Genomic DNA, 272,932 nt, shown 5'->3' with positions numbered 1-272,932 from the left:
CCGAATCTTTTGGCTACAATCCCCTGCATCTATCTTTACATATGGGAAACCACACCAGTGCACTATACATTAGGCTAGAGGCGGAGGCTTTCTCTTCTAGTTGGTGTCTGGCTGGCCTAGAGGGAGGGCCAGAATTGGAACTCTAGGCTTTCTGACTTGAAGCCTGTATTCTTTCCGCTGTACCATCTCGTTTCTCCTCTCCGTAAAGGGGATACGTGCCCACAAGTCGGTGTGGGCCTAGGGAATGGTTGTCTGTGACTGTGACTGCCTTAGAGGTTAAGGATTCACAGAAGAGGAAGTGCTTATCTGAGGTCTTGAGAATAGGAGTTTGCCAAATGGGAAAGTGAAGGGCATCTCGGGCAGGAGGAACACATATGCAAGATAGGAGTCACAGGTACAAGAGAAAGCGTGGGGTGTTTAGAGAGTTCTAAGTGGTTTGGTGAGAAGGGGTGATGGTGGGTTATGAGGCCAAGTAAGTAGGCAAGGGACAGATCACAGAGGTCTTTGCTAAGTAGTTGAGATCACTCTACAGGCACTAGGAAGCCATTGAAGAATTTTTAACGTGTCAAATTTGTACATTCAAAAAATCGCCAGTTGTAGCCTGAAGAGAAAATTACCGGTATGAAGTAGGCCATACGTAAGAGCCAGATTGCACCTGCATCTTGAGATAGAGCAAGCAGGGGAAGGTAATATGCAGCTGGATTCAGTTCAGTTTTAGGCAAATGACTCCTTTGATCCCCTTGGAAACTCAGGACAGGAGAGAATTGGGAGTGACTTCAAATGTGGAATGATTAGCCTTTTGCTGGGTCATCTCATGTTTGGAAATCCTCTGGCTCTTGTCTGAGCCATGGGCCGAGTTAAACCATGGAGATGGGATTGGTTCCACGGTTCCACTAAGGATACATGTAGGCCATTCTCTGACGCACAAACACACAGTCTGATTTAGACCTGGAACTGACCGCATCTCCCCGGAATTCTTTGGGCCAGAATGACCCATAGTCCCAGACTGGGCAACTAAATTCCTCCTAAGTCATATTTATTGTGCACCTATTCCATGCCAGGTGCTTCGGTATACTTTATGTCATTTAATCCTAACAATTCTGTGAGGTGTAGATATCAGCCCAATTTTGTGAATTAGGAAATTGAGTGGCAGAGAGGCTGCCCCACTAGCACATGGAAAGCTGGGATTTGAGGGGCAGACTGAGTGTCCTGTCGTCACCCATTCTTGACGTGAGTTCTTTTCCGGGGGCAGGGAGTGCAGCAAGCCTTCTTGCATATCATAATTAAGGTGCACATCAGGCAGTCACTGAACAGCCGTTATACTTGGGACTGTACAGTGATATGCTTCTACTCTAGCAGTAAGTTTTTTGCTGTGAACCCCAAAGCTCACCCCTAAAATGAGGGAACAGCTACCCTGAAGCTCGCCCTCCCCTTTCTTAGAATCGTGCGTAGCTCACAGTGTGAGTTATGTGGCTTCCCAGCCCGTAAAATGTTAGAAGCAGCAGAGCAGCTAGCGACAGTTGCTTTTTGCTATCAGGCAAGTGCTTGTCACATCTTGGTTTTGTAGAAAGTACTTGGACTTTAGAGTCGGACAGACTGGAACTCAGTGCCCGTTTCCTACCAGTGTGACTACCAGAAAGTCACTTAACTTCTCTGAGCCTCAGTTTCCTCACCTGTAAGGTGAAGGTAACATCTACCTCAAGGACTAGAGGTAATACATATAAAGTGCCCAGCTCACAGTGGTTGGTCAGTAAACCGTGACTATTAATATTTTCAAACAGTGCTTTGGGCTTTAATCTTACCTATGTGAGAAGAATGAGTTGTCATCCTTCATTTATTTTTTTTCCAACCATCCTTTATTCGAGTGTCCACTTTATGTTACAGACAACACATTGGGCTATCAAAACTGATGTTATGACAAGTGAGGAGGGAGTGCTCGTGGACCCAGTGTTTCTGGGGGCATCCTTGTGATTCTGCTCACCTGTACAATCCACGACTCCCCTTTGATTTTGATCCGCCAGCACCCTTACCGTTCAGGGGGGCTGCCGTGTCACTCTGCATGCATTCGATACTCTTGTTTCAACCACATTTCTACTTGAAACAGTTTAGAGGAAAGCCAGTGGTCTGAGTGTATGTTCTATTTCCCCAAGTACAGACATCAGAGGGTGCCTTTATAAGTGAAAAAATAAACATATCTCCAGCAGCGAAGAGGCCTCCCCCTGCCTCCCCTAATGATGTATGGGGTGCGCAGGCAATAGTCACGCCTGCAGTTTGAGCCCATCTGTTTTCCCTGTTCACCTCCTGAGTACTGTCCCCTTGTGGTTTGCATCATTCCCAGAGACCAGCCAACTCCAACCCTCCTCAGTCCACTTGGTCAATAGCTGTCTTATTTAAACACACTCCCTCGCTCTTTGGGCGCCAGATGTGAAGTTTCAAGGCAGTAGAGGCCAGGCTGGCTAATGCTATGACACCTGCTTTAGCAGGCAAGCCAGTCAGCTGCTGCTTCTGATGATGTTGGCCCTTTTTCATGGACAGCATGAGGGTTTCACCCCACTAAGCACACACAGAGGCAGCTGAGGGAGCCTCATAAATTATGGTTTTGTTTGTTTACTCAGGGCAGGCAGCGTGGTGTAGTGGAAAGAGCCCTGCACTTTGAAGCAAAAAACATGGCTTTGAGACTTCACTGGTTATATGATTTTGTCTTCAGAGCACCTCTTTCTTATAGATATGTAAGATCTGAGCTAGAGATAAGTGCTATTTGGTTATCTGCCTGTTGGCCATCTCCTCCCCACGATGTGAGTTCTAGGAGGTCAGGGGCTGTCTTGACCATCGGTCTATCTCCAGGACCTGGGACAGTGCCTGGAACGTAGTAGGCTCTTAGAAAACATTTATCGAATGAATGAATGAATTCTGAAACTGCCTTTTCCGCTCACTGGCCATGGGATCCTGGAAAAGTTATTTATCTTCTCTGGGCCTTAGTTTGTCAGCTGTAAAATGAAAGTATTAGATCTCTATCCCTGACGATCTCAGATTATAAGAATTCAGTCATTTAACAAATTACCTTGTGTCTCTGTGCTGGGCACTCTGCCAAGCCCTGAAAAGACAGTCATGAACAAGTCAGAAACAGAACCTGCCCTCAGGGAGTTCTGAAGGGGAGAGGCAGCCAAATAAATAATGGCGTACACAGGTATTTAAGGACCAGTGTGAGAAGCCTTACAAAGGATCTGCAGGGGGCACTGTGAGAGGATACAATAGGGGGACCTGACCATGTTGGGGGTCATTTGGGAAGATATCCTAGTGAAAGTGACATTTAAGCTCAGACTTACAGATAAGTAGGGGTTTGTCAGGCAAAGGGGGTACAGAATTTCAGGCAGAGGGAAGAGCATGTGTGAAGGCCCTGGAGGGAGGTGTGGCTGGAACACAGTGACCAACAGGGAGGTTGTGCCCAAGATGAGGCTAGAGAGGTAGGCTGGGCCAGACTGTTGGGAAGCTTGTGGCTGTGGTAAGGATTTTGTCATTCTAAAGGCCAAGGGAAGCCAGTGAAGACCATTCCTGTCATTACAGAGAGCTCACTAGTAAAGACAAAAAGGAAAGCTGGACCCCCTCCTTACATGCCTGTCCAAAGTAGAGAGGGCATATAGTACCCCATTTTCTAGAGGAGGGAGCAGGCCCAAGGAGGGTAGGTGACTCACCAAGACTGCCACGCAGGGCGGTAGGTCAGCTGGGGAGCTTGATTCTGAAGTTTTAGTTCGCTCCTCTCGACACTTTACCACATTACAGAGTTGAGAGCTTTTTTCTCTCTTATATCCTCCAAATTGCTAAATTTTGGACCTAAATACCTTGTAATAGTAACTCTCATCTGAAAAATGAATGTCTTTTAAGCAACTTTTAAGCAAGTCCAATAGAGACAAATTTCTATTGAGCGTTATGCTTGCATTTTGCCTAAATACAACCAAATTTTGATGTGTTGTGGGTTGGGGTGGGGGGGGAAGATTGGCCCTGAGCTAACCTCTGTTGCCAATCTCCTCTTTTTTTTTTTTCTCTCCCCAAAGCCCCAGTACATATTGTTGTACAGTTGTATATCCTAGTTGCAAGTCATTCTAGTTCTTCTAAGTGAGATGCCGCCACAGCATGGCCTGATGAGCAGTGTGTAGGTCCATGCCCAGGGTCCAAACCAGCAAACTCTAGGCTGCCGAAGTGGAGCATGTGAACTTAACCATTCAGACACGGGGCCAGCTCCTTGATGTGTTTTAAATTATCCTTAAGATAGATTCCTAGGACTAGAATTACTGTGTCAAAGAAAAAATTGTTAATAAACTCTTGACGCAGATTGCCCTCCCTAAGGCTGTACTGATTTTGATGCTCATCATCAGTACATGAGAATGACTTTCTCACTGCTTCCTAACAGAGACCGATCTAATTTTCCTTAAGCAAAACTGAATAAAGCTGAGTTTCCAGTCATACTTATTTTGCTCATTTGGAGACAGGAAATAACAACCCTGCTTTGACAGTTTTAATTGAGGAAAGAAGATGAAACTACAGAGATAGTGCCCAGGGGAGGCAGGAAACTGCCTGAGGCCTGGGAGAAGCCAAAAGGTGCCTCACATGGGGTCTGGTCATTCACTGACAGGGAGGTGCTCTTGCTTGTGCAGCTGCTGCTGTGGCTCTTGGAGACATAAGCAGGATCTGTAAAGCTGATAGAACTCCGTGAATTGGGGGCCTTAAAAGTACTGACAGTTTGCTGCCAGCAGAATTGAGAGAGTATCAGCACATGGGCTTGTTAGCTCAGCAAGTGGGGACATGGGCCCAAGAGTCAGAGATCTTGGTGGTTGTTACCCTCACTTGGGCTGGTGTGATGGGCCTGTATCTTTATCTTCTACAGTGCCTTACACAGAGTAGATGCTCTGAGTATATTGCAGAGCCAAGCTGAGTTTTCAGTAATTTGCTGTTAATTCAACAAATATTTAATGTGCTAGGCAGTGGAAATAAAATGAAGATTAGGACAACATGGTTCATGCCCCCACAGAGCTTACAATCTGGTCACGGTTAACTGTGGGTAATAACTGTACTGTAGGTAATAAGAGAAAAGCTATGAGAGGAGAAGTACAGGGTACCATGAAAGTATATAGCAGAGGCCCCAAGTCCAGACTTAGCGGATATGGTAAGGCTACAGGGTAAATTCCGATGAGGACAGGGATGGTATATGCCTGTTCACTGCTGTATCCCAGTACCTGCTACATGCTGGGTCCTCCATAAGGATCTGATGAGTGAACGAACTGAAGAATGCATGAATAAAGTGATGTCTAAATTGGTAAGCCAAGTCGAGGATAGGAATAATGTTCCATACAGAGATAAAGGGAGTGTCAGGGCCTGGAGAGGTCAGGAAAGTAGTTCAATGTGGCTGAAGCAAAAGTCAAAGAAGCTCAGAGTGGCAGGATTCAAGGCCGAAGAGATAAAAGGAGGTCAGGTCATGGGTCTTTCAAGCCATATTAAGAAGTTTGGATTGTTTTCTTAAGGGAAATAAGAAACCAAGGAAATGATATAATCGGATGACAAAGCTAATAATAGCAGTTAGTTATTACATGTCAGCTATATACCAGAGACTTTACATATAGTATGTCTTATTTTCAGAATCACCTTGCAAGGTATATATTATCCCCTATTTTATAGGTGAGATTATGTGGCTTACTTAAGGTCAAGTAACACATCTGGGATTGAAACCCAGGCCTGTCGGACTCCAAAGCCTGTGTCTTCTTTTCACTATGTCCCACTGCTCTATTGTACTTGCTGCTCTCACTTTCATTTCTGGTTATGGACAATGGCTCCAAGAACACCATCCTTTAGCCAGGCCTGTCAGTAGCTGGTTGGGACAACCCAAAGGCCACACACTATGCCATTGCTGCTGAATTGTTGGGGTGTGGGATGGTGAGAGCTTGTGGCTTCAGGTATGATTCTCCACCTGACTGTTGATCTCCTGTTAGTCTTTTCCCATGGCATCTGCCCAATACAGATTTTAACGCACTGAAACGTAACCACAGTAACAAACAACAATCATTTATGGAGCTTCTATACATGCTCCAGACGCTAACAGGAATTCAGATAATTTCTTTTCATCTTAACAACAATATTTTGAAGTAGGCTTTATTAGCCTAAGTTTGACATGAAAAATTTGAGGCTAAAAGAGGTTAAGTGACTTGCCCAAGATCACACAGTTAAAAAATGATAGAGGGCTTTCTGCTTCTGCTCGTGCAGAGTAACTGATACTGAATTAGCCCTCCCACCGAACAATTATAAAACTGGATACAACATATGAAATAATTGTTTCAAATATTGGACAACAGGCAGTGTAGGAATATGATCCCTAATATAAAGAAAACAAATGCAATGTGCCTCATTATCTGCCAATTTGGAGGCATTTTCTAGACCCTGATGCAGGGAAGGGGAGGCCAAACAGAACATTTGCTAAGATGAGGAAACAAATTGGAATTCGGGGCTACTGAGACAGCTGAGATTTGCAGGACAGGGTTTCAGAGAAAATGGAGCTGCACAGAAAAGGAGCTCCAGTAATATGCATAGGTGTCCCCTACCCATACGTGCATAGGAAGACACTCCATAAGGCCAGGCAGAGAATAACTGCTGAACTGTGAGCTAAAGAACTGCCACTGCATGCAGAGAACTGAGATGTGCTTCCGTTATAACCAGCCAGAATATAGAGATCTCTTTTGAGTACGCTAAGCATTGAGTAGAGCTCTCAGAAAGCCCAAGCCTTAAGGGTAGGGCCAATCCAGCCTTCAATTAAAGGCTACTCCAGACACACCCTAACAAAGCTTTAAAACCAGCCTCAGAAGGATCAAGCTCGTCCACAAGTCAGTTATCTCCCTGTCAGCAAAACTCAACACCCCATTAAGGAAGACAGCAAAGTTCGGACATCCAGCAATGTGGCATCCATAATGTCCAGCATAAAATAAAATAGCAGTAGACGTGCAAAGAAGCAGAAAAGTGTCACTCATAACCAGAAGAAAAATAATTTAATAGAAACAGACCCATAAATGACATTAATGTTGGAATTAGCAGACAAGGAGCTTAAAATAGTTGTAAACATGTTCAAGGCATTAGAGAAAAGTGTAAACTTAATGAGGCAAAATAAGGAATCTCAATAGAGAACTGAAAATTATAAAAAAGAATCAAATAGAAATTATAGAACTGAAGAATATAATTTTTAAAAAATTCACTGCTTGATCTATAGATTCAATGCAATCCCAATCAAAATCCCAGCAAGTTATTTTTTGGACATGGACAAACTGATTTTAAAGTTTATATGGAGAGGTAAAAGATTCAGAAGAGCCAACACAATATTGAAGAAGAATAAAGTTCAAAGTCATTACCTGACAAGACTTACTATAAAGCTATAGTAATCAAGATGGTATGATATTGATAAAAGAATAGACAAATAGATCAGTGGAACAGAATAGAGAGTCTAGAAGCGGGCCCATATAAATATAGTCAACTGATCATTGACCTAGGAGCAAAGGCAGTACAACGGAGCGAAGATAGTCTTTTCAACAAATTATGCTGGAACAACTGGACATTCTCATGCAAAAAAAACCCTGAATCTAGACACAGACCTTACACCCTTCCCAAAACTCAAAGTAGATCATAGACCTAAATATAAAACAAAAAACTATAAAACCTCTGGAAGATAACAGGAGAAAAGCTAGATAACTGAAGGTGTGGCAATGACTTTTTAGATAAAACATCAAAACACGATCTATGAAAGAAAGAATTGATAAGGTAGATGTCATTAAAATTAAAAATTTCCACTCCATGAAAGATAGTGTTAAGAGAATGAGAAAACAAGCCACAAACTGGGAAGAAAATATTTGCAATAGATATATCCATGATAACACTGTTATCCAAAATATACAGAGAAGTCTTAAAACTCAAAAATCAGAAAATGAAGAGCCTGATTTTTTTTAAAAAATGGGCAAAAGACTTAAAAAGACACCTCACTAAAGAAGATATACACATGGCAAATAAACATGAGAAGATGCTCCATGTCATTTGGCATTAGGTAATTACAAATTAAAGCAATCAGATACCACTACACACCTATTAGAAAGATCAAAATCCAAAACAGCACCAAATGCTGGTGAGGATGTGGAGTAATAGGAACTCTCATTCATTTCTAGTGGGAATGCAAAGCGGTACAGCCACTTTGGAAGACAGTCTGGCAGTTTCTTACCATATGATCTGGCAGCTGTGCTCTTTGATATTTACCCAGAAGAGATGAAAACTTATGTCCACACAAAACCTGTACCTGGACACTTAGGGCAGCTTTATTCATACTTGAAGTAAAAACTAACAGAACTTTAAAAAGTAGATAAATCCACAATTTAGAAGGATACAGAATGATGGGGGCAGAACTTCTGGAATGCCATTCCAGATGCCATTCTGGAATGGCAGAATAAAGAGCTCAGAAAATCCTTGGGAAAGAAAAAAACAATCAAAAAGCCAAAACATTAAAATTGGACAAATTTGTCAAAGACAAAAGTGATTAAAGGCTTACAACAAATTGAGAAGCATTTATTCATGAAAAACTACTAAACTCCAGTAAGAACAGTGACAGCCTGTGACATCTTAGTCTGTGGTTGCTCCTAATTCCTCCCACCCCGCCCCCACACACACACACCCCACGCTAGTTCAGTCACCATTGTAATTGTTCTACGGAGAAAGGCAAGCTGTGAAAAACTGCAACTTTTCTTCAGGAAGGGGCTCACTCGATTTGGAATAGAGCTTGAAAAACTCCATGCCCAGGGGCATTGAAAGAAATGGTAGTAATCTTAGTGACAAAAAAGAAAACCAGGGAAGGCCAACAAGTCAGCTTGCTGAGGTTGAGGTACTGGTTGGGGCAAGCAAGGGACCAGAAATTTGACAAGGATATATACAGGGAATGAGAGAGCCATAGTGGGCCCTGATAAGCTCCCACATATCTTTGGCAAAGTGCATGAGCAGGAGAGACCAAAGAGTGCCCTGGCTGTCTACATATTTCTGGTAGAAACTGAGGCCATGCAAACAGCTAGAGGAAACATGAGAGCGCCCAACAGAAAGTAAAAGCTGGGGCAGACTTGTAAACTGCCAGAACTTTTAGTGTACTCTCTAACCCACACGTTAGATTCATCACAGACGCATTGAGGAAGATGAAAGTCTTATGGGCTCAACGTGTTTGAGCACAACTTCTGACCAATCATCGGCTGTCTACTTAGCAATGCTGACACAGAGGCAATCCCTAGAAAGCAAGGCTTGAAAATAAAGACAAGAATTAAAGAAAAAAACAAAAAGACCCCAGTGGCTGCGCACTGTAGGCTCCACAGATTTAGTCCAGGCAAATTACTAAACAAGCAAAAGCAACAACAAGCCCAAGGGGGAAAATATCAGACTTCAGAATTGCTAGAATATATTATCTAACAAAACCAAAAAATGAGATATGCAAAGAAATGGGTAAATGTGGCCCATATTTGGGGGAAAAAAGCAGTCGACACAATAATATACAAGACTTGAAAAATCTTAGCAACCAATTTGACCTGATTGACATTTATAGAACACTACACTCACTAGCTGTAGAATACCTGTCCTTTTCAAGTGCACGTGGAAGATAAACCATATGTATCTTTGCAGAATTCAACTTATTCTTGATAAAAAGAAAAAACCCAACTTTCTAAAAACTAGAAATACAACAAAGCATCCTCAATCTGTAAAGCAGAGTACAAAAAAACCTATGGGTAAATATGATACTTTATGGTGAAATATTGAACACTTTCTCACCAAGTTTAGGAAGAAGGCAATGATGTGCTATCATCAGTTCGTTCGATATTATGTTACTGGAGGTTCTAGCCAATGCAGGAAGATAAGAAAAATAAGTAAAAGCCATGCAAATTGAAAAGGAAGAAGTAAAATTGTTTTTACTTTCAAAGAACATGATCATATACGAATATACCACAAAAAAACCCACAAACCACTATTGAAGCTAATAAGTGAATTTGGTAAAGTGACAGGATACCAGGTTAATATACAAGAATCAATTGTATTTCCATATATTAGCAATAAGCAATTGGAAAATAAAAAAATTTTAAATACCATTTATAATAGCATTGAAACATAAAATATTTAGGGATAAATATAACAAAACGTGCAAGACGTCTACACTAAAAAATACAAAACATTGAAGAGAGAAATTAAAATTAATGGAGACATGTACCATATTCATGGATGGGAAGAACACAATATGGTTAACTTTTCTGTTCTCCCCAAATTGATCAATAGGTTCAAAGCAATATCAATCAAATTTTTAGCAGTTCTTTTTAAAAAATTGACAAGTTGGTTCAAAAATTTATATGGAAATATACAAGATCTGGAATAAAGAAGTCTTGAAATAGGACAGAGGTGAAGAATTTACATAACCTGATCTCTAGGCTTACAATACTACAACAATGAAGACAGTGGCATAAAGATGGAAAAAAATTAGATGAATGGGACAGAATTGTTAGTTCAGAAATAGTGAGTGGTTAATTGATTTTTATCCAAAGAAGAAAAGCAATTCAATTTGGAAAGAAAAGTCTGTTCAACAAACAGTGCCAGAAAAATTGGCTATGAAAATGTTTTCCAGGAGAAAACATTAAAGATATATCCATGATCTTTGGATAGGCAAAACTTTCTTAGGCAGGAACCCAGAAAGCAATCACCATAAAAGAAAAATTAATAAAAGGGAATTCAAAGTTTAATTTAAAGCTTCTGCTCATCAAAAGATACCATTAAGCAAATGAGTACGAAAGCCATAGACAGAGTAAATATTCACTCTACATTATCTATCTGTCTATCTATCTGTCTATATGTTTGACCAAGGATTTCTATCCAAGATATATAAACAATTACTACAGCTCAATAGTAAGAAGACCCAATTAAAATCCAACTTTTAAAAAATGGGCAAAAGATATGAACAGACTCTGTACAAAGGGAGATATACAAATGGCCAGTAAACACACAGACATGTATTGTATCATTATTCATCAGCAAAATGTAAATTAAAACAACATCAATATATCACAACATGCCCACTAGAATGGCTAAAATGAAAGAGACTGGCAACACCTCACGTGGTGAGGATGTGGAGTAAGCAAAATACATTGCTGGTGGGAGTATAAAGTATAGTAATGCAACCACTTTGAAAATTAGTCTGGAACTTTCTCATAAAGTTAACATGCATCTACCAAATGACCCAGCAATTCCACTTGTAAATGTTCACCCAAGGAAATGAAAACGTATGTCCGTGGAAAGATTTGTACACTAAGGTTCATAGCAGCTTCATTCCCAAACTGGAAACAACACAAAAATTTATCAGCAGGTGAATGGATAAACAAATTGTGCTATATTCATATAATGGAATACAACTCAACAATAAAAAGGAATGAACACTACCAAACATTTAAAGAAGTGTTCATCCCAATTCTTCACAAACTCTTCCAAAAAGAAAGGAGAAGATACTTCTCAACTCATTCTGCGAGGTCATTGTTACCCTGATACCAGAAACCAGACAAAGACATCACAAGAAAACTACAGACTAATATCTCCTATGAGTATAGATGCAAAAATTCTCAACACAATACTACCAAACCTAATCCAGCAACATATAAAAAGGATTATTCATCATGACCAAGTGAGATTTATTCTAGGAATGTAAGATTGGTTTAACATATGAAAATCAGTTAATGTAACACACCTTATCAATAGAATAGAAGACAAACACCACTTGATCACCTCAATAGAGTCAGAAAAAGCATCTGACAAAATCCAACACCATTTCATGACAAAAAAAAACACTCAAAAAATTAAGAGAAGAGAACTTCCCCAGCCTGATAAAGGGCATCTATGAAAACCTACAGCTTACATCATAGTTAATGGTGAAAGACTGAAAGCTTTCCCCATATGATTGAGAACAAGATAAGGATGTCCACTCTTACCGCTTCTATTAACATTGTACTAGAAGTTCTAGCCAGGGAAATTAGGCAAGAAAAAGCAAAAAAAGGGACCCATATTGGAAAGGAAGAAATAAAACTATCTCTGTATTCAGATATGTTCTTCTATGTAGAAAATCCTAAGGAATCCACTACAAAACTATTAAACCTAATAAACAAGTTCAGCAAGATTTCAGGATACAAGATCAATACACAAAAGTCAATTATATTTCTGTGAACTTGCAATGAACAATCTGAAAATGAAAATAGAACACAATTCCATTTAGAATAGCATCAAAAAGAACACAAATACTCAGGAATAAATTTAACAAAAGCAGTGCAACAGTTATATTCTGAAACCCACAAAACATTGTTGAAAGAAATTCAAGAAGACCTAAGTAAACAGAAAGACATCCTATGTTCATGAATCAAAAAACTTAATATTACTAAGATGGCAATACTCTCTACCTTGATCTACAGATTCAATGCAGCCGCTTAAAATTCCGGCTGGCTCTTTTTTGCAGAAATTGACAAGCTAACCCTGAAATTCACATGGAAATATAAGGGATCAAAAATTGTCAAAAGAATCTTGAAAAGGGAGAACAAAGTTGGAGGACTCACACTTCTTGATTTCAAAACGTACTACAAAGATACAGTAATCAATACAGTCTGATACTGGCATAAGGATAGACATATAGACCAGTGGGACAGAATTGATAGTCCAGAACTAAATCCTTATATTTATGGTCAATTGATGTTCAGCAAGGGTGCCAAGACAATTCAAGGGAAAAGAATAGTCTTTTCAACAAACTGTGCTGGAAAAACTGGATATCCACATGCAAAGGAATAAAATCGGTCCCTTTTCTTACATATACATAAAAATTAACTCAACAGGGGCTGGGGGTAGGGAGAAATGGGGAGTTCTTTAATCAGTATGGAGTTTCAATTTTGCAAGATGAAAAGTTCTGGAGATTGGTTGCACAACAATATAATTGTACTTAACACTGCTGAACTATACACTTTAAAATGGTTAAGATGGTAAATTTTATGTTATGGATATTTTACCACAATTAAAAAATTTTTAAAAACATTTAACTCAAAATGAATCATAGATCTAAATGTAAGAGCTAAAACTGTAAAACTCTTAGAAGAAGATGGGTAAATCTTTGTAATCTTGTGTTAGAGAAAGGCTTCTTAACTACTAAAGCATATGTGACAAAAAAAAAAGTTAAATCGGACTTCAAAGGACACCCTCAAAAAATGAAAAGACCACCCACAGAATGAGAGAAAATATTTGCAAATCATTTATCTGATAAGGGAATTGTATCCAAAATATATAAAGAACTATTGCAACTCAACAGTAAAAAGACAACCCAAATGAAAAATGGGCAAAGGATCTGAACAGACATTTCTGCAAAAAATATATACAAATGGCCAATAAACACAGGAAAAAATGCTCAGCATCATTAGTCATTAGGGAAATGCAAATCAGAATTACAGTGAGAAACACTTTACAGCCACTGGAATGGCTATAATAAAAAGGACAATAACAAGTGTTGGTGAGGATGTAGATAAATTGGAATCTTCATACCTTGTTGGCAGGAGTGTAAGATGGTGCAGCCATCTTGCAAAACTTTTTGGTAGTTGCTCAAAATGTTAAACATATAGTTACCATATGACCCAGAAATTCTACTCCTAGGTATATACCCAAAAGAAATAAAGCATATGCCCACAAAAACTTGTACACAAATGTTCATAGAAGCATTATTTATAATAGCCAAATGTATAAACAACCCAAATGTCCATCAACTGATGGACAGATAAATAAAATATGGTATGTCCATATCGTGGAATATTATTCAGCCATATAAAGGGATAAAGTACTGATACCTGCCACAACACAGGTGAATTTTATAAACATACAAAGTGAGAGAAGCCAGACACACAAGATTACATATTATGTAACAATGAGATGCAGAGTAGACTGGAGAGGTCTACATACAATCAGTATTTCCTGGATGAATAAATTGACTAAGTAAAATACCCAAGACCTGGCCAACTGGATTTAGAAGGTGAAAAAGAAATGAAACTAAGGTAATCCTGTTTTCTAAGCTGGGCAAGTGAGGGGCGGGTGGGAGCATTAAAGAGGCCTGGAAAGGCAAGGTAGGATCTGAAGCTCTCAGGTCCCAGAGGGAAGCACAGATTTAAGAGACATTGGCTCGGAGGTGATAGTCAAGGTGAGGCGATGGTTAAGTTCACTAAAGGAAAATTCAGAAATAAAAAGAGCAGGGGGGTTGGGCGCTGAGCCTGCTGCCTTTTCTTGTTCTTGGAAGAGGGTGTCTCAGACTGTGGGATTCAAGAGACATGAGGGGTGTTTTGTGCAGGAGAAAGAACTGAGGACTTGAGTCAGAGGACCCAGCTTCTTTGTTTTGGCTCCATCTTGTTGTGTGACCTTGGGCAGCTGATCTTACTGTGTGAGGCTCAGATTCCTCACCTGTAATCAGGGACGATAATGCCAGCCTGCTCTCTTTCCCCAAGCTGTCACATGGACCAAAAGGGAGAATACACAAGAAAGTGCTTTGTACACTGTGAAAGACTCATCAAATGTAAGGGATTATTATTATTGCAGTGGGAGATGCAGAAGGCCAATAAAATGGATTTGGTTGCAGTAAGCACAGGGGCTACTTTCTGTTTCTTAAAAAAAAAGAGAAAGAAAGAAAAACCAGCAGCAGCAAGTACTGCCAGGTGCACAGCGTGGTTTTTCCAACTTTGGGAAGCAAATAACAGAAAGGGGCCAACTGGCTCATCCCAGGAGGCCTGTCTTCACCAATTGAATCTGAAATCATGGCCTAGGGAATGGCTGCAGGCATGGACCCAGGACACAGGCCCTGTCCTGGTGGGGTGGGACCCAGGAGCATGGGGCCAACAGAGGTGGTCCATATGGGCAGAGACCTGGTCCCTGGGCCCCTGTGGCTTTGAGCTTCCTTCAGGCCCTGCCCAGCCAGATGTACGCCTTAGAGTCCCAGGTGGCCCATGAAGGATGCTGCTCAGCCCCCAGGCCACGTTCAGGAGCATCACCTCAGAGTTAGGCAGAGCAGTGACCATGGCTTCACCACAAAATAGGCCAGGCTGGGTTTCTATGGCTCCCCAGGTGGCCAGCCTCATTAGAGCTGAGGGCAGCATTGGGTTTGCCAGAACTGTGGGACAAGGTCCAGCGCAGGAGGCTTGGGCAAGCTACTTCCAGCTTTTTCCAAGTCAGAGACACATCCCCCCAATGCCTGGCTAGATGTGAGCCCCTGCCATTTGTGTGCCAGCCTAGAGATAGTCCTCTCAAAAGGCACCTTTTAGGCAGCCACACTCTTCTCAAATCTTGGCCAGGGCTAGAGAGGACCTCAGTGACCACCTAGTCCAGCCCACCTGTCCCCATTTTCAGTTGAAGAACCTGAGGCCCAGAGAGGCAGGAACTTGCTGAAAGGTCAGATCAGGGGAGCTTCTCTGAGGCTGCACAATGGTGCTTAGAGCAGAAATCAGGTCCCGGCCTCCCAGCTGTCCACCACCCCACTCCCGTCCTTCTCTCCTCATTACTGGTGTTTTCCAGGCTCTTGCCCTTGGGACTACAGTCCTCCCACCTCTCTGAGCTTCCTGGCCAGCCCTACGGGCCCGAGGTCTCCACCTGAGGCTAAGATCCTGCTTCCCCGCCTCTGCTCAGCACTGACCAGCTCCAAGAGCTTGCTGGCTGCCCTGAGCTGCCTTAGAGATGCCCCCTGGGCAGTGGGGCTGGGGCAGGGGGAGGTCAAGGCGAGGTCAGGGGCTGCAACACCAGGTCCAGTTCTGCCACTAATGGGTGTAAGTGGGCATAGAGAGAATGTCAGCTTTTGAAAAATGACTCTTCCACTGAGACCATATTGCAACTTCTCCTATCCTTCCTTACGCTGCCTCCCCCACCATTGGTTTTTCCCTTCGACACTCATTCTTCATTCCCTGAAACCCTGCTGAGGACTTAGACTCAGTGCCCTGCCTTGTGCCCGGCGCCAGGACCAAATAGTACTTACCAACTCAGCCCTGCCCTCAGTGCTCCAAGTCTGGTGGAGGAGACATCAGAGTTGGCACCGGTGTGATCAGCATATGATAGAGGGAAGCACAGGGGACTCTAGAGGCCCAGAGGATGCCCCCTCTACCCCAGCCTGGGTTCGTCAGAGAAGGCCTGGAGCTCAAAGGGAGCCCGAGGAGACATTTCCTGGGCACACAAGGTGGGGAAAGGCATCTGGGGATGCCCACACTGAGGTGAGGAGGTGAGAGGGATGACAGGGCACAGTGCTGGATTTCGTGTGGCTTAAACCACAGACTCTGCAGGGCTGAGGGTGGGTGAGGCTGAGAGGTTGGCGGAGGCCACATGTGACAGGTGCTGAAGGCAGGTCTGATTCTGACATCACTGTCTTCCTGGAGATAGCGTCAGATCCCACAGGCCAAGTGCTCAGTCCCACAAGACTGCCCCCGCCTGTGCTTCTGACCAATTGGCTATAAGTTGGAGCTTCCCCTCACCTCCTCCTCAGGTTCCATTAATTTGCTAGAGCAGCTCACAGAACTCAGAGAAGTACTTACATTTACCAGTTTAGTATAAAGGGTATCATAAAGGATACAGATGAACAGCTAGATGAAGAGATACAAAAAGCGGTGTCAAGTCCAACCCTCCCTTTTGCCTCATGTCCTGGGCCTCCTGGAAAGGTGCTGGGGTGGGTCCAACCAGCCCACGTCCTTTGTGCAGTGCCAGGCCAGGTATTTCTTCTCCTTACTGAGCCTTAGGCTTCCCATCCAGCAACAGGAAGGATGAAGCCCAATCACATCTCAGGAGATTTCACCCCTAGATGAATCAGAATCAACCATGGAACATTCTAAATGACAAACACGTGGCCCCATCCCAAGCTTACTAAAGTATCCCTTCATTCCACAGATAGTTGTTGAGCACATACCACGTGCTGGACACAGCTCTAGGCAGTGGGGATCCAGCCATGGGCAAGGTCCCTGCCCTGTGCTCATGAGCTGACACCCTTCTCTGGGGAAGGGCCCAGACATCTGTATTTGGAAAAGCTCCACAGTGATTCCAAAGCCCAGTGTTGTGGGCTGGATTGTGTCCCCCTCAAAATTCGTATGTCGAAGTCCCACCGCCAGTACCTCAGAATGTGACTGTGTTTGGAGATAGGGTCTTTACAGAGGTAAATTGAACGAGGTCATTGGGACAGGCCTAATCCAATAAGAGGAGGAGATTAGGATGCAGCCAGAGAGGGAAGACCATGTTAAGACACAGCAAGAAGGTGGCCATCGACAAGCCAAAGAGAGAGGCCTCAGAAGAAACCAACCCTGCCAACACCTTGATCTTGGACTCCAACCTCCTGAATTGTGAGAAAATAAATTTCTGTTGCTTAAGCCACCCAGTCCATGGTACTTAGTAATGGCAGCCCTAGAAAACTAATACACCCAGCCTCGCCCAGGAACCACGGCTTGAAAGAACTGGCCGAAGATGCAGAACACAAATGGGAAGCACGTCTAGGCAGTGTGAGCTAGGTAAGTAAAAGCTGAGAGTTAGCTCTGTAGGTCTGACCCCGGCAGAAGCCAGTGAGCTTCACATGCTTCCCAGAGGCATGACTCTCCGGGAAGCGTGGATGCTTCCGAGCGGCCTACTGCTGGAGCCCTGCCTCAAACCCTGATAGGCCTGGCATAGGCTCCTGCTTAGCCACAAAGAGCCACATCCACAGGAATGACCAGAGAGCCCCAGGTTCTTGCCCTCCACAAGGAGGCTCCAGTGGGACTAGGCCTTGGGAATAGCACCAAGTTACCCATGCTGTCCAGAGAGAACCAGAATGCGCAAGGACCTGGCCTGAGGTCACACAGCATGATGGATGGCAGCCAAGCTGAAATCTCACCCCCTGCTGGTCCCAGCTGCTGTCTCCTCCAGCCCCGGCACCTTGCCCAAACCTGCTGCCACCCACTCTGATTTCCCACCCTCTCCTCCCCACCTCTCTGGCTCTGACTAAGGCCAGGAGCATGATTTCAGAATGATGAAACCCAGCTCCTGAGGTCACGCCGGCCTCTTTGCAGTGGCTGTGATTTTGCACGGCCCTGTCCCCTCCAGGAGGCTGGGGAAGCTGCCAGGCCTTTGGCACATGTCTAGGGGGAATGTGAGGATGAGACAACCAGAAGGGATCACTTGAAGCCAGGTCAAGAGGAATTGTATGTTACAGATCTCCTGACCCAGTCCTGGTCTGGGGACACACAGACCGATAATACAACTTTATGCTCACATCGTGCCTCTGCGCGTCATCCCACTTAATCCTCATAGCATCCCCTTTACACTCAGGCTTTCTAAGTCAACACCACCAGGCTGCTTGTACCTCTGTGCCCCACGCCATGCTGATTCACATCTCTGGGGTCTTGCTTCTGCTGTTTCCTCTGTCTGAATTGTTCTTTCCTCCTCCTTCCCTACCCTCCTTTGCCTGGCTAACTTCTACTCATCTTTAAGGACCAGCTCTGGTGTTACCTTTTCCAGGAAGCCTTCCCTGACCATCCCCCCAGCAGGTGGGCCTATAGATTTGACAAATAAAAATGGCATTCAATAGGATATATTGGAAAATATGAGGAAGCCATTTGGTATAAACCTAATTCGGCCTGACCTTGTCTTTCCAAAAGGGCCTGACCGAGGCCGTTGAGCATGCATTGTATATCTGCTTTAGAGATTCCCTATGGCAAGAGCAAAGGCCCTTGAGATAAAGGTGCAACTTCCCTCCCGGTCCCAACGTTGGCATTTCTTTAAGGATTAAGCATCTTTCCTTAGGCTAGAAACTGATTGCTGCGCTCACCTGTGACCACCCAGCTCGAGACAATAGACTTGCCTCCTGCTACGCCCTCTGAGAGAGCAGACCCACTACCTGCTGTGTCCATCAAGTGCTGTGCTGACAGGGCAATCTTATGACTATTGTGGGAGGGACATTTCAATCACATGTGAAACGTCCTGTATGGGGGTATATAACCACTCTGTATACCTCACTTCTTTGGTGCCCTTTCTTCCTTTGGGAAGAAAGGCTCCGGGCCATGCTCCTCAGATTTCAGCTCAGAATAAACTCACCCAAATTTTCATTTATAGATTGGTTATGGATTATTTTCGTCGACAGATTTCTCTCTGTATACTCATAAAATCTATCCTTGTGTTCCTCACATTCTATTTTAATTACCTGCTTACACGTCGGTCTGTTTCCCTGTCCAGAATGGGAGCTTCTGAAGAGCAGGGATGGGGTTGAGACTAGGTCTGTTTCATCTTGGTGTCCCAGCCCCCAGCACAGAGCACAGCCTAGAATGAGTCACTGAATGTTGGACAAGCCCCCCGACCCGCCAAAAAGATGGATGAGGCAGGGAGTGTTAGTTCCCATTTTACAGAGAGAAAATTGAGGCCCAAGAGGAGTTACCTGACGTGTTCGAGGCCCCAGGGTGAGTTAATATCAGAGCAAGGTCTAGAATCCAGCTCTCCTGGAGCTTAGAATAGCTCTCTTACACTCCAAGGACAGCTTTCGTGGAGCAGCCAGCCAGAAAGACCCACTGAGCCACACTGGGCGTATTAGTCTCCTATTGCAGCTTCAAAAAATCACCACAAACTTAGTGGCTTAAAACAACACCTGTTTATGATCTTTTAGTCCTAGAGGTCAGAAGTTCAAAACGGGTCTCACTGGGCTAAAATCAAGGCATCAGCAGGTCTGCATCCCTTTCTGGAAGCTCTAGGGGAGAATCTATTTTCTTACCTTTTCCAGCTTCTAGAGGCTGCCCACATTCCTTGGCTCATGGCCCCCTCCCATCTTCAAAGCCAGCAACGGCTAGTCAAGTCTTTCTTAGACTGTGTCCCTCTGACACTCCCTCTTCAATGTATTAGGATCCTTGTCATTACACTAGGCTCACTCAGATAATCCAGGATAATCTCCCCATCTCAAGGTCAGTGGATCTGCAACCTTAATTCCTTTTGCCATGTAATCTATGTAATCTAACATGTCCTCAGGCTCCAGGGACTAGGAAGGGGCCATCTTTGAGGGGGGCATTATTCTGCCTACCACACTGGTGGGCAAGGAGGTAAGGGATCAGTCGAGAGTGGAATGACCAGACTTCCCAGTGAGCCCAGAATTGTCTTCGCTTAAACCTGTCATCCTGAAGTAATTATGGATAGCATCCGCTTTCACTCTCAGAAGTATTCTGGTTTGAAGGATTAATGATATGGTTACTATAATCACAGACTATTTGAGCAGGAAGTCCAAGCTTACCTTATTGCAGACGAGGAAACTGAGGCACAGAGAAGGGAAGGAACTTGCCCTCGTTGTCACACAGTTAGTGACAGAGTTGATACTAGAATCCTGATCTTTTGCCAGGAGGAACAGGCCAGCCTGATGCCCAAGTCAGACTGAAGTATTTCTTTCATCAAGTCAAGAAGGTTTCCTACAGGAAGTGGTAGGCAGCCATCGATGATGATGATGACGATGACAATTTATTAAATACTTCCTATATTCCGGGCACTGTTAATTAATGCTGAATGCTTTATGTGTATTATCTCATTTGATCCACAGGAAAATCTTGGATCATTGTACAAACAGGGAAACTGAGATTTAGAGTAGTTAAGTGACCAACTGGTAGGCGTGGAAGCTAAGTTTCAGACCCATGTCTTTCTTATAAATCTAATGTCTTTCCTTGCCACTTGGAGGGTTACTGGGCTTGAGGAACTAGGACTGGAAGCTTTGCTTTGGAGAAGCATCAGCTTCAGAGTAGAGATGGACAGGGACGGAGGGGCCAGGGATTCACTGAGCCTGTGAATCGATGAGGAAAAGGGTCTAAGGATGAGGTGGCTCGAAGAGTTGTGTTTAATTTCCACTGAAGATCAAAATTATCGTCATAGCAGGAGGAATTTATCTATTTATTTTAAGATGTTTAGTTACTTTTTCCATATCTGCTCACATAGAACATTTGGAAAATACCAAAGTGAAAAGAAGATAATAACAATCATGATAATTCCATGCTCCCAAGGAACCGCTGTTAAGGTTTTGGCAAATTTCCTTACAGGGATATTTTTCAACATATGAAAAAGTATAAGAATAATGTTATCGAACACCCACGTAGCCACCCTCCCCTTAAGAAATAAGTAATTACATACATAATTGAAGTGTGGTGCACCTGTTTTCATTGTATTCCCTCCCTCCCTGGCAAGAGATCCTTCCAGGCTTTTCTCTATACATATTGCTTTTACTTAGTTGATGTCACTGTGATTTTACAATTTTGTACCAGAAGAGTTCAGGAGAGACATCAGAGGGTCCCCAACCCTCCCACAGTTAGTGGTTCCAAATATTTTTCTCATGAAAAACAGCAAGCAGCTTTGGACTGGCTCCAACTTTCACGATCTGGCTCTTGGCGGCCCAGCGATGTCACTCCACCCTTGGCAGTTGCTGGTCCAGGTGTGCAGCTGTGGACCTGGTTCAGCATGGCCTCTCCCTGCCCACCCCCCGCCCCACCTGTCTGACCTGTGTGCTCTCCAGTCTCCCTCTCCGTTGCAGCCTCTCCCTTTTCTCCCATTTCAGCCTCACTGCCTTCTCCTGCCAGTCCTTTCCCTCGTCATTCCCGTCTCCTCTCTGGCCCTCTCCCTTCCTCTAAGTGTTGCTCAGCCAGGCCAAGCAGCTGCCCTGGGTGGAGAGAGCAGCTCTGCTTCCTGTCCTAAGGCCCTGATGCCCAAGGCTTATAAAGCTCCCCCCCATCTTCCCCGCTGCCGATGGATGCATAGAATTCCTCCATTTCAGCTAACTCCTTGATTATCAGGACTGGAAGCACACTTAGAGACTATCTAGCAGGCCCCCCCCACCACCACCACCATTTTACAGCAGAGGAAATAGGCTGAGAGAGAGGGCTTATCTGCTTGATGTCACTCGGCAGAGTGGATGACAGAGCAGAACCAGACCCTGGGGTCCTGCCTCTTATTCCACTGCTCTTGAGACCCTGCCCACTGGATAGCCCCTGCCAGGGCTGGATCCTTCCTGAAGCCTGCTTCCAGAAGCCTGGTGTGTGGTGTGGTGTGTTGGGTGGGTGGGTAGGGTGTTTGTCACTGCCACTGTCCCATCTGGAGCAAGGGAGATCTGCCGGAGGGACATGGGTGGGGTGGTGAAGGCCTGGCAGCAGCGTCCACTCAGGGGAGATGCTGGCCTCTTTTCCTGAGTTCATGTGTCCCCTCTGTCTTGTTTGCTGAGACACCCTGCTCTCCTCCCTCCCTCCCCTCCTAACTCTCCTCCTCCTTACTCCCCTCCTCCTTACTCGCCCCTCTTTCTGTGCTGGAGTTCCTCCAGATGGAGAGGAGTGGGGCGGGGAGGGGGGCAGCTCCAGGTGGTGAAGGGCGTGAACAGTGGTGGGAAGGAGCAGGCCTGCTTGGGTACAGTGGGGAGGGAGGCTCGTCTGGTCGATGGTTGGAGGTCATCCTGCAAAGTCTTGAATGCCAGATGAAGAATTTGATCTTTACTCAAAAGGCTGTATGGAGTCAGGAGGCGGGATCGAGGCCCAGCTCCATCATTTGCTAGTTGTGTGACCTTGGGCAAGTCGCTAAACTACTCTGAGCCTCCATATCCTCATCTGTAAACCTGGATAATAACATTTAATGTGCAGATTAAATAAGGTGACTCAGGGCGAGCACCCAGCCCAGAGTCTGGGGCACACATTTAACTACGGCAAATGGCCACTGTGTGACTCCTGCAGACGTCCTGGGCTCACACTGGGCTGCTGTTGCTAAGACCCTGAGCTGTACCCAATTCCTTAAACCCCGAGGGCCTGAGCGCATGGAGGGTCAAAGGTGAGGGGGATTCCTTCCTCCAGCCTGTCGACTGTAGAGCTCACGGTCTTTCTGAGGAGCTAGTGATGTGTACACACAGGAGCTGCAGCTTTCACTGGGGAGGGGCCAGATGTGCTAGGGTAGTGGCGGGTGTGCTGGGAGGGCCACCGGGAGATATGGGGCTGAGAGGCAGTTCTGGCCACACCACGTGTTTTTCAGCTCAAGATTCTGCCCTGGATGCCAGTGCCCAGCACTGGCCAGGCCAGCACAGACTTCAGGGAGAGACAGGGGGCAGTCCCTCTGAGTGCATCCAGACCCCTGTCAACAGCATCCACAGGCTGCCAGGGATGCTGCAAAGACCACAGGCCTCAGAGGCAGCTTCTGGGTTCTAGCCCAGCTTCACCACCACTAACAGTGCAACATTGGACAAGCCTCCCCAACAGCCTCCCGGAATCTCAGGTCCCTTATCTGTAGACCCAGGATAATACTCTCCCACCTCCATGGGTCCCCTATTCAGTGGAACCATGCAGAGGGCACACCACACACTGCTGGTGTAGAGTAGGTGCTCTGGTGGTGATTATGTGTTGTGTGAATCCCATCTTCCCCGACAGACTGTGAGCCCTCGGAGGGCTGTGTGGGGCTCTTGAGCTCCCCAAGACCCAGATGGTGCCAGGCACCCAAGGGAGGCTTTTTCTGGATCCATTGACCCAAGGACTGAACACTCTGCTAACCTGAAGGGAGGGAAGAAGGTGAGGATTTGCCATTTGGTGTTTTCACGCTGGTGAGGTCATAAATGATGAATCACGTGTAATTGGATGCCGAGTCTCCGTGTGGTTTCCAATTTGTGATCTCATTTTATTCGCACAACCCCCGCCCCCTGCCAACATCGTGTCTTGTGGGAGGATATGGAGAAACTGGGATTGGTCTCCCCAATTTTCAGATAGGAAAATTGAGCTTAGGAGAGGTTGAGTGACTTATCTGGGTCACCTGGCAGTAACGCCATGGTTGGGGCTTCTCCCTTCCAGGCCAAGAGTGTTTGCAGGAGGCCAGCAGTCAATCTGGGTTGCTCAGGTTGCAAGGAACAGAGACCCACTGAGGTACTACGGGGATGTGCGGGACGGGATGGTGAGAGAGCACAGGACTTCCCAGGCGGCACAGCCTTTGTGATATCTGTGTCTAAAGTGCAGCTCTGCTGGCCCTGCGGCCCCTCCAGCGCCCTCCAGGAGCACATCCTCTGCTCCACTCTTAGCCTCTCCTTCCCACGACTCAGCCTCCTCTGCTTCTCTTTCCTGCCCACTCTCTGGGCCTCCCGTTTAAGCCCATAAGAGACAGAATCTATTAGCTGGACCAGTGCTTTGGTTGCAAGGAGCACAGGCTCTCTCAGGCCATCTTAGGGATCCTTTTTGGGTCTTGGGGAGGGGTACTGGGGGTGGTGGGAGGAGGACACATGACCTGGAACTGGGAAGGGCTCAGACAGCAAGGCAGCCCCCTGCATGCTCCATCCTCCTCCACTTTCGTCTGCCCACTCCTCTGGTCACCCCAGTCCAGACCCCTGAAGGCTAGCTATTCACCCCTGGTGAGCTAATCTCCTCACTGGGCAAACTTTTCCCAGAGGCCCCCGGGAGCATCCAGGGAACCTGTGAGCTGGTGCTCTCCCCAACTCTGGTCCCATCAGTGACCTTCCCTGGGCAAACGCCTGCCTAGCACTGCATCCTCGAGAGAGGGTGGGGTAGCATAGCTGTATGACTAGAAGAAGACGTTGGACAGGGAAGGCAGGGCTGCAAACATCCTTAGCGCCTTCAGATTGTGTTTGCCTCTACTTACCCTGGAGTGCCCCTAAGGGGCAGTATTCTGGAGCCAGGCCCCCTCATAGAGCACTAGTCAGTCTCTCTTAGATCCAGCCTAGAGATGGGTGCCTTTGCCTTAGGTGTGGCTTGGGTGGAAGGGGCATATAACTCAAAAGTGGCAATTTATGTGTCCAGAGTGGCCATTTTCATCAGAAGGCGCTGTGCTGGTAGCAAGTTCTCCAGGCAGGGGATCCCAGAGTCTGTGAGCAGAGTGGGACAGCCAGGTACTCCCCAGGCCCACGGTCAGGGCCCTGTGAGCCTACCAGTTGTGTGATAGATGGGGACTCAAGGCAACATTGCATCATGGTGATCTGGAAAGTTCTAGGAAGCAAGTGGGGAGGTGTACATGTGGTGAGGTGCCCCTGCAGGTGTGGGGGAATGGCTGGGGACAATGTGCAGGCCCCAGATCAGCTCACCTGGAATGAGCCCACTGCACAGTAGAATTCACTGCATCAAAAGAGGAAGAAATGGTGCGCAGGTCCCCACCCAGGGTGAGCCTGGGGATCTAGAGGCCACGGAGGGGCAACGCCCAGGGGCTGCTGTGAGGGAGCCAGCACAGCCAGGTCCCCGCGAGGGAGGTCACGTGTGTTCACATCGGCTGACCACCACTCCCCCTGCCCCACTACAGAACCTGACTGGGCCTGGGAGACTGCAGCTCTCGCTTCCTGTCCCGTTCCAGGAATGAGCGTTTGTGTCTGGTCGGATTGATCCATGCAGAGGACTGGGAGAGCAGGGTATGGAGCAGCCCGGCTTCCCATGAGTTCTCCAAGGACCGGGGTCCACCCACATTGTGTGTCCAGGGGATGCCACGGGATCTAACCGACAGTGAGGCCCTGCCGCGCAATGGGCGTTTCTGGTCATGGGGCCTCCCAGTGCCCTCTTAGCTCTCATCCATGGGGGCATCCAGAACAGAAGGCTTCCCCAAGGAGCAAGTGACTGGCCTCCTACAAGCCATCCCCACTGACAGAAGGAACCCAAGCCCTCCTGAGGCAACATGGGGGAGGCTCCAGTCCCAGCTTTACTGGGTGACCACAGACCATTGTTAACTTCCCAGCCTCCGTTTCCTCAACTGTAACCGGGAAACACAATATGTATTCTGTCTTGTGAGTTTATGTGAAAGCACCGTGACCACAGCAGAGCTCTGTGCACACCTGAGCAGTTCTTGCCATTAGACTGTAATGGAACATACCAGAAATTAGGAGCCTGCCTGTCCGGTTCACCTTTGTGTACTCAGCATCTGACACACAATAGGTGCTCAGTAAATCTTTTCTAAATAAACCAACGATGGAAAAGGAGCATTCTGAGACTCATTATTAATGATGGCCATTCCATCAGCCAGCGGGGAGGGAGACTGAGGGGCCTGCTGGAAAGGGCATCGGGTCAGCAGACCAGAGTTCCACCCAGTCCTGCCACTGGCCTGCTGAGGGACCTGGGACAGGTCACATCACCATGTGGGCCTTAGTTTCCTTGTTGAATGAAAGGGTTGGACAAGAGGAGCTCTCAGGTTGCTTCTTGGCTCTGATGTCCTAAGCATTTGCTGGGGGATGACCATGTGCCCACCCCCATCTGGGCCCATGATGACCATGGCACCACTCTCCTGGCCCTGCCCTCCTTGCCTCGGGTTTCTTTCTTCATCTTCTTGGAGTTTTTTACTCTGATCGGGCTATTTTCATTTGCAGGAGGTTAAACCCTGCTTTGGTCTTTTTGTACATATGTGTTCCCCCCGCCCCCATTTGGGGGGCTCCCTTGGACAACTGTCTCCCCCACCCACCATATAGGCAAGGCTGTCTTCCCCCTCATCCTGCACATCCCCACCCCTCTTCGGATTGAGACAAACCTCATCTTCTCACTGGGTCTCCTCCCTGGATGGGACCCAGGGCTGTGGCCGCCCTCACCACGTGTGGGGGGAGGGCAGAGTGACACGCTTGCTGACAGACTGAGGTGGTGCTCCGAGGGGAGCAGGCCAGCAGCCGCAAAGGTATAGCCTGTGCCAGGGGGGCCTTGCCAGCCGGAGCTATTTTTAGAAGCCATGTTTGCAAATTTTGTGTTAATAGTGTCTCTGTCCAGCTCTGGCTCCCAGGGCTCAGGGAGGGGGAGAGTGAGAAGCCCTCCCGCCTTGTTCTCCTCCTCACAGGTGGCTGGGATTAGGGGAGGACTCCCATCCAGGTCGGAGCCCTCTCCAGCCAGCCATCTTCAGACACAGGGCACATGGGGGTGGGGGTGGGGGTGGGGGTGGGGGTGGGGTGGAGGGAAGTGAAGGGGCTTAGAGCTTGGGTCACTGGAGACCCAGTCTCAGAGGGGCAGCAGGACCCCCAGCCACAGGACACCTCTGTCAGTGCTCATGTCACTGGATGGGAACTGTTAGTTGCTTTGTCTGTCACCTTCTCCCCCCAGCAATGAACCTGGGCCCCCACCAGGGTTCTGTGTCTCTCTGACGGCGTACCCTCACCCGAAGTCTCCCAGCCAGTCCTGGACTGAGCCTGTTCTGGGCTAGGCTGAGCTCTGACCCAGAGGTACCAGAGGAAAGAGTACTCAATGCATCTTCCCAGCCCAGTTCAGCAAGGGAGTGGACTGGCAGGTGGCAGAGAGGCGAGCAAGGCCGGGCCAGTCCCATCCTCAGGGGCCCTGGTCTGGCTGAGAAGACAATGGCCTTGAGCACATCATTACAACTGCGATGGGTATTCTGAAGGACAAATGGTGGGCGCTGAGAGAGTATAACTTGCTCTGAGCTGACAACTGAAGCATGAGAAGTCAGGTGAAAGGTGGGTGGAAGACAGATCCACCTGGTGGAGCAAGTTCTCACCACAGGAGGCCTGAGACTAATGCAAGAGCATGAGCCTGAGGTTCAGCGATTCTCTGACCATGGAGGCCAGGGGTCCCTCCAACCGTGGGGGCTCCTAAGGAGGCGGCTCCCATCTTTTCCTGGTCCCCACCACCCACACAGACCTGCACCCAGCCCACCCCGAACGCCCAGTACAGCCCGGGATGGAAGGGGCCTCCCCTGCAGGGCAGTGCCCTGTGCACAGCCAGGGATCCTAAAGACCCAGGCTGGAAGGGCCCTCGCAAAGCCACCGCCAGTTGAGTTTAGGGCTGTGCTTGAATACCCCAGCGCTGGGAAGCTCCCTCTAATGAGCAGCTCCACAGGGAGCGAGCAGGCTCTGACCAGGAAAACTCTTCCTGCTGAAACCCATCTTCCCGTGACCTTCCCGGCTGGCCGTAGCCCGGCTCTGCCTCTGCTGCGAGGAGCCTCTTGCAGCTTCTGGAGTCAGTCTGGGATTCCAGGCCTGGCGCTTTCATTGGGAACCTTGAGCAGGGTGCTCGACCTCTCGGGGCTTCGTCTGTAAAATGGGGCTATTAATAAAGTCGGGAGAAGTAAATCCAATGAAGAGGGAAAAGCCTTAGCCCTGGGCCTGGAATACAGCAAGCGCTCAGTAACGATGACTTCTTAGGCATACTACCAGGTTACCGCCATCACCGTGGACTGCATGGGGAAACCGAGGCCCGGGGCGGCAGGGACTGGACCACGGTCGCCCGGGAGGGAGGCGAGGCGGGTGCGCGGGGGCAGCGGGGGCGGCGGCCGTGGCCTCAGGGGACCCTCTCCGGCTCCGGCCCCCCCGCCGCCCGGGCACCGCTTTACGAGCGAAAACAAACACGGCCCACAAACGGCCCCTGTGCGCGCCGCCCCGCGCCGGCCGCCGCCGCTCAAAGCCGGCTTTGTGCCCGCCCCGCCGGCCCGCGGCCCGGGCGATTTAATTAGCGTCTGGGTCTGCGCCCTGCGCCGGGACAGGGAATCAAAGCCCCGTTCTTCCCGCGCCCCCGCCGCCCCCGCCCCGCGCACCCGCCGGCGGCCGCGGGGAGCGCAGCGAGTTCGAATCTCGCCTGTTCCAGCGGAGCGATTATTATTGGCGCTCTGAGTCTCAGTTTCCCCCTTAATAATGGCACTCCGCTGGGTCAGCCAGCCCTTAAGGTGTTGCTGGGAGCCGGGATGAGGACTGACTCGGGCTGAGGCAGCCGGCAGAGGAAAAGCTGCATGGTGGGCAGCGTTTGACCACCGAGGTTGTGACTCCTTATGCTCTTTGATGAGGATCAAGGCTGCCCCTGCCCCAGGGAGAAGCCCAAGGGTCCCGCCCTACGTACTCATCTATATCATCCTCCGGGAAGCATAGGACTTCCTGACTTAACCTGGTCTGATTCTTATCTAAAGTTATAAGACCACCCAATAACCAGACCCCACCTGCACTGATACCATTTTAGTGATTTGTTTTATCCTTCCTTTGTCTTGTACAGAAATAACTCACATGCCTATGCCTTATAAATTTAGCTCTAACCCTCAACACATTGCAGCTCTTACTGCCCATGGGTCCTGTCCCCATGCCTGCAGCTCTTACTGCCCATGGGTCCTGTCCCTATGCTACTCTATGCTATTCTCTGAATAAAAGAGCACTACTGCCAGACCTTGAGAATCCAAGAAATCTTTTCTTTCAACTTCTTGACTCACCGAACCCTCATCACTCTTAGGGGTTTCTTAAAGGGTGGCCTGGACCTTCGCGTCCGCCTGGGGTGCTTGTCCAAAATGCCAAAACCTGGCCTCACTCCACACCTGCTGAATCAGAACCTTTGGGCTTGGGGCCCCAGAATCCGCATTTTGAACAGTCCCCAGGTTGGTTCTGGCGCGTGAATGTGGGATGCGCAGAGGATGAATGTGTCTGTAGGAAAATATGTAGTTCCTGGTCCCCATGGCCCCAGCACCGTGACTGAAGGGGGACATTTGGCCCCACTCCTGAGCCTCATTCCCCTCATAGAGCAGCATGTCCTTCAATGGACCTCAGTGTCATTGCCCAGAAAATGGGCACAGCCTCGCTCACCACCCCCCACCTTTGGACTTAGGAGAATCAAAGGCCCCCTTGAGTGGGAAAGGCCATTAGAGGTAGGAAAACTCTAAACAGTCCCCTCTCCCACTGACTGCCATTAACCCCTCTAGAGGCATTTTTGTGCATGGCTGCTGCTGCTCAACACCCTTCTATGACTCCCAGTTGCCTTCAGAATAAGACTCTGACTCCTTATCCTGGTGTTCCAGATTGGCTCCTGGCCACATCCCCAGCCTCCTGTCTCACAGTCCCTCATTTTGGTCTGAAACAACCCTGCAGCCCCACTGCATCCCAAACACCGTGCATTCCTGCTTCGGTGCCTTTGCGTGGGCTGTCCCCTCCTTGGAAATGCACTTCCTCCCTTTCCCCCTCCCTCATTTTCAAATAGCCGAATTCGGTTATTTCCTTATGACCCTGTTGAAATTCAGGCTCCCTCCTCCATTCCTGCCCCACTCCTGCCCCGGGAGGAGTGATCTTTACTTCCCACGAACCCCTTCAGCACTCTCGTGTCCTCTGGTAAAGCGTTGACTGCCTTCTACGCTGGTTAAAATCTTGGGTTTGAGAGTTTGATAAACCGGTTTGTTGCCCTGACTCCACCACTGAGTGACCCTTAACCTCTCTGAGTCTCTATTTCCTCCGTGATTCCGGAGGGATTCGGGGACATAAGGAAAGGGGAAGGACTTGGGGCGGGGCCCGGTCAGTGCGGGGGTCAGGGTTAAGAGCGCAGGCTCTGAACTAGAGCGCATGGGTTTGAGACCACGCTCCCCCTCCACTCATTGGCAGTATGGCTTTGCGTAGGATTACTAAACCCCTCTTTGCCTCAGCGTCCCCAACTATACAGTTTGGATTGTAATAGTCCCTGGGGTGCCCCGGTGATGTTCACCCCCTGTGTGAGCCCCATCTTTGATCTTTGAGTGTGGCCGGGCCCTGTGATTTGCTTCTGGCCAGTGGAATACGGCAGAGGTGAAGGGATTTTGCAGATGTAATTAAGGTCCCAAATCATTTGATTTGAGTTACTCAAGAGGTAGATTATCCTGGATGGGCCTGATTTAATCAAGTAAAAGCCCTTAAAAGAGGAACTAGACCCTCCCTGGAGTCAGGGAGGAACTCTCTGTTCCTGACTTTGAGGAGGTAAGCTGTTCTGTTGTGAGCGGGCATATGGAAAGGCCATGTGGCAGTCTCTAGGAACCAAGAGAGGCCCCTGGCTGACAGCCAGCAAGAAAACAGGGACCTCAGTCCTATAACCACAAGGAGATGAATTTTGCCAACAACCTGAGGGAGCCTGGAAGTGAATCTTTCCCCCAGTCGAGTCTCTCATGAGACCACACCCCTAATGATACCTGGGTTTCAGGCTGGAGGGACACAAAGGCAGAGAACTCAGCTAGGCTGTGCCCAGGCTTCTGACCTGTATAAACTGTGAGATAATAAATGTGTTTTAAGCTGGTGAATTTGTGGTAATTTGTTACTCAGCATAGAAAACTGGTGAATATCGTATCTACCTCATAGGGTCCTGGTGAAGATTCAGTGAGGTCACTCAGTCCAGTGCTGGCTCGTGGGAGATGCTCAGTAGTTGGAAGTAATCTGCTGCCCTTGTTATTATGTTTAGAATATAACACTTTACAAAAATAAGTTTTTAATCATCAGCTTATTAATTAGCATGTCTTAAAAAAACCATAGGATTTGCAGGCAGGAAACCTACATTTGAGCAAACTTACTACGAGACCTTCCCCTCGCTGGGTTAGGTCTGTTAGGATGAGTTAGACCACGAGTACAGAAGGCCTGCCTGATAGGGGCTATCTTGGGTTGGGATTCCTAGGAGCAGAACTTGAGACGAGGTGTCATGTGAAAATGATGTTTCAGGAAGTGTTTCTGAGACAAATCCATAGTAAGGAAGTGAGGACGTTGGTCTGGGAGGGGGAGTGTGACATCAAGCCGAGTCCCACAAGGGGGAACTTTGGCCCTATCTTGCAGAAGAGCTGTGGGGACAGTGCAGGTCACTCGTCAGAGCCTGTCCAGATCAGTGCAAGGCAGCTGGAGAACTGACACCTCCATACTCATCTGTCGTTGGTTAAGGGCCAGCCTTGGGGTGGGGTGGGGGGTGTAGATTCCCGGGCTCTTCTGGCTTTCCATGCTCCCAGGCTAAGTGGGCTCTGGCAGCCTAAAGGCGGTCCCCTGACAAGGAGGAGCAGAACACAGGTGCTGGCTGTTGGGAGTGAAGGCACAGTGGGAGCCAGTGTGTATGGAATTGTTAAAGGGATGAAAGCGTTATTGGCAGTGCTGCTACAGTGGCATAAGCTATAAAGACATCTGTTGTTTTCTTTTTTTTTTTTTGAGGAAGATTAGCCCTGAACTAACTACTTCCAATCTTCCTCTTTTTGCTGAGGAAGATTGGCTCTGAGCTAACATCCATGCCCATCTTCCTCTATTTTGTATATGGGATGCCTGCCACAGCATGGCTTTTTGCCAAGCAATGTCATGTTCGCACCCAGGATCCGAACCGGCAAACCCTGGGCTGCTGAGGCAGAACGTGCGAACTTAACTGCTGTGCCACCCGGCCAGCCCCATCTGTTGTTTTCTTAACAAGAAATGTAGGTGGTCCCCAGATCGACTCAGTGTGGGTCATCAATGTCATCGAGGGCTCAACTCCTTCAGCCTTCCTCAGCACTGCTCGCTTTCCTAATCTTCAGCCTCATGGTCACAAGATGGCTGCTGCAGCTCCGTGTCTCATGTCCTTAGCTGATGGCATCTGAAGTAGGAAGCAAAGGGATGGCAGCAGCAAAAAAGCTTTCTCCTCATGTGACTCTCTCCTATGAGGAGAAGCGCCCCCCAGCAGACCCCCATCAGAGCTGGATCATGTACTCAGCCCTAGACCAGTTGCCGGTGGAGGAGAGTTGGGTTGCCAAGGTTGGCTCAGGTCAGTCAACGGTTCACCCCAGGTGCTGAGCACCCACCGAAATTGGGTTCTGTTAGCAAAGAGGAGGTAGAGGAGAGGCTGCTGGGTGGCCAGCCAGCAGTGCCCGGCGCAGGGCATCACTTTTCCTCATTTGCAAAAGAGGAGTATTGGTACCTGCCTCTGGGATTCGTAGTGAGGCTCAAAGGGGCTGATTTTAATTGCTCTGTCTGTCCACGCTGTTTCTCCTCTCTTGCGCTGAGCTCATTGAAGGCAGGGGTCATGTCTGACTCACCCTTGCTTTCGTCGGTTCTGCCCTCTAAGGAGCGCTGAACTCGTCCACTTCTCTCCATCCCTGTCGCCACACCCTAGTCCACAGGCCGTCAGCTCTCACTGGTAGCTGTGCTGACTTACTCGCGGGTCACTCTGCTTCCATTTTTGGCGCCCTCTAAGCCTTTCTTCCACAGAAGCCTGAGGGATCCTTGTAAAATACAAATCTGATTGAGTCACATGGCTGCTGAAAAATCCTCCCAAGCTCAAAAAGTAGGGGTGATATTCAGAAAAACTGCTGGCTTGGAATAGGCCCTGGGCAGTCAGGATAGACACGAGCACTGACGGCCATGCCGGCGCGTTCTCCCCGAGCAGCCGCCTGTTCTGAGGGCCCCGGAAGACCTGGCCTCCGCCTACCTCTCTGGCTTCTCTCTCGAGACTGTTCCCCCGACTCCCTGAGGCCTGCACCACCCGCCTCCCCTGCCCCGCTCCGTTCCTTTGCCAGGCTGGTCTGCTCCTACTTCCCCAAATGTACCACAGTTGCTTGTCACCAGGCCTCTGACACACTGTTTCCTACGACTGGAGCATGTTTTCTCCCCTTTCTCTGGCTACTTCCTTAAAGTCTCTGTTTGCGTGTCCCCTCTTCCAGGATGCTTCCTCTGACACCCATCTCCCCACACCATGTTCTCTACGGCCCCCTGTGCTTCCTTCCATCAGAGTGCTTGTCGCTCTCAGTTGCTGTTGTTGATGTATTTCCCCCTTACCAGACTGGGATCTTTTTGAGGGTGCAGTGGGACAGAGGACCGTTGCATCACGAGTGCTGGTGGTGAGACATGCTGTAGTGGTGCTGATGATGGTGGAGGGCGGGTCCACCCTGAGACTCGGGCAGGAGGGACCCCACCCTGGGCCATGCCTTCTAGAAGACCCCACTCTGACCCTCTTTCAGCTCCACCCCTACCCATAGCACAAGGAGTCCATGGGTTCAAGGGGATGTGTGCGCCCACCCCTCTTCTGGATCATACTCTGGGAACCTAGGGTCCTGGAGTTCTCTGCTCAAACAGCCCAAATCTGCTTCCAGGACTGCACAGTCCTCTTCCCAGGTCTGTTCTCTAAGCCTGAGGGACAGTTTGCCCTGGGAACAGGGAGGAGGGAAGGGGGGTTGGATGAAACTTGGACATTGTTCCAGTGACTATTGCTACATAATAAATTACTCCAAAACTTAGGAGCTTAAAACAACTATTTTTTAATGCTTATGATTTCTGTGGGTCAGGAGCTTGGACAGGCAGCAGTGGGAATGGTTTCTCTCTGCTCCACCATGTCTGGGGTCTTAACCTGGAAGACTCAGTGGCTGGGGGCTGGAACCATCTGGGGGCCTTTATTCGTATGTCTGACGGATAATGCTGGTGGTTGCCTGGGAGCTCGGCTGGGGCTGCTGACTGGAGCGTCTGTGTGTGGCCTCTTCATGTTCTCTGGGCTTCCTCACAGCATGGCGACCTCGGAGTAGTTGGACTTCTTACCTGGTGGCTCAGGGAGCCCAGAGCAGGTTTCTCAGGATGCTGACCAGTGCACAGTGTGTTGTCTGCTTCTTGAAAGAGTTGGTTGGAAAGAAAGTGCTGATATGCAGGGGGCAACAGAGAGAGAACATTCTGATGGTGTCAGAATCCATGATCCAGGTCTTCCTGGAGCCCAGATCCATCCCAGATGGTCAGGAAAGGCAGCAAACTGGACGCTGGGGTGCTGCTGGGAGACACAGTGGGGGAATTGGGGCCAAGGAAGCAGCAGGAGCTGGATCCTAAAGGGCCAGGAGAGGGAGCTTTGATGATATCCTGAGGGCCGAGGGAAAGCGTGGAAGAAGGGGCTTAATGAAGGAGAGGCAGGGTAAGATTTGTTTTGTTTTGTTTTTAAAGGAATCATCTTTTTTTTTTTTTTAAAGATTTAATTTTTTCCTTTTTCTCCCCAAAGCCCCCCAGTACATAGTTGTATATTCTTCGTTGTGGGTGCTTCTAGTTGTGGCATGTGGGACGCTGCCTCAGCGTGGTTTGATGAGCAGTGCCATGTCCGCGCCCAGGATTCGAACCAACGAAACACTGGGCCGCCTACAGCGGAGCACGCGAACTTAACCACTCGGCCACGGGGCCAGCCCCATTAAAGGAATCATCTTTATTTATTTATTTATTTTTTTGAAGATTAGCCCTGAGCTAACTGCTGCCAATCCTCCTCTTTTTGCTGAGGAAGACTGGCCCTGAGCTAACATCCATGCCCATCTTCCTCTACTTTATATATGGGACACCTACCACAGCATGGCTTTTGCCAAGTGGTGCCATGTCCGCACCCGGGATCCGAACTGGTGAACCCCGGGCTGCCGAGAAGCCGAACGTGCGAACTTAACCTCTGCGCCACCGGGCCGGCCCCAGATTTGTTTTTGAAAGATCGTTCTGGGTTGACAGGCGAGACTTGCTGGGAAGGGGAAGGGCAGGAGGGGAGAGGCTGGCGGACCAGGAGCTGGTGAGAGGGCTGCTCTCCTCACCCTCAGCCTGGACATCCTGAGCAGAGGGAGAGGTGAGCTTTGGAGGCAGACCCTGTGGGTTCCAGTCACAGCCCCAGCTCCTGGTTGCCGTTTGACTTTGGGCAAGTTCTGTGAGCTCTGTTCTCTGTGGGGGGAGGATAAAGGTGGGCCTGGGGACAGACATCAGATGTCACATGGTCATTCAAACAGCCTTGAGCCTTGACAGAGATCCAGGTCCTAATTCTCATTCTAGAAGGTCTGAGATAGCTCCCTGTACATAGAAACCCAGGCCACCCCACCCCCTTCCAACCTCAGCCAACCTCCCACAGCGCTTCCTGTTCATCTTCTGTGAACTGACCCTGCGGGAGGACATGGCAGGCAGGAGGTGTCTTCCAGGGAGCAGGGTGAGGGGAAGGAGGGTGGCTGGGCCTGCCCTGGAGAGAGATGCCATTGTGCCTGGTGGGCCCCAGGCCTTCCCTCACCCCCAGGCCAGCCCCAAACCACAGGCCACGTCCTGTTTCTCAGAAAGACTGCCATTTCCCAGAGCCCAGGGTTCGTGGGGGGACAGGGGGAGGTGGCTTCACAGCCGCTGGAGGAGGAGGAGGAGGAGGAAGCCGCCCCAGGAAACCTGGAGGCCAGGCTTGACGTCGTAATAGGATGATCAAGTTTGGGGGCCAGCAATCTACCTGGAAAGGTCGACTCGAGCAGAGCCCAGGTCGGCTGCACCTGCCCCAGCCCAGGACCTGGCCCCTCCAGTTCTCTGGGTCCCATCAGGGCACAGAATCACAGGGCTTAGCTGGAATCCCAACCCTCCATTTATTAGTGTGTGATCTTGATTAGGTCCCTTCCTCTCCCCGAACTTTAGTTTCCTCATCTCGTAATGTGGTTGACAATCCCCACCTCCCTGGATTGTCCTAGGGATCGGATAGGACAATGGATTTGAAGGTGCTGTGTTAACTAATGGCGAGGCATTACTTCATCCCGAGCCCGGGCTGTGCCAGCCTGGCCACCAAGCAGGACAGTGGATCCCACAGGACTCCCAGGACTCGTGGAGGGCCCCAGGAGGGGAAAGCTGGGCAGCCCGCGGAGACCACCCCTTCCCTCTCCCTCATCACATTCATGGGGAGACCAGCCCGGGCCACACAGCGAGTTAGTGGCTGAGGAAGAATGGATTTTAACTTGCCCCTAACCTTCTCCTCCTCCATCCTCTCTTCTGTATCTTCTACTTTTCCCTCTCCTGTGAGATCTCCTCATCGCCAAGACTTGTTTAAATCGCTCCTGTGTGGAAAACCTCTCTTCTTCCATCCCATGCCCCCTGCCAGCCGCTGCCCTGCCTTTCTCTTCCTCTCCACCGTCAAAGTTCTTCAGAGACTTGTCTGTGTCCTCACCTCCCCAGCACCTGCTCCTCCCTCCCAGCTCTCCTGATGTGCGCTGCCACAGGCCCCAGAAGCCCCCTTGTCCCCGTGGAGGGCCCTTTCCAGGCCTCATCTTATTGGACTCTCAGCTTCACACTCTCCCGGGTTCTCTCTCGCCTCCATGGTGGTTCCTTTGCTGATGCTCCAGGGTTCTGTCCTACTGCCCCTTCTCTTTTCGCTCTACAATCTCTCCCACGCCGGTGTCTCCCGTCTCCTGGCTTTAGTTACCACCTACAGGCCAACAGCTCCCAAATCCCCATCTCTGGCTCGGCCTTCTCTCCATACCCTTCATACCCTCAAAGGGCTGCGGCTATCTCCTGAGACTCAACATGCACCAGGCCGAAATTTCTGGATGCTCCCCCCAGTCACCACATGAGACACCAGCTACACACTAGACTCTTCTCTCTCCCTCAGCCCTGCGTCCAGCCCGTCATCAGCTCTGCCTTCCCTTCCATCCCCATCGCCTCTCTCCTGCCCAGGCCATTGTCACCCCTCACGTGGATTCCCACAGCAACCTCCCACCTGGTCCCTGGCTCGCTCCGCCGCGCCCGTCTTCACCCAGCAGGCAGAGCCAGCTTTCGAAACCACAGATCTGACAGAAGCACTGAAGCCCTTCCAGGGCTCCCTGCCGCCTTCAGGGTGAAGCCAGAGCTCTCGGCTGGGCTTTCAGTCCCCCCACCCCCTCGCTCTTTGCCTCCAACTTTATTATCCAGCAACAGGGAGCTGTCTGTGATTCTCCCCATAACGTGCTGTTTCTCATCTTCCACGCAGATGTTCCTCCCGATGCCGTCACCCACCGTCCTCTCCCTCCCTCCTCCTTTCTTCTAACTCCTGCTCACCTTCAGAGCCTGGTGGAGTGTCCTCAGTCTGGGCAGGGACAGTGCTCCCCTCGGCCCTGATGCCACAGCTCTTAGCATGGGGCCGTGATGCCCCATCTCCTCCTCAAGACTTTGGCTCCCTGAGGATTGGCAGGGCCAGATTGGTTCCTGACACCCTGTCAGTCGTCTAGCATAAGGCCTGCCCTGGAGTAGCTCATGAAGTGTTTTATGAATAAATACATGGAAGGGGAAGATACAACTCAGAGACGTGTATAATCTTGGGAGAGCTGCTCAGAGATTCCCGAGACAAGTCTTGTGTTTACACACGCAGAAGGGGCTGGACCCAGTGAGGAGGTGCTGCTGTGCTGAACACGCTTTCACGGGAAAAGGTTTGGGGTGAACCTCGCAGGTTTCAGCTAAGCCAGGAAGGCAGTCAGCCCGCAGCACCAGGAAAAGTATTGAGGGAAGTCCATTCTTGTCCTGAGGCCCCGGTGCCTTCTCTGATTACAGAGCCCGGCCTCCAAGCCCATGCTCCAGCAGAGAGAGGGGCCGCGGTGCAGAGGGCAGGGTGGGCTGGGGGCGGCAGGGACAGCTTCACTGAGAAGAAGACTTCTGAGCTCAGTTGAAGGATGACCAGAGTTCAGCAGGCGAATGGCTGAGCTTTCTTGTGCTTTAGACATAGGATGCTCAGAACCCATCCCCAGAGTCCAGGCTCAACCCCCGTGGTGAGCAGGTGACGGGGGAGCGGGTAGCTGTGAGGAGCTGATGTCTTCTGACTCAGGGGAGGAGGGAGAGATTCCAGCCGTGTTCCCCAAGCCCCAGACCCTCAGACCAGGCCCCCGGGGAGCTGGCAGAGGAGTTTGGGGAGGGTGAGGGCCCCTGCTCAGTGAGGTGGCGTTGGTAGGCTGCTTAGCACACTTCCTAGACCTCAGACACCCAGGTACAAGACTGGGGCTCGGGAGACAATAGCCAGGGCCCACTAAGTGGCTGCAGGTGGCAGAACTCCAGCCAAAAGGCCACTTTACATCATCTCCCCAGGGCTTCCAGTCAGGCTTAGGGACGGGGGGCCGTGGCTGTGGGATGACTGAGACCGGCTGTACTGGGGAGAGAGCGTGGTCTGGGAGTCAGCAGGCCTGAGTTCTAGTCCTGGCTGCACCGCTCATCACTGAGGCCTTGGGGAAGACGTTGGCCAACCCCTTTCTCTGTTTTCTCCTCTCTAAAATGGGGGTAATTCCTGCAGTATTCGCCTTACGTGGAATTATGGGCATTAAAATGGCTTTGAAATTGCCAGGAATTGTACATGTGGGCATGGTAAATTATTGGTGTTGTCTTCAGTTGTAACTGTTAGGCTTTCTTCCAGACCATGGTGCCAGGGTTGGCAGTCTGACTGGCACGTCTTGGAAATCCTGAGGTGACAACAATTGGGCTGGTAGCATTGCTCACGGTGGACGGTGGATGGGGCAGGGGTGCTCGCCCGGAGCAAGAGACCTGGCCTCCAATTCCCCATCTGCTGCTATCCTGTACTGGCTTCAGGCAAGTTACTGCTCCTCCCCAAACTCAGCTTCCTCATTGTAAAGTGTGGCTGACAACTGTAAGGAGCCCTGGAATATTTGCTGGGAAAGCTTTGAGGCTCCATTCACCCCTCCGCTGGCTAACCAGAGTCAGTCCCCCTTCCTAGGCTCAGTGCCAAAGAACTGTGAACGGGAGGCTGCCCATAAAAGCAGGAGGTGCCGTAGCCGGGGGCCAGGGCCAGAAGCAGTACAGAGCAGGGGAGAGGCCTCAGTGGCAGACAAGGGCCCGGGCGGGGAGGCTGGGGCCAGTCTCTGCCCCTTCCGCAGCTCAGTTTCCATCTCTGTGAAATGGCAACACCAGGCCTGCCTTGCAGTCACTGTGAGAGCACCCGGCGACAGGGTGTAAGCTCAACAGGCAGGGTTGAGAGGTAATGCAATTTCTTATTTATTCATATATAATAACAAAAGTGATAAAGCTCATCTCTGCGACTGTTTAGGTCTTCGTTATAGGGTCTTGGTCACTTTGTCTGGACTGGCTGTGACCTTCAGCTCCGGGGTCTGGGTTAGGAAGACGCTCCAGTGACCTGCATGGAGGAAAGCAGAAGAGATGCGTGTGTGTGTGTGTGTGTGTGGTGAGTACAGGGGTGTGTGTGCACGTGCACACAACAGGGGCACAGTGACTGGAGTGGGAAAAACTTAGGGCAAGGAGGACTGGGTGGGCCTGGGTTTGGAGCCCACAGGGAGGAAGGGGGTGGGTATCCCCATCATGCCCCGTATCCCCATCAGTTCTGGCGCATGACCCTGCAACCACCTTTGGGGGCTGGGCTGGTTTCCTGACACCTGCTGGTGAGGCTCGTATCTGTGCCTCCCTCTCCTCCACCTGAAGCCCCCTCTGGGTCCCTCTTCCTCAGAGTCGTGTAGAGCACAGTAAGGGCACTGGGAGCACAGTGGCGAGGAGAGTTCCAGTACAGAGGGAGTAGGCAGCTCCAGGTTTGGGGGCTCAGACCTCCCTCCTCTACAGCCCCGTCTCCCCCACCCCCAAGACCCAATCCAGCTGGCTCTGCTTCACCCTCCCGCTTCTGAGCTCCGAATTGGGAAATCTCTGGCGCAGACGCCCACTGGATTCCTGTGCCGGGAACTGACGTCTGTGCTGACAGCCCCCCCTCCCGGCACCAGCAGCCTGGAACTCTCCACGAGGCCCCAGCCTCTCGCCCGGCTCTCTTCCCAGGCCCCAGTCCTCAGCCCGAGGTCCCACCTTCGTGGGTGTCGGTGAGCAGCCGGAAGTTCTGTGCCTCTTTCTGGAAGTCTTGCTTCCTGACTTTCTTGATCTGAATCAAGTGGAAGATTCCTGAGGGCAGAGATAAGGGCGTGAGCAGAAAGTCAGGGCTGTGCAGTCAGTGACACAGGGTGACTTCGACTCGGAAGGGACCCAGTCACCTCCCCCCCTCTCCTAGTCTGATCAGACACCAAATCCTGGGGACTAAGTTTCCTAAATATTGTGAGTCTCTTCTCCATCCCCACCACCACCTTCCCCGTTCAGGCCCCATCATGTCTTGCCTGGGTCACTACCCTAGACTTCTGACCCCCTTTTCCCACCCAATCTCTGATCCTAACTATGGCCGTTCCAAAATATGCATGTTACCCTGTCACTCTCCTTCCCTGACCTCCCACTGCCACTCTGCTGACCCTGCTCCTGTCACCATCACCATCCGGCCCTCACACCACTCACCTGTCCCCAGTGTAGAGAGGAGCAGGGAGAAGGGAGGGAGGCGAGGCAGGAGTCTGCCAGGCCCGTATGGACTGGTCAAGCTTTTCTCTGGGCAGAGAACGGATGATAAAATCAGTAGACGTGCTTACTCAGACACCAGAGCAAGGGCAAGTGTCAGAGTCGTGGGCCGCCTTTCAGCACAGGGCTCTGGGCAGACCAACCCGGGGGGGCCTCACCTGTGCTCCAGCTCAACCCACTGCCTGAAACGCCCTGAGGGGGCCAAGCCTTCACATATGCCGCCCCTCTGCTGGAACACCTTCTCCTGTGGCCACAGGGGAACTCCTACTCATCCTCCAAGCCTGAGCTGGAAGTCTTCCTTGATTCCCTTCCCTGCCTTCCCCTGGCCCAGGTAGTTATAACTTCCTCCTTGGGGCACCCACAGCTCTTGGCATCTGTTTGTGATCGTCCCTATTTCTAATGTGCTATCATTGTGTCTATTCCTGCCTCCCCTACCAGCCTGGGAACTCCTGGAGTGCTTTCCTCTCTGGGTCCCCTAAACCTGGCCCACATTAAGCAGGTAGAATGAATGAGTGAATGAATGGATCCCTGGATGGAGGATGTATGGATGGATGGATGGATGGAAGGACGGAGGGATAAGCAAATGTATGTGAACCCAGTCTAGGCCAGGCCCGAGGGGGAATGAGGGATTAGCTGGACCTCCTGATGTTTGCGTTCCATGGGGAGCTGGCCATGGCACCACACGTGATGCTGAGGCCCTGAGCACATCGGCCGTGAAGTTGCACCAGCTGTTACCACCAGGGTCTGTGGCCAGAAAGAACAGATGTGACAGCAAGGCCTCTGCGAGGCCAGCACCGTCCTCAAGAAAACCAGCACTGGCCTTGCTCATGGGAATCTGAGTAGGATCCCACTGAGGTGAACAGACAGCACTGGTCCTGGGACAGAAGTCCAGGAGGCCAGGAATGTCTAGCACTGTCCTTGGGATCCCCCGCCCAGATGCCAAGGACCAGGATGTGAGAGAGACTCGCTCCAAAGGCCCAGGCTGGAGCACAAGCGTGAGATGGTCCTTCTGCCCCAGGCCTGCCACTGCACCAACCCCCGAGGAGGTGACAGGGAGTTGGGTGGGTCCCCACACTGTACCCTGTAAAGCATAACCAAAAGCTTTACAGGTGACTTTGAGCAAGTCATCGTACCTCTCAGACTCAGTTTTCCTATCTGCAGAATGGGGCATTAATACACACCCCTCAGGTTTCTCATCTGGATTAAATGAAGCACCTTACACATAGTGCCTGCTACACAGCACTCACAGAGCGCAGGGCCACAAACCTGGGTCGAGGGCCAGAGTTTGAGGCCGTTGCCACCACCCTGCCTGCAGTGTGCACCTCTTGCTTTTCTAAGTCCTGTCCAGCCCCAGGCCCATCTTCCACGGAGCCTCCCTGACCAGCTCAGCTCCCGGGGAGCTCTTGCTGCACCCAGGTCACATAAGGCCAGAGGCTGGGGTCTGCTCTCTGAGTCCCAGCACCTGGCAGAGGTGGGGAAGCCAGAGAAAACATGCAGCTGGCACCCTCCAGGGCCGATGGGATCTCAAGGTGCAAAACAACTATAAGGGTTAGTGAATCTAGCTCCCCAGCTGCTGGCAGAATCCCCCCAGCCCTTGCTTACACGCTCCTGTGAACAGAGCTTGCTCGCTCCCTTCCACTAGAGGAAGGCTCTAACTATGAGAGCTTCCTCTCATTGGCGGACACCCGCTTCTCTGCAATTCCAACCGACTAATGATGTGGGATGAGGACTTGTTAGCACCTATTATAGGCCAGGGACTGCACCTATGTTATTTCATTTAATCCTCCAGAAACCCTCCTCCCCAATTAACAGAAGAGAAAACTGAGGCCCAGAGAGGTCAAGTGATTGCCCAAGGCAACACAGCTAAGAAACGGCAGAGCTGGGATTCAAACCCAGGTCTGATTCCAAAGCCCCTGCTTGTTGTTCTGACCCTTGTGGTCACTCAAACACAACTGCTCCCTCTGCCTGGGGCAGTGCTGCAGAGCCATGAAGCCAGTCCTGTCCCCCTGAGTCTTCTCTTCTCCAGGCTGAACAGCTCCGCTTTCTTCGTCCATTCCTCTTACGACAGGGGGCAGAGTAGAGCAGGGAAAGAGCCGCATCTGACGTCACAAGACATGGGCTCTAGCTCCTCCACTTACTGGCTGTGTGGCCTTGGGCCAGGTACTTCACCTCTCTGAGCCTCAGTTTCCTCATCTGTAAAATGGGGATAATAATACCTAACTCTCAGGATCGCTGAGGATCAAATGAGATAACGAATGTGAAAGCACTTCATACACTCTGAAGCGCTTCACACATTGGTTGTTATCGTCATTGTCATCATTATTAGCATCCCCTCTTCCACCCCCACCCCACTCCCAGCCAAACCCACCGGTAGGAAAAGTGACTTCAGAGCTAATCCACACTTAAAGGGTTTCGTTTCTTTTATCCCACCCAGGGGATTTCTGTTTCACGAGAAGAGCCAGAAAACGGACCTCTCAGCAGTTCCCTTCTCAATGAATCTCCTGCTGACCCTCAGCTGGTGATATGAGCAGCCTGTTGAATATGGTGAGTTTCTCACGGTGTGAGAAATATCTTCTGATGTCAACTTACCTTGGAGGGAAAGAACCCACCATCTAGAAAGGGCTGAAGGGGTCTAGCCTCAAGGGCCTCCTGCTCTGAGGATGCTGGGGGGGGGGGGCCCTCCTGCCTGAGCAGCTCTCCCCTCACAGGTGCTGGATTCTACCCAGAGACATCTCTTTGCTTCACCAGGACAGACATTCCTCGGTCCTGCCTCCCTGCAAGGTGCAATGACCCCTTCCCCCCAGGAGAGGGAGCACTTCCAGGCCCCGGCATCTCAGAGTGGGTGAGCTTATCAGAACTGTCAGTCACAGAATCATGTCTCCTCTGTCTTGGGATCAGGGCCTCTTGAACCTAGAAGGGCAGCCATAGGCCCTTGATCAACCAAATGCCCCTAAGGCCCCTGGGGGCCCAGAGCACAGGAAGGGGACAGGCAGAGGTACGCCCGGCTGGGATGGGCCAATGCTCACCTTCTACCAGCTTCCAGAGGTAGATGTCCACCTGCTCAGAGGCCTCACGCTCGAGGGCAAAGCGACGCAGGTTGTCTGGGCTTGGGGATACTGACGTGTGGACAAGGACTCGGCCCGGCACCTTCGGACACCTGGTGGCACTGATCTCACTGTGGCCAGGGTCTGCCTTGTCCTCTGGGAGAGACAAGGAGCTTGTGAACGCTCTGTCTCCCACCCTTGGTAGGCCCAGGAAGAGGGGCCACCAGTCTGACATCCCCCTCAGGGTGTCTACAGTCCTTGGGGAAGTTCTGGTGTCCCTGGGAAGAGAAGGAGGTCTCTGGGGAAAAGAGAGGAGCATCTCCCCCATCCACTTCCCACTGATTAGCGTATCAGAAAACTTCTCGCCCTTCAGGGCCCGGCTCACCTTCCACCTCCTTCAGGCAGCCCGCTCAGAACAGCTTAGCCCACCCAGTTTCCTCCCACCCATAGCTTTTAAAACCCTTTCTGCTTCTGTGTCCCGCTCATGCCCTCAGTCCCATGCTGCCTTGCCTTGCCTTGTAATTGTTTTACTGGGGTATGTTTTCTCACTAAAAGAGACTCACAAGGTGAAGGGCAGGAATCATGTCCTCCAAGTCTTTGAGTCACTCGCACGAGCAAGCACAGGCTCTCAATGAACACACAGAGAATGAAAGGTTTGGGAAGCATTGAGGTGATGACGGCAGCAGTGATGATGACGGTTGTGATGGTGGGAGAGGTGGCAGCAGTGATCATGACGATGGCGACTGTAGTGGTGGTTGTGGGGGGATGATGGGGATGGTGGAGACGGGGGTAATGTTCTTGGTGCCAAATTGGATCCAGTCCTAAAGCCTTGACATGCTGGAATTCTGAGGACATTCCCCGGGACTTGCCATGTCCCCACAGTCCCAGGACATTTTTCAGGGACTGGAGGACTAAGTCTCACACATACCTCCTTCCAGACTCATGCGAGTTATGGAGCCCTTCAAGCTGTCCAGCTAAGGGCTGTAAGGCTACAGTCTCAATATTTTTAAGGGGAAATAGACTGGGGTCTGGCGGGGGAGCCCAAGACAGGCGTGTTTGTGAAGGAACCCAGGAGCGAGCGAGAATTCAAGTCGAACCCCTACCCTTCATGAGTTCTGGGCACCACCTGTCTAGCTCCCTCCCTGGCCAGCTCCTAATAGCATATAACTCTGAGAAATAAGAGTAATCCCTGATGTTTGGATTTTGATTTACAATCCATAAAGCATTTTCATCACCTGGGGCTCAGAAAGGCAAAGTGAGTTGTCTGAGCTCACAAGAGTACGTTAGGTGAGTCGGTGAGGAAGCAAGCCAACGCAGAGCAAACTTCCTTAAATCCTGGGGGAGGCGGAGACTTAGGATAATTGGAGCCACTCAGCAATCGCCTTAGTGAAGTAACTGAGCGGTGAGGGTTAAAGGAAATGTGTGAAATCAGAGTCCATACCCGGCCCTCGCAGGTTCTCCACTTCTTTTTCTTCCCTGTTCCGCTCCTTTCGGTTTTGCCACCCGAGCTGTCTAAGCAGATGTGTCAGGGCGCAACCTCAGCTCGCACCTTCTACCCGCCTGCCTTCCTTCCAGGCTTGAGGGAATGGGCCCGCCCCTCCAACAGCTACTGTCGACTATCACAGGCTGCTCTGCTCAATGACATGCTGCGATGTTTTCTTCTGCACACTCGTTAATCCTAGGGTCCCATGACGTTGTTAAAAGAACTCAGCCAGCAAGTCTGGAAGCCTGAGTTCTAGTTCCAGCTCCACTACTACTTTGCTGTGTGACTCAGGAAAGTCTCTTCTCTTCTCTGGGTCTCAGTTTTCCCATACGTAGGTGATGGTTGAATGAAGACAACAGAGGTCAAGAGCATTGTCTTGGGAGTAAGACAGGCCAAGGTTCCAATCCCAGCTCTGCACTTACAGCCGTGTGACCTGGGACAAGGTACTTAGCTTCTCATTCTGTACAATGGAGATAGAGAGCTGCCTGTCCATTGTATTGTGGTGAGGGTTACCTTCTTTCATGCATGCAAAATACCTACCTGGCACATGGTAAGTGCTGAGTAACCCTGGCTGTTCCTCTTAAAAGTCCTAATATCCCAACATTTTATGACTTCATAGAATCCAGAACATTAGTTGATTCTATGTACATGTCTGAGAGCCTCCAAATCTGTTGCTGTAACATTCGATGGCTTCATACGTCTAATATTTTATGAGTCTGGCATTTTCCACTCCTGTGCTTCTAACAGTCTGTGCATCTAAAAACCCTGCCTCCCGTGGCTCTGAGTCCATGCCCTGTGCACAGGGGAGATGTCCCAAGTGTCTGTGCTCTGGGGAGAGAGACCCAGGGCTCACCCCAGCCAGTGCCCTCCCTGCTCTCAGCGCCTCTTGTACCTGGGCAAATCTTGCAGCACTTCCCGGGCACTTTCTCCGGGTGACGGCAGGGGTACTCGGTGGGGCAGGTCACCCGCTGGCAGTCCTGGTGGCCGTCCTGACAGGTGCACAGGATGCAGGGCAGGGGTCCGAAGGAGCGGAAGGCTGGGTGCCACACCTCCCCATGGGAGTACGTCTTCCCGCCGTGCACGCAGGCTGGGCCAAGGAGGGCGGGAAGGGAGGAGGGTCAGTGCCCAGGCCCCAGGCCAGAGTCCAATAATGGGTGGGGGCGGGGCCTCGGGGAGCCCTGCTCCACCAGTGTGCCCCAGCCACACTGCCTGCGAAGTGGAGGCCAGGGAATAAAACAGATCCCCTGTCCCTGACTTCCCCCACTCAGCACTCAAGGCTGAGATGTGCCCAGTATGTTCTTGCTGAAGATGGAGAGCCCTCCGCCTGCCCTTCACAGGCCCCTCTGGTGGAGCATGGAGAGGGCTGGCCTGGCCTGGCAGAAGGAGAATGGAGATCAAGTTCTGTCACCGCCTGGCCATGTGAGAGCTCTGGCAGGTCCCTTCCCCCTTCTCAGCCTCAGTGTCCCATCTGTACAAAAAGGGGTGGGGACAGATGCCTCCACAGTGGGAGGAGCACTGCCAGTGGGTGTCCTGCGGTGAGGCCTCTGTCCTCCTGCTCTGCTCCCGCCAGGCCTTGCCTGCTCCATCCCGACTGTCCTTCTGCAGCCCAGCTCTGCTCCCTCCTTCCTTTGTCAAAAACTCTCCCTTGGTGCTTCCTTATATTATAATAATTTATTTACATGCCTGTTTCCACTACTAGTCTACGAGCCCCCAGAGGACAGGAACCATTTTTCATCTCTCTGTTCTGTGCCCCTCAATTCCCAGCAAAGACATGGCAGATGCTCAAAAAAGTATTGTTGTGCTGATCCACAGTCCTGGTTCCAGGACTAGTTCTGTCTCTAACTCAATACTCTGATCCTCAGTGTCCTCATCTGACAAGTAGGGGTTTAGACCTGATGCCCTTAAAGGGCACCTTCAGTTTTTATGTTCTATTAGTCTACGAGCTCATGGCCAAGTTGAGATTGGGAAACCACTGAGTGGGGGTGCCGGGATGGGAGGTGGGAGCAGTCGGGTCCCTCTTTTCCACCTCATGGGTTGGCGGAGGTCCCAGTCCTCACCTTTCTTATGTTTTTCCTTCAGGACAATCTTGACTGTCGTGCTGCCTGCCCCCTTGGGTCGGAAGTGGCGGGGGACGAAGCCCAGAGGGGAGCTGAGGCCAGTGGGGGCTGGGGTGCCCAGGCCTCTCTTTCTCCCACCGTCCCCTGAACACGGATCCTGGGAATGTCTCTGCAAACAGCAGGAAGGATGAAGATCACTGATGGGCCACTGCCAGTGGAGGAGCAGCGGGAGCCCTGAGGGCAGACGCCAGCATGACTTCCGAGTGGAGGGCACAGGTTAGGGATAGAAGGAAGATCTGGATGGAATCTAGGATGTTCTCAGAAAGCATCTTTGAAAACTGTCAGAGGAAGTAGTTTGGAAATCCAGCCTCCCCCAAGCCCTTCTCAGGCTGTCAGAGCCGAGGCCTTGGGACTGGGGTGGACACAGGGTGCTGAGGGCTTGATCTGGGAGCCTAAGTCGTCAGGGACCTGGGGAACTTAATATTTAAGAAATAGAAGGTGAGAATGTAGTGCAGAGGAGAGTCAGGAAATTCTTCTTTGTCTAAGAAGACAGGTGGTGGGACAAGGGGACCAGCCTCTGACGCTCCCACCAGGCCCAGAATCCCACGGGGCAGGAAGACTAGGAGCAGGGCCCATCTAGAGACAAAGGGTCTCCAGAGCCCCTGGAATCCAATTCCCGAGAGCCTGCCCCTCCAGACTAGGCCTTGGGAGGGTTGGCAGTGCCAGCAAAGGGTGTGTGGTGAGGACAGCATGAGAGGGCAGGAGGCTCGCAGCTCCTAGTCTGGGGATTGGGAGCTCAGGCCATGGGAGAGGAGCCAGCGGGCTGGGGGCAGAGCTTATTCCCTCCCTCGCTGACCCTGAGCCACTTGCGCTCCTCCTTCTACTGCCCCTTCCTGCCCTCTACAGTCTCAGTCAGTCCATTGATGGCCCGGAGACTGAGCCCACACGAGCTCCCAGAGTGGAAACTGTGTCCCAGGCTCCAGCACAGGCCCAAGCATAGAGGGCTCCCAGGAAATGCTTGTTGAGTAAAAGAGGGGCAAGAAGGAATCGAAGAGCCCAACCTCCAAGTGGTGACTTGCCCACATCATCCAGCAAGTTAGCAAGGAGCTGCCCAGGGCCTGGAACTAAGCCTGGGTGGGCTTCACTTAGCACACTGCCTCCTGGGGAGAGGATGGGAAGGGAAGAGGATGGCATGGCTCAGACCCTGCGGCACAGGTCCCACCTGAGAAGGTCCAGCCTTGGAAGGGAGGATGAGCTGGGAGGCGAAGGGAGAGCTCATTAGCTCAGAGCCCTGGGGAGTCTCTGAGAAGGGGAACCTAGCCTCCAGTCCCCCAGGGCCCAGGTGACCCAGGCTGAAAGAGCAGGTGAGTTGTTCACACTGTAAACATAGCAAGATGGTGGACAGGGACTTGAGTCAATGTGTCAGCACATCTCCCACCTCCTTCCTCTCTGACCAAAGAGAGCTGAGCATTTTGGCCCATCTTACCTCTAGACCAAGATCGACAGGGGCCAAGACAGAGAGGGGAACAGAGAGGTAGCCCCCAGACAAAGAACCAGTACCTCAGAAGCCAGGTGGGGAAGGCTGACCCAAGTCAGAGGCCACTCCTCGGGGAACGTGCTGCCCAGAGGTGGCCTGAACTAAGGAAAGACACAGGCTCTGGATGGAACAGTGTCAAACAGTTTCCCAGGAGGGAAATCGGGAAGATTGAGGCCTGCTCCTGTCCTCCGTGGTGCTATTCCCCAGGTCCCTCCTGGCCCATCAGCCATCATGGGACCATGATGGGAGGCTGGGGAGAGGGGCTGGCACGTGGGGGGGCTAATGGAGCTGACCTGGAGGACAAATGAGAAATGAGGACAATAACTGGTATTGCCTGCTCCAGAGTCATGGAGATTTAGGCCCTGGGTACCGCCCCTCTCCTCCTCGCCCCACCGTCAGCAAAGCTGTGCACTCACCACCCCACGGTGTGACTGCGTGGAGTCCTCTTCAGTTGATATCTCACTTGACCCATCTGGAAACCCAAAGAGAAGTCGGGTCAGCCTCCGCCTCCTCAGCCTTGCTGGCTGGAGCCCTGCAGGCCTCCACCTCTAGGCTCTGCCCCTCCAAGGCCTAGTGCCACTTCTGCAGCCCCCACTCACCAGCAGGTCCCTTTGCCCCAGCGGGGACTTATTCCCACTTCTCATTACAGCCTCTCCTCATCTTTGGGTTAATGAAATCCCTACAACTGGGTTGCTGACTCAGTTTCCCCACACTGACCTGATCATTGAACTACTTGGCTGGGCCAGAGTATCTTGTTCAGTGCCCATGACGGATGCCAAGGACCCAGAATCCCATCCCTGCAGCCTGCTTAGCTGCAGTCCCCTGGGCGGCCACTCTACCCAGCCACACTTGAAGTCACCAGGCCTTGGTCTAGATTATACACTCCCAGGGCCCCATGCTCCAGCCCCTCTGCCCCTCCAGCTGGAACACTCTAGGACTCCTCCACCTCCCAACCCCTGGGAGCCAGCACACAAGGCCCTTTGGAACCTCGTGGTTTCCTAAAGCCCTGAGTGGGATTCCATCTCCCTAGCCCCTGCCTTACACACAGTGTGGCTCCTTCTAAGCATTCCTGGTTGAAGACCGAGAACACTGGAATTTGACTGTCCATCAGAAATCAACAAGGCCAACCTCTCAGTGCACACACAGCACAACTGAGGCCCAGAGAGGGGAAGGAATCTGCAGGAGTTATCTGGAAGAACAAGGACTAAACTAGAGTCACCTGGCTCCTAGTCTAGTGCCCTTCCATGACCCCAACATCTGGGGAAGCATTCTACAGTGGAGCACTCCTCTCCCTGAGTCCTGCCTCCTCCAGGAAGCTTTCCTGGACTACCCCGGCCCACAAGGAACAGTCTGACTATCTGGGCACTTCATTCTGCTCAAGCCATTTGCCTTTCACTAGCCAACGTGTTGGCCTCTCTCTGTTCTATACAGAGACGCTACCTGGATTCTGCTTGACACACGTGCTCTGAGCCTCGGTGAGCCCAGACCTGTGCCCAGCTCTGCTGTGAGGAAGATCGAGGACACTTGGTCCCTGCCTGTATAGACCCCTCTGCTGTGCCTCTTCTGATCCTCTTGGACTCATCTGATTGCGGGGACTTTGTCCCTTCCTTGCAGGCACTGCCACAGTGCCTCCTTTGCACTGGCTCCAGCGACTTCCCTCAGGTTCAGCCCGCCAGCACCTGCCCTCACGCCCCTGCCTCCTGGCCATGTCTCCCCCTCCTGCAAGTTCGGACACCACGGCACTCCTGGCTCCTGCTCCTCAGGCGACACATGCATATACAAGAGGTGGCATGGGGGAATTAACACCCTTGGGGTGAACCTTTGACCAATGGGTGTTGGTAGTGGGTTGACAAATTCTCACTCTTCCTCTATCACCCCCAGACTTTTCTGAGAAGCAGAAGACAGCTTGGAGCCATAGGTCGCACTTGAATCGAGCAGAGGCAGCTCCCCAACACCTTCTTGCGTTGCTTCTCCCTGCTTCCCTCCCCCTTCCCCTCCTTCCTGCTCCCTGGGGTTGCAATAAAGAATAAGCACACATCAGCCTCTGAGACAGGCTCAGCTCTCTGGGGGCCCTGTGAGCCCCACCCTTGAGGAAGGCATGGCCTGCCACATGCTGGGTCCCCTGAGGCTCCCCTGCTCTGACAGGCCAGGGCCAGCTCCCCAGGGCAGGGTGCGTGGGCGCTGCCAGGGCTGCGGACGGACTCACCGTTGCAGGCCTGGCAGCAGGAGGCAGGCAGCGGGAGGGGCGCGGGGCAGCCGGGTTCCGGACAGGTCATGAGGCCGCAGTAGATCTGGCCCTCCTGACAGACAGAGCAAACAGGAGCTGGGAGATGAGCTCTGACGAGGACCAGCCTTGGGGCTAGGACAGTCCCCTTCTCTGGGGGCAAATGGCGTTGAGGTCTCCCCTGAAGTAGAGGAGGGAGCAGCAGAGTGTCCTGGGCAAGGCCCAGCCAGCTCAGAGGAGGGGTCCCCTGTACCCTCCCCGCTCCCACTCCAGCCCCTGAGGGAACATTCGCCCTTCAGCATCTAAAGCCTTTTCACACCCAGTCTCTCCCTAGGCTCTCACAGCAACTGGTGAAGTGAGATTCTCCCATCCTCTGGATGGGGAGAGCCCCGAGAGGGGCCTGGACCACCTGAAGTCGGAGGTGCAGCCCGGTGCGTGAGCTAGAGCCCAGTCTTCAGGCCTTTCCTGCTGAGGTCAATGTCCTTCTCCCCTGGCCTGGAACAGGGGGCCTGCATGGGGGAGCAGGGCGGGTGGGTGACCCCTTAGGCTCATCTTGCTCTTATCGAAAACCCCAGGTCCCCAACTTCAGGACCCAGCCTTGAGAGGCAAGACGGCAGGAGAAAAGGCCTTCTGGGAGTCGGGCGGTCGGATGGCCTTCGGTGAGTCACTTCTCTTCTCTGAGGCTCAGTTTCCTCCTCTGTGAAATGGGGGCACTCCCATCTGGGTTGTGAAGATCAAGTGAGGGAATGGTTGTGAAAACCCTTTGTAAAGTGTGAGGCACACTGTACCCAGGAGGCCTTTCCCTATTCCTTCTCCAATGAGTCTCAGAGGGAAGGATTCTGATTCCCCAGATGAGGCCAGGAAGTCAAGCCAGTCCCATAGCAACAGGGACAAGAAAAAAGAAGGGCAGACCCAAGTATCCAGGGAGAAGGGACCAGAAGAATGCTCTCACCACCCCCTCGCCATCATTTCCATCTCTTCCCACAGGGCCCTCCTAACCCAGGTGCTCGTCCCTTCACAGGAAGCAGCACGAAGCAGGGGAAGAACATGGGTTTTGGAGCCACGTGATCCTGCAACTGAATTCTGGCTCTGCCACTTAACTAACTGTGTGACTTTAGGCAAGCTTCTTAACTGCTCTGAGCCTCAGTTTTCTCATCTGAAAAATAAGACCAGTGCCATCCTTCTCCTAGGGTCGTTGGGATGCTATACATAAACACAAGGCATTTCCATGAACCTAGTAGCACAGTGTACTGGACCACTGCCAGAGGCTCAGGCCCGGCAGAAATAATTGCTCTCCAGGTTGATGTATAAGTGGTCACTCTTGATATTTGTAAACTGTTGGCTCTGCAGCACACAGGCTTTAAGACTCAGAGCCTCGGAGGGGAATGGACTCTCTCACTGAAAAGACGGGGAGGCAGGCGAGAGAGAAGTGACTGGCTCAGGGTCACAGACGGAGCCACGGCAGAGCTGGAGCTCAAACGTGGGTGTGCGACACCTAGTCCAGGCCCCTCGCCCCTGCAGCCCTGCTAAATCAGATGATTATCTGAAGCAGGGAGGACACTGGAGACCACCTGGGCGGACTCCCTCAGCACTCAGAGGAACTGAGGCCACAGCGGTTTGCTGACCAGGTGGTGAGGACACTGGGAAGGCAGGAAGTCTCTCCCACCAATGCACAGACGAAGAGCTGAGCCCAAGGGTGAGGAAGCCATGCTGAAAGCCACCCACAAACCTGTAGCGGGGCCACGCCTAGAACCCCCTGAGGAGGAGGATGAACTTTCCAGATCAGGCCCTGCTTGGCTTCAGTCTTTGTCCCCTGAGAATACGGCAAAGTCGGCGCTGCCTGTCCCTAGACCCAACTCTGACCACAGGCCGGGGGGGTTTAAGTGCTTCAGATTAAATTCCATTTGCTTCCAACAGTCTGGCCCTGTCTCTGTGCCCCAGGACTGATAACTGATCATTTACTCACTCCCTCACTCATTCATTCATTCATTCATTCAACAATCATCACACACATCCTCTGAGTGCCAGGCCCTGGGCCAGGAGCAATGGAGGACACAGAGATGAATTGGGGATGTTCCCTCTTCCAAGGAGTGCAAAGTCTACTGGGGGAACCAGAAACAGGCAAATGTCAGTGTGAAGTGACCCGTACTATAACAGGCAGCTCAGGAGGGTGTGGAAGCCAAGGGACGGGCAGGATGTTCAGAAGTCCCTTCCTCCTGTGCCCGCCCATTCACTCTCACTTTGCTCTGACCAGAGGGAGCAGCTCCCCCCAGTGCACACCACTGTGCTTCGCAGGCCCAGCCCACTGCTCTGCTAAAGGGAAGTAGAGGGGCTTACGGTACAGCTGCAGAGGACACACTGGTTGGGCAGGCGGGAAGGGAGCAGCTCATGGGCACTGAAGATCTCTCCGTGTTGGTACATGGTCCCATTGTGCTGGCAGGACTTTGGGGAGGCCCGGAGCCCAGAGGGAGTATGAGGTTCTGCAGGTGGAGAGAGGCAGGAGGGAGAAAAAAATGAGGTTTTATGTAGATCTAAGAGCTTCGCCAGAATTAACTGGGCCACTTTCCTGAAGATTTTGCATTTCATCCCATCTTGGGATTTAAACCGAGCTCTTGCCTCAGCCTTCTCAGCCAGTCCCCATATCAGCTAACCCAGAGGTCCCGCTGACACCTGTATCTATCTGACCATGTCACTCCCTCCCATGGCTCCCCACTATAGCCTTTCAGCCCCTCAGTCTCTGAGCTGGCCCTGACCAGAGCAAGAAAGCAAGGCCAGAGGCCTCAGCTCCACTGAACCCCACCCAGTGGGGACCTGCATTAGCTCATTCAGCACTCAATGAGTGTCTGTGGAGCAAGTCCTAGTGAAAGCGCTGTGCTAGGTGCTAGGGCTACAGCAGTGAACAGAACAAAGCCCCTCGTGATGTTGCATTCTAGCGGAGTCAGCTGGGGTGACCCAGCTGGCCCTGTGCTTGGCGTAAGCTCCTGTCATTCACTGGCCATCAGGGCCCTCCTCCTCATCACCTGCCAAGTAGCCAGTCCTCATCCTGCTGGGCAGAGGGGTATGCCTCCAGTCCTGAGAGAACCCACTCGTTCTTTCAAGACACCTTTACTAAGCAGCTTCTCTCTACCAGGCACCATGCTACACACTGGGGACAGAGTGCCGGATAAGACGCAGCCCCTCCCATCTAGAAACTCACAGTCTAACTGGGTAGAGACACATGGCAAGGGCTAGGGTGATGGAAGCATAGTTGTGGCAGCACAGAGGAAGAGACCCTAACTCAGCCGGGTTGGGGGGGTGATCAGGAAAGGCTTCATGAAGAGGCTGATGGCGAGCTGAGTCATGAAGAACATGTAACGCCAGGTAGGCAAAGGGGCAGGGCCCGGAAAGAGAGAGGGAGAGAGGAGCATGTGAGAAGAAGGGGCCTGGGCAAGGCACAGTCCACAGGGAGCAGTGGGGACTCCCAGAGTCAGCCCCAGCCCGGGAGGGTGGCTATGTCTCCTCATTGGGCAGGAAGCTCAGAGGCCCTTTCCCCGAGGATCCTAGAGCCAGGGATCTCTACAACCCATGTCAGAGCCACGGTCAGCTCCCTACGGGGATCCTACCTGGAGAATGAGCCCCTCTGCATACATACTCCACACAGGCCCCCAGCTCACCAGGAGAGCCTGGAGCCGAGGACACAGTCTGGAAGGCCCCTTCATCACCTTCTTGTTGCTTCTAAACCTTGATTCTCCTCTCAGTATCTCCCCCTCCTTCTGAGTTGGCCTCCCCACTGGCTGCCCCTCATCAGCCACTCGGTTATGGCAGTTTCTTCTTACCTCTCCTCTCCTCTTTCTTACCTCTGCTTCCTACAATCCCAGTCTCAGAATCTTAAGATCATAGAACCATGGACATTTAGCTTCAGGACACAGAGAGTCCCTGGACCTCGGCGCTGGGAGGAATCTCAGAGGGCGTGTTCTCCACCTCCTCTGGTCAGTCCCAGCCCCAGGGCGGGAATCCTGGGGTCTCCGTACAGGGCATCCCAGCCCCGGCTCACCAAGCCACCCACACAGGGCCTGTCCACTCCTCCAGCTCTGTCCAGAGAGAGGCTGGAGCATGTGTGTGCTGTCAACACACCAAGCAGCCCTCTTTCCTTCAGCTACTTTCCACGTCTCCCTCCGCCTGCCGTGCACAGCTACTTCAGAATGAGAAGTTTGCTACCCCAGTTCTCCTTGAGGATCTGGGATGTTTCTTCTCCTGAGCACCTTGGTGTCTCAATATCTCTGGTGGCTAAGGACTGCCCCTCTCACTCCAGGGTCCCCTGAGCCAGAAGCCTGCATCAGGAGTAAGAGAGGGGCCAGCAGGCAAGGGCAGGAGCAAGGCTACTCACCCACACACCGGGGACAGCACTGTTGTGGCTCTGTCACAGGCTGCGGGCAGTGGACAGGAGGGCAGTGCAGGCGGTAACAACTCACGTGGGCACTCTGAAGGGGACACAGGGGTCAGTCCTGGTTCCAAAGAGCCATTGCCTCCCATGTGAACCCATGCTCTCCCAAAACCCCATCCCACTGTGGGATACCGCCCTTGTTAAACAAACAATATAATAAAAATGATAAACTCCATTTGTCCACCCTCTCCCCTTCCCCTGCTTACTTGCAGGGCTTGCCCATCTGCGTCTCTCCACCACCATGGAGGAGGGCACAGTGTGCATGGATTTGAGCAGACTTTGTCTCCCCTTCATGATGTTTGAGAAATACAAGCAAAAGGCCCGAGTTATTCTGACACTGATCTGGACTGTGTTATTTTAACTCTGGGGCTTTGTTCTTTTACCTCGGGGCCTGAGCCTCATGGTTAAGAGAAGAATGTGACAGGAATGGGGACACATCTAGAAAGCTGATGTGAAGACTGGGGCTTTGTGATGTGCTCCCTAAATCTCCGTGGGGTTTGGGAGGCCCTGGCCAAGGCCTTTGGAGGTGGCACCAGAGAAGGAGGGGCCTGAAGTGCTTATGCTTTCTGAAGTGCAGCAAATGAAAGAGAACGGGGCAGAGAAACACATGGAAAGAGAGAGACGAGCAGACACAGAGGGCTGGAGAGAGAGGCCACCACCCCTTCTGGAGGTTTTCCCAGCTCCCTTGGCAGTTCGGCAGCCCGTCCTCGGCAGCCCACACTTTACTTTCCCTCGGTCATAAGGGTCACTGCGTGGTGTTGTAACGAACCATTCACATCTGTCTCATCTATTCAACCACGAATTCCAAAGAACAAGGACCAAGCCTCCCTCTATTCATCTCTGAATTGTCAGCACAGGGCCTTGCTCCACCTTCGTGCCTGCTAAAGTTTGAACGAATGAATGAGCGAATGAATGAGAGGCAGGAGAGGAGGGAGAGATGCTCTCTCTCTCTCAGGTGAATGCAGCCAGCTTTGTTCAAACTTTGGAGTTGGCAAGTTTGTTCCTAGCCACCTTGCCCGCTTGACTTTCCCGACAGCACCTCTCCCAGAGCAGCTTCTTGCCCCAAGGAAAACCCTGGACCACGCTCTAGTCCCTCTGAAGCCACCGCTTCCCAAGATGGCCAGAGGTGATCATAAGGACTGGTCGGTGCTAAGGGGCATCCTAGAATCCACAGAATTTGTCTGGGCTCCAACGGGGGCCTTCTAGAGGCCTGGCACACATGGGTGCTTAATAAATGTCCAGAGGGTGAACTGAGCCCCTCAGATGAGGAATGAGGGTGGAGTGCGAGGAACTGTGTGGCCTGAAGGGTTAGAACCACTCCTTAATTCCAGCCTTGGAGGAGCCGAGGGATGGAGATGATCAGCAACATGTGCAGGAAATAAGATGGAGACTGGCTAGGGGTTGAGAGGGCAGGGGGCAGGCTGGTGGCCTTGCAGCCAAGTTGTGCCTCTCAGGGAAGTTGTAACTACCATTTATCGAGTGGCTACTAGCTAGGGGCTTTATGTTATATAGAAATGCATTGTCTCACTTCTTCTTAGAGGTAGGTACTATCATCCACACTTTCAAAATGAGAAGAGAGCCTTCGAAAGGTTAAGTGGCCAAAGATCACACAGCAGGTAAGCACTGTCTCCAGGTCTGTGCGCTTCCCATGATGCCCAGCTGCCTATGGTGGATGGGGCAAGAGCTCATTCATTCTCTCAAGATTTCCGGCATTACTACTGGGGGCCAGGCCTTCTGCTGAGCACTAGTGATGCAGCAGTGAGTGAGAATGACAAGGTGTCTGCTCTCACCGAGCTCACCTCCTAGTAGCAGGAGACAAGACTATAAAAAATAAAGAAGTAGGAACAAGATCATTTCAGATGCTAAACTGATAATAATAATAAAACAAGATAATGTGATTGAGCTAACAAAGTTAGACTGTTTTAGAAACGGCTGTTAGAGAAAGCGTCGTAAGGAGGTGACATTTATGTGATGAGCTGTGAGATGAGAAAGGACCATTCATGAGAAGATCCGGGGGAAGAACATTCCAGATGGAGGAACAACAAGTGGGAATGAGTTTGAAGTGCTGGAGCAGGTAGGAAATGAGGTTGGAGAAGAAGGCAAAAGTCAGATGCTGTCCAGCCCACAGCAGGGAGTTTGAATTTTACTTTAGGTGCAATGAAAAGCTATTGGAGGGTTTTAAGAGCTTCCAGAATGACACGATCAGTTTTACATTTAGAAGAGATTCTTCCGGCTGCTGTGTGGAGGACCCATTTAGAGAGGGGGTTGGGGAGTCCCACTGGGAGGCCTGTGTAGCAGCCCAGGTGAGAGATGAAGGTGGTTTGGATTGGGGGGAGCGGTGATGGAGAAGCGGGGGGATTCAGCGTATGTTTGGGGGATCTCGGCTACAGCCCCCTGGGTTGAGGAAACCGTATGTGTGAACCCTGGGGAGGGAGAAATGAATTAGCTCCAGTGGATCACAAAACTTGGACTTTGTCAACTGGACCGCATGATATGTCTGGAATTTTCTGTTATGGTTTCCTTCCTGTCCTTTGGCTATATTTCACGAAGTTCTTTTTGAAAAAGTTGATTGGCCTCAGATGTGCTAAGGAAAACCAAGGCGAGGCAGTCACGGGGGCCTGTGCCTCCACCGGCGTCAGAGTTCTAGGTGGGGCCAACATGGTTGAAGCAGTGGGGAATCGGAGGGACAGGCTCCAAGAGGAGGGAGACCCCAGTGGTCAGGGTCAGGAGAGGGGCTGGCTCACACCCCTCCACCTCCCAGTGTCTCCTCAGAAGCTCTTCTCTGCTCCCACCCCGAGGACTGTTTTAACAAGGGAGGCTCTTACTGGCCTTCTGCATTCCTCTCTCGGCTTTGTGCAGGGAAAGAGGGCCTAAGGGGCTGGCTCCAGCTGGGAACTGGGTACCCCACCTCCGCAAGCACCAGCACCCGGACAGAGAGAGCTGAGGACACCCCACCAACAAGGCTGGGCCCCAGGCAGCTGAGCTAAAGCCAAGGGGGTTTCACATCATGACTCCTTCCCCGCTCCTCCAACCTCATATTGGGCCTGAGAATTCTGGACCACATGGGGGTCTCATTTATGCCAGCCAGTTGACTGTACAAGGCCCTGTGGCGGGTGCAGGGGTGGGGTGGGCCAGGAGCAGACAGAGGTGAACAAAAAGACCTGGTCTCTGCCCCAATTTGTTCAACCTTTGGCAGGACACCAAACTGGACATGAGTGAACATCCAGGAAGACCTGCTCTCAGGGGCTCCGTCTAGGAGGGGCAGTAACGGACACACACAGGGAACTACTATAGCGACCAACAGTAGTCAGAAGAGAGGGACAGAGAAACTTATGTGGCATCCCAGAAGAAGAAAATACTCCCAGGTGAGGCATCAGGTTAGGCTCCTGGTAGAGGTCGCAGTTGGGTGAAGCCTTAAAGGATAAATATTTGGACCAGTGGCATTGGGAGAACGTATCCTAAGGCAGGTTGGCAAGAGAGGTGACTGGAGGAAAGAGGACAAGGAAAGGAAGGAATGGGAGGTCAGGTCAGAAAGGGTCTGTCTTACTGCATGGGAGACAGGGAGGCTGGCACCAGCAGGAAAGAAGGCTGGCATGAGAGGAGGGAGGGCCTGGGTCCTCATCCCAGCCCAGTCACTGATCACTGTGTGACTTATCTCTGGGAGGTGCACAGAAGCCGTCTACTCCTACGTACTGAGTACTCACTAGTGAAGTGGCGTGGCCACAAGTCCCTCAGCTGCTGCTGACAGAGCAGGATTCTAGGGGGCCTGGTTCTAGAGTTCCCCTGATCTCCAGAGTCAGGCTGTCCTCCCTCCCTCTGGAGTGACTTCTCTGGAGGTCTCCCAGACATACCTGTGGCAGGTGGCAAGGTGGCCAGAGGAACCTACCTCGGAGCAAGTACAGCGCAGGCAGTACATCAGGCCCTGTGGCTCCAAGTAGGGGTGCCAGCTCTCGCCGGGGGAATATCTCTTCCCGTGGAAAAGGCAGAACATGTCTGGGCCTGGCAAACCAACCAGCGCATTGTCAGTCCCAGAGGGCTCCAGCCCAAAGACGCTGCCCCACCCCTCCTTCTTTCTGACTCTAGGAAGGATGTCATCAGGACCACTCAGGCAGAAGAGTCCACTGGACATGCTCTCCCAGTCAGGGGGCCAGAACGCCTGAGTTTGAATCTCAGCTTGACCACACACTTGCCGTGTGACGTTGGGCATGTCACTGCCCCTCTCTGAACCTTAGCACTTCTCTCACAGGGCAGTCAGGGGATCAAGCAGTGAAAGTGCTTTCCGGATTTAAATTGTGGTATAAATGTTAGTTACTATGATTAGATGAATAATTGAGGCCCAGAGAGGATAAATGACGCCTCTGAGGTCACATAGAAAGTGAGTCACCAAGCAGGGATGACAGCCCATCTCCTGACTCAGCCCAGTGCTCCTCCAGCCCTTATAATCACACTTGCTTCCTTCTCCTTTCTCCCGTTTTGTTAGTTTACTTACATCTCTGCACTCTCCCCTCCCTTGCCCTCTGCTGCTCCCCTACTGCCTCACACGTGCGTGCATGCACACACACACACACACACACACACACACACACACACACACACGGCCTGTCTCTGGGTCCTGTGACCTGCGTTTTGCATGAGACCGCTCACAGCAGCTTTCTCACTTCTCTACTCTACTGTGTCCCTGAATCCCAGCGAGCCGTGTAGGAAAGTGCTTGCACTGGGAAAAGAAAGTGCTGCTTGGTGAAAGATTCTTAGAAAACTGACCTTTAAACATCCTGAAAAATGGTTATTGGTACCATGTGATCGCCCAGTCGGTTGATTATTGTGTGTGTGATTGCACATCAATGGATTACTTTTGTAATCTGCATATCAGTCGTCGACATGTACATGAATGCCTCTAAGATGACTGAAGGAGTTTGTTTCCTTCTGTGGGTCAGACATCTCTCGGGCAATCCTCCTTCCTGACCCCTCCACCTCTCTCTCACCTCCCACAGCCAATCAATCACCCAGTCTTTCAGGCTCTCTCTAGAACATTCCTGCTCTCATTTCTTACCGGCTCACCACCCAGCCCTGGGTCAGGGCTCACATTCCACGTGTGTTGCAGCCCCAGCCCTCTGCCTCTTGCCCTCTCCCTGCCAACCCTCTTCCATACAGGTACCTGGGGATTTTTACAACCCAGAAAGGATGCTATCATTCCCATAGGAAAACTCTCCATTACCTAAAGAACAGTCTGAGCTCTTTCAGGGATGAACTGGGAGGCCTAGCACAAGCTAAGCATCTCCGAAGTCTTGTTTAATTAAATGAGATTGAAATACGGAGAAAGGAACTACCATTTCTTGACTATCTTCTCTTTACACGAATTACTTATCTTATTAACATTATTGTTTCAAGAATTAAATTGGATAATGCTTATAAAGTGCGTACTTAGTTCACTTCCTGACACTTAGTTGAATCACTATTCAAGATGATAATGTTGGTTTTGCAGGGTCGTTGGGATTGCTACCATAATCATGAGAGAACTGGGGATCACCGAGACAAAGTGACTTGCCTAAGGCCATCCAGCTCGTGACTTGAACCCAGGACTCCAGGCTCCCAAGCAGAGCTCCCTTCAGTTCACCTCACCTGCTATGGCTTTCTGCCCAATCCCAGGGCGTCTAGTAGAGGTTCCTTCTCTCTCTGCCCCACCGGCCACCAGCCCCCACTCCCTCTTTTTCTTTCCTGGTCCCCTATTGGTCTGGAATCTAGAGGTTGCCTTTCATGCCTCCTGTGGCCCACTTTCTAGAATCTCATACTTTCTGAATCATTCTCTTAGACATTTAAATTCACAGAATCGTGGAGCATTGAAAGCAGTACACTAGCAGGGGCAACTCATGCACAATGCAGGAGTTCCCTCAGTGTCAGGGGTGGACTGGAGCACAGTCCAGGCACACACCTCCAGAGCAGAGAGGCCCCGGGGCTCCTCCTAACCTTCAGTAAGCTTCCTCTGTAAGAAGCTGAAATGGGCCCCCCTCTGGCTCCTCACACTCATGCTCTGCCTCCTGCGCCTCCCAGAGCAAGGATTTGAGGCCATGGTCATGATGCCCTCAGAGTCTGTGCTTTGATGGCCCCTGGGGACTGTAGGAACACACGGCTTAGTTCCCTTCTTACCCCCTCCTCAGCTCCCCAAAATAGAGGGGGGATCAGGCAGCAGATCCCGTTCCCAGCAAGGCCCGGCTGGCCCGTATCAAATGAGCTGTGTTTATCTCTCAGCCTCTGCTGGCCGAGAGGGCGGGACACAGGCCCAGCTGGGGTGCTTGTCAGAGCCAGCCCAACTCTCCAAGGATTGAATAACGTCTTTCTTCCTCAGGCCCCTCCCCCTACCAAGGAGGGGGTGATTGCAACACCACCGCGGCCTTAGATCTCGGCCTTGTTGCTGAAGAAAGCCTGTCCCCCCTTCCTCGGGGCGGCCCTGTAGCCTGGCCCCTGTGCCAACTGGCACCTCCTCCCCGTCAGCGCCTGCTCAGAGCATGAAGACAGAGAGAACGTCTCAGCCCATGCCCAGGCCAGGAGGCCCCTCCTCCACCAACAGACCTGGCAGTGGCTGAGAATGTGGGGGGCCTGGCAGGCCATTCCTCAACCCCAGGAGGCCTCCTGTGGCCACCATCTCCACCCTACCATGCCCTCCAAGATGAGAGACACAAGGAAGGACGGCATGGCTGGAGCTCCCTCTTCTTCTAGGGAAATGAGTGCCCAAGGCCATGCCAAAACCAGGCGGGAGAAGGAACTGCCAGGCCGCAGGCTGCCTCCCTCCCTGCAGTCCTGGCAGGAACCCCAATCCTTGCACGTGGCTGGTGGAAGGAGCTCTAGGTCCTTACGCCACAAATTCACTGTGTGACATTGAGGGAGAATTTCTTCCCTTTTCTGAGCCTCAGTTTCCCATCTGCAAAATAAGAGGTGGTGAACTTTGATCTTCAGAGGTTTTCTGCACAGATAGTTTATAAATCCATGATTTCAAAGTTCTAAGACTCCAAGATTCTAGGTTTCTAAGATTCTAGAATTCCATGTTTCTGAGAGCCTACATTTCATTCAAACATGAAGCTTCTAGCATTGTACGATTTTTTGGTTCTAAGATTTGACCATTTCAAGCTTCCATGATTTAGGATGTGTTGATGGTCCCATATACCCAGGATCTCAGGGGCTCCAGGTGGGCCAGGATTAGGTTCATGGAGCCAATGGGGCCAATCCTGAGTGACATGGAGAAGGAGGCAAAGTTTGTCTCTCATATCCCCTCCCTTCCCATCTGCTCCCTTTGGTCCTCAGTTGCCTTCCCACTTCTGCCCTGGCCTTTGGCCTGCCTTGCTTCCTCTCCCCATCCACCACCATATCACATCCCACCCACCTGTGCCCATGTCTCTTCCCCAACTCGGGAGGGCCAACTGGGCCTTTTCTCAGGGATCTTTAGGAGTGAATGGCCCCTGGCAGTGATGTCTAACCCAGGAAGAAGACGTTAGTGGAGGGGGTTTTTGTCTGAGGAGTTCAATAGGAGGGTAGGGGTGAGAGGTCAGCGATTAAGCTGGAGAGAGAGCCTCACCAAGGGCCTCAGAGCCCCGAGGGCAAAGGAAAGCCATGGAAAGTCTTTAAACTGGAGCATGCCTGTGATGGGGTTTTGCATTTTAGAATCACCACTGTGGCCACAGGAATGGAGAATCGATTGGAGGGCAAGGCTGGAGGTAGAGAGACCAGGAAGAGGCTGTTACTGTCATCTGTTTTGAGATAATGCTGCCCTGGACCAAGAGAGAAGCAGTGCTGATGGGCGAAAGTACAGGTTTGAGAAAGTGGGCAGTGGGCAGGCTTTGGGACAGGCTAGATATGGGAGGAGAGAGTGAAGGAGCAGCCAAGGATGGGATTGAGGTTTCAGACCTGAACAAATAGGTGGACATGGGAGACTTGGCACAATAAGCAGTAATTGTTATCATTAATTATGATATGTGATCATCATTAGGAATAGTAACATTATGTCCGCTATTCATTCATTTATTGAGCTTGTTGTACATCAAGTCTTATCCACGTCCGTGGGACTGGTACATGACTTAATAAGACACAGCCTCCACCCTCAAGGAGCTCACAGCCTAATGAAGATGGATAGATAGAATGCATAGAGTTTGGCAAGTGCTATGATATGGAAGCATAGGCTCTTCAGGGAAGGCTTCCCTGAGAAGATGCCTGAGCTGGGTGTTGGAGGAGTTAACAAGGTGCAGGCGCGCAGCAGGAGCTCCATGCATAGGCACAGAGGTGGGGTCTGCCTTGAAAGTCCCACAGTCTGCCTTGAAACTCTCCTGCTCTGAGAAAGGTCTCATAGCGGGTCAGTTAGGAGTGGATAGTGTGGTTGGGAATTTTTCCAACAGGAGGCAGAAAAGACAACCAGAAAGAAGCTTCTGGGCTGCGGGGGAGGCTGGATAAGGCCATGAAAATGGCATCAGGCAGGGCTGCGGTGAGAGGAGAGAGGGCTGGAACTGTGGCTGGCCTGTCCCCAGCCTGCAAGAACTCAGGAAACCTGAGTGAGCCAGGCTGCACAGGAATGTGAGACCGTTTACATCTTTCCCCTCACGCCCACACAGCCATACTTTCTCTATTTATTTATAGTCCCCTTTTCACACAAACAAACTTGCTCCCCTCGGAGACATAAGCTCTGCTCTGGGCGCCAGCACCCGATGGGGGAGGCCTCTTCAGGGAATCAGAAGTGAAAACCTCAGCTCTTCAGTGGCTGAGCTGTGCAGCCTGGGGACAGGGCCCTCACTTCTCTGAACCTGACTCCTCTTCACTGGCACATTACAGATGCTTGGGAGTATAGAAGGACCTCAAAGGAGAGTCTCGTCAAACCAGGAAAGGCAGGTCTGTTACCTGGCAAAGGCAGAGATGAGACCATGTCCATTCTACTCTGCCTTGGACATACACACTTAGATCCACAGAATCCTAGAAAATTACGGACTGAGAGATGATGTGCAATCCCTATTTTACAGATGTAGAAACTGAGTCCCAGAGAGGGACCAGGACTTGACTAAGATCACTGATTGATTCCAGCACAAACTCCACTGCCAGTCTTCAGATCTGAGGTGGGGGGTCTTATAGGGACACTCGTCCCCTAAGGGACAGGACCAGACAAAATGGCTTTAAACTGCAAGCAAATGGATTCAGGTGAGATATAAGGAAGCATCCTGACTACAAGAATGGCTAACAGAAGAAGACTGTGGAATGGCCGTCTCTGAGATGGGATCCCGCCCAGAGGCAGGGGAATGCCAGAAACAATCTCGACACTGCACCTCCCAGGGGCACGGCTCTCACGCCAGTCCTTTTCTTTGGGAGTCCAAGGGATTCAAGGTCCCTCTCTCAGAGCCCGGCGCCGTGGCTGGCGGCTAGGGGAACTTGAGAGGCCAGTCCCGGAACAGGTGCAACAGCTGGAGCAACTGCGCAGCTGTTGCCCTGCCCTGGCTCAGCAGCCTGCAGGCGAGTGAGTGAGACAGAGACCTCTACTGGTGGGAGAGAGGAAGTGCAGAGCCTCCTAGACAGACCCAGAGAGGCGCGTGACTGGAGCCAGATGTCACTCAGGTGCCCCCCACCTCCGCACGTACATCTGGTCAGGTGGATGCGGATGCAACTAAGCTGAACAGCAGGACGGGGTCCCCACTGGCCAGTCTCCCAGGGCCTCCAGGTACTTTCTCCTGGTGTCTGAGGGTCTGTCTATCCACTCCTCCCTGGCAGGCAGGAGTACCAAGCAGCAGACCCACACTCCCCCAACTCCCATTCCAAAGGTCAGAGTGGGCTCAGAATAAAGGCAACAGCATCTTTGGATCTTAGAGTCTTAGAATCACTGGATGTTAAAGCTGGAATGGTCCTCAATGATTATCTATTTGCGTCCAACCATCTTGCTTTACAGCTGGGAAAGCTGATGGGCAGAGAAAGGTGACTTGCCCTGGGTCACAGTTGGAATTGGTGGCAGGGTCAGGGCTGGAGCCCTGACTTCCTGATTCCAAGATTTCCCTCTGCACCACATCGTACCAGGGGAAATCCCTTCCCACCCTGTCTCTGATTCTGGGGTTTGGGATTCTGTTACCTGGAAACAAACACTTTGAGTCCCACAGTACACATAACACTTGGAGAAAGAATAGAGGAGTCGATGTTTTTACCTGTAACTGACTCTTTGCTGAAAGCAGGATTGGCTGGAGGGAGAGAAGAGAAAGCAGAAGCATGCTGGACACCTGAAGTGGGGAAGGGACAATTAGTAAGGGAAGAGCAAAAAGGAGAGGAGCTGACATAGGGGAAAGAGCACTGGAGAGGGAGTCAAGACACTGAGCAGGTTGTTGCTCCATAGAGTGGTGGGGGTGCCCAAAGTGACCAGCATCACACATGTATGCGGCTCAGCCTGGGGCTGTGATCAGTCCTGGTCAGTGAGCAGGTCAAGGATCCGGCCTGGCTAAAGGTTCTAGCCCTGGGGTAGAGTTGGGGTTCAATATACAGTCAGGGTTTGAGGATCAGAGCTCAATCTATGGCTGGAGTTGAGACTCAGTCTGGGCTGGGATCAGGGCTCAGTCTGTGGCTGGAAATACAGCTGAGGATAGAATCACCTTTGTTTGAACAGCCTTGCACTTTAACCGAGGAGCAGGCTGCCACACGAGCTCACAGCCCCTTGGCAGTGGGCAGGACTGGGCCACCTCAGGAGCCTGATGCCATGCAGACTTGAGAATTTCCATCTGTGGCACCACTTCTAAAAGCACCTAAGCTGTCACCAGGAGATGTCTCACCCACAAGAGGCCTGAGATCTTACTTAAACTAAGATAAGGACCTTCATAAGAAATCTTCAAATAGGACCCTGGCAAATCCAGATCTACAAATCTAGACTTATAGATTGTTAGCACTAGACAAAATGAGGCTCAGAGAAAGGAAGTGATTTGTCCCAGTTCTCACAACCAATAAGTGACAAATCAAGGACTAGGATCCAAGTCTCTGTTCTTTAATAAATTTGCAGTGTGACTTTGGGCAAGTCACTCCCCCTTTCTGGACTTCAGGTTAATTATAAGAATTGGTAAATTGAGGGGCAGAAGCAGATGATTATCAAAGGTTCTCCCAGCTCTGACAACCCCTCTGCCTACCAGGCCACTTCGCCTTAATGCAACAAGTCTGCTCCAAGTTTTTTTCTTGCGTGTCTGGAGCTAGGCTCCAGGTTGTAGGGGAGACGGAACACTGGTAGCACCCAGGGAGAGGTACGGGCCCGAAGGCCAGTGGAGGCACAGAAGGGGGGAGATCAGAGTGGATCAGGCGGCCAGGGAGAGTTTACTGGAAGCAATGTGACCTCAGCAAGGCTGTACACAGGAGGGGTGGGTAGGACATGAGCAATCCTGCATAAAGATCTGAGATTCTAGAACGTCTTTCTAAGACGCATCAAGGGCAACACATCTGGAGAAAACCCCTGGGGGCTAAGAATGATGTGCCAAGTGGAAAGGAGGCAGGCATGGAGGGCATCCTGTGCTAAGTTTCTTTTAAGAAACGGCAGGTAGGTGTTAGGAGGAAACCTCCAGGGCTCAAGGAGGGGGAGGAGCATTCACTGAGTAGTAGGCATTGTGCTGGGCACTTGAACAGTCACCTCCTTTCATCCTTCCAAGAACCCTTTGAGTTCCAGGTGATTATGTGTCTTGGACACATGAAGAAACTTTCAGAGAAGTTGTGATTTATGAAAAGTTGCACAGCTACTAAGGGGCAGAGTCAGGACTTGAACCCAACACTGAGTTCTTTCTATTACTTGCTGCTAAGGACTTCTATGAGTCTCATGCTGCTGGCAGCCCAAGACAACCAGACACGCAGCCTGTCCGGAGGAGCAGAGACAAGAATGAAACAAAATCCAGCACTGCCGGCTTCAGACAGTCACATGCAAAATAAAGGCAGAGATGGAGGAGCTGAGCTGTGGAAGGTAAGAGCACGAGGCTGACAGCTGGGAAACTGGGGTCTTCATCCCAGACTCTGCCCTGTGAAACCGGGAGCAAATCACTGCCCCTCATCGGCCTCAATTTCTTTATCAGGTATTTTGGGGTTTGAACTAAGCTCCTTCCTCCTCATTATGAGAATCTTTGGTTTTGTTCTCCAAACTCATAGCATTCTAAGAGACTGGCAGGGGACGGGAGGTGGTCCACCAGCCTATTGTGGGGCAGTGAGGAAACGGGGGTTCAGAGAGATTGTATAAACTGTTTGGGGTCACACTGTGTCTAAGTGGAAAAGCATGAATTAGGGAACTGATTTTTTTTTTAACAACCCTACCATGTACCAGCTAGTTGCTTTACATATTTTCTCTAATTTAATCCTCACAACAGTCCAGGGATTTTTACTCCCATTTTATAGATCAAGAAACTGAGGCTCAGAAAGATGTCCTCCATGCCTGCCTCCCACTGGTTGGTATTCAACAGATCTGGGATGGTGAAGACCCTGGTCTCTCTCACTGTGCCCCGCTGCCTCCCAGAGTCTCACAGCTCCAAATCAGGGTTCCTTCCAGATGCCGTGGGGCAGGGAAAAAAGCATGGGCTTTGGAATTGGAGAGTTCTGGCTCTGGATGGCTTACAAACTCTGTAAATTCGAGCAAGTTTCTTCTCTCGGCTTAAGTTTTCTCATCTGTAAAATGCAAATGATAACACCCATCTCATGGAGTGTCCTGAGGATCAAGAGATGAAGGAATGGGAAGGTTATTCTAGTCAGATCTTCTTTCTTTCCAGGCTCTGTTTAAATGCAATAGACTTTTTGTCTCCTTCACACCGTTGCAGCCACACATACCGGACTCTCTACTAGGAAAAAGCACCCCCCTCCCCGGAAAAGCACAGTGCCCTGCCCTCTCCCACTGCCCTCAGTCCCCCATCCTCAGGTCCACGCAGCAGCCCCTTGGCTCTGAGTCTTGCCAAGTTCCCCATCTCCCAGACTTATCAGCCCAAACTGGTCCGCAGGGGAGTCTCCACGTTCCTGGCGCAGGTGCTGCCTGGATGGCTGTCAGAACAATTTGGGGTCCCAAGTCCTGACACTTTCCCACACATCCTGGGGACTCGCATCCCTCTTCTGCCCACCCAGTGCCTCCCACCCCTCTACTTACGGGCTCGAGCGTGGGAGTCCAAGGGGAACCAGAGCAGCGCGAGTCCCAGCAAGGAGGAGAGGACCCTTACCTCGGGAACCATCCTTCTTTCCCCCAGGGCCAGGCCGCCAGGCGCTGAGCCGGGAGGGGAGTGGGGAGAAAGTGAGATGAGGGGGACACTGAGGCGCAGGGGCCACAAAGCAATCCACACACCCAGGGAGGGCTGCCGCTACAGTGGAGAGTCAGAGAGGGGTCGAGAAGAAGGTGGTGAGGACAGAAAGGGATGTCCAAGGTGGGAATAAGAGGAAGGTGGAAAGAGAAAAAGGAGAAAGGAAGGAGAGGGAGAGATGGAGGAAGGTACAGCAAGAGGGAAAAGCAATAAAAGCAAAGGAGAAAGTGAGAGAGGGGAGGAGAAGAAAGACGGGAGAGGACAGGGGTCTGCAGAGCGCGCAGCGCCGGGCGAGGCGCGCAGAACCAGCCGCCTGTTCCGGGCGCGCGGGCTAGGAGCGGCCGGCGCCCCCTGCTCAGTGGGCTCGGGGTCGGGCCGCGGGGTCCTGGGGCCCGGCTGGGCGGCGGTACCGGCGGCGGCGACTGCGCGGCGGCCGCGGGGGCTGGCTGCGCGCGGGCCGGCTGTGCACGCCAAGGGCGCCAGGCGCCGCGCTCGGGCGCATTTGTACTTTGCCGCGGGAAGCAGGCAGCCCCGGCCTGACGCTGGCCTCGCGCTGGCGCCTCCTCTATGGCACCACCGGCTTGGTGGATTGGCCACCCGAGAACCAGGCCCACTTTTCCCCCTCCTCTCTCGTGTCGGCTCTGGGACGGACGCTCCAGGCGCGGCGCCGAGAGGAGACGAGGGGGCTGGGGAGGGGGAAGGGGCCCCCCCGGGCCACGGTCTTTAACCCCTGACTCCCCGCGACGCCCAGACTGCAGGAGGATGGAACCCAGTTAGGCTTCAGGTGGAACTTTCGGGTGGGGAAGGATGAGATATCGGGGTCGGAGAGGGGCAACCGGCTGCGGAACCGAGAGGCGCTCAGGCTAAGGAGCTCGGCGGTGCGCGCGCAGATCTTGGCCTCGGGATGGAATCAGGACACGTGCCGTTCTTAATTCTGTTGGTGGTCTTGGCCGCTCCACCTCAGAGTGTTTCCCCATCTCCAGGACGGGCATCTTAATATCTTTAGTGTCTTTTAATATTTTTCATATCTTCCCACAATTGTTGCGAACGTGAAATGAGATAATGAACGTCAAAACATGCAAATCTCAGAAAGACGGTCGTAATTCCAGGTGCCGAGAATGCCCTTACCAGTTCTCCGGACCTATGTGCCATGGCCAGGTTGAAATCCAGACCAGCTGGGTCCTTGGTCCTTCCTTCCCTCCTCCCCCTCCCCAAGCAGGACACAGTCTCTCCTTTGCCTCTGCAGGTAAGGCCTGCACCTCTCTGAGAGTGTTGGCCATGTTCAGTTCTCTTCAGTCACAGCTGCTTGTCTTCCACCAGACAAAAAGAAAGTGTTTTCTTTCCCACCAGAAGGCGAGCTACCTGAGGGCAGGGCCCTGCAGCTCCCCACCCTCGGTGCACGGTTGGTGCACTGTACCTTTTGTTGAAGGAGCACATGAGTTAACAGGACCTAAAGAGAGAACAACCAGCTCTGTTCAGACAAACATCCAGACTCTGAAATCAAAGAGCAGGATCTTTGTCCTGACTCTGTACCTAGCTTGCTGGGACATTTTGGGTAAGAACATCCACGTCTGCTTTGGAACTCAACTTCCTGCCCAGCTTCGCTTGCAGAGCTGCTGGAAACTCTGGTGAGTATTGGAGGGAAGAACACTGGGAGGAGTGAGAGATGAGATGGCATGCTGAGCCACATCCCACTCCGGTAGGGAATCACATTTCCAGGTTGAAACACTTCTGACTGGCTGTCTGTAAAGACACTTTCCTGGGCTAAGGCTGGGCTCCCCATTCTGCTGTGCTGCCAGTCCACCCTCTCCAGAACAGAGAGCACCAGGAGGAACCCGTGATCCCAGAAACAGTGCTTCCCTAGGGCTCTCAGAATCAGGGACAAATGTGATCTGTTTCAGGTGCCCTTCGTGCTTAACTTCTCCCACTCTGATCTGGCCAGTTTCTTCCTCTCCCCTGAGCGTACTTTAACAGATAATGAGAACCACGTAAATCATCATGCTTCCCTTTTTGCCTTGGCTTTTAGAGAGCTCAGAATTAAATTTAGTGCTTAACTGCAGAAATAATCTCATCCCAAGGATCTGGGAGAGATCTTTTCCCTTCTCCATTTTTGTTGAAAGTCTGCTATACACATAAATTCATGTTTCAGGTGTAAGAGGTAGATTAAGATTGGCGTTCCCTAGTTAATTTCCCAAATATATACAGAACTCATACAATTCAACAATAAAAAAGTGAATAACCTGATCAAAAAATGGGCAGAGGATCTGAACAGCCATTTTTCCAAAGAAGAAATACAGATGGCCCACAGGCACATGAAAAGATGCGCAGCATCACTAATTATTAGGGAAACCAAAATCAAAACTACAAGGAGATATCACCTCACACTCGTCAGAATGGCTATAATTAACAAGACAAGAAGTAACAAGCATTGGAGAGGATGCAGAGCAAAGGGAACCCTCATACACTGCTGGTGGGAATGCAAACTGGTGCAGCCACTATGGAAAGCAGTATGGAGTTTCTCAAAAGATTAAAAATAAAAATGCCATATGATCCAGTGATACCAGCACTGAGTATTTATCCAAAGAACATGAAATCAATAATTCAAAACAATATATGCACCACTATGTTCATCACAGCATTATTCACGATAGCTAAGACATGGAAGCAACCCAAGTGCCCATCAACAGATGAATGAATAAAGAAGATGTGATATATATATATATATATATATACACACACACACACAATGGAATATGACTCAGCCATAAAAAGGACAAAGTCGTGCCATTTTCAACAACATGGATGGACCCTGAGGGTGTTATGCTAAGTGAATTAAGTCAGATAGAGAAAGACAAATACTGTAAAATTTCACTCATATGTGGAAGATAAACAAACAAACAAACACACAGATAAAGAGAACAGATTGGTGGTTACCAGGGGGAAAAGGGGTCGGGGGAAGTTGAAAGGGGTAAAGAGGCACATATCTATGCTGATGGATAAAAAAGAGACTATTGGTAGTAAACAAGATGCAGTCTATACAGAAACTGAAATATAGTAATGTACACCTGAAATTTACACAGTGTTACAAGTCCATATGATCTCAATAAAATAATTTTTTTAAAAGATTTTATTTGTTTCCTTCTTCTCTCCAAAGCCCCCCGGTACATAGTTGTATATTCTTAGTTGTGGGTCCTTCTAGTTGTGGCATGTGGGACGCCGCCTCAGCATGGCCTGATGAGCGGTGCCATGTCCGCGCCCAAGATTCGAACCGGTGAAACCCTGGGCTGCCGCAGGGAAGCACGTGAACTTAACCAGTCGGCCCCGGGGCTGGCCCCTAGAATAATTTTTTTTTAAAGAGATTGGCTTCCCCTGCATCCTGTCCATTCTATTTCAGGCAAGGTCTCTACCATGAGACCAATAAAGGTCTCAACCCTCTTCTCTATTCTTGTTGTCCTCAGAGTTCAGGCCATCATCAGCCCTTACCGGACTTTCCCAACAGCCTCTTAACGAGTCTCCCATCCCTGGTCTGGGCCCCTCCAATCTATTTTCCTCACATTTGCCGTAAGAATTATATTGATCATTTCTACTGACAAATCAGATCATATCACTTTCCTACTTAAAACCCACTAACGGAAGTAAAAAAATAAATAACATTAAATGCAATGTGGTATCCTGGATTGGATTCTTGGGCAGTAAAAGGACATTAGTGGAAAAATTGGTGAATAAAGTCTACACTTTAGTTAATAGTAAGGTAACAATATTGGTTTTTCAGTCTTGACAAACGTGCCATGGCTCTGTAAGATGTTAACATTGGGGGAAACAGGGTGAAAGACATATCGTTCTTAGATAAGAATTCTGTACTATCTTTGCAACTTTTCTGTCAATCTAAAATCCTTCCCAAATAAGAAGTTTATTAAATAAGTAAATAACAGGAAAAAACCCTCATTATTAGCTTCCTATCACTTACAGATTAAAATCCAAACTTGTTGGCATTGGGTTCAAGACGATGCACATTTCGCCTCCTCCTTACCATTGCATCTACCCTGATTTTCACCAACCACTCGCCTCCCCAAACTGACCGTGCATTTTCACACCTCCTTATCTTTGTATATATTTTCCTTCTGCCGGACTATCTTTCTCCTCCTTCATCTAGTGAATTCCTTTTTACTTTTTAAAAGTCAGCTCTGGGTCACTTCCCTTCTGAGGTCTTTCCTGAGTTGCCCAAGCAAAGCGAAGTTTTGGTAGCACTTTGTATTGTAGCTGTTGGCGTGTAAATATTTATTTGCATTTTGGAGGGTAAATATTTATTTGCATTTCTACCCTGCACTGTGAGGGCAGGGGTCTTTTTTCATTTATATCTACATTTCCAGCACTTAGCAAAGTTCCTGTCACAGAAAGATACCGAATAAATAATTGCTTCATGACTGAGTGGAGACCTCAGTGATTTGAAAAGATTGTTCTTTCATGGGAGAGCCTTCAGCAGCCTATGGCCTTCATCTTTAATGAATAAGAAACAAGCACTTGAGGACAGTTTCTGTGTCTTCTCTAGAATTGCTGTTGCAGATGCTTGTCCATATATTATCTATTATCCTTTCAGAAAGGAGAGCTGATAAATTCTTCCAAAATCTAGACAGGAAAAAAAAAGGTATCTACCCATAACAATTTATTGCACCAAGTTTGTCTGGCACCTGCTTTTTTCCCTCTTAGGGAACTTGCTCACTGCCTTCCATGGCAGCCCATTGCACAGCTGGACAGCTCTGTTAGAAAGTTCTCTAACTGAAATCTGATTCTCTGTGACTCCCCGCATTGCTCCTAGCTCTGCCCACAGGGCTAGACAGAATAAGCCAACTCCTTTTGTCTTTTGAGAGCTCCACAGAGGTTCGAGGCAGACAGCCCCTCTTCCCTACTCTCATCCTTGCCAGTTCTGGCCCCTGGACCCCTCATGCCACATTAAACTTTCCCTTTCCTCAAATGTGCTGAGCTCTTTCGTCCCCCATGCCCCTGCACAGATGGTTTCTTCTAATGTCCTCCCTCTTCTCACTCTAATCTGTCTGACAAGCTTATTTTTCCAGGGTCAAGGTAATTGCTACCTCCTTCATTCATCCAATAGTTACTGACAACCCTGTGTCAGGCACTGCACTAGGTGCCAGGGATGCAGTGGAGAACAAGACAGACATTGATGCTTCTAGTTCAGGTCCTAGCTGAAGTCTCTTTCATGGCCTCTGAGTTAGCTTTTCTCTCCTCCGTGCTTCTGTATCTCCATTATAGCACTTACCACATGGTATTAGCAAAGGTTTTGTGTCACCTCCCTTAAAGTGAGTGCCTTGAGAACATGGACTACTGTCTATCGAATATCTTCCCTAGCCTTCAGCACACAGTTCTGTACACAGTAACTGCTAAATAAAAGTTTGTTGAATAATATCCTTGTTCCTTCAAATAATCCTCTTGTGACATGTTGTTTTGGCTAAAAGGCCTCCTCCTGGGCTGCAGGCTGCTTGATGATGTAAAATTAGCATAAGGATGAGGATCATAGAGATCAGTGTCAAGGAAAGACTTCTTAATCCAGTCTGGTTAATTCTGTAAGTAAGAGTCTAAAAGCAGATTCACCGTAAGCGAGTTAATATAAGAGGACTACATGATAGAAACTCTACACCAGTGCTGTGCTGGTAAATGTTTAACTATCAGCTCGCCAGGGGAAAAAAGCCCTGGTTTACGGCAGTTGCCACTTTCCATGGTGTAAATACTCCCACCATGGCCAATTTCAAGCTACCAATGTGACATCATCAACTGTGGAGTTGATGTGGTGTTTCCACCATACAGATCCAACAGATGTAAATAATTCCAAGAACACTGATAGTAAAATGGAGTAAAATAATTAGGAGGTGGTGAGTTTGAGTGTTTTAAACATAAGTTATTTCATTGTCAATTTATATAATTTAATGTTTAGCAATGATTGTGCTTAACAACCAGCTTGCAAAATTCTCGAAAACTTAACACTGAGCACTCCTGAGCCCTTACAAGCCAGTTTTAGTAAACTGCCTTTACCTTTTTTTTAAATAGAGGTATAATTGACGTAAACATTATATTAGTTTCAAATGTACAACATAAGAATTCAATATTCGTATATCCTGTGATCTCCACAGTAAGTCTAGCTAACATCTATCACCACATATACTTACAGAATTTTTCTTTCTTGTGATGAGAACTTTTAAGATCTACTCTCTTAGCAACTTTCAGATATGCAATATAGTATTATTAACTATAGTTGCCATGCACTGCTTTTACTAGATAATGTCCTGAAAGGGGGGAACAAACTGACTCTTTAAAGCTGGGTCCAATCTAGACAGATGAAGAGGAAATTCTTATTTGAGAAGCTGTCAAAGTTAATTTATTTGTAAAGTTAATAATCCCCACTCTATTCCCACCCTTCAGCCAGGTCAGAATTACTTATCCACGTAACAAATAGGTATTTAAAACCCACTATTAGGAGCCGGCCCTGTGGCTGAGTGGTTAAGTTCATGCACTCTGCTTCTGCAGCCCTGGGTTTTGCTGGTTCGGATCCTGGGCACGGACCTAGCATCGCCCATCAAGCCATGCTGAGGTGGTGTCCCACATAGTAGAACTAGAAGGACCTACAACTAGAATATCCAGCTATGTACTGGGGGGCATTGGGGAGAAAGAAAGAAAGAAAAAGATTGGCACCGGATATTAGCTCAGAGCCAATCTTTCAAAGAACAAAAACCTACTATTATTTTAGGACATGCTCCTTTGGATCTCCAGATAGTGTGCATATAGTTGGCCTAAATAAATGTTTGTAGAATTGATGAATGAATCCTTAACATACCCGAATAGTGCCTGGTACATTGTGTGTGCTCAATACATACATGAGTAAACGAGTGAATGGATCTTCTTAAAGTGAGGCTCACCTGCATTTATTTCTATGGTTCTTATGTGGCTATGTGAATATTCCCAGGTCTTTTTTCTCCTTTGGTGGGCCCTCGCTTCCCAGGACCACCCGCATACAGAAATCCTGACGGAGGAGGTATCAGGAAACCAGGATGGTAGGAATGAAGAGGCACCAGAGTCATCTTTTAAAAATGTAAATCAGGTAATGTCACTTCCTTGCTTAAAACCTTTTCATTGTGCTTAGAACAAAATCCAAACCCTTTACCACATTTTGTAAATCCCTTCCTGACCTGGCCTCTGCCTACTCTCTGACTTCAGAGCTTTCTTTCTGTACCCACTGTGCCCTCACACACTGGCCCTGGGTACACCAAGCTGCCTGGTCCCACTGCAAGGTTTTGCTCTTGAAGTTTCTCCTGCTTGGAATGATCTTCCCTCAGCTTTTCCCCTGGCTGACACTTTATTCAGCTCAAATGTCGCTTGCTCAGTGAGGTTTCCCTGGTCCAACTTATCTAATGATGTCCCAGTCATTTTCTATCATATTGGCTTGTTTTATTTCCTTTGTGTCACTTATTATCTAAAATGTATTTCTTCACTTGTGTATTATTATCTGCCTCCTCCATGAGCATGAAAGCTCCATGACAGCCTGGGCCTTAATTCCTGATCACCACTATATTCCTAGCTCCTAGAACAGTGCCTAGTACATAGTAGAGGCTTAGTGAATATTTTTTTTTAAATAAATGGAGGATAGAACACTTATCTGGGTTATCTGATTCATGTGAGGAATGAACCCTAAACTCAAGACTCCAAATCCTTAGAATTCAACCACATTAGTATTTTCACCATTATTATTACTTCCCTCACTTTTATTATCATCTCACAACCATCATTATCAACAACAGTGCTGCATGGCACAGGGGGGTACTTACTGCCTGTTGAATGAATGAATGGACAGGCGTCCAGTTTACAGCTGACCTCAAACTTCCTTTCTGGTCTTATTTACTACTATCTCCTCAGTCCAGCTTCTTATATATACTTTGCTCCAGCAACTCATAACCAGTCATTTTCATGTAACACACCATGTCTTCATGTCTCCGTGTGTTGGTTTATTCTACTATTCCTTCTCTCTGGAATTCCCATTCCCCTTCTTTGATGAGTTCACATTCTTCTTTTAGGATCTTGGGACTCATCTCCTGAATTATAGTTGTTTGCTGACATATCTGCCTTCTCTCTAGATAGCGAGCTCCTTGAAGGTGAGACTGTACATTTTCATCTCTGTATTCTCAGGAACCATTGCTGGGCCTGTCACATAGCAGTTTCACAGTATTTGTTGAAATCCTCCATCTGGTGTCAAGCATAGGCTGCCTGCAGAGCCGTGTGCTAGGTGCTAGAGGAAAAGATGTACAATGCTGGTCAAAACACGGTTCCTGGTCCAAAGGACTTACAATCTAATTGGAGAGACAAGTTGTTTTCATAGAGAAGGTATATTAAAAGCCAGTGTATTCTAGAATTAAATATGAGACAGGAAAAAGCTTGGTGTGGAGGAACACGTACAGGGCTGGAGCAGCCAGAAGGCTTGGTTTCTCGTTCCTGCTTTACCATTAACTCACTATGTGGCCTTGACAAATTACTTCTCTTCTTTAGACCTGGGTTTTCTTCCCTGTAAACGAAGAAGTTTGGTCAGAAGCCTTGGATGATTTCTGAAGCCGATTCCATCTCTGACATTCTGAGTTTGGCTCTATGGAAACTGGCTGGAAAGGAAGGTGGGGAGAGCTCAGTAGTCTCGGCTTGCCCCCTGGTGGTCGCTCGGCGAAATCACAGTCCCGGGAGACTTGGCCTCAGGCTTTTCCCAGGGATGGAGACAAGCAGAGCTCAGAGCCTAGTAAACAAAGAACTGTGGGACAACGACCATTCTAGGAGAGAACCAATCAGGTTTCTCACTGGTCTGTGGCTCTTTGTTATAGAATCCTATCCTCCTTCAGGATGAAAGAACTTGAGAGATCATGCTCTTTGTTCTCCCCAGACAGCCAAGGCCAAATCCGTCTCTTATCTGTTTCTTTCCAAACCAGGGGAAGTCAATCTTTCGGAGGCTGTCATTGTAGTTCCCCCTGACTTTTCCTTCTGCTCTCATCACAGTGCTCCGTTCTGAGCACTGTGTAACAGTGTAACTATTTATTTATGACGAAATGGGGGTTTTCTCTCCTTCTCAATCTTTTCCTGGAATAGGGCCATGAGTCCCTCTTTCTGGGTCACTTGGCCCAGACAAAGTGACGATAGAAGAAGAATTTCTTTGGTGAGATGAGGAAAAGAGACAGACTCTGCTAGAATAAGACAGGTGATTTACAGTGTCAACGACGGTCGACGGGAGCAGAGAAAGGGTTGTCTTTTAGGTGTTTCACTCCAAAGCGGGGTGGGGGAGGGCCATTTGCCCATTTACTTCCTTATTCTCTATATGTCGAACCTAAAGGACTTCTTAAAGCCACCTCTATTCCCTCAAAGAAAAGAACAGCTAAATCAGAGAGGGAATTGGTTGCTTGGAATCTTGGGCCAGAGCCTAGCGGAAGAAGAATAGGGGCTCTGAGGCTGGGGAAGAGAGGAAGAAAGAGTGAGGGATGGGAGAGAGGTGCAGAGAAAGAAAGAATGAGACCAGTTGCTGATTCTAGGCGAATTTATGGATACCTAAAGGGAAATTTAAAAAAAATTAAAGAACTGTTTTTCTCCACCAGTATGCTTGTTAAACAAAATTTTTTCTTTCTGACAATGCACTGTACTTTGAATCTTGCTAAACATTAAAGGCATAACTAAGGGGATAACATTCATTCACTCCACAGCATCTGGAATGTGCCAAATACTGTACCTAAAGTTAGCCCCACCAAAACCAGCTCAGCGTCCATATCTTGCCTCCCTTTTTGCTGCTGAATTCTCAGCACCCATATTATCCTGCCACACTGTAGGTGCTCAACAGCTATTTGTTGAACAAACGAATGTTAGCTGCACTATACTTTCTCCAATGATATCTCACCTCCATAGGGGTGGGATGAAGTCTGCTTAGGTTATTTTTATTCCTTACTGATAATTATAGGATCGAGAGTTACCCTTATAAACTGTAAATCCATAAGTAACACTCCTTTGGTCCAACTATTAAATCTTTCAATGGTCCACAAATATCATGAGTTTATTCCTTTGCAAAATGGAGATAACAGTATACTAACTTCACAGGGTTAATTTAAGCTTAAATGAGATACATACATTATTGCTTAGCATGTGCCTAGCATATGGTAGTTACTCCATAAATTCTAGTTCTTTTTCTTTCCAATTTTCCAGCCTAATGTCCAGCCCAATGTTCTAGCCACATCGAATTCCTTATCTGTCCCACACAGACCCTGAACCTATACACCTGTGTGCCTCTGCTCTTGTTTTCCCTCTGCCTGGAATGCGTTCACCTCTGTCGACCTGGTGAACTCCTCTTCATCCTTCAAAACAGAGCTCAAATGTCCCCTCCTCTGTGAAACCTTTCCCAACCCCCCATCTTTGCTCTCTGCTTCCACAGCACTCTGTATGTGTCTCAGCTATAGAGCTTTTAATTTTATTATAATTCGTTTTTTATGTTATAATTATTTATACTTGTGCCTCTATGTTAGGCCGTGAACTTGAGGGGGGCAGGGACCAAGTTTCATCTGTATTTGTAGAGTGGAAAGATTCTGGAGGAGGCTGGAAAGATGACAGGTAGAGGGTTTACCTTTGCAAAAAGAACTACTTCTTCCTCTGAAGCAAAAGGGAAGGAACTGAAGAAGAGTGATAGTAAGAATGTAGCAAGAATCTTTAAAGCAAAAGGGAAGGGGCCAAATCTCAAGGGGAAATCTGGCTCAACCAAGAGTACAGGAAGAAGATGCCACCCAGAGAGACGAGGAGGATAAAGGAGAGGTGGCACTGGGGTGGTCTGAGGAAGAGATCCTTCTCGTTCCTAAATGTGTGAGGTCTCAGGATGGACTCAGCGCCTGGGCTGGCAAGAAGAGGTTCTTGGGCCTGCAGGAAGAAACAGCCTGTCACCACCTGGAACTAGGCTGAATGGCCTTGCTGCACATCTGAGTCTTTCAGTCCCGCAGGGAGAAGCTGGAGCCTCCAGCTGGAGGGAAGAAGAAAGGTTTGCAGTGATGTGGGTGAATACTGAAGGGATAGTGGTGGTACGGAACTGTGGAGAGCTATTTAGGTGGGCACACTATGAGAAGGATGGCAGGGAATTTTGGCAGCAACGCAGTCCTCAGAAAGTATGGCAGCAGTGGCAGAGCCAAAGCTGCTGGAGAGGAAGCAGTGGTAGGTGTGGCCGCACTGCTATCTGTTCCAGTTGGCACCCTTGATGGCTGCATTAAAGTGACTCTGTGAGTACCTCCTCCCTTGGTGGTCTGTGGTACAGGTGGGGGCTTAGAAAAAAAGCAACACATACAACTCAGGCCCCTTCTACTCTAGATTGTTGGACCAAGCTCCTTGGGTCATTTTATAACTTACAAAGCACCCTTGACAACCATTTTCAGGTGACATTTCAAAAACAGCAACGAAGGAGCGGCCCGGTGGCACAGCAGTAAAGTGTGCACGTTCCGCTTTGATGGCCGGGGGTTCGCCAGTTCGGGTGCAGACATGGCACCGCTTGGCAAGCCATGCTGTGGCAGGCGTCCCACATATAAAACAGAGGGAGATGGGCACGGATGTTAGCTCAGGGCCAGTCTTCCTCAGCAAAAAGAGGAGGATTGGCAGCAGTTAGCTCAGGGCTAATTTTCCTAAAGAAAAACAAAACTCAGCAAGTCAATGTCTCAGTCAGAATACTTTGATGCAAACAACAGACACTGTGAGTAATTTAAGAAAAAGAAGAATTTACTGAAAGGATACAGAGAGTTGACAAGGAAAGCTGGAGAGTCGGATATGGAAAATGGGTTGTAACCTAGGAAGGCAAGGCAGCAGGCATCACAACCATCTTTGTACCTCAAGAACATGAGGCACATGTCAGGGCATGTCCACCCTCACTATGGTAGGGACACCATCCCTCACCCCCAACCCCCATCAGGGACCCAGTACAGGTGGACATCCATTGTCTCTGTTGAAACTTGTCAATATGCCTTTGTGTCATTCTCTGAAGATTCAAAGATCAGAAAGGAGTGGCCAGGTGGCCGAGCCCGGGTCATATGTCATGCTGGGGGAACGGAGCAGAGTATCTCCCTGCTTCAGCTCCCCAGTCTCAGTAATACTGCTTAGAATGGGGGCATTCCCACAAGCAGGAAGGAGGTTTGGATGCTGATGGTAATCTAAACTAAACAAAATATCCACCATGCCCTCATCTTCCAGACTGGTTTTGCTTTCTAGTTATTCTGTTTTTGTCAGTTGTCAATTGTGATCATAATTTCAGCGCCCTAAGCTTGAAACTTTAGAATTATCCTCATCTCCCTCATTTTCCCACAGATTTCTTAGATTTGCCTTGCCTTCTGTCACTGCCACTGCTTTGGTAAGATTACTTTGGCAACAGCATAGAGAAGAGAAGAGACTGGAAATTGGGAATAAGACTTGTGGAATGTTAGCGCTAGAAGATTCCTTCGCATTTATCTGTTGTAGTGGTCTTATCTAGGTGTAGACATTAGAATTCCTATGGCATTAAAAAATATACATGCTGGCGTCCCACCTGCAGTTTTGGGGTTCAGTAGATCTGAGGTGGGACTTCAGGGTGTGTGTGAGGTACATCCCAGGCTGAATACTGCTGAATTCCAACACCCTCATTTTAAAGATGAGGAGGTTGAGGCCAACACAGGCCAACAAAGACCTCTTTGAAATCACACAATGAGTTAATGAAGGCGGGGGGAAAGGGCCAGGAACAATCTCAGATATCCCAGCTTTTGGTCCAGGCCTACTCAGACCTTTTGCTTTTTCCTTCTGCAAAAGGAAATTTCCCGTCTTTATTTGTATCCAAGAAAGCATGCTACACTTCCGTGGTTCAGCTCCTCCAACAGCAAATAGGTTTCAGATTAAGAGCCCAGACTGTCAAGAGTGAGCAGCCTGTTTCTAGTGGTAGTTGGCTTGATCTCTGGACCACAGGCCTCCCTTGTCAGAATCTGGGCATAGTGTCCTCAAGCACCTTAAGTCGGGAGGGAAATGAGGAGGACCCCGGGATAAAGGACAGTCCAGTCCAAGCCATACTTCTGCGTTTGGCAGGATTCTGACTGTGTGGGCCTCTGTGTACACAAACCCTTATTTCAATTACTCATTGACCCTTCCTCAGTTCTTGACTGTCCTTTAGCCATCTGGTTCTCATCTTGGGAATCCACTTCTTTTTTCTGCTGACTTCCACCAATCACTCCACCTTGGATTTGTTTACCACCAGCTCAGGCACTGTTTCTGGGCAATCTCATGGAAACCCATGTGTTCCATTACATTATGTCGCTTTTTAAAATTTTGTTCTCCTTACAAAACTTGTGTTTTCCTATAAAGATTCCCAACAGGAAATGCCATTTACTTAATGCTTTCCTGCTCCAAATCTACCTTAGTGCAAAAAAGCAAAAGGTGGGAGAATTCTTTTTGTAGAACTATCTTTCTATCAGAGGACCATAGATAGACTTCACCCTCTGCATCCAGAAAGGGTCTGGCATCAAAGTCTAGGTACCTCACCCAGTGACTCGTCTAAACAGGAATGACACAGTCAGAGCTGTCTTTTAGGAAGCAACTCTAAGAGCTGTGGAGGATGGATTGGAGGAAGAGAGACTGGGCAGGGAGACCATCTGTAGAAGCTACTGAATAATCTAGGTGAGAGACGAGACCTGAATTGGGCAGTGGGAGTGGGATGAAGAAGAGAGGATAGCTGGGAAAACAGACGTTTGGTGAGAGACTTGACAGGACTAAGAAACTGACAGATGTGGGAGAGGAAGGAGAAGTAAAGATTACCAGATTTCGAGCTTGAGGAACTGGGAGGATAGTACCTTTAATAGAATGAGAGAAAAAAGAAGAGCTGTTTTGAAAGGAGGGTGGAAGACAGTGACTTTAGTGCTGTACATGAGTGATGCAGACATCCAAGATGATGTTTCCATCAGGGCTGCACTCAGGAAGTCTGGACTGTAGATATCAACGTGGGAGTTTCAGCTGGAAGAAGTGAGAGGCGGGGGCGGGGGGCGGGGCTCACGGAGAGAGTAAGAAGAGAAGAGGACTGAGGCCTGAGCCTAAAGGAACACCCACATTTAAGCCCAAAACAAGGGGGAGGGCTCAAGGAAGGAGTCTGAGAAAGAGCTGAGGGGTTGGGAAAAAGCAGGAAAGTATGGTTTTGCCAGCCAAGGGAGGGAGTTCCAGGAAGGGATGCGGAGAGGGAGCATATGGACACGAGGATGACAAGAAGCTGTTATTTTTGGCAGTTAGTTGCTGGTCACAGTAGGCCTGGTCTCAGTCACAACAGCTACCCTCGCATCCAATGAAGCGCTGAGGCAGGGCTCTGGATAATTTGCATACTCCCCACTCACTTCAGCTTCAGTTATCAGCGTACTGGAGGACAAATAAGAGTGATTCACAAAGTTTAAATATCGCTCAGAATTTCCAAACAAATCCCCTCAGTTCTCAATTTCATTTGGTTCAATAAGAGAAAATTGCATAGACTGGAGGGCTAGGGTGAAGACCGGATATATAAAGGGTAGCTAATAAATATTAATGAGTCTCACCTCCCACCAACCAGGTCCTGGGAGAGCCTCCTCCGGCTCCCTGGAGCCCCGCCCCCTCATGAATATGTAGATAGAGATGCCCGCCGCGCACTGCCCCGCCCTCTACTCTTCTCCCTCGCAACGGACTCTCCCCTCAAACGGGAAACAAGATGGCGGCAGCAGGTCCGAGTACTCGGGCCTCTTCTGCGGCGGCAGCGGCGGCTCTCAGTCGGCGGGGCCGGCGGGGCCGCTGTGACGAGATGGCGGCTGCCAAGACTGGGGCCCCGGGCCCGGCCTCTGGCCCCGCGCTGCTGGTGTTGCCGCCGCCGTTGCTGCAGCCGCCGCCACCGCCGCGGCCGGAGGAGTCGGGCTGCGCCGGGTGCCTGGAGACCCCGGGGGAAGCGGCGGCCCTGCCGTGCGGCCACTCGCTGTGCCGAGGCTGCGCCCAGCGCGCCGCCGACGCCGCGGGCCCAGGTTGCCAGCGCTGCCGCGCCCGCGGCCCGGCTTGGGCCCGCCGTCGGGCCCGCGACGACGGCCAGGCCGACGCGGAGGTGCCGGGCGAGCGCGCCCGCCGCGGCCAGCCCGAGCGCTGCCGCCCGCGCCGGGACGGGGGCGCGGCCGCCGCGGGGCCCAGGCCGGAGCCGGAGCCGCGCGCAGCGCCCGCCGAGCCAGGTGGAGCTTCCCCTCCCTTTGGGGTCCCGAGCGAGGCCGCGCGCCCGGCCCGGCCTGCTTAGGGGGTGGAGGGTCCCAGGCCCGACTCGAGCGGGGCGGAGAGTTCTCGTGGGGTCGAAGCGGGCTCTGCCAGGTGCGGAGTCCGCTTCTGCATGTGAACTTCGGGATGGAGTCCGGGCGCGATGGATTGGGGGGGCCAGGGAGGGGCCCCGGCGCTTTGCGTAAGTCAGAAGTTTGGAGGGAACCGTAGCGTTCTTGTAACAACTTAGGGCAAGGCTGGAAGCGGGCTGTGGGAAGAGGGCACTGAACTTTGCAGGGGCCGTGGAGGACCAGAGAAGTGCTTGATTTCGTGTTGTGGAAGAGCTTGGGTTCGAATGGCTTGGAGAGATGTGGCTCCTGGGCCCGAGTGGGTTAGTGTGGAGTGTCCGGAGTTTTGGGGACAGGTTGAATTCGAGGATGTGAAGGGAGCCTTTCAGACTTGAGAGTAGAGTGGGTTGAGGGAATGAGCTTGCCATGTCCAGTGTTCGCAAAATCTTGAGCAATGCCTGTTTAGCACAGAGCTTGGCACCTAGTGAGGAAGCAATAAATGACGGCTATTTTGTATTTATAATAATACTAATAATAAGCTTCAGTAGAACTCGAGGTAAAAAGCTGGGTGGGATTTAAAAGTTTTGGAAGTGGAGATTTGGAATGGAAATGGTTGACAGGGGCTGCTTCTATCTCCATGGCAGCATAGGTTTCCTTCTGTCATTCGGGCAATTAAAAGTCTGTTGCAGGACTGTTGACTTCAACTTCTTTGCCTGTCCCCCCCCCCCCCCCCCCGAAGCCTGCCGCTCTTTGGTGCTGAGCTTGACATAGAAAGTGCCCTGCTTAAAACACAAAACAAAACTGTGTTATAAACTTAGGACTCTTTTTGACACACACCCAGTCAACACAAGATCTACAGCTCTTTGATAAGAGACACTTACCTAGGAGGAGATTTTAAAGACACATAAGACACATAATCAGGAAAGGCCAGATATTTGCACCTCTTGTGTTGGGAATTCTGCCATGTGTTATTTTCAGTAGGGAAAAGGAGGCGTTGCTTGTGAATGAAAGTCCAGTCCCTAGAAACTACAGGTTCCAGAATGCAGTCTGTTTTGGTTCAAGCGCTCAGACACTTGCCACCGTCCTAGGATACCTTACTTTTATTTCTGTGTCTTTCTATGTCCCTTATTATTTATATTCTTTTAAGCTTCACAACATTCTTATGAGATAGGTTTTTTAATTTCCATTTTACAGATGAAAAAGAGGCCCAAGGAGGTTAAGTAACTTGCCTAAGGATGAAAACCCAATTCCCTCTGATTCCTACTCAAATCAGGGATGAAGGCCTCCCTAGATGTCATCTAATTATTGGATGCTGTGTGATGATCTCATATGCTATTTAATTGCTTCAAATTCTGAGATTATGGCCAAAAATAAGACCCTATTTTTCTGGTCTCCTTACTAGTACTATTGATTATGTGGTCAAATAGAATAGAAATTTCTATTTTTATTTCCAAAGCCTGGACTCCCTTGTGATATATCAGGTCTGAAATTTGAACCATGAGAGGGAGTATGGCTTCATGATTTGTGCAGACTTCTTCCCTTGAAGAAATTCGTCATAAAATGTGTATCAGTGATCAAGGAAAATGATATAAAATGAGTTTCCAAATTAGGATCTATAGAATAACTGAGTATCCACCAATTGCTTTATATGTTTATATTTGGACCATAATGAAAAATATTTTTCCTTAAATGTTCTTGTTGGATCATTGAGGGTGTATAATTACATGCTTATTAAATCAGTGCATTATAGAAGAATATTACTGAACAGAGTTTAGAAATTATCTTCTAGCTTCAGTGGGTTGTCTGGACCTCTTGAGGTTATATATATATTTTTTTATTCAAAGTTTAATAGGGCATTCACTAATTCAAACAAAAATATAAGAAAGTATACAATGAAAAGGTTCCTCCTACCCCTTTCCTTATTTCCCACTTCCACCAAAGATTCTTGTTTCTTCTTCCACAGTTTCTTTGTGCTCCTACATGGAAATGCAAATATATTTATTTTTTGATCTTTTTATACAAAAGGTTGTACACTGTTCTGTAACTTGCTTTTTTCATGTAACAATACATGATGAAAATCTTTTCATACACATACATGGAAGGTTTCTTTACTTACAGTTGCAAGGAATTTCATCAAATAGATACAGCATAATTTATGTAACCATCTATCGGTGGACATCTGGGTTGTTTCCAAACTTTTGCTATTATAAATAGTTGTTTGTAAAATTGTTATTTGTGTATGTGCATTTTTATGGAGAGGTCACCTGTAGCTTTCACCAGATTCTCAAACGGTTGCAAAAAAACAGTTAAGAACTATTGTTTTAACTCAGGTCCCTCATTCTACAGAAGAGAACTGAGGACCAGAACGGAGAAGATAGAGACTAAGCTAAAGGTCATCGTTAGTTAGTAGCAGATAAACAAGGGGTGAGAGGGTAACCCATAAATAAGGGCTAAAACATAGCCTAATTTACAGTTAAATGCTCATCATGGCTTTTTTTTTTTTTTTTAAAGATTTTGTTTTTCCTTTTTCTCCCCAAATCCCCCTGGTTCGTAGTTGTATATATTTAGTTGTGGGTCCTTCTAGTTGTGGCATGTGGGACGCCACCTCAGCATGGCTTGATGAGTGGTGCCATGTCCGCGCCCAGGATCCGGAACCAGTGAAACCCTGGGCCGCTGAAGTGGAACGTGCAAACTTAACCACTCGGCCATGGGGCTGGCCCCAACAATTTACTATTTCGTTTTTTTTTCTGCTTTTTCTCCCCAAATCCTCCCAGTACGTAGTTATACATTTTAGTTGTGTGTCCTTCTAGTTGTGGCATGTGGGGCGCCACCTCAACGTGCCTGATGAGCAGTGCCGTGAAACTGCGATCTGAGCCAGTGAAACCCTGGGCTGCTGAAGTGAAGTGTGCGGACTTAACCATTCGGCCACGGGGCCGGCCTCATGATGGCTTTTAATAGGGAAAACTAAAAATAACAGTGTCATAAATGTTTACATTGTACTTTTAGTGGTGGGAAACAGCAACAGAATTGGCAGTTTTAGGTATATTCAGAAATATATTGCTTAGCAGTATTCTTTTGGTGTAGTTAGGTCAATTGATAAAAGAAATGTCAGGCCTGCTTTATAATACTGGAAATGAAATTTTGTAGTAAATGCACTGCTGTTTAAGTGAAATCCTTACAGTTTTTGTTGCTGTTGTTGAAGCTCCATGGCTCTTTCGGAATTGAATTGTCTAAAAAAAAGTGCAAAAATTTGTGCTTGTTGAAAATTTTGATTGTGCCAGTGACATTTTTGTTTTTTGCCAGCTCTTTGGCAAGCTTTAAAGTTCAGAATCTTAATGAGTCCTGTGAAAAATGTTTTATTTTAGGTTCCTATGCATTGTCAGTTTGCTTTTGTGTGTAGTATCAGTTGTTTTGGGCAACACTGTGTGTGAGGGCTAAGTCAGTGATGATTTCAAGATGAACCCAGACCTCCTCTTGATGTTCCTTGAGGACCTGCAGCTCGTTGTGTATACTGACATGTTAAGTTTCTGGACCATCTTGAGCAGTGTTCAGCAAGTATGTAATGAATGCCTGCTCTGTGCCAAGTACTCTTCTAGATCCTTGGGAGACATCAGTGAATGAAATATTCAAAGATCTCTCCCTTTTGGAGCTTATATTCTAAATTTACAAAGAGTCCTAGTCCATTGATTTTAAAAAAGAGAATTTACCACAAAGATGTGTATGGGTAGATTTGCAGCTATGTACAATAGCAACACTTAAGCCTCACTGATAATAATTAATGAATTTTAAGAATTCCTTTAGTCTTTTGATTTGAAATCAAGGATCATCATTCTAAGTTATACTGGCTTTGAACTTGAAATCAAGACCTTTTTAGGACAGTCTTTTTTTTTCCTGCCATGGGCAATAATTGAAGAGAAAAGCTAGACAAAGGCTGATGAATCTTTTAAATTGACAGTGAAAAAATTTTTTTTATTTATAGTGTTAAAAGTACATTTCAGAAATTGAATAGATCAAAAAAAATTAAATAGTGCCTCATTTATCCCTCCCCTTTATCCCACCCCAGTCTCCCTGTTCACTTAGGGTTAACATTTATACATTTACAAAATTTCCTCTTTCTGTGAAAAACAAGTAGTTCTGGTTTATTACTCAGTTGGCAGACAATGTTTGCTATGTGTGCAGCCTAAATTGCATTTAGGACTAATGAATAATGAAGTCATGTGATTGCAGTGTAAAAGGACAGGAATTTCCCTCGTCTGTAAGGATTTGTTTTAAAATATATAAAGTGACTCAACTTTTTATCCTTAATGACACATACTCCAGAATTTGAGTGTCTTTATGTGTTTACTCATGCAGGAAACATTTGCCTTGTGCTTATGTGTTGTTAAGACTCAGGATGAGATTACCTCACCAAGTAAACATTAATACCATTGAAGGACTGGTTCCATTCTATAGAATTGAGGATTGAGCAGCAGGAACTCAGGAGGTATTTGTTTTGTTCATTTGTATCTCTACTCCCTGTCTAACTTTCCGTTAATCTTGGAAGAGTTGCCTACCTTGAATTCATTTATATTTGAGTTTGCTTGAGTGTAGGATGTAGGATATGTTTGTCAAATTTCATTCCACTAATTCGGTGAGCATTTTGGGGGTACACACTGTGTAAGAGAATACAATTAAAAAGATGAATAAGACATGGTCCTTGTTCTTTAAGATTTCACAGGCTGGTCGGGGAAACACTGTATCAGATAACAATACAAAGTGCTAAGTGAGGTAAATGCACAATGCCAACAGAGTATAGGAATAGGATAACTAACAGCCTAGAGGAAACCTGAGGAAGGCTCTTGAGCTCTTACCAGGTGAGGGAGGAGGGGATGGCCATTCGAGGCAGAAGCACCTGCATGCACCAAGGCATGAAGGCACTTGGTGTATTGAGGGACTGAGAAGAAGTTATAGATGGAATGTGGGACTAGAGTGGGGAAGGAGAAGAGAAGAGACTGCAGAGGTTAGGTCATGAAGGCATGGTATGTCACGCTAGGAGAATCTGGGACTTTGTCCTATAGACAGTGCGGAGCCCTTAAGGATTTTAAGTAGTGGAATGACAGCATCATAATGTTCCTTAGAAAGACAATATTGGTTGGAGTGTGGAGGAAAGATCTGAGTAGAAACTGGAGGAAGGATGTCCAGTTAGGGGACTATTTTAGTAGTTCAGGCAAGAGATGAAGAGGGACTAGACTAAAGCAGTGGCTGTGGGGTGTTTCCTTCAGTCATTCATTAATTCAGTAACTGTTTGAGGGCCTTCTCTGTGCTAGGCACTGGAGCTTCAATAGAAATGAAGCATGATTCTGTCTCTTAAAGTCAGTGTAGTTGGGAAGATTGGTATATAAACATGCAACTGAAATGTGGTATAATGCAATTATAACTGTAATGTAAGGTATAATTGTAGAAGGCAGTGTGGTATATATTAATAGAGCAAGTGAATGGGGCAGGATCTGGAGATAGACTACCTGTGTTGGAACTCCAGCTCTGCCGTTTATAGCTGTGTGTTATTGGGCATATTCCTTAACCTCTCTGTACCTTAGATTCCTAATTTCAAAAATGGGGAAAGCAACAGTAGCAAAATTGTAAGGTTGTTGTTAAGAGTAAATGAGTTTTTAGAATGCTTGGTATTTAAGAGCTCAATAAATGTTAGCTATTTTCACAAAGAAGAGAACCCAGCTTGGATTGGCTTGGCTTGGATTGGTCAGAAATGGCTTCACTGAAAGGCAGACACTTGACCATGAGTATTCAGTAGGTGGATGAGGACAGGATAAAGATGAGGGAAATCAGTACATTTAAAAGCACAGGAGTATGAAACAAGGAGAGGTCTAGGGATTGTAAATAGGAGTGGTTGGAATATAGAGTTCGTCTGGGAGAGTGGAAGGAGGTGGAATTGCAGAAACAAGCAGTTACTGGATAATAGTGGACTTTGAATGCCATGCTAAGGAGTGAGGATCTACTGAAGAGTTTTAAAGAGGAGTTCGTCTTTTCTTAGAGAGATCACTCCTGTGGGGATAACGTAGCAGACGGATTGGAGAGCCCCAGTTCTCTTTTAGCAAGATGGCTAACTGAGATAAGCTGAAGATTCCTACGCTACAAATATCGAGAAAAGATGGGTGATATAGAACAATTCTTACATATTCCTGAGCTTGCAGGAAAGACAGGAAAATCTCCAGGTTCCAGAAACAAAAAGGGAACTAAAAACCAAAACTTTAGTAAGCCCTTGAGCTCATGCTGTGTTACACTGGAGCAGGGTGAAGGGGTGGAGTGAGGGGTTATTTCTAGTTTTCTATTCCTGGTGGATTGAATTTTAACCATGTGTAAAAGGGAACCAAAACTAAGACTTCTGCATAAAGCTGAGCTTCTTGATGTGCTGCCTTCTAGGTGAAAGGGTTGGTTCGAGAAAAATCTTCCCACTGACACAAGGCAACAATAAGAAATCTTGTCTTGATTTGCCTGGGCTCTATGCAAAGAGGAAATGGAAAAAAGCTCCTCTGAGAAATTGAAGCATAAGACATATGTGTTGCTCATATTTGAGATCTGAGTTTATAATATATGGTTTAGGTGTCCCCATGCTGAGAAATTAATGTAAAAGCTGGCTTCAAGCTAGTGAAGTCACCTGTGAAGGTAGTGAAGGTAGTGAAGCTACCCTGAGTCACCTGGAGAAAGGAAAAACAAGACTCCAAGGGGGTACTCCCATATCTTGGGCCATGAGGGATTCTTACAGAAGAAATAAGCCCAACTGAAGATGAATTTATAATTAAAAATGACACTTAAGGAAACAATTTTCTACCACAGATGAGAGTCAGCAGATATAACAAGCAAGAGGATTACAGCTCTAAGAACTGGGATAGTAGAATGGCAGTTTGAAAGATAATGTAAATTAGCATATTTTAAGTGACTAAGGACATTAAAGAATTAATTGACATCCTGAGAAATGAATAAGACATTATGAAACAGGCACATTTGAAAAAGAGCTAAGTATAATGAAAAATAGGTTAAAAAAAAGCTCAGTAAATAAGTTAAGCAACAGTTTACGCAGATGAAGAGAAAATCAGTAAGCTGGGAGTTAGATAGGAGGAAATCCTGAGAACGCAAAACAGTAAGATGAAGGAAAATAGGGAAGTCAGGTGAAGAGAAATGAAAGACAGATCAAGAAGACCCAACATCTAATAGTAATTCCAGAAGGAAAAAAAAAGGAATAAGGGAGACGTGGAATTTAAAGAGATGATGACTTGAGAATTTTTTGGAATTAATAAAAAGGCATGAATCCTTAGATTAAAGACTCGTGAGGCCCTAGCAAGAATGGAATGAACAAAACAAAACCTCTGCAATGAAACTGCTGAACGCCAAAGCCACTTTTAGAAGCAACCAGAAAGGAAAAACAGAGGCACAACACTCAGACTGAGAGCAGATGTCTCTTAATTAACAAGAGCGGCCAGAGGAAAGCTGAGTATATCTTCCAAGTGTTGAGAGAGATCTGAATTTCATACTCCCCTAAGTTATCGTTCAAGAGTGAGGGCAAAATAAAAATATATTCAAATAAACAAAACTATAGAGAATTTACTGCACTCTTTCTGAAAGAACTGTTATACTAAAAAATGTACTTCAGGAAGAAAGAAATGTAACTTAGGGGAGAGTAGGCTACAAGAAGTATCCTTAACAAAGAAATCAGTAGGTAAACTAAGGCAGCATTGACTGTATAAAACAAAAATAGTTGCGACTAATTCATAGGGGCTGAAACCAAAGTGGAACTAAAATTAGAGAAGGATAAAATGTAAGCTGAGGGGGAAAGTGATCAGCATTAAAGAGTCCTAAGGTTCTATATGTAGTTCAGGAGGAAGATAAAGATATTGATTAACTTTAGGCTTACATTCAGGTGCATATTAAAAATTTAAGGGTTACCACTAAAAGAAAAGAAATACAACATGTAACTGATCTACTGCACATATATAGAACCATACACCTCCCAAATTAGAGAATATACATTCTTTCTAAACAAATACGGAACATTTACATAATTAGGCACAAAGAAAGTTTCAATAAATACCAAAGATTGATATATAAACCATGTTATCTGACCCCAATACAATAAAATTAGAAACTAATACCAAATATAACCAATTCCCTCTACCTCCAAACCATGTTTGGAAATTAAAAAAGCAAAACTAAAAGCAAACTTCTAAATAATGTATGGATGCAGTACAGAATCATGGGAATTGGAAAATATTTAGAACTGAATAACAGTGGAAACACTATTTGTCACTATCTGTGGAATACAGCTAAAACAATACTAAGAGGACAATTTAAGTGCCTATGTCATATTTCATTGAGTCTTAAGATGCCATCATTTGTAAGATGCACTATTATTTTCCAAATATACTTTCCTATCACTTAGACTTTTTAACTCTTGTAAATATATTTAGATATAGATTTAGCATATCACTCATGCAGACATTTATAAAAGGAAATGAAGTAATTAGTAGAATATTCCTGTGACGACCTCATATTCGGAGTCTGATTCTTCTAAATCATTTTTGACTGAATCCTAAAGGTTTGCATTTTTTTTACATAATGTTACTCACTGTCGTTGAGAGCATTGGTGATACAGCATTTCTTAAAAGACTGCTCCACGGCTACCTCCAGCTGCTGGCACCTGTCAGGTTTTTTTTTTTTTTTTTTAAAGATTTTATTTTTTCCTTTTTCTCCCCAAAGCCCCCCGGTACATAGTTGTGTATTCTTCGTTGTGGGTTCTTCTAGTTGTGGCATGTGGGACGCTGCCTCAGCGTGGTCTGATGAGCAGTGCCATGTCCGCGCCCAGGATTCGAACTAACGAAACACTGGGCCGCCTGCAGCGGAGCGCGCGAACTTAACCACTCGGCCACGGGGCCAGCCCCTGTCAGGTTTTGATGGTGATGCTTTCTTGAGCTTGCCAGAAGGTATCAACAAAAGGTTTTCAGAAGAGATTCATAGTTTTTCCTCAGATGGTTTGTAGCAGGTTTGTTGGCTAACATTGAGCGGTTACCATTGTCCAGTCATGCCAGCACTGCTGATCAGAATCACTACATTTTTTTTGCAAGCTTATTATTATTATTGTTATTTTTGCTGAGGAAGATTTGCCCTGGACTAACATCCATTGCCAGTCCTTCTCTATTTTTTTGTATGTGGAACACCACCACAGCCTGGCTGGTGAGCGGAGTAAGTCCATGCCTGGGATCTGAACCCGCGAACCTTGGCCGCCAAAGCAGAGCACACAGAACTTTAACCACTTGGCCGTGGGGCCGGGTCCTGCAAGCTTATTTTTTAACTGTCTATGTTCATATATATAAGCAGTGACAATGGCATCATCCCTGCTGCTGACAATGATTCTAAGACTCCGATTGTAAGAAACATCCCAATTTGAGAGGTGTTAATATGAAAAAATGTATGTCTTAGAATCTAAAAGGTATTTGAATAAAAGAAAGCCTGAAGATAAGTGGCCAACTGAAGAAGTTAGAAAAGTCACAGCAGATTAAACCCAAAGGAAGGAGAGAAGATAGGAAAGAATAAAGATAATAACAGGAATTAATGGAATAGAAAGCAAACAGTGGAGAGGATTAATAAAGCCAAAATCTAATTCATTGATGATATTAATATAGGATTTATATTATAGACAGATCTGGCAAGATTGTTCAAGGAAAAAGAGAAGCAAGAAGGCATAAATAACATTAGGAATGAAACAATGCAACTGTAGATATGATAAAGATTTTTAAAAACCTCATAAATATAGAATGTAGAAAACTTTATGCCCATGAATTTGAAAAATTGTATAAACTAGTCAGTATCCTAAAAAAGACAACCTATCCCAGCTGACTCAAGAATAAATAGAAAGTACAAATAGAAATGAAACAAAAATTGAACAACTAGTAAAATCTATCTACTAAGTAATACATGGATGCGATGAGCAAAATCCAGAATGTGGTAAACAACAGGACAGGCCCATTTTCTTCCACAAATATGTGAAAAAGGAGAAGAAAAAGGAATAGAAGGGAAATGTATAGATTAAAAGACACAACCAATTTTAGTGTATGAACTTGCTTGGATCCTGATTTGAAAAACTATAAGAACTTCTGACAGGAATTTGAATACTGGTTGGATATTTGCTGGTATTAAAGATTATTAAATTTTTAGTGTGACAGTTGTTTTCTGGTTACATATTTTCAAAGAGTCCTTATCTTTAAGAGGGATGCTAAAATGTATATAGGTAAGATGATGTGTCTGGGATTTGCTTCAAAATAATTTATTCAGAGGAGGGGGGCAGATAATGATTAGGGGAGTAGATGAAATAAGATTGGCAATGACTTGAATGAAGCTGGGTGATGGATATGTTGGGGTTCATTATACTGGTCTCTGATAAATATTTGAGACTTTTCCATAATAAGATGCGGAAAAAAATTCTATTCATTAAAGAAGCACCAGGCACAGATGGTTTTACAGATTACCCAAATATTGCAGGATTGGTGATCCTTATGCAGACTATTCCAGGGAATTAAAAATGTTTCCAGACTCATTTTGGGGGGCTTTTACAACTTAAAATCACACAAGGACAGTGTAAGAAAGGAAAAATACAGGTCAGTCTCAGGAATGTAGATTTTAAAAATCCCAAATGAAATATACACTAATCGAGTAGTATATTTAAGAAAAATGACAATCAAGTAGCATCTATTCCGGGACTGGGAGTTCAGTTGAACGTTAAGAATCTATTGTAGTTCACCACATTACTTTACTACAGGAAAGTAAAACCATATGATTATCTCAAAAGATGCTCAAAAGAGCATTTGACAAAATTGACCATTCATTCATTATTTAAAAAACTAGAACACTTGAAATAGAGGGAAACTTTTTTTTGAAGTGGAACTTGTCAATAAGGATGGTTAGTGGCCAAAAACAGTCAAGATGATTTTGGAGCACATTGCTGTGTAAAATATTGAGCTATTATAAAGCCATATTAACTAAAACAGTGAAGTATTGGTGTCAGGATAGTTGAATAACCAGTGTTATTAATTATAGAGACCAGTAACGTGCCCTCATATATTTGAATTTGGTAGATGCCAGGTGGCATTACAAATCAGTGGCAAAGATACCATTATTAGTTGTGTGGGTAGTTAGCTGACCTTATAGAAAACAAGAAAAGATATCTCACACCGTACACAAAAAGTTAATTCTATATGGATTAAAGATCAAACTGTAGGGGCTGGCCCTGTGGCCGAGTGGTTAAGTTCACATGCTCTACTTCGGCGGCCCAGGGTTTTGCCGGTTCGAATCCTGGGCGTGGACGTGGCACCACTCGTCAAGCCATGCTGAGGCAGCATCCCACATGCCACAGCTAGAAGGACCCACAACTAAAAATATACAACTGTGTACCGGGGGGCTTTGGGAGAAAAAGGAAAAATAAAATCTTTCAAAGAAAACAAACAAACTGTAAAACTTAGAACATACTAAGAGTATCTCTAAGATGAAATAGAGAGGGATTCTTTATACAAAAAACACAAAGCATAAAGGAAAATATAATTTGGCCACGTTAAAATAAAGAACTTCTGTATGATAAAAGATAGTAGTAAAGTAAGAAGGTAGACCATAGGGTGGGAGAAAATATTTGCAATGAAATAACTGACAAAAGGTTAATGTACAAAATATATGAAGAACTACAAATCACTATGACAGATACCTCATTAGAAAAACGGTGAGGGGATTTCAACAGACATTTCACAGAAGAGGAAAACTGAAAGGCCAATAAACATCTGGAATGATGCTCAATATCAGTAATCAAGGAAATGCAAATTAAACCAGTGATGAGAGGCCGTCATACTGGCCTTATAATTTATGCTTGATTAATTATAGTTAATAATGGGAACCTACATGCTGCTGGAGGTGTATGAGTTTGTGTAACCATTTTGGAGAGCAGTTTGGCTATATCTAGTAAAAGTGAAGAGAGACATTCTTTGCCATGTGGTGATTCCATTAGTAAGTGTCTGCCCTACTGGAACACACAATGAATAATGAAAAACGATACTCCTTACAGTGCTGTAGTACTGGCAAAAGTAGTAACAGCTGTCCTGATAGGAAAAGGGGTAAAGGGATAAATTGTGGTTGAGACAGTTATTTGTCTTACCATAGAAAACCATTGTTAATGATTGTGTATTTCCTGCTAGACTTTACTAGCTTTCTTTTTCTATGTATAAATATTATATATGGCTTTTTAATTATAAGAATTAGTGGAAGAAATGGCATTCCTTTCTTTTGCTACATAGGGTCAGATTGATGTTTAATCAATTATGTGTTTTTAGAGATTCTAGGTTCTGTTGCCTCAGAATATCACTCACATTTTTCCTGTAGTATCTGAAATGCAATATGTATCATCTTTAGGTTCTTTTTTCTTGCGGTTCTTTTAAAATGCAGGTACTTCTGAGAGAGAAAATAGATAAACTTGTTCATGTAGGGTATGAAGGATTTATCAGATTTATGCATTGTTCCTTAAAGTTGGGATAGTTTTGGTGTGGGGAGATTAGCGTTTATGGAATTTACTTTATACTAGGTCCTATATGTTAGGTTTTATAGTTTATTCCTTAGACATTATTTATAGAGTGCCTACTATGTGTAAGGCCTTGAACTAGGTGCTTAAAAAGGATGGACTTGAAGAGATCAAGAGTGTATAAGAAGGAGGAACATTGAAGGAAGAATTATCTTTCATACTCAATAAGTGTGCCTCAGTCTATTTTAGAAGATTAGGTTAAAATAAGTTTTAGACAATTGTGATGGAGATGTGAAAGCAAAGAATGGCATTTGCTGATTATTCTTACTGATGAAGATGATGCGAGGATGTCCAATTTCAGCATCTCACTATTCTTTCTTGTTTTCCATACGAAATGGATAATATTACCGCGAAGATAGTTGTATGCTAAAACTGAGCTAGTTCATCCCAGATTGATAATAATAAATACCAGCCTTCAATAAGGCTGGCATTAGCTGTTTTGATTTTAAAGAGCCTTAGTTCTTAGGCTAAAGATTCTGTTTATCAGAGTATACCCATTCATGGAATTCATTTGTGCCTATACTATAAACCAACCCTGGGGTCCTTGGAGGTCTTTCTTGGTGACTTTAATAAGAGCAGTTTTGATAGAGCGGTAGGACAAAAAAAAAAAAAGGATCCTAATAGAAGGGGTTGAAGTGACAATTAGGAGAGAGAAAGCAGAAACAGTGAATATGTAGACTGCTTTTGGAGGAGTTTTCTATAAAGGGGAGCAGAGAGGGAAGTCAGTATGTGCTTGGGGACAAGAGCTCAGGAGTCTTTTAGATAGATGACATTAAGTCATGTTTCTGTGTTAGTTTTGTATATTATCATAGTAGAGAGGGGAAAATTGATGATGCTGGAGAAAGTGGAGAAAACTGAATAAGCTAAGTTTGTGAAGAGGTGAGAGAAGATGAGATCTGGAACACCCAGGAGACATTGATCTTATACATGAATAGGGATGCTTCTCCCATTCCAGTAACTCTGTGCTCATTGCTCTTTATTAGTGGACAATTTTAACTGTTTGAATGTTGTTTTCTAGTCAATCAAAATCTGCTTCCCTAGTTTCAGTGTTCAAGTATTTAAAGACCATGATTGTTTCTATCAAAATTTTTAGGTTAAACTTCTCAAATTCATTTCTTTGGTCCTCTTCCTCCGGTTCCCAAGATTCTGATCATACTACATTACTTAGAGCTCTTGGAATGTAGTATGCTTTTTGAAACCTTTTGACCTTTGTCACCTATGATTATTCTTCCTGGAATACTCTTACCTCTTATTTTCCTGTCAAATTATAGCCATCTTTTAAGACCCAGGTGCAACAAGTGCTCTGTGAAATTTTTTCTCACTCAGGTAGGAGTCAGTTACCTTCCTTTGTGTCACCACATAAGGAGGTGCATCCCTCATGTCCCTGGATTTCTGTTTCTTGTTGGTGTGTCTGTTTCTGGCACTACACTGAACTCTCTGGAGTCAGGGATTATGTCTTTGTGTATTTAGCACTTGATATGTTACCTAGAGCGTATTAGATATTCAGTAAATGTTTAATGAAGGAAAAAGATTCCTTTAAAAAAATCCTTAAAAAAAGTTTTTGATCATATGTCATGATTCCTTTATCTTTCTGGTCATCTTTAAGTATGCCATTCAGAACTGACCCTCATACTTTAAATATTGCTTGACCACTGCAAAGTGCAGTGGCACTTACTGTCTCTCCATCTGGATGCTAAATTCTCACTAATATTGCCAAAGATTGCATTGGCCTTGCTCATACTAAATTTATAGGCAACAAAACTGCCTTTTTTTTTTCTGCATGAACTGCTGTCAAGTTCCTCATCACATGTATGTACAATGAAAGTTTTAAGCCTGAAGACAACTTACATCCAATTTTGGTTTTTACTTTTTTGAATAGCAGTGGGCTTATTTTCCCTTTACTCCCTTCTGTTTTGCCATTTTTCATGTGTTTTTGTCTAGTGTTTGGTTCTGTATAACTATTATAGTAAAACCTTAAAAGAGTTGAGTCCATTAATTTGGGGTTGACCTCGACTTTACTAAAGTTTACCTTTGTCTTACTTATAAAGAAAAGCTTTACTAAATTCACCTCCCTCCAGACTACAGATTCTTTTATTAAAAGACCATAGTACAAAATGGTGCTAGTGTTAAAGCACCTTCTCATTGGTTCATTCAACAAAAAAACTTTTAAGCCCCTGCCGTATGCTGAGACACATACCTGCAAATCATACCTATCTTCAAGGAAATCTCTTAGTTTGGGGAGTCAGAGGAAGACACAAGTAATTATAACATAGGTAATTAATGCTACTACAATCAAGATAAGTGCAGAATGTCGTAAAGGCCTCCGGGAGGTTAACATAATTCTCTCTGTGTTAGTGGGAAAAGCTTCACAAAGGAGAGGGCAATAAACAGGGTTTGGAACTAATCATCATATAATTAATAGAGCGTTCTGGGAGGAGGAAGTGGCATATATAAATACAGTCTCAGAGGAGATAGGTATGGCATATCTAGGAAAAGTGAGATGTGGGAAGGCTAGGGAGGGGAGAAGTATTGTGGGAATAGTAGAAAATGTCGCTTGGAGTGGTAGATTGGGTCCTGTTTGTAAATCTTGGAGGCAGAGGAAAGCCAGTGAAAGTTATTAAGCAGAAGGATGATAGGGTCATTTCTCTGTTTTATAAAGAACTAAGGAAGCAGAGTTGAAGATAGATGGAAAGATAAAGAGTCTAAGAGACAGAGAGGCCAGTTAGGCTACCGTTTAATACACAAAGACTCTGTACTAAGTAGGTATTGGAGAATTAGATGAGATAAACAACCCTGTTAAGGTAAGTGTTACTCCCATTTTGTGGATGAAGAAACAGGCTTAGCAAGGATAAATACTGGTAGATACACAAAGCCAGGGGGTGGTAGATTTGAATGCAGGTTCCTATGGTTCTAAATCCTGCAGTCTTTCTCATTTTGGTATCATTCCACCTTGTGGACTATTGTGAATGATTCTTTGCCTCAAACAGCAGAAATTAAGTCCGAAGGATTTTGCACCAGAGTGGTGGTGGATATAGTGATGGGGCAGTTGCATGATCTTGATCTGCATAGGTCTGCAGGGCCTTCATCTCTGCAGCATTCTCACACCTGCATTTGCTTCTGTGACTTCTTTTATTGTGTTCTTCATGTTAGCTTTGATTGTGCTGATCCATTGTAGACTGCCCAACTATGCCTTGTTGTTTGGGCCATTTCTGGATTCAACAAGGAACCTTATGCTTTGACTCTACTCTTGTTTAATACCTGCTTTTGCAAATCTTGTTGGTCTTTACTCTCTTACTTTGTCTTCTCTAATCTAGGTGTCTTAGTCAATTTGGGCTGCTATAACAGAATACCATAGACTTGGTGGCTTATAAACATCAGAAATTTGTTTCTGACAGTCTTGGAGCCTGGGAAGTCCAAGATCAAGATGCTAGTAGATTTGGTGTCTCATGGGGGCCGCCTTCTGATTCATAGACAACTGTGTTCTTGCTGTGTCCTCACTTGGTGGAAGGGGCAAGGGAGCTCTTTGGGGTCTCTTTTATTAAGGCCCTAATCTCATTCAACATATGAATATTGTGGGGAGCACAGTCAATCTGTAGCACCAGGGGTTGGCAAACTATAGTCAGCAGGCCAGATCTAGCCTGCTGCTTGTTTTTGTAAAGTTTTATTGGAACACAGCCATACTCATTCATAAATATTGTCTATGGCTGCTTTCATGCTACAACAGCAGAGTTGAGCAGGTGTGACAGAGATCTTAGGATCGGCAAAGCTGAAAATATTCATTGTCTGACCAAGAGTCTTATAGAGTCTCAGGCTGCTTAGGACTACTTCTTATTCTTCCCAGATCAAGATTCCAATCAGGTAAGGGGCCGGCCTGGTGGCGCAGCGGTTAAGTTCGCACGTTCCGCTTCTCAGCGGCCTGGGGTTCGCCGGTTTGGATCCTGGGCACGGACATGGCACCGCTTGGCACACCATGCTGTGGTAGGCGTCCCAGGTGTAAAGTAGAGGAAGATGGGCACGATATTAGCTCAGGGCCAGGCTCCCTCAGCAAAAAAGAGGAGGACTGGCAGTAGTTAGCTCAGGGCTAATCTTCATCAAAAAAAAAAAAAAAAAAAAAGATTCCAATCAGGTAAATTCTTCAAGCAAAGGGTGCAAGATGCACCTTGGAATTTGAATATCATCATTAATTTTTATTATCAGTTAATTTAATAAGCACTTTCCAGTTGTCCCACTAATATAAAGAAAAAAAATCTTTGGTGCCTTTTTTTTTCATTGAATTCCTTATACTTTCCTACAATTCTGAGAAATTTCTACCCCTGAAAAGGTTAAGTAGAATTTTTCTTCTTCCTTATAGGGAAGTATCTAACATTTAATGAATATCGGTTATATACCCAATGCTATACCAGACATTATATTAAATCATGTCATTTAATCATTTGCAACAACTCACTTGAGGAAGGTATTATCCTTTTGGGAAGTGGGGAAACTGAGGGCTAGAGAAGTTGTAGTGTGCCCAATGTCACCCTGATAAGTGCTGGAATCTGATTGGGCTCCACAGCCTGGAGTGTTTCTACTTATAGAAGTTGTCAGGCATACTGGTGTGGCTGGTGAAGTGCTACGTTAGGAAAAGATGTTGAGCTGAGTGACCAACCCAGACAGGCATTCCCGGTAGAGTTCCTGAAGTAGCTCCCTCGTACTGTGTGTAGGGAAGATTCTGCTCAGATTTGGCATTGTTACCACCTAAGATTAAAGAACACCCTATTCCCCAAGCATGCTGGATAACTGAGGTTTTATTGTTTATTCATAGTCTTACCATGTTGATAAGATTAAATATGATAGTGTTATCCAAGACAGGATGATGTTTAGATTCCTTAGCCTGATGTTGAAGGTTCTTTATAACCTGGCCCCAGCCTACCTTTCTGGCCTGGACAATTCTCCTATGTAAACTTTCTGCTGGTGCAGAATATATGTATTCATTATCCAGCTTTCACATTGAAAAAGTTTTTTTTTCAAATTGTGGTAAAAACCACATAACATGAAACTTACCGTCTTAAGTGTGCAGTTCAGTAGTGCTATCACACTTCTGATCCTACTTTGTTCCCCTGAATTGCTCTTCATCTTTTCACTTATCTGAGTTTTAGCAGTTCGACCCAGCTTCATCCCACCTTCTTAAAGCCTTGCCTCTCCTTCCCAGCCCTTGTTCTCTTCCTCCAACAGACGCTTGTTGCAACATTTGCTTGTAAGATTGATTTGGCAGTTGTTTATTTTGTGACCACGTATCTGAAATTCTCTCTGCAGTAATTTGTTTGTTTTTAAAACTTTTATGAATTTGTCTTAGCTAATAAACTCTATTATAAATGGCTTGGGGAAAGGGTCTCATGCCTTTCTATGTGTGTATTTTCTCTCCCACAGCATCTCCCTTCTTCCTCACTGCTCACTCCTTCTTGAACTTCCTAATCTCTGGTAACTGTTTCCATTATTATTACACACTTATATATGGTAACTTGATATGTTATCACTAATGTTTTCTTTTTCTCCCTTTGTGACTTCTACAGTTGTATTGCCCTTTCTTTTTCCATTTCTTATTGCCATTTCTATATTTAATGTTTTCTTATGTTTGAAATTATAAGGCATATTCAGTCTGGCAACTTGCATCTCTCATTGCACCCAAATGCTTTCCTATCCTGTTAAAGCAATATCTTACATTAAAAAATCTTTCTATATAATTTTAAAGGCAGAATAGAAGTACATTGTATGGACTGTCCATAATTAGCCTAACCATTCCCTCAATATTGGACATTTAGGTTTTTCTCAGTTTTTGTTTTGCAGTGAACAATATTGCAATGAAAATCTTTTTATGTAAAAGTTTTTCTATATTTTAGATTATTTTCTTAGATAGATTCCTAGAAATTCAATTATTAGGTCAAAAGTTACATTTTCTAAATTCATGGTATGTGAGCTGTGACATTTTGATTTGATTAGTTCTTTGCCGAAGGATGGTTTTAAAACACAAACAGTGTAATTAATGTGTAGTAATCTGTGATGTTAATTATGGTACTTGAGTAAGCAGCCTTAAAATTTGATCTTGACATTTTATTAGCTTTTAATGTTTTCTCTGTGTACTTCCTCTTCTTTTCAGGTAAACTATTTATATTGCCTACTATAAATTGCTGTTTGTCTTGCACGTGGGCACATGAGCAGCTGCATTTGTTTAGGACAGGTGGTACTTGGCTGTCAACTGTACTCTTCAAGAATTAAAAGGAGTAAACCAAAAAATAGTCGATGAAATGGAAACCACTTTAGTTTGGTTTTAGAACACATTTGTGGTCACTCCCCATGTTTCTACCTTCCTACTTCTAAGTGGTGTGCTTAATTTAACATTAAAATTTCTGCTTTCACATATTCCATTTGACAGTGGTTGTTCAGAAGTTTGGTGGGTAGTATAAGCAGGTAGTGTAGAGATTAATATGGATAATGGCCTCTTGTTTCCTGTGTACCTCTGCACTTACATATGTTTTGTGGTAGAAGATGTGCTTTGACTGTCTTCCTTTTGCTGTGTGTACTTCTACTCTTGCTGTTCTATGCAGCACTTAGGTGTTTATTTTTATAAGTTGCTGCCATTCTATAGTTTCACTCCTGTGTGATTTTCCTTCCCTAGTAAGATTGAAAGTTCCTTTAGGACTTGGACCACACATGTTCTACCTTTATTTTATCCCTTTCTTGACTTTCTTAAAGGAACCTTCTCTACTTTTGTCTTCTTCCTCACTGCTTATTCCCTCTTTAGTAATGGTTTGTGGTTTCATGATGAAAATCTTGCTTCTTCACTGCTTATGAAGAATGTAGATTTTGCGTCTGGCTATGATGGAGCAGATTGTGGCAGACCAAACCTCCTGCTGAGAATAACTAGAAAAACGCCTGATTTTTAAAAAAATCTATATGAAGGCATTGGTAAGTTGCCAAGGCAGCCAGGACTTCAGACATTCGTGGATTCTTGGCAAAGGGAGAGTACAGCTATTAAGAGGCAGAAAAGCCAGCAGAGCTTTCTTCATGGGGTTGGAGATACAAAAATTGTACTTTAGGGCTTCCAAGGCAACCAAAACTTGACAGGCCAAGATCCCAGAGAGAAGGGAGGTGCCTCCCCTTGTCCCTGCCCCCCTCCACCTGCTTTTTTCTCTTGAGCCATTTGCTGATTCTTAAACTGTGCAGGATGAAAGGCTAAGAAGCTTCACAGAAGGCTACTAAAAACACACTCTGTTAGCAGTTCCTCAGTGTTGAGAAAAAAGCTCGGGACCTTCCAAGGAAGGTTGGCTTGGTAAACACCCCAGACTCTGAGTTGGACCCTTGGAGGGCTAGACTAGGGTAGAATAAGCTTTACAAGCTTTGCAAAGACTGGCCAGCCTCAAATCAGCTCCTGTCCCGACTGGATTGTGAGGTGATCTACCCTCATGGTAACTGCCTGTCAAAGAACGTGGTGAATCCTCTGTAGGAATATAATATCGTCCAGAGCTTGTACAGTTTTTTATACGCAATGAATGGCATTCTAACGAAAATTACCAGGTAAACCAAGAAATGAGACCAGGAATAAAAACAGATACTATAGAAATAGATCCATGGTATCCCAGTCATCTGATAATTTATTCAGTCAGTCTAATTGAAGAATATTTAGGTTGTTTCCAGTCTTTAGTATTGTGAGTGGTCTTCATGAATATTCTTGTACATATCTTTGTACACATGTATGATGTTTTTAAGATAAAAGATACCTTTGCTAATTTTTGTCATTATCAAACTTTTTGATCTTTGCCAATCTGATACATAAAAGTGTTTTGATTTTAGTATTGTGAAATTGAACATATTTTAATATGTTTATAAGCTATCTGAATTTATTTTTTCTATGCCCGTTCATGTCTTGTGCCCATTGTTATATAGGGCTGTTAGGCCTTTTTTTTTTAAATTAAAGAGGTAATAAGGCATAGTGGATAAGAGCACAGATCCTGGAGCCAGATTGCCTGGGTTTAAATCATAGCTTTTCCACTTATAGCCATGTAGCTTTGGGCAAGTTAAATGCTCTGTGCCTCAGTTTCCTCCTCTGTAAAATGGGGACAATAGCCTCTCCCCATTGGGTTATTGTGAAGATTAAATGAGTTAGTAAATAAAGAGTGCTTAGAAGTGAGCCTGGTGTAAGTGTTACATATCTGCCAGCCATCATAATGATGCTGCTGAAGTGATCGAGTTAGAAATTAGCTGAAGAGATTTTTTTATTTGCCCCAGGGCAAATAGCTAGGAAGTGGGAGTATTCAAATTTGGACCTGGGTCTTGGGAAAGTTCTTTTTCATGCTGCTGCACTGATAAGAAGTTGAACCTACAGGGGTGAAAACTGAAGCATAGTTTAGTACCAAGGGATGGTTACTTTTGGATTTGAGAGTTGTTAGGGTAGCATCTTCCCATTATGGTTGAGTGAGGTTCTTTTTCTAATTTTGTATTGATGTGGATGCTTTGACAATGACACTTCATTCCTGAGGGTTTGGTGCAATTAGCAAAATGCCTGTCTTGTAGTTTGTTTTGTTTGTTTGCCTTTATTAATAACCGGTTACCTCGCCCCAGAGAAAACCCTTTTCAGGAAGAACCTTCAAGGAAGTACAGCTGCTCCTACAGTTCATGTTAGACGGAATGCAATACTTAGCTTAGGTCACGGCCACAGGTGTGTGTCATTCTTAAGGCATTGGATCCTTAGAGAGTTTTTCTTCCTGTTAAACATAGTAGTCAGAGTACTGGCATTAAGAAAGTACCTCAGCCGTTGGATTTGTTTACAAATATGAAGATATTCAGCATCTCAGTGACACGTGAAGTAGTTTCTAGCATTTCTTTTCTGTGAGGTGAGGGAAGAGTGAGTGGTTGTTTCTGTGCTACTGAAACTCTTGAAAATCCCTGTAGAAGCTGGTGGAGGGATTGGTGGGTTTGGGACTAACTCCTCTGGACTAAAGAGAGTGATGTTGCCTTTTCTGGTTCTTTTGAGATCTTGTTGCTCTGACTTTTTTTTTTCCCCAAGAATTTTTTAAAGAATTTTGTTTTACAACAAAATTGAGAGGAAGGTACAGAGATTTCACATATACTCCCTGCCCCTACATGTACATAGCCTCCCCCATTATCAATGTCACTCACCAGAATGGTAGATTTGTTGCCAAGGATGAACCTACAATGATACCTCATAATCACCCAAGTCCATGGTTTACCTCAGGGTTCCCTCTTGATGTTATACATTCTATGGGTTCGGACAAATGTACAATGACATATATCCATCATTATAATATCGTGTAGAGTATTTTCACTGCTCTGGGAATCCTCTGTGCTCTGCCTACTCATCCGTACTCCCCTCCATCCCTGGCAACCACTGATCTTTTTGTTGTCTGCATAGTTTTGTCTTTCCCAGAATGTCATGTAGTTGGAATCATATGTATGTAGACTTTTCACGTTGGCTTCTCTTACTTAGAAATATGTATTTAAGGTTCCTCCATGTCTTCTCATGGCTTTGATAGCTCGTTTCTTTTTAGTGCTGAATAATATTCCATTGTCTGGATGTGCCTTAATGTATTTATCTGTTTACCTACCGAAAGATGTCTTGCTTGCTTCTAGGTTTTGGCAATTATAAATAAAGCTGCTGTAAACATCCATGTGCAGGTTTTTGTGTAGACATAAGTTTTCAACTCATTTGGGTAAATATCAAGGAGTGCAATTGCTGGATAATATGGTAAGACTATGTTTAGTTTTGTAAGAAACTGCCAGACTGTCTTTCAAAGTGGCTATACCATTTTACCTTCAGACCAGCATGAATGAGAGTTCCTACTACTCTACATCCTTACCAGCATCTGTTATTGTCAGTGTTTTGGATTTTGGCCTTTCTAATAGATGTGTGGTGGTATCTCATTGTTTGAACTTGTAATTCCCCAATGACATATGACGTGGAACATCTTTTCATATGCTTATTTCCCCTCTGTACATCTTTGGTGAGCTGTCTAACGTCCTTTTCCCATTTTTTAAATCAAGTTGTTTGTTTTCTTATTGTTGGGTTTTAAGAGTTCTTTGTATATTTTGGCTAACAGTCATATCAGATATATCTTTTGCAAATATTTTCTTTCAGTCTGTAGCTTGTCTTCTCATTCTCTAGACATTGTGTTTTGCAGAGCAAAAATTTTTAATTTTAATGAAGTCCAGCTTATCATCCCTTATTTTATGGATCATGCCTTTGATAGTATATCTAAAAAGGCATCATCATACCAGCATCTTCTAGATTTTCTCCTGTTGCTCTGCTTTTACAGTAGTCTTGCAGGTATTTCAACCACAATTTCATCTTTTGGAGTGGAGGAAGCTGACATATGACCCTAGGAATGGGGAGGGAAGTAAAGAAAAAATTAAGAAAAATGAAGTCCCACATCAGCAGACAGAAGCTGTTTTATTATAAACAATTGTTCTTTCTTTATTAAAAATCAGAGAACCTGAAAGGTTAATTATGATTGATAAAGATCTTAGTTTAATTAATAATGTTGAGTGTCTACACGTCCTCCAATCAGCTTTAAGAGACGTTGTAAAAGATTTTGATTTAAAAGCGGAGATTTTTGTTTTTCTGGCCTTTTTCTGCCCAAAAGGCACAATGCCATTTAATGTAGCACAGTACTGTTTGGACAAAAAGTGGTCTTGACTATTTAGCATTTTGTATTTTTAAAGCATTAAACGTCGTTAATCTTAATCCAAGATTAAGTTAATCTATATCAGCACTAATTTTGGTGAATGTGAATTGGTGCTCCACCCTACCTCTGCTCATTCCCTTTTACTGTCAAGTGAGTGAAGGCATAATAAGATTTCCATCAGTATGCTGAGTTCCTCTTTGGCCTTATATATGAGCTTTGAGATTTCTTAATAAGTATCCAAAAGGGAGTTTAACTTTTCATATAATATGTGTATCAAAGCAGTTGGATCATTATCTTGGTTTCTTATAAGTTGTACTTGCAAATAAATCAGACCAAACCACAGTTTCTTTATCTCACCAATGCCAGAGACAATTTTATAGTTTTAGATTCTACTGCAGGCCACTTTACTGGCTGAAATAGTTTACAAAGTGTTTTCACTCTTGTTACACTCATTTTGATCCTCATAATAATAGCCTGTTGTGATGGATATTATTCTGATTTTGTTGAAGAGGAGGTTGGGACTGACTTATCCAAAGCTTGAGAAGCTTCTAAGTTGGGGATCAGGTATATTATTTACACTATATAATGAAGATGTTAAGCTCTTTGGACATTTTGTTCTAAATGTCAGCAAGAACCATTTTAGAGAAAGCAAATCCTCCAATAGTAAGTAAAAATTGTCATCATTTCCACCAAGCTATCACTAAAATACTTTTCATCCCTTGTGTTGGATAGTAGACTTACTTTTTTTTTTTTTTAAAAGATTTTATTTTTTCCTTTTTCTCCCCAAAGCCCCCGGGTACATAGTTGTATATTCTTCATTGTGGGTCCTTCTAGTTGTGGCATGTGGGACGCTGCCTCAGCGTGGTTTGATGAGCAGTGCCGCATCCGCGCCCAGGATTTGAACCAACGAAACACTGGGCCGCCTGCAGCGGAGCGCGCGAACTTAACCACTCAGCCACGGGGCCAGCCCCTAGTAGACTTAATTTTAAGCCTGAGTAAGATTATGCTCTTATGTTGCCCCCCCAAATAAAAATAAAGATTTGATTTTTTTTTTTTTTTAAAGATTGGCATCTGAGCTAACAACTGTTGCCAATCTTTTCTTTTTTTCTGTTTTTTTTCCTCCCCAAATCCCCCCAGTACATAGTTGCATATTCTAGTTGTGGGTCCTTCTAGTTGTGGCATGTGGGACGCTGCCTCAACATGGCCTGATGAGCAGTGCCATGTCCACACACAGGATCCGAACCAGCAAAACCCTGGGCTGCCGCAGCGGAGCATACAAACTTAACCACTCAGCCACAGGGCCGGCCCCCAAGATTTAGAATTTTTAAAAGTAGATATGAGAAGAATTTTATACTTTGTACCAGGAGAAATTATGATAGAATTTGTTATATCTTGGCCCGAAGAAGGTCTTTCCAAATATGATACAAAATGCAGAAGCCATAAAAGAGAAGTTTGATTAATATAACTACATAAAAGTAACCACTATAGACAAACTCAAGGCAAATGATAAACTAGGAAAAGAATTGCTATTCATACCACATAAGGCTAATTTTTCTTATATAGAGAAAGCTTTAACAAATCAAGAAGAAAAAGTCAATAGGAGTAAAGGAAATGAATATATGTTTCTTATCAAAGGAAATGCAAATTACTCAAACATGTGAAAAGCACTCAATTTCATAAGTATATAAGATACAAAATTTCACCTATTAGATTGGCAAAGTTAAAAAGTTTCAACACTGATTGTTGTGTTGGAAAAGGTATGAAGAAATACATTAGTGGTGGGACTATAAATCCATCCAGGCTTCAGGAAGGAAGGGTGATTTGGTATTGTCTGTCAGAATTACAAAAGCTTGTATTGTTTGACCCAGCAATTCTGATTCTAGCAATTTAATCTATGGATATACTTGCAGACATCCAAAATTATATATATATATACAAGATCTTTTCTGGTGCTGGCTCTGTGGCCGAGTGGTTAAGTTCGCGCGCTCTGCTGCTGTGGCCAGGGTTCGGATCCTGGGTGCGGACATGGCACCACTCGTCAGGCCACGTTAAGGCGGCGTCCCACATCCCACAACTAGAAGGACCTGCAACTAAGATATACAACTATGTACAGGGCGGGGGTTGGGAAGATAAAGCAGAAAAAAAAAAAAGATTGGCAACAGTTGTTGGAGATTTAAATTCACCTTGACATCTGTATTTTGGTTTGTCTTCTTTATTCTTAGTTTGTCTTCTCTTTTTTTTTCCTTAACCGGTTTTACTAGAGATTAGTTTATTGGTCATTGCATAGTTCCATGTAAAAAAATAAAATCAACCAGGGTTGTTAGTTTTAATCAGCAGAAATCTACTCTGGCAAGTTTAAGCAGAAAAGGAATTTATTGAGAAAGAATGTTGGGTAACACAGACTAATCAGCCAGGTAGCTAGAAAATTTGGCTTGGAAAATGACAGCTAGGATCTAGGAGCAAAGTCTGCATAATATGAATTCTTTGAAATTTTTTTAAACTTCTTTGTGACATAGTGGTTTTTTTTTTTTTTAAGATTTTGTTTTTTCCTTTTTCTCTCCAAAGCCCCCCGGTACATAGTTGTATATTCTTCGTTGTGGGTCCTTCTAGTTGTGGCATGTGGGACGCTGCCTCAGTGTGGTTCGATGAGCAGTGCCATGTCTGCGCCCAGGATTCAAACCAACGAAACTCTAGGCTGCCTGCAGCAGAGCGCACGAACTCAACCACTTGGCCACGGGGCCAGCCCCTGACGTAGTGTGTTTTTAATTGTTCCTTGTTTGCTTTAAGGAATATATATCGTGTTCATTGGGTATATACATATATATGATCAAGTTTGTTAATTTTATTGTTCAATGTTTCTGTATTTTTACTACCTTTTGGTCTGCCTGATCTATCTGTTTTTAATTGTGGTGTGTTAAAGTTTCTTACCATTATTTTGGATTTATTAATTTCTCTTTATAATCTTATTAGTTTTTTCTGTGATGTACATTCATACAAGTTCGTGATTATTATATCTTGATTGGTTGCCTTTTAATCATTATGTAATTTCCCTCTTTATTCTTATTAATGTTTTTCTCTTGATTTTGCCATGTACTAGTTCTCTGGCTTTGGGCAAATCATTAACCTCTCATTTTCCTTATTGTAAAATTGGTATAATACCTACTTTATAAAGTTTCCGTGAAGATTCACTGAGAAAATATGTACGAAGTATCTTACATCTAATAGGTTCTCTATAAATGGATTGAAAGTACGTTTTTGTCTTAAGGGTTTTGCTTTTCCCTCCCTTCTTCCCTCATTCTTTTGAAGCATCTAATTTTAAATACTACTTGCCTATAATTGGAAATGTGCTTAAGGGATACAATTAAAATAGTCATCAGGGCTTTTTTTTTTTTAAAGTGGGTGAAGGTGATGGAATGTTTGCCTCCCAAACTCAGGGTCCAACAATTCTCCGTACTTGATAGACCTTTCAGTTACTGTTTTCTGCATCTGCATTAGGTTCATGTTTCTATCTCAGTAGCTTCCACATTTCTCAGATGTACTAAATAAGAGTCTTTCTAAAATAGTTGAGACAACTGAAAAAGGACAAAAGTCAAGTTTTTGAAGAGCCTACTTTTCTGCATCAAATATTTATCAACCTGAATGGAGAGTTATTAGTAAGTCTTAAATACTGTGTTTAAATCACTAAATATACATAGGGGTATACAGAAATGTCATGTATATTTAAGAAGGCAGAAATGTGTACTTCCCTCCCCCTTTTTTTGCTGGGGAAAATTGGCCCTGAGCTAATATCTGTTGGCAATCTTCATGTTTTTGCCTGAGGGAGATTCACCCTGAACTAGCATCTGTGCCCCTCTTCCTCTACTTTATATGTGGGTCACTACCACAGCATGGTCAATGAGCGGTGTAGGTCCATGCCTAGGAACTGAATCCTGAGCTGCTGAAATGAGCACACTGAACTTAACCACTAAGCCACATGGCTGGCCCCTGTTCTTTTTCCTTTTTGATAGCATTTAGCACCTATCTTTTATTCCTGTTCTTAACTTGGATTTTTATCATCTGTTTATATAATCAGCGTGTATTGTATGCCTCCTGTGGGCCTGGATATCTCAGATTTAAAAATATAGACAGAGGGGCTGGCCTGGTGATGTAGCAGTTAAGTTTGTGTGCTCTGCTTTGGTGACCCGGAGTTCACTGGTTTGGATCCCAGCCACAGACCTGTGCACCGCTTGTCAAGCCATGCTGTGGCAGGTGTCCCACATATAAAGTAGAGAAAGATGGGCACAGATGTTAGCTCAGGGCCAGTCTTCCTCAGCAAAAAGAGGAGAATTGGGAGCAGATGTTAGCTCAGGGCTAATCTTCCTCAGAAGAAAGAAAAGAAAAACTATAAAAATATAGAGAGAAGGGGAGAAAACAGAATTTTAGCTGAGAAAACAGTATAAAAGTTTAAAAAATATATGGCATATATATATTATACTATATATATATATATAGTAACTAGATAGTCAAGGGTTGAGAGATAACAGTGCTTTAGAAAGATTAAGTTGTGATCTGTCTCTGGAGAACCTTGAATGACATGTTGAAGAGTTTTGACTTTATTCTATAGGCTGATCAAAACCACTCAAGGCTTTGAGGATAAAAGATCAGGTTATATACTGAAAATACTCACAGGTTGTATATAGGAAAATATTCTGATGGCGAGGTTGAAAAAGAAATAGAAAAATACAGTATTATGGATAAAACTTCAGCTCATTTAAAGTGTTGCTTTGTAACACTGAACTAAAAGCTTAAAATATAGTTTTTCCTTGAGGCCTTTTAACATGTTACTTTATCAGTGAGGCCCTTCCAGACCACTCTATATAAAATAATCTTTTTCTTCCGTCCTACATTTATTTTTCTCCATGGTGCTTAGTACCATGAGTTGTATTATATACACACGCTTGTTTGTGTATTGTCTGTTTCCCTCCACAAGGTTATAAGCTCCATGAGAGTAATGACTGTATTTGTTCAGTTCTCCTCCCCAGTGGTTAGAATTGTGCCTGATTTATATCCCTTTTTTTTTCACTGAGGAAGATTAGTCCTGAGCTAACATCTGTCCCAGTCTTCCTCTAGTTTATATGTGAGTTGCTGCCACAGCATGGCTGACAAGTGGTGTAGGTCTGCGCCTGGGATCCGAACCTGTGAACTCAGGCTGCTGAAGCAGAGCATGCAGCCATGGGTCTGGCCCCATATATCCTTTAATAAATATTTGTTAAATGAATTTTGAATATTCACATTAAGATGACCACATTTTTTTATGTGGTTTATAATGTGGGGGCAGCAGTCAGACAAGGTCTTGATTCCTTCCTAGAAAGTCTGTTGAAAGGTGTTTTCTTTTCCCTTTCTTCCAGAGTTTATATTCAGAGCACCAATCAAATTAAGCAAGCCTGGGGAACTTCGTGAGGAATATGAAAGCCTGAGAAAGGTATAGTATACATATTGTTGTGCCATTCATTTTCTTAAAGTAAACTGAGATAATGACATTAAAGAATACTTAGTGGGAGTTTTTATTTACTAGCAGTTTTAAAAAATTTGCAATGCAGAGGGGCTGGCCTGGTGGTGCAGCGGGTAAGTGTGCACATTCTGCTTTGGTGGCTCGGGGTTCACCAGTTCAGATCCCAGGTGTGGACCTATGCACCGCTTGTCAAGCCGTGCTGTGGCAGGCATCCCACATATAAAGTAGAGGAAGTTGGGCACTGATGTTAGCTCAGGGCCAGTCTTCCTCAGTAAAAAAGAAGAGGATTGGTGGCAGATGTTATCTTAGGGCTAATCTTCCTCAAAAAAATAGATAAATAAATAAAATTTGCAATGCAGAGCCGTTCTCCACACTACCTTATACAGGCCCAGTTAGATTCTATAGCTATAATGGAGGTAGAGTAAACCTTAATTAAGAAGCCCTTTTTAGCTGTCCTTTCAAAGATGAAAATGTAGCTCACCAGGCCTTTCACACACCTGCTGCAATAACTGGCCACCAAGAAGGATATTCTTGGCACTGAAATGTTAGTGAAAAGCTAACATTTAAGCTTTAATAATAATAGCTTGTATTATTTTTCCTTATCTTGCAAAGTTTCTCTAATTACATGTAGCTCGTGTTATCTTTTACTGTATCTTAGGCCAGTAAGCAGGTAGTGGAATAATTTCCTACAGAACGTTTACCACTGGGAACGCTTTTAGCTGTGTCCACATCATCTTATTTTTGATATTTTCAAGCTGATTGTCTGGGAATTACTTAGAGAAGTAAGACTTGAAGATCTGTGTCATCCTTCCCTAGCTTTCTTTCTGTACCACCATCCCTTACCCACCTTTATAAATGATTAGATAATCTTCTACATGTGGATATTTAATATTTTGTAAAGGTAAGTAATCCACTTTATCTGAATCAGACATCATCATAAAACAGAGGCAAGACAATAATGTTATTGTAGCCTTTTATACGGAATATAAAAATTGATATTTAACAAGGTTATGTTAAAAAGAAAAGATAGTAGAAAACTGTGCTTAATTGCTATACATTCTTTGACCTTCTCTTTGAAATGAGGGTGTCAAATGTTGACTTGGGTCCTCATGTGTCTTTTAGATTGATACTGTGAGGGTTTTTTTTGTTTTTTCTTCTTTAAATCACTTACAGAGCATTTTTCTATATAGGAAGAAATTATTCTGAGGGGCCACATCAAAAGAATGACAGATTCCTCTTAAATAAAGTTCCAGAATATGCAGATATTTAGTTCTAATACACCTTTTCAGAAACTTGGAGAAATGGAACTTTTAAAGCTATCAGCTTGAAGATAAAGAGAAAACAACGAGTTGGAGGTAGAAAAAGGAGGTAAAGCAGAAAAGTATAGTAAGAGTAGAGGTTTTTAAAGCCTTGGGAGAGAGAAAGAAACCTGGGGGAACTGTACTTTTGTTCCTGTTAGGAGGGAGGGACAGGAAAATGACTTTAAAAGAGACTGATGGCATAATGTTGAGTGAAGCTAGGACACTCTCATCCTGTATAATACACTGGATTGGGTTTGAAAAACACTCACTTATGTCATTTAGGTTAAACAAGAGTTAGCTGTAGATCCCTTCCCCCGCACTCCCCTCCCTGCAAGTAACCAAGTTATCCTGTATCCATTGTACAACCGGGAAAATGGAAATCCAAGTTGTAAAATAAAAAAAGCACTAATGTGGCATATCCATAAAATGGAATACTATTCATCAATAAAAAGGAATGAATCACTGATACGTGCTATCACATGGATGAACTTCAAAAAAGATGCTAAGTAAAAGAAGCCAGATACAAGAGACCACACATTGTATGATTTCATTTCTAGAAAATGTCCAGAATAGGCAAACATTTAGAGACAGACAGTGGATTAATGGTTGATTGGAACAGGCAGTAAGAATGGGGCTTAACAGTAAATGGAGATGAGAGATTTTATTGTAGTGATGAAGATTCCTAAAACTGATTTATGGTGTGTTCTACAACTCAGTAATTTTACTAAAAATCATTGACTTATACTCTCGAAGTGGATGAATTATATAATATATAAAATATGCGTCAATAAAGGTGTAAAAAAATTAAAAGGCACTAGACATTTAGATGGAGAACTTGATTGAGAAAAAGATGTCTCCTAGAATGCATATTTTCTGAAACAAAACAAAGTAAATATATAATTATCTGGATGAATCTCTAGGGGAGGAAGATCTTTAAAAGCTTCTACTGAGCAAGGGATGGTAAGTGGAAATTAATTCTACACAACTCATCATTGCTAATTTGATGTGTAACATACTACTAGTATACTTTTTATTTGGTATACTTTATTATTTTGTTTAAGAGACAGTAAAGGAGCTATAAAAAGTTAACAGAAAATTTTATTCCTCTAATTCTAGTTCTTTTAAAAGATGTTTACTTAGGGGGCTGGCCCAGTGGCACAGCGGTTAAGTTCACAGTTCACATCTTTCTCTTCAGTGGCCCGGGGTTCGCCAGTTCAGATTCCAGGTGCGGACATGGCACCGTTTGGCCAGCCATGCTGTGGTAGGCGTCCCACATATAAAGTAGAGGAAGGTGGGCATGGATGTTAGCTCAGGGCCAGTCTTCCTCAGCAAAAAGAGGAGGATTGGCAGCAGATGTTAGCTCAGGGCTAATCTTCCTCAAAAAAAAAAAGATGTTTACTTAATAATCATAGATCCTCCTACCTGTGGGCTAGTAGTATACTTACTGAGGTTACTGTGAGTTTCTAAATTTTATGATTCTATGAATAGGTTTATATTTCTAAGTATGTTTAAAATTTTCTTTCTGCAATGTGTTACAGTTAATTTTCTCTTTTTTAAAGAAGAAAAGTAATGTAGAATGTTATGATTCTGTAAATAGGTTTATATTTCTAAGTATGTTTAAAATTTTCTTCCTGACGTGTTTTGTAGTTAGTTTTGTCTTTTTTAAATAAGAAAAATAATGTGATGTGGAAATTTCTGTTTTCCGTATTTTCCACTGTCTTCCCCAGAAGTAACTAGTGTCAACAGTTTAGTGTATATCCTAGATCCTTTATATACTTACACACACATTCATACACTTTAGTCTTTTTCAATGTAAATGAGATCATGATGTGTATTCATTTATTAATCAGATATTTATTGTGTCCCTACCGTGTGCCAGGTACTACGAATATGGTGTTGAAGAAGACACCCAAAGTCCTTGCCCTCAGGGAGAGTCCATTCTTGTGGGGAAGACAGACAGTAAATAAACAAACATATTTAATATAAATAAAGCAAGATAAGCAGAATTATAGGGGATTGGAAAGGAAACTTGAAGAGACACAAAAAGACTGTTGTAGATAGAATGATCAGGGAAGGTCTTTCAGAAAAGGCAGCATTTGAGTTGTGAATATGAGGGAGCAAACCAAGTAAAAGTATGAGGAAAGAGCATTCCAGACAAAGGGAGCAGCAATTGCAAAGCCCTTGAGACAATCAAGTCTGGTTTGTTCAAGGAACAGTGTGGCTGGAGCTGAGTGTGCAAGTGGTGGGTGGAAGGGAGGTATGGGAATTTGGTAGGAGATGCGCTGGGAGAGAGAGCAGAGCCAGATCACAGAAGGCCTAGCTGACCTGGTGAGGAGCCAATTATATGCTCTGACTTATTCCTTTAAAAGGTCACTGCTTGCTGTGTGGGGAATAAACTGTAATGGACCTAGGAGTTAGGAACTGTATTTACTGTGAATAGTAGAGACCTAAAAATAGTGACTCAAATTAGGAGTTTTATTTTTTTCGAGTAACAACAACAACAACAAAAACGGAGATAAGCAGTCCAGGGCTGATAGGGCAGCTCCATGACACCAGGGATTCAGGCTCCTTTGTCTTTCTGTTTAGACATCTTCAAGTATGCCTATCTCCTTGTGCAGGATGGCTGATCCTTGTCTAGAATCACAGACGGAAGGCAGAAGGACACATGTCAGCTGAATTGGATCCTTTTAAAGAGCTTTCTCCAAAGCCCCACCCAGTGACCTCACCTTATAATTTATAGTCCAGTATCACAGACTCCCTCTAGCTGGCAGGGAAGCTGGGAAGCATAATGTTTTAGCTGGGTACATTAACTTCCTAAGTAAAATCAGGGTTCTTTTAGTAAGGAAAGAGAAAATGGATATTGGGTAGGCAGCTAGAAGTCTTTCCCTCATGGGACAAGAATGGAAGTAATACCAATTAGGACATTTTTGGAGTAAGCTATGTGTTGGGTTTATCTAGGATTAGGGTTTTGCCAGAAGTATGACAGAGGGAGAGATGCAGTGGACTTTAAGGTGTATACAAGGGTGGTGTTACAGTGTTGGATGATGGTTATTTAAGGAGGTGATTTAAGGAAGGAATTGAGGACATGAGGGATATAATGGACAATGAAAGAATGGTGGGGTCAGTGGACTGGAAGTGTTGATGGTGATAAAGAATTGTGAAAGCATGGTCCCTAGCATACAAGTAAAGCCTAGGAAGAGGTGGTCTAAATGTGAGAGGCTTAGAAGTGAGACTAGGAGGACGTGGTTTAGTTATTGGACACGACAAGGTTCAGGTTATGACCATGGGAGTAGATAACTGAAATAGGATGGAAGAAAAGATTTATTTAGGAGGAAGTGAAGGAACTGAGAGAGTATACTGATATTGAAAGCTTCAGGAATGATCACTGGAATAGTTGGAGAGAAACTTAGGTGTTAAGTTTTTCTGTGAATGAGGGGAATGACAGAGAGGTAGTAGGTGACTACCACAAAGAGAGGTTGTGGCCGTTACAGTCTGATGGTAAATATTTCTAAGAAGCTGGGATTTTTGAAGAATAGTATGATCTATTGTCTAACTTGCTTTTTTCCCCACTAACAATCAGATTTTTGGGGGGAGAGTCTTTCATGTAGGTACTTTTTCATCCTGAATATATTTCATAGTATGGATGAGGCATAATTCACTTAACCATTCCATATCATTGGTCATTTAAATTGTTTCCCATTTCCCCCAATTTTAATGAGATTCTTCACTGAACACATATATGTGAGGAAATAGTTCCTTAGATTCCAGAAGTGAAAGTGCAGAGTCAAATGGAATATAAACTTTCTATTTTGGTGGATATTAACCAATTGCCTTTTAAAAAGACTTTTTCAACTTACTGTCTCACCAACAGTAAAAGGGAGTCTCTTTTTTTCAAATTCTTGCCAAATCTTTATCATTATTTTTAATATTTTGCTGATCTGCTAGATAAAAATGGTATCTCGTTGTAATTTACATATCCCTGATTACTAGAGAGGAGAAGCATCTTATGCTTATGGCCATTTACATGTTTTCTGTGAATTGCTCGTTTATAACGCTTAGATGTGAAAACCAGCTCCATTTTTTGAGTACTTGTGATTTTGACTGCTAATGGGATGCTTTTGTTATTTTTCTGTGCTTTTATAGATGTAGTCTATTAAAAAGTTTTCTGGGGGCCCAGACCTTAACCCTGACCCTAAGTTCCATGTGCTCTGCCTTGGTGACCCGGGTTTGCAGGTTTGGATCCCCAGTACAGACCTACTCCATTCATCAACCACACTGTGGAGGTGTCCCACGTACAAAAAAATAGAGAAAGATTAGCACAGATGTTAGTTTAGGGCTAATCTTTCTCAAGCAAAAAAAAAAAAAAGAGGATTGGCAACAGATGTTAGCTCAGGGGGAATCTTCTTCAGCAAAAAAAAAGTTTTCTGACATTTTGTGGAGTATTAAGTGGAAGGAGACTAGTAGCATGTGCTCAGTCTTCCATCTTGTTATGTTGCTTGAGGAAAGAAGTTATATTCATTCTTGAATATTTATACATATATTTGTTATATTCTTGTCTGCAGTAGATATATGTTGAAATGAAAAAGTAATTTTTAGGGGGAAATTATTTCAATATTGACTTCTTTTTATATTTCCATTCTATATGAGACTGACAGTCATTTTTATCTTTTGAAATAATTGATTCATCTCTATAAATTCTGTTCATTGGTTGGATTAAGCTTATTAAGTACACCATTATTTCTTCTTCTTATACAGTTTGTTAGGTGCTTAACTTTGACCACATGCTTTATGTTAGAGTTGGCAAACATAGAATCCAGCATGCTCTTGTTTGTCTTCTTTGAATCATTGGACTCTGAAAGGTTGAAGGTTGGGGAAAAAACAGCCTTTGCTTCCGGACTGCTTCTCTCCCTGGTTACTGTCGTGGGAAAGACGAACTGCTTTTGATAATTCTGTGGATCACATGAGTGGTTTAGACTTTCTCTGAGCTGGTTTACTGACCTATCTATTTTCTTTTTTCTCCCTCTCCGCTGGTTCGCTTTTGAGGATTATTTTCTCCCCATTGCTGGCTAAATTATTCAAGTAGTGAGTGTGCAGTTCTTAGTCCTTAGAGCGCAGAGTAATCAGATATGGTCAATGGGTTACTAAAGCAAGTAATGTCTCTATAAGGCAGATATTAACTTTTGTGAAGGAATTTTTTTTAACTTTTAGGACCTAATTATCTTTGAAATTATATTTCTTTAAAGTCCCTTTTATTATCTTTCTGCCATGAACTGTAAAAATATAAGGTACATTATTAAAACTCGAATATTTCGGGGCTGGCCCCGTGGCCGAGTGGTCAAGTTCGCGCTCTCCGCTGCAGGCGGCCCAGTGTTTCGTTGGTTCGAATCCTGGGCGCGGACATGGCACTGCTCATCAGACCACGCTGAGGCAGCGTCCCACGTGCCACAACTAGAAGGACCCACAATGAAGAATATACAACTATGTACGCGGGGCTTTGGGGAGAAAAAGGAAAAAATAAAATCTTTAAAAAAAAACTCGAATATTTCACTTAAATCTCTTTGACTGTGCAGTGCGTCATGAGCTTACTGTTGAGCTGTCCTTTCCCTTGTTTTAAATTTACTTCTTTTAAAAGAACCTTGTATTTACCTGGAAAGTTTAAAATATGTAACATCACACTGCAGAAGCTGCAGGTTATTGACGTGTTTTAAAATGTTTTTTCATATTAGATTATAAAAATCTTTCACAATGGATCTGCTTGTTTAGACTCTAACTCTCCACCGCATCTAATATAATATATCACACACAGGTATTCATCAAATGCTGATTGAATTGAATTGTTGATCATCTAGTTTCAAAGCCCTTTCTTTTAAGAGAAATGACATCTATAAGAATATATGGTTGGCTCATGATAGAAATAGATGTATTTAAGATTTCTAGAGTTCTTTTTGCTATATTATTTGTTATTTTTTCTTCTTCCTCTGAACTGTTATTATGTAATCTTTGAGGAAATGCATACTTTTGGCATGTGCTGACATGCCTCTTTCTAGAACCAGAAAATGGATACAGAATCTCATAGTACATGTTTAAGAGCAGGTAACTTGTATAGTATTAAGAAGGAAAAACTCTCAAAAGAACAAACGTTGACTGCATGAGGGAAGAACAGTTAGCTTATTTTATTGTTAGTGCTGTTGAGTTGGTTCTGGTTCCTATGGACCCTGTGTCCAGCAAGCAGAACCCTGCCTGGTCTTTTTTGTGCCATCCTCTCACCTTCTGGCAATATATTAGACAATGCTCCACTGCTATTCACAGGGTTTTCCTGACCAGTATTTTTGGAAGTAGGTGGCCAGGTCCTTCTTCCTAGTCTGTCTTAGTCTGGAAGCTCTACTGAAACCTGTCCACCATGGGCAACCCTACTAGTATTTGAAATACGGTGGCATACCTTTCAGCATCACAGCAACATGCCACAGTATGACAACTGACAGGCGGGTGGTGTGGTTCCCTGACCAGAAACCAACCAGGGCCGGGGTGTGAGAGTACCAAATCTCACCACCAGGGCTGGCTAGTTAGCTTATAGGATGCTCAAAATCTAAAAATGTTAAACATGGTTGTTTTCTCCTTTTGCTATTTACAACTACCAGATGAGGAGAAACAACTTTATCAAGTAATATGCTTTTCAAAGAAAGTAAGACATTTAGGAAACTCAAAGCATAATCAAATTGAATTAGAATAGCAGGTTATTTCTGTAATGTGCTGTCTTTCCTTGTCTCCTTCATTTATAAGAGGAGAGGATCAGTAGTTATAAGATAACTGTATTATTATAATAGTTTTTGTGGCTTAGAGAATAGTTTAAATAAAATCATTTCCATGCTACTTGAAGGCCAAATGAGAGAATTTTCTAGAAGCGATTGCAACTCTTCTGTCTCTAGTACAAAATATTTTGTTAAAATATCTGATTAGTGAGAGTTTTAGTAAATTAAAGTAGCTTTCTCCACCCACTTATAAAAGTAAGCAGAATTGTAAAATTCTATGAATTGTAAAAAGGAAAAAAGTTCAGGTTATAAAAAGATTAAGGCAGAAAGAGAAAATTATGAGTAATTCTGCCACCCAGTGACCATATTTAATGTTTATCATAAATTTAAACTTAAGACTTTTTACAGAATTTTAAAGTCTCATTTGCTGCTTACATCTGACAGTCAACTTTTTTGTTTATCTCCAAGTTTTTTAAAAAATGCATGTGCTCAACAAGTCACTATATAGATGATATGGACATTTAACCCTACACTGAGAGACAGTATAGGATAGTGATTAAGAGCCAACTGTCTGAGTTCAAATTCTGGCTCTGCATATGGATTTGGGCAGGTTAGTTAGTCTCTTCATGTCTTAGTTTCCTGGTCTGTAAAATGGACACCATAGTAACTAGTTTATAGGGTTATTGTGAAATGGTGCCTGGCACATAGTAACCCATATATAAGAATTATTCTTTAAAATTTGGAATTCTAAAAAATCTAGCACAAAGTAACCCCCCTCCATTGCTGCCATTTGTTTGCTTGCTCATTTGAGTAAGAAATGGCTAGCTGTAAAAAAAATCATGCTTGGAAGCTGGAAAGTTAGTGATATGAACCATAAATGAATTCCGTATTTTCTTGAACTCTGAACGGTGAAGGCCTGTCTTTACCTTTCATAATCAAAGACTTAGAGCTCTAACTTTCTACTTCTCCTAAGTGAAATGAAGCCCTCCCCGTCATTCAGCCTTTTAGTTTGGCCACTAAACATATGACTTAACTATATCTGCTGGTTCAATTTACATGTAGACTTGAATACCTACAGTTAATTTTATATGCATTTTTGCATAATGCATGTAATAATTTAAAACCTATATTGAAATAATTTTAAATACTGTATTACAGAAAGAAGAAAATTTGTAAAATGTTATCTTGGCATAAATATTTAGGTATACTTCATTCTAAACAGAACATTTAAATTGAAAGGTGTTTGAGAATTTAAAGTGAAAAGAGCTAGTATCATCAATGTTATTTCTTTAAAATTAGGTAAGAATCATAAGAGCAAATTAATTGCTTTGGTTCTATTTGTGTGATTGCTTGAGTAGAAGTCATGGCTTTAGCTTTGCATGCAAGAGATCATTTGCTGTGATTTCAGGATGCTATGAAATAGAAGCTTCGTGAGTAGTCCTAGTTTACCCAAAACACATTTCTTTTTGTGGCTAGCATTAACATCACCAATTGGACCCTATACAAGGGGTAACTGTTGGTATCAAATGAGAATCTAGGAACCAGATAGAAGATATAAAGCATTGATTGCTCTAGATACCAAAGTAAATTGAAGAGTTCTGATGCTAATTTGATTATCTAACAAGTTCATCATGTTCTGAAACAGTGATTCTGAAGCAGTGGTCCCTAGCTTTATCAGCTTGTGTTATACTTCTTTCATCACCCCCATAAGAATTTAAAATATTTTTTTAATCTCTTCTGTTAAAGAGTAAACCTTAGCAACAAAAATGTATGCAACCTATTTATTGAGATGGTGATATTTAGTGGGTACAATCTTATGGACTATAAGTGTACGATTTGTTAAATTATTAAAAATATATTGAAAATTAACTTAAAGATTCCCATCACTACCTTTGTGAGCCCCTTAGACGTCTTGGGTCCCAGTTTGAGGAACTTTGGCCCAGAGATAACTAGAAAATGAGTTAAAATGTGTGTAACTCATATAATTTAGTGAATGTTTTCATACATCATCATCTTATTTTATAAGAAAAATATGTTATTACATGTGTGTGTGGGGAAGATTAATGAAACACCATGTAGGACCATATGGTCCTACAACTCCCACAAATTATTTCTGTAGACTGCTGTCATTGGGTGGTAGACCTTTAACCAATTCAGATAAGAAAACGAGAAAATTATGGATTCATGAACTTCTAGTCTTTAAAGTGCCATTGGGCAGCACTCCTCCCACCAGCCATGTGTTCATGGCACTGTCAGGTTGGTTACCTTTTATTGTGGAATTGAGAGAAGCTCCCCAAATCATGGAGACTGGTACAGTCACTACAATAGGTATAGTTTGTGTCACAGAGAATATTTGTTGGAAGCATCTTTTAAAAATCCTCTAGTCCAACCTCATCATTTACTTCAACAACATTCTGCTAGAATGTAAGCCCCATGTGAACAACTTTGTCCTTTTTGGTCAGGCCTGTATCCTCAGCACTAAAAATAGTGCCTGTAAATATCTGTGGAACTGAACTTATTAAACACAAACCCTGTGTCTAGAACTCAAGTAGGAAAAGGGAAATCAAGGATGAATAGGACATGGTCCCTAACGGAAAGAAGGAAGCTCGTAGTATCTAGGGGAAGAGAGATTTGAAAACAATTAATTGGACATGAGTAATTTGTGTTAAAAATCCATGACAGAAGTATGTTCTGGGTGTTACTTCATTTGAAATGTATGTATATGTGTTGTATTCTATACTCTAAGGATGGCTGGTTAACATCTGAAGGACTAAGAGAGAATACATACTCTGGAGTAGTTACTTAGCATTTGAAAGACTATAATCAGAACCTTCACTGCATAGGATCTTATAAACTATTCAGTTATTTCTATAATCACCCACCCCTGAGGTTTGTTAACTAGCATAATGTATATTATAAATGATTTCTAAATTTTTAACTTTTGTAATAGTCAAACAAATATCAAAGTGGAGAGAACAATAAAATGAACTCCTATAGACGCATCACCCAGATTCTAAAATGATGAAGATAGATAAATTTTCATGATGAAATGAGTAATATTCAAGACATGTGGGTTAGCTACACATACTGTGTAGGCATCTCTGCCTTTGCATGAACATAGTTTAAGAATCTAGTGAGCTCAGTAGTCTGTTCCTTCTATGGAACATTACCCGGTGTGTAGGAATTCTGTTTGGCTCTGCGTTTAGCTGATAGTGGAAAATTCAACTACCTGGTTCTGACCAGATTAGTTGAATCCTGCTACTGAAATACAGCTGTGAGTAACTTGTCATGCAAGATGTTTATATTGTAGTATCTAAAAGGATAGAAAGCTAACTGAACTTCACAATACTTTTAGAATAGGTTATATGACACTTCAATTTTTTTAAGTGTTATAAAATTTGCCATTTTAACTATTTTCAGTAACCTTAAGTACATTTACAGTGTTGTGCAACCATCACTGCTGTCTTTTTCCAAATTTTTAAATCACTCCAAACAGAAACTCTGTACCCATTAATCAATATCTCCCCATTCCACAATGCCCCCAGCCCCTGCTATCCTCTAACCTACTTTCTTTTTCTACAAATTTGCCTATTCTAGATCTATATGTGGAATCATACAATGTTTGTCCTTTTGTGTCTGGCTTATTTCATTTAGCATGATGTTTTCAAGGTTCATCCATGCTGTAGCATGTTTTAATACTTAATTTCTTTTTATGGTTGAATAATATTCCATTGTATGTATATATCACATTTTGTTTATCCATTCATCTCTTGATGGACACTTGGGTTGTTCCCACTTTGTGACTATTGTGAATAATGCTGCAGTGAACACTGGCATACAAGTATCTGTTTAAGTCCCTGTTTTCAGTTCTTTTGGGTATATACCTAGGAGTGGAATTGCTGGGTCATACTATAATTGTATGTTTAATTTTTTGAGAAATCATCAAACTGTTTTCCACAGCCGCTGCACCATTTTACAATCTTACCAGCGATGTATGAGAACTCCAATTTTTCCACATCTTTGCTGACACCTGTTATTTTCTGGGTTTTAAAAGAATTTTATTATAGTCATCCTAGTGGGTATCTCATTATGGTTTTGATTTGCATTTCCCTAATGGATGATGATATTGAGCATCTTTTTCATGTGCTTATTAGCCATTTGCATCTCTTCTTTGGAGAAATGTTTATTGAAGTCCTTTGTTCCAATTTGAATTGGGTTGTCTTTTTGTTGTTGAGTTGTAAGAATTCTTTAGGTATTCTGTATATTAAATCCTTATCAGATATATGATTTGCAAGTATTTTCTCCCATTCCGTAGGTTATCTTATCACTTCTTTGATAATGTCCTTTGCACAAACTTTTTAATTTTGACGAAGTCCAATTTATCTGTTTTTTTCTCTTATTGCTTGTGCTTTTCTGTTTGGCTTTTTCACTCAGCATAATTGTTTTAGATTCATTCACTTTTTGCATGTATCAATAGTTTATTCTTTTTTATTGCTGAGTAGTGTTTCATTGTATGGATATGTCAATTTGTTTGTTTGCCTGCTGATAGACATTTTGGGTTGTTTTCAGTTCTTAGTTATTACAAATAAAGCTGCTATGAACATTCATGTGCAAGTCTTTGTATAGACATATGTTTCTTTTTCTCTTAGGTAAATACTTAGGCGTGAAATGGCTGGATCATATGGTAGGTGTATGTTTCATTTTTTAAGAAACTGCCAAACTTTTCCAAAGTGGTTTTACCATTTTAATTCCTACCAGTAGTGTATGAAAGTTCTGGTTTCTCTCAATCTTCACCAACATTTGGTATGGTCAGTCTTTTTACTTTGATCAGTTCTCATTGTTGTGTAGTGGTGTCTCATTGTGGTTTTAATTTGCGTTTCCCTAATGACTGATGTTGAGCATCTTTTCATGTTTATTTGCTTTCCATATATTTTCTTTGGCTTAACGTCTGTTCATATCTTTTACTCTTTTTTTTTTTTTTTTTTTAAGCAGGTCATGTATTTTCTTGCTGTTGAATTTTGAGAGATCTTTATATATTCTGGATACAAGTCTTTTATCAGGTATATGCCTTGCAAATATTTTTCTCCCAATATGTGTGAGTCTTTTCATTCTCTTAGAGTTTTTTGAAGAGCAGAAGTTTTTAACTTTCAAAAAATACAGTTTATACATTTTTTCTTTGGGGATTGTGCTTTTGGTGTTACATTTAAGAATTCTTTGCCCAGCCTAAGGTCACAAGGATTTTCTCCTATATTTTCTTCTTGAAGTTTTATACTATTAGGCTTTACATTTAGGTCTATGATTCATTTTGAATTCAATTTCATGGTGTGGGGTATAGATCTAAGTTCCTTTTTGTACATATGGATGTCCCAGTTGTTCCAGCACCATCTGTTGAAAAGGCTATTCTTTCTCCATTGGAATGCCTTTGCGCCTTTGTCAAAAATCAGTTATCCATATATTTGTGGGTTTATTTTTGGGCTCCATATTCTATCTGTACCATTGATCTTTTTGTTTATATTTACTCCAATACCATGCTGTTTTTATTACTGTAGCTTTATGATAAGTTTTGAAATCTGGTAGTGTTAATCCTCCAACTTTGTTCTTCTTTTTCAAAGTTATTTTAGCTATTCTTGGTTCTCTCTATATCCATTTGAACTTTAGTATCGGCTTGCCAGTTTCTACAAAAAAGCGTGTTGGGATTTTGATTGCAATTGCATTGAATCTATAGATCAATTCGGGGAAAATAGACGCCTCAATAATATTGAGTCTTCAGACCCATCAGCACGGTATATCCTTCTTTTTATTTAGATCTTTAATTTCCTTCAACGATGTTTTGTGGTTTTCAATTTCCACTCTTTTGTCAGGTTTATCTTAAGTGTTTCACATTTTTTGAAGTAACTATAAGTGATATATTTAAATTTTTAATTGTTTATGTGAGTATATGAAAATACAGTTGATTTTTATATTTTGATTCTATCCCACAACCTTGCTAAACTCATTTAGTAGTTCTGGTAGGTTTTTGTAGATTCTAGTGGATTTTCTACATGGAGGATTATGTTGTCTGCAAATAATGGCTGTTACTGGAGGACTTTATTACCAGATTTATTACCAGATTTCAAGACTTACTAAAATACTAGTCATCAAGACAGAATGGTATTGGCATAAGGAAAAGACATATAGATCAATGGAATAGAACACAATCCTGGAATAGACCCACTCATATGTAGTCAACTGATGTTCACAAAGGCACAAAAGTAATTCATGGCAAAAGAATAGTCTTTTTGACAATGGTGCTGGAATAAACCGAATATCCTACAAATAAGTAAAAGTGAATCTTGATCTTTATACAATACACAAAAATTAATTCAAAATGGATCATAGACTAAATGTAAAAGCTAAAACTATGCCTAAGAAAACACAGAAGAAAAAATTTTGACATTGGAGTCGGCAAAGATTTTCTAGGTAGGAACACAAAACATCCTAATGGCAGAAGAAAAAATTAATGCATTGGACGTTATCAAAGTTAAAAGCTTCCACTCATTAAGGAAATAAAAAGGCAAAGCAAAGATTGGCAGAAAATATTCTCAAAATATGTAACAATGGACTTGTATCCAGAATTTATAAAGAACTCTTGTACCTAGTGATAAGGTTAAAAAAAAAATAGGGTAAAAAGTTTGAACAGAAACTTCACAAAAGAAGACATGCTACTAAGTATGTGAAAAGATGCTCAACATAATTAGCCAGCAGGGAAATACTTATTAAAATACAATGGGATATACCTTACATCCTCTAGAATGGCTAAAATTAAAAGGCTAACGATTCCAAGTGTAAGAATGAATGTGAGAATGTGAATCAGCTGGAACACTCATGCATTGCTAGTGGGAGTATAAAATGGTATAACCACCATGAGAAACATTTTGCATTATAAATTTAAACATATACTTACTATGTGACCCAGCAATTCCACTTGTACCTCTTTAGCCAAACAAAATAAAAACATCTCTCCACAAGAAGACATGAATGTTCATAGCAGCTTTATTCATAATAGCCCCAAATTAAATATAACTCAGATGTCCAGCACTTGAATGGATAAACAAATTGTGATATCTTCACACAATGGAATATACCTCATCCATAAAAGGAATGTATTAATAATAAACTCAGCAACATGGATGAATCTCGAAAATAGGCTGAGTGAGTGAAGCCTGATACAAAGGAATATATGCTGTATGCTTTTATAATAGGCAAAACTGATCTGTAGTCATAGTTATCAGATTAGGGGTTGCCTAGGGCTGTGTAGGGTGGGGTATTGATTGCTAGAGGACTTAAAGGGACTTTCTTGGGTGGTAAAAATGTTCTGTATCTCAATTAGGGAGATGGTTATGTGGCTAGAAACATTGGTCAGAATTCATTGAGCTATACATTCCATATGTGTTCATTTTATCATACGTAGATTATGTTTTAACATGGTTGATTTTAAAAAATCAATTCTAAGAGGATCGTAGATCTAAATGTATATGCTCAAGTAATAAGTTCCTTAAAGATAACATGGGAGAATTTCGTAAACAAGATATAAAAAGTACTAATGTTAAATTAAACTGCATTAAAACCTGGAACTTCTTGTCTTCAAATGTGCCACTAAGAGAGTGAAAAAGGCTAGCTACCATGTGAGAGGGAAAAGTATATGCATACACATATGTTTACATATATATCTTGTATGTATATGTATGTATATGTTATTTTCTTGAAAACTGCCTCATATCCAAAAAATATAAATAACTCCTACAAATTACTGGAGAAAAAACCCACATATCTAAAAGAAAAAAGGGCAACAATGTGAATAGGCACGTCATAAAAGAGGATTTCCAAATAGTCAATAAATATGTGAAAAGCTGCTCTACAACTTTAGTCATCAGAGAAATGCAATTTGAAGTCATAATGCAGTACCAATATATACTCACTGGAATGGCTAAAATAGGCAAATAGTACTGAGTGTTAACAAGGCTGAGAGCAACAATCATTCTGCTACATTAGGGGGTAGGAGTGTAATTTGTACAACCAATTTGGAAAACTATGGCAACATATACCTTATGACTAAACAGTTTCTCTTCTAGAATATACCCCACAGAACTATATGTGTATCAGGTTACATATTCAAGAATGTTCGGTCCGGTGGCACAGCAGTTAAGTTCGCACATTCCACTTCAGCAGCCCGGAGTCTGCCAGTTCGGATCCCAGGTGCGGACATGGCACACTCATCAAGGCATGCTGTGGCAGGCATCCCACATATAAAGTAGAGGAAGATCGGTACAGATGTTAGCTCAGGGCTGATCTTGCTCAAAAAAAAAATGTTCATAGTAGTTGATTTGTACATAGCCAAAACTTAGTAACTATTCAAATATCCATTAACAGTGGAATGGTTAAATTGTTTTATAGTCAAACAATGGAATACTATAAAACAATGAGAGGGGACAAGCTACTATACGCACCTACATGGTTGAATCTCACACACAGAATAGTGACTGAAGAAAGACGGATTCAGTACACATATGAGATTCCACTTATATAAAATTCAGAAGTAGGTAAGATGGTTTTTTGGTGTTGAAGCTGGGATCTTGGTTACTTTTGGGTAAAGAGTAGGCACAAGGGATAGTGGTAATAAACAGTTTCTTGATCTGGGTGGTTGTTACATGGATATGCTTATTTTGTATAATTTATCATGCTTTACATTTATGATGTGTACACTTTTCTGTGTATAATGCTTTGATTTTTAAAAGTTTATTTTTAAAAATTAGTGAGAGCAAAGTAAAGATATTTTCAGGAAAAAACTGCATGGTATTCTTGGTAGTGTGACTGAGTATGAGATTAAACAGAAGGCAATAGTTTTTTCTAGTAGTTAGCATCTGAAAATGGAAGCAGTGAAAATCATTCCACTTAGAGTGGTGGGCAGTTTCACTTTGGTACAGCCTGAGATCTTATTTAGACTCCTACTGCTTGCCTCTTGCTTTTAGCTCTGGGGCTTCTCTCTTGTCACTGCTGCAGTGCCTGCTATAGGAATTTACTCAAGTTGTACAAGCTAGTGTGAGGGGTGTTTAACAGCCCATGGAGCAGATTTTGGTCAGTGGGGAGGGGGGAGTCAATAAATATTCCCTTTTTCGCACTTGAGACTGACAGTCTTGAGATGCATTTCATACAGTTTCTCATATTTTCCTCTATAGCCAACTATTGGGCCAACTGTTGCACCACTTTTATTGGCTCTCTGTCTTTCCTTTTTATGCTACTACATCCTTAACTCCTGCTCCCCAATAAAGTATTCATGTATAAGCCTTCTCAGGCTCTGATCAGCCCCCTCCAACAAAGAATTATCTAGCCCAAAATGTTGGTAGTCCTGAGGTTGAGAAACCCTGGTATCCGAAGCCAGTGGTTTGCTTTAAAATCCAAGCTCTTCAATATTCAATCATTGTGACTTTGAGTCATAGTTAACACCACTGAGTGTTAATTTATGTATCTAAAAAATGATAATGATAGATGCAAACAGAGCCATTAAGGAATAAATGAGGTAAGCTCTATAAACTTAATGCCTGGAACATAGAAGAGGTCAATAAACAGCAGCTATTGATATTTCTTATTCAAGTTTATATACTACTTTCTGACACTCCCTGAGGCATTTTCCCTGAGTATAAAAACTCTTTCCTAGAGAACAAGTTCTCAAGTCCTTATAAATAACCACCAAAAGGGACAAAAAATTAACTCCTACAGAACCCAGTTTGGAAAAACACCAATGTCATTCATATGAAGATTTAAATGGATATGTAGGTTTTTCAATTTTGTAAATTTTTAGCTTTGTTAAGATGATGCTTTGTTAGCAAAGGCTCAATATTACAATAAAAATGTTGTTTTGCCAGCAACACAAGTCCATTGTCAAAAACTTTGAGAGCAGCAACAAAATTATTAGGAGGCAGAAGGATACATTCTAAAACACTAGAAAAGCCAGAGACGTAGTATGTAAACACCATTGAGCACTAAACAAAATAACTCTAACATATATATATATAAAATGAAATTTAATATTTCGTTTTTTAAAAAAATAGCAACATCTGTGTATGTACATATTGTTGGGGGCTGTCCTCTGCATTTAGGAGGTTTAGCAGCAATCCCTGGCCTCTACTCATTAGATGCCAGTAGCACATAGACCCCACCCCGTCAGGTGTGGCAACCAAAAGTGCTTCCAGACATTGCCAAGTAGACCCTGGGGGACAAAATCATACTTGGTTGAGAACCACTGAGATAAACCTAGATTTGAATTCCACCTCCAGGGCTATGGGTCTGTAAATTTGAACATATTACCTAACTCTTAAACCTTTTCTAAGTGAGATAATGTATGTCCAGTGCTTAGCTCAGCAGCTGACACCTAGAGTTCAGTAAATGGTAACTATTATTATGATGCTAGAACTTGTTCTCTTTTGTGCCACTCGGCCTCTGTCCACTGAAAGTGAAATGCCCCTTTGTGTAGGCTGTGGTCAAGTTGTTGAACAAGAATTTCTCATCTAAGTTCATCAAAAGGCATTGATCTTTCATGTGGGCAGCTAGCATACATTTCAGGTTTGCTTTCTCCCTGGCTAAGGATTTACTTTTTTTCCTCTCATGTTCTTGTTTGACTTGGGCAGAGTTGGGAGTACATTATTTCATTTGAATCTCCTCTTGGGATAGCATTGTGTGTGGTATTCTTTGCATATTCATAACCTCTTGAATTAGACTTACTATATTAAAGACTAGTTCACGCTTATGGGAATCAGACCTATAGAAATTGGAAAGATAAGACACTAAATCATTATTGTCATTTATTGTTATTGTTGTTTTTGTTTTTTAACCCTGAGGCAACAGCCAATGAAAAATATTTATTTGTTCTTTAGCTTAATTTTTTTTGCAAGTATGATTAAAAATGTTAGTAGCCTGTAATTGCTTTGATATATATTATGTCATTTAAATTTTATTAAAACTCTGGCCAGTGAAAAGAGAATAAAAGGAGATAAAGGGAACGCTTGATGTACTCTAAGTACACAGCAAGACACTATATTAAGTTCTTTTATTATCTCATTGACTTCTTACCACAATATTTGCCAAGTAAGTAGCATTACCCCTATTTTGTAGATGAGCATGTGGTGGTTCATTTGCCCAAGATCATATAGCTGGTAAATAAGTGACAGAACCACTAGACCCCAGGTTTTTTATTCCAAAGCCCATCTTATTTTCATAATGCCATCGTACCTCCCCCAAATGAGGAGCATATGCCTCTGCCTTAAATTTTTCTGTAGACCATGTATCTTGACCTATCCCATGGACCACAAGATAATAGCATAAATTATAGGACATTAGAACTGTGATAAGTCATTTTTTTCTGTTGCCACTAAGCTTAAAGAGACCTGTCTTGCCTAGCCCAGCTTCTCTGGCCCTCTGTGGCCTTCATCTTTGCTGTTCTCTTGGTCCAATGCAATTAAATCCATTTTATGGAAATAAGGAAAGTTTTTAGGTTCAGCCTTTTTTGGCTAAGTGAATAAACCTTATTTTTTGATTATGTGTATTTTAGCTTTTATGGCTTCATCCTGCTCAAGAATGCGGAGCAGTTAAATCTTAAGCCGTGAAGTGTATGTTTGGCACAAGTCAAGTAAAAGCAGACTTATTTGAAAATTACTAGAGCTTTATATCCAATGAGAAAAATAGTCTCAAAAATGCCATGTGATCTGTTTGTTCTAATAGACTACTGAGATGCCTGTAAGTCTATAGTTGCCTAAAACTCTACTGTCTTGGTGTGATTTGTATTTTTAGCTGAGAGAAGAAAAGTTGCAAGAGGAGAAAACTTCTGAAGATCAAATCCACAAGCTGTCACCAGAGGATACAGAAACAGGGAAAAGGAAAATGGATGAACAGAAAAAAAGAGATGAGCCATTAGTACCGAAAACAAATCTAGAGCTTGTAAGTAGATCACCTTTTTGATGGACATGTGCCGCAAAATTAGCAATTAGCCCAGGCGACAGGGATCTGAAAAACCTATGTTGGTGGACTATGAGACCAGTAACAGTCATTGCAGCTTAAGAGTACTGAAGAACTTAGTGTCCAGATGAGAGCTGGAGAAAATAATTTATGAATGGGACAATGGGACTCGCATGGAAAGATTAAGGGAACAGTGCGGAAAAAAGGCAAGTGAGAGGAAAAGTGTGGTATATAGTATACTACTTGTGGTAAAGTTTAAATGTATATTGTCATTTTGACTTGTGTTTTATTTGAATTTGAGTTTTGTATGTCTTATATCCTAAGCTAGATTTCCTTAAAGCTTGTGTTTTACTTCCCTTTATTCTTTATAATGCCCTAAATTATATATAATGCACAATGCTAGATATAAGGTAGGTCCTTAATATTAGATTAGTTTAAACTTAACCTAATTAGACTTCTAATTGGGCCAAATCCTAACTGAATTCTTTTCATTACTTATTTACCAACAAATTACTGGAACAGGTTGTAAGTGGTATATTTAACTTATAAAAGAAAGCACTTTTGGAGGGTCCACTGATTACACTCAAATGGACAATTACAATTGAATTTTTTTTTTAAGATTTAAAAATTTTTTCCTTTTTCTCCCCAAAGACCCCCTGTACATAGTTGTATATTTTTAGTTGTGGGTCCTTCTAGTTGTGGCATGTGGGATGTCGCCTGAGCATGGCTTGATGAGCGGTGCCATGTCCGCGCCCAGGATCTGAACCGGCGAAATCCTGAGCCGCTGAAGCAGAGCGAGTGAACTTAACCACTTGGCCAAAGGGCCAGCCCCTTCCATTGATTTTTTTTTCTTAGTAAGTCATATTGGATCAGACACTTTTTATTGCTTGCTATATGTACTTAACATATCAATAGAGTCATATCTTTTAAAATATTTTGTGATTCAGGCTTGTTAGTATTTTAGGTTATCTTTCTAATTAGCTGGAATTAACAAAGCTTTACCATAAAGGCAGACAACGTAGCAGAATCGAGGAAAACAATCTCTAGACCAGATATCTTCTCTTAAACAGGCCCCAGCATTGTAACAGGCCGTATATCTTTGGTTAGGTTACTTAATTTCTCTGTGCTTTTGGCTTACTCTTTGCAAAGGCATTTTTCCTGAACTTCAAAAATTGAAATCTTTTAAATTTTCTTGGATTGATAGTATTTGTTGACTGTCAACATACATGTGGGGCTTTTTGATTCTGGTTATAATAATAATTATTATTCAATTATTATTAAAAATAACCACTTGCATTTTATAGTTTCAACCTTCAAAAAGATTCAGTTTAACAAACGTGAAATACTTGTATACTCTTAATGCTCTGTTCGTTGGGAGCTACAAAAGGAAAAAGACTAGCTACTGGAGAGGATACAGTTTACGTAGGAAGGCAAGAATGAAATATATGATAGTCTTGTACCATATAGTATGTCTTCTGACTAACAGCCCCAACTGTGGTCTGTGGTCTCTAAAGACTGCAATTTTGCCCTTTCACCCCAACAGGACTATCCATTAGGGCTCTCAGGCAAAACAACCCAGAAGGACCTTTCTTTTTAGGATAAACCAATCCTGACAAAAGAGAGCTTACCCTTCACTGTGGGCCTTTGATAGAAAGAACCTGGTGTTTTTGGCCTTGCCAGATCCAGGTTTCCTCTACGAAATGATCTCTAGTATTAATTTATGTCAAGACTGGGAAATCGCTCTAATTATTTTTTCTTTTGCCACTACTGTCTCTGAAATAGAAATCAATTGCATCAACCTAGTTTTAATTTTAAAAGAAATCAAGAAGCACAAATTCTCAGACTCATTTTTATTGGTAATAGCCAGTTTTACAAAATTTTCTATGCAAAAACACATTGAATGAAATCCAATCTATGAACACTTCACATTTTAGTTTTTTGTGATTTTACCTTTTTTTCTGTTTGCTTTTATACTTTTGAGGACTTTTGAATGGCTCTAATTTTGCTTTAAATGTGTTTTAAGAGTTTTTGATGTTGAACAAAGAATTTCATTTAGTTTAGCCAAGGCTGCATTCAAATTGGGACCAAAGAAAAGCTCAAATGGTCTCAGTGGAAAGCTAGATGAAGGATTATATTTTATATAAAGAGTATTATAATTAGAGCTGGACTGATCATTTCACTCTCCTGCCCCCAAAACCTCAGTGACTCCCCATTTCCTGTGGAATTAAATGAGAACTCTTCACTCCCACATTCAGGTCCTTAGTATTATTCTAGTTTATCTTTCCATCCTTGCTTACATCCCAAAATTCTAGGGAACAGAGCTGTTTTCTTCCCCCCAAATATATATTCTATGCTTTCCCTCTTTAGAGTCTTTGCTCTTGCATTTTCATCTCATTGAAATGGCACCCAGCTTACCTGTTGAAAGGCTATTCACCTCTCCATGTCCAAGTTCAAAAACTGTCACCTTCATGGAACATAGAGAGATTCCTCACTTGTTTTTCCACTCCTATCATCCACTCTCTCCCCTCTCAATTCCCTCCCCCTACTTTGTAACCTTACAGGACTTATTTCATTCTTCCTTTTGTGGTTATTTGTGTGTTGTGTTTCTCTACTAGATTTGTAGGTCTGTTGAACGTAAGAAATGTGTCTTACCTATTTTTAAATCTCCTGTAGTACCTTCCACATCACAAATGTTTGGTACATGTTTATTATGTTGAATTCAAATAGAGGGAGGAAAGAGATTATTCTAGAAACAGAGATTATTATCTTTTATTCAGAATGGAAATAAAATGGGCACAATGTTTAATTTATTATGATTTGTTATGGTACAATTAATACCAAAAATAATTGTAAATTGTTGGAAAACAATTTAATATAACAATTATAGTCATACCAAAGATTTGAAAGCAGAAAGCGAAAAACTTCTTGTCATCCCACAAGCTAGAGATAACCTCTATAAACATTTTGGTAAATATCCTTCCAGACTTATTTTCTAAGTGCACATATACATACATACTATATATTCTTTCTCTTTTCAGAAAATGCAGCCAAGTGTACATACTGTTTTATAATCGTTTTTTATAAACTATAAATCGTGGATGTCTTTCCATGTAAATAAAGAACCCCATATCATTATTTAGTGGTCTCTTAGTATTTTTTACTGTAGAATTTATTTAATTAATCTCCCATTGATATTTTGCTATCTTAAGCCACCACTGTGATGAAATCCACTTGTCTCATTAGTTCCTTAGAATAAATTACTAGAAGTGGAATGACCAGGTCAAAGGGAGTATCCTCCCTAAGACTTTGGGTACTTATTACTAGTTGACCTCCAGAAAGTGTGTATATAGTTCTGCTCCCACCATTAGAACATGAAAGTACTAAACTAATTTCCTCACACTCTTGCCAACTCTGGGTATTATCATTCTTTTAATTTTTGGGGGTACAACATTTTCTAAAATATTGCTTCAGGGATTTCATTATGCGTGTTTTATACCATTTTTAGGAATCCATACTGCTATAGGCTTATTTTTATCCAAAGTGAAATATAAGAGGTAAATATTTTCCTATCTTATGATTCTAAGTTTTGTGGGAGTAGAAATATAGAGGGATGGGGGAGTACTTTTTGTCTATATAATTATTTATAATAATGTAAATTTATTTTTCAACAATTATTATAATACTAAAATTTTTTCTTAAAAGATTAATAGGATTTAAATTGATACAAACAAAATCTATGTTTTGTTGAGCACTTACTACTTGTTGGCTAATTTACTAGGTGCTTTTAATGGGTTATCACAATCTATGTGGTAGATGGAGCAATATTTATTTATTTATTTTGGTGAGGAAGATTGGCCCTGAGCTAACATCCATGCCAGTCTTCCTCTATTTTGTATGTGGGTCGCCACCACAGCATGGCTTGATGAGCAGCGTGTAAGTCCACACCCAGGATCTGAACCCGTGAACCTTGGGCCACTGAAGTAGAGCATGTAAACGTAACCACTGCATCACTGGGCTGGCTCCAGCAATCTTTATTTTATAGATGAGGAAACTGAGGCTCAGAAAGATAAAGCAGCCAACCCACAGTGACAATGATAGCTAGGTAATAGAGTTGGGGTTTGGGCATTCTTGTATTTAGTACTGAATTGACTATAGTCTAAGACCTAAATAAACAGAAATTGCCATTATTTAGCTCCTGTTGAGTCTATTGATGTCAAAGCTTTTTCTTTTTCCCCAGAGTTGTGAAGAGAATATTGTATAAAATTTGATAATGGGTTAGTGGTATTAAAGTTTCTCTGGTGATTGATTTGTACAACAGGGTTCTTTAAGGAGGAATGCCCTATAAAATTGAAAAGCTTCTCTGTAAATTGTAATCCTTCAACTCTTTCTCAAAGGCTAACTGTTTAGAAACATAGCGTATTGTAAGTATGTGCCTATCAGCCTCCAGAATAACAAAACATTTAAGAAATGTAGGGTACTCTGAGCCAAAAGATGCCTTGTATGCGTCTGTCTATAACTCTGATAGTCATTTGATCATTAGATAACTGGTTAATCATTAGATGAGTAGATAGTTTTCGTTTACCTGCTATATAATGGTTTGAGAGTTTTCAAGAAAAGATGGTCACTTATTCTCACAGAGTTTATTGTCTAAAGCAGAAGACAGACTCCTAAATAAGAAGCTACAGTTCAGTATGATTAGTTGCTTCCCTTAAAAAGAAGACGCTCATATTGAATCAAGAGGCAAATCCTCACTATATGTTGTATGCACAAGGCACATGTAAAAAAAAAATTCAAATGGAAATTGAAAGACTCAAAAAGAGACTCTAAAATAAAATGAAGGTAAATGAATGAGTATCTCTAAGATGGGAAAAGCTGAGTGTAGGGGTATTTGGAAGTTCTTGCAGAGAAAGTAATATTTAACATTCTTCTGAAAGGCCAATGAGTATATTTTTAAATTTTTATTTTTTTTTAGAATTTTACTATTCTTTTTGGTGAGGAAGATTGGCCCTAAGCTGGTCCTAAGCTAACGTCTATTGCCAATCTTCCTCTTTTTTTTTTTTTTTCTCCCCAAAGCCCCAGTACATAATTGTATATCCTAGTTGTGGGTCATTCTAGTTCTTCTATGTATGATGCCACCACAACATGGCTTGATGAGCAGAGTGTAGGTCCACGCCTAGGATCTGAACTGGTGAACCCTGGGCTGCCGAAGCAGAACTCGTGAACTTAACCACTCAGCCATGGGGCTGGCCCCTATTTTATTTTTTTTGCTGAGGGAGATTAGCCCTGAGCTAACATCGGTGCCAGTCTTCCTCCACTTTATATGCGGGTTGACACCACAGCATGGCTGATGAGTGGTGGTAGGTCTGTGGCCAGGATCCAAACCCATGAACCTGGGCCACCAAAGTGGAGCCCACCAAACTTATCCACTACGCCACGGGGTGGGCGGCCAATAAGTATTTTATAGGCAGAGAATGTGGAAGGGGAATTTCAGGCTAAGGGAATATAGCAGGTCCAAAAGAAGAGAGGTTTTGAAAAACTGTGATGGTGCATGTGGAAAGTAGAAAGTAGTTGGGTTGTACTAGGGCTCAGGTAGTTCCCTGGGTGGGAGCTGATGGGAGAAAAACTATGAAAGAAGGTTGGGTCTCGTTTGTGAAGATTATTGTATCATAGACTTTATCCTGAAGTCACCAACTGTTAAGCAGGAAAGTGACAGGATTCTGTCTGTGTGCTTGATGGCATGGAGGGGATTGGAGGGAAGAAAGGCTGGAGAGAGCAAGACCAGTAATTAGATTATTGCAATAGTCCAGGCAGAAGATGAGAGAATCAAAGGAAAGGCACTGACAGTGAGTATATGTGGGAAGGGTTAGATCTGAGAGACGTTTGAGGAGTTGGGTAGAGTCGAGTGGAAACAACATGGAGGCAGTTTGGAGACAGACGCCCTGGATTTAAGTACTAGCATTAGCTGCTTATTAATTCTACAATCCTGGGAAAATTAACTACTGTACTCTGAGCCTCAGTTTGCCATCCGTAAAAGACAGGTAATAATCCCTTTTTTTATAGGGCTAATATAAAGAGTAAATGAAATGAAATATCCAGAGGTGTTGGGGTATCAAAACCTGTATACGATTTGGTTATGCCTTCGAAGAAAGGGAAAGGAGAGTTTTGTAGATGACATTTTGAGGCTTCTGCTGGGTTGGTAGTGGGGCTTAGAGAAGAGAAATAGTAAGTTGATTTTGGATATACTAAGTTTGAGCTGCATTTGGGATATCCAGATTGGGATCTCCTGGAGGCAATTGGAAACGTAGATTGGAGCTGAGAGAGAAGTGACGTGTAATAGATTTGAAACGATAGCTGTGGGAGATTCCATGGGAACCCCAAATGGACAGTTTTTTTCTTCCTTGTCTCCTGCTAGTGTCCTGCACGTCTCTCAGATTCAGAGAATGAAGAACCTTCACGAGGCAAGATGACACAGACACATCGCTCGGCATTTGTTTCCAAGAACAACTCCTACTCCTTAGCTTTCTTGGCAGGGTAAGAGGCTGATACTGAATTCAGTCATGGTTCTTTCATTTTGGGGTAGCAGACAAAAAGGACTGGGGGAGCAAAAGCGTTTGTTGTAACTACTTTGGGGGAGGGGGAGTTGGGAAAAGAGATGGGAACTGGTTTTCAAATATGGATTAGGGACAAGGGGCTGACCTGAATTTTTAAAGAAAAATAAAATTTACCCATATCTAGTTTCCTTTGGGTAGGATTGTGCTAATTGCTCTGCTGCAAAGTGTGAACTTTCTATCCTAGGAGGAAACAACAAAGCCTTCAGCTGACAATATTCATGGATTCTTTCAGTGGACTTTTCTCTCTTAGTAGGAAGTGAGGCCAGAGTTGATTTTATTTTCAATGCCTAGAACTAAAATATATTTAGATAGGTTCCAAGAGGGCAAACTGAAAAGTTTTTAAGACCCTTGTCAAAGAATCTCTTGATCCTCTAGACTTTGCAGGGCCTGTAGAGGAAAGGAGGGAGGAATTGGATGGATGTTGGATGATGGAGGAATACTGAAGGGCTAGATGGAAGGGAAAAAAGAAGAAAGGGTAGATAGACAGATAGAAGGAAGGAAGAAAGGAAGGGAGGAAGAAATGGAAGAAGGAAGCTAGGAAGGCATAATTCATTCAACAGGCATTTTGTGAACAGCTATTACACGCCATGCTTTCTGTTTTAATATAAAGATGAAAGGACACAATCTTTACCCATTTTGTTGTCTTTTAAACAACGAAAAGTGGTATTGTTCACCTTTATTTCTAGGGTTTCTCTCTTCCTTCCCTGCAGCACTGTGAAGTAGATCTTTCCTTGCTGCCCCTCTGAACATACACCTGGACCCTTTTTATCTTAAAGTTTTTTATTGCTAGTTACTAATAAATATGACCCAAAAAAGCTATTAAGTTTAAGAATGTTATAAAGTATGTACTGTTGTGATTTCTGATGTTGTTTTTATATCTGAATCCTTTTTGTCTATGTTCTTTTGGAGCAGTCTGATTTTTCTGTTATTTCTGAGAGTAAAATTCACTAAACCACCCCTTCCCCTAAATGCCTCCCTTCTCTAGGAAATGGTAACTCCTTCTTCCAGGAAGGCCCATTTGACACTTCTTGAATGGCCACTGTATTGTAGCCACTTAGGCTTGATTGATGTAATCAGGACCCAATAAGTAAGATGTAAGCCAGTGTACTTTCCATTTATGATGAAGATGAAACTCTTGCAATTGTGCATATAAGCTTGAACTATAGATGCCCTCTAAAGTTAAAACATTCAAGATTGCTTGACTAAGGGTTGTTAGCTGTTGATTGTGTATATGGATTTCCCCCCATTTATAGCAGGCATATCTTAACAATTATAAGAGGGATCTACTGAAAAGAGAAAAAGATCGTATCATTCATTCCAATCAAGTTACAATAATACTCCCCGAAACAAATAAATGTTGCTTTGGGCAATCTATGATTAGTTAATTAATATCTCATAATTTGAAATGACTTGGAAAAAGTTTTTTATTAAAGTCCAAATAGGATTCCAAGGCCAAATTGCCCCAATTAGTTGGAGTGGGTATTGAACAGGTGAATTACTTATTGCCAGTTTCACTCTCTACCCTTGTAACTCATTCTTTTAAAGGGAGTAACAGGTTAATATTTCATTACTTAGAAATGCCTAGCAAGGAACTTAGAAAATTCTTCTCTAAAGGGCAAAATGTAAAGTGTATACATAGGGGTGTGCTTTTGATTATGTGTGGCTCTGGAATATCTGTAATGTATCTTCTTTTCCTGCTCCTTGGCCCATTCTTGCCCTTACCCTATATTATTGAGCCACAATTTCCTAATTTATAGGAAAATATTCACTTAACATTTTACTGTTAAGAAATGTTTGTAATTGGTGTTACACATATCTGGATCTCAGCATTCATTTTTTCCAAATATCCAAGGCTGTTGGCTGAGTTCAATTATTAGTAAAGTTACTAAAACAATTAATTGGATTTGGTTTGTAGGGTTATCACATTAGGAAATAGTTTGCTCATGTCATGGAAATGAAACCTTAGGTTGGAAAATCTGTTATGGTAATATGGTGAATTGCATCTCTTATTTAGTCGACAAACTTTTTTTCTTAGATAAGAAAATATTAAGTTTCAGTTCCAAATGATATTTAGGAAAGCAATATGGAGTTGTTAGTGCTAGCAATGAGATGTAGCATATGGATATATTAAAAAAGAATTAGCGTGGCAATGGTTGCAACTCAATGTGACCGTAAACTTAGAACAGTTAAAATGGTAATTTTTATGTTCTATATATTTTACCACAATTAAAAAAAAGGAATTAGCACCGTCAATATTTTTTGGATATTTCAGATACATGTCTTTCTATCTGTTAAACAACAACAAAAGAAGAGGTTATCTCTACAAGTTCTTTCCTAAAGAGAGTTCATATGTAAAAGCTTTTAAAGTTTTCATAACTGTATTTAAATCAAATGAATCTACATTTGTTTTACTTATTTATTTTATAAACTTTCTTAAACTCAAAAGCATGGAGGTTAAGAGTGAGTTGGCATGATAGGATGGTTATTCAGGAAGGAATCCATCAGTGGATTCTGGCTATGAGTCTTGCCAGCAGCTCAGTCTATTTTCATTTGAAAAATTCAAAGCAAAGAGGGCTTTGCAGCACAATTAATGAAGTTCTACAGGCCTTTGAAAATGAACCTTCTTTCAAATAGGCAGATAGCGTAATAGTTAACCCAAGGTCCTTTCTAAGTTAATCACAAAATATATCTTAACTGAAAAAAATTAACTTGAACCATAAGATATATAATCATAAAGTCAAACTTTTAAATATCTGAAAAACTGGTTTGTTTAAATTTATTTCCCTTCACTCTTCATTTCCCTTTTCCCTACTAGAACTGAACAAAAAACCTGGTAACAAATTCTTCTAAAAGCTCAGCCTGAAAAATCTTTCTCTGTTGAGCTGGTGTCTTTTCGAAGACCTATGTGTCCAGTTGTGTTTTCATCTTTGCTTTGGCTGTCAGAAAGTTTAGGATTAGGACAAAGTTTTCAATTCGGTTATCATGGCTTTCCAAATGGCCTATAATTTTTAAAAAATAATTTTTGGTATACTCTTCCCATATTTATTACTTAATGTGGTCTTTACTTTCTCTTAAGGCACAGTCTTTATTTTTACTGTAAGTCACTTCAAATTCTTCTTGGAAATAGAGCATAACCATAAAAATAAATACACACACACAAATATAATCAAATCTTTCCAGTTTAAAAAACTTAAAAAACAAAAATGATGCAGTAACACCAGGACTGCCATTCCGTATCTTAAGTAAATGGTGCCTAGCAAGATTTCTGGCACATGATAAGCCTTCGGTGAGTATTGCTGCCACTATTTTATCTTCTTTTAGAACGTGGACTCTTAAAGCTGAAAAGGACCTTTTGTTGTTTGTGCCATTGAGTTCATTCTGACTCCCGGCAGGGGAACCCTGCCCAGTCTTTCTGCGCCATCCTCTCTTATGATGTGACATCAGACAGTGCTCCACTGCTATTCATAAGGTTTTCAGGGTCAATTTTTTGGAAATGGGTGGCCAGGTCCTTCTTCCTAGTCTGTCTAGTTTGGAATCTCTACTGAAACCTGTCCATCATGCATGGCCCTGCTGATACTTGAAATATTGATGGCACAGCTTTCAGCATCACAGCAACATGCAGCTGCCACAGTATGACAACTGGTAGACGGGTGGTGTGGTTCCCTAACTGGGAAACGAACCTGGGCCATAGTGGCAAGAGCACCAGATCTTAACCACTAGACCACCAAAGGAATATCTAATTCGTCTTATCTAATTCTTTTGTTTTATGATTGAGGAGACTAAAGCCCTGAGAGAGAACATGGCTTGCCAAATCTTAGACTACTAGAGTAGTAGGAAACTGAATTAGAACTGAGGTTTCTTGGCTCTTTCCACTCTACCCCATTATTCCTCATGACCTTTTTATAGATCCCTCTGCTGCCTCTGCCCATCTTCCCACTAGCCTTTAAAATCCTTTACAAGCAGGGCCAACATCTTGTTCACCATTATATTTGCAGTGCTTAGTACAGTGCCTGGCGCATAGTAGAGGCTCAATAAATACTTGTGGAGTGTTGGAATAAGTGTTGTGCCTGTGGGTAGGTTAAACTGGGGTGTTGTCAGAATCGATTGTCAAACTTACAGCGTAGGGTCTTTAGGAGGGAGGACTGCAGGAGCTGTGGAGGAACTGATTGACTGGTGGCTGGTTTTTAGACTAGATTTCATAGGGTAGATATGGGATTTAGGGTGTCTGGTGACCACATTGATAGAGCTTTTATACTATAAAGTTGCCTTTAGCCTTCTAATGCATTAGCAATAGCTTATGATCATACTTTTGATAGATTCTATAAAAGAAAAATCTGTATTTCACTGAGTAGTAGTTAAGCCTTAATTAAGTAGAAATTAGTTACATTGTTTTCTGATGTCCAGATATTTTAAGCCTGAGTCTGTGGTTCAGAGTGGGGCACATCCAAAGATATCTGAAATGGCTGTGCTTACTATAAGGTGTGTGTGTAAGGAGAGATATAGACAGAGACTGAGCAATGTTAAATGCATGCCCAGTCAGTGTTGGAGTGAATTACAATATGCACACGTGTCCCTCTTCCTTAAAATGAACAAATGAAAATACAGACGCTTTCAGGTAACAGACACCAAACAGACACATAAGTGATATGATATTGGAGGACTAGCTCTTATGGAAGGAGGCAGAGCCAGAGAGGTGAGGAGGCTAGTCTAGGGGAGGCTTTAGGGACGAAGCGGCAGGGTGAGCTTGAGTGAAATCAGTTGACCTCCTTCTATCTCATGTATGTAAAATGCAGGTTTGTTGTCATGTCCTACTTACATGCTGGGCAGGGGGTTTTAGTGAATGATTTCTTAAGATTCTTTTTGCGTCTAAAATTGAAGTGTTTAGAAGTGGCTTAAAGCAGAGTGTTAAAGAGCGGGGGAAATGAGGCCAGGGCTGAAAAGAAAGGGGTAAGGGCAGTTAGAAACTTCCATAAAAATCTAAAGATTAGACATAGCAAGTTGTGGGTGAGGAATAGTCAAACTGTAACCATGAGGGAGAGGAGACTGTAAGAGAAGGATGAGGTAGTGAGTTAAAAGAAACCACAAGGCTTTATGATGGCCTGGGGCAGGTTGTGTGTGTGTGTGTGTGTGTGTGTGCTGGGGAGGGATAAAGGAATTGAAACAAATCAAGTGGATGAGCTGGTTATTAAGATGTCAGGTCCTGTTAAAAGTAATGGAATATGGTTGGAAAAGGAAGATAGCTTAAGGAGAAGTGATGTGGAACTTAAGGAGAGTGGTAGGTTTTAAGGTGTCAGTAATATCTGCTGTATTAGAAGAAAAATATCCTGATAGTTTTTAGAGGGGCCTGGTGGGATGGTGAGGGATAGCATCAGGGGAACTAGCCTTTTCCCAGTGCTTCCTGCCATGATGAACTTTAAATATGCCTCATTTCATTTAGTTCTCACATTAATCCTACAAGACTTGCAATATTATTCCCATTTTACAGCTAAGGAAAATGCAGTTCAAAGAGGTTAAGTAACTCACCCAAGAACTTCTTACCTCAGTAGAGTGACAGATGGAATTGGAACTCAGGTCTCTCTTGACTCCAAACCTGTGCTCTTTCTATCAAACCATTGTGAGAACCCTGTGACCAAAGGCCCTGCCCTTGGATCTTTGTCTTGAAATGATCTACCTTTGCAACAGAAAACTGCCTTCCTTTGTTTAATAATTTATGCCCTGCCTTGTTCTAAAAAGATACAAGGTAGCTACAGAGGTGGGTAAGAAGCTGTCCAGTTATCCTGCTGTTTGAGGGAACTCAAATCCTTCTGCATTATGCTAGGCCTTTCGAAATACAGCTGTGAAAACAGTGTTCCTCCCCATCAGCAAACAAATACTAGTGTATGTCCAGAATAGGTAAATATGTAGAGATAAAAAGTAGATCAGTTGTTGCTTAGGGCTGGAGGGGAAGGGGAAGTTTAGGAGGGATAGCTAAAGGATATGAGGTTTCTTTATGAGGTGATGGAAGTGTTCTAAAATTGTAGTGATGGTTAAATAACTCTGTGAATATACTAAAAACTATTAAGTTGTACACTTAAAAAAAAGAAAGAATACTAGTATACACAAGGCAGGTAACCCAGATCATAAAAATATAAGTGCACATCATATAAATATCATATAAATATATAAGGGAAGGATTGTTACAAAGTCTTACCTATTTCTGGGTGCATGACAGCTAAAACTAGGCCTAAGGAAGCTGCTGGTTTCATTCAAGTATGTGTTGGGATGCGGGGGGAGTCACACACGCAGGCGAGGGGCTGGGAGGAAGGTTCTCTCCAGCCTTCAGCTTCCTGGTGGGACTCAGCTCTTCCAGACCTGAGGGTTTGATTAAGAAACTAATGTGGTGTGGGTATGTGAGAGACAGAACGATGAGTGAGTAATTGAGAGCGTGAGCTGTCTGATGTTTTATATCATGTATTACCATTTGAAAACCCCTTAAGCAATGTTTTATAAGTATTAAATCTTTCAGCTTTCCAGCTGCACATTTATATTGGCTGTCCCTCCTTTTCTTTGTTTGTAAGTTAGATGCATTGTGGTTGTGGGTATTTTTAGCCTAACTAGATATCCCAGAAACCATCTGGTCTCTTGGCAGTGAAAATTTTAAGCCAGTTCCTTTCAGACGATGCTGCTTTCTCTTGTTTATGACTTCATTATGTGTTTGGAAGAGAGAGCTTCCCTAAATGTGCTGAGTCTGTTCTATGGCAGAGTAGAGTAGAACGTGAGATCAGTATGCTGTGGTAGAAAGAGCACCGTCCTTAGAATCATGATATAGGTTTAAATTTTGGCTTCAGCTCTGTGACCTTGGAAAGATCACTTCCCTCAGTTCTTTGTCTGTAAATTGAGGAGGATGATACTTATCTCATAGGGTTTCTGTATGGATTACATGAGATATTTAAAACACACTTGGCACAGTGCCTGATAGGTAATAGATTCCTAATAGATGTTGAAGTTTTCTTTCCTCTCCTTAAGGAGAAAAGAGGCATTTCTGTACATATTTTTATTCATTTATAATAAATTTATTGAATATATACACTCTATGCCAGGCACTGTGTGAGGATTTCAGGTTACAGAAATGGATGTGCATACAGGTGGGAGGAGTAGTTACTTCCTCTGTTTTTTAGCACAGGTATTATTTAAGCTCTTTCAGTTCTAAGAACATTATTCACTGCTCTTGACCATTCTCAGCCAGCATTGTGAAGCCTCTTAACCTGACTATACTACAATAAATACTCCAATAATATCTGTATGTTTATGGTTTATACAATATTATCGCATTTATGATTTTTGTAACTCTTCATGTGACAATAACACATAAGGAGGGGATAGAGTTACATAGGAACAAAGTTTTTGTATGCTATTGAAAGTAAGTTGGTATTAATTTGAAATAGACTGTTGTAAATTAAGATGTTGATTGTAATTCCCAGGGCAACCACTAAGAAAATACCTAAAACATATATAGTGAAAGAAATAAGAAAGGAATCAAAATGATACACTAGGAAATATCTAACACAAAAGAAAGCATTAATGGAGGAATTGAGGAACAACAAAGGTATTAGGACATACAGAAAACAAATAGCAAAATGGCAGAAGTAAGTCCTTCTTTATTACTAATTACAATAAATATAAATCAATTAAACTCTCTAATTAAAAGGCAGAGATTGGCAGAATGGATTTTTTAAAATATGATCCAAATATATGCTGAGACTCACTTTAGATCCAAAGACAGAAATAGTTTGAAAGTGAAAGGATAGAAAAGAATATTCCATGCAAACAGTGAGCAAAAGAGAACTGGAGTAGCTAGACTAATATCAGACAATATAGACTTTAGGACAAAAATTATAACAAGAGACGAAGATGGGCATTGTATAATGATAAAAGGGTCAACCCATTAAGAAGATATAACAATTGTAAACACGTATGCACCTAATAATGGATCTGTAAAAGATATGAAGCAAAAACTGACAGAATTGAAGGAGTAATAGACATTTTAACAGTAATAGTTGGAGACTTTACCACCCACTTTCAGTAATGGATAGAATATATAGATGAAAGAAACAAGGATATAGAAGACTTGAACAATACTGTATACCAACTAGAACTAACATATATAGAGCACTCTACACAATAACAGCAGAAATACACATGCTACTGTAGTGCACATGGGATAGACTATCTTAGACCATAAAGCAAGTCTCAGTAAATTTAAAAAGACTGGAATAATACAAAATATCTTTTTTGACCACAGTGGAATGAAGCCAGAAATCCGTAAGATAAGGAAAATTCACAAATATGTGGAAATTAACACATTCTTAAAAAACCATTGGGTCAAAAAATGAAATCACAAGAGAAATTAGAAAATACCTTGAGAGGAATGAAAATGAAAACCAATGTACCAAAACTTATGGGATGCAGTAAAAGCAGTTCTTAGATGGAAATTTCTAGCTGTAAAAGCCTACATTTAAAAAGAAGAAAAATTTCAAATAAATAATCTAATTCTTTTTTTTTTAAAGACTGGCACCTGAGCTAACAACTGTTGCCGATCTTTTTTCTCCCCCTCTTCTTCTTCTCCCCAAAGCCCCCCAGTACATAGTTGTATATTGTAGTTGTGAGTGCCTCTGGTTGTGCTATGTGGGACACTGCCTCATCATGGCCTGGTGAGTGGTGCCATGTCTGCGCCCAGGATCCGAACCGAGGAAACCCTGGGCCGCCCAAGCGGAGTGCACAAACTTAACCACTTGGCCACAGGGCTGGCCCCTAAATAATCTAATTCTTTACCTTAAGGAATTAGAAAAAGAAGAGTACACTAAACTCACATCAAGCAAAAGGAAAGAATTAGTAAAGATTACAGTGAAGATAAATGAAATAGAGAGTAGAAAAATAGAATCAATGAAACCAAAAGTTGGTTCTTTGAAAAGATCAACAAAATTGACAAACCTTTAGCTAAACTCATCAAGGAAAAAAGAACACTCAAATTATTAAAATCAGGAAGGAAAGTGGGGATATTACTACTGACCTTATAGAGATAAAGACGATTATAAAAGAATAATAAAAGAATATTATGAACAATTTTATGCCAACAGATTAGATAACCTAGATGAAATGGACAAATTCCTAGAAACACACAGAGTACCGAAACTAACTCAAGAAGAAATAGAAAATCTGAATAGACTTATAACAAGTGAAGAGGTTGAACCAGTAATCAAAAAACATTCAACAAAGAAAAGCGCAAGATCAGATGACTTTACTGGTGTTTCTGCTAGACATTTAAAGGACAATTAACGTGAATCCTTCCAAAAATTAGAAGAGGAGTGAACACTTCCCAACTCATTCATTCTTTGAGGTCAGTATTACCCTTATACCAAAGCCAGATGAAGACATCACAAGAGAAGAAAACTACAGACCAATATCCCTCATGAATATAGTTCCAGCATACCATTGGAACAAAAAAAAAAAAAAAAAAAGAAGAATTTTGACACATTTGAGAGGGTAAGGGGAAAAACTTGACTTTTTCTGCATCACCCCTTCCCCAAGGCAGCACAGCTCAGGGCCAAGAGAGATCTTCCTGACCCATGGTTTCCCCTGCAGGAGAAAATGAGAGCATGTGAGTGAGCACCTGGCTTCCCTTGCTGTGTGGGACCCTGCCAAAGAAGCCCATTTCTCTTCTGCTTCATCAAGATTACTGAATCATGAGCTGCATGACTGAGGGGAAGGAAGAGACTAGGAGAGTGGCAATAGGACTCTAATCCTAAATGGATTAGGATCCTACTGACTACATCACAGACTCCATCCAGAAGCCTGCCCACAAATCACTGGGGATGCCTTGCCCACAGATCCTCTCAGCTGGCTCACAGTCACTCTTAGCACTTTGCATGCCTCACTCACACACACCTCCACCCTGTGGCTGGCTCCCTGTGCATACTCCCTGTGGCAATGAGAGTGAGTTTTGGCAGATAGCTAGTGAGTATGCATAGAAAGTCAGCTAGAATCTGTGGGCAAGGGAGAATTCACAAACTAGAGCTATAGTGCCACCCTTAGGAAGGCAAAAGGGAGGCTGTTTTGAAGGCAAAAATTCAGCCTAGTGTGTTGCAGGATCAAGAGAAGACATACAAGCTTTAGAATTCTGCCACAAGAGGGAGCAAGTAGCAAGTAGTAGGTGTATTCATTGAAGGTCTGAGAAAGCCTTAGAATCCCTACCAGGGCTGATGGAAGGTATTTCTCTCCTGAAGGCAGTTAGTAAAGACTGGAGGAGGTGACTGCCAGTTGAAATGTGAAGACAGCGATGCAAAACTTAAAGGAACATGAAAAATCAAAGAAACATGACACCATCAAAGAATTATGATAATTTTCCAGTAACAGATCTGAAATATGTTGAAATCTACAATTTACCCAGTAAAGACTTCAAAATAGCTATTTTAAGGAAGCTCAGTGAGCCACAAGAAAACACAGGAAAACAATTCAATGAAACCAGGAACACAACACATAAAAAAATGAAAAGTTTAACAAAGAGATAAAAATCATTAAAAAGAACCAGTTTTGGAGCTGAGTAATACAAAGAATGAAAAGAAAAATGCAATAGAGAGCATCAACAGCAGAGTGGATCAAGCAGAAGAAAGACAAATGAAAAAGAGTGAAGAGGGCCAGGCCCAGTGGCCTAGTGGTTAAGTTCAGCGTGCTCTGCTTTGGTGGCCCAGGTTCAGTTCCCGGGTGCAGACCTACACCACTCGTCTGTTAGCAGCTATGCTGTGGTAGTGGCCCACATACTAAAAAAGAGGAAGATTCTTGGTGGATGTTAGCTCAGGGTAAATCTTCCTCAGCAGAAAAAGAAAAGAAAAAGAGTGAAGAAAGCCTACATGATCTATGGGATACCATCAAAAGAAACAATTTGCAAATTATTGGAGTTCCAGAAGGAGAAGAGAGGGAGAGAGAGAAGGGAACAGAAAGGTTACTTAAAGAAATAAGAGCTGAGAATTTCTCAAATCTAGAGGGAGATTTGAATATCTAAGTTCGTGAAGCTCATAGGTCACTAAACAAATTCAAAGAGATCATCTCTAAGACACACTACCATAAAACTGTCAAAAATAAAAGATAAGTGAGTATCTTAAAAGCAGCAAAAGAAAAGAGGCTTGTAACTTACAAGGGAACCCCCATAAGACTCTCAGCAGAATTCTCAGCAGAAACATTACAGGCCAGTAGAGTGGGATGATATATTCAAAGTGCTGAAAGAAAAAAACTGCAAACCAAGAATACTCAATCCAGTAAAGTTGCCCTTGAGAAATGAAGGAGAGAAAGACTTTCTTTCCCAGATAAACAAAAGCTGAGGGAGTTCATCACCACTAGACCTGCCTTATGAGAAATGCTGAAAGAAGTTCTTCAAGCTGAAACAAAATGATGCTAATTAGTAACATGAAAATATGCAATGCACTGGTAAAGGTAGGTATATAGTCATATTAAGAATACAGATCTTGGGGCCGGCTCTGTGGCCGAGTGGTTAAGTTCACGCACTCCGCTGCGGCAGCCTAGGGTTTGGATCCTGGGTGCGGACACGGTACCGCTCGTCAGGCCATGTTGAGGTGGTGTCCCACATCCCACAACTAGAAGGACCTGCAACTAAGATATACAACTATGTACCGGGGGGTTGGGGGAGATAAAGCAGAAAAAAAAAAAAAAGATTGGCAACAGTTGTTAGCCCAGGTGCCAATTAAAAAAAAGAATACAGAGCTTTGTCGACTTATGATGGGGTTACATCCTGATAACCCCATTGCAAGTTGAATATATCATAAATTGAAAATGCATTTAGTAAACTTAACCTACTAAACATCACACCTTAGCCTAGTCTACTTTAATTGTGTTTGGAACACTTACGTTATCCTACAGTTGGGTGAAATAATCTAACACAAAGCTTATTTTATAATAAAGTGTTGAATATCTCTTGTAATTTATTGAATACTGTACTGAAAGTGAACAACAGAATGGTTGTATATGTACAGAATGGGTGTAAGTGTATCAGTTGTTTACCCTCATGATTGCGTGGCTGACTGGGAGCTGCAGCTCGCAGCCATTGTCCAGCATCAGGGGAGAGTATTGTGCTACATATCACTAGCCCGGGAAAAGATCAACGTTCAAAATCTGAAATTTGGTTTCTACTGAATGCATATTGCTTTCACACCATCATAAAGTTGAAAAATTATAAATCCAACCATTGTAAGTTAGGGACTGGCTGTACTCTAATACTGTAAGATGGTAGTGTGTTAACCACTTAACCACTATAAAGGTTAAAGGACGAGAGTATTACAAATAACTATAGCTAAAATAATTAGTGAGTACACAATATAAAAAGGTAAAAGCGTAAAGTTTTTTATGTGATCAAAGTTCTTATCAGTATAAAATAGACTGTTATATCTATAAGATGTTTTATGTAAGCCTCATGGTAACCACAAAGCAAAAAAAACCTATGGTCAGTTCCCAAAAAATAAAGAGAAGGGACTCAAAGCATACCACTATGGAAAATCATCAGTTCACAAAGGAAGGCCGTAAGACAGGCATAAAGGATGAAAGAAACTACAAAACAGCTAGAAAACAATGGCTAAGTTGGCATTTGTAAGTCCTTACCTATGAATAATTACTCTAAATGTAAATAGATCAAGTTCTCCAATCAAAGGGCATGGAGTGGCTGGATAGATAAAAAAAATAAGACCCAATTATATGCTGCCTACAAGAGACTCACTTCAGCTTTAAGGACATACATAGGCTCAAAGTGAAGGGATGAAAAAAGATATTCCATGTAAGTGAAAACCAAAAGAGAGCAGGAGTAGCTAATTCTTATTTCAGACAAAATAGACTTTAAGCCAAAAATGGTAACAAGAGACAAAGAAGGTCGTTATATAATAAAGGAGTCAATTCATCAAGAGAATATCACAGTCATAAATATATATGTACCCAACATTGGAGCACCTAAATATATTAAACAAGTACTAATAGATCTGAGAGGAGAAATAGACAACAATACAATAACAGTTGAGGACTTCAGTACCTTATCTTCAACAACGGATAGATCATCCATACAGAAAACCAATAAAGAAATGTTAGTGTTGAACTATACTTTAGACCAAATGGACCTAATACACATATACAGAAGTTTCCGTCCAACTGCAGCAAAATACACATTCTTCTCAAGGGCACATGGAGCATTCTCCAGGATAGATCATGTAGGTCACAAAACAAGTCTTAGCAAATTTAAGAAGATTGAAAGCATACCAAAGTATCTTTTCTGACCACAATCATATGAAACTAGAGATCAATAACATGAGGAAAAGTGGGAAATTCACAGATATGGGGAAATTAAACAGCATGCTCCTGAACAACCAATGGATCAAAGAACAAATCAAAAGGGAAATCAATAGTATCTTGAAACAAATGAAAATGGAGACACAACATACCAAAACTTATGGGATGCAGCAAAAGCAATTCTAAGAGGGAAGTATATAGTGATAAACACCTACATTAAGAAAAAAGAAAGATCTCAAATAAACAAGTGAACTTTACACCTCAAGGAACTAGAAAACTAAGTCCAAGGTTGCAGAAGAGGGAAATAACAAAGATCAAAATAGAAATAAATGGATACCAGAAAGACCATAGAAAAGGTCAATGAAACCAAGAGCTGGTTTTTTGAAGACATAAACAAAGTTGACAAACCTTTAGCTAGGCTAGCTAAGAAAAAGAGAGAAAAGACTCAAATAAATAAAATCAGAAGTGCAAGAGGAGACATCACAACTGATACCACAGAAATACAAAGAATCATAAGAGATTACTTTGAATGTTATATGCCATCAAATTGGATAACCTAGAAGAAATGGATAAATTCCTAGAAATATACAACTACGAAGACTGAATCATGAAGAAATAGAAAATCTGAACAGACCAGTAATGAGTAAGGAGATTGAATCAGTAATAAAATACCTCCCAATAAAGAAAAGTCCAGGACCAGATGGTTTCCCTGGTGAATTCTACCAAACATTTATAGAAGAATTAATGCTAATCCTTCTCAAACTCTTCCAAAAATTTGTAGAGGAGAGAACACTCCCAAACTCAATTTATGAGGCTAACATTACTCTGATACCAAAGCCAGATAAGGACACTACAAGAAAAGAAAACTGATGAATACAGATACAAAAATTCTCAACAAAATATTAGCAAACTGAATTTAACAGCACATTAGAAGGATCATACACATGATCAAGTGGGATGTATCACTGGGTTGCAAGGATGGTTCAACACGCAAATCAATAAATGTGATACACCACATTAATAGAATGAAAGATAAAAATCATATGGTCATCTCAATGGATGCAGAAAAAGATTCAACAAAATACATCCTTTCATAATAAAACTCTCAGCAAATTGGGTATAGAAGGAACATACTTCACCGTAATAAAGTCCATATATGACAAACCCAGAGCGAATGCCACACTCAAGATTTTCCTCTAGGATCAAGAACAAGATGAGAGTGCCCACTCTTACCACTTCTATTCAACATGGTACTGGAAGTCCTGGCCAGAGCAGTCAGACTAAGATAAAAAAAACCAACAGGCATCTAAATTGGAAAAGAAGTAAAATTGTCATTGTTTGCTGATAATATGATCTTATATATAGAAGACCCTAAAGACTCTATCAAAAAACTCTTAGAGCCAATCAATGAATTTAGATGTCGCAGGATACAAAATCAACATACAGAAATCAGGTGTGTTTCTACACACTAACAATGAAATATTTGAAAAATAAATAAAGAAAACAACCCCATTCACAACAGCATCAAAAACAATAAAACACTTAGGAGTAAATTTAACCAAGGAGGTGAAAGTTCTGTACACTGAAAACTATGACTTTGATTTTTAAAAAAAATTGAAGAAGATACCAACAAATGGAAAGATATGCCGTGTTCATGGATCAGAGGAATTAATATTAAAAAACCCATACTACTCAAAGCCATCTAGATTCAATGCAATCCCTATCAAAATTCCAATGGCATTTTTCACAGAAATAGCAAAAACAATCCTAAAATTTTTATGGAACCACAAAAGACCTCAAATAGCCAAAACAACCCTGAGAAAGAACAAAGCTGAAGGCAACACACTTCCTGATTTCAAACTATACTAGAAAGCTATAATAATCAAAACAGTATGGCACTGCCATAAAAATAGACACATAGACTAATGAAACAATTGAGAGCCCAAAAATAAACTCATGCATACATGGTCAGCTTAATATGCAAGGGTGTGGAGAAAAGGGAACCCTTGTGCTCTATTGGTGGGAATGTAAGCTGGTACAGCCACTATGAAAAACAGTATGGAGGTTCCTCAAAAAACTGAAAATAGAACTACCATATGATCCAGCAATCCCACTTCTGGGTATATATTGGAAGGAAATGAAATTGGGATCTTGAAAAGATTGTTGCATTTCCATGTTGATTGCAGAATTATTCACAATAGCCAAGGTGTGGAAACAATCTTAAGTGTACATCCATGGATGAATGGGTAAAGAAAATATGTTATATGTGTATAGTGGAATATCATTCAGCCATGAGAAAGAAGAAAATCCTGCCATGTGCAACAACATGGGTGGACCTTGAGGGCACTATGCTAAGCGAAATAAATCAGAGAGGGGGTCGGCCTGTGGCCCAGTGGTTAAGTTCACACACTCCGCTTCAGCAGCCCAGGGTTTCGCCAGTTTGGATCCTGGGCACGGACATGGCACTGCTCATCAGGCCATGCTGAGGCCGCATCCCACATAGCACAACCAGAGGCACTCACAACTAGAATACGCAACTATGTATGGGGGGCTTTGGGGAGAAGAAGAAGGGGGGAAAAAAAGAAGATTGGCAACAGTTATTAGCTCACGTGCCAATCTTTAAAAAAGAAAAGTCTGAGAAGGACAGGTACTGTGTGATATCACTTATACGGAGAATCTTAAAAAGCCAAACTCATAAAAACAGAGAGTAGAATGGTGGTTTCCAGGGAGTGGGGGAAATGGGGAGATGTTGGTCAAGGGGTACAGACTTCCAGTTATAAGATGAATAAGTTCTGGGCATCTAATATACAGCATGGTGATTATAGTTAACAGTACTGTATTAAATACTTGAAAGTTGCTAAGACAGTGAATGTTAAATGATCTCGCTACAAAAAAAGAAATGGTAATTATGTGAGGTGATGGAGGTGTTAACTATCCTTACTGTGGTAATCATTTCGCAATATATAGGTATATCAAATCAACACATTGTACACCTTAAACTTACATAATATCATATGTCAATTATATCTCAGTAAAGCTGGAAAAAAAGATTGCAAAGGAAGAAGTAAAACTATCTCTATTCACAGATGGCATATTATTCATAAGAAGTCTTAAAAAATTCATAAAAAACCTTATTAGACCTAACAAACGAATTTAGCAAAGTTACAGCATACAAGATCACCACACAAAAATCAGTTGCGTTTCTATACACTAGCAATGAACAAATCTGAAAATGTAATTAGGAAAGCAATTCCATTTATAATAGCATCAAAAAGAATAGAATAGTTATGAATAAACTTAACTAAGCAGATGTAAGACTTGTACACTCAAAACTACAAAACATTGTTGAAAGAAATTAAAGAAGACCTAAATAAAGGGAAAGACATGTGCTCATGGATTAGAGGACTAATATTGTTAAGATGGCAATACTCCCCAACTTGTTTTACAGATTTATTGCAATATCTATTAAAATTCCAACCTCCTTTTTTGTAGAAATGAACAAACTCATACTAAAATTCACATATGGAATTGCAAAGGATCCCAAATAGCCAAGACATTTTTGAAAAAGAACAAAGGTGGAAAACTCACCTGATTTCAAAACTTACTGCAAAGCTAGAGCAATCAAAAGATTGTGTATCTGAAACAAGGGTAGATATATTCATCAGTGGAATAGAATTGAAACTCCAGAAATAAACCCATACATCTATGGTCAGTTGCTTTTCAAAAAGGATGCCAAGACCATTCAGTGAGGGAAAGAATAGTCTCTTCACATACGGTGCTGGGATACCTGGATATCCACTTGCCAAAGAATAAAGTTGGACCCCAACCTCACACCATATACAAAAATTAAGTCAAAATGGATCAGATACCTGAATATAAGGGCTAAAACTGGGCCGGCCCAGTGCGTAGTGGTTGTTTGCATGCTCCACTTCAGCCACCCAGGGTTAGCAGGTTCAGATCCCAGGCGCCGACCTAACCTATACACCATTCATCAAGCTACCCTGTGGCAGCATCCCACATACAAAATAAAGAAAGATTGGCAGAGATGTTAGCTCAGGGACAATCTTCCTCAAGTGAAAAAGAGGAAGATTGGCAACGGATGTTAGCTTGGGGCAATCTACCACCCTTCCCCCAGAAAAAGCTAAAGCTATAAAACTTTTAGAAGAAAACACTTGGAGAGTTTAGCTGTCTAGTTACTGCTCTCTTATAGCACTTTTGTACTATGGTGTGGTAGACTTCAGTGACTGCATGCTCCTGTGGGTTAAGATTATCTTTTCATCAATCTGTCTCTAGTACTTTGTACAGAGTTGGTACTCAGTAAATTCTGCTGACCACATGAATGGGAAAGACAGTGACAGTTTCAGCCATACTCAGGTTTACCAAAAAGATTTTAGATTGTCAGAAACTACTTTGGGTGTTCTTGTTGTATGCTTGAGTGCTGCAAGTGTGAGTTTCCTCCCTGGGCCTTTTCTTTCGCCAAAGTGGAATTTAGGGGGCATGTGAAGAGGTTCTCCCCAGCAAAAGATAGGCGTCATTTGTACATCTGATAACTTAGGCATGTAACCAGTGTCTTTAAATTTGACTTGGTTACTACTGACAAAATGGACTCATAGTCTGTTTTTTAAAATTATATTAATTATGGAAGGTTTGGACCCTAAAGTATAGGTCCAGCTTCAGTTTGAATACCTGTAATGACATGGAGCTCAGTACCTTCCAAGGTAGCTATCAGTAAACAGCTCTGACTATTGAAAGTTACAAAGTTCTTTCTTATGTTGATCAGAAAACCTTTTCCTCTAAGTGTCTACTTGTTTCTCCAATGGAATCATGCCAAACAAGTCATATATTTGAAATGATAATGCTGTCTTTTTCAGCTCTATATTCATTCGTCCTGACCCAAAGTATATGTTATTCACCTCAGCATTTTAATCTGCCATCCAGTTTACTTCTAGGTGGCTTACACCAATGACAGTTTGTGTGAGTTCTTGGAATGCAAATGAATTTTGATACTATTCTAGGTAAAATACAAATGAAGCTGACATCTAAGCACCTGCCTTTACAGGATGATGTTGATGTTTCTTGCCTGTTCTAAGATACATCTCCCAGTAGATAATACAACTCTCACATTATTTGTTGAGGTTCAGTGTTGAATGTTCTTGGTTAAGTGCAGACATGTGATGCAAGTTGGCCACCACTTTCTCCTATTAATACCATAATATAGATTATCAAATTGGAGCCATCTAGGAGGGTGATGTGACCAGCAGACATAGGATGAGAGAGTTTCGAATGGGAGGAATAATACAGAAATTCTGGAATGGAAGCCATTGTGGGTAGGTAGGGCAGGTTTTGCTAGAGATGTAGGGAGAAGAGAGGCAGCACCCTGGGAATGTGCCTTATTACCTCCTTTATAAGTTTTCTCTGAGCTAATCCTGGCATGGTAAAACATTAAATGTAAATCTTTTGCTACAAAGGAGTAGATACGATGTGTTCCATTTCAAAGCTAAATAGAATCATTCAAGGAAGTAATTTCTGTTTGGGATCATCTGCATGGCCATGTGTCCACCTTGACTTCTGGCAAATTCTTATTTATCCTTAAAAATACATATGCCTCAGGAAGTCTTTCCCAACCCCATTCTCACTCCATCCCAGGTAATTAATAACTCTCTCTTATGCCATTCTGTCTCTTAGGCATACTTTTTTTGTTGTAACATTTCACTGTATCATACTGTAATATTTATTTGTCTGCCCAACTGGACTCTGATTCCTTGAAGACCTAGATTGTATCTCATTCTCCTTTGTATTTATTCCCAGCGTCTAGATAGTGCTCATTGGTGACTGACTTATAGTAAGTGTGTAATAAAAGCTTGTTGAATAGAATTATAGCACAGGTGAAATATCAGTGGCAAACATTCGTAAAAGCATTTTTCTCACGAGGTGTCTATTAGGCAAAAGTTGGAGAGTAGGAAACAAAGGTGAGTAATAAGATAATCAAGACCCCCTGTTTACAGTCTCTGGAGCAAATGACAGTCACCTGCACATAATTCTTACGCAGTAAGATTAATGTTAGAATACTGCTTCTGTGGGTTTTGGTTTGGGTTGCAAAGTCATAACGTAATTCATGCATAAGATTAAATAATCATGTGTTCTTGAAGTCTCTTAAATCACCAGGATTTAGGCCTTTGGAAGCTCAAATTTAATGGATCAAGGGAGAAGAGACTACATTTAATTTTGACTCCCTACATAAAAATCTAGTGTACTGCTATGCATTTTTGTAAGTACTTAAGTATGTGTTTCATGGCTGATTTAGATTGCTTGAGGAGAGGTCTGGGCCTCATAAAAGGAAAAAGTTTGTTGTTTGTAAGGTAATTTAACCCTTTCTTCACCCTATTAAGGCTGGCGAAGTACCCCTACATCTCTCTAAGCTTGAGCAAGACAGCCATTGGTCTTGCGTCATTTATGCAGGGTCTACTTGGAAACAAAGGCTTAAACCAATGTCCTTTCTGGAGAACTCTTTCTCTTTTGACAGCATTTGTTCTTAGAATGTGTTTTGTTAATAAATTAACTCATTTTCTATTGTATCTTCCCAAGGGAATTGTCTTTCTTGGTGAGTGGCTTTGAAAGCACAGAAGAGTTGTTATTCTTTTGCCTTAGCTAGCATATGGACTACTTTTGACTATTTGTCTTTTATTTATTCTTTTTTAGGAACCTGAATTCCAAGGTGGAAAGGAGTCAAAGCTGCAGTGACACTGCTCAGGACAGAGCGAAGAGCAGACTCAGAGCAGCCCCAACCAGCAAAGCCAAAGTATACCTCACATAGGCTTCTGGGCTTTCTAGTCCCATCCCGTAACTATTCCAGATGAGAAGAGGCAGAATGGGTCCTAGGCATACTAGTTATGTTGGGGAATTTTGCAAACAGATGTGAAGGAATTAGAGTTTGAATTAGTAGCCAGATGGGTGGAATGAGGGCCAATGGAACCTTTTTCAAAGTTCTAGATGATGTTTTTTTCCTATACATTTTCAGTTGTATTGTTTCAAATGTGTAGGAATTTCTGCAAATGGTGTGCATTCTAGGTTAGGGATTTTCCCTATCAGGCTCACATCACCCTTTATCCTGTTTCTTACCATTCCCCTCCCTATCCCTCTACCATCATGAAGGAATTATCAAGAAAAAATATATATATATATGTATGTATGTATAATCTTTTTAATCTCTTTCAGGTCACAACTATGACCCCTGCCTCCAACCCCATCATTGGTGTTCTCTTGTCCACTCAAAACAACCGCTGCCTCTCAGCCCCTGATTTGACCATCGAAAAGCGTCTACCCTTCAGCTCCCTCCCATCCTTGGCTTCCCTGCATAAGCCAGAGCGCTCCATCAGCCCTGAGAGCAATGACAGCATCTCTGAAGAACTAAACCATTTCAAGCCCATTGTCTGCTCACCATGTACTCCTCCCAAGAGACTCCCTGACGGCCGCGTGCTAAGTCCCCTCATCATCAAATCAACTCCCCGCAACCTAAACAGAAGCCTGCAGAAGCAGACTTCTTATGAGGCCAGTCCACGGATCCTCAAAAAGTGGGAACAGATCTTTCAGGAGCGGCAAATCAAAAAGACCCTTTCAAAAGCCACCCTCACCTCCCTGGCTCCAGAAACGGGGGAAGACTTCCCAGTCTCTGAGGTTATCCATTCTAACAAAGAGAAGCCACTTCCGGCTTTAAATACAAGACTGTCCAGTGGGCAAGTACTCTCTGAGTATACTGGGCCCAACCCCACTGACCTTGATTATTTCCCCTCTGTTAGCCAAACAAAAACAGAACAGGGCAGTGATAGTAAAAGGAGCACTGAGATCTCATTGGAAACCTGCTCTTCTTCAGAACTCAAAGTGGGAGCCAGTGGGACATCTTTGGAGAGAGAGCAGTTTGAAGGGTCAGGGTCAACCCCAAATGCCAAGTTAGAAAAAACCTGTGTAAGTACAGCCATGAAGATCTCAACAGTTAATTCAGTGCTGCCCAAAAACAGTGTTTTGGGTGGGGTCCTCAAAACAAAGAAACAGCTGAAGACAGTGAATCATTTTGATCTGCCTAACGGTGTTCTGGCAGACAACCTAGGTGAGGAGTCACTCCCTTCCTTGCGTCGGGGCCGGAAAAGACACTGTAAGACTAAGCACTTGGAACAAAATGGCTCCCTTAAGAAACTGCGACAAAGCAGTGGTGAGCTGGGTCTGGCCCCGACAGATCCGGCACTGCGAGAGATGGAGCAGAAACTGCAGCAAGAGGAAGAGGACCGACAGCTGGCTCTGCAGTTGCAACGCATGTTTGACAATGAGAGGCGGACTGTGAGTCGGCGGAAAGGAAGCGTGGATCAGTATCTCTTACGGTCCAGCAACGTGGCTGGAGCCAAGTAGCACCTAATGAACAGTGTTCCTATTTTTAAGAAGTCTTTGGGCTTGATCATTTATTCTGAAGAGCTGAGTGTTCTCACTTTGGGTTTCTTTTAATGGCAAAACACTGTCTGATATGGTTCTGAAAGGTTCCAGGGCCTTTGCAGTCCATATCTAAGGGAACCGTGTCTCTGCCTCCCTGTGACCCGCACCAGAAGCACTCCTCACCCCTCAAGTGACCCACCCCTGAGGGCTTCTGGGCCAAATCTGGCAGCACCCACTTGGAATGAGATTCAGGAGCACAATCGCCAGAGTTAGAAATGGTAGAGGAAAGAGGGGATACCTTCTCAAACCGACAGACCTCCTGACTTCTTTCAACAGGGTGTGGTTTTAAATCAGTCTTGCAGATAAAAATTAGTTCCATCTTTTTCAAAAGTCGAACAGTGTAGTTCTTTGGCAGATCTAAGAAGATTATGTTCCCCTGTCTCCTTACCCTTACCACAAGTAAATATACCTAATGAAATCAGTTGAGTTTATGCTTCTACGAAAGTTAATTTAGAGTCCCTGTTTAAAAAATATTTGATTAATGCTATATAGTTGACATGTGCAGTCATTGTTTAATTTGGTCTTCCCAGGAGACCTAACATGTAAGTGGTATTAGCTCCATTTTTAGATAGTGAGACTGCCATGCAGATGCTCAAGTTCTCTCAACTACTAAGTGGCATAGCCCAGACTGACTGCTGGGTCTCCCAACAACAAATCCCATGGATTTTCCACACAAACAGGCTGCCATAATGGGCTGCAACCCAAGGGCATGCCAGGGGAGCCTAGGGAAAGGTGGCTGGGCATTGCATACTGATCATGCAGATAATAGATACTAACTAGAAGTATAAAGATAGACTGTGCAGTTATGCCCGCCCCCACAGTTGATAGCCTTCTGTTTTCCTGGAGGGTTCCACTCTGTGAGATAAATTACAATTGGACTTCATTATTACTGTCCACATGGCCAAGGGTTATCTGCAATGTTGATCTAAAATCAAAAAAATTTGCCCAGAAGTCAGGCAAGAACAATGCTGAAACTCCATACTATGGAAACAAGGTATCTAGCTGGATGCAGCTGGTAAATTCAGTCCCATGGACCTTTGGGGTTTATTTTCCTTAGCAGCTGACACCATGTGTCTTTTGCATCCCTGGTGGTGCTTGGTGCTTCTGCCCATCTGGGCTCATTGAGAATAGGGATTAAGATATGATTTTAGGGAATCTCAGACGGGCTGGCATTCCCTGTGCATGTATGAGCTGTTGCTATAAGGTCATGTGACTGGCATTTTAACAAACCTTTCAGAGCTTATATATCCCAATGTATGTTGTTCCCCTTGAATGGTCCCAGCAGGATACTGCATAGTTTTTCCAATGATGTTGCCGTTGGCAAGAACATTTCTGGAACTGTCTTCAAAGTCTAGAAACATCGACTCCTAAAATGTTAGAACTGGAAGGGACCTTAATGGTCATCTATTCTAACCTCCTCTTCTTCCTAAAGCAGAAGCTAAGATCCAGAATACTGACTCACTGATCAAGGTCACTAGGGATTTACTATATCACCTTCTTTTGATTCTTAGGAGATTTGCCCTTCTTCTTCTCTGGGCAAATCTTTAATCTTTTGGGGTTATGGGAAAGAGAATTTTGAGTTTGAAACTAGCCAGAAGCTATTTGAAGCCTCTGGAAGAGAAGGTAGGTTGTCAAGAGGGTTGGAGTCCTAAGTGAGGTGCAGCTGGAAAGCAGTCAGAGCCATTTTCTAGTGCAGCTCATCGGCAGTTCCCAAAGAGAAGTTCCAGAGATGTCGTAAGCATTTTGGTCATCATTGAGATATGTGGAACTTCCTCAGTGACTACTTTGGTGGGGAGTGTCACTCACCTGAATGTGTGTATTCTGTGTTTTGTGTGTCTGTGCGTGTACACGTGCAGATGTATGTTTAAAAGACATACATCAGTCTCATTACTTTATATTGACACCACTTCAGTTCTAGGTCCCACCAGTAACATAGACCCTCCGAAGGCTGCTGGAGGGTGTGCTGGTGCCCAAGATAGAAGAGCTGGCGCTGGTCTGCAGAGGACAGGGACGGTGACCCACTAAACGCCCTTAGAGAAAACAAGTTACTGCCGTTTCATGTAGTTCCTTTCTGGTTTTAGTAAATATTATTGGAAGGCTAGTCTCAATGGTAATAGCAAAGACACTTATTTTTCCACCTGCCATCTTTTTTTATAGCTCCAATAATTTGAAAAAATACTTTTCAGTTGGAACTGATTTTTGGTTTTGGGAAAAAGAAATATTTTTAATAGAAAAAGATATATATTTTAAATATTTCCCCAAAGTAATACTTTCGTTTTAAGAAATTGCATAGCAGTAGCAACAAATTTTAGCTTCAGGTGCAGAGTAAAAAGCTACTACTTCTTCTTAAGGGAATATTCCAAACGCTGGATCCAGCTGACTGACTTTCCCACTTTGTACCTACTGAGGTGCCTAGAATGGTATTGACAGTTGTTTTCCAAATTTCCAGCTGAGCAGTAGTCCTTCAAATATAGGCCAAGCAGTTAAGTTAAGGAGGGACGAGATTTAATCTTTATTCTGCTTGGCTTTGGAGGAGGAAAAAACCACTAAGGTATTATCTCTATTTTAAGATCCTTCCCATACTTAATAACTAAAACCTGAACACTTTTTCTTTCTGAAAAATTTCCCTCCTGTTTGCTTGATTGTGAAGTTGGTCACAAATGGAGTTGACATGAATTCTTTGGAGAAAAGGAAAGACAAGGAAAATAAAATGATGATGAGGGTTTGTGAGCTAGAATGAGAGATACACTATTTCACGAAACATATTTCTCACCAATCACTGGACTCTGATTCACCATACAAATTTCCCATGTTCTACTAACTCTGTTCCTTGTGTATATGCATTCTGTGTTTTTTCTCATTAAAGGGGAAGTTATGAGAGGTTGGAGGATGGAGGTCTTTCTGATGGGAAGTCCAGGAAATGTGGTGCCCTGAGAAGGGGGCTCTCGGCCCTTTTTCAAGAGTGGGAAAGACACTTTGGGAACACGTTCAGGATCCATTGATTGTATCTGCTGGAAGAAGGCATCTGGGCCTATTGGGTTGGTGTCAAATCATGGCATTATGCATCCAGCCCCTGGCTCCTTTTATATAATTGCCTCTTTTTGAAAGGTTAATTCTTCTTGGCTGAGGCTTCCCAGGAAAACCTTTTGTAGGTGGCTTCATTTATTTTAAAATTTTTAAAAATTTTGCCTGGAGGAAGCACTGGTGATGAATGCCTTCTGTGTTTTTCGTATTCCCTAAAAGAAAAATGCCCTTAAGAGATTAAAGCTGCTTAGTTAATTGCTGTATGATTACAAAATGACAGACTGACTAAAATGGGAAGCTGCCACTGTGCTTAACTGGTGAAGCTGATGACCGAAGGCTGTGCTGTCCGCCCTTTCTGTTCCATTTGACAGACATTTCCTGAGCTTCGAACTGTGCCAACCCTGTGCTGGGTCATGGAGATAGAATGATGGAAAAGACAGTCCCTGCTCAATGTCTAATGGAATGTATTTGAATGTGTGCATGGCTGGAGAGTTTGTTAATGGTCTTATAAAAGGCCGGTTCTTTTATAACGATGATCTTGGATGGTCCCATTCAAGATACTGCCCAGTACCCAGCAGGCTGCCTTGAACATTTTGGATACCCCCATCAATATTTGTGAATTTGATTGCAACACTGCTTTCCATTTGCTAAGTAATTTTACCAGAGGAGAGTGAATTTTTTCCTCCATTGATTACAGGACAATAACATCTCTTCAGGAGCTGCTTTTAGCATAAGCCCCAAGAAATGAGGCAGGTTGTGGATCACTGACATGGTCAGAGGAGGCCCACATCTCAATTTAGTAACCTCCTAACCTCTTCCCCAACCAGACAGACCTCTTACCAGAACTGGCAGCAGCCTGGGATTCCTTTCCTTATTCCTGCCTGGCTTTTCATTCAGCAGGAGAGGAAGGAAAGAAAAACTGAAGGCTTGATCATAATCATAAAATGTTAGAGCTGGAATGGGCATGGAAGTCATCCAAGTCAAACTCTTCCCCCTGCCACCCCTCTTTTCTTTTTTAAGAAACGAGGAACTTGATTGAGTTTCAGTGCCGTGCCCTATTTTATACTGTAGCTTTCTAGGGTCTGAATAAATAGTTCTTTAATTTACACACACACACACACATACATACATACATACATACATACACACACAATTTGCTAGTGAGGGGGACACCCAAATGATACAGGCTTTTTAACAGCTTTTTCTTCCTGATTTTTTTCAGTTAGAATTAAAATGTACCTATATCCCCTGAACATACACCCAGGTAGGGAAAAGCCTCAGAGTGTGAGTAATGTGAATATGGAATCTTGGAAGTTATATATTTTGATTGTAATAGTCATCATTTTGGCCTGCTTTTTAGAAGTGAGCATGGCTGCTTATAAATTCTGTGACTCAATGAGAAAGCAGGTCTGTTTTTGAAGGGGGTGGATTTGAAGGAAAGAGGCTGCCGAATAGATTTTCCTCCAAAGATGATCCAGAAATGCATCTTTACACGACCGTTGTCCACTGTAGCTTTCTGAAGATTGTTCTGCAGAAAAGAGACTGACAGATATGCAGAGGTCACCAGTTTAGAGACTGGTTAAATTGGATGAAGGAAAAGTGCCAAGACTGAATGTGCACATTGTTCTATGTATTAACAGTATTTTTTTCTTCCTAAGAAAAATATTTACACAGTTTGTGAGTAAATGCTTCCTTAATGTCTTGTCAGCGTGGGAGGCAACCTCAAACTTGGGGCAGGCTCCCTCTAGCTTTCCTGGTGTCTTAAATCAAGAACTAGTGTTCATCTTCCTTTCCTCTCTTAATAAGGGTAAAAACAGGCAGTGCATTCCTCAAAGATCAGGCCCTGTGAGCTCAAGAGTAGCTTTTGGGCCCTGGCTCTAGATGGCAGCAGTCAGATTCTCCCTTCTTGGCCCTGCCCATCCTCCAAGCTGTGCCACCAATGGGAAAAGGCGCTCTTCCTCAGTGGGTTCAACCCTTAGCCTCCAGCAGAACACTTAAAGTCCTAATGAGAGAATGGATAACTATGCAAGGGAAAAATGATTATCTTAAACGCCAGCTAATGGGTTTTTTGTGTGCGTGCCTGATGTTGTTTACTCTGTTCTTTGTACAAACACAGTTGTCCTTAGGGCCTTTTTCCCTCTCACCTAGAAATAGAAAATGGGTTGTATATTCGTTTTATTCAACCTGCTGTCTGTATTAGAATTGGAGAAGGGACCTGGATCCTTGTGGACTGCCACTGCTGGCTGCCTCCCTCTCCGACTCATCATAAAGAACATTTTGACAAAGACAGAGGACTCAGAACAGGGCGTATACCCTGTCAGGGATGCTTCTGCCAACAAGGAGTCAAGTGGGATGATGTGTTGTTTATTTAAACAGTACCAAAGTGCATTCTTCAATGTATGTTTGCCTGCTTGAGGAGAGGCCCAAGTGGAGAATACAGTAAAGCAAACTCATGAAAGTGAACGTTCTGGTTCTAGTCAAAGTCTTATCTCTGGAGAGCAATCTCAGACAAAACCCGGCTAAGCCTAGACTATGTGTGGTTGATTTTTGGTGTTATCTTGGCTCTGGGAGATGCCCCACATTGGAATGTCTTCCTTTGGCATGCAGATATTGGGAGAAATTAGGTGGGATGGGGTGGAAAATGGTGCTATATCTTTTGAGTTCTAAGTTATTTTCAATTTACAACCGCCATTCTCATATTTAACCATTCTTACTCCTAATAAGGCACCAAGAAAGAGTTTGAGTAAAGAACAAATGTACAGGATGACATTGTCCTTGTACATCAAGGCTGTACTCAGAACATCTGATTTTTTAAAATATCCCCTTTTGGAACCATTGCTCAGGAATTCATCAAAATCCCCTTGGCGTCAGTTTCTCATCGAACAGAGAACAAATGTATCCCTGTTCCATCTAAACTTGTAAAATCAATTTGAAAGACTGATGTAAGAGTCCATGCCATGCACAGTAAACCAGCACTTGAAGGACCTTTGAAATCATCTGGCCCAACCTCTTCCAAAGGAGGGTCATTAAAATGATTTGCAAGAAACAATGTAGCTAGTTGGAGATACCAGAACAGAACTCGATTGTCCCTTGGCCCCCAAAAGTAACAGAAAATGCTCTACATACCACTCTTAGTAATTCCCTTATAGCCTAGTGTGGTAAAGGGGGTGGTCCTCGTTTACGGCTGGGAAACTCTGGCCCTGACGTTGCCTGGAAGCTGGGTCCTCTGACTCCAAAGCCACTGATTGCTTTCTCCTGCTGCCCTGGCTCAAATCAGCCTCAGGGTGGTGCCATCCTCCTCCACTGGCCTTGGTAACAGTATGGTTCCAGTTGCTTTCTGGGTTGGATCTCCTCCTAATTGGGTCTGGCAGGGCTAGAGAGATCAGAGTCTTCCCTCTGCACCTACTGTAGGGGTGGGAGGTATCTTGAGGTAGCAAGGACTGTGAGGCACAATCTGCATCTGATGCAGTTTTCTCTCCTGTGGCCACATCTCACTCTCCTCTGGTGCTCAGTGGCATCATGGATAAGTGATTAGAAACACAGGTTGGGACCTAATTTGGGAGAATTGGTGGTGGGAGAAACTATTTCTTCTGGTTTTCTCTTGTTAGAAGATTGGAGAAGGCTCAGAAGAGTGTGGCTGCTGGCTTCCCATCTGCTTCTGGAAAAGGAAGGGGGCTCCGGGTGAGAGGCAGCCAGGGTGAAGCATCCTTGTGGTAGACGAGATGTGGGGAGAGTGAGTGAGTATGCTGGCAACAGGGTGGCTACTGCCCCAAAGGCCTCCTTGATTAGTTAGGAATTCATGTTTATCTGATAAATCTAGTTTGAGGCTTTACTCGCTGAGACAAGCACTAGGTAATGTCTCTTCAAAAGTACAAAACTCAGAAAACCAAGCAACTGAAATTTGTTCACTCCAGAGCCCTCAAAGTTTTCTTTTTTAACACCACAAGACCCATAGAGATTGAAAACCCCATTGATGCTATGAGTAGGGTTAAATGACCTGCCCTATGTCATACAGCAAATAAGAGATAGGGTTAAAAATTGCACCCTGGTAATGTGACTAAGTCCGGATGACTCCTGAGATAGAATAGACACAACTGGTAAATGACTCTACGGCTTCCAGAGATGTAGCAATTCACCTGTACGGTGGGGCGGGGGTGGTGAGTGGACGGTGATACCCCACCTCGCATACTTAAAGCAGCAGGCAGGTTGGAGTGCTGTTTTTCTTGATAGGAACACATGGTTTTAATAAGGGGGTGCTCAGGTATTGCCTGTGGGAACATGCCCAGCACTGACTTCTAGTCGCCTTAGCCATAGCTGTGTATAATATGTATAATCTCATTAAGACAGCCGGCATGAGCTAGTTCCCATTCCTCCCAGCACATTCATTCAATAAATGTTGAGTGCCTCCTGGACCTAGACCCTGGGCTGAGCACCAGAGGTATAATCAGTTCTTGGTACATTGCAGTGTGATGCCAAATGAGGTCATACAGGGTTGCAAAGAAGAAAAGCCCAGTTCAGTTTGGGAGGGGAGTTCAAGGACATCCCTGACCTAAGGCTGAAAGGATGACTAAGAAACATTAGCTCCCATATGGTCTTACGTAGGGCTTCCTAGGCGAGTAGCAGAGTTGCTGGGTAGCCTCCTAGTGGCTTCCTTCCTGGGAGTTCTACACTGACATGATTTAGCTATACGTGCGGGCAAAGGGGTCAGAGCTCTGTACACTCACTCTGTAAACAGCCTCCAAGATGGGGAAGTTAACAATCGAGAAAGTAGAATGAGCCTGGCAGCCTGGAACGCCAGGCTGAGACTAAGATGATGAAATGTAAAAATCCTGCATCAGGTACCAAAGGTGAATTTAAGCATAAAACAGGGAAAGCAACTCTGATATTAGTAGTCTGCTGATAAAGGATCAATAAAGCCAAAAGAGTAATGCCATTGTTTTAAACAGTGAGCAAAAGGCAAATAAAATGTGAGGCTGTATAAAACAATGTATCCAGAGAAGGGAGTGGCAATGCTGCTGTGCCCTGCACTGGATACAGCTGGAGTACTGCATCTAGCTATCATGAGTAGGGGAGAAAACCACAAACTTAGCAAGGCCAGGAGAGGCAACCAATTTATTCAGATGGATCCTATGTAGAATAACTTAAGAGTATTTGGCCTGAAGTGTAGCCACTTGAGATGGTCTCACACTAGTGAAGGGTTGGCCTGGCTGCGCAGAGAGCAGATATACTCTTGGCCAGAAAGCAGAGCTAGGATTACTGAGGGGCTTAGGGAGACAGCTTAGCCCAAAGGCTGGAACTGTCCGATGGCTTTCCCAACAAAGGAAGGGATGGCCTTTCGAGGGAATGAGCTCCCTGTCCCTGGATGTGCAGGCAGGAGCTGAGTGGTTTGCAGGAGAGACTGCAAGAGGCTTCCTGCTTTGAGATTGGAATAGCATGTTCCCAGAAGCCTTCCAGGCCTGAGAGCCTATGGTTTGGTGGTGTTTCTGGCTGAAGGCAGCAGTCCAGTTCTCCAGAACTAGAACCTAGTGAGGTTTACAGTGTGACTGTTGGGGTGGATTCTCGTTCCTAATGTTAAGAGAAGGGTGGTTTTGGGCCTCAGAAGATCCAAGGGGGTGAATCAGAATGTGCCCCTGTGCATGAGTGTCACTGTGGGTAACACTTTCTTACCTGGATCCTTCCAGGTGCCTGTGTGAATGAGTGAGATTAACTGTGGAACTTGATATGTGTGACTGTACGAGTGTCAATGTGTGTGTCTGGTATGACCACAACTGGGTGTAAATATTTTCTGGCCAGATGTGTGAGACTGTGTGGTTGCATACAACAGTATGCAGATATTTCTGAGTCCTAACAGAGCCTCACTTGCAATACGGCAGATACTCCACTGCGCTTCCCGTCAGACCTGTGGCTACAAGACTATGCTTCTATACTCACCTTAATTGCAACTTAGGCTGTGGGAGTCTGTGCCTTGCTGAGGATCCTTAAGCCTTGTGCTACTGCTTCCTGGACCCTGGGAACTGCAGGCCTGCTGCCCAGGTCTGAATTGTAGGCACTCCCTGGAGAGTAGCCTTAGGAGCAGGGGTTGCCCAAGTGAGCAGGCCACACCCAGCATCCAGCCCCAAATGCACATCTCCTGATTCTGCCCTAGTGGCCTCCAGATCCTCCTCTGTAGCAGGCACTGACTGCTGGGTACTCACAAGAATGAGGCAAGCCACAGGCTGCCTTGGCCAGAATTAGTTTACTTACTGTGAGCCAGGGCTGACCTTGCCCAGGGTCCGTTATAGAGCCACAGCCCACCATGTCTGCATGTGGGACTTTGTCTTACGTCCTGAATTAGAGGACATTGGGAAACTCCACATAAGCCCTCCCCTCAGCTTGTCCCACCTTTGTGGCCACAGCCATCTGATAGGGGAATTCCAAATCTTCTCTTCCCCTTTGCCCCCTATTTGCCCTCAAAATGGAAAAAGCTGCCCAACAGAAAAAGCACCATTTCTGGAGCCTGGAGGCCTTAGTTTTGTTCCCCCCAACCTCACCCCAACACACACACACTTTATTGGCTGTGGGCGAGTTAATTAACGTCTCTGAGCTTAGATTCTGTGCTGCTTCTCTGTTCCATCAGCCCCGTTTTCTGTCCTAGTGCCTATCACAGCACTGCTGGACATGTGTGGCTTGGGCAGGTTTCCCACAGGACTTTAGGGATGCGCATCAGCCGGGGATCTATCCCCAGTGTGACAGCCCGGCCCAGGCTCCAAGAAAGAATGCAGGCTACCTTGTTCTATGCACCCACTCTTTATTGCTGCTGTGCCAGGCGCCGGGTCCTGCCCGGACCAGGGAGGGGAGGTCCTGACGAGCTCCCAATTCTGTGTGGCCAGTGAGCAAGGCCAAGCCAAACTCAGAGGCCCAGCTCCAAGGTTCGGTGGAGGGCGAAGAGCCCTCTGGGAGGGCGTGGGGCCCACGCTGGGCGGTGCGCATGGCCCCGTGCATAGCCCTAGCCTTTCGAGTCACCTGCCGTGGGCTCCTGGCAGAACTCATCCATGATCTCGAGGAAGCGGCCGAACTTAGGCTGGCCCTCGCTCAGTGCCGGGTGGGCAGGGGGTGGCGCAGTGGCCCTGAACACCGTCCGTAGCGAGCAGCGTACCAGCCTCCGGTAGCGCAACCGAAACTCCTTCAGCAGCCGCTTGGCCTCCAGGTACTGCTTCTGGTTCACCAGACGCTGCTCCGTCCGCTGCTGCAGGACAGCTCCTGCAGGGAGAGAAGCCAGGAGGGGAACCAAGCTCGCCCTGGGTCCCACCTAGCCCAAAACAGCAGGGACTGGGTCCAGAGCCCCCAGAAAGTGGGATGCGGTGGGAGGAGGATGTTAAGGGGACTTAAAATTGCCTCTCCAGCTTGGGGCATTAGGAAGCCAGCGATGTCCCCTCTTGATTCTATCTCAAGCCTTAGTTCATAGGTCTATAACATGCCATGTGACTTTAGGCCACTACCTGCCTCACTCAGGCCTCAGTTTCTCCATCTGCACACGGGAAGGCTGGGGCGCATGCTCTCTAAGACCATTCCTGCTGACACAAGCCCTTTGCCTTATACCATCAGATGAGTAAACCTGTAGATCTCAGGTCCTGGCAGCTGAGACTGGGGCCAGAGCCGTACCTAGTGGAGCCTCTGTAATATTCCGGGGTTCCCGCATGCGAATGAGGATGTCGTCCAGCAGCTGGGCTCGAGTCTTCCTTGGGGGTGGAATAGGGATCCTCTGGGCCTGACAGAAGGTAAGAGAGGCAAGTGTTATCCTAGTCTTATGCTCAGGCTTTCCTGGCCTCACCTCCTCACACAGTCATAGCAACAGGCAGGGAGCATGTGGGGCACTGGGAAAGCATGGCCTGTAGAAAGCTGTACCTGTGGGAGTCCCAGGGGGCCATTCGCACGCTCAGGGAGGCAGAGGTTTACCCGTCTCTCCTTGGGAACGTAGTGTTTCTGAAGCGTGTCGAGCTTGGGCTTGGAGGAGCGGTAGAGCAGCGGGTGCTTCAGCATGTGCTGCAGAGCCTGGACATTCTTCTGGATTCCTGCGCACAAGGGAGGGGCGAGTGAAGTCATTCCCTCTCCTCCGGCTGCAGGCCTCCTCCAGTTTCTTCATCCCCAGTCTCACAGCAACCCCAGCTAAAAGGATTTGCGAGGCCCCGAGGAGGAAACCCTGCTCCCACATCTCCCCCGGTCTGCTGCAGTGCCTGACCTTCCACCACTCGTTCAGGGCACACTTGTCCCCTGTGAGCACGGATCCTAATGGAAAAGTGACACTGGAGTGGGGAGAGGGGCTGACCCCAGTGTAACCCCATTAACCTCAGGGGGTTACACTGTGGGGACTGACACCCCAGAGAGCACAGCTGAGCGCCACTTCCTTTCAAAGGACAAAAGTGTTAACACATCTGGAAATAAGGGGCTCAGAGAGGGCACTGCCTCCTTTGCCTCAAACCCAATAAGGAGGATTTTGGACGTTCAGTTTGGGGCTTATGTGGGCTGCGGAGGAGCTCAGGAATCCGGCCGGTCTGGGTGTTTGTTCATCAAACCCTTCCTGGAGAGGCTTTTCCCACCAGAGTGTCTGGTCCCAGACTGGCTGGAATCTCGAAACAGCTGTGTCTCGCTAAAAGCCAGCGAAGACCTAGGCCAGGGGTCCCGACATGCAGGGCTCCAAACCGGGACACCAGCAGGGGCCCTTTGACAGACATTCAGACAGAGGACAACACTGGCCTGGAAGAGGCTTGGCGTCAGCCTTGGCTTCGCCCTGACTTGCTCTGGGCAGTGGAGAGGGCCCCTTGCCCTGGAGCCATTCTCCACACATACCCTTTGGCTCGGTGAAGGCGGGATCAGGCTTGGCCGTCAGCAGCTCCTCATAGCCACGGTACTTGCTGGGGAGGGAGGCAGATATGCGCTTCCTCCGAGTCCTCTTCACCTCTCTGGGTGCTTTGGGTGGTGGTCTTTGGTCTTTCTCCTTCGTCTCTGAAACCCCCCTCTCGAGGGTGGAGGCAGGCAGCCCACTCACCTGTGCCCAGGAAGAAAAACACATGCATTCATTTCATTAACACTCTGAGCATTAGCTCTGTGTGGGTCCCCATGCTGGGCCCTGTTTAGGGCAAGAAGCAAGACTGGGGTGAGAGGAGGCAGACATGAAAATAGACAATGACCATTCACCTTGATGAATGCTGTAACAGAAGGGAACACAAGGGTTGTGGGTGAGCCGCAGGAAGCCCTGACCCAGCCTGGGGGGACAGGAAGCTTCCTGAAGGAGGTGATGCCTTAGCCTGAACTAAGTCTCGAAGAACCAGGAGAGCCATCGCCAGGCAGAGTCGGGAGAGGGGTGGGCCGCAAGCAATGAGGAGGACTGTTGCAGGCAAGGAATGGCATGAGCAAAGGCGCACAGGTCAGACACAGCAAGGTGCATGTGGGGGAACTCAAAATTGGTACAGCTGGAGGGCACTGTGAGGAGACAGGCGGCTGGAGCAAGAAGCAGGGCCCCGATCAGTAAGGACCTTCCAACACCAAGCTGAGGGTGTTTTGCTTCTGTTTATATTTTCTTTCTCCTCACTGTGATGCCAGCCATGGAGGAGTTTTAAGGGGCTGAGTGAACATTGTTTGAATTCACATTTTTAGCCTGCTCTAACGGTTTTATAAGAAACATCCTTCTGAAACCTGTATTTCATATAGGAATGTAGTTATACCCTTTATTAAAACTTATGGTTGTCTAAAGAAGAAACAGAAAATCTGAACAGACCTATAACAAGTAAAGAGATTGAATAAGTAATTTTAAAACTTCCCACAAAGCAAAGCCTACCAGATGGCCTCAGTAGTGAATTCTACCAAACATTTAAAGAAGAATTAATATCAATCCATCACAAACTCTTCGAAAAATCAGAAGAAGAGGGAACACGCCCAGCTCAGCCTCTGAGGTGAGTATTACCCTAAAACCAAACTAGAGAAACACATCACAATAAAGGAAAACTACAGACCAATATCCCTATGACTGTAGACACTAAAATCCTCAAAAAATACTGGCAAATTCAATCAACAACATAAAGAAGAACTAGATTCCATGACCAAGTGTGATTCCTGCCAGGTATGCAAGGTTGGTTTAACAACTGGAAATCAATTAATGTAATATACTATATCAAAAGATAAAGGACAAAAGCCACAAGATTGTCTCAAACAGAAAAAGCATTTGACAAAATCTAACACCCCTTCATGATAAAAAAAAACCACACTCAACAAACTAGGAATAGAAAGCAATTTCCTCAACCTGGTAAAGGACACATGAAAAATCCACAACTAACATCCTAATTAATGATGAAAGACTGAAAGCTTTCCTGCTAAGATTAGGAATAAGAAAAGGATGTCTCCTCTTGTCATTTATATTTAACATTGTACTGCAGGTTTTAGCCTGGGCAATTAGGTAAGGAAAAAATAAGATTATTTTTTTCAACCATGGTGACTCATAATTGATTGTATTGCCTTGGCTGCTGGGAAGCTCAGAATTGCATTTAAGCAATACACTTCTATTATGAGACAGCAGTGCATCATGTGCATGTTTGAGTGACAGATTATCCTTGGACTTATTATTTCCTTCCCTCTCTATATTTTTCCTTGATCCAACTCTCTCAACTGTTTTTTTATATTTATTTGTTTCTACTCTGCTTTGTTCTACAAAGGTTCAGATATAGTTCATAAAGATACTTTTATACTGTATGAATTTGAATGTCACCACAAGTCATCTGTGGAGTAAGTGAGAGATGGATGGAGGGAGAGTTAGACATAAATGTGTGGAGAGATGTCCATCTTGGAAAGGTCAGGCAGATTGGAGGGGCAAGACCGGAGGTGGGGAGATCAGGAAGGGCAATGGTACAATAATAAAGTTCAAAGGGGCCTGCCAACTCCTCCTGCCGTATGTTTCCCTTTTCCTACATGTCGCCCTTCTGCTGCACCGACACTGAACCATTCGTGGTCCTGCACATACCATTTTAACTTCCTCCCTCTGCACCCTGCTTCATGCTGTTCCCTCTGCCCAGAATGCCCTTGCTGCCCGCATCTTCACCTTGTTATTTCCACCTCAGCCTGCAAAGCTCAGCTCATCTGAACCTCTTCCAGGGAGCCCTCCTGGTCTAGGGCAGAGACATCTCTCCTCCCTCTAGGCTCCCAGCCCCTGGGTTTTCCTCAGGCTCAGCACTGATTGCATGCATTGTTCCCGTCCGTCTCCCTCACTAGGCTGGGGACATCTCAAGGGCAGGACCCACATCTCATGCATCTGTGTTGCCAGGATTCAGAGGCAGCATCAGAAGTGAGGTGACCTTAAGCAGACAGGCAGAGGCAGCAGCAAACCTTCCCCCCAAATTTGTCAGAACCAAGTCCCAGCCAGACCCTAGATGTTGTCTGTGCTACAGGGCCATGACTTGTCCCCACGGGTGTCCCTACCAGTAGCCTTCTATCAGTGGATCTCCCACAAGGGGCTTGCAGGCCCTGCCAGGGGTGCTGCCTTCTGGTTTCCAGACCTGTCTGTGCTTACTTCCAGCTGCCCACAGAGGTCCAGCCATCCACAGGCTACGCAGGAACCTGTGGGAGCGGGAACAGGCGGGCAGGGGCAGGTGGATTCAGACACCTGGGTCAAGAAGATGGACTCTGTGCTCTCGGTGTCCTCATCTGACTGGTGCGGCTCTGGGCTGAGGCGGCCGGCTGTGTCGCTCTGGTGGGCTGTCGTCTCTTCACGATGCACAGTGGAGTCGGAGCAGATGGGAGGCAGTGGTACGAATGTCCGGTGGGACAGGGAAAGGCCCGCCAGGCCCTCGACAGGCATCTCTGGCTCCAGAGTAGTACTTTTGACAGTGGACGGCTCTCCAGTCAGCCCTGCCACTGACTCCAGCATCTCCTTGGAGGAAGACTTGACCGGGGTCACGGGTAGGTGGTGGACAATCAGAGGCTGCTTTGGCACCTTCGGGACTTGGGTTTTCACCTGTCAGGGGATAAGGGCTGGACTAATCTCTCCTCCTGGACCTCACCAGCCTAAGACCACTCGGTATGGTGATCAGAGCTCTGGGTGAGGGTTCATGGGGGAGACAGGGGACAAAATCACACTTACTGGGCATCTATAATGTGTCCTGTGCATGACATACGTTGTTTTATTTACACCTCAAAACTACTCAGTGAATAATTATCCTCATTTTATAGACGAAGAAACAGGCTCAGAGAGGTAAAATGACTTGTCCAAGGTCACAGAGTTATGCAGAGGCAGAGCCTGGACTATCTGATTCCTGTTCTGGGCTCCAGGCCTCATTCTGCATCCCTGACCATATCACTGCGGCCCTCAATAGCCTTATTCCTCAGATTGAGGTTTAACACCCTGCCCTTGACTTTCCTCAGGGACTCCTAGGAGGGCATGGGGGTGATGGTCCTGCACTTTCTGGAAGGCGGCAGCACCAGGCCCCTTTCAGGATGCTGGTCCCTGTCCCTCATATAAAGACCATGAGGCAAATCTCTCTCAGGCAGGTTCAGGACCAGGGAGACAACTTCTTTCCTGCTGAACTGCTCAGCTTCCCTAACTAGCAAACGACTGTCATCCATCCTCCCCTTCCTCTGCTTCAGCTGCCACGGGGAAGCCACGTGCTCAGCTTCCCTTGGCTGGCCTAGTTCCCCCTCTGCTCCCTAGTTACACAGTAGGTTGTTTTTATTCTTTGTCAAAGGTGTCTGGCCCACTTATGTCTGTCCTTTCACAGACCATGTAGTGTAGTGGAAAGATCCCAAGCACTGTTGTTAGAAAAGTATGGGCTGGAACACAGTTCTGTCCTCTGAGCTCTGTCTCCTCCTGGTGAAATGGGAGAGCGGTCCCTGCCCTGGCTGTCTGGTGGCGTTCTCCCAACAAGATGACAGGTGCAAAGGTACCTAACAGTGAGGAGTGTGCAGGATGACTGTTTTCTAAAATAAGGTTCTTTTTAAGAAAACATTTCCTTTTTACAATATGGAAAACTTCAGGGTTGAAACCTGAAGGCTGAAGGACCCAGAGTCTTTTTTCAGAACCCATGCCACAGCGTCCCAAACACCAAGTGCCATCATTTGCCGGCTGGGGGGAGGGCCAACAGGTATTCCTCCCCCTCACAGGTCTGTTCCTGAGTGCCGGGGGAACGCTCTTCCTCTATCCTGCCACCACTTTCCCAGTCCCTTCCCGAGGGAAGACTGGGCAACCTCATTGGTCAGAGGTTGACGGTCATGGGTCCTTGTCCCTGGTGAGCTGGACTGCCAAGCATCTAGGCAGGCAGTTTTGTCTTCCATTTGTGTTCCCACACGTAAAGGGCTCACTCAGCTGCTTGGTTACATGGTGGCTGGGTCTGCGCCTGCTCTGGCAGCTTCTCCAGTTTCCCTGTTCTGTCCGTGGCTAGGCACATGGGAGGGTCAGCAGCCTCCGTCCACGTAACTGACTGAGGGAAAGGCCCGGAGTCAGCTGCGCACCAGCACAGCGCTGGAAGCACACTGGCGACATGCAGGCATCTCCAATCCAGCTAGAGGCCTAAACCCCTCTCTCCAGTCTGGCCTGCACTGGGGGGTAGACAGTGCCCGCCCAGATTAACAAAGCATTGCTCTGCTTCTCATTTGGCCACTGGTATTAGTGTTTCTCCTCTATCAGTCGGAACCTTAGAGCTTCCCTGGGCCCCAACACTAACTTTTAACAAGTAAGTTATTTCAGCTCTCCAAGTCTGTGTCCTCGTCTGTTGTGAGGATTATGGGATAGCAGAGCATCTGTACAGAGATCTGTACCTGGAGAGAGTATTAAGTATCTGGCTCACTCTGCTTCTGCCCCTCCCCCAGCTAGCTGACGGGAAGGGAGGTAGGAGGATCCTTAGAGGAGGCAACAGACAAGGGGAAGATGATGGAAAGCCTTTGAATTTCTGCCTATTTCTGACTTTAAATGCTGCTCTGGTCCTCTGAGGGCTGCAGACAAGAGCCTGGCTGGACAGACGCAGGCTGCAGAGGGGGTGGAAGGGAATAACTATATCTAACGTTTGGGACCAGCAATGCCCAGTCTAGCTTTTGGCTATAGGAAGACTAACGTTCAGAGGGGAGGAGCATTTCATAGAAAGTTCTGAAATCCTTCAGATCATGGAGGGATTTATTTGACAGATTAATCGCATCCCAGAAAGCACATCTAAGACCACGGGTTGGGGGAGGCCCAGAGACGGCAGATCTCTCTCAGCGTCCCGAAACTCTTCTCAGGCAGGAGGTGTGCGTCCTGGGCCGGGCGCAGCCCTTCACGACCACCGTAGGGGACTATCACTTGCACTGGAACGGATGCTGGGAGTTTACAATGTATTTTCCTATCTGCTGCTTCATCCAGGCTCTCAGCAGCTCTGAGAGGTTTTAGAGTTGAGAAGCTGAGGCTCAGAGAGTGAAACTCCTGCCCAAGTTCAGACAGTGATGGAAAGTGATGGAGCCAGGCTCATACTGGACTCACTTCTCCCCACGTCTCCACAGCTTTTTCTCTGGGCCTCAGTTTTTCTGTAAAATTAGGGGGCCAGACTCAAGGGCCTCCAAGGCTCCTCCCGACTCTGACTTTTGGGTCTCCTGACTGACTGTCCTGTTCCTCCTGGGTATCTGTATTAACAGATCACGGAAAGAAGACACTACTGCTCCTCCAAACCTAAGGGCAGGGTCCAGGCTTCGTGGGCGAGAGCAGCTCCACGGCCGGATGGTCTGCAGGCATTAACACAGGCTCCACTCCCCCTGGGGTTAGGGCTCCTGCCTTGGAAACCTTACCTTCCATGAATCCTTTTGAGGCATCAAAATATGGTGCTTAGCCTTTACTGTCTTCCTTCGAATTAAGTGGATTCCCAGCCGCTCCTGGAGGAAGCTTTTCAGCAGTGAAGGCAGCCCTGGGCCATGGTAGGAAAATAACATTACGATTAGCTAACGTTTACTGGGGGCTTACTATGTGCCAGGCATGGTTCAATTGCTTTACACGTATGAACCTACTTAATTCTCACGCCAACTCAGGATGTAGGTACCTATATTATTCCCATTTAATAGGTGAGGAAACTGAGGCACAGAGAGGTTAAGGAATTTATCCAAGGCAACAAAGATAGTTTGGAGCAAGGATGAGAACTCTGCTGGTATCACTCCAGGGCCCAGGATTCTAAAATGCCTCCAACTGCTGCATCTTGAACAGTGGGTCCCACTGCTCATGCAGCATCCACTGCATTCAGCATGCTCCAGGAGGGGAGGGCCCTGCACCCCTCCCCAACGGGGAAGTTGGAAATGAGGTCACTATAGACCTACTCTGCAAAGCGGGGTATCACCTAAAGAGCTCATGCAGTATCTAGATAATTCTGTGTTCCATTCCCAGCTCTGCCTCTTTCTTGCTGTGTGACCTTGGGTAGCTGATGAACCTCCCTGATCCTCAGTTTCCTCCACCCTGCATGGGAACAATAATGCCTGTCTTGCAGGGTTGCTGTCAGGATGAGCTGGTGCAGAGCAGGTGCTTAGCAGTGCCTGTTGTTTTCTCCACCCAGCACTGCACCATGAACCTCGTCCACGATGCAGAGCGGAGGCCAGGGCTTGGCACTGAGGAGGTGGAGATGAGGGTGCCCACATGACTTCCTGGGCCCTGGGCTGGGGGCGCAGCTTTGTGGGCACCATACCTCGTGTATGGGCCACCAGAGGGTTGTTATGGAAGACGAGCTCACAGAGAGATGGGAAGAGAGCTACCGGCAGGATGGCGTCTTCCTTTGCGATCTGTAAGGAAGGCAGGAGAGGGCCTCAGGTTGACACTGCCCCCCAGCACTGCCCCAGTGTCTCCAGGCTCCACACCGCACACATGCTCGCTAGGACTGGGCTGCAGGTGGGGACAGACTCGCTGCTGGGCAGTGTCTTATCCCTGCCAACCTCACCTGCTCACATTCAGAATACCTTGCCCTTCCTGTCCCAAATTCCATCATCCCTGTTTTGTTTTTGAAAATTAAAAACTTCTCGCCCTTTTTTATACTAGCTGTGTAGCCTGTGCCAAGTATCGAGGATGTTAATGACAAAGTAAGAACAAACACATAAAGCACTTGTCTCACGAGGAGTCCGGCAGTTTGGCAGGGCACTGCCTTTGACTTCAGGACACAATCTGTCCAACACTTCACCTTCCTCTTCACACCCCATCAGTCTGTCAATGGCACTCCTGATGGTCTCTTTCCCTGAGGCGTGTCCTGGCACTGATCTGGGGAGGGACAGGGGACGGGAGGTCAGAGGGACCCAGTCCTCTAAGGCCTAAGCAGAGCCAACGGTAAGGGAGGCCTCCTGGCGGGCTGGGGCCCAGGGGCTGCTCTGTCCCCGTGAAGCCAGCTCAGAAAGGCAAAAACTACACAATCCTTGTCGAGAAGAGTGGCTGGAGAATCTGGGGAGGGTTGTCTATTAGCAACAGAAGAGCATCAGATCCGTCAGTATCAGAGGGGCCAGGGGTGGGGCAGCGGCCTTTCAGATGCCTGGACACGCTGAAAGCTGTTGGGTCAGATTCAGGGCCCACAGAAGGCACTAAGGGCTGGGGGCTAGTGGGGCACTTCCGTTTGGCTTCCTCTGGAGCCTCACTGGGCAGCACTACATGCCCACTGGGCAATTAACCTATTCATTCGCTTTCATTTTTGTTCATTCAATCAACAAATATTTACTGAATGCCTACATGTGCCAAGTGCTTGGTTAGGAATAAGCAGGACAGACCCAACTCCTGTCCTCAAGGAGCACTGCCTAGTGAGAAACAAGCATTGAAGAAACAGGAACAGAAAGGAGAGCAGATTTACAACAGTGATTAGCGCCACAAGAGGGAGGTGCATGAAGTCCTAGGGTGATTTGACCTAGGCAGGGAGGTCACAGAAGGCGTCCCCACCATCGAAGGATGGGTAGGAGGTGATTAGTGACGCAGTAGGGGATGGAGTATGTGGCAGAGAAAGCTCTGTATTAACCAAAACCACTTCCTCTGCTTTCTGGGCACATGGCTAGACTGTATCTTCTTGCTTGCCAGGCAGGTGGTGTGGTCTGATGACTCTGTGCTAGCCAGCGCATCCTGGGTGGAAATGATAAACCCCATTCCAGGCACAGCCCACTCAACACCTCCTGCATCATCCTCTACATCTCTGCCACCCTCCCCCACGCTCAACCATCTACCCACCAGATGCATAGGCTCCAAAAAGTGCTCTTAAGGCTCTGTGGGATGACAGATCCACGGCCAGAGGGGACCTGGGTCTCTGAATGAACCTCTGAAAGGCCACCAGCCAACCTGGAATATCCACAGCAGACTTTGTGAAAGCAAGAAAGAAACTTTGATTGTATTAAGTCATTGAGATGTTTAAGTTTGTTGCAGCAGCTCGTATCACTTACTCTAACGCAGAGAGGAAGTGTTCCATGCAAAGAGCACACTGTATGAAAGGCCTCACAGTGAGGAGAAGAGCCTGCTGGTGGGCTTTAAAGAAGGCTAGTGGCTAAGAGCAAAGAGAAAGGGTGCTTGGAGCAAAATGAGGCTGCAGCTCCAAGTAGGGGCCAGACCAACGCTAGTTAAAGATTTTGGTCATTGAGAAGCCTATTAGGTGGATTCTTAGAAATATGAGGATCTCATCTGACAAGACTTGGTAATGGATTAGATATAGGTGGGGAGGAGAGATGTGAAGGAAAAAGAAATACCAAGGACCACAACCAGGTTTTGGCTGGACTAACTGGATGGATGATGAAGCTATTCACTAAGATATGGAACAATGGAAGAACACCAAATTTGAAGGGAAAGATCAATAATCCATTTTGGATATGTGTACTCTGGAGGTAACTTTGAGACCTACAAGTAGAGACGTCAAGTAGGAAGTGGATACACTGGTCAGGAGTACAGAGGAGAGGTCCGTACGGGAGTGATAAATTTGTGGGTCACTGTTCATGGGCCAAAGGGTATGTGAAGCCATCCCTGGAGAGAGAGCATAGGGTGAGGGGGGAAAGGGACTAGGATGGGCCTTGAGGGACCCTAACATTGGATTATCTACATCAGGGATTGGCAAACCCTTTCTGTCAAGGGACAGATAACAAATGTTTTAGGTTTTGTAGTCTATACAGCATCGTAACTACTCAACTTTGCTGTTATAGCACAAAAGCAGCCATAGACAATTCATGAACGACTAAGTGTGGGGGCTCTTTTCCAACAAAACTTTAGTTATGGACTCTGAAATCTGAATTTCATATAACCTTAACATGTCATGAAGTATTATCCTTCTTTTGATTTTTTCCAACCATTTAAAAATGTAAGAATCACTCCTAGCTCAAAGGATATATAAAAACCAGAGTTGGCAGATAGAGCCCACGGGCCAAATCTGGCCCCCAATCTGTTTAATAAAGTTTTGTTAGAGCACTGCCATGCTCGTGCGTTTTTGTGTTGCCTCTGTGCTACAAGGGCAGAGTTGAATAGTTGCAACAGAGTAATATATTTATTATCTGGATCTTTACAGAAAAAGTTTGCTGACGTCTTTTCTAGGCTCTAGAGGAGGAAAGGAGGATGAGCCTACAAAGAAGCCTAATATGCGTTAATAAATAACTACATAATGGTGGTTAAAGAGGATGCAGGGTCTCCTGTATGCAAATCAGGTGGTCAAGAAGCAGTCACAACAGTATGGGGCATTTAATTTTGTCAGGATGCAAAATTCCATCCATCTGAATCAGGCAGATAAAAAGTCGAAGAAAGTGACAATTAAAATTGGTAGAAAGCTGAAAGATACCCAGGTCATGGGTGTCACATTTTTTGTGAAATTAAGTCCCAGCTGAGAAATATGGGCTTAGGATTCTGGCCGATGTTGTAAGCAGAATTTGGCCCTCGGGCTAGCCTGTTCCCTATAAGGTGAGTTGAAGGCCCCTGGAAATAAATTCAGGTTCCAATGACAACTTGAAATTTCTGCCCAATTTCCTTCGGTTAAGGCGAATATAACAATCTGTCAAATTTATGAACTAAGTAAATATTAGGTAAAAGTTTAGTGAAAGTGATTATTTTACTTTTGGCACAAAAATTACTAGATTTCTCAGTGAATATTCTAGATGCATAAGGTCTGTTTGAAGGCAGAAGTGGTTTTAAAATTTGTAATTTTAATATACCAAACATTAATTTCAACACAGGCATTCCCTGATATGATCAAATCGTTTGTTCATCTAACAAACTTCCTGAGCACTCATCACGTATCAGGTGAGATGATGAGGATAGAGTTGTGAGTAAAACAAAGTGCTAGCTCTCAAAAACCCTACCTTCTGACAGCAGACAACTGACAACAGACATAAAGAGACACTGTTAGGTGGTAACTGTCATAAGGAAAACATCTCATTTAAAAACCCAAGTGAGAATGTAGAAAAACGGAAATAGTGCTGCTCCCCTCCTAACCACAAGAAAAACGCTGAATAACCTACAACATCATAACTTCTTGAGTCCAAGAGAGAGCTAAGGCCTCAAGGCAATCAAGTGGCCGCAAATCTAAGGAAAGACAGGCACCTCCAAGGATAGATGGGAAGCGGCCCCCAGCTCACCTGTGGCAGAACGTGGGAGGAAGAGAGGGTGAGTGCTACACAAGCATTTAAGAAGAAGTCAGCTAAAAATGTTAATGAATTGCTAAAGGCCAAGTGTGGGCTAGTAAGAGGCCAGAACTGCTGAGAGCCGCAGACACAGGGGAATTCATAGTCACTGGTGTGGGAGAGACTGGACGCAGGGAGGGAGACGGGAGAAGGTCTCCTCGGGGGTGTAGGCCTGGAGGAGGAGAGCAGCTGCCACCGCAGGAAAGGCAGGAAGCCTTGCTAAGCCTTCTCCCTAGTGAACAAAAGCCTTGAGTTGCTGAGGAAGGTCAGCAAACCCTGTAGGGCCAGGGCCCTGCATCTGGGGGAGGGAAAAAATTAAAACCTGGTCTCCAGCAGCAGGGCAGGAAACCAACCTGGGCCCACTACATTTCAGAAGTCTCCTGCTGCTGCAGGAAGGGTAGGACCCCTGAGAAAGGCCCGTTCCTGAGGCACAGGAACCTAGGGCCTGCTTAAGTCTGGGGCTGGACCCTCCCTTTGACCCCCTACCACCAGCCTGGCAAGTGCTAAGTAACAAGCAAAAGCAGTCTATTGCTTGGCTGGGGAGGAACTAGAGTGTAGACATAAAGCCCTCAGTGTAGGAACCCAGGGAAGGCTGCAAGCTGAGGACAGAATGGGAACAGGAGAAAACGCTCCAGCACCCCAGCAAGAACCAACTCCATGCTGTCCAAAGGAGATGCACTTTCAATCCAGAGCCCTAATTAGGTTGAAAGTAAAAGGATAAAAAGAGGTATACTATGCAAATAGTAAGCATAAAAAGGCTGTGTATCTATATTAAAATCAGACAAAACAGACATCAAAACAAGGAGTATTATTAGAGGCAAAGCAAGACAGTCATAATAATAAAAGGATCAACACATCGGGTAGATATAAGAATTCTAAATGTATATGTACTTGATCTCCAAAATACATGCAGCAAAAACTGACAAAACTAAAGGGAGAAACAAAGGAATCCACAATCATGACTGAGGATTCTATCTCACCACTCTCAGTAACTGACAGGACAAACAGACAAACAACAGCACAGAAAAGATCTGAGCAACATGCCTAACCACCTTACCTTAACTAACATCTATAGAACACTGTCCCCCAAACTGACGAAGACACACTTTTTTATCTAAGTGCACATGGAATGTTCACCATCATAGAATATAGGATGGACCATAAAACAAGTTTAAATAGATTTCAGAAGAATGAAATCTTACAGATTATTGTTATTTGACCACAACAGAATTAAACGAGAAATCAACAAATGTAAGACATTTAGAAAAGTCCCATATATTTGGAAATTCAACAACTCAGACTTCTAAGCAACCCACGATGGGTCAAAGAAGAAATCACAACAAAAATTTAAAATATTTTAAGTGGGGCCGACCCGGTGGTGCAGCGGTTAAGTGTGCACATTCCACTTCGGTGGTCTGGGGTTCGCCAGTTCAGATCCCGGGTGCGGACATGGCACTACTTGGCAAGCCATGCTGTGGTAGGTGTCCCACATATAAAGGAGAGGAAGATGGGCATGGATGTTAGCTCAGGGCCAGTCTTCCTCAGCAAAAAGAGGAGGATTGCCAGCAGATGCTAGCTCAGGGCTAATCTTCCTCAAAAAATAAATAAAAATTTTAAAAATTAAAAAAATAAAATATTTTAAGTGAATGAAAATAAAAACACAAATCACAGTTTGTAGGATGCAGCTAAAACAGTGCTTAGAGAAGAAATTTATAGTTTTACATGCTTATATCAAAAAGAAGAAAGGTCTAATCAATTATTTAAAATTACACTACTTAGGAAACTACAAGAAGAGGAGAAAATCAAATTCATTGTGAGTAGAAGGACAGAAACAGAGTTATGAACAGAAATCAGGGGCTGGCCCCATGGCTGAGTGGTTAAGTTTGCGTGCTCCACTCTGGTGGCCTAGGGTTTTGCCGGTTTAGATCCTGGGCGCAGACATGGTACCAGTCAACAAGGTGCGCTGAGAGGATGTCCAGAGGGACCTACAACTAGAATATACAACTATGTACTGGGGGGCTTTGAGGAGAAGAAGGAAAAAAAAAAAGATTGGCAACAGATGTTAGCTCAGGTGCCAATCTTAAAACAAAACAAACCTGTTTGAGTTTAATTTAAAAAAAAAGAAATCAATGAAATGGAAAACAGACAAATAGTAGAGAAATCCAGTGAAAACAGCAGATAGTTTAATAAAAAAAAAGTCACTAAAAGTCAATAACTTCTATTTTGGATGAATAAAATAAGAGAAAAGACACAAATTACCAATTTCAAGAATGAAAGAGGGACCCATAATGCATTTTTGGTCCACTGACTTTCTACAAGGGTTAGAAGACCACACAATGGGGAAAGAATAGTCTTTTCAATAAACAATGTTGAGAAAACTGGATATCCACATACAAAAGAATGAGGTGGAACCCCTATCTCACACCATATACAAAGATTAACTCAAAATGGATCAAAGACCTAAATATCAGAGCTAAAATTATAAAACTCAGAAGAAAACACTTGGAGAGTGTAGCTGTACCAACTGCTTACCTTAGAAGGAATGTAAGCAGAGTACCTTAAAAGTTGCCTGCATTTCAGACTTAAGTAGGGCTCAATAAGTGGGGTTTACAGGAAGTCAAACAGGACACGGATATCGGAAAAATAAGTTAACACAGAAGATGTTAAGGAAAAACATGTTAAATCTGTCTCACGGACTTTACATCTGCTGTCCTTTAGGCTAGAACAAGTCTCATGTTACTCCACCCTTACTTTTCACCTCACTAGACTCATTCAGATCTTGGCTTCAACACCACTCTCCCGAGACCTTCCCTGACCCCGAATATTAGGTTAGACTCCCCTGTCGTAGACTTCCTAGCACTGTGAATTTCTTCAAAACACTAAGCATGCTTATATTATGATTATTTGCCCAGCATCAGTCTTCTCTATAGGTGACGAGCTCCACAAGCACAGAGGCTGAATCTGTCTTCATGCAGCTGTACACCCAGTGCCCAGCACAGACCCTGGCATGTGGTAAGTGCTAAATAAATATCTGTGACTGAATGCATGGACTCCTGCCTTGGCCTGGACTCCCTCCACTTCACCCACTCTGAGAATTCCTGAGCCCGCATACCTGTAATGCAGGGAATCGGAGGGCTGGCCTTGAGGCCAGAGCAGCTGGCATCCCACCCTCCCATCTGTGCCCCTGAAGAAATAGGGAGAGAAGCAGAGAGTCACCTTGTTGTAGGCCAGGCTAAGGTACCTCAGCTCTGGGAAGGGCGGGGCCAGCGTCTGGTTCCTGGCCTTCAGTGACTTCACGGGAAGAACCTCGAATATGGGAGGAAGTGCACATACCTTGGTCGTCTTAGAAGGAAAAAAAAGTCAAAGTCAAAGTGCCTTGATGACAAAGAAGCGGAATGCTGCCAAGGGCCAAAAGACGCTCTGTATGGAGTGTGGTAGGAAAAATGGCCATTCTAGAAAGGCTTGGCCAAAAGAGACCTCTAGGGTCATAAAGGGATATGTCACCAAGGAACCAGAGTTCTGGCTCCAAGTTCTCTGAGGTCACACAGTGAGCTAATTCTTTGGTACCCAAAGTTCCAGTTTCAAGTTCTGTAAGGCCAAAGGATAATATAGCAGTGATGTAGACATCAGAGGTTCTTTGCCCCCACCTTCCACCCTCTGTCCTACAGGAAGTTATCCTGAACTGGCTCAGTTCTACAAAGTTGGGCTAAAATTTCTCCAGAAGGCAAAGGGACAGGTGCTTGCATTGTTAAGGGGACTTTTCCTAGTGAGGAGATGGAGAGGAGGATTGACATGAGCCTTAAACACCCAGTTTGATGGGCTAGCTCACATCCTATAGTGGAGGCTCTTCATTCTAGGATGAAACGAGCTAAGCCCTGAATGACTTGAGGCAGGCCTTGGGGCCTGAATGTGGCATGGTGCATCTGGGTCATTTGCAGGGTCATGGTCTCTCAGCACAACCCAGCCTGCCTCGGGGTCAACATGTTTGATCAAGCAGAAAATGGAAACTGCTGGATTAACCATGCCTAAGTCAGTTCATTCACTGATTCCTTGAGTTAGACGGGACCAAAGGAAATTACAGGGTAGATGTTAGGCTAATGACTGGGTTCAGATGAACTAGATTCTGTTCCAAGCTCCATTAATTGCTGCATAATCTTACAAGTCACTTAAATTTCACTTGTTTGTTCAATGAACGTTTGTGGAACACCTACTTTGGGCCAAGTATTTTGTACGGTTCTGGGGTCTAACTTGTAAAGTCACACAAGTGGGACAGGTCAGTCACGGGCAAGAGTAAAACAAAAACCAGTGATGGTGCTTGGGAAGTTACAGAACTCTCCTCTCCAGGTGATCCGAATGCAACCTCCAAGAGGCCAGAGTGGAATGTGGCAGTAGTCTGGTAAGGCAGTCTCCTCAACTGTGCCATTCCCTACTGGAGCAAGGCTATGTGAGCTGAAGGGGGCAAGTCAGACTGGAGCACAGAAAAGAAAAAGCCAGACAGTCAGGCTCAGGGGTATCTAGTACTGTCCAGGAGCATGAGTGTCTTGACCTGAGGGCACGACTGACCCTGTTGGGGACAGAGAGGGCCCTGTCTTAGAGGAGGATGCACCTGACTTTGATAGAGACCACCAAAGTCTCAACCATCCCACTCCCCTCTACATTCTCAGATACCAAAAAGCTGGGTTCGGAGCACTGAGCAACCTACCAATTATCTTTCACTTCTGTGGTAGACTATTTAATGGCCACAAGGCCCTCCATCCCATATGCATACACTTTTGCATGTGACACTGATGTTCCTCCCATTCAGAGGTGGAGTCTATATCTCTCCCACCTTGAAACTTGACTGGCTGTTGTAAAATAAAGAATTTGTCTGGCCTTTGTCCTGGGTTCTTGGCACTGAGCTTCTAAAACCCTTGGAATTTCCTGAGTGATAGGAATGTCTTTGTTATTCACAACCCCTTGGATCACACCTGAGTTTACGCTAAAAAGAAAACTCAGGGCAGGGGCTGGCCAGGCCAGAAAGACAACCATGTGATTTGACAGTTGGGGCTTTGAGGCAGTCTGACCTCTGAGGAGGGGAGAGGGGCTAGAGATTGAGTTCAATCATGTGGCCAATGATGTAATCAACCATGCCTATGTAATGAAACCCCAATAAAAGCTCTGGACGCTGAGGCTCAGGTGAGCTTCCTGGTTGGTGAACATAGCAGATGTGCTGGAAGGATGACACACACTGACTCCATGGGGAAAGGGCAGAGAAGCTCTGCATTGGGACTCTCCCAGACCTCACGTTATGTGTCTTTTCATTTGGCTGGTCCTGATTTGCACCCTTTATAGTAAAACTGTAATCATAAGTATAGCACTTTTCCTGAGTTCTCTGAGTTGTTCTGGCAAAGTATTGAACCTGAGGGAGTCGTAGGAACTCCAGAATTTATAGCCAGTTGGTCACAAGTGCAAACGGCCTGGGGACCCCTAAACTTGAAGCTGGCATTTGAAATGAGGGCAGTCTTGGGGACTCTGCCCTTAACTTAAGGGGTCTGTGCTAACTCTGGGTGGGCAGTGACAGAACTGCTGTGCAGTATCATACTGGCCTTATGACTTGCTTTGACCAATAGAGTGTGGCTGAAGTGCCATTGCTCGAATTTCAGAGCCTTGCAATTCGCCCTTGCTCTCTTGGAACCCTGATGCCGCCATGCTGGAAAGAAGTCCAGGGTGAAAAGACCACATAGAGATGCCAAGCCATGCCAGCAGTCCATGAGCCCAGCCCCTAGCTAACCAGCCAGCTGCATGAGTGAGCTATGGCAAAACCAGTAGAACCATTTAACCAACCCAAATAATTGTGAGAAATAATAAATTGCTATTGTTTGAAGTTAGCAACTGTTGGGTTAGGCAGCAATAGTTAACTGATATAATTTCTCACCTAGTTGTATCTGTGGGGAAGTGTTGTACTGAGCTGCCTCTCAAGGACGCATGTGGGCTAAATATGTGGTTGTACTTACCGTAAATGAATAAATCAATATCTAGGTAGTGCATCAGTCTTTGTAAGCTTGGTTAGTGAGCGTCTACCTTGAGAGAAAAACCAATTTTCTGTGCTGACAAAAATCAAGTGTCTAAGCCTGTGACACCAAGGATAACACCCCAGTGGAGGTGCATTTGGCAAGGATCACTCGCTTTTGGGAGCTCTTGTTAGGGAGCTGCTGGGCATCATCGTGGCAGCAGCCTCAATTCAATGCCAGCTTGACCACTTGAGGCAGCAACCATTACTACTGAACAGTATCTGAGAACAAGGTAGGCCAGCCTGTGGGCTGTGCAAGGTCAGCAACCTGTCTGTCTAGTCCACTTCAGCACCACCACAGGCCAGCACAGTGCCTGGCACACAGTAGGTACTCATTATTTGTTCAATGAGTGGGCTTCCTCAGTGCGATATATATAAATGCCTCTCATGGCTCCATTAGCTTATTTTTATTTATTAAAATTAATGTTGTAACCCAAGGACACAAATATAAAACAGGCAGTTCCTACCTCTGAGGTTGAAAATCCAGGGTAAGATGAGAACACAACCTCTGAAACAAAAGAGAAACAGAACAAACGTTGGTGACAGCATGGACTGACCCCCAGAGAGGCCAGAGTCTGAGTCTGCCACCCACTGTGTACAGCAGGGTGCCTCCTAGAGGGGGTCCTCAGCTCCACTGCTAACTGGGAAGAGGAGCTGGCTGTGACATCTGTCAGATAATAATCCCTTTGAACTTAGAATAAAATCCAAACTCCTTGGCCAGGCCTCTGAGGTCCTGCCTGATCTGGCCCCTGCCTACTTCTCCAACCTTATCTCATGCTGCCCTGACCCTCACTCACTCCATTTCAGCCACACTGACCTTCTTTCTGACTTGGGAACAGGCAAGCTCTTTGTAGCCTCAGAACTACTGGGCAGTCAGTATTGATCAAAGGCAAACCAACTGAAGAGAGCGACGGATATAAAAGATACTCTGTCAGAGGATTTGAAAATACTGTGTGTTATATTAGAAACAGAATGTGTTAAGACAATGAATTCAGGAGAGATACCAGCAACGCGGTAGTTAAGGAAGAGGCTGCAGAGTGATCTCACTCCTGGGACTATTAGAATGAGGTGAGCCAATAAACAGATGAGTTCAACCTAATAAAGAACAGCCTCTGCTGGGACTGGATCCTGTGCAGGCATCACTCACCTGTGCCCTGGAAGACCACACGGCATAAACAATTTCCTCTACGACAAGTGTCTAGAAAGGAGTTTGGGAAAGGTTTGTGCAAGGAACAAAGGAGTCAGCAGGAGGATGGACCATGACTGCAAGTGTGGGTGCTAAGCAGTGATCCCCTGGAGAGACAGAGCCCCATATGTGGAGAGATGAGCTGCAGTCCACTTGGCCTGAACGCATGTCCCGCCCCTCCCCAAAGTCTCAGGAAGCAGCCCCAGAAACCAGAACTGCATCCCAAGCTTCTGATTGGATAATGTTCAACAAGAAGATGGACAATCAAGAATCTCCTAATATTTGAGGAAAATTAACACTATGAAAAAAAGCCATGAAATATACAAGACAGAAGAACTAGGATGGGAAAAAATCCCACAGTTTATTTAACAGAAAGAATAAAGACTTTAAAATAGAATAATTGGTATCCTCTGAGGAATTCAAAAGGCTATTTCATTCAAAAAACAAAAGCAGGTTATTATGGAAGAGAAGCTATTAACAATTCTGTGACTTTAAAATATGACAATCAAATAAAATATTTAAATGTGCTGGACAGAAAAACAGACCCAGCTGAAGAGCTAATTCATAAAATGGAAGACTGAGCTGAGAGACTCTCTCAGAATGCAGTACAAAATGGCAAAGAAATAAAAAGGAATAGAAGATAGATCCAAAACTTTCAGCATCTGATGGCATTTCAGATAGAGGCTACAAAGAGAATGAAAAGAGGAAAAGAAAATTTCTCCAAGATGAAGGAGACCACACATTTTTGATGGGAAGAACCCTTGAGGTACTTGACAGCATAAACAAAAGAGAGCTGCATACGTAGACGCATCTTAGCAAAATTTCCAAAGGATAAAAGGGAAATCTTAGGAGATTCCAGACAGCAAAAATAGGTTTCCTACAAAGAGATGAGAATCAGATTGGCATCAGACTTCTCTTTGGCAACAATGAATCTAGAGGGCAATGGAGTAATATCTTCAAAGTTTTAAAGGAAAATTATTTTAAGCATAGAATTCTCTATTCAAGCAAATTAGTATTCAAGTATGACAACAAAATAAAAGTAATTTTGGATATTTTAGGGACTCAGAAAATCTACCACATGCAAACTTTCTTTGAAAGAATCATTCAAACAGCAAAATGAAAAGCAACACAAAACAGGAAACTATCTTTGTGACTATGAGAAAGGGAGATACTTCTTAAATAAGAACACAAAGGCATAAAGCATAGGGTAAAATTGGATAGATTTGGTGTTACGGGCTGAATTGTGTCCCCCCCAATTCTTATGTTGAAGTCCTAACCCCCAGTATCTCAGAATGTGACTGTATTTGGAGAGAGGGTTTTTAAAGAGGTAATTAAAGTTAAATGAGGTCATTAAGATGAGCCCTAATCCAAAGTGAATGGTCTTCTTATAAGAAGAGGAGATTAGGACACAGAAAACACAGAGGGATGACTGCATGAGGACACAGCAAGAAGGTGGACATCTGTAAGCCAAGGAGAGAGGCCTCTGAAGAAGCTAAACCTGCCAACAGCTTGACCTTGGACTTCTAGTCTTCAGAACTGCGAGAAAATAAATTTCTGTTCTTTAAGCCCCCCAGTCTGTGGGTGTTTTTTTGGCAGCCCTAGGAAACTAGTATATTTGGCTAAATCGAAATTAAGAATTTCTCTTCAAAATGTGATCTAGACCATTATAAAGTTAATAGGCAGGTAATGACAGAATAAAAGACATTTAAGACATTAAAACTGTCAAGGGATATTAAATGAAAATTCATAGAAGTTGAAAACCAAATGGCTAAGAAAAATGAAGGAATGCTTAACATCACCAGTAATTAGAAAAACACAAATGAACATAATGAAATATCACTTTATACCTACCAGAATAACAAAACTTAGAAAATTAGAAAGTTGGGTAACACTAAGTGTTGGCAAGGGCATAGGGAAATAGGAACCCTAACGTACTACTAGTGTGTATGTCCACTAGACCCGCCATTTTGAAGAACAATCAGGTGGCACTTATTCAAACTATGTATGTAGACACCCTGTCATCCATCACTCCCACTCCTAGGTAAATATTCCAGAAAAACACTGGCACAGGGGTAAATGTAAGAGATATACACAAGGTTGTTCACTGCAGCACTATTTGTGGTAACAGAGAGTTGTAGGCAACCTATGTGTCCATCAGCAAGGGAACAGACCACAAATGTGGATAGAGCATAGTGTGGGATATGAAGCATTAATTAAAAGCAAGGAACTAGATGGGTATACAGCAACATGGAAAAATCTTAAAATAGTGTTGGGCAAAAAAAATGAAGTAGCAGAATGAGTTCAACAGCATATTACAATTATACAATTACAAACACATTACCCACAAAATAATATATATTTTACAAAGATACATATATCTATGAAAATATATCCAGCACAAGAAGAGATATTTATATGAACATGGGAAATGGGAGTAAGGATTAAGGATGAAGGAGAAAAAAGAAAATAGGGCAAGAGGAGCTTTGCATAGACTAACACACTGCACCATGCCCTGAGTTGTGTTACTAACTCAACTCTCTGCTTCGAAGTTACACAAACACACACGTGACAAGGAATCTAAGAAGGAGGAAGACTGGAGTTACGAGCAGCTATGACAAGGAAAGACTAACAGTTTAATCTCTCAGTGTAAAAAATTGTTGATGCATAATTAAAAAAATTAAAACCAACTCAAATTATTAGGGTTTATTACATTAAGGGAAGTGACAGGGGTAGGGTGGAATAGATAAACACATGTTAAGATTTTTTTCTTATTAAAGAGGAAAGTTTGGATTTGGTTGGTTCTAGGTATTGATAGACAAAAGTGAGTTTAAACATGTGGATTAAAATTTTTAAGGTAATCATTAGAAATAGAAATGAGATGTGCAACTTTAACAACTGGAGGAAAAAGTGGAATTGAGGGAAAACTCAATTGGTGCCCAGAAAAAGGCAAAAAAGAAGGAAAAAAAGCATGGTAAATAGAAAACATGAATTACTGATAGTAGAAATAAGTCAAAACGTATCAACATTCACCATGTGAGTGAGTTAAATTCTTATATTAAAAGAAAAAGATCCATATTGGGAAAAATAAGGATTATATTGTTTTTGAGATATCCTAAAATCAATATTCATATCAGATAAAATGGAGGCCCAGGCCAAGGCCAAAAGTATGAATAAGACAAAGTGGAGTGTTTTACAGTGATTAAAAGACACAATCTACCAAGATAATAGTCATGAACATAAAAGGGAACTGAACCAACTTAATAGTAAAAACTGCCAGAAATGCAAGGAGATACTCACAAATCCACAATAGAGGTAAGAGACTTTAATACACCTGTTTCTGAAGTTAACAAACCAAGCAGACACAAACATAATCTTAGGGGAAATCTGAATAACATGATTGTGCCAATTACGAAAGCTATTATTTTTTACTGCCAAACCTACCCATCTCTATTCTGCTGTGGGATGCTGGAGCTGGGGCTCTGAAAACCATGTTTCTGCTTTGCCAGCTGGTTTCTGTTAGACCCTGACAGCAGTGGGTGCTGCTACAGGGAGACTGTAAAGCCGGAAGAGGAAGAAGGGGCTTGCTTTCCCTGGGGGTTTCCCCTGGGTTTCCGGTCTGTGATTCCCATGAATGTCACCGGAGTACCGTTACTTCACCCCACCTTCAGCAAGTCCTTCCCTAGCCGCAGCTGAATCCAGTTTGCATTTTCCAACCTTTATAAACCAGCTTAGTTTTAACTCCCTCACAGATACCAGCACCGACTGGCCAGTATTCTCGCCTCAGCGAGCAGGGTCTCAGCTCCATGAGGCCCATCTGAGCTCAGAGCTACCAGCAGCCAAGCAGCGTCTCCTCCTCAGAGGTCTAAGTTTCAGCTCTAAGGGGCTTCTCCTCCAAGCTTCTACATTTTAATAATTCCAACCTCTTCCCACAAAGAAAACTCCAGGCTCAGATGGCTTCATGGTAAGTTCTTCCAAAATTTAAGGAAGGAATAATATCAATCTTCTACAAACTTTCCCAGGAAACAGAAAAAGAGTGAACACTTCCAAACTCATTTTATCCTAACAAGAACATGATAACAAAGGAAACTAACACACCCACATATCTCCCGAACACAGATTCAAAAATCCTTGACAAAATATCAGCAAGTTAAATCCAGTAATACACATCATGACCAAGTGGGGTTTATCCTGGGAATGCAAGGCTAAAATCAGTGTAATTAACCATATTAATAGGTTAAAAAAGAGAAATCACATTACCATCTCAACAGATGCAGAAAAAGCATCTGACAAAATTCAATACCCATTCATAGCAGAACTCTCAGCAAACTAGGAAGAGAAGGAAATGTCTTTAATCTGATAAAAGGCATCTACAAAAATTTACACATCTAACTCATAATTTTGAAATACTGAAAATTTACCCCCTGAGGTTGGGAACAACATAAGAATGTCCACTAGCACGACTTCTATTCAACATTGTACTGGTAGTCCTAGCCAGCAAAATAAAGAAATAAAAAGGTTAAGATTAGGTGTAAGATTGGAAAAGAAGAGATAAAATGGTCCTCATTTATAGGTGTCATGATCATGAACACAGATAATCCAAAAGAATGATTAAAAATGGTAAATGAATTTAGAAAGGTTACTGGATACAAGTTCAATATTCTATGTACCAGCAACAAACAGGTGGGAATGAAATATAAAAAAGCAATACCATGGACAATAGCGTAAAAAAAAAGACTGAATACCTAGGAATTAATCTAATGAAAGAGGTGCGTGATCTCACCACTGAAGACTACAAAGCATTCTTGAGAAGAATTTTAAAAGACCTAAAAAATGGGCTATATTATTCTAATGAATTACAAAACTCAATATTGTAAAGATGTCAGTTCTCTCCAAATTGTTCTGTAGGTTCAAAGCAATTCCAATAAAAATTCCAGCAGGATTTTGTGTAGAAATTGACAAGCTGATTCTAAAATTTATATGCAAATATAAAGGCCTTATAATAGTTATAGTGATTTTGAAGAACAACACAGCTAGAGAACTTCACTATCAGTTATCAAAACTAGTTATAAAGCTACAGCAATTTAGACACGCACACTGTCACTCGCCTTACCACAGTGCCTCGCCTACAACTCAGTAGGGAAAAAGATAGAGTCTTTTCAATAAATGGTGCTGGGTCAATTAGATACCCATATAAAATAAAGTAAACTTTGACTCTACTTCACATCATACACAAAAATTTTAGACAGATCATACACCAAAATGTAAAAACTAAAACAATCAAGCTTCTAGAAGAAAATATCTTCATGGCTTGAGATAGGCAAAAAAATTCTCAAACAGGAAATAAAAAGCACTAACCATCAAGGACTGGTGAATTGAACTTCATTAAAATTAAGAACTTCCGTTCATCAAAATTCATGATTAAGAAAATGAAAAAACAGGCCAGAGACTGGGAAAAGATTTTTATAATAAATACATCTACAAAGGACTTGTATCCAGGATATATAAAGAACTCAAACAAATCAACAAGAAAGAGATATATAACCCAATTAAAATACATGCAAAAGACTTGAATACGCACTTCCAAAAGAGGATATCAAAATGACCCAGAAACATATGTAAAGGTACTCAGCATCATTAGTCTCTTGAGAAATGCAATGAAAATGACAATGAGATACCACTACATACCTAAAAAATAAGTAAAATTAAAAAGACTGCCATTATCAAGTATTTGTAAGGATATGGAGTAACTAGAAGTCTCATTAATATGGGAATGAAAATTGTATAACCACATTGGAAAAGTATTTTGCGGTGTCTACTTAATGCTAAACATACTTTTATGTTCTATGACCCAGCAATTCCACTCCTGGGTATATATCCAATAGAAACGAGTACTTAAGTCCACCAAAAGATTTTTAAAAATATTCATAGTAGCTTTATCTATAATAGACCCAAACTAGAAATAACCAAATGTCTATCAAGAGTAAAAAGGGTAAATAAATTATGGTATAAATGGAACAAATAGGAGAAATGAAAAAGAGTAAACTATTGATATATGCAACAACATGAATGAATCTCACAGACATAATACTGAGTGAAATAAATCACACACAAAAGAGCACATGCTGTATGATTCCATACATGAATTTCAAATCAGGCAAAACTCATCCATGGTGACAGACGTCAGAATGGTGATTATTCTTGGAGGATGTACTGATTGGGAGGGTACCACATGGGATACTGGAAAAGTTCTATATTGTAATATGGGTGGTGGTTAAAAGAGTGTACAGGGCCAGCCCTGGTGGCCTAGTGGTTAAGTTTGGCATGCTCCACTTTGGTGGCTGGGGTTCGGTTCCCAGGCACGGACCTCTGCCACTCGTCAACCAGTGGCCATGCTGTGACGGCAGCTCACAAACAAAACAGAAGACTGGCAACAGATGTTAGCTCAGGGTGAATCTTGCTCAGCAAAAGGAGGAAGACTGGCAATGGGTGTTAGCTCAGCAAGAATCCTTCTCAGCAAAAAAAAAAAAAAAAGAGCATATATATGTAAAAATTCAAGTTCTACACAAGATTTCTATATGTTACTTTGTTAGTTATTCCTCAATTTAAAATAGATGCTAAAAAAAAGACCAGTGTGGTATTGGCACAGTAATAGATAACTAGACCAGTGGAGCAGAATATATAATCTAGAAATATACTCATGTATAAAGGGATTTGGGTTTATTATAAAGGTGTCATTTCTTTTCTTTTCTGCCTCTGAATGTTCCCTTTTGGATGTGATTCTTGGCACTGTGGTAGCCATCTTGGGACCTAAATGGGAACCAGCCTACAGGGACAGGCAAGAAAGCCAAGGATGGCAGAAAAGTGGATGGAAAGAACCTGAGTCCCTTGAGAACATCAATGTACCCTGGAATTAACTACCATTGGAAAGCCTTACTTCTGAGTTTCTTGTTATTTGAAATTAAAAAAAAAAAAATCTACTCAATTAGATTTTAAAAGCATCTTAACTGAGAACCAGTTAGGAGCACTGAAATAATTCATGTGAGACCACCACCTCCCCAGGCCCAGGAGCTTAAGTGCAGCTGCTCCCCAGGGAGTCACAGACTTGCAGAATAAACTCTCAGAAGCTTATTCCCACCAGGGGGCTAGAGTCTCTGGAACAAGAGGCGTCACTCACCTGTCCGGTCAACATCCTTTTTCATGGGCAGTACAGTATAATCCGGTTGCTCATCTGAGGACTCAAAGATCCACGACTTGGGCTGCAGCGTGGATTTCCGGGGACTCCCCCTGCCTCCAACCCAGTCCCCCGACCCATCTCGGAGCTGAACCTGCTGTAGGTACGGGATCCGGAAAATCCTGTTTTGGTCCAGGCTTAATTTCTTCAGTCTTCAATTAAGGAAAATGAATACAGAATCACAGCAATAATGACACATCATGGACATTTACCAAGCAACTTTAGGGAAAGAACATGGAATCATGCTTGAACACTTACTCCTCTTGTGTGACCTTGAGCCAGTGACTTACCCTCTCTGGATCTCAATATCCTTATCTCTAAATTGGGGATAATGTTTATTAACCTTTCAAGGTTCCTGTGATGATTAAAGGAGACAATGTAAATGGCCTGGCACCAAGTAGTGGTCAGTAAATGGTAGCTGAATCCAAAGGAAATTTTCTAGGGATCTAAAGTTTAACCATTTAAAAGCCAGCATTTTCATTACTTCAACCAAATAGAACTCAGCAGTTAAACTTATCTTCTGATTCTGATTTTTTCTTCTGTCTCCTCTCTCAGTGTCAGGATACTTTCTCTGGTAATATCTCCCCCTACCCTCCCTTCTCTTTGCCACTTATAATCCAGTTATCTGATCAGAAATGTCCTTATTGATGCCCCACCTGCATGGCTGAGCTCAAGTTCAGAGGGGAGAAATGACTTACCCATGGCCACACAGCAGGGATAAGTGGTGGAGCTGGGATTTAAAGCCAGGCCTTTTGGCTTCCAGAGCAGCAGTCAGGGTGTGAGCAAGGCTGGGGGTTACAGAGGGCCCTGCAGAGAGAGGCTGTTACCTCCGGAGCCCGGCCAGGCTGGCAAAGCAATTGGGGTTGGAGAGTTCGTTGTCATCCAGCATCAGTGTCTCCAGCGCTGGGAACCTCAGGATGTACCTCTTGCTTGTCAGCGATGTTACAGATGCCTCCCTGTGCGTGCAAAGATCTTGGGTAATGAGCAAGGGCAGGGGACAAGCTCCACTCTCCCCAGGAAGAAACGGAGGATGGGGAATCGATCAAGAGGCCTACCCAGCTTGGAAACTTCTCTAGGGCCCAAGAGAGGTGCCTGCAGAGAGTCACTGGAAGGTGGAATTCCCTCCCCAACTGACCCCTTCTCCAAAGGTCACTCACACGTGCAGTCTTCTGTGTGGAGAAAGGCTACACACATTCGCTGAAGGACTCAGTGAGACCAGGTTGGAGCAGGAGGGGGTGCACCAGTAGTGCTCATGGGAAATACCAGAGTGAACGAGGCATGACCAAGTTGGGGGGAAGCACTCTGCAGGGAGAACACTGCACAACTTTGGATCAGGGCAGACTCCCGGGTATGTTGTGTCACCCCCAGGACTAGTAACCCTCAGAGCAGCAGGAGACAACGCCATCGGCATGGACACAGCTTTGCCACGGAGTGGGCCAAGGCAGGCTGGCCGCGGTGAGGCCCTCCTCTAAGGTGACTTCACAAAACGCACACATCAGTAAGGAGATGAAAAATCTCTTTTTAAACCCAAACTCTTGCAGACTCCCAGGAACACCCAAGAGTAGAATTTAACAGGCCGAGGTCCTGAATCACACAGGTGGGGCAGGAAGAACTGGTGGCATTTTAGGTACTACCATTAATGTGACCTCATTTGTGTTCCCAGGTGGATGAGGCCTAGGTAATTCTTTTTAAGTACACAAAGGCAGATGACTCAAATCATGTTTTCATTCCTCCCGCCAACTCCATCCTTTCCACACGCCCAAATAAATACATCAACATCCAGTCACAGATAGATATACATACATATAAACCACAAATGTGCATACAACAAGAGGAAGGGAAAGAAACATTTCTTCAGAGCCTACTGCATTCTTGGCACTGTCTTAGGTGTTTCATATATATCATCTCTGAACAGCACTGGGGAGGACAGGGGTTATCTCCTTTCCAGATGAGGAAACTCAAACTCAGAGTGACTCGCCTGAAGTCTTATAGGTAGAAAGTGGTAGAGCTCAAACTTGACTCAGAACCCTAGGCTCTTTCCTGCAGCACCCACCTCTCACATCATTTCTTCAAGCCCCATGTGGATTAAAGCATGGGGAGATGGAAAAGTAGCTATTGCCTGGGCCAGAGTGTGACGAAAGTACGCAGTGCGTTCAAAAGTCACAAAGGCCTGTAGCAATACATCTGAAGTCAGGAATATTTCAGAGGTAAATATAGAGAGGGTATATAGTCCTTCACTTATTCACATTCATGAATTTCTTTAACGGACACTTATGGAGCCAGATACTGGGAATAAAAAGAGAAAAAGAAGACATCCCTCCCCTCAAGGTGCTTATAGTCTTGCGAAGGAGGTGGACACACTGCACGCAGTGGGACAAATGCTGTAACAGAGGCAGGCACAAAGCTTGGTGGGAGTCACCCACTCTAGTGGGGAGGACTCAGGAAAGGCAATGTTTAAGCTAAACCATGAAGAATGGAGAGAGAATTTGCTGTGTTCTTAACCACTGTGAGAGAGGAAGAGGAACACAGAGAAAAACCATTCCCTTGTGGCTGGAGCTATAATGACTTTAGAAGCTCTGGGCAGTCATGTTTCCCATCATGGGGCCCAGAGAGACACAGGCAGTTCACCTGTAAAGAAAAACGGGGTGAGGCTCAGAGAGGAGCAGCTGCAAGAGCTGAGAGAAAACTTCCGGGCTGCTCCCTAATGCTCAGGACCCACATCCAGTAGGTCCCTATGGCATGACCATAAGATGCCCCAATGTTCTTATAGCAAACCTCTCCTTTTCGTTACTCTAATACTGAGGGACTTCTGTAGATTAGAACCATGGCAGGTGTGACTAAAAAAGGCACAGGTCAGACACAGTTTCAGAAAGAGCCCAGGCAGTGTGTGGGGAACAGGCTTGACATCCAAAGACTAGAGACACTCAGCAGAGAAGGAATGAAGCCTTTAGTTCATGGTATTTGAAGGTCACAGACGACTCTTTTCCTCCTCCTAAAAGGACCAACTTTCATACACTGAATTACAGGAGGGTGCCCCGAAGCTCTGCTGATTTATAATTAATTGACCAATCTTAATTTTACTCCAAGAAATACAAAACAACTAAGAATAAGCCTTCAGAATGTTTCTCCTAAACTCCATAATAGAGAAGCTGGCTCTGTCCTGTCTCTTGTGCCAAGTTATAGTGCTTTCCCTTTTAAAAGTTTCCCCTTAATTATAACATAGAAAAGTTTCATTCTGCCTCTAAAAGAGATGCCTTAAAATAGTGGGACATCCAACAGGTGGATGAGGAGGACAAGACGCAAGGCTTCAGAGGAAAGCACCAGGCTCCTCCACTGAGCCTTTCCCACAGCAGTTTTTGGAGAAGAGCGCTTTGAAATGGCAGGAATCTGTTAGTAGTGGATTTCCAGCTGTTTCAAGGGGTGCTATTTTTATTATACCTTCTCTTGGCAAAAAAGAAATTAATATCATGTAAAATCTGATAGATTTAACTTAATTTTTTTAGAAGCTAAGAGTATGACCCAGTGGTTGGATTCAGGAATGTGTGAATATTAGAAGCATATTAGAAGCAGCACAGGCGTGAGGATCAGGAGCCCTGGGCTCTGATTCTGGTGCCGCTGCTGCTCTGTTTGCTGTGTGACTGCTAGGTGGTGTCAAGCATCTCTGGGCCTAGTCAGTTCCTCTATCTACATGATGAAAGAGGATTTCTTTTACTTTACATTCTAAGACTTTGGATTAGGCTAAAAATAATGCTCAACAGACTGAACCAAGGGCTGTGGCAAACAAGACGAAATTTAGCAAGCTCTGTCTGTTCAAATGTTAATCAGCTTCTGTGATAAGATACAGACAATCCAGCACGCAAACACAGGATGAGGGCTTAAGACGAGTGTAACACACGGCTCAATAGCTTGCTTGTGTAAAACAGGACTTACAATGTGGCTGCTAAAAAGCTAGTGCTTTTCCAGGTGGCATCATTAGGAATACAGTGATTAAAAAAGGAGGTAACGGTCCCTCTCTGCTCTGTGCTGGTCAAGCCTGAGACAGTCGACTTATGTGGTCCAAGGTGGAAAGGGGATAGGCCTAATGGGAGAGCCAAAGTATCAGACGTCAGTCAAAACAAGTAAGAGAGCAGTCTAAAGATGGAGGAGGTCAAATATGACCCCCTTAACTCACTCAGACAGAGATAATAGAGTCATCTATCCAGAAATGGAGATGCAAACGTTCAGAACAGGTGCGGTGTATTGTGAAATAGAAAAAAGTGAAGAGAAAAGAGGCTAGAGAAGTAGGCAGTCAGGTCATGAAAAGCCTCGTGATCAACGTTAGTGGAGTTTATCTTTAGAACCCTGGGAAGCCGCTGAAGGACCTTACGCAGGGTGGTGATAGAACCAGATGTGCATTTTAGAAACATCACTCTGGCTGATGGTAAGGAGGATGGGTTGGGAGGTGAGAAACTGGAGGCTGACATCAAACAGGAGGATAACAGAAATGGGAAGTACAAGTCACAGCATCAGGTGACTGAATGGATGGGGTACAGGGGGAATTCAAGCTGATGCCCAGGTTTCTAGCCTGGACAACTGCACAGCAGATGCACAGCAGCGCCTGTCACCGTGGGCAGGGACACAGGAAGAGGAGATTTTGGAATGGGCGTGTGTGTGATGAGTTTGGCATGATAAGTTGGGTATACGGACTTCTAGTTCAGAAGACAGAGGTGAGGTAGAGAAATACCTAAGACTTGGGAAAGGATGAGACTACTAAGAAAGAGTATAAAGATAAAAAAAAACCAAAACAGTGGGTTGAGAGTGGACTACTGAGGATCACCAACACTGAAGAGGTGGGCAGAAGAGGAATCCACAGAGGACAGTGAATGTGGACAGATGAGGCCTCCTAGCCTTCAAAGCACAATGACTTCAACTGACACTCTGATGTAAGCAGGAGCACATTTTATTCTCCCCACCTTATATGCAAAGAAATAGAAGTGTAGAGTGGTGGCATTTGCTTTACTTTATGTAACAACCCTTTCTACTGAAAACAACTAGACTGGTGAATGAAATATAAAAAGAAAAAAGATCTATCATTTAAAAACATGTCAGAGATGTCAAAACAGTAAGGAAGTAGTATGTCAAAATCTAAAATCAAGAGACAGAAACTGAGCACAAGAAGCCACCTTTGCCTTGAGGACATTTGCTGATCTTGTTGAAACAGACGGTGGAGCATGTAATTGGAGACCCCCAGGTGAATCTGGGATCCTAAAGAGATATACCCTCAGGAGAGACTGAACCAGAACTAAACCCATTCTCCTCAGCCCAGGGCCAGGGGATAACTGCCCTGGAGTGAACAGAGAAGGAGAGCGGGGCAGGGCAGGCTGGTCCTCTTGCAAAACTGCAGCCCAAATTCATATCATCAGAAACTATCCAGCTAGTTTGGTTTAGTTTAAAATGGTTCCATACTGATTGCCCCTTGGCACCTGGCCAAAATAAATGGAAAGGTTCATGGTACTGCAGACTAAATACCGTGGGCCAACTCTCCCCTGAGTGAAAGCTAGAAAATCCAGACAAAATCAATGTATTTAAAACAATCTTCTTCAAGGCATCTGGGAGCTAACAAGCTGTGAAAAATTGGGGGGCCAAGATTTGGGAGAAGGAGGAAACCAAAAGGGGTTCATGCAATATTTTGGGCCATTTTCCCCTAGGGCTGTCTGCTGACTCCGAAGTAGCAGAAAGGCTGAGAAGCTGAGCAGAGATTCTGACAACTTGCTAGTCCGGGGGCCAAAAACTGGAGTCCAGTGCGTGCTGCAGAAGGGGAGCCCTGATAACCTGCCCTTGCTTCAAGTTAGGACATTGAAGGACTAAATCCTACGAGAAAGTGTGAACTGGAGACAGTGTGGTGCTTGCAGAGACCGAAGACTAGCTTCAAACAACTTTAATTTCTATAACTGAATTAAGATGATTTGGAATTGTTAGCGATCTATACAATCAAAAAACTCTAGATCTGGTGAGGAAAAAAAGTGATTTGAGTTCCCAAAAGGGAGAGTCATGGCCTCTCATTCAGTTTCCTAACTATTTACATTTAAATTAAAACTAATTAAACTTAAAACTAAAAATTCAGTTCCCCAGTCACACTAACCACATTTCAAGTGCTCAATATGACTAGTGGCTACTATGTCGGACATGCAGATATAGAACATTTCCAGCATTGTAGAAAGTGCTGGTGAACCAGTGCCAAACTAGGACTTTCTAGAGGATTACTAGACAATGTCAGACAATATCTGCAAATTGGTGCTAATGTCTGGAGATATGAAAAGCACAGTGGTCTATCACTCAAATTTGGGGATTACGAAGGCCAGACAGATGGAAGAATGGAAATTTAGCTTGTGAATGGACTCAGTGAAGTCATAAACCCACTTTGTGGTTATCTCCCCAGCTCCTGAATGTATAATTACTACAGACATACTAAGCAACTGACAGAATAACTACATTTGTTTACTGACCCACAAAGTGAGAGCTATTATAGTAGGAAGGGCCAAATTGAAGCCCCAGGAATTTTGCTTCTACAACAGTAAACCAAAAATAATTTTCCATCCCTGAGGTAACTGCAGAAATTACTGCCATCACTAAAGACTAGAAAGGTACAAAGATAATGAGTCCTCTGACATTCCTGTTTAACTTGTTTATCTGGCTTGTGCAGAAGACAGGTCTTGAAGAATGATTTTAGATTACTGTGAGCTTAATCCAGTGGTGATTCCAATTTCAGCTGCTGTTCCATATGTGAACTCTTCTCATGATAGCAAATCAACACAGCCCCTGGGACTTGTGATAAAGCTAAGGACCTGTGAAATGTTTCTTTCTCTTTATCAATGAATGAGAATTCCCAGAAGCAGTCTGCTTTTGCCTGACAGGCACAACAGTACACCTCTATCCTCTTCTCTCAGGGCTGTATCAACTCTATAGCCCTATCATAACCTATTACACAGGGGTCTTGATTACTTTGGTATTCCACAGAACATCACGTTGATTGGACCTGATGGGCGGGAAGATGCAAATACTCTAGATACCTTAGTAAGATAGGTGTGTGCCACAGAATGGAGGTAAACTCCTCCAAAATTCAAGAAACTGCCACCTTGATTAATTTCCTTGATGTGGAGCATGCTGGAATATGCCTCCAATGTGAAAGACAGAATCCTTCGCTTTGTACCACCTGTTACTAAGAAAAAGGCATAACGCTTTGTTGGCCTTTTTGGATTTTGGAAGCTGCACATAAAGCATTTGTGCTGTCCTGATCCATTTACTGAGTAGCCCATAAGGCTGCTAGTTTTGTGTGGGGCGCAGAGCAAGACAAGGCTGTGCAGCAGGTCCAACTGTACTGCAAGTTGCTTTCTGGGCATTATGTCACTAGGCATATGACTCAGCAGGTCCAACTGGGCTCTAAATGCCTAAGGCAAATAGGCGTGCTGTATAGATAGGGGTGCTGAAACCATCCATCCTGGTTTTCAAGGACAGTCTGAGTTTTCACCTGTTATCCCAAAATAATTAATAGTATTCCATTTCCTTCTCAACTACGTCCTGGCTCAGATGATAAGTTACAGGGTCACTCTATGAATACAGCCTTTTGTAGGCACCAATTACAGAATCATCTCTGAGCAAAGCTATGCTCTATTATGCAGATAAATATTTTCCTTTTGACAGTTTCTGGCTTACTACTGAGTGATGGAAGAGACCGAATATCTGACCGCACTAAGTGACCACACGACCTGAGCTGTTCACCACGGACTGAATGTGCAGCAGGACTCCCGCATCAAGCGAAAGCAGGACTGGAGATCGGACTCAAGCAAACCTGGAAGAGGTCCCTGAATGAAGACCCCTCCGAGCCCTCCGATGCCTGCTCCTGGTGTACCGCTCCCTCTCCATCAACCCACAACCGGGGTCCTGTGACCAGCTGATGTAGGAGAAGCATCTCCAGCTGGGTTTACAAATGATTTTGCATTATACGCTAATACTAACCAAAGCCTGACTGTTACAGTATTATAACTCCATACAGAGGTGGCTCTGAAAAGGCAGGAGAAGAGAAATCCTCCCTACAGGTAAAACTTAGAGCAACAGATCCGATTGTTCATTTTGCTTGGTTGGCGAGATAGCTAGAATTTCAAGTCCAGGCTGATTCGTGGGCAGTGGCTAAGGGTTTAGTTGAAAAGTCAAAGCTTGGAAAAAACAATGTAAAGCTGCTGACAGGGAGATCTGAGGGGAAATGATGTGACCGGACCTCTCCGAATGGATACAGAGGGGGAGGGTTACTTGTGTCCCATCTGAACGCTCCCAGAGACTATCCACTGCAGCCAAGCCTCTCAGTGACCAGGTGGACAAGATGGCCTAGTCCATGAGTGTCGGCTGGATACCCCGGCGCTTGCCAAACAGCCTTGGCAGCAGGGAAGGAGGCTACACACTTCGTCACCAAAGCAGATCTGGCCACCACCCGGAGCACCCCACCTGCCAACAGCAGAGGCCAGTGCTGAGCCCCCACCATGGCACCATTTCCAGGAGGATTGGCCGGGCATCTAGCAGGAGGACAACTACAGTGGACACCTTCTTCACAGCAGGAGCAGTGATATCTTCCTCACTGGAATAAATACGCATTTTAGATACAGATTTTCATTCTCTGACCACAATGTTCTGAAAGCATCACCATCTGTGAACTCACAGAATGTCTTATTCATTATCCCGGGACCTCACACAACATTGTTTCTAACCATGGACCACATTTCATGGCAAAGAAGTGCAATAACGTGCTCACAGACATGGAGTACTCCATCACGCAGAAGTAGCTGACCTAATAGAATGGTAAAACAGTCTTTTGATGATTGACAGTCTTTTATTTATTGCACTAACTAGAAGACCACCCCCTGCGAGGTCGGGGTGCTGATTTACAGGATGAAGTATCACATAAACCAGGAACCAATAATGATGCTTTTTCTCTCACAACCAGAACACAAGGGTCTAGGAATTAACGAATGAAAATGAGAGTAGTTCCTCTTACAATTATACCTAACAATCCACCTGCAGCATTTTTGCTTCTCATTCTTGCAACTTTGAGCTCTTCTGAGTTAGAAGTCTGAGTTTTCTAGGGAGGAATACTTTTACAGAAGACGAAAGAACAATTCCACTTAACTGGAAGTTGAGTTTGCTACTGGCCACATGCATTCCTCATTCTACTGAACCAACAGGCAGGATAAAGACAGGTGCACTATATCGGCTGGGTGATTGATACTGTTTATCGAAAGTAGATATGACTGCTGTTATGCCTTGAGGGCAAAAAGGAATATGTTTGGAATCCAGAGGATTATCTGGTGTTCCTCTTAGAAGTGTCATACCCATTAGTCAAAGTTAATGGAATTTTTGCAAGATGAAAAGAGTTCTGGAGAGGGATGGTGGCGATGGTTGCACAACAACGTGAATACTGAATGCCACTGAACTGAACACTTAAAAATGGTTAAGATGGGAAGGCCTCTGACAGGGAAAGGAGGGGGGGGTCTGAGCTGGGCCTTGGAATATGGACAGATTCTACATAAGAAGAGAATGTAATGGTCACAAGCATGGTCTCTGGAGTCAGACGGACTTGGTTCAAATCCTGGCCCGCCACTTACTAGGCTTTGTAACTCTGGGTGAGTTATTTAACCTATCTGTGCCTTAATTTCCTCGTCTATAAAACGGAGATAATAATAGGACACTAATAACAATAGGGTTGTCGTGAAGATTAGTTGACTTAATACACATTAAGTGCTGAGAACGGTGTCTGGCACATAGTAAGCACCACATATGTGTTATTATTATTAAGAGAGGAAGGACCAGTGCATTCTAGCTAGAGGCATGGCCTCAGCAGGTGTACAGAACGGGAATATGCAAAATTTATTTAGAGGGTTTATGAAGGGGAATAGTCTGGCAAGAACCATATCCACAACTTACCCATGACCAATCAGAGGCAGGGGGAGTGACTTGCCAGCACCTGTGTCTCTCCTAATGGTACCCATCTGACGCCTCCCCATCCTTTGGGGCCCTGCTTCCATGGCCGCTTTCTCTGGGAGCTATGGTAGGTGGCTTTCTCCCTGCTTTGAGCATTCAGAGCCTATCTTCACAGCACTTCTGAGCTGCTTTGGACTATTCCCTTGGATGCTTGCACCCAGACAAAGGCTCATGAGGGAACACATGGGACGGAATCTGGGATCTAGAACTTACTGCTCTGTGACAGCCAAATTGGGTGGCAGGGAAGTGAGCCCATTGCCTGTGAGCAGCAGAACACGGAGGTGTGGCAGAATCCCCAGATCACAAATGGCCTCTGCAGTCAGGCTGTTGAAGGAAAGGTCCAGGAACTATGGTGCAAAGATAAAAGATGGGGCACTTTGCATGACAATACTGCTTGTACATGAGGTGGGAGCTGGCTACTTTTTTTAACTTTCTGGTGGCCCCACCACCCACAGGCTAAAAGCCTCCTGACTCCGCATTAACATTCAACGTCTACTAGAGTCACTTCCCGACCTACCTGCCAGCCTTAGCTCCCACTACAAACCTTTGTTTATCCTGTGCTGCTGGCCAAAGTGACTCCTCCCTGCCCCCCCCCCCCGCCCCCCCACCTAGAGATCTCCTCTCAAGCTTTTCACTCAACCAGGAATGCCCTTTCTCCATGCATCTGAATCTAAGCTCCAAGAGGCCAGCTCAAAAGCTGCCTCTTTATAAAATCTTTCCTAATTCCCCAGCCAGGAGGAATCTCTCCTTCCTCTGACTTTGAGTGCTTTGTTTAGACTGCTCTGGGAGATTTCTCACAGTTGGCTAGGTTATCTGGGATAGGTGGATCTATGCTTGAGGAATAGGGATACTGGTACACGGATGTGCCTTGCAGAGTCCAGGCACACACTGGTGGACTAGACCATAAACTCTCTGAGGTCAAGGGCCATGCCACTCTGTCACTGTATCCTTATAACTTAGCATAGGACCTGGCACATAGTAGGTGCACATTAAAAAAGTCAGCTGAAATGAACTGGCTTATGAGGACAATGACCCAAACTATCATCTCAACATCAACCACTTCCTAACTGGCCACCTAGATTCAAAAGATAGTTGACTGGGATCAGGGGACCGACAAATCAGGAAACTGGGTTTCTCTCTGCAAAGACACAGGCAACTAGGATAAATGACATCAGCCCAGTCTTTGCTCTCTCTCTTCTGAGCCTCTCCAGACACTCACTTTAGCTCTTATGTACAAGTCTGCTCCCTCCAATCCATTCTTCATACAGCAGCCATAGTGGTTTTTCTTTTTTTTCCTTCTTCTTCTCCCCAAAACCCCCCAGTAGACAGTTGTATATTCTAGTTGTGAGTGCCTCTGGTTGTGCTATGTGGGACACTGCCTCAGCATGGCCTGATGAGCAGTGCCATGTCCATGCCCAGGATCCGAACTGGTGAAACCCTGGGCAGCTGAAGCAGAGCATGAAAACTTAATCACTCGGCCACAGGGCCAGCCCTGCTGGTGGTTTTTCTAAAACACAGTTCTGACCCTATTACTGCACAGCTCCAAATCCTTCAATGGATCCCTATTCTCCATAGGATAAGCTTCAAACTCCTTAGCAAGGCTTCCAAGGCTCTCCACGGTCTCTCTCTGGTTACCTCTCCAGGCTTATCTACCACTACAGTCTATTGTGTCTCTCTCCATCTCAACCACACTGAGCTGTTTCACCACTGTTCTAGCTCGGCAGCTCGCAAACCAAGGCCTGAAAGCCAAATCTAGCCAGCTTTGCATGGCCCATGAGCTAAGAATGATTTTACATCTTTTAATGGTTGAAAAAAATCAAAAAAATAACATTTTGTGGAAATTATGTGAAATTCCAATTTCAGGATCATAAAGTGTTATCAGAACACAGCTGTGCTCATTTGTTTACAGACTGTCTATGGCTGCTTTCCTTCTACCACAGCAGAGCTGACTAGTTATGACAGTTATGACTAGTCGTGACCATGTAGACCGCAAAGCCTAAAATATTTGCTGTCTAGCCCTTACAGAAAAAGTTTGCTGACCCTTATTCTAGCCACTTTGGCCGTTTAATGTTGGGTCCAAATTTGCTTAGACTTCAGGGCAGCTCAAAGAAATGAATAGTCTTAGAATCACAGGTCACAGAATTTCACAGGTGGCCCAGAATTTACAAAAGGGGAAACTTAAATCCCAGAGAGGGCAAGTTACTTGGCCAAGGAGGCACGCCAGGGTGGTGGCAGGACTGAGACTAGACACAAGGGCTCCTGAGTTTCCGGCCACGGCTCCGGCTGACCCTTTTCCAGACTTGTCTGCAGAGAATCAAATCATGGCGGAGTTAAGTTTTTCTAAATTGACTCCTGAAGAATTCTGCTTTGGGTGGCAGCCTTCCTGGCAAACAAGGACAGAAGATTCCTAACCTGGCTACTGCCTCTGCTGACTCACGTCAAGGTTTATTACACGTCAAGGTATTCATTACTGTGAGCAGCAAATTCAGGACATTTGACAGGTTTATCCTTCTTCTTAGTGAGCCCTTGCAAATCACAGAGAGATGAAAACAAATGATTCGCCAGGAGATTTCCTCTTCTCATTTATATCCGGCATCTTGACTTTGGTCTGCTCTCTTACGTAAATAAATTCCCTTGGGTGAGGGCTTCCAAAAAGCCAACCATGATCAACCAGTAGATCCAAGCTAGTCAACTGTGGGGTCAGAGTCTGTAGTCATATCCCCTCACCACAGCCCACTGGCACTTAAGACAGGGGTTTGAAATGGTAGGAGTGAGCAAGGCAAGATGTCTGGCACAATGTATGACACACAGGAGCTCAATAATGACTTTTAAAAAAAAGTAAAAAAATACGTGGAAGTTCATTAGAAGCTCCCAAGCCTGCAGGTCAAGGAAATGGCTCCCTGTATCTCTAGGAATCTGGAACCTGTTTCCCACTGCCTATGCTCAAATGTAACAAAACGTGTTTTTAACAAAGCACAAAATTGCTTCATTTGTTGTAAATTTACTCTCTCTTTGTTTTATTGAACTTTCAAGAGCTTTGCTTCCTGGACAGATCTAAGGACCACTTCCGTTCCAAATCACAGTAAATCACTGTTATCCTCAATATGACTTGAAGCCAAGGACAGAAGCTACCATTAGATTCAGTGCAGCACGCTTAAGAATGCAAGGACATATAATACATTTTAGCAAGACTGCCAGCCCAAGCAGTTAAAAATTTTTAAGACTTTGGCATATAAAGGGTATCAAGTCTCTGAAAAATTCACTCCTGTGGAAGGTCTCTCTCTCCCTGGCAAACCAGGTTAAGTGAAGCTTTTGTGAAGAATCGCTGGCTCTTGATGTTTGCAGATTAAATAATTTAAGTTAGCAACTCTTTGAGATCAACCCCCAGGCTCTGACATGCAGACATCTTGCTGAGGTTTGAATCTGAAATACTTCTACGATAGGGCCAAAGTGTGGGCAAGAGTCCATTATTGAGTGAGGGAGCCCAGCCAGATGCCCAGCCCCACACCTCGCTCCAGTTCTGTCGTTCTCTGCTCTCCACGTATGCGGTGACTCTCAGGTAGTGATAAAAGCTTTGTTTCTTTGTGAAAAGTGGCCCTAAAGTTTTCATGAAAGTTGAAGAGGTGATTAATTTGAAGTATGAAAACATGCATAGAAAATGCATGACTATGGCAAATTTAATCAGGAGAAAGACAAGAATGCAAATTTTTCTGTATTTTCGAATCTGGGGTTTGGAGAACAGCTGTGGATGTACAAAGGTCAAGAGTCTGCTGGAGAACCCAGAGGAGACCTATTTTATTTCAATCATCCCTGGGCCTATGGTCTAGGCCTATAGCCTGCCTTATCCAAGCCCGCTGAAAACAATCTGGCTCACTCAGACCAGAATGGGTCTCTGGAATCAGTCCATAATGCCTCAAGTTCAGCTGGTCCAATCTGCTGTGCCTAGCACTTAATGTCCATGGTTCCTCAACCCCTATTGGATCCAGATCTCCCCTCCAACTCTCCTTCCTTGAATATTCTGTTTAACTCACTTTTCTGCACAGACGCCTTTGGACATGACCTTTGGCATTTATTTTCTAGGACCATGCACCATGGCCATAGGTATAATATATTCTCATCTATTTGCCACTGCTGCCACCACCACCACCACCGACCCTGCCAGCCTCTCCAGAGGACTGCCTGGAAGCAAGGATCTGGCTGTAAAGGCCCAGAGAGCCCATTCCCAACAGTTACAAGCAGTAGAGACTTCCCCATCCATTCCTTACAGAGAATCACGTGGGCACCAAAAACTCCCTACCTCCAACTTACTTCCAAGGACTTAAAGTCGCCATATTTCACGTAGACTGTTTTGATGTTGTTAAATGCGAGCTCCAGTTCCTTTAAGGCTGGAAATGTGTGAAACGCCTCTACAGGGGAAGGAGAAAGAGAGAATCTGCAGCTTGGGAAGGACTTAAGAGAAAGATATTAACAGTGGTCATTTACTGCTTCCCACTGGGTTAGGTCAAGCACTGTGTAAGGTGCTTCCCATACACGGCCTCTAACTCTAACAACCCTGAGAAATAGGCATTACTACTTCCATTCTACTGCAGAGGAAACTCAGGCTCAGTGAGGCTGAGTGATTTGCTAGAAACAGAACTGCTGGCAAGTGGAAGGGCCAAGAATTGAATCTAAGTCTAACACCAAAGCCCATTTAAAAATTATCTATAGCATTTCCAATCATAAAAGTAAAAATGCCCACCAAAAAAGTCAAAAAACACAGAAAAATAAAATTTCCCTTTAGTCTTAACACCCAGAGATAAGCATTGAAAGTTTCACGTATAATACTCAGACTTTTTCTCATGTGTATACTGAAACACACACACTTTGCACAAAAATGGAATCGTACCATACACATTGTATTGTGACTTGCTTTTTTTCCCTTAATAACATGACTTAAAGATTGTTCCATGTCAAAACATATAGATCTGCATAATGTCTGAATGACATTCTATAGTGTAGACATACCCTAGCTTATTTAACCATTCCCCTACTGATAGCCTTTAGATAAAAAAATAAGAACACTTTTTCCCTTCTGTGTGAGAACTGGACCTTGGGTTAACAATCTAGCTCTGTTTCCCTGGTAATCTGAAGCAAATGGTACGGTAACTGTGTTACTAGGCAATATCGCTATGGTAAAAATGACCCCAGATTGCTAACTGACATCTGGACCAGGAGAAACTACAAACATCTGATGGGGGCACCATCACTTTGGGCTTCCCTGTGTGTGGTGACTCCTATAACTGGACATGTCCAGGAGCTGTGTCCATGGAGGGTTACAGTGGCTACTTGCTCCTGTGGGAAATGAGGTTTCTAAGCCAGGGTGGCTCCTGCATCCACCCAATGAGAACCTCACTGCCTCGGGCCTGAGCTGGGTGCCACAGAGAATGGGTCACAGACGGCAGTGTGGACTGCTCCATCAACTGCTGTGAGGACTCCAGTGAAGAGGAACTGCTGATGCTGTGCTGCTGGCACACTGTGTGGAGTTACTCAGAGCCTTCTAAGTGAGCCTGGTGTCAGTGTGGCCTGCGGTGGTTTCGTGAGTTAGAATGTTCACTAGGGCCTATTAAAAAAGACTGGTAGGTATTTCAGGAAGTTGCCAATGAACATTCTTGTACAAGTATATTTCTGTGGAATAAATTCCTGGAGGCAGAACTACTAAATTAAAGGCAATGACTATTTTGAGAGACATTGTCAAACTGCTTTCCAAAGATATTGAACCAATTTTTTATTACACTTCTGCCAGTTGAATAACGAAGGTATCCACTTCCCCACTAATGCTGGCTGTCATCAGTCCTTCTCATTTTTGCCAACATTTGATAGGCAGAAAATAGTTTTTGACACAGTTTTAATTATTAGTGAGGTTGAGCATCTTTTCACGCGCCTGTTGCCTTTGTATTTCAAGCCCATGTTCCTGCAGGCCACACTGTTTCCTCAAGGGCAGGGACTTTGTCACACGCTTCCTTAAAAACACCTCTTAATCTCAACACATACCAAACTTAACTCATCTTATGTCTCCCCAAACCTGCCTCTCCTCTAGCACTCTCTATCTCAGTGAATCCCCTTGGTTCCTCTCTCTCTTCATATGCCCATTAGTTACCAAGTCCTGTTATTTCTACCTCCTCCTGAATCTCTCTCTCTCAATTCCCTTCACCCCTGTGGCCAAGCCCTGGTTCAGGCCTCCCCCCCCCTCCCCTGGAAGCATGAACTGTCTCCCAGTTCCCCTGGACTCCATCGTCCTCCTTGTAAGCCACCCTCCTCACAGCCACCACTGAGCCTCTCTATTTAAAAGCCTTTGAAGGCTCTCTCCTGCCTGTAGGATTAAGTCCAAGTCACTCCGGGCCCTTAAGAATCTAGTCCCTATGGACCTTTCTAGTCTCTATTCTCCCCTATCCACCTCCTTTACACACATATAACGCCTTTTCAGGGTCCCTGATCAGGCACTGCCCTGTCGGCCTGAAATGCCTCCTTACCTTCCAGCTCCTGAGTCACTCCTACTCGTTCTCTAGGTCTCAGCTCAGGAGCTCCTCTTTGTGGAAGTTTCTCCTGACACTTTGGCCCTGGCTGAAGTCCCACTTATATGCTCGTATAGCATTTCCTGATTCCCTCTATCATTGCACTTACTGCATCCTGCTATAACTGTCTGTGTCTGAGCCCATCTCGCCCACCAAACTATAAGCTCACCAGAACAGGAACTGGACACGTTCATTTCTAAAAGCTAAGCAGTCACACAGTCCTGACACCCAGCAGGGGTCGCTGTGGATTTGCTGAATAAACAAGAACTTTCTGCTCCTATAGGAGCTCCTATGGGCTTAAAAACACTTTTACATGTCTGTCTCATCTGAGCCTACAAGGCATCCTGACTTGGGGAGGGAGAAAGGAAAGGAATTATTTCAACTTACAGACTTCAAATTAAGACAACTTACAGACAAGCAGGAGCTCAGAGACATGTTTTAAGTGGGGAGTGCCAGCTCTGGGCTAGGATCCAGGTCTGTGTGTTCTCCAGCGCCCAGCTTATCGCACTCCAAAAAAGAGACGCATGGCCAGTCACGGATGGACGGACAGGCAAGTCCTAACACAAGTGACTGGCTGCCCCGGCCAAGAGGCAGAAGGCAATTTTCAGGGAGAAAAAGCTTACCTAGAGGCAGCAGGTTTTCTGAGGCATTGATGTAAATCACAGAATGAAAATGCCTGAAGTCTTTTTCCTTAGCCTGTGGGAAGGCAGTTCAAAGAACACGAGATTAGTTCCCTGCCTGGAGGCCTTGCCAAAGCTCCAGAGCTGCTGTCAGAAGGAGCAAAGACCTAGAGGAGTAAGACACATCCTTGGCACAAGTGCAGCCACTTGTTGAGGGCTGGCGGGGCTTTTCTGCTTCTTTTATTTTATGAGAAATAGTTCAAATGTACAGAAAAGTACAGGGAATGACACTCTGAAGACCCATGGAACCACTACCCGGCTTTAATAAATCTGAATATTTTGCTGTCCTTGCTTCAAATTTCCTTAAAGAAATAAAACATTACAGAGTGTTGACTACCCCCCAACACATATCCCTCCCCCGTTGCATTCTTCTCCCTCTTGCCCACAGGTTACAGCTATCCTGAATTGGTGAGTATTCACTCCTATACGGGTTTATACTTATATTTCATACTTGTGTGTCCATAAAGCATATACAGTATTTCTATTTACATGTTTTAAAACTTTACATTAAATGCAGTCACACTGTAGATATCATTCTGCAACCCACCTTTTTCACTCAACGCTATGTTTCTGAGAACACTATGCTCTGTTTACTTGTGTTGATACACATAGATCTTTTGAGATTTACTTATGTTGATACATGTAGCTACAGTTAATTCATTTTAAGTGCTGTACAGTGTAACACAAGCAATCTCTCTTCATATGCCATGGAAGGCTTACAAACCAAAAATATATGCCATAATACCCTGTACATACATTGGGTAATCATGGGCCACAAATTTGGCTCCGAGCTACCTACTAGCCAATGCAAAGAAAGAAACATGACTCATTACATGAGTCACAGTGTCTCTAAGTTAAGAACAAACTAGCATCTCGAGAGAACCATTAGCACTCCTGGCACTGAAAGCTGAGCAAAGAAATTTCTCCTGTAGGCTTTTGGATGGGAACTCAGCATCACACAATGAATCATGCCCCAATAAAATTCAATGGCAAAGTCAAACCCACTTCCATAAGGCTATTTCCTTTAATTCACCTCACACGGGACAATGGCAATACCAAATTCACAGCAAAAGACTGTGTCTGAAAGTTGTTTCTACCCAGTGAGTTCTTGTCTGACCCTGTCCCTCCCTTGTGACCAGATTCTCAGTCCCCAGGGACTGTGGAAGTACAATGGACAAACATCCAGGAGCTACCTCAGGTCTGGCTCACCCCAACTACATCTATGCTGGCTGGCCTTACCTTGGAGAGCTTCAGGCCACTCACGTTAATGTTGCACAGGTCTGACGGCTTCCTCACACAGTGGTGCTTCAGCTGGAACACAGTGCAGAGAGTCAGCTCTCAAGGCCCCAACAAAGTATACAATTGGCCAAGACAACAAATGACTCCCTGTGGAGGACGGCGGCCTGATACAGTGGCAAGAGCATGGGCTTTGGAGTTGCTAAGAACAGAGCTGCCATCTCAGCCCTTCCACCTCTCAGTTTCCCATCTGTAAGACGGGGAGAGGAACAGTGACTTTCCAGGGATCTTGGGCGGATTCCTTCCTCTCTGCTCCTTCTCTGTCTTTTCTGGGCCCCACTTCCTCTACCTGGCTCTTAAAAAAATCTGTATTTCTGGGGCTTTACCAATCTCATACATTTGTGATAATCTGTTTGCTTGTTCACACATTCATTCATTCATTCATTCATGCATTCATTCACCAAATATTTACTACGCACTACTTTGGGCCATGTATTATGCTAAATACATCAACAAACTTTCTACTAATCCTAACTAAACCCTTTGACATAAGTATGAGCATCTCCTTTTTTAAATGAGAAAAGCAAAGCTAAGAGAGATAAAGTCCCTTGTGTAAGGTCCCACAGCTAGTAAGTGATAGATTTGTGATTTGAATTCAAATTTATAATCACTAAATTCTGTGATTTTTTGACTACCATATGTTGCCCCTCATAATTAAAAAGTTACATGGAAATCTCAGCTTTGGAGCTTCTATTTCTGTTTAACCAAACCTCATTCCTTTTTTCTGTTAATCCTTTTTTTATTTATGGTATCTACTATGTTTAGGTATGGAACTAAGCATTGGGAGGACAACAAAGAAAAAGCAGAAATATTTCATGCTTTCACAGAACTTATAACTGCATGGAAGCCAAGTAGCAAGCAAGCATTTCTAATGTGATAGATATTTTAAAGGAGAAATTCAAGATGCTATGGGAGACAATTTCAGGAGGTCCTAACCTCAGTCTGGAAGTGACAAAATATTTACTTGAAGAAATAACATTTCAGCTGAGACCTAAGAGCTATGTAGGAGTTGGTCCCATGAAAGTGGGTGGCAGGAGTTGTGAAAGCTATTAAAGCAGGAAAAAGCAAGGTGCTTTTCAGAGGATGAAAAACAACAAGATAAGGATGGGAGGCAGTCATTAGATCATTTGGGTCCATGCTGGCTCTGTAAAGGAGTGTGGATTTTATCCTGCCGTCAATGGAAAGCTGTCAGAGGGTTTTTGGCAGGGGGCTGATACACCTGGAAAGGATGAGGAGACAGAAGAGCAAGGGGAGAGACCAATATACCAGACATTGTTAATTACCTTCCCTAGAGCCATTTCTCTACTTCTTCCTTGTTAAAGACCCCCAATGTTATTCACATGTCTCCAAGTGGATGTGTCCTTTAAGCCCCAGCTCCAAGGGATAAGTCTTGACTTGTCTAATCCAACTATGGAGGTCATGTGCCCCTAACCAATGATTGTTGAGACACGTGATATAGGTCTGGCCAAAGAGACACTGGCTGCTGGGGGCGGGAGGTCAGTTCTGGGAAGCTTTTTCTTACTTTTAAAAATAAATATAAGACAGTGGCAATCCCTTTTCTACCTCTGAATGTTATCCTTTACATGTGATGCTGGAGTTGCTGCAGCCATCTCGGGCAATCAGCCCAAGAAGACAAGTTGACAAGGAGATAAGAGCAGAAAGAAGTAGGAACCTGGGCCTTTGAATATGTCATTAAATCAGTAAATTAACCTACTTTGGAATAATAATGCCTCTGGCTTCTTTTTATGTGAAATAAAAGCCTCCTAGTTGGTTTAAACTAGTTAGGAAGTTGCTGAATTAGTCCAATAAAAGATGATGTGGCCCAGATTAGGGTGGTGGCAGTGGAGATGAGGAGAACAATACAGATTTGACCACTATTTAATAAAAGTGCCCAGGCCTGGTAACAGTAGGGGTAGGGCGGTGAGGGAGAGACAAGGATCACGGATAACCCCAGGTTACTGGCTTGGTGAATGGGTAGATAACAGTGCCATCCTAGAGACACTATAGTAAAGAGTAGAAAAGAGGTATGTTTGGGGCCTTGGAGTAAGGTGACTGGTGCAGTGGGTCAATATGAGGTGCCAGTGAAACATCAAGTGGAACTATCCAATGGTGGGAGGGTATTCCACTACTCGGAAAAACATCCTTGTTGCTTCTGCTATCCAAAGAGGCAGCAGAGGTAACAAGCTATCCTGATTAATGTGGGAATGTATATGTTGTTGGAAACAAAGGGAAAAAGAGGATCATTACAGGAAGCGTTTCTGCCCCCCTCAATACTGTTGTTTCAGTCCTCGTCACCTCCAGTGAGAAGTGGACATAATAATGAAAGAAATTCCACAGGACTCTGCAGAAAATTCCACTACTCACCTTGTGGTGAGATGCAGCCAGCTGCCTCCTCAAAGCTCTCTTTCAACATCTGATCTGTGCAGAAACCCATCTCTCGGGAACCATAAGCAGATCCTGGGAACAAAATAGGCTGCCAGAGAATCCTTCTCAGGGAGCTAAGAGAACTGGATTGCACATTAATATTGGTTTACAAAATGTGTCTTTCTTTGCAAAGCCACTGAGGCATTGCACAGAGCAGATGTGAAACTACCTGGCTGGTCTCCAACACAGCCACCCCAGTCCTCTCCGTAAAGCCTTCCCCAGGCACTGGGTAATATCTGGTCGGCTTCCCTGGCCTTCAGCCAGACACTAAACCCAAAGGACAAAGGTTATAGAGTGTAGGACCTCCCCAGTCCCCTTGAACCTGGAGAGATCTCACCAGAGCAGAGCAGAAATTTGGAATTTTCAATTTACTGTTGCCCCTGACCTACTCCTTTGCCTCTCCAACTCAATTAAGAGGTTTTACCTGATATAGTGTAAAGGCACAGGCTCTGGAGTCAGCAGCCCAGAGTTCTAATCCTGAGGAGTTCTAATCCTGAGTAGACCAGAGTTCTGATTACTAGCTGTGGGACCTAGGCCAAGGCAAATTACCTCAGTTTTCCCATCCACACAACAGCAACAATAGGGATGATAATACCTATCTCACAAGGTGGATGTAAAGAAAGCTTTGGGTCCCTTCATCATCCTGGTTGTACATTCTGATCATTTGCCAAGATCACTCTAGTAGTGTGGGGTGGGTTGGGAGTAGTTGCACCAGAGTAGAGCAGGGCAAGTCCTTGCCCTCCACCAAGACAATCACCAGCGATGCTGCCAGCCATTCCAGGATGTATTAACTCTCACCAGAAAAGCCCGGTCCAGCACACGTCCAGGAACGTCCGCTTGGCTTTCCCGTCGAGGCCCTTTCTTCCCTCCAACCTCAAAAGAAACCTTCTTCTGGCTTTCCTGACCTTCTGTTGGTGCCTCAACCACACCCTTGGGCTTCCTCTTGAGGTTACATTTTCGAGCCATTAACCAGTATCCTCGGCCTGTTGAGAAGATCAGAACAGTGAGAAGGAACAAACTTCTCCAAAGCCACAATTAGAGCACTTACAGAATGTTTATCTATAACACTAAAACCAAAAATAGCTCCTCATTACCTAAAATGCACCAGATACTGTGCTGCTGCTGGGGCTGGGGGGATGTCCACCTACCTATCTCATTTAATTGGCCCAAAAACCCAGTGAAGTTATATTACTGCTCCCATTTCACAGATGAAAAGGCTAAGACTCAAAGAGGTGGAATAGCTTGTCCAATTCCTTCCTCCACAATTTTGCCTCCAACCTCTAATTGCTCCTTCAAGACCTCAGATCAAGCACTCCCTGTTCTGTGAAGCCTTCCCTGACCCCCCTCAGCAGAGCTGATCACTCTTTCCTGTGCCAACTATTTACTACCACCCCCCAACCCCCTGCCCATTTGTCACCTCTTGGGGAAAGTCCAATGTGTGACATCAACTCAATGGTCTCCATCTTCCCAGACCTTACTCTGGATTCTATCATTATAGGGGAAAGGTTGCATTCAGAGCTCAGGATGAGATAATTATAGGACAGTTAGTATTTTTAAAAACTACAATACATGTTCACTGTAGAAAGAACTAGAAAATGTATGTAAGCAAAAAGAAGAATATGAGGTTTACTAGTAAGCCTACCTAACAAAAATCATGACAACATTCTAGAATCTGTTCTCTCCTTCATCAGCAGTTTATTTACTACAAGGCATTCAATACAATCTGTAATTATTCATTCACTTGTTTATTGTCTGTTTTGGAAGAGCACAGACTTTGTCTGATTCATTCATCTCACTATTCCCAAGGCCTGCACAGAGCTTACCACACTGTGAGTGTTGCCGAACGAATGGCTGAACAAACCGTGAGCCACAGCCTCCCACCTATGATCATCCATTCAGAACTTTTCTGAGCATGTACTTTGTGCTGTGAGTTGGGCTATGGAGAGGAATATGACAGAGGCTCTGACTCAAAGGAGCTCAATAATATAAGGGGTCCTGTGAAAGCCCAGAGGGGAGCTACCAGGCTAGGACATGAGCTAAATCCAGTAAGGTGAAGGTTGACTAGGTGGAGATAGAAAAACCAGGCAGCCTGAGCAGAGGGAAGAGATCAAGGAGTACCCATGGGTAAGAAAGATCCAGGCACTCCATTTCCCATGGCTGTCCCCAGCTAGGGCATGGACTTTTGTCCTATCCCAATACCCCTGACTTCTGGAGACTCCAGACTGAGTTGGTCCCCAAACCCCCAACATGGCCGGGACGGAAGGCTCAGAGTGTGTCAGGAGATGAACATGAGGGAGAAGAGATGAGACTGGGGAGATTAGCAGTCAGATCAGAAAAGGTACTGAGGACCAGAATAAGGAGCTTGGGTTTTAATGGGGTGAGCTTTTAGCAGGAAGAGTATCCATGGGAGGGTTTGTTTTCCTATAATTTTTCATTTTAAGATAATATGAGACTTCCAGAAAAGTTGTAAAAATAGTAAAGAGTTCCTGTACAGCTTTTACCCAGTTTCCCTAATGTTAACATCTTATATAATCATAATACAAGGATTGAAACGAAGCAATTAACACTAGTACAATATCAGTAACTAATCTATAGCCCTTCTTTGAATTTTGCCAGTTTTCTCATCAGTGTCCTCTTTCTGTTCCAGTAACCAATCCAGGATCTCATATTTTATTTAGTTGTCATGCCTCCTTAGTCTCCCCCAATCTGTGACAATTCTTCAGTCTTTCTTTTTTCTTGTGTGATCCTGACACTTTTGAAGAGCACTAGTCAATTATTTTGTAAAAAGTCCCTCATTTTGAACTTGTGTGATGCTTCCAATAATCAGACTAAGGCTTTGCATTTTGGCAAAACTACCAGAGAAGTGATGCTGTGCTCTTCTCAGCACATCATATCAGAGGGCACACGATGTCAGCATGTCTTATTACTGGTGATGTCAATTTTGGTCACTCAGTTAAGGTGGTGTCGGCCTGGTTTCTCTACCAAGAAGTTACTATTTTTCTCTTGTAATTAATAAAGATACCTTGAGACTATGCATATATTGTGTTTCTCATCATACTTTGACCCACTAATTCTAGCATCGGTTGATGGTTAATTGTATCTGTCACCTTAACTAAGCTATGATAAGGAGTTATTCAATCAAACACGAATCGAGGTGTTGCTTGGAAGGTGTTTTGTAGACGTGGCTGACATCTACAATTAGTTGACTTTAAGTAAAGTAGACTATCCTTGATAGTGTGTGTGGGCCTCACCCCATCAGTCAAAAGACCTTAAAAGCAAAATTTTGCCTTAAAACAGTAGCATCAGCTCCTCCCTGAGTTTTCAGCCTGTCTCCCCTACAGGTTTCATATTTGCCAGCCCCCACCATTTCATAAGCCAATTTCTTGAAATACATAATGCATATATGTGTGTGTCTATATACAGTCATGTGCCACATAATGATGTTTCAGTCGATGACAGACTGCATGTACGGCAGCGGTCCCATAAGAGTAGTTCCATATAGCCTAGGTGTGTAGCAGGCTATACCATCTAGGTTTGTGTAAGTACCCTCTATGATGTTCACACAACATCACCTAACAACGCATTTCTCAGAATATATCCCTGCCATTAAGCAATGTGTGACAATATATACACAAATACACATAAATGTATATGGAAACAGAACAAGAAGGAGATACATATATATATCCTATTGGTTCTATTTCTCTGGAGAACCCTGATACAGCATCCAAAGAAGTTTCTTACCTGTGAAAATTATTATTGTTATGTTTTAATAGTGATTTTCTATTTCCCTCATTCCTTCTACATTTATTAACTGGAATTCTACTGTAAGGAAGAGCTGTTCCTCCTCCCCAACTTATTTATGTATTGATGTATGTATAAACATTTATTTATATCAGTATGGGCTCATGGATATTTATTCATTCTATGGTTTACAACCCAATTCTACCTTTATTTGCTTTTTGGCTCAGACTGTCCCAGCTTTGGCCATCGGGAGCTCCTTCAAGTTGGCTCCTATGTCCTTTTGACACACCCTCATCATTTTTCTGAGCACTTCTTTAGTTTCTGGCACCATACAATGTACCAGGCTCAAATGTACCAGGAAAAAGTGTATTTTTCCTGCCCCAGCCTAGGAAACAACTTCTTCTCTGAGGAGCCCTGGCTCCTTTTATTGGAGAATGGTATTTAGAAACCAAGATCTAGGCACCAGGCATGCTCTTCGAGACTGTGGTGTCACTGCTTTCAGTGGACTAGGAAATATAGGTACATATACCAACACATGCAGATACACACAGCTCTGTCCATGTCTCTATCTGTCCATCTATGTGTGTATGAGGGGGTGTGGGTGTGAAATCATGAGTTCATACTGGGAGCTCCATAAAGAGGGTTTTAAACAGGTAGGCGGCCAGAGAAGGTCTTTATGTGAAAAACGAAATCACTCTAGAGAAGTGGGAGGACAGGCTGCAGAAAGTTCTTCCAACATTCCACATGCAGAGAAACCAGCAAGTCACTTCATCTAAAGTAAACAAGGGGTACTTCTCCCTTGCTCCACCCTTTCAAAGCAACAAATTCAACCCAGTGAACTCGTACTTCTCAATTAAGTTCCCTCTATAGGGCTCTGCTCAGTGTTAGGAGGAGTCCCTGCCCCAGGAGAGTTTTTAACTGGATAAATGTTTGAAAAACTACTTAGCAGACTCAAGTTTAAGCCATTTTATTTAGGAACTTGGCAGAATATGATTACTCATCAAATAAGAAACACGGAGAGGAGGGGACAGACACTGAGGGCTGGAGTAGCTAGACCTGACTTATGGAAGGAAGGAGAAGAGCTGAGCTTTATGGGATGGGAAGAGTTTGGATAACTGGAACAAGGGCTGGAACATTCTGGGCAAATTAAAAAAACCTATATGAAAAGAGAGGACTAAGGATTTGGGCATAAAAAAAGGGAGTGCGATTGTAGCAAAGGATAAAGGGAGGTTAGACTCTGAACATAGAACAGTGGGTGAAGGAGCCAGCAGTGAGAAGTCACTGAACCGAAGGGAACACTATGGTTAGATATGCACTTTAGAAGGCTCCCTGAGGCTGCTGGGGGAAGATGGACTGGAAGGGACGGGATTGGGTGGGACAAGGAACAGCAGTGAAGGGGCTGGAGAGGAAGAAATAGATATGAGACATTCTAAAGCAGGAGCTGGGTGTGAGGCAAAGGTACCCATTTGAGAAGTCACCTGACCTTCCTCTGGCATCCGAAGCAGATTTTTGGCTGGAAAGCAGTTGTTCAGGTAAGGATTCCCATCATCCAGCTTGTAGATTCCTGAGGAGGCCATCTTCCTGAGAGCCAAGCAAGGGAAGTGAGGAAGTAGAAGAGTGAGAAGACACAGCATTGCTCTCTCACCCCAACGCAGCTGTGATCCTCCAGGACCACCACATCGTACACACACCCCATCGCTGAGGTCCTAGAGGCCCACTGCCCTGCTTCAGAAACAGGTTGGCCCTTTAGATGAAGAGGGAGACGAGGCCCTGGGTTTTTCATTTCAATCAATCCTAACTCAGTGGGACACCGGAAAGATCATCTTTGGGCCCAGGCAGACCTGGTTTGAATCTCGGCTCTGTCTTCCCTCGCTCTATGACTGTAAAAGTTACTCTTCTCCTCTGAGCCTCAGTTTCCTCACCTGTAAAATGGGGGTAATAATACCTACCTTAACAGACAGATGAGAGGATCAGGTTAGAAAGGCATGCCTGGTACATATGAAGTGCTTGCTAGAAAGGTTCTTTAACAGAGTTCAGGGAAGAGGGGGCTCACATTTTAGGGAAGATGATGCGTGAATAATGAGATTTGAGCTGGATAAATAGGATTTGAAAGATGAATTGAGTTTGCTGAGGGAGAGAAGGATAAACATGCCAAACAGGAAGGGCCACAGGGCTGAGGGAATGGTGGTGGGCACGTGTGGCACAGTGAAGAAACAACCTGACCCAGGAAGGAGAGGGCTGTGTGTTTGTGAATCTTGGACACTATGGCTGGACAGGAAGGACAGTGTCTGCTCCTGAAGGGCCTGCAGTGCCAGGCTAGAAGCTCAGGCTCCACCCTGTAGGGAACTGAGAGCCACGGACGATATCTGAGCTGGAGAGACCCATGACTCAAGCTGTGCTTTAGAAGGAGGTCTGACAAAAATAACGTTAGGTGAAATTGGATTCTATTAACTGGTCACTGAGACATGACAATTCCAGCTCAGAAATACTGTTCCAATGTACTTTTCTCTGTCTTTCACCATTTCCCACCTAAAATATTGCCACAGTCTTCTGGCTGGATTCCCACTGAGCATGAAAGCCAAATGCTTGAGCCTGGTCTTGAAGTCCCTGGAGTCCTCTGTCCTAACCTTTCCAGTTCCAGTTAGCCCTGCCCATCAGGCTCACAGAATCATCTTCTATTCCCAAAACATACCACTCACAATGAGTCTTCCCTGCCTTTGTTCTTGGTGTTCCTTTGACCTAAAACAGCCTTCTCCATCTTGTTCATCTGGTTGATCTCATGCTTTAAGATTCAGGTCATATGCCATTTCCTTTAGGAATAAATTTCTAATCCAAGATCTAAATTTCTTAAGCCTTGAGCTCTTAGAGATTTGCGATTTTTCTTTAAAGGCATCTAGCCATTCCCAAAACTACTTTGGGACAGCTTCAAACAACTTGGGGTAGCAGAAGTTTGGGAGCCTGTTTGCCCCTTGCCAGGGGAAGGGAGGCCATGTGGGACCCTGAGATGGAGGATCTGGGAAGAGATTCATTAAAAGGAAGGAGGAGAGTGAAGAGCTGGGATCGAGTGTTTCCTGGAAGTGACAAATATGAAAAGTAGAATGGTGTGGTAGGAAGGGCAACAATTTTGGAGACAGGAGGCTTAAAATTGAGTCTAGTTTCTACCACTAAGCTGAATGATCTTGGGCAAATAATTTTACTTCTTTGTGCCTCGGATTTCTCACAGAGAAAATGAGGATAAAAACCTGTACCTCAGAGAATTGTTGTAAGGATTAAATGAGGAAATGAATAGAAAAAAAGCTTCTTTCTAGACCTGGTCCAGATGCCACCCCTTCCACAAAGCTTTCACTGAACCTCCCAGAGGGAAATAATTGCTACTTTGGCTAAATCCTTGAGTATTTCCTCTACTTCTTTTTCATGGCTGGAGCCCCTTCTACTTCATAAAATTACTAACAATCATGTGGGGGCTCTTTCAATGGTCTATGAACCTTCAAGTCTGGAAACATGTCTAATTCACTGTCTCTTCTTCCACCCTTGGAATGCTCATAGGAAACATCCAACAAACGTGTCAGCCAAATGAAGGGATATAAAGGTACTCCCAGGGCCAAGGGTTTTTATACGTATTTCTTATCTCCCTAATTAGACTCTAAGCCCCTCCAGAGGAAAGACAGCATCTATGGTGCTCATCTCTTTATTCCCAGCAACTAACACAGCACCTGGCACATAACAGATTCCATAACTATCTGTGAAATGAATGAATGATATTGATATCTTCTTTGGTCCAACACAGGGCACTGTGAATTTCCTGATCCCTAACCACCCTAAAAATGGTTGGAGGCCCCTTCCACAACACCCTCTACTTCTCCTAGTATAGTACCTATCACTTTATTAAAATTGTTTGCTCCACTACCCACTTCCCACCTGCTGTGGGGTATATAATACCTTATTCACCTATGTAATCCTACACCTAGCATAGACCTTAGAATTCACTAAAAAATGTGTTGGGGAAGATGAATGGACAGATGGATGGATGGGGAAAGATCAATAGTCATTGAGTCAATCTGTCTTTTAGGAAGCCTCTCTTGTGACCAACCACATCTATCTGTTAGATAGGTGAATGAATGAATGAGTAAATAGCTGGCTGGGAGACGTCAGAGATGACAACTGTTGGAAAAGGCGCCAATAACTTACAGAATATAGGGAACTTGCTTCTGGTCTGCGTAGTACTTACTTGATCTTTGACCTTGGGAAAGGCCCCTTGACTTCCTTTTTTTTATGTTTCTTCACCTGTAAAATATGTATTACACTCCTTCTTAGCTTGCTATTCAGAGCCTTGAATTTTCTCATTAATTATATCCTACTGTGATGCTTCTGCTTCAAAAAGTGTCTCACCTGGGGCCTAGAAAAATACCACAGGACTAAAGACCCCAGAAATAGACAAAGAGATAGAGACAGAGACAAGGATGGGAAGGGGGAGCAGGAGAACAATTTTATGACAATGACGTAGGACTAGAGGGCTTAAGTAAGATGTGAAAATCATAAATCAGAAAGAAAAGGATCGTTTCTATGCTCATTTACACAAAATAAATTTATGATGGTAAAAGGAGCAAAGACAAAGTTGAAAAACAAGAAACAATCTGGGAAAAGATACTTGCTATGCATATAACACAAAGGCTGAATCAGACTCAAGCAGATGGGGGGCATACAGACCTGGATACAACTAATCACAGAAATTCCAGTTCCCTATGAGGAACACTAGGTGAGAAGGTGTGGATTTACAACTACTGGGCGAGGAGGAGCACAGGAACCCCAGGTTACACTATCTAGAAAGTAACCCTAGAAAAGTATGAACTTTATCTGTATGGTGGAAAGAAGAAAGTCCAAGTGCCAGACTTAGAGGCTGCCTGCCTGGTTAGCTGCAGCTACCTCTGGTCTCTATCTTGAACTTGAAGCAGCTAATCTCAATCTAATTGTAGAGCCTCTCAGCTTCAAAACACACACACACGCAATTTTTTTCATCTGCATACATTGCTTGTTCCATTCCTTTGGCCTACCACACTTCTGCCCCTCTTCTTTGCTTGGCTCATATAGGCAGCTTTCCTCTATTTCCCCTCCTCAGGTTGACCCTTCTCTGTGTTACCATCTCAGATCCACCTCTTAATAGAGACACTCTGCCACATTGTACTTTAATAGCCTGCTTACCTGTCTTTCCCCTACTCCTTATACCCATAAACCTAGGCTGAGAGCCCCACCAAAGCCAGGCCTGGGTCCTACCTATATCTCTATCTCCAGCACCTCAGACAGGTCCTGGCTCATTGAAGAGGTTCAATGAGGGTTTACCGAACTAAACTGAACCATGAACACAATGCCATGGAGCTCTTCATTCTGCCTGAGAAGAAGAAAGAAGTAAGGATCAGGGAAGGCTTCACATTGCAGATGATATTAGAGCTGGGCCTTGAAAAATGAGAAGTTATAAAACATGAACAACGAAAAGCACAGAGGTGAAAAAATCTCATCTCATATTATTCAGTGATAATTATTATCACATGAGTGTTAGCTTCACCAAGACAAGTATTTTGCCTGTTATTTAGGGGTACATCCCCAGTGAACAGAACAGTGACCTTACATAGTAAGCATTCAAGAAGTGTTTGTTCAATCATTTGGACACTTATGAAGGATTCATGAGGATTAAAAAAAAAGTGATGCAACGTAATAGATCATAGTATAATACAATCCTGTTATGTGCTAACACGAGGTCACTACAGCAGGAGCTCCACGAGGGTAGGGAACAGGTCTGTCTTGATTCCCCAGTATCCTTTATAGAGTTCTAAGCAATGTTGGTGCTCAACAAATATTTGTGGGGAAAAAAATGAATTAATAAAAATCTAGAATACTATTATATCCTAAAACTGTAGAAGCAGAGCGGCAGAAGGAACATACCACGGGTTTTGATGTCAAAAAAAACCCCCTGGCTTCTAAAGTAGGTTCTGACACATGCTATCTGGCCTTGGGGAAGTTCCTAGTTTCCTCATCTGACTGGGCTGTTAGGGGACTAAAGGAGAGAATGGACGTAAATGCACAGAGGACACCGCCAGGCGGACAGTAGGCATTCAGTGAACGCGAGTTCTCTGCAACGAGAAAACATTACTAACAGCTAAGAAGACAGTCACCGGAGAGAATCACCGGCAAGCGTTGCAGCAGGACTAGAAAAGGATGAAAGAGGAGCTCTTCCCGTCCCTTTGGAAACTCTAGATCTGGGGTGGGAGAGACGCTAACCCCTCACGCAAACTAAGTGTCCAGTCGCACCTGCCTCCGGCGTCGCTTCCGCCTTCGAGGCGCCCGCGGGGGCGACGTCCCGGTTAGGCGGGATGCGCGCCTGCGAGCCTCCCGGGGATCTCGGAGCCGCTCCACGGTGGCGCTTGCCACAGCCTTCTCCACTCCTTGGTAACCGCGACGCGGTGGCTCCCTTGTAGGCGGCAACCGGCGGCCGGAGCTTCTAACTACTACAAGTCCCGGCAAGCTCCGCGGCCACTTCCGCAAGCAACGACGCGTCAGCCAACCCCGAACTACGGGTCCCGATGGACTCCGCGCGGCGCGTCACGCCGTCAGCTTCAGCCAATCGGCTTCGGACAAGTAGGAGGGGGAGACGTAGAGGCAGACAAGATGGCGGCGGCGGCTGCACAGGGCGGGAGAACTGGAGGTGGCGGAGGCAGTAGTGGGGCTGGCGGTGGCTCAAGCTGTGCGACAGGCAGTAGCCGCAGCGGGTTGTTGGATAAGGTGAGGAGCCGGTTCTTAGGAACAGTCGAGGCCTGGGGAGGCCCGGGGGGCGGCGAGCGCACCTTCTCATCCCCGCCCCCGTTTTCTTCTGCGGCTTTTTGGGGGAAGGGGGGCCTCGTCTTGCCCACCCTGGGAACCCTCCGGGCGCTGGTAGCCCGCTCTCCACACCTCAAACCCAGGCTCTGTCCTCTTCAGGTCTTCTTTCCTTCTCGGGAGTGTGCCTGGTCCTCAACGCCAGCCGCCACAGCTTTAGGGTAATTTGATTATTCCCACATTTCAGTGCAGCCTTCGTTTTTCCTCGGTGGTGCTGGGGGCCACTGCTGAATGTGTCCATTTCACCGACCGGGAAAACTGAAGCCGGAAGGAATGAAAGCAACCACTTGAAGTCAGTAGTCCCCAAACTCCGAACCACGACCACCACACTTGCATGCTGCTGCAGATTCCAGAGTGCTCTTTGGCCTTTTGTTTGCTGAAGTTTCTAGGTGTTTTATCACGATACCCTGGATATTGAACTTATTTGAGTGTTGACTTCCCCTACCGGATTGACAGGAAACCTTTAAGATTTATCTTTTTCCTCTCGACTTCTTTACCCTCCCCCGTCTTTTTCCGCTCCTACCTGCCACCAGGTGCACTGGTGAATCGAATTTATGAGCTTGCTGCCTGCTCTCCCTTGCCTGTTACCCCATCCGCCCGTGCTTTTTTTTTTTTTTTTTTTTTTTAATTGCATTCCTAGCCACAAGGGCCTGAAGGAAAACTCTCCTCCTGGGTTGGCCCTTCTTGCCCTTTACATAGCATCTTGGAAGAAACAACTGCATGGAGATCTGAGTCCTAGTACTGGTTCTGCCTTTAATTAGCTGTGTGACCTTGAAATATACTTGTTCTCCTTATGTCTGTTTCCTCATCTGTAAAGTGAGGGACTTAACCTTAATGTACCCTAAGGTCCTTTGTAGTTATCTCATTGTAGGGCCCTGGGCCAGTTTGATGAGAAATGTTAAGCATGGGGTCTTTATTATAGGAAAGAGGATTTTTTACTTCAGTTGGAAACAGCTTTTAGGCTTCTCTCTATCTAACACATGGTAGGTGCTTAAGAAATGAATTTGTAATCATATTGAGGACTTCAGATCTAGATCTTTTTGCTTTCTTTTTGGGTCATTGGTTTTGAATTACGTGGTTCTCAGACTCTTAACCCTTCTTAAGAGACGAGAACATATTCTGGTGGTTGGGATGATAAATTGCTCCAAGAAATTTGAAACTGTTGGGAATTAATGGCCATTTTCCTACGTAAATCCTGTCTTCCTGCTGGGTGAGTGCCCTGCAGCCTGTGCTCGTCCTATCCCTTTGACTGCTCCTGCTTTTTGCTCCACTTGGATTCTCACCAGCAAACATTAAGCATGGGCATTCTGCTAAGGCAGTGGTTACTGAAAAGTGTATGGCATCATTGTGGTAATGAAAGAACCTGGATTTGAGCATCATAAGATCTAGCCTTTGAAGTAGCTCTGCTGCTTTCAAACTGTATGAAGACCAGCAGGTCAGTTAACCTCGCTAAACGTTCCCGTCTTCATCTGAAATATTGTGGTTTTTGGGACAATCAGATGAGGTGATATACATGAATGATCTCTGTAACCTGTAGTGTCTAATACAAGTGTGTGATGGCAGAGGAAAAAATCAAGAATCCTACTGTCAGAAAGTACTCAGTATAGCTGAGTGTAGGACATGGGATACCCAAAATATTAAACATAAAAGTATTTGGTGTATTCAAATGTGTACTTTGTATAGAAGTTCAAATGAGAGAGAGAATGATTGTTGAGATGTGGTTGATAAGGGGGTGAGGGCCCTAGGGGAGGACCTTGTGTCTGAGAGTAGAGTTGGGACCTTATTTTGGGGGAGAGAGAGGCAAGACATACCAGGTAAGGATGTCCTTGAGCAAAGGTACACAGATGGTGCCTGATGTTTCTCAGGTAGTGAGTTCACCGGACTGTTCTCTAAGAGACCTGTAGTGACAAGCAGGTAGAATCAGATTGAGGAGGGCATGGATTGCTTGAAATAGGAGCAGGAAGCTGTTGAAGGTTTTGAGACTATGTAAAGCTATTTTAGGAAAATTATTCAGATAGTTTGGATTGGTAGAAATTAGAAGACTTCCAATAAGGCTTTATAGTATAGATACCATACCGGTGTATAAGGTTTAGTGTAACCCCTTTAGTTTGAATTCTAGTGCAGCATATTAAAAGCTACTTGGTCTTGGATTAGTTACATAAGTAACGTGAACCTGAATTTCCTTATGTAAACAGTGTGGATGCCCATATGTATTATAGGCTTCTTGTAAACATTAAGTTGTGTATTATTGGTAAAGGTTCTTCGTAAAGAGCTATAAAAATAGAATGACAAGGTGACGAGAACCCCAACTTGAGTAGCAGAAATAGATAAAAAGCCTCACAAAGGAGCACTTAGCAGAATTAACAAAGAAGTGAGGGTCAGAGGAGAGAGAAAATAAGTTAAGAGCTGTTTAGGTACTTTTTCTTGGAAAACTTCACCTCAGCCTTACGTTGAGTTGTTCCCTGTCTGAATTCTCTAGCATTTATTGCACACGGGAATTAAACTGTTACTTAACATGACGTACTGTCTTGTATTGTTCTACCAATTTGTATTTGTCTGGTTTCCTGTGAGAGGTCCTTAAAGTTCTCTATAGAAATCAGCACAGAATAAATACTTGCAGCATTGAATTTAGCAGAGAAAAAACTTAAGATCTGCCACCTCAGTCTTCATGAACTGCCTAGAGGATGATGCCCCTAATTGTCTGAAGACTGAGGGTACTGTGGAAGAGAGCATGGGAAAAAAATGTTATCCTCAGTGGAGGAGAATCTGAGTGAACAGAGAAGCTTTTGCTCTGTAAGAGTGAGAGGCTGTTCAACCTTACAATCTCTTTAATTTGATTGTTCTCGATTTTTTGGAGGGTGGTTATTTTATTTCCTGCAGCTGTAGTTTCACTTGCCAGTAAGGAAATGTAATAAAGAGATGCAAATGTGCTTCTAGCTTTCCCTAAGCAGATGTGAATTTCAGCTAGTATGAAACTGACTTTAAGAACAAAGCAATTCTAGTTTTCTGATCTTAAAATAGGTATGCAGCGGTAATTTTCCAGCCTCCATCACAGAATAACTTAGATCACTGCAGTAGATTATTTTGTGCAAAATACATCAAAAAACATTTTGTTCTTCATAGCAGGCTATAAAGAAAAATTGCTTGCTTAATTTGTTTTGGCTGTCAAAATTGATATGGTATTAAACCATGCTTTCCAGAAGCTTTATCCAAATGCTTTTAACCTCATACCTGGATTTCTGTCTCCTGGCTGGATATGTTTTGGCTATTAAAATGTGGTCTTAAACCATGCTTTCTAGACGCTATATCCAGACCCTTTTAACCTTATACCTGTATTTCTGTCTCTTGGCTGGACTGTCCGCCTTTCCTGTCTTAGTAGTTGAGAACACAGGCTCTGGAGCCAGCCTGTCTGGCTGGCTTTGAATCATGGCTCTGCCTCTTACCAGGGTTATGTTCTTGGGCAAGTTAATAAATCTCTTTGTATCTCAGTTTTCTCATCCATAAAGTGGGGGAAACAATAGTATTTACCTTAAAAGATGCTGTCTGGCACATAGTAAATACTCAACAAAATATATATAGCTACTGCTAACTAGCTGGTTACTCTGGGCTTCAGCTTCCTTAGGTAAATATTTTTCATAACATGATATGAAGACTGTCCGTATCAGACTCCTTTGGGGATTTAGTTAAAAATACAGATGTATGGACCTCACCTCAGACCTGAATCAGGTTCTCTAAAGGTGGGGCCTGGATATCTGCATGTTTTTACACATAGTTATTTATTTATTCCCTCTGCTTTTTTTTTTTTTTTTTTTTGGCTGAGGAAGATTAGCCCTGAGCTAACATCTGTTGCCAATCTTCCTCTTTTTATATGTCAGCTGCCACCACAGCATGGCCACTGACAAGTGGTGTAGGTCTGCGCCTGGGGACTGAACCCTGGCCACCAAAGCAGAGTGTGCCAAACTTAACCACTAGGCCACCAGGGCTGACCCTATTCCTTCTACATTTTAACAGTTACTTCCAGGTTGAGAACTGCTGTCTTAGATGACTTTTTAAATCCCTTCTGGTTCTGATGTTTTAAGGGTTTTTTGTTTTGTTTTGATTTTTAACTATTCTGCTTAATCAATAGTGGTTTCTCTAAAATGTTTGTAATGAAGAGACCTTGAAGCTCGTCTGTTGTGTTCTCCTCATTTTATGGACATGGACACAGTTGGAGAGGGGAAGGTGAAGCAGCTTGCCCAAGACCACACAGTGAGTTAGTAGCAATTCTAGAACCTGGCTTCCCCAGTTCTTAATCCAGCACTCTTTCCTTACTTGGTACATTGTATTTCATACTGGAGCAGACCATGTGCTAGCTAATGTAGTAGTGGAAAGAGCCTCTCTTTTGAGGCTGCAAGACCTAGGCACAAGCATCACCCATCAACCATGTGTCCTGAGGTCATGTATCCTCTTTTACTCTCCTTGATGGTGTCTCAGCTTACTGGACTTCTGGGTGGTGTGCCTGTACCCTGATGCAGCTCTGACAGGAGGGACAATTTTATGACATTACAGTAATCGTGTGTGTTTGTGTTTAAAGGAACAAGATGCTGGCTTTTTAACATTGTTTTGCAAACTAAACTTTAGTAGCATCCCAAACTCATTATTTTTGACTTCATCAAAATTAAGAATGTTTTTGTGTCAAAGGACACTATCAAGAAAGTGAAGAGCCAGCCCTGATGGTCTAGTGGTTAAAGTTCGGCATGCTTCGCCTCAGCGGCCTGGATTCAGTTCCTGGTCATGGAACCACACCACTCATCTGTCAGTAGCCATGCTGTGGCAGTGGTTCACATAGAAGAACCAGAAGAACTTACAACTGTATACAACTACATACTGGGGCTTTGGAGGGTTAGGGAAGGAAATAAAAAGGAGGAAGATTGGCAACAGATGTTTTAGCTTAGGGCGAATCTTCCCCTGCACAAAAAAAAGTGAAAAGACAGTCCACAGAATGAGAGAAAATATTTGCAAATCATATATCTGGTAAGGGTCTAGTATCTAGACTATGTAAAGAATCTTACAACTGTTTCCTCCCGGGTGCCTTCTCTTGGAAAACAGACATGACAGTTCAAACAGTTGTCCAAGCCCGAATTCTAGTAGAGTGGTCATCTCTGTCTTCTCTCTCTCGTGTTCCTTTTAACTAGTCTGTCAGTAAGTCCTGCCAGATCTACCTCATAAGTATTCCCCTTTCATCCCCTTGCTGCTGCTCTAATTCAGGCCTTGCATCTAAATCAGGCCCATCTGATATATTTATCCCCAGTGTTACTCCCCTCCAGACCATCTGCTGGTTGCCACTAAAATGACTTTTTTTAAAAAACATAAATTTGATTGTGTTGTTCCCCTGCTTGAAATACTCTCCATTACTTGTCTTAGAATCAAGTCGAAGTCCCTTAGCCTAGTAAACAAGGCCATCTAGGATATGCTCCCTCTGTCATGCACTTCATCTCCTACTCCTTGTCCTCTTTGAAGCCTACATCCCCTTTCTAAACCGGGAAATATCAAAGAAAGTAGAGAAAAAGTTTATTAGTTTTTCTTAGAGCCATGCTCAGTTCTTTCTAAATCAGAGTAGAGTCCTTCCACTGGCACCACTCACCTCTGGTCTCCTTCATCTCTTCAGTGTGAATTGAGGAGTCCTTTGAGTCTTACTGCCCAGTCGTCAAGGTAAGGACCCTTATGAAGCAGTCCAGCAAGGTCTTTATCACTGCATGACTTACTTTAATAACTTTATTACAGTTATTAAAAAAGAAGAAAATGGAAGTGTTCATTCTGTTATTTCATACTCAAGACAATTTTGTTTTGCTGGACATGCCTTTATGACCAAGGATTTTGTCCTTTTTTGACATCCTACTCCCTTAAAGCCGGAAGATGCATGGGGAACAGGAGAAGTCTGTAATTGCCAAATCAGTAAGGTCAGAAAATGCTTTTCTACATTGTTCATTGTTTACGCATTCTTCAGACCTGGATTGTGTTTAATATCCTTCCTAAGTCCTAGAGACCTTGATGCTGTACCTACAGTGAAATGTCTTTGTAGAACTTTTTATTATTCAGATTTGTGGCGGAGAATCATAACTGAAATGAGTTTTTGTAGTGTTCTGTCAAAGCCGTCAAATTCATCTTTTCTCTGAGCTGGTTAGCTGTCCAGGTCTGGCAGAAGGGATGCTGGTTGGTAAACAATGAAACAATGAAAACAGCAGTAGCTCCAAGGAAAGCAAAAAGCTATGCGGGAAAGAAAAAGTAATTCGAGTATACTCCATGACTCATCTCGAAATAGCATTAATGGTCATAATGTAATCTCCGAATGATGATCTAGCCAAAAGTAACGTATGATGTAAGACCAATTCAATATTGATCTACTACGACTGTCTTAAAAAGATGGTGGGGAGAGGCAGAAGAAACAAAGGTGAGTGTGACAGGGAGTAAAACAGCCGAATCCCATCTTTCATGGTGAGAAGTCAATAGATTTAATGCCAGAAACTGAAAAATTAAGAAATAACAATATAAACTTTTTTGTTTTTGGAGGTGAATACCAAAAAATATCATCCAGAGGAGATGAAAGTAGAGTCTCTCTCTCAGGAGTGGGAAATGACAATAGCAAGGATCTTAAGGGGAAGCAGGGACTGCTATTTTTTCATAGCTCCCAGAACTCTTACTCTTTGAACTGTGCATATATGACCTGGGTACAATATAATAATGACTAAATAAGTCAATACTTGTGATTGTTGATTGTACCCAACATACATGTATCTATAACATGCAGGAGGGAATGAAGGGAAGAAGAGTTGTGTGTGCAGTTACAGCATCTGATATATCTTAATTGGCACTACTGTCGGTATCAGGGATCTCCAAGACCACTCCGTTCAGTGGTTCACTAGGAGGGCTCACAGGACTCAGCATGTCATCATACTCATGGGTAAGATTTATTACAGCAAAAGCATACAAAGCAAAATCAGCAAAGGGAAAAGGTGCATAGGATGAAGTCTGGAGGAAACCAAGTGCAAGATTCCAAGAGTCCTCTCCTGGTGGAATCCCATAGGATATGCTTAATTCCTCCAGCAACTATATGATGTGACAATGCATGTGAAGTGGTGTCTGCCAGGGAAGCACATTAGAAATTTAGTGCCCAAGTTTTTTAGTGGGGACTGGTTAAGTAGGCACCCTCTGCCTAGCCCGAGCCAAAATTTCACACTTCTAGAAAGAAAATAGGTGTTTGGCATAAATCACATTGTTTATACAAACAGTTTAGGCACAGTGAGCCACTGTTGTCTCTTAGGGGAAGATTTGTATCAGTGTAGGAAACTGTTTACCACCCAGCTTCCAAGATGCCAGCCAAGGGCCATCCTTTTAAGCACGCCTTTCTAAGGATGGCAGTCTCAGGCCTATATTAACTCTTTTCTGCACAGAGCCTTTCTTTGTAATTGATCCTGTGAGGTCCCACATGAAAGAAACCAACTTTACTTTGTCTTTTTATTATTATTTTTTAACTACAAAAGGAAAGCAATTTGCACTTAGGATTGCAGAAGATAAGAGTGAGGGGATAAAAAAGGTAGTTTCTAAAATACTCTGAATAGCAGTAGAAGGAACATGAAAAGTAGCATACATTTTAGTTGATGAGCAGTTTTTGAGAATGATGGAAAATAAATCAGAAAAATAAGCACTTAGCATTCACTTCTTGCTCTTTTTCCAGATATGTGTCTGTACTAAGGCAGAGATGCTATTTGCTTTGAGATAGGCTAAGGTTTTTCATGCACACAAAATGTATGATGCTCCGATCTCTTCAGAAATCAAATTATAAGCTTTCTTGTGATTCATATAATTCACTGGAGATGTTTCTGTTCTGCGTACTGAAGATTGCTTCGAGGTACCAGACAGTGGAGTTAGAACAGAGGCTATTTAAGCACATCCTATAATGGCTGCTTCTGCATTTTATCCCCCAAAATTGCCAAGAAATTATCCTCTGAATTGTAGAGGCAAGTTTCTTTTCTGTGATGCACTGCAGGGCGAGTGGTGTGTGGCTGAGTTTCTGTGAGAACATGATTTTTCTTTTTGGAGTGACCCAAAATTTTCTTAATAACTTTGTTTCACAAATAATTCAAATTCTCTGGTGGATTCTGGCTGTACAAGATCTTTCTTTTGCTTGCTGTTATCAAAATGAGGTTTACTTAACTAAATGTAAATGAGCTATTTAGCTAGAAAGCCTGTTAATTTTTTCTTGGTTCAATTTGTATGTTTAAAATTAAGTGTCATGTTTGATTTGTAGGCTGGCTGGCTGTGAGAATCAATATTACAACATGCTGCCACAAGTAATTTTCTCAAAGAAAATTATTTTTTTAATGAGACACCAAAATGAGAAAATCTTGACTAACATTTAATTACTTGATATATGGCTGTTTTAGTTCATATTTTTTCTTCCAATGAACTTCACAGAACAGTTTTTCTTTTTTGTGTAATAGCATATAGAATTACAGTAAAGAAAAAATCAAGTTAAATGGCTGGCCTTGTGGCATAGTAGTTAAGTTCATGTGCTCCACTTTGGCGCCCCAGGGTTCATGGGTTTGGATCCCAGATGCAGACCTACATACCACTTATCAAGCCATGCTGTGGTGGTGTCCCACATACAAAATAGAGGAAGATTGGCACAGATGTTAGCTCAAGGCCAATCTTCCTCACCAAAAAAAGAAAAAAAAGGAAAAAATCAAGTTTGATGAATTATATTTCTACATTCCTTTAAAATCTTCTCAGTTACTTTTTGCGGATGTTTGTTCCATACATGCATGCAGTATCTCTGAACTTGTGCTCAATCAGAAAGATAAATATGAAGTTCTCTTCTCTGTTCTTCAGTAAAATCTATTCTAAGGCCAAATGAATTTTGACTTACTTGCTAGTCTGTAATTTTTATGAAATATTATTTGTTCACTTGAGCTAACAAATTAAGAGTTGGACATTATGATCTTTAAAAGACAGGTTTATCAGGTTATTTATAGCACCCTATTCCACTTAAGCTATGTTCACATAATCACTTGCATTTGAGAAAGTTTTTACTATATAATACATTCACATGGTTAAAAATTAAAAAGGCCTGCATTGAGAAGTCTCACTCCCATCCATGTCCCTTTGCCTTCTCAGGATATCTGGGTTTACCATAGCTTGTTCAACCAGCCCCCTATCAATGAGCACTTGAGTTACTTTTTACTTTTGTAAATGCTGCTGCAGTAAGTAGCCTTGTATTTTATTTCATGTGTGTGCAGATAGGGAAAAATTCCCAGAAGAGGGAAGTGGGATCCAAGGTGCTAGATTGTCTCCTGTAGATATTGTACCATTTTGAACTTCTACCAACAATGTGTGAGAGAATCACTTCCCTCTGACGAGCACAGTGTTTGGTAACCTGTCTAAACCTCTGCAGAGGAGGGAAATTGAAGCAGGGTTTGTCCAGAGTCACATAACTCAGTGGTAGTAGACTTGGTTTTTAATTCAAAATGTTCTTTCCAACAGACTACACTGGATTTGCTGTTTTCTTGTATTTAAGACATGCTGGTAAAATAATAAAATTTTTAGCTGTCAAAGATGTATTAAAGAAGACCTTTCTCATTTTGTTAGTGTCTGAAAGTTCATGAACGTCTTATTTTATGAGTTTTATGGTCACAGAATGAAAGGATGAACAAGTGGAGTTCTTTTCTGTACCCATGTTTCGGTAAAGTGAGGATGGGCTATGTGAATTCACATCGTACTCTTTGCAGCCCGTAAAGTGTTCTGGTTTTGGGCTTGTAGATTTTGACTTCTCAACATGGAGACTGGCAACACATGAGTACCACGTGATTCTACTGACTTAGTTTCCCGCAACTTCATTTTTAAGTGTTTTGTGTTTTTAGCTGTGCAACGTCAGAAGACAGAGAGTAAATGTTACCTCTACTGGAGGATGCTCTTAAGGAAGTAGTTCATTTTACTTTCAGTAAGATGCCATGTCTCCTGATGTACAGCTCTTCTGTTTGTTTTACAGTGGAAGATTGATGATAAGCCTGTGAAAATTGACAAATGGGATGGATCAGCTGTGAAGAATTCTTTGGATGATTCTGCCAAGAAGGTACTTTGTTGAGGAGTGGGGGTCTGTTAGCACATGTACGGCTGATGGCTCGTCTTCTGCAGGATCTTTTCTTCTGTGACTTGTAGAATGACCTTAGTTTTTAGTGTTAGGAATTCAGCCAGAAAGCAGTTCTAAAATCCTTACAGTATATGTAGGGGAACATGTATTAAAATACAAATGTTAGCTACCTCAAGCTCCTCCTCAAATTCTCTAATTTTTGAATTCCAGAAAGCTGGTAATCTATTGTTTTGGAGGTTAATTAGCCTAGAGCCAAGAAGATTGAGGGACTAGAAGACATTCTCCATGATTGGTCATCTCTCCATTTAAAAAGGAAAAGAAAATTTTAGCTTCATCCTAGTGGAAAAGTTGAGGATTTAAAAAAAAATGTATGAGAAATTGATGAACTTTTTCTCTGGGATCCATTGTAAATAGCTTGAATCTTTTTTTTTGCTTAGACTGGTAAAATCTTAATTGGAGAGAACTACTTGGTAATTCATATAGTTCTTTTTTTTTTTCTTGTGAGGAAGATTAGTGGTGAGCTAACATCTCTCCCAGTCTTCCGTTATTTTGTATGTGGAACACTGCCACAGCGTGGCTTGATGAGCAGTGTGTAGGTGCATGCCCAGGATCCAAACCTGTGAATCCTGGACTGCCAAAGCAGAGCATGCGAACTTAACCACTACGCCACTTAGCGTGCCCCCATATATGATCCTTAACATAACTTTTATCTTGGAAATTTAGAGTAAAAACAGGTACTAGCAAGGAAGCATTCCTCTTAGCTTGATTCCTTGTTCTTTTCACTAGGTACTTCTGGAAAAGTACAAGTATGTGGAGAATTTTGGTCTCATTGACGGTCGCCTCACCATCTGTACCATCTCCTGTTTCTTTGCCATAGTGGCTTTGATTTGGGATTATATGCACCCCTTTCCAGAGTCCAAGCCTGTTTTGGCTTTGTGTGTCATATCATATCCTTTGTTTATGCTCAGGTTTGTTTTCTAGTGATTATTTTTAAAAATCTCTACTGATACTTCTCCCTGCTCCCTACGAAAAAACCAACCTTGATTCTGGGGCCTGCTAATGTTAGAATTGAACGTTATGAGCTCTGGGCATCTGTAAATTGTGTGGTAATTATTAATGATATTTTAGATTTAATATGGTTATTTTCTCTTTAATTCTGTGTAGTTATTAATATAGAGGTTATTATAATCCAAGTGTGAGCACCTGATAGCAAAATACACAGTAATAGTGAGACCCAGCTCTGCTTATTTCTAGTCCAGAACTTTTCCCATTAGACCAGGTTGCTTCAAGCTGCTCATTCCAGGGTATTAGGAAAGGATCCAATTTTGGAGGTTGAGATCTCTGTTAGGTTTTCTTGAGGCTGAGGGGCTGGACTGGGAGTTACTGAGCATGAGCTGTAGATGTGGCTTGTGTATCTTTGGAATTAAGAACCTGTTCTGGAGCTAGAGAACCTGGGTGTAAAATCCAAAGTGTTTTGTCATCTTGTGCTAATAAGAACTGAACTTTTTTGAGACTGTCTGAATGCTGCTCGTTTATAAATGTGGGTAATACACACTCAGAATTATCATAAAGATTAAATGAGAGATTTTATGATGTGTTTGGTATATAATCAGCTCTCAAATGTTTCATTTCCCCTCTTCTTTTTATGATAAATGTGGAATCATGTGTGTTACCTTCCCAGCTCTATTATTTCTCAAAAAGCTGAATACAAAGAACTTTTATTATACTGTTACTGTTATTACAAAAATTATACATGTTCATAGGAACAGTTTTCTTGCAGTTCCACTCCTTCCCCCCTGAGTCAGTCCGTACATACTGCACTTTTCTTTTTAACTTAAAAGATATATTGGATGTCTTTTTATATTAGAATATACAGGGCTATCTCATTCTTAATAGCCACATAATATTATTGAGTGTCTCCTATGTGCCAGCACTGTACTAGTGGTTTAAAACAAATTATTTTGGTAAGCGGTTTATTTTTCTTAATAATTTTTCTCATTACCTGAAATATTTCTAAAAACTCTCCTTTGGGGACTTTTCCACAGAGGCAGTTAGCAAGCCATTTAATAAAGGAGATCCAAATTAAAAAATGACATTATCCAAATTGATCCCAAATCATGCTGTCCAGCATTGGTACCTTGATTCTTTTTAGTAATTAGATAGATCATCTCAGTATGAATTTTTCACTATTAAGGCAGTTCAAAATAATATGCTGTAGGTTCTGGAGAGGGTTCCCAAAAGAGTTCCAAAGAGGTTTGAACAATAACAGCAACATAATTACACAATTATGGCCTCCCAAGAGGGCTACCTTAACGGAATTTTATTTGTTAGCTTATTTGTTTAAAATAAAACAAGATCTTGCCATTTTTATAATCACGTTGGTTATTAATAGTAATGACTACCATTAGAAATATCTTTGTACTAGACACTAAATATGTGTATGTATGTATATACCATCTCTAAATCTCATGACAATTCTAAAAAGTTAGTAGTATGCTCATTTTAGAGGTGATGATATTAAGCCTTAGGGAAGGAAGTAATTTGTCAAGGTTACTTTGGTTAAAAGCCAGAATTCAAATCTAGGACTGCCTCACTCCAGAGTCCATACACTTTGCAGTATACTTGCCTGCCTCTGTCTCTAAATTTTTATAGAGTTTAACTGACACGGTGTACACAAAGCTCTTATGCCAGTTTCTGGCACACAGTAGGTACTCAAATATGATAGTTAATACTATCAAAAACTGAATATGGTAATAAGCCTATATGCATGTAGGTAGTAATTATTCTTATAATAAACTAGTTTGAAGTCACTTTTCTTCTCTTTTAATGAGTCTTGAAATTGGTTGAGCATGGTCAAGTCCACTGTGATCATTAGTTTTGTATTTTATAGAAAAATAAGCACAAATCTTGACAAACTAGGTGACTGGGTCTTTCCTATGTGTTATCTTTGAACAGGAGAGATGAGAGCTCGTTTATGCCCTGTACCTTTTTCCTCATCTTCATTTTTGAGGTGTTCTTTGAAGAATTAACCAGAGAGAGTCTTGCTTCTCTTGGTACATAAACATAAGAATGAAAATGAAATAGCCAAATTTTCAGTGTTTTTACAGTGAGTCAAAACTACCTTCTCTAGGACTATCATTATGAAAGTTTTCGTAGCTCTTGCTTGTCAATTTGTGTTGTCTTTTGCCTGTATGTTTGTGTGTTTTACCCTTAACTTTATTTGAACCTATTTCGTGATGATGGGGATCCTGACCATTTATACCTCATATAAGGAGAAGAGCATCTTTCTTGTGGCCCACAGGAAAGATCCTACAGGAATGGATCCTGATGATATTTGGCAGCTGTCCTCCAGTCTCAAGAGGTATGCCTACCCTCACAGATTCTTAAATCCTGATACTGGGTTTTCTCTGGGTATTGAGTCATTATCAGCAACAGACTATTGTATGCCTATTCTATGCGGATCATAGTGCTCGTCATGTGAAATGAAGAAAGGACTATGAATGATCTAGAAGGTTTTTCCTAGCATTGCACTTCCTGGATTGCATTATCACAGAAGTGCTCTGAGGATAAGCTGTGGGAGAAAGTACTTTGATGGAAGAACGAAGAATAATTCTTTTTCCTTTTGGCCAATTAACTGAGCCAATTAGAGTGCAGAACTATGAAGGCCAAAGGTGTGAAATCTTTGTTATCTTTGAAGAACCCCTTTAGCTTCTATATCTTCTATGATCCTGACTTCACTCTGTGCAATCAGGAATCTCCGAAGCAATGTGCTGGGCAACTCAGAGAAGCACAGTTCAGTCTGTTTCTGACCAGCAGTGGGTATGACTTTGGGCACCTGACACAGGTCTTTCTAGGATCCAGAATGGGGTTCAAATTCCAGCACCTCTGTTCCTGATTGTGTGACTTTGGTATATCACGTCAACTATTTGAGCTTTAGTAGGGTCAAAAATGACTTGTAGAGTTGTTGGGAAGATGAGATACCAGTTACAATAGCAAATGTCTGTTGAGCATTTACCATACAATGAGTATTATGCCAAGCGCATTATCTCATTTAAACCTCAGAACAACTCTTTTTATAGATTAGAACACAGGCCCAAAGGGTTTACTTAATTCTTCATACAGCCTCAAAATGAATTCCAGCAGGTATTCCAGCCCATGCCTGAGCCCAGAACTCATGCTCTTAGTTGCTATCCTAAAAACACGTGGTATAGTTCCTAGCGTGTAGGCTCTGAAATTAGAAGTACAATTATTCACATACATGTAGGTGAGTATAGCATCAGCGCCAAACAGCTTCTCTCATTACCGACTTGTGGAGATGCCTGTGAGGAGGAGCAGACCTTCATTCCGATGTTGCAGCCGAGTTCTTGTCTCCTCCTGGCAGGGCTCCTAGGTGCCCTCCTGGCCTAGCCATCGTAAATCTGCACCCTGTGCCAGGCTACTGAAGCAGAGTTGCAGAATCTAGACCCTGGCAACATCTTGATTTCATTATTTTCATTCTGACTTATTATTTTTTTTGACAGCTTTATTGGGAGAGAGTTTACATACCACACACTTCACCCATTTAAAGTGTACAGTTCAGTGGTTTCTGGCGTATTTACAGATGTTTGTAGCGCTCACCACAGTCAACTTTAGAACATTTTCATCACTTCAAAAAGAAGCCCTGTACCCTTTAGTTGTCATCTCCCTATGCCCGCAACTCCCCAGCCTTAAATAACCACTAAGCTACTTTCTGTCTCTATAGATTTCCTTGTTCTAGGTATTTCCTATGAATGGAATCATGTAGTATGTGATTTTTTGTGACTGGCTTCTTTCCCTTAGCATAATGTTTTCAAAGTTTATCCATGGTGTAGCATGTATCAATATTTCATTCTTTTTTATGTTGATTGTTTCTGTTGCGTGGATACACAACATTTTGCTTATCCGTTTATTAGTTGATGGACATTCGAGTTGTTTCCACCTTTTGGCTGTTATGAATAATGCTGCTGTAAACATCATGTACAAGTTTTTGTGTGGATGTAACGTTTTCATTTCTCAGGTAATATACCTAGGAGAGGAATGGTTGGATCATATGGTAACTTTTTAATTGCTTGAGGAACTGCCAGATTGTTTTCCAAAACAGCTGCACCATTTTATAATCCCACTAGCAGTGTATGACTGTTCTGATTTTTCCACATTCCTTGCTGATTTTTACCAACTGACATATTGTTGGTACCTGTGGAGAGGAAATATACCACCTCTGTTCCTTCTCATTGCAGTTAAATATAGATGCACTTCTCTTTGCTTGAAGATAGCTCCTGACACATTGGCACTCTCTAACATAGCTCCTTTCAGAAGTCTTGGTGATTCAGTGTCCAAGTAGATGGTTATTCCAGTACTCTGGCCTCTCAGTTTTACTTCCTCTCCTCTGATTATCTTGTTTTCTACTGTGTCTTCAACACTTCCCTGGATATACCCTCGACCTTGCTGTTACTGATAACTAATTACCTTCAGTTTTAAGTATTCCACTGACCATTGCTTCCTTTTTTCCTAGTTTCTCTCCTGCTTATTCTCTTGTCCTAACAGTTCTCCAGCCCCAGTGGCATCTGTAATCCACTGAGAATGCCACCTGTTCACAGTCCCTCTGCCCCTCACTTCCTCCTCACCCACCTTAGATTTCATGGCACTTCTGTAGTCCAGTTACTACTCTCACTGTCCTAGAGGATCTTTCATGCCTTCTCTATCCTCAAACCTCCTGCCCTCCTCCTCCACCTTTACTCTCAGCTGCTTTTGTTGCTGAGAAGATAGAAGCAATCGGAAGTCTCCCATCACTCCCTACTGCAGTGCTCATCATATTCTGCCTGCTTTCTGAGTTCCTGTCGAAAGCCTCCTCTCCATTGGTCCACTGGATTCTATCCCTTCTCATTTATTTGATATTTCCCTTTCTTTCTGGCATACAACATGGTGTGATTTCTCCCAACTAAAAAAACTTTCTTTCCCCTTATTCTCTGTGCACAGTGTTCCCATTCTCTGCCCCTCTTTTCTTCCATTATCTCATGGATCTGTTCTTGTCTTCACTTCTCTTTCCCCATCGTACTTCACCTGTCAGCAACATTTGACACTGGATCACTCTCTCCTTATACTTTTTTTTTAAAACTAGACTTCTAGGATACCATAATCTTCTAATTTTCTTCTTACTTTAATGTCTGTTCCTTAGTCGCCTTTGTGATTCTTCCTTATTTCCTTTCTCTAAATTTGAAACGCACTAGTGCTTGTTTCCAGCACCTCTTCTCTATCCATATTCACTTGCTAGATGTAATCTTATCTGGACTTTCAAGACTTTAAATACCATCTATATGGTGAAGATCTCTAAGTCTGTATTTTTTTTTTATTGCGGATACGATAATTTACAACCTTGTGAAATTTCACTTGTACGTTATTATTTGTCAGTCATATTATAGGTACACCACTTCACCCTTTGTGCCCAACCTCCCCTCCCCGCTTCCCCTGGTAACCACTAATCTGTTCTCTTTGTCCACGTATTTGTTTATCTTCCACATATGAGTGGAGTCATACAGAGATTGTCTTTCTCTGTCTGGTCTAAGTCTGTATTTTTATCCTAGATCTCTACTCTGAACTCCAGGTATATCCCACCTTTCTATTTGACATTGGATCCTAATAAGCACCTCAAAATTAACATGTCTAAAACCTAACTCTGCTGTCCCTCATCCAAGCCTGCTTTTCCTCATCTCAGTAAGTGACAACTCCATCCTTCTGAATACTCAGGCCAGAATTCTGAAATCATTTTGATTCCTGTGTCTCAGTCCTTCTAATAGTCTGTCAGCAAATCCTGTTGCTCTGCCTTCTAAATATATTCAGCCTGACCACTTACCATCTCCACTGCTACCGTCATCTGTCAATTAGGTACTGAAATAATGTCCTAATGGACCTCTGCAGCTGCTTTCCCTGCCCGTAGTCTGTTTCCAGTACAGCAGGCAGTGATCCTTTTAAAACATGAGGCAGATCAACTCAATCCTCTGCTCAAAACCCCCTCACTCAGTGCAAAAACTTAAAATCCTAAGATTTAAGTCCACACTTACCTATTCTCTGCACCCCACACACATATGCAAACACACCCTTCACCTCCTGTGACTCTCATCCTCTCCCACTCCATTCTGTTCCCATTAGCCTTTCTGTTCTCAGACATTCCAGGCATATTCTTGCCTCAGGGGCTTTGTGTTTGCTGTTTCCTCTGCCTGGAATATTCTGTTTCCAGATAGATTGTTCTCTTACCTTCTTTAGGGCTCTGCTCAAGCATCTGCTTAGGGAAGCCTTTCCTGCCTGCCATATTTAAAAGAACATCATATTTTTTATTTTATTGTTGGTTCCCTCACACACACTAAAATAAAAGTCCCAGAAGGCAGAGATTTGTCTGTTGTGTTCACTGCTGTATATCCTACCTCTAAAACTGCCTGACATGTATAGTTGGGGCTGAATAAATATTTGTTGAATTAATGGGAAACTATTTCTAAAATGCATCAGATCACAACTCATCAAATCATGTCCTGCCATCAAAGCCACGGAACTGCCAGTAGAACTGGGCCCAAAAGTCCAAAAATTACTGGGATATCAGTTAGTAGCAGTTGGTCAGAGCTTGAGAGAAATTTTTGAGGTGTTAAAAATAGTTCAGGGACCTTCACTTCCTGGCTGTCCAGGTCAGGAGCACTGTAACTGGCTAGACAACAATTTATTGAGCTGTCATTGTTTTGAGCACTAGATGGTAGGCACTATTTTAACCATGACAGGGATCCTGAAAAGTAGGTGGTAGCTTTCTTATTTTAAACGTGCAGAAACAGGCTCAAGCAGCTGCTTCCTCTAAAGATAATACCAACCTGACGATCTACTGAATATACCCTAGTTAAATGGAAGCAGAAACGGGGCTGCGGCGGGGGGGACGGGACACGGCAGGAGTGTCAGCCTGCCAGAGATTGATATTACAAACCCTCTTGAATGGGTGGAAGTAGTAAAGGCATTCAGGATACTTCAGGGTATAGCTAAGGGATCTCTGGAGTTCATGTAGTAAAAGACATCCTTGGCCTGGGATCAGGGTAGAACTTGGAGGTAGATTTTTTTTTTAAAGATTGGCATCTGAGCTAACATCTTTTGCCAGTCTTCTTTTTTTCTTCTTCTTCTTCTTCTCCTCCTCCCCAAAACCTCCCAGTACATAGCTCTATACTCTAGTTGTAGGTCCTTCTCATTGTGCTATGTGAGACGCCGCCTAAGCATGGCTTGATGAGCAGTGCCATGTCTGCGCCCAGGATCCGAATGGGTGAAACCCTGGGCCGCCGAAGCAGAGCGTGTGAACTTAACTGCTTGGCCATGGGGCCAGCCCCTGGAGCTAGATTGATTACCGAGTACAAGGACTGAGCAGTGTGGAATTGGGAAATATCTGAAAACAAGAGTTCTTCGTTTATTCCTAAAAATTTGATTCCCTACCAAGTGCCAGGCTAAGAATAGAAAACAAGGAAGACAATATCCTTGCCCTCAAGAATCCCTGAGTTTATTGAAGAACATAAATATATAAACATCATTTTAATAGGTAATTTCATTGACAGCATGGGAACCTATCATTAGACCTGGCGTATGATAGGCGCTCAGCATTTGAGTTGACTGTTGATTCCCAGTGCTGTGGAAGACAAAGGACAGACATCTGACCCAGTTTGGGAGTTTTGGGGAAGACTTCCCCAGGAGGGTTTCTGCCCAAGTATAGAGTTAACAAATGGGAACTAAGTCAGGTGAGATTGAAGAGAAGTGTCTGCTAGGAAAACCCTTCTAGCATAACAAGTATGAAGTCCAGAGGTGAGAGAAGCTGGTCCACGTGGCTTAATAGTCTAGACAAGGTAAAGGAAGTGCACAGTAATTAAATCAGGGATGACGTGGCAAAGCCTACAAATCAGAACTTGTATCTTGCAGGCAGTTAGGAGCCCCTGGGATTTTTTTTTTTTTTTTTGAAAGAGTAGATCTGTGTGTTCCCTACATCACCAGTAGCCAGCTCAGTGTTGTCCTTTAAAAACATTTGGTGCTGTATTGTTACTGGTTGAATCTTTGTGTTTGATTTTTGATTTATTATCTTTGCTTAGGTTCGATGACAAATACACTCTGAAGCTGACCTTCATCAGTGGGAGAACAAAACAGCAGCGGGAAGCCGAGTTCACCAAGTCCATTGCTAAGTTTTTTGACCACAGCGGGACACTGGTCATGGATGCATATGAGCCTGAAATATCAAGGCTCCATGACAGTCTCGCCACAGAAAGAAAAATAAAGTAGCCAATTCTAAAAGCAGCCATCTTTCTGCAGGATCATGCGGAATTACTGAGTGAGGGGAAAAGAAACAGAGAATTTAAAATGGATAAAGTAAGAGATGTTCAAAATGTCCCTGTTTTGTCTTGAAATTTTAGTCCAATCTGGATAAATAGGATTTTCCAGCTCAGATATGAGAAGTTGTAGCTCTGATACCTAGCGGTAGCCTCCTTAGTCTGCTGATTGCGTTGTTTTGATTTGCTTTTCTGGGAAAGCATTTTTGCTAAAAGCTGTACAGACTTCCTCCTTCGTACCTAGCAGTACTTTATAATAGTATAGCTTTGTGCCATGCAGCATTTGAAGACTCAGTTTTTAAAATTAACCTGTTACTGACTTTATTGTGTTAATTCCTGTTTCAACAGCTGTTTCCCTTAATTCAGGATACAACTTCTTGTGTACAACTTTACTTCACACACCATTTTTGTGGGTGTGTATATATCTGACTTGGTGAGAATTGGGAACAAAAAAACACAGCTTTTTAATTTGTTTAAAACAGACCTTCTGCCTGTTACATTTTGTGCTCTTAACCAATTAAAGAAGCCAATGACATTTTTAGTTTTATATTGTCCGTGTTTTCCACTAGTATATCCCTGTTGATTTGTTTGTGCCCTTTATTAACTGCCATTTTCTAAAATTTTTTTCAATAAAAGGAAAGAAGATGTGAAAAAATGGAGTCATAGTCTTGATGGAAGGAACAGAAGAGCGAGTGTTGACAGTCTTACTACTGTCGGTTCCTTTCCTTTCTAGGCCGTTTTACTGGTCACAGGCTCCTGGGAACCTGGAGGTGAGGAACCGCTAGCACTGATAACAGCCATGGCGCTCAGTACTTACTTGGTGCCAGGTAGTGTTCCAAGTACTTTACGTGTGTTAACTCATTAGTGATCCCAACAGTCCCAAGAAGTAGGTACTGTTACTATCCCCATTTTACAGCTGAGGGAACTGCGGCGCACAAGTGGAATAATTTGTCACGCAGCTAGTGATGGAACTGGGATAGAGCCTGGGCAGTGTGGCTCTGGAGTTGTGAGCCGCATGTTTTCCAGTATTTTCCCACTGTGGTCAGAGAAGAACTGGGCACTTACCCAGATCCTGTGAGCTATGGGAATATTGTCCCCCTAGCCTCACAGAAGTACAGTTCTAACTGAGCCTAGTACCTAAAACTATATTCAGCTTATAAGAAATCACGCTTAGCCCCTTTTCCTCTTTGACTTGGGGATGTTGCCCCATGTAGCGCCACGCAGTAGGGGATTGTGGAACATCACTGAAGTTTTGGAGTCTGTACTCTTTATTCCTGTAAACCTTGGTAAATCATGTAATTCTCTGAGCTTCTAGTTTCCTCTTTTTTTTTTTTTTAGGTGATAATCCTATTCTGTCAGCAACTTTGAAGCTTTTGACAGTGTGTAATCAGATAATCGTATTTTTATAGTGAAGGAGTTACTGTTAGACATAGGGGTCCCAAGGCTTGTGGATGTAGACAAGGAATAACCCTCTTCGAGATGACTCCTTGGAGTTCTTTCACACCATGTGTACCTTTTTCTTTACTTACAAACATGTAGCTTCACTTTTTTTTTTTTTAACAAAAATTGAATTATGTTGAAATATGCTCTGTAGTTTTTTGAACTTAATATTTCTTAGGTAATTTCCCTGTCGGTATATATAGGTCAAATTCATTTTTAATAGTTGCATGATATCCCACAGTATAAATGTTTTAAATTTAACTATTTCTCTATCAGTAGATATTTTTGTTTGTTTCTAGTTTTTCGCTCTCCCAAGAAAGGAGTGAGTCTGGGAGAGAGGGGAAGAGAAGAGGTATGGGAGACAAGACACCTGGGTTGTTTCCAGCTTTATTCTAATTTGTGACCTTGGGCAAATTTCATTCCTTCTTTAGGACTAAGTGTCTGAACCTGACAAAGGCATTTAGATAATGTATCCTTTTGAGGTTATGAAGGCTCCTTACCCCCTAGAAATGCCCGCATACAAAATATTCCTTATGATTACAAAGAATATGAGTGGTATACTCTTTTAAATTTGCCCATAAACCCCAAATCTGGCATTTCTTAGGGTGCATGGATCTTTTACAGTTTTTCCCTGACTCCAGGAACCACTTGAGGCCGTATCTTTTTGCTGAAGAAGTGGGTTAGCAGCCCAGCCATGTTGCACTTGGTCATCCACCTCCCCCCAAACTCTGCTGCTTTGCACTTGTAGTATTTTAGGACAGTTTCCCATCAGTTGAACACGCTCAAGCCTCAGCCTGTCTGCGGTTTGTGAGGCTGCGGAGTGCCTCTGGCTGGCTGTTGACACTGCGTTGACTGAGTGGTCACTCCAGCCTGTTTTGAATGCTGCTGGGCTGCTCTTTACCCTCTTTAGTGGGTCTGCAGCACCCCTCCTGACGTTTTGTCACATTTTCCTCCTGGCTCTTAACTCCTCACACCTGCCCAGGATGAACTTATGTCTTCCAAAAAATATATAAGACTGCTGAGGAGAGTGGGGAAAGATAGTTAATGTTTTTCATTATTTGCAAATTTCAGCTGCTAATGTGTATTTGAGGTTCGGTGCTTTTTATATTTTTAGAAACAGTCTTTTTACTTCAGAACAACCTTAGGGAATGGAAGAAAATGCAGTTCCTTTGAATACACACAAGTTGTATTTTTCTCTGGATTCAAGTTTCTTCTTAGTTTAGAGGCCTTCCTCTTACCAACTCTCTACCTTATCTCCACCTGTCTAGACAGCCCCCTCTCTGCTGGAAACTTTGTCTCCCTGATGGAAATCATCTGGGAAAACTGCTAATATCACATTAATATTCTTTGTAGAATGTGTCCTGTCCCCCATGATAGCCTTTTATGTTATTAAATAGAATATTCTTAACAACCCAGCCTGAAAACACGTGTGCTCAGATGACTCCTAGAATGGTTGACAAGGATGCTTAATCTTTTTTTCGCTCTGGATCTTTTTGACAGTCTGGTGTTATATGTGGCCCCCTTCTCAGAATAATGTTTTAAATACATAAATACCTTATTGCTTGTTAATGAGGAGGAATTGGGGAGGTGGTTGCAGGCTCTGAGTACCAGGAAGCAGGTTCAAAGACAGTTTCTCAGAAGGTGCCCCAGTGGTTGTTCACTCTCCTCTGGGAAGGATCACCTCCTCACTAATCCAGCCATCAGCCTCACGTCCACCCCATTGTGACTACTGACGCTAGTATTCAACCTGGGTGGAAGAAGCTTCCTGCTCCTTTCAGGCAGCAGTTACAGAGACACACACCTACACAAGCATGAAAGGAGGGAAATTCCCCACTTCTATGGGCAGAAAACAGGTGAATCGTTAGAACTTTGGCTGGTCTGCTTGGGAGAAGAGGGATTCGGGTGCGTAACGCTTGTTAAGGAAGAATGGCAACTGTGGGGTTGTTTTACACACAACCCGGTCCCGCAGTCTATCATGCCAACCTTAGATCCATTCCGAGTCAATAGGAAAGGTCCCAGATTTTTTTGCAGTGTATCTTGGCTGCTGTAAGAGGGTTTGGCACATTGCGGGAAATTTCTCTATGGCAAACTCTTCTGGGAAACCACTGGTGAATATTGAATAGTATTCAGGCTCTTCATGCCCTGGATTTGGTTTATAATACTGTCGAAAGTGACCCTCTGAAGAATGAGAAACTGTTGGGAGAGGCAGTCTGCCATGAGCCCTGAGCATCCCTGCATATCTTGCTTCATATGAATGTAAGACCCCACCACTCTTTTCCAGGGCATTCTCTCAGTGCTCTGTGGGCAGTGAGCAACCTTGAGAGTAAACCAAGGAGCAGGGTTACCTACTGTTCACTATAAAAGTGTTGAATTTCCCAAGCTCAGGATTCTTTTCCTGTGATAGAACCCACTAAATGTGTAGGCATCATGCCATCTAGGCCTACCCCACATCACTTTTGTTGTGGGGGACAGGGGGAACTGACACAAACATGCTCAAGTTGCTTCCTCTTCTATAGGTAATAAAAGTTCTTTGATCCAGGAGTCTCTTGTCTTCCACTAGTATCCATGAAAGAATAATAGACTAACTTGTCAGTTTGCAAGTAAGATAAAATTCTAGATCCTTCATAGACTGTTCTGACAGTTTTGGTAACAGATGGGATGCTGACAGACATGGCTTTCTAGAAGAGAAGACATGGGCCAGGTGAGGAGGTATGAGAAGATAACCTGGGCTCTGGTAGCAAATGCTGCTAAGCCAGGGTGGAGGAGTTAGGCTCCCTTGTTGTCCTACCCGTTAGTGAATATTTTGAGGCTAAGTATCGAGAAGTAGGATTGAAACACACTGCCCAAATGGTTGCTTAGGTTGTTGCTCACTCTTCTCTGGGCAGGAGGAGGAAAAGATATTTGCTTGACAAAGCAGCAACCCTGTGGCCCCAGCTGAAGGCAGTATAGCTATGACTCGAGCAAAGTGTTCCCCAAAGGTGAAATAAATGGTGTCAGCAGTAAGGATATAGAGCTTTGAGTGCACCAAAAACATTTGGGAGTTTGTTGAGTCCAAGCAGGTAGCCTCTTGGAAGTAAATACATGACCCTGCATACTGGTGCAAAGCCACTCTTCCCTCTGTAACCGCTGATCCCTACCCCCCCACCCCCCCACCCCCCCCCCCACTGCTTTAAGGAAAGAAGTTGTGTGTGCTGGGGGTCTTTGAGGAGATCCCCTTTTATAGCTCTGTTGAATATAAACACCTAAATCACCATCCTACTTGGTCTCAAGGGGACAGGGAGCCCTGAATACAGGGATGGTCAGAAGTGCCAAGGATTGTGGGACAGATCCGTGGTGGTGTGCAGGGATGCAGAAAACTAAAACTAAAATAGGAGCCCTTGAGCCTTAGGTGCTCATTGGCGCCAAGAGTTAGACAAGGGAAGAGGCAGCACTGACCCTGGAGCAAAAGTCAGGAAAAAAGTTTCCCTGACCCAGCTGCCCCCTGCCGGCTAGCCTCTCCCTCTCCTGTGATGTCCACATACTCTTGGCTGGGAGAGCGTAATCTCTTGGTGGCTGTAGCCTCCAACATACCTATCTTAAACTGCGTGGTCTGGGTTCCCACAGTGGGGAAAAACTGCCTGAATTCAACTGATGTAGCGTTTGGATGAAGTTTGCAATGGGAAAGGAAAATTAAAATGACCTGTAGGGGGAGCCTCTAAACTGATTCAATGTCCTACTGTTGTATGGCTTTCCCATCAATGTGTTATTAAAGTCAGTTATACATTTGACTGAATTGTGAATGCTTATATGTCTCTCATTGAGGGACTACTACATATAGAGAAATGATCGCTGTTTCCTTTCAGGTAGTCTAACAAAAACAATATAGAACCCTAAGAGGAAAGAAACGAAAATCACAGCTTTAGTTCAAAACTTGGTGACTGCTGGAGTACTCAGGCTGTTTCCCAGTACAGCAGGGCCTCGTGCCCTTTGCACGCACCAAGTCCACCTTTTAGAAGGTGGACAGCTGTCAGGCTGCTACTGAGCTATTGCTGAAACTGAATATCTGACCCTAATGCTCGTAACTGGCCTAATGCTTCCATCTTGGACCATGCTAACTCAGATTTGACAACTTACGAGAAAGATCCCAGCAGGCTTCCCTCATCAAATGGAAATGGTGTGTTCTGGGATGCAAACAGCCTGACTATCTTAGTTTGACATAAAAAAGTGACATCTACTCCTTTGGAGGAAATGTATTCCCCACTTGGCTGCCTGAAGCAGAGCCACTGGCTCAGTGGGGCACTTGATTTACAAAAACTTCTGCAGTCAAATGCCTGGGCCTGGTTTCACCGATGGTCCAGCTAAGTTAAAAGCTGCTGGTGTCCAGTGACAATTCTGGAAGACTGACTACAGTAAGCGCTCATCAGCACAATGGGCTGAATTGAAAGCTGTGACCTTTGCCCTAGACAATTCCTAGAGACCAGACATGTTTTATTTTTACTGACTCTAGGCCTATTGTCAATGGCCTAGTCTTCTGGTGTCAGAAGACTACAGGCTGTCAGATTAAAGACATTCTTCTTTGGGGCCACAAACTATGAATGAGTTGAACTGTTGGGGTCACTCATGTAGATGCCCATAGTGGGGGCTCGTTCTCTGATGAGACCAACTGGAATCAAGCTCCTGACGGAACCTCTACCACTCCGATTGCCACTGTTGTTGCCTGGATTTGTCGTACTGACATGGCGTTAACACCTGCCGTCATAGCCTGGGCACAAAGTAAAAGACTTAGACTTCTGATGCAGAGACTACTGCTGCATGCCAGGCTTGTGACTTCTGTCAGAGTCCAGTTTGTCTAGCTGTGAATGAGGCCACATAGCACAGAGCCTGGCCTCCACCCACTCCTGGCTGGTTGATTATGTCGATCAACTTTGCCTCCCTCTGGGGGTTATTGAGATTGCCTCACCACTGTTGATACTTTCTCAGGTTACAGCGTTGCTGTTCTCCAGTCAGCCGACTGCAACTATACTGTTTTGGTCTTGAAACTAATCTGTCTCACGTTTTTGTTTTTCTTGACCATATACAGTCTGTCAGTGGTACAAATTCATTACACAAGCCACTCAGCAGTGGGCTGATACTCAAGGTATTTGATGGACCTTCTGCTCTCCATCCACAGGCATCTAGCGTTGTTGAGTGTTGGAACAGCCTACTCAGAAAATGTACTCAAAACATTTGTGACTCTGCCTCTCTTAGCTCTTCCTGGTCAATACCTTAGTAAGACAGTTTGGTCACTGAATGTGGCAGTACCTAGAAAGCAATCACTTCCTCTTTACTGCTGTATTATTGTTCTCCAGAGAAACAGAACCAATAGGATATGTGTGTGTATATATAAAGAGATTTATTATAAGGATTTGGCTCACACAATTATGGAAGCAGAGAAGTCCCGTGATCTGCCGTCTGTAAGCTGGAGAGCCACTGGTGTAGTTCCACTCAGTCAAAAGGCCTGAGAACTGGTGTAAGTTCCAGTCCAGAAGCAGAAGACTGATGTCCTAGCTTGGAAACAGGCGGAGAGAGTGAATTGTCCCTTACCCTGACTTCTGTTCTTTTCGGGCCTCCAACAGATTGGATGAGGCCCACCTACACTGGAAGGGCAGTCTGCTTTACTGAGCCTACTGATTCAAATTGTAATCTCATTCAGAAATTAGACATACCAAGAATAATGCTTAACCAAATATCTGAGGACCCTATATCCCAGTCACATTGACACATAAGATTAACTGTCAGAGCTGCTTGCTGAGTAATGATCACAATGAGAGAGGTTGGGGAGTGTTGTATAAATTTATTTTGAAAATTCAGTATTCTGCACTGACCATTGCTGGGCGTGATGTTTTCTTTACCCTAAGAGCAAGCTTGTAAAAGCAAGCCAGCTTGGTTGCTACATCCTCCACGTGGTAGCCTAGCCAAAAGGAAGCCTGGAGTATTCACATTTAATTCTGCTTCAGCCGCCTGGATTCTGTTGTTGGTTTGACACGGTCCTTGAGCATAACAGTTTGAAACAGAGTCACCCCTGGAGCCCTCCTCTCAAAGGAAAATGGCCTAGTACAACTCTCCCAGACTGTTGCAAGTTCCTTAAACTTGACTGACTGTTGGGTTTGCCATCCCCCACCACAGAGCTCTGACCGCAATTTGATAGCAGTTACCTTTAACCTACTGAGAAGTCTATCGAAACATCAGGTGCACTTCAGTTCCTATATCTCTCATGCAAAACACTTGTCACAACATCTAGATATCTCCTTCACCCCCATTCTTGTAGCTGTTGCCCAATCATCCTGTGGGGTGGAATCCCACCTGCTTGGTGGCATGGACATATGGGACAGGTTGGACTAACTGCCATCAGACAGTCTTTCCAAAAATAAGGACTGGTTTCAATTATTCTAAGTGAACTGGGAGCTCTGAGGGCTACCAGGTGGCCAAGAGGTCACAGTAGGAACACTGTCAACCTGTGTCACCTGAATAGTGTAGGTCCCACTTGGGAGGCCCCAACAGTCATAAACAGCAGCATCATATATGCCCTCAGGCCTGTACTTCCTGTGTGGAAGCCAGGCATTAACTTGCCTTCCTGAAAACATGGCGCCTTGCACTTTAGAGAGGGTCATAAGCAACCTTCAGATGTTTAAGGAAGCACCACCAGTAGATCATGTTGCACTGAGATGACTGTGGAGATTGCTCCAAAATGAAGCTGTCCTTGCTTACAAGGGGGAGCTTCCTGGGGGGGGGGGGGGGGGGTGACTGACTCTTTCATGCAGACTCTGCAGGAGATTATCCCAGTCTTGAGAGTCATCCTATTAGAAATGTTGGTATGAAATTCATTCCTGACTTTAGCTGAAGCCATCAGTCAGACCACTTCAGTCCTAGAAGGCATTCAGGTGAGCCTCAACTCACTGACCAGTGGGGTTATGGATAATAGAATTGCTCTTGACTTCTTTGTGGGCCAAGGTAGAGTCTGCAATCACTAATACATCCTGTCGTACCTGGATTAATGCCTTGGGCTGGCTACAAGGTCAATACAGAAACCAGAGAATGCTGCCTGGCTTTCTAAGGTAGACCTTGATGGCTTACGGTTGCTTTTTTGGTAGTGGTTTGTTTTTCCAGCTGGTTGGGTCCGGGCTGTTGGGTGTGGTTGAGGTCAATTCTGTAGATTGGTCTCATCCTTTTGTTTGAAGTTCTGTTGATAGTATCCTTAATTAAAGGCTGTATGAGACTATTAGAATGGATTTGGTCCCCATTTCTGTCGGATTAACCAGAGTGGCTGATGGAGTGGCAAATTCAGAAAATTCATCAGAAGCCATCTGTACAAAGTGCTGTGGAGGCTGGAAGAGGAGTTAACTGTCTTAGCATGGAGACCTGGGAGGTCCTCATTCAGGAACTGAAACCTGTTTGGTCTGAGCCATGAATGAGGAGTTGAGTAGGGCTAAGTGTGCCCATTTTACAGATGAGGAACCTGAGGCACAGAAGTTAAATAACATGCCAGGGTCACTCAGCTAGGAAGTGGAAAGTCAGGATTGGAGCCAAGATCTCTGCACCTCTAAATATAGAGATTGTTCCTAAACCTCATTGCCTCAGGCGTAAGACTGAAACCAGCAAAGAAGAATTGAGAGAGATCTGTGCATTAGTGTTAGATATTTTTCTAAAATTGACTTGGTGATCCACAGAGTTTGTGATTGTGAATTTGGGGAAGTCTGGCAAAGAACCCTGGGACTTTGTATGAGGCACTCTTTAAAAATGAAATATTTCAGACAAATAATGTTTTAAGAATAATGAAATGAACATTCGTGAACCCATTGCCACCTTTAAAAAAAAAATTACTGATACAGTTGAAGTCCCTTGGGTATCCTTTATCACATCCTACCTCCTGCACTCCCAGAAGTAACTACTACCCTCAATTTGATATTTGTTATTCCTATGCATTTTCTTCATACATATGTGTCCATTAACAATATATGGCATCGTTTTACATGTTTTAAAACTCTGCATATAATATTTGGTTGAGGGTTCTCAAGACCAATACTAGGTTCAGAGATTTGCCAGGACTTACAGGACTCAGCATATAGTTGTATTCACAGCTAAGATTGATTACAGCGATGTGGTAAGGATGCACATTGGATCATAAGAGAAAAAGACACAGGCAGAGTCTGAAGGAATCCCTCTGGAGGCTTTCTTATGCTCTCCTCTCATGAGGGCTCGCACTAAGCACGCTTTCTCCCCCAACGAAAATGCCGCGTGTGTGCCGTGTTTCTGCCCAGGGAACCCATTACAGACTCAGCACCCACAGTTTTTATTGGGGACTGGTCATGTGGGCACCCTCTGCCTAGCATGTACAAAAATTCCAGACTCCCAGAAGGAAAGCAGGTGTTTAGCATCGACCACATTGTGTTCAGTCTGCACACAGTCTGCATTTCTTAATAGGAATTCTACTATAAGAAGAGCAGTACTTTCTCCCCCGTTTTTTATTCACTATTCAGTTATTCATATCAATATGCACTTATGTGTTTTTATTTAACTCAGTAGGTTATAATCTAATACTATCATTTTCTCACTCAATATATATACACACACACACACATAACATATATATTAATTTTTTTAAGGGACGGGTGACCCATCGCTCTGGATCTCTAGTCCTTTCTGTGGAGTCCTCTCTGAGACCCGGAACCTTTGCTTGACACTCAGGCTGTGCAGGGAAGTTTTAGGCGGTGATACCTATCGACCCACCGGCCACCAACAGACAGGAGCTGGCGGGTCGGGGCTGAAGAGAGCGAGTAGGGGAGGAAATGGAAGCGTGGGGGGCGGAGCCAGGGAGCCGCGAGGCCCTTGGGAGCCGCGGTTGGCCTGGGGGCTGAACTTAACTTGGGCCTGGGCTGGAGCGGGCGGTGGGAGAAGAAGGGGCGGGTCCCACGCCGCGGCTGGGACTGGGCTGGGGGCTGGAGAGAGGGGACTTCCGAGGCCCGGCCGGGAGGGGCGGGGCGGGGCCGGCAGGGGGCGGGGCCGACTCCGCCGCGGCCAACGGCTGCTGCAACCGCCGGGCGCTGCGGCTTCCGCGCGTCCCCGCCGCGCGCGCCCTCCGGTCTGCCGGCTTGGAGTCCTGGCTGCCCTCCTGTCGGCGGCCCTGTCGCCCTCTTTGTTCACTTCTCGTGGTCCGTGCCCGCGGGCCCTCTCCCTCCGGCCTCCGTCTCCCCCGCCTGTGGTTCTCCGGGGCTTCGGAGTCCGAGACCTGAGGGCCCGTCCTCGCGCCCTGCTCTGCCCCGAGAGCGACGGAAGAGCGGGGTCCCGCACAGGTGAGCGGGCCCGGGGACCGGAGACCCCCGGGAGGAGGGGCGCTGGGCCTGGGGACGGGCTCCGCACAGCGGCTGGGCTGGGGCTTCCCGGCGGGGGGATACTGAGAGCCAGCCGGTCGGCTGGGGTCTCAGACACAGCCAGAGAACGTGCCTGCCGCGCTGTCTTTTTATTCTCCTTCCTCGGAAGCCAAACTTCAACCTTAGAGTTAGGATTTCATAGAAGGGCGCTTAAACTGGGGGAACCGTTCCTCCTAGAGGGGGTCTGTGGGCCAAGGGAGCCCTGAGCTGGAACTTGGGAGAGCTGGGTCTTGGCCCACGTTTTGCAGCCCACTGCTTGCGTGGCCTTACCTGAGTTTCTTCCCCTCTCGGGGCCAGTTTTCCCATCTGTACCATGAGAGGGGTTTGAACTGCCGGGCCTCCCAAGGCCCGACATGTGATGGGTGCTCCTTAAATATTAGTGATTCGGGGTGAATAAATGAGGTAGGGAGGCCTCCTTCTGGGGTTCACTGGAGGCTGCCGGCTGCGCTGGATTAATTGGAGTCTGTGGAATGACGTTGGTCTAATAGCCTGAGAAATAGGTGGTACTATTCCCATTACAAGCGACGACACTGAGGCTCAGAGGTAAAGTGACTTCTTAGTAAGTGTCAAAGCCAAGTGAGATTTCAAAGTCCATGCTCCACCATACTCTCTCCCAGTAAGAGAGCAGGGAGGACTTGACTGAAAGGAGCAGCAATTAATAATTTGAATTCTCTGCTACAGTGAACAGCTCCGAAGCAGAACTATATCTGATTCTTCTCCATCCCTAGTTCTCAGGATATGGTTTATGTGAGATAGTTTGGGTGTCAATGCGAGAGCCCCCATCTATGTTAACAATGTCATCAACATGATCATCATAACCATAATTAATAAAAAATAATGATAGTGACTCTAATTGTTATAGTGCTAGCAAAGCCGTAAGTGAAATTGTGAAGACGTCAAAATTTATAATAAAGACTCTTATTTATATAGTATTTTGAAGTTTATAAAGCGCTTTTCGAGTGGTTCTTAATATTGATCTTCTTAGGTAGGTTTTATTATCATCCACATTTTACAAGCAAGGAATCCAAGACTTAGATTAAGTGGCTAGCACAAGGTCCCACAGTAAGAAGAAGAGCTGGGACAGGAATCCAGTCCCATATGACAAGTTGTGCTTCTCCTTTGGTACTTTCCCCTCTTCCTCGCCCTTTTTTCCTAGTCCTTCCTCCCCACTCCAGCCTATCTTGTGCTCCATTCTTCCTGTCACCCAAAGAATTCCTTTCTCTGTGTTGACAATCATGTGTTGGCTGATGATTAATAGCATTGGTATTAACTCATAATTAAACTATTAGCTTATAAGAGTGTAAAATATGATCTCTCCCAGAGGTGTAGAGGGGAGTTTTAATTGTTATCATCATCATCCACAGGTTTCAAGGAATAAAACTAGAATATGCAGGGATTGACAGTCTAAAACTAACTGTCATATATTGATCTCATACTATGTCTTAGGCCCTGAAACAGCCACTTAAACTTTCAACTGAATTCTCTCAACCACTGCTGAATGTTATAGATGAGGATCCTGAAGCACAGAGAAGTTAAATTACATGCCCAAGGTCATGTGTCCTGGCCTGGTTTAAATCCTCTGTTCTTAATGGTTCCAGCAGCCTGGCTCAGGGACAGCTCTTTACTTAGCAGAAAGCCTGAGCCTCCTTGACGAGAGAGCCTGATCTGGGGAGAGAGAGGTGTGCCCTAATGTTGTGTGAACAAGACAATTCCCCCTTGCCCTTCTTTCAGTTCTGCTGTTGAGAGCTCAGAATGAGTGAGGGGAGGCTTTCCTTCTGGTCTCGGGAGGCTGCCTCCCCAACCCCTCATGATAGTGAGCCACGGTTCTTCTCTTGAAGTTAGAAATAAGTGACTATGAGTCACTCACATGCTATTGATGAGCATTTGTCTTGGTTGACACTAGGAGGCTGTAGCCAAAAGCAGTGCAACTTTTGCTTTCAGTTCATTGCCCACAAGGCTGCCTGAGAGATTGGTCTAATATGCACACGTGATCATGCCATTCCTCTGCCAAAAACTCTGAAGTGGCTTCCTAACTGTGATAAACCCCTTAATAAGGTGTCAAAGCCTCCCAGGATCTGGGCTCTGCTGACCCCTTCAGTCTCATCTCTGCTCACAGCTTTTGCACTCCACTCTGGTCATGCTGAAGCACTGAGAGTCCCCACGGCTCACTGTGTTTTCTGTCACCTTTAGGCTTTTCACGTCTACTCCCTCACCCCTTCTTTTCACTATTCAGTTAGCTAATCCATTATTTATCCTTTAAGATCTAGCTCACTCATTCATTTGGTCATTCAACAAATATTTGTTGAGTGCCTGTCATATACCAGGCATGGTTCTAGGTGTAGAGATGTAGCAGTGAATAAAACCGACATATCCCTGCCCTTACAGAGCTTCTATTCTGTGGTATGTCATAAATAAGTGTAATATATGGATGATTGTGGTGTAGAGCGTAGAGCAGGGAAGGGGGAGCGGGAGGGGCGGGGGAGTTGTCAGGGAAAGCTTCACTGATCGGATGATGTTTGAACAGAGCTGAAGGAGGTGAAGGAGTGAGCTCTGTGGCTATCTGAAAGAAGAATGTTCCAGACAGAGGAGCTTGCTTGGCTCAGTTACTTCCCCTCCAAAAATTCTCTGCTGCCTTGATCTGGACAGATGCCCCTTTTCTGTTCTACATGTTCTCCTGTTTACCTCTGAAGTAACACTTGGTATATGCTATTGTAATTGCCCATGTGTATGCCTGTTTCCCTCACTTGGATGTGGGTTTCTTGAGGTCAGGGACCTCTGATTCCTCGCTGTCTCCTCGGCATCTACCTGACTTGAAGTAGGCACCCAGAAATCTTTATAAAATAAATAAGGCCTTACGGACCTTGTTCTTACAGCCTGATAATTTTTACAAATGATTTGTAAGATAGGGCTTGATGATAGATGGTTTGAGGGAAAAAAAGGAATTTGAAGTTCTTTTTGTCTGGCTTGATTCCCTTTTTGGGCCTCTGAGAAGTAGAACATCTGATTTTCTTTGAGAAGCATATCTAGAGACTTCCATTTTCAGCATTATGGCAGGCTAGCTAACCTGAGAAATGGTGGATAAACTATAACAAAGTCCTTCATAGCTGAATTTTCAGGAAAGTAAGAGAAATCCCCAGGGGCTTTAAAACCTAGAGTAATCTGAAAACCAGAGCAGTTGGTCCCTTAACCTGACCTCAGCTGCTGCATGTTTGCCGCCTCACTCACCTCCAAGTTTGGGCTTTAATAGACCTGCTGTTAGAGTGCCTGCAGCTATGAACCCACAAGGGTTAGACTCTAGTTGAAGCTGAGATCCCCGCATGAAGCTAAATCCCTTGAAAATCTACACCCTCTCATGGGGTGGACTAGGAAAAAAAATCTCACTGCTGACTCAGAGAGATGACAAAGAAGACTGCCTCTTGTCCTAGGCTCCAGTAGAGGGAAAAAGTTTCCCTGGAGAATTCTTAACCACAGGCATTCCCTCATATGGATTTGGGTTTTTATTTATATTACCCAAATGGCCTAAAAACTCCAAGGCAAGAAATTGACATTAGAAACCATCTGGGCTGGTAATACCCCCAGATGCTTGGCAGAAGCACATGCAGAATCTCTCTGGAGAGACACACTTGACGCAGGCCACATAGGATTCCCACAAAGTCTGGAGGATAGATTTGTTAAATGAGAGTGCATATTGCTTGCTTTGTGCTGTTAAGACCATGATATTACCTTTGTGTAAAAGAATACACATTTGAGTACATCTTTGCCTCCCTGTCTGTGATCTCTGGAAAAGGAATGATAGAGCAAAATTTCTATACAAGCCAGCATTTGGGTATGGACAGACATTTAGCTGCCTCCTATCCTTACAGAAGTCATGGAAGAAGTGACATCGTGCTCCTTCAACAGCCCTCTGTTCCAGCAGGAAGACAAGAGAGGGGTCACCTACCGAATCCCAGCCCTGCTCTACGTGCCCCCCACCCACACCTTCCTGGCCTTTGCTGAGAAGCGCTCCACGTGCAGGGATGAGGATGCTCTCCACCTGGTGCTGAGGCGAGGGGTGAGGACTGAGCACTCAGTACAGGTGACTCCTCATCCCACATCTGGACCTGGCCTCAGTTTCTCTCCACATTGCTTAGAGCACTTTAGGGACTGTGCCTTTTCCCACCAGTGCAGGAAAAGCCCTGTGTGGGAGGTGGCAAGGAAAAAACAGGAAAAGCAATGGCTCTCACTTACTAAATACTTACTTTGTGCCAGGGTTACATTGGATCCTCACAGCCACTCTGTGACATAGGAACTGTTGTAGTCACATTTTACAGGTGAGGAAACTGAAGCTCAGAGAGGTTGCCACTTGCTCAAGGTCACACAGCTATAATAAAGCAGTAGAAGCAGGCATCAAACTTGGTCTCTGACTCCAGAGTCGTCCATGGTTCATTCAGATTCAGCTAACATGTGGTTTGCTTTTCATTCGCATTCTCTTTTATCCTCCTAAGTCACCCAGGGAAGTAAGCGTTGTTAGCCCAGTTTTGCTGATGAGGGATCCTGGTGCTCCAAGAGGTAGATAGCTTGTTCAAGACCACAACTAGCAGATAATGGGGGGAGGATAACAACCACCATACCCCTCCTCCTCCTGCCCCTCCTCTTGCTACATGCTTTCTGTGAGGTACTTATTGTTGTCTCCATTTTACAGGAGGAAACAGGCTGAAGATTAAAGGGACTTGCCTTGGGCACACTCCTAACAAATGGCAGAATTGAGATTGGAGCTCCAGCCCCTAAGTAGCACATTTTTTACTGCATTTTTAGTGGGGGATAGAATGGTTGCTGCCCTTGCGCCTGTGAGCTACAGGGTTATTGCCGATCCCATTTTTCTTATTGTTGCCTTATTTTATCTCCCAGAGCTGGCTGAAGTGAGGATCAAGTGAGACAACGGACTTGAGAGTCTTTTGTAAACAAATATATGTCTAAATTTACAATAAATACTTTAATCCCCCTAACCTGTCCTGCTTTTCTGCCCACAGAAATCTCCTTGAAGCTTCATGTCCATAGGGATGTCTTGTTTCGCTGTTAACAGTACAAATGTTATTCTGCTGAAGGTGGGCCTTGCCAGCAACCCTTGTCTTTGCTTTTGATGACTTGCTCACATTTCCCAGTGAGGAAGTTTTTTACTTTAGAGAATTCCCAGTCCCTGCTCTTTGACCTTCTCTTGTCATGAGTCTTCCTCATGGCTTCCCAGGACCAAACCTTTGCATGTGTCACTGGTCTGTAAAGAGGCCCAGCCCTGCAGCCCACCCTGAAGCCCAGCTTGGAGCTGTAGCTGGACAGGCATTGTCCTGCTTTCTATTATAGACAGTTGGGCTGTGGAGTATTTTTTATCAGATCATACCTTTACGTAGCCTCACTATCCAGCAGTCACACACAGTCACAAACGTGTCCAGTTTAACTCATTCTCTCTTTATTTTATTCTCTTTCTCTGAGTCACTTAATTGTAGAACCTTGACATTAGAAGAATCATCAGTCCAACTTCTTTCCCAATATAGAAATCTTCTGTATTTCATTGGTAGTTACTAATAGCTTAGTGGTTAAGAGCATGACTTTGGAGTCAGGCAAGACCTACCATTTATTGGCTGTGTGACCTTGAATACTTGGCTCTTCTCTGTTTCATCATCTGCAAAATGTAATTAATAATAGCAATTGCATAGTAGGAACTCAGCATTAGTCATCTTCTATAAAGAGTCTGCTTACACAACTCCTCAAATTGAGGAGCTTAATCCTGTGGCAACTGTTAACTTTGTTTTTTGGAATGAGATGAACTCTACTTCTCTACAGTTACCTTGTTCTCTACAGTTGGTCTTGTTCTGCCTTCTGGGGCAATCAATCTATATATAATTTAGACAAAATCCCTTTTCCAGAGAACTGTTTTTTGATGTACCTGAAAGTGGTGTTCATGCTCTCTGAGTGTTCTATTTTTTGGGCTCAGTAGCTTCAGTTCTGTTAGCGGCTCCTTAGGCTACAGTCTTGATTTGGTTTCTGATCCCTTCATAACTGTGATTACTGTCCTTGGGATCTGGTCTGAGATGTCAGTGTCCTTTTTCAAAGAATGGTACTCAGAGTTGAACTTAGGACCCCAAGGATAGATTCACCAGCTCAGCAATGAGGTGGCTGTCCCATCTTGTATGCTTTTTTAATGCAGCCTAAGATAAAGTAGCCTTTCCTTTTTTGGTAACTGTGTAAAACAATTGACTAATATTAAGTAGAAGGTTAGCTAAAACCTCCAAGTCTTTTTCACATTTGTTCTTTTTTTTTTAATTGTGATGAAATACACCTAATATAAAATTTTCCATCTTAACCATTTTAAGTGTACATTACAATATTGTTAACTATATGCACATTGTTATGCAACAGATCTCTTAGAACTTTTTCATTGTGCATGACTGCAACTCTCTGCCCATTGAACAACTCCTCATTTCCCCCTCCCCCAGTCCCTAGTAACCACCATTCTACTTTGTTTCTGTAAGTCTGACTACTTTAGATACCTCATATAAGTGGAACCAAGCAGTATTTGTCTTTTTGTGACTGGCTTATTTCACTTAGCATAATGTCCTCAAGGTTCATTCATGTTGTAGCATATAACAGAATTTCCTTCTTTTTTTAAGACTGAATAGTATTCCACTGTATGTGTATACCATCCATTGGTGAACACTTGGGTTGCTCCCACCTTTTGGCTGTGGTGAATAATGCTGCTGTGAACATGGGTGTGCAAGGTGTGCTCTCTTTGAGACCTTGCTTTCAATTTTTGGGGGATATATACCTAAAAGTGCAATTTCTGGATCATATGGTAATTCTATTTTTAATTTTTTGAGAACCCTCCATACTGTTTTCCCCAGTGACTATACCGTTTTATATTCTCACCAATAGTGCACAAGGGTTCCAGTTTCTCCGCATCCTTGCCAACACTTTCTTTTTTGATAGTAGCCATCCTAATGGATATGAAGTGATATCTCTTTGTGGTTTTGATTTGCATTTCCCTAGTTATTACAGTGTTGAGTACTTTTCTTTTCATATCCTGGTTGGCCATTGCATTTGTTGTTCTTTAATCGTGTTTCTCCATTCAGATTTTTAAACCCAAGACTTGTTTTTCTCTTTGTCAAGCCTCAGCTTGTTGATGTCCCATTGCTTCAGCTGGTTGAGATCATTTAGATTCTAATGCTTTCATGTTTTGTTTACTGTTTCTTCCAGCTTCATGTCAACTTTATATTAGACATTTCTGTCCCAAGTCATTTTCTCAACCAGTAAGGATGGCTGAGCTTCTGACTTCCCACCGACTAGACTGCCCAATAATTAAGTTGACTTTGGCTCGTACATTTGAAGTGTTTACAGTGCACAAGGCTCTCTAGTATAGAATGGGCTGTACCCAAAGGTAATGAGTTCCCTGTCCCTAGACTGGTTCAAGGAGAGACTGAGGGCCTTTATCCAGAAGACGTAGAGGAGAGTCTTCTGTAGGATGGGAGTTAACACTGGATCCTGTGACTGAGATGCTGTAATCGGAGCTTTTATTATATATATTTTATATATATATATATAGCTTTATATATATATATATATATATATATATATATATTATTAATATGTCTTGCCCATTCCTGCAGGAATTAAATTTTTAAAAATCTCATTTTTGTTTTGGATAGTTAATACGTTTTATTTATACGTTTATGTGGCTGAAAAATAAAAACAGTATAAAAAGGTATACGTTCCATTCCCAGTCGTCTACCTCCTATAGGCCATCACTGTTGTTTCTTATGTATCCTTCTCGTACTTTTTCATACAGAAACAAAGAATACAGGTGTATATTCTTAATGTTCCCTTTTAAAGTTTTTTTAATGTAAAGTGATAACATGTATACAGAAAACAAACAGAACATAAATGGCAAATGCACAAAACAAATGTCAGCTCTGAATTGACAAAGCCAACAGTTGTGGACTCACCACTCAGCTCAAGAAATAGAATACTGCCAGCACTTCAGAAGCTTCTCTTATGCCCCTTCTCCTTCCCAAAGGTAATCACTACCCTGATTTACAGTTCTAGAGTTCAGTTTTGCTTGTTTTTAATCTATGTCGTCTTTGTGTTTGGTTTCTTTAGTTCAATATGATGTTCTTGAGGTTTATCCAGATTGTTCTGTACAGCTGTAATTTGTTCATTTTCATTGTTACATAACATTCCATTGGATGACTGTAACACAATTAATTGACCCATTCTACTGTTGTTGCATATTTGGGTTAGCTCTTATGTGTGTGGTTAATGCTACTCTGAATATTCTTTTTGTTTTATTGGGGTAATGTTGGTTTATAATATTATATAAATTTCAAGTATACGTCATTATATTTCAGCTTCTGTATAGACTACGTCATGTTTACCATCAAAAGTCTAGTTGCCATCCGTCAGGGTACACCTGTGCCCCTTCACCCCTTTCACTCTTCCCCCACCTCCTTCCCCTCTAGTAACCACCAGTCTGTTCTCGGTATCTATGTGTTTGTTTATCTTCCATATATGAGTGAAATCATACAGTATTTGTTTTTCTCTATCTGACTTATTTCGGTCAGTATAATACCCTCAAGGTATTGCAACAACATCCATGTTGTTGCAAATGGCACGATTTTATCTTTTTTTATGGCTGAGTATTCATCGTGTATATATACTACATCTTCTTTATCCATCCGTTGATGGGCACTTAGGCTGTACATGTTTTTCAGTACTATGTGGATGCATTTTTATTGGATTTTCATCTAGAAATGGAATTACTAGATCGTAGGGTATTCCATTTCAGTAGATAGTCCCAGCCAGTTTTCTAGTGGCTGTAAGGGCTGATCTCCTTCACTTCCACCGCTCCTCCTGTGATTTAGCCCTTTAAAGTTCCAACTCAAAGCATGGGGGGTTTACCAGGGCCTCTAATTTTTGTCCTCCTAGCCCCATAAGACTGTCAGATGAATTGCTCAGCTTCTCTTCCTTTCATTTACCTCTTTGATAATTAGAGCTACCCTGAGGGGAAAAGGGACTTGAAATACCAAGCCAACCTCTCTGAATGAACTTCTCTCAGTTCTTGGCCTATAATTCTTCATTACCTTGTTTGCTTTCTAACATATTTTTTGTTTTAATATTTTATCTATTCTAGTTCTCAGTGGAAGTTCAAATTACCTAGTTAGCTGTAATTGGAAGTACTTTTCCTCCACATTTCTTATGCAAAAAGTAGCATGCCACATACACTCTTCTGTAATTTGCTTTGTTCATTTGAAAATATATTATGGAGATCTTTCCATATCAATATCTAGAGAGCTTCCTTTTTCTTTTTTCACCCCTTACATTGTGTGTTCATTTAACTAGTCCACTACTGATGAATATTTGTGTTGTTCGCAGTATTTTGCTGTTTCAAGCAATGCCATAGTGAGTAATCTTAGACATACTTAATTTAGTGAGCAGATATATTTTAGGATAAATTCCCAGAATGGGACATGCTGGGAAAGAAAAAATGCATTTGTAATTTTGATATGTCCTGTGCTAAGTATTGAACTATTTTGTACTCCAATCCATATATGAGAGTGCTGGTTTATTCACATTTTTGCCAACAGAGTATTGTTAGGTTTATGATGTTGCTAATTTGTTAGATGAAAAATACTATGTCAATTTAATTTTAATTTGCTGTTTTCTTTTATATGTGAGGTTGAACATATTTTTGTTTTGTTCTCTTTCTGTGAATTGTTTGATCTTGTTCTTTGCCCATTTCTATTGGGTTTCTGGAAATTTTATTACCAGTTTCAAATATTGTTTTTAAAAATATGTTAAGGAGATTGGGCCTTTCTTTGTGATATATTTCATTAGGCATTATCTCATTTTGTCCTTACAACTTCTATGTGAGTATGTTGTTATATCCTCCATTTAACTGATGGAGAAATTGAGGTAAAGTAAGAGTAAGTAGCTTGCCCAAGGTCACATGATGAGTAAGGAAGGCAGAGATTGAACTAGGTGTCTTGGTCTTTCTTTCTTTTAAAAAATATTTATTTAGTTCCTATCATGTGCTGGGTACTGGAAATACAAAATTAGAATAGTTCAGTTCCTACCCTCAGAAGACTCGTAGTCTAGGAAGGGAGCCAGTCACAAAAAGATTATAATGTTATATGATAAGTGCTATAACTCTTCTGTACATATAGGGAGGAGCCACTGATTGGCTTTGCGGGGGAGGGGAGGGAGTTTCACTGAAGGCTTCATAAAGGAGGCGACATTTGAGTTGGGTTTTGGGGGATGAATTGGGCATCTAGACAAAGTGAAGAAGTGTTCTAGACAGAGGGGACAGCATATACAATATTAACATTGCCTCTTTCCAACTTTATTAATCATCGTATAATATTTGAGAATTCAGTGAATACTTGGGCCTTCATGATTTTATGGATTTCAATACCATTTATTTCTTATCTCTGAAAAGTACTAATGCTTTTAATGAGCCTCGTGTCTTCCTATTAGTCTTTCACTCCTGCTTTCTCTCCTTTCCCCTTGTCTAGTGGGGACCCCTGAAGCCACTGATGGAAGCCACCTTACCTGGGCATCGGACCATGAACCCCTGTCCTGTGTGGGAGCAGAAGAGTGGCTGTGTGTACCTATTCTTCATCTGTGTACGGGACCATGTCACTGAGCGTCAGCAGATTGTGTCAGGCAGGAATGCTGCCCGCCTCTGCTTCATCTGTAGTCAAGATGCTGGTTGTTCATGGAGCGAGTTGAGGGACCTGACTGAGGAGGTCATTGGCCCAGAAATGAAGCGTTGGGCCACATTTGCTGTGGGCCCAGGTCATGGCATCCAGCTGCAGTCAGGGAGGCTCGTCATCCCTGCATATGCCTACTACATCCCTTACCTGTTCTTTTGCTTCCGGCTACCATGTAAAGCCAGACCTCATTCCCTGATGATCTACAGTGATGACCTAGGCGCCACATGGCACCATGGCAGGCTCATTAAGCCTATGGTGACAGTGGAGTGTGAAGTGGCAGAGGTGACTGAGAGGACTGGTTACCCTGTGCTATATTGCAGTGCCCGGACACCAAACAGGTGCCGGGCAGAGGCTCTCAGCACTGACCATGGTGAATGCTTTCAGAGACCAGCCCTGAGCCAACAGCTCTGTGAACCCCCACATGGCTGCCAAGGCAGTGTGGTGAGTTTCCAGCCCCTGGAGATCCCACATGGGTACCAGGACCCTAGTGGCCAAGATGCTCCTACCATTCAGCAGAACCCTCTGCTGGACAGCTCACTGAGGCTAGAGCAGGAAGCTGGAACACTGTCACAATCATGGCTCTTGTATTCACACCCAACTAGTAAGAAACGGAGGGTCAACCTAGGCATTTACCTCAACCAGACCCCCTTGGAGGCCACCTGCTGGTCTCGCCCCTGGATCTTGCACTGTGGGCCCTGTGGCTACTCTGATTTGGCTGCTCTGGAGAAGGAGGGCTTGTTTGCCTGTTTGTTTGAGTGTGGGATCAAGCGAGAGTGTGAGCAGATCGCCTTCCGTCTGTTTACAGTCCAAGAGATCGTGAGCCATGTGCAAGGGGACTGCACTAGCCCTGGTAGGATCTCTGAGCCAATTCAAAACTAATTGGCTTAGGACTCAACTTTCCATAGAAGGGAAACCACAGAAGACAACCACAGCCAGGATAATAGAGGCCAGGATAACAGGTTACTAAAGTCTATAGAGAATCCAAAACCTTAAGATTCTGCTCCCTACATTTTTTCACTTCTCCTTTTCCAGAGGACAAAATGATAGTTTTACCATAGCTACTGCAGTGGAAAGAGCACTGAACTGTTGAGGTAGAAGACCATGATGTGGTCCTGGTTCTGCCATTGCTTGCTTTGGGACCTTGGACATGTCACTTGAACTCTCCCGGCTTCATGTCTCCATCCGTAAAATGAGAAGATTGGTTCTGTGATCTCTCTTCTTCCCATCCCAATGAAAGTCAGAGGATTCATCTTTTCAAATGACTTTCCACTTACCCAAGTGTGAGGTGCAAGCAGGTATCATAATATGGAGGACTATCTGGATGGTTGGTTCTGTTTTTAATAACAAAAACACCCACACCCTTCTAATCATGCTCAGAGTCTACAGGCTCTCTATCCTAGAGGAATTGGGCAAAACAGTAGAATCATGAGGTCACCTACCTTCTCCAGCTTTGCAGCTCTGTTCAACTTTGCCTTCCTCTTCCAGAATGCATTATTTCCTAGGGAGAAAATGAGAAGCTCAATGCCAGTCATTCTTGATAATGGTACTTATTGTTTCTGATGGCATCCTATGAAAGATGAACCTGAAGTTCATTTATTAGGATGGTTCCTGATGGAAAAGGATGTGGGTTAGGACTTTAAAGCATTGAACAAAACTTCCCACAGTGTGCCCACAGGGAGTTCACAGTTTATGGGGCTAGAAGAGGGAGAAAATTTAAGAAAATAAGTGCAGCTGGTGGGGTAGTTTGTCGACGTTGGGCTCTAAGATGTAGATATAGATGTAGATGTTGGTGTGATGGTAGCTCTCCCTGTCTTTGTCTTGGTTGTATCTTCATTGTGCCTGGAGTCATCTGCCCCAGGCTTATCCATGCTGCTGGGTTCCCCCCAAGTTCGTTTTTCTCAGAACATTGTCCTGGCTCAGCCACTCTTTTACCCATGG

At 44.1% G+C, this 272,932-nt stretch overlaps 5 protein-coding genes and 1 long non-coding RNA gene across 32 annotated transcripts; 4 read left to right on the top strand and 2 right to left on the bottom strand.

Moving 5' to 3' along the window:
• Positions 1-39,385: 39,385 nt before the first annotated feature.
• On the bottom strand, positions 39,386-83,289 carry CHRDL2 (chordin like 2). 6 transcript variants are annotated; one of them, XM_070624172.1, is made up of 13 exons: positions 83,156-83,289; positions 65,679-65,750; positions 59,405-59,517; positions 55,462-55,555; positions 53,433-53,575; positions 51,078-51,171; positions 49,288-49,343; positions 47,335-47,503; positions 46,170-46,364; positions 43,777-43,950; positions 42,889-42,943; positions 40,220-40,312; positions 39,386-39,548 (listed from the first exon to the last, which is right to left on the bottom strand). In XM_070624172.1, the coding sequence occupies exons 3-13, from the start codon at positions 59,507-59,509 to the stop codon at positions 39,458-39,460; spliced, it is 1,269 nt and encodes a 422-aa protein (XP_070480273.1). In that variant the 5' UTR covers positions 59,510-59,517; positions 65,679-65,750; positions 83,156-83,289; the 3' UTR covers positions 39,386-39,457. The 6 variants fall into 6 exon arrangements, with proteins under 6 accessions (XP_070480273.1, XP_070480270.1, XP_070480274.1 ...); XM_070624169.1 differs by lacking the exon at positions 83,156-83,289 and adding an exon at positions 68,618-69,243; XM_070624173.1 differs by lacking the exon at positions 42,889-42,943.
• On the top strand, positions 51,402-52,213 carry LOC139083962 (uncharacterized). The gene is made up of 3 exons (XR_011541161.1): positions 51,402-51,526; positions 51,671-51,754; positions 52,083-52,213. It is a non-coding gene; the product is annotated as an uncharacterized lncRNA (long non-coding RNA).
• Positions 83,290-83,465: 176 nt separating the features above from the next.
• Positions 83,466-166,799, top strand: RNF169 (ring finger protein 169). The gene is made up of 6 exons (XM_070624168.1): positions 83,466-84,001; positions 112,759-112,832; positions 132,736-132,882; positions 139,313-139,431; positions 159,531-159,630; positions 160,047-166,799. The coding sequence occupies exons 1-6, from the start codon at positions 83,500-83,502 to the stop codon at positions 161,229-161,231; spliced, it is 2,127 nt and encodes a 708-aa protein (XP_070480269.1). The 5' UTR covers positions 83,466-83,499; the 3' UTR covers positions 161,232-166,799.
• Positions 166,800-171,106: 4,307 nt separating this feature from the next.
• XRRA1 (X-ray radiation resistance associated 1) lies at positions 171,107-229,603 on the bottom strand. 22 transcript variants are annotated; one of them, XM_008526137.2, is made up of 19 exons: positions 229,390-229,603; positions 227,315-227,370; positions 224,570-224,667; positions 220,141-220,325; positions 216,862-216,933; positions 215,566-215,638; positions 212,700-212,797; positions 208,605-208,738; positions 199,211-199,339; positions 198,327-198,535; positions 190,434-190,474; positions 187,134-187,259; positions 179,990-180,083; positions 179,109-179,224; positions 175,966-176,316; positions 173,163-173,361; positions 172,272-172,387; positions 171,978-172,083; positions 171,107-171,575 (listed from the first exon to the last, which is right to left on the bottom strand). In XM_008526137.2, the coding sequence occupies exons 3-19, from the start codon at positions 224,661-224,663 to the stop codon at positions 171,322-171,324; spliced, it is 2,397 nt and encodes a 798-aa protein (XP_008524359.2). In that variant the 5' UTR covers positions 224,664-224,667; positions 227,315-227,370; positions 229,390-229,603; the 3' UTR covers positions 171,107-171,321. The 22 variants fall into 22 exon arrangements, with proteins under 22 accessions (XP_008524359.2, XP_070480259.1, XP_070480256.1 ...); XM_070624158.1 differs by having other exon boundaries at positions 212,689-212,797; positions 229,390-229,527; XM_070624155.1 differs by having other exon boundaries at positions 172,221-172,387; positions 208,605-208,715; positions 229,390-229,527.
• Positions 229,604-229,674: 71 nt separating this feature from the next.
• SPCS2 (signal peptidase complex subunit 2) lies at positions 229,675-249,964 on the top strand. Its single transcript, XM_008526138.2, has 5 exons — positions 229,675-229,860; positions 239,978-240,061; positions 240,866-241,026; positions 243,306-243,440; positions 249,196-249,964. The coding sequence occupies exons 1-5, from the start codon at positions 229,747-229,749 to the stop codon at positions 249,380-249,382; spliced, it is 681 nt and encodes a 226-aa protein (XP_008524360.1). The 5' UTR covers positions 229,675-229,746; the 3' UTR covers positions 249,383-249,964.
• A 9,657-nt stretch (positions 249,965-259,621) lies between these two features.
• On the top strand, positions 259,622-272,099 carry NEU3 (neuraminidase 3). The gene is given in 4 exon segments (XM_008526132.2): positions 259,622-260,177; positions 264,119-264,330; positions 270,794-271,849; positions 271,851-272,099. Coding segments are annotated over 3 exon segments (1,374 nt in total). The 5' UTR covers positions 259,622-260,177; positions 264,119-264,123; the 3' UTR covers positions 271,962-272,099.
• Positions 272,100-272,932: the final 833 nt, after the last annotated feature.

This window comes from Equus przewalskii, chromosome 6, assembly GCF_037783145.1.
Source record: "Equus przewalskii isolate Varuska chromosome 6, EquPr2, whole genome shotgun sequence".
NCBI lineage: Eukaryota > Metazoa > Chordata > Mammalia > Perissodactyla > Equidae > Equus > Equus przewalskii.
Note: the sequence above shows the minus strand (reverse complement) of the source record. Positions and strands in the feature narration are given on the sequence as shown.

Bases quoted from the DNA above. Each gene is read 5' to 3' on its own strand.
- CHRDL2 (XM_070624169.1), bottom strand. From the start codon at position 68,699: ATGGTTCCCGAGGTAAGGGTCCTCTCCTCCTTGCTGGGACTCGCGCTG. The intron at 46,365-47,334 runs GTGAGGACTGGG...TCCTTGGCCCAG, and splicing joins GAAGGAAAAACATAAGAAAG to CCTGCGTGCACGGCGGGAAG. The intron at 42,944-43,776 runs GTGAGCATTGGC...CCCATTTTACAG, and splicing joins CCTCTGGAAGCTGGTAGAAG to ATGAGGAAACTGAGGCTCAG.
- RNF169 (XM_070624168.1), top strand. From the start codon at position 83,500: ATGGCGGCAGCAGGTCCGAGTACTCGGGCCTCTTCTGCGGCGGCAGCG. The intron at 84,002-112,758 runs GTGGAGCTTCCC...CCTTTCTTCCAG, and splicing joins CGCAGCGCCCGCCGAGCCAG to AGTTTATATTCAGAGCACCA. The intron at 139,432-159,530 runs GTAAGAGGCTGA...ATTCTTTTTTAG, and splicing joins TCCTTAGCTTTCTTGGCAGG to GAACCTGAATTCCAAGGTGG.
- XRRA1 (XM_070624147.1), bottom strand. From the start codon at position 224,663: ATGGCCTCCTCAGGAATCTACAAGCTGGATGATGGGAATCCTTACCTG. The intron at 198,536-199,210 runs GTAACAGCCTCT...CCTTAATTGAAG, and splicing joins AGCCTGGCCGGGCTCCGGAG to ACTGAAGAAATTAAGCCTGG. The intron at 180,084-187,133 runs GTGACTCTCTGC...CCTTCCTTACAG, and splicing joins TTAGCCTGGCCTACAACAAG to ATCGCAAAGGAAGACGCCAT.
- SPCS2 (XM_008526138.2), top strand. From the start codon at position 229,747: ATGGCGGCGGCGGCTGCACAGGGCGGGAGAACTGGAGGTGGCGGAGGC. The intron at 240,062-240,865 runs GTACTTTGTTGA...TCTTTTCACTAG, and splicing joins TGGATGATTCTGCCAAGAAG to GTACTTCTGGAAAAGTACAA. The intron at 243,441-249,195 runs GTATGCCTACCC...ATCTTTGCTTAG, and splicing joins CTGTCCTCCAGTCTCAAGAG to GTTCGATGACAAATACACTC.